Genomic DNA, 288,358 nt, shown 5'->3' with positions numbered 1-288,358 from the left:
AATAGTATGGATGCATTTAAGGGGAAGCTAGATAAACACATGAAGTGCCTCATCATCATAGATAGTCCCTCAAATGAGAATGACTTGCATTCCACGAGTTCACAGGTGTTTCGATGAAGGACCTGATGTTCCAGTCCTGGATTCCAATTGAGGGGGCGGAAGATGCCTGTGTGTGGATTTTTTTTAAACGTGTGGTGGCCGTTGCACACCAGCCATCACACGGGCTTGACAGAACTAGGTCTTGGTCCAGTGGCAAGGATTAACCAGGACGACTGGAGACCTGCTCTGCTGCACGGACTTAGTGCGCTCACATATCGCAGTGTGGGCTGACCCATGCTGCCCCTGGGCCCCGGGCTTTTCTAGGCCCCGTACCCTCATCTGTCGCACCTCCGCCACGATTTCTTGCCGCTCATCTGCCTCTGTAGTGCCATAATCTACAAGGCTACGGTCCAAGAGCTGGAAAGTGGGATTAGGCTGCATAGCTCTTTTCGGCCGGCACGGACACGATGGGCCGAATGGCCTCTTTCCGTGCTGTAAATGTCTATGGTCCTATGAGGGAGAAAGGAATAGGATATGCTGATTGGGTGAGATGAAGAGGGGTGGGAGGAGGCTCGTGTGGAGCAAGAACACCAGCACGGACCTGTGGGGTTCAACAGCATATTTCTGGGGTTGGGGAGGGGGGAACTCTCACGGGGCGGGGGCTGCAAACACCAGCTAGGCCTCGCTCCCCCACCCCGCTCCAGGCCTTCAAGCCCAAGCCGCAGCATCAACACCATTTCCCAACCCAACCTGCATGATGGTTTTGCGGATCTTCCACAGTCGGTAAGTCTCCTCCTCATCGTCCATGGCCGCTCGCTGACCGAGTGCCGGCCGTGCGCGCCGCTTTGTGACGTTCCTTTAGCGCGACAACCACCGCCGGCCCAGGCATGCGCACTACCCTGGCCCGCACATGCGGACTACCACCCGGCTCGCGCATGCCTATTACTCTGATCCGCGCATGTGTATCACCCCCGCGCCGCGATTTGCGCATGCGTACTACTCTGACATGCGCGGTAGGTCAGCGCCGCCTCGAACTCTGCGGCACTGTTGCGCATGCGTGGCGGGTTGTCTTCTGTCCAAAACAAGGCCGGAAGCAGAGCAGACAAGTGCAATGTAAAATGGTACCAAAGAGTGTCTCGCAGCGAATAGGAGGTTGACATTCTTTCCTTTCGTTTAGTTTATAAGCCCATATTATATGTCTACTCCGTAAAATCTCACCTTTGGCAATGATGTTTAGTTTATTTTTGTTCGGTGCTGGTGTCTCACTGTCATCACCCTCCTGATTGAGTGAAAGAACTTGGATTTATATAGCGCCTTTCACAACCTCAGGACGTCCCGAAGCGCTTGACAGCCAATGAAGTACTTTTCCAAGTGTAGTCACTGTTGTAATGTGGGAAATGCAACAGCCAATTTGCGCACAGCAAGCTCCCACAAACAGCATCATCATCATCATCATCATAGGCAGCCCCTCGAAATGAGGATGACTTGCTTCCACACCAAAAAAGGATGAGTTCACAGGTGTTTCAATGAAGGACCTAAAATTCCAGGTCCTGAACTACATCCTGAAGTGTGGAAGATGCCTGTGCGTGGATTTTTAACGTGGGGTGGCCGTTGCACACCAGCCACCACATGGGCTTGACAGAGCTAGGTCTTGGTCCAGTGGCAAGGGTTAACCAAGACAACCGGAGACCTGCTCTGCTGCACGGACCTAGTGTGCACAAACAGCAATGTGATAATGACCAGATAATCTGTTTTTGTTATGTTGATTGAGGGATAAATATTGGCCAGGATACTGATGAGAACTCCCCTGCTCTTCTTCGCAATAGTGCCATGGGATCTTTTATGTCCACCTGAGATTGCAGATAGGGCCTCGGTTTAACGTCTCATCCATAAGACAGCACCTCCGACAGTGCAGCATCCCTCTGTACTGCACTGGCATGTCAGCCTAGATTTTTGTGCTCAAGTCTCTGGAGTGGGACTTGAATCCACAACCTTCTGACTCAGAGGCGAGAGTGCTACTCACTTGAGCCACAGCTGACACGATTGCTATCCTGATCCTAAATGCGACTGATCTCTTCCTATCTCGCTTTAAATTCTGATGTTCTATCAAACTGCCCTCGCCAACCTCTATAGGCTCCATGTCAACGCATTGAATTCAGAATGCTCATCCTCAGTTACAACACATCTTCATGGCCTTGCCCACCCTTATCTCTACCATCCTCTACCATTGGACAACAGAAGTTGCTACTACAATAACACAGAGATTAAACATTGATGGAATAAATTGGAGAATTTAATTTACAATAAAATGTTACTGTTCTTTTAACATTATCTGAATGAAATGAGCAAGCTTAATACACAGAAACTGACACAAAGTACTCAAGGACAACAAAAAGTTATTGATGAACATTGCAGCATAGCTAAGGAGGCACATACTGGGGATTCACTTTTTTTAATTTTATATCTTTGCTGTATTTCATTTTTAAGTATTTTTGAGGGTGAAACCATTAAGTTTTTTCAAGAAAGCTAGTTTTTTTTGATGCCTTGTTAATGACAGGCTGAATGAAGCACAACTTAATGGAACAGTTTATGCCAGCTCCAGTATAATTTTCTAAAGACACTCCCCGATTCTAACAGTGGGCACGCTGGTGCTAACGCAATTTGCCCGCTATATGTGTTGGATGCTTTAGCCCCTTCCATCTGCAGCACTTGTGATGTTTAGAAGAAAGAACTGAAATACCAGTGAAATAGGTTTAATGTTAAAATGTCGATAGCTATGTATAAATAATGGATTTTGCTCCCTCATTTTGTTGTCTAGAACCATGGAGCCTATTTGTACTGAAAGGCACTGGATAATGTAAATACACTGAGACTAATGTCTTCATGGACTACAATTCCATTTAGAGTGCACAACTAGAACACTGACAGAAGCCAAACTCCATTTATGATTTAATTGCCAAAGACATATGGCAATGCGATCTCAATAGAGATGTACAGGTGAGCAGCCAATAATGGCTTGTGTCTTTTCAGCCTACATCCGGGCCAGGGTGTCCTTAGAGATGGAGCACGCGGTGTCCACCGGTATGCTCGCAGCCTTCCGCGAGAGGTGGGCGCCGGAGGGACTGGAGTGCATTGTCACCCCCGGCAACCAATTTTTAATTTGATTTTATATGTTTTAAAGTTTAATTTGTTTTAATTGCCGGGTTTTTAGTGTCCCCCTCCCCTTTTATAGGGGGCACTTGTAAATTATGGTTTTAGAGCCCAAAAAAAACACAAAAAAAACTACAAAAATACAAAAAAAAAGGGCCTTGGGAAATGTTTGGAGTGTCCCCCAGATCGGGGGGCACGATTTAATGTTTAATATTGTTTACTCCAAAAGAGTTGTGTCTTTTCAGCCTTTTATGAGAAGGGCAAGCCACTTCCTTAGCTTTACCATGGCCACTTGATGTGGTACCTTAATTTTCATAAATAGGAATATAAGAATATAAGAAATAGGAGCAGAAGTAGGCCATACGGTCCCTCGAGCCTGCTCCACCATTCAATATCATGGCTGATCTACCTTAATTCCACTTTCCCGTCTGTCATGTATCTTTCATTATTATATATCACTGTATCCTAACATGCTATACATGACTGTAATAAGATATGATCTGTAACCATCAGCATACCTTACCACCAGGGGTGCACTTGCAAGAGACAGGTATATAAGGACAGGTCTCAGGCAAGTGCAGCATTCCAGAGCTGTGAAATAAAGGTGCAGGTCCAGAGTGACCTTGACTTCACTACATGCCTCGTGTGAATCTGTACTGAGGGGACAGGACTTTACAGTGGCGACGAGTTACGGGATTACAGAATCCACAGAATGGCGAACAACGGATCAGATGAAAAGTACAATGCGGGAGACAATTGGGAGGACTTTATAGAAAGGCTCCAGCAAAGCTTTGTAACCAAAGACTGGTTAGGCGACGATAAGGCAGACAAGAGAAGAGCCCATCTCTTGACCAGCTGTGGCTCGAAAACATACGCTTTAATGAAGGATCTGTTGGCACCCGAGAAACCAGCAAGCAAGTCGTTTGAAGAATTGAGCACACTGGTAAGAGACCACCTGAAGCCAGCGAGCAGCCTACACATGGCCACACACAGGTTCTACAATTACAGACGCTGTGTGGGCCAGAGCATACCTGACTTTGCGGCTGAACTTCGGAGGTTGGCTAGTTTATGTAAGTTCTCTGATGAACTGAGGAGAGAAATGCTGAGAGACTTTTTCATTGAAGGAATAGGCCACGCAGGCATATTCCGAAAACTCATAGAGACCAAGAACCTGACCTTAGAGGCAGCAGCACTGGTTGCACAGACATTCTTGGTAGGGGAAGAAGAAACGAGGTTGATTTACAATGCAGGTACGACAACTAACGAAATATCGGAACAAGAAGTTCACAGCACTAAACAAGCTGCTACCCCCACACACAGATGAAACCGGGAGAACAGGCTCTCGACAGCAGGCAGAAGCCATCAAGGGCCACAGGAACGGCCGTTCACACCTCATCAACCCACAATGCGAGCAATCAACTACAAACTGAGAGAAGCTCAAGAGAGATCAGCCAGATGCAGCTCATTCTTTGGGAACACTTTGAACAATGGAACAGGTCTGTGCTGGGGGTGTGGGGGTGGGCACTCGTCAAGGGGATGTAGATTTCAGCAGGCTGTTTGCAGAAATTGTGAATATACAGGGCATTTGGCCCGCATGTGCAAAAAAACAGCAGCTCGGATGGGTCGGAAAGCGGACCAGAAGATGGTGGGGACAGTACCCGGGACACCGATGTACAGCGGGTCAACACGATCAATGGCCGCTGCTCCTACAACAGGACACCTCCTATAATGATGAGGGTCCTACTCAACGGGATATCTGTCAACATGGAGCTGGATATGGGAGCGAGTCAATCTCTCATGGGCGCTCAACAATTTGAACAACTGTGGCCGCATAAAAGAGACAGACCAAAACTCACAAGGGTCGACACCAAACTAAGGACCTATACCAAAGAAATTGTACCAGTCCTCGGCAGCGCCATGCTCTCTGTCACATACAAAGGGACAGTGAACCGACTTCCCCTGTGGATTGTCCCCGGAGACCCCCCAGCACTGCTGGGGAGAAGCTGGCTGGCAAAACTAAACTGGAAATGGGATGATGCCCATGCCATGTCATTAGAGGAATGGACCTCATGCTCAACAGTTCTAAAGCAATTTGAACATCTCTTTCAGCCAGATGTGGGCACTTTCAAAGGCACCAAAGTCAAAATCTACATCACACAGGATGCTAGACCAGTCCATCACAAGGCCAGAGCTGGACCCTATGTGATGAGGGAAAAGATTGAACACGAGCTAGACAGGCTTCTGCAGGAAGGCATTATATCACCTGTGGAATTTAGCGACTGGGCAAGTCCCATCGTCACAGTCATGAAGCCTGATGGATCCGTACGAATCTGTGGGGACTACAAATCTACCATAAACAGAGTCTCCCTACAGGACCAGTACCCGCTGCCCAGAGCGGAGGACTTATTTGCCACATTGGCTGGAGGTAAACTTTTTTCAAAATTAGACCTCACATCTGCGTATATGACACAAGAATTGACCGAGGAATCCAAGCTACTCATCACCATCAACACACATCGAGGCCTTTTCATGTACAATCGATGCCCATTCGGCATCAGGTCGGCAGCTGCCATATTCCAGCGCAACATGGAGAGTCTGCTCAAGTCCATCCCGGGAACGGTTGTATTTCAAGATGACATACTTATCACAGGCAGGGACACCGACTCCCATCTCCGTAATTTGGAGGAAGTACTAAAGCGGTTGGATCGGGTAGGCCTATGAGTCAAGAAATCCAAGTGCCTGTTTCTCGCACCCGAGGTTGAATTTTTGGGCAGAAGGATTGCCGCTGATGGAATCCGCCCAACAGAGTCCAAAACAGAAGCAATTCGCCTGGCACCCAGGCCCCGGAATGTCTCAGAATTGTGCGCCTTTCTCGGGCTACTCAATTACTTTGGGAACTTTATGCAGAACTTAAGCATGCTGCTGGAGCCTCTCCACGTGCTACTCAGGAAGGGGTGCGATTGGTTTTGGGGGGACGCCCAGGAACGCGCCTTCAATAAGGCACGCAACCTTCTGTGTTCCAACAGTGTTTTGACTTTCTTTGATCCAGGTAAAAAGCTAGTTCTCACATTCGATGCGTCAGCGTATGGGGTCGGGTGCATTTTGCAACATGTCAATAGTGCGGGCAAATTACAACCCATAACTTATGCCTCCAGGTCACTTTCACGGGCGGAGCGCGGGTACGGAATGGTAGAGAAGGAGGCGCTCGCGTGCGTGTACGGTGTCAAAAAGATGCACCAATACCTTTTCGGGGCCAAGTTCGCGTTAGAAACCGACCACAAGCCCCTCACGTCCCTCCTATCCGAGAGCAAGGCAATAAACGCCAACGCCTCGGTGCGAATTCAATGGTGGGCACTCACGCTGGCGTCCTACGACTATACCATAAGGCACAGACCAGGCACAGACAACTGTGCCGACGCGCTCAGCAGGCTACCCCTAGCGACCACGGAAGGGTCTGACGAACAGGACTGTGAGATAGTCATGGCAATCAATGCCTTTGAGTCCACAGATTCGCCCATGACGGCTCGCCAAATCAGAGCCTGGATGGCCAGCGACCCCATGTTATCTTTAGTAAAAAGATGTGTCCTAACCGGTGACTGGGCAGAGGGTCGCGATGCCTGCCCCGAGGAATTAAAGCCCTTTCACAGGCGCATGCATGAGCTATCACTACAAGCAGACTGCCTGATGTGGGGCAGCCGAGTAGTCATGCCTCTGCGAGGCAGAGAGGCATTTGTCCGGGAGGTCCACCGCGAGCACCCGGGGATCGTTCTCATGAAGGCCATAGCCAGATCCCACGTTTGGTGGCCTGATATTGGCGTGGACTTGGAGCTCTGCGTCCGAAGGTGCACCATTTGTGCCCAACTCAGCAATGCCCCCAGGGAGGCTTCACTGAGCCCCTGGCCCTGGCCTACCAAACCGTGGTTGCGGGTGCACGTAGACTATGCGGGCCCATTCATGGCAAAATGTTCCTCGTCGTTGTAGATGCATTTTCAAAGTGGATCGAATGCACTATTTTAAACTCGAGCACAACCTACACCACTGTGGAGAGCCTCGCAACCATGTTTGCAACGCACGGAATTCCTGACATATTGGTCAGTGACAATGGTCCGTGCTTCACCAGCGCAGAATTCCAAGACTTTATAATTGACCACGGCATAAATCACGTCAAGACGGCACCGTTCAAGCCGGCCTCCAACGGCCAGGCGGAGAGAGCAGTGCAAATCATTAAACAAGGTATGCTTAAAATCTAAGGTCCCACGCTGCAGGGTCGCCTGTCGCGACTGCTGCTGGCATACAGATCTCGTCCGCACTCATTGACTGGGATCCCCCCCGCGCAACTGTTGATGAAAAGGACTTTAAAAACAAGGCTCTCATTAATCCTCCCAGACATGTACGAAATCATTGAGGCAAAGCGCCGGAAGCTGACTGAGTACCATGACAGAAATTTGAGGGGGAGATGGAATGAAATAGGGGACAAAGTGTTTGTACTAAACGATGGCAGGGGTCCCAAATGACTTGCAGGGACAGTAACGGGCAAGGAAGGAAACAGGCTACTGGTAGTACAAATGGACAATGGCAAAGCTTACCGGAGGCATATAGACCAAGTCAAAAGCAGATTTACCAACAACACTGCGGAACCAGAGGCAGACTACAATGTGGAACTCACACCATACCTGGTGGACAGACAGAGGGACACACCTGAGGAAAGGGCAATCCCAACAGACAGCCCAGGCGAGTCAACAACAATCACACCAATCGAAACAGACAGCCCAGGCGAGATACCAGCAACCACACCCAAAGAAAAACAGACACCAAGGCAAACAACTGAACCACTTTCTTGCCCTGTCTATAGTCTGAGCCACGTTTTCTGTCAATCGTGATAGTAGGCCTTGGGGCCCTGCTGCAGTGGGAGAAAGAGGTGGCCAACAAGCTGCCCATAGAAGATTTGTTTATTATTTAGCCTTCAAAATTTCTGTTTTACTCATACTGCATTGTGAGAATGCTTGCACTGGCTCCTGCTCAATTTTTGCCCCTGGGCCCCATTCGCTGATCTGGGAATGCTGGACACTAAGGCCTAAAAGGCAGTCCCTGTGTCCAGTGTTTGAAGAGTGAAAATGTATGCATTTACTATGTGAATAGGTGTAGTTTCCCCTCATGGGAGCGGACACTGGCAGGGAGACGCAGTGGAGCACATCCCCGAATTGCCTCAGCTGACTCCAGATCCGCTGCAAAATATGGCATGGAGGAGGTGGAAAGACCATGCTGTTTGACTATAAATACTTGAGGAGGTGTACTCTTTGGTGACTAATAGCTCTTCACCTAATGATGATTTCTAAACTGCATTTTTTGCACCTCGCCCACACTATCATCTACTCAGCATAAAAGATACATTTCTAATTTAATACTTGATCTAAATCTTAGCTATTATGCATGGTGTTCCACTTATTGGGTCATTGTCAAGAACTTCAGCTGGTAATGTATGAAGGAGTGAAATTATTTCTAGCGCACAGATAAAGCGTTAAATGGAGTTAATGTTTTCTTCTTTATTTAAATGTATTCTCAGAAACACACAACTTTGTGTGTTTCTGAAATATCAGATGCATTGGAGGGCATAAATTGCAGGGTTCCACTGCAGAGATACACCTTGCTAGATGCAAATGCAGGGCTCAGAACAGGGTCAACAAAGTTATCCCTATCTCCTGCCAATGGAACCTTACAATTTCTGCTCTTACGCCTAATGTACAACTGAGTAGCTAATGGGAATGCACCCTCAAGAATGAACTAAGAAAATAGGCGCATAATTGATATAATTGGACCACATTAGACCAATCCACTTGCGGAATCCGCTGTAATGGGAAAAAATGGAGGGCAGTCATAAAAGGCACAAATGAAGGTTCACTGAAGAAGTGATCATAAATGGCATGCAAGACTGTCCTCTGTGGTGCAGAGGGCCAACTCATCGAACAAATCAGAGAATACATCAGGTATGGGAGGCAATCAGGCTAAAAACATGGGCCTAGAAGTCGGACTGCGACACGTAAGTTGCCAGGGTCACAGCGGCCTCAGGTTAACGCCTGCTGAAAATCCACGCCAGTAGGAGAGAAAAATTCACGCTGGGGACCAAAGATTTTTAACCCAGCGCTAAACTCACCGTGTAACGCCCTTCTGATGGCATTACTCCAGGCATCAGTAGCGATGTTGGCATCCAGAAGCGGCGTTCCATCTTCCAATAGCTTCTGGAATGGAGGCAATGAGTTTGCTCCATTGTGGGACATTAAAAGGGCGATGTCTTCTGAACTGATAAAGATAAAAATTAGGTAATAAAATTGCTGTTTCAGCCCTTGCTGCCTTTTTTTAAGAAAATTTTGTCTTATAATACTCCTGTGAAGCGCCTTGGGACGTTTTACTATGTTAAAGGCGCTATATAAAAACAAGTTGTTGTTGTTAAAAAAATTAACATTAAAAAGAAATCTCAAATGGGAGTCTTCAGCTCTTAAAGTTGAATTCCCTTCCACACCCCCAAAAATGGGAAAAGTGCATTAGTACTAGCACAAATGGGTCACCAAACCAGGGAAGGAGCACCCAGGGTCTCGCACGCAGCACTCCAGCTTTGTGTAGGGGGTCAACACTGCAAGAGAGGTCCTCTACCCATAGAGTCCAGAAGGCCCTCCAGAAAGAATGATGCATGACCACATCACCGAGGCCATCATTGCCAGCAATGTCGCCCCCACCATCTGGCTCCCGTGCCCAAAGAAGCTTCATGACCTCAGACCACTGGTCAAGGTCAATGAATGCATCTTTAAAAGCCATCTCATAACCAACTGAATCACTAGCCTCACACAATTCTCAATGCACGACACCCCCCACCGACCAACACTCCGTACCAATCGCAAGACACACCTCTCATTTCTAGCTTCATCTCATCCCCTTGAAGGAGACGGTGCATGCCATTCTTGGCAGGGTATATGACAGAGCCATTGGCAAGCGACGGGGCACAAAGGATACAAGATGCTGGTATCCTCACCACATTTCACACACCCAAGGAATGCAGCCTGCCAGCCAGTGATTGATCAAGAAGAGGGAGAGGAGAGTGAAGAAGGAGAAGAAGAAACACCGTCACTCGGTTTCATGCTCCCAGCAACCAGCTCCTCAAGGTCAACCAGCAAGGCCATTTGCAGTGTCCCCCACTGAAAGTCTGCAGCCTTCCACCAGCCATGTTGCAGCCACTGGGGTAGCACTGCGTGACCTCAGTAGGATAGGCAGAGGCACACATAAGAAAGGCACTAAGAAAATGCCTAAGGGTAATGAGCTGATTTCTTGATGTCATATTGGATGGATAGATGTATAAAGTTGGATTGGAAAGTTTGCTTTGTGATGGCTTTTATTTCAGCATTGTGGCCCATCACAGAGGGAAGTGAAGGTGTGGGACAAATGTTGAAAGGGGAATTGGGATTGTGGTCACTGGTACCGCAGTCAGATGATTCCATCCTGCATAACCCGGCCAGAAAGGAACTGTCGGGTTGCATCCTTCCTTCTGTTACCTCCTCTTCTGCTTCTTCCTCTTTGGCCTCTTCCTCTTCTGAGCCTTTACCTTCACTCTGTGAGCGGATACTGTAAATCTGAAATAAAAGCATAAAATGCTGGAAATATTCAGCAGGTCAGGCATCATTTCAACCTGAGACACGAAATCTGTTTCTCTCTCAATGGATGTTGCCTGACCTGCTGAGTATTTGCAACATTTTTTGTCTTAGGAGAGACCTTCCTTTACCATCCGAGGCCTTGCAAACGTCCAGCAGCACTCGCTGCATACTGAAAAAAACTTTTAACATGTATTGCAGCAAGCCACTAATTCAATAAAATCAAAAATGTCCAGACCTAATGCTTAAATTAAAACTTACCTGAATGTATTGAATAGTTTATTTTTAGTTATATTGAAAATAGCAGTGAGAATACTAACACATGCTATATTTAAAATATAATATAAATATGGCATTTTTTGGTATACAATTTCTTTTTTACGTTTTTTGAGTTTGAAAAGTAGGCCATCCCTCCACTATGCTTTCAAGCCCCTATGTTTTGTTGTGTGTTTAACAAATGAATTAGTAACAAGGCTGTTCAGGTTAAGTAATCCACTAGCGTGTAAAGAAATATTACACTATCAATAAAATAACAAGGTTAAATGTCTCTCCCTGAATTTCAGTTCAGTGATGTTTTATTCAATCTTTCTAAAAGGTAGAATGCCAGCAGGTCTTCCATTTTAGAATTGGAACTCAACATCTGGAATGCCCCAACTTTTGTGTAGCACAACACTATAGATGATTATGGTTAAAAGTACACACACGATAGTCATCATCATCATCATAGGCGGTCCCTCGAAACGAGGATGATTTGCTTCCACGCCAAAAAAGGATGAGTTCACAGGTGTTTCGAATGAAGGACCCGAACTACATCCTCAAGGGTGGATGTCGAGGAAATTTAGCTTAAATCAACTCAGGCGGAGACTTTCAGAATTTCACTTCGAGAGAAAGAATTTATTTTAAAAGCAAGATATCTTGGAGAGCTTGCTTGGACCGTACCAAGGCAGAACTCTGTCGTACAAGCAAATTGCACTTATCTTTATACAGAAATTGAATACAGAAATAAAAAAGGAATCTTATTCATTAGTCCCGCGAGTACAAAGGTCGTCTCCGAAGGTACACACTCTATCTATCCTTGCATAGTTTCTCTCTGTTCACAGTCTGATAAGCAAAGTTGAAAGGAGACTCCCTTTTAATACCAGATGGTCACCTAATTGCATCTCTAAGTTTCAAGGCTAAAAAGCGTGGCTATTTTTCTAGTCTTATTATTTTAAAAAGCATAGCAAGTAAAAAGAATTTAACCCTTCCCTCTTCTATAAGCCATGGATTCATAGATTCTTTCTTCCACAGTGGAAGATGCCTGTGCGTGGATTTTTTTAACGTGTGGTGGCCGTTGCACACCAGCCACCACACGGGCTTGACAGAGCTCGGTCTTGGTCCAGTGGCAAGGATTAACCAAGACGACTGGAGACCAGCTCTGCTGCACGGACCTAGTGCGCACACATCATACTGCTGAAAGATGATAGCTTAACCACCATAGCCATAACCTTTAGTAGTTTAGAATAGTTTGGATCAAAACTAGCAGATTGTAGACTGTGATTGAAACTACAGTCTCATGGTTTTCAAAGGAACCCTGACAACTAGGGGTAATTTTATGAAGCTCTACTTCAGCTGCAGTGGTAAGCATGATAATGGAGATAGAGCTACAATGTATCAGCTCAGATTGTCTGACCTGCGTTGGTCATGAGCAAGGTGCTACGACAGGGGTGACGGCCTCATAAAATTACCTCCCGTGTAATCTTACAAAGCACATTACTAAATGGAAGTCTGTGCTGAGTGGTACAATTGTGCTGAGTGGTACAATTGCACTAACGTCAACCTTGTAAAATAGTTTTCACTATAAAAACCTTTTGCAGCAAAAATACCCGTTGTTTTGGTTGCATGCCAAGCTGTCTGTCTGACAGATTATAAATCTGATTTTATCTCAGTTATAACAGCGGTTCCTTAAATTGCTTCAGAGTGACACAGACAAAATTACAGGAAGAAAACAGAATTGTCTTTGTGAGCTACCTCCTAAGAGATTGTTGGCTAGTCGTTTTCATTCTTAATTTAAACTAACTTGCTTGATGTATTTTGTATATGATTAGATACAGATGAAATGGGAGAATATTGCATGGGAACATTTGAATATAATCAATGCAAAGAGCACATGTTGGTATATATTTGAAATGAGAATGGTAAAGTAACTTTGGCTCCTTAACTTAATGTTCTGTATTAAGTCCACTGTGGTAAATGTACGGTACATGTTACTCGAAGATCTTAGAGGGGGAACAGCATGATGAATCTTTTTTTTAAATTTTTCTTACCAATTTTCTCTCCTCTCCTCTTGTAATGTATGTACCTGTGAGTATGCTCACAGGTTTGCAGAGCTGTTGCATTGTGAGTGGCTTAGCCAGTCACGTGATGTTCACAAGACTCAATAAAACCCCTCGATCATCAACAATGAGGTGTGCAGTTGTGTGTGTAGTGGATAAACTGGTAATGTGTAGTTTGATTGTTAAACCTTTGTTAATAGTTCTTAATAGCAATGTGTTACATAAGAACTGCACTGTGGATGCATTGGTTGTAATTTACCAAAATTCCCTGGATTCTGGGGAGGTCCCAGCAGATTGGAAAACTGCAAATGTAATGCCCCTATTTAAAAAAGGAGGCAGACAAAAAGCAGGAAACTATAGACCAGTTAGCCTATCATCCGTGGTTGGGAAAATGCTGGGGTTTATTATTAAAGAAGCAGTAGCAGGACATTTGGAAAAGCAAAATTCGGTCAGGCAGAGTCAGCATGGATTTTTGAAGGAGAAGTCATGTTTGACAAATTTGCTGGAATTCTTTGAGGATGTAACGAACAGGGTGGATAAAGGGGAACCAGTGGATGTGGTGTATTTGGACTTCCAGAAGGCATTTGACAAGGTGCCACATAAAAGGTTACTGCACAAGATAAATGTCCACTGGGTTGGGGGTAATAGATTAGCATGGATAGAGGATTGGCTAACTAACAGAAAACAGAGAGTCGGGATAAATGGTTCATTCTCTGGTTGGCAACCAGTAACTAGTGGGGTGCCGCAGGGATCAGTGCTGGGACCCCAACTATTTACAATCTATATTAATGTTATGTATGCAATAAGGGTTCAAACTGAGTACTGTTTAACTAAGCAAGGTACGACCTTGCTTGTGCTTTATTTAGTCCCAAAGTATCTGACTCACAAAATGGCTGGCCTTTTATACCAGAGCAGCACCATGTGTGTGCTGCTCAGTGGTCTCCAACAATGCCACTATCTGGTAGCTACAAACAGCATGTATATATATGACAATACCCTCCTCTGAATTTTATCACAGTCTTTCACAGGTTGAGACGGTCCGGTGCTTTACGCTCCCGGGTTGACCGTCTCAGTTCAATTGCGGCCTTGAGTGAATGTGCGGAGTCTGTTGTGGCTGGTGGCTGGATGGCTGACTTGTTGGGGGTGGCAGTGGCCATGTCAGGAATTGCAAGTCCATTTTTATTGAACAAGTCCGTGATGGAAATTCCAGGTTCACTGATAACCCTCGAGTCCACTGAAGGCTGCTGGTAGGTTGGTTGGTCGTCGACGCTTTCTTCGTCCGACTGCTCTGGCTCGTCTGTGTGCCTCAGCTTTGTTTGATCCAAGTGATTCCCGCAAGTTTGCCCATTCTTGAGCTTAACAACAAATACTCTGTTGCCCTCCTTGGCCATGACCGTACCAGCGATCCTTTTGGGACCCTGACCATAATTCAACACATATACAGCATCATTAACAGAAATCTCGCGTGACACAGTTGCGCGATCTTGGTACCCTTGTTTATTCTGTCTTCTGTGTTCAACATGATTACTTAAATCCGGGTGTTAAGACCTCTTTTCATCATGAGTTCAGCAGGTGAGATCCCTGTGAGTGTGTGAGGTCTTATCCTGTAACTCAGCAGTATGCAATACAAGCGGGTCTGCAGTGACCCTTGATTTACTCTCCTCATGCTATGCTTGATAATTTGTACTGCACGTTCTGCTTGTCCGTTGGATGCAGGTTTGAACAGTGCTGACCTTACATGTTTTATGCTGTTAAGTTTTACAAATTCCTGAAACTCCTGACTAGTGAAGCACGACCCATTGTCGCTCACCACTATGTCAGGCAGACCATGTGTCGTGAACATGACATTGAGATTCTCTAGGGTTGCCGTGGACGTGCTGAATGACATGATTATGCATTCTATCCACGTCGAATAAGCATTCACCGCCACTAAAAACATCTTGCCCAGGAAGGGACCTGCAAAATCTACATAGATCCTGGACCAGGGTTTGGATGGCCATGACCACAGACTCACCGGCGATTCCGCTGGTGCTTTGCTGAGCTGCATGCAGGTGTTGCACTGATGCACGCATGCTTCCAGGTCAGAATCAATTCCTGGCCACCTTACGTGGGACCTGGCGATGGCCTTCATCATCCCTATACCAAGGTATATGCTCTGTAACTCACGCACAAATTTCTCTCTCCCTTTCTTAGAGGATCAAGGGGTATGGAGAGAAAGCAGGAAAGGGGTACTGAAGGAATGATCAGCCATGATCTTATAGAATGGCGGTGCAGGCTTGAAGGGCCGAATGGCCTACTCCTGCACCTATTTTTCTATGTTTCTATTACAACATGATTGCTCCACAATATGCAATCTGCTTGAATAGACAGTTGGTCCTTGCGACAAATGTATGGTTTGGCCTCCTTGCACATTTGCTAAGGTATGGCAAACCAATCCCCTTCAGGATGTAACCCTTTACCACCGATAATATCAGGTCCTGGCTGGTCCAGGTCTTAACTTGTTGAGCCGTGACAGGGGTACCTTCATTCTCAAAAGCATCCATGATTAACGGCAACCAGCTCAAAGCATCAGCACAATTCTCTGTGCCAGGTCTGTGGCGAATGACATAATCATAGGCAGATAATGTCAGTGCCCACCTTTGGATGCAGGATGAAGCATTGGTATTGATGCCTTTGCTCTCGGAAAACAACGAAATGAGCAACTTGTGATCGGTCTCTAATTCGAACCTCAGACCGAACAGGTATTGATGCATCTTTTTAACACCGTACACACATGCTAAAGCTTCTTTTTCGACCATACTATAGGCTCTTTCTGCTTTAGACAAACTTTTGGATGCATACGCGACAGGTTGAAGTTTCCCCGACTCATTGGCTTGTTGTAACACGCAACCAATTCCATATGACGATGCGTCACAGGCCAAAATTAAATATGTCCTTACTATACAGTATAAATGCACACGAGGCCCATACTAGAGCGAAGGTCACTCTGTGACCAGTAATCTTTATTCCAGCACTGAAGTGATGAAGGTGGTTGGAGCTTCCACTTTTATACCTGAAAGTCCAGGTTTGGAGTGTCTCCCACAAGTTCACCACCGAGTGGTCAGTGTTCTCACGGTGTACAACTTAGGTCAGTTTATACATGGATCACAATGACAGTAGAATGCATGACATCCCCGCCCCCCCAAAGTCTTATTGGGATCACAGGTTAAGTCTCTCTGGTGGTTTACGCTCCTTTGTAGAGCGCCTGAGTTGGGGCTCCGATTGTTGGGCGCTGGCCTGAGTGTCTGCTGTTTGCGGTGCCTCAGGCCTGTCTGGACTGCCCAGCGTGACTGGGCTCTCCTCTGCTTGGTTCCGGTGTTCGGTCACCTGTGGAGGACTGAACTCTACATCGTGTTCTTCCTCTGCATCTTCTGTGGGGTTGCTGAACCTCCTTTTTGTTTGATCCACGTGTTTGCGGCAGATTTGTCCATTGGTAAGTTTAACTACCAGAATCCTATTCTCCTCTTTGGCAATCACGGTGCCTGCGAGCCATTTGGGCCCTGCAGCGTAATTAAGGACAAAAACAGGGACATTGACATCAATACATCACGCCCTCGCATTCCCATCATGGTAGTCACATTGTGACTGGCGCCTGCTCTCAACAATTTCTTTCATGGTGGGGTATATCAGGGATAACCTGGTTTTGAACGTCCTTTTCATTAGCAGCTCTGCGGGTGGGACCCCTGTGAGCGAGTGTGGTTGGGATCTATTGGCCAACAGGAGGCGTGATAAGCGGCTTTGTAGGGAACCCCCTTGGATTCTGAGCATCTCCTGTTTGATTATCTGCACTGCTCGTTCCGCCTGGCCGTTTGAGGCCGGCTTGAACGGTGCCGTTCTGACATGGTTGATACCATTTCCTGCCAATGAAGTCCTGGAATTCAATGCTTGTAAAGCATGGGCCATTGTCGCTGACCAAGACATCCGGTAGACCATGGGCGGCGAACATTGCCCGTAGACTTTCTACCGTGGCAGAGAATGTCACACTCGATCCATTTGGAGTAGGCGTCTACTACAACCAAAAACATTTTTCCCATGAAAGGACATGCGTAGTCCACATGGATGTGTGACCATGGCTTAGCGGGCCAGGACCAGTGGCTAAGGGGGGCTTCCTTGGGCGCATTACCCAGCTGGGCACACGTATTGCACCTGCGAACATAAAGTTCCAGGTCTGCATCTATCCCTGACCACCAAACGTGTGACCTGGCAATTGCCTTCATCATGACAATGCCCGGGTGCTCATTGTGGAGTTCTCTGATGAACATCTCTCTGCCGATCTGGGGCATGACTACTCGGTTTCCCCATAGTAGACAATCGGCCTGAATCGAGAGTTCATCTTGCGCCTGTGAAATGGTTTGAATTCCTCAGGGCATGCCCCGTACGTGGCTGCCCAGTCCCCATTCAGGACACATTTCTTGACTAAAGACAGTAGCGGGTCTCTGTTTGTCCAGACTTTAATCTGACGGGCTGTCACGGGTGAGCCTTCGCTTTCGAAAGCTTCAACAGCCATGACCATCTCAGCAGCATGCTCGGTTGCCCCCTCGGTGATGGCTAGTGGGAGCTTGCTGAGTGCATCGGCGCAGTTTTCAGTGCCCGGTCTGTGCCGAATTGTATAGTCATAGGCGGCTAACGTGAATGCCCACCTCTGTATGCGGGCCGATGCATTTGCATTTATGGCCTTGCTGTCGGCCAAAAGGGACGTTAGGGGTTTGTGATCTGTCTCCAACTCAAATTTCCTGCCAACCAGGTATTGGTGCATTTTATTTACAGCATATACACATGCAAGCGCTACCTTTCCTACCATCCCGTGACCCCGTTCTGCCTGGGAGAGACTTCTGGAGGCATAAGCTACCGGCTGCAACTGACCCTTGGCATTAACATGCTGCAACACACACCCGACCCCATTGGACGATGCGTCGCACATTAAAACAAGTTTCTTACATGGGTCATATAACGTTAACAGTTTGTTGGAGCATAACAAATTTCGTGCTCTGTCAAAAGCCCTTTCCTGGCTGTCTTCCCAGACCCATTCGCGACCTTTGCATAGGAGCACGAGTAGCGGCTCTAACAGCGTGCTCAATTTGGGAAGAAAGTTACCAAAATAGTTCAGAAGCCCCAGAAACAAACTCAGCTCCATCGTGTTATGGGGTCTGGATGCTTTCTGGATCGCTTCTGTTTTGGACGCAGTAGGTCTGATCCCGTCTGCTGCTACCCTCATCCCCAGGAATTCTACCTCTGGAGCTAGGAAGACGCACTTCGCCTTTTTCAGTCGCAGACTTACCCGGTCCAGTCTGTGTAGCACCTCCTCCAGGTTGCGGAGGTGTTCTTCAGTATCACAACCCGTGATGAGGATGTCGGCTTGAAAAACCACTGTCCTTGGAATCGACTTGAGGAGGCTTTCCATATTTCGTTGAAAGATCGCGGCAGCCGAGCGAATCCCGAACGGATATCTGTTGTACTCAAACAACCCCTTGTGTGTCGTGATGGTGGTCAGCTTCTTCGACTCACTCGCCAGCTCCTGGGTCATGTAAGCTGAGGTCAGGTCCAATTTTGAAAAAAGTTTGCCACCGGATAGCGTCGCAAAGAGGTCCTCCGCTCTCGGTAGCGGGTACTGGCCTTGAGTGACACCTGATTGACGGTGGCCTTGTAATCACCACATATCCTGACCTACCCATCCGCCTTGAGCATCGGCACAATCGGGCTCGCCCAGTCACTGAATTCGACTGGTGAGATGATGCCTTCCCTCAGCAGGCGGTCCAATTCGCCTTCTATCTTTTCCCGCATCACGTAGGGCACCACTTTGGCCTTGTGGTGTACTGGCCTGGCGTCCGGGTTTATGTGAATCACTACCTTGGTCCCCATGAAAGTGCCAATGCCGGGTTGAAATAATGAGTCAAATTTGTCCGGGATCTGTGAGCATAATATTCGCTCCACAGAAGAAATTGCATTGACATCGCCCCATTTCCAGTTCATGACAGACAGCCAACTCCTCCCCCGGGACAATCCAGAGTGGCAACCTGTTCTCCGAATCTTCGTGGGTCACGACTTCCGTGGCGCTGCCTAGCACCGGAATGATCTCTTTTGTATATGTCCGTAGCTGTGCGTCAATTGGCAATAATTTTGGCCTCCTGGCCTTGGACGCCCACAACTTGTAGATCTGTTTGATACTCATCAGGGACTGGCTGGCCCCTGTGTCTAGCTTCATTGATACTGGGATGCCATTAAGGAGCACTTTCATCATTATTGGTGGCGTCCTGGTGTATGAACTGTATAAGTGCTCCACATGAACTCGCTGAACTTCAGCTTCCAGCGATTTCCCCCAGTGTCCATTTGGCCTCGTAGGGCTTACATCATCCCCGTCCTCCTCGTACATCAACCTGGCTGCAGGCTTCCTGCATATACGCGCCAAGTGACCGCTGACATTGCAGTTTCTGCAGATATATTGCTGATACCTGCAAGCTCTGGCTGTGTGTTTGCCTCTGTCATGTATCTTACATTATTATATATCACTGTATCCTAACATGCTATACATGACTGTAATAAGATATGACCTGTAACCATCAGCATACCTTACCACCAGGGGTGCACTTGCAAGAGACAGGTATATAAGGACAGCTCTCAGGCAAGTGCAGCATTCCAGAGCTGTGAAATAAAGGTGCAAGTTCAGAGTGACCTTGACTTCACTACATGCCTCGTGTGAATCTGTACTGAGGGGACAGGACTTTACAGTGGCGACGAGTTACGGGATTACAGAATCCACAGAATGGTGAACAACGGATCAGATGAAAAGTACAATGCGGGAGACAATTGGAAGGACTTTATAGAAAGGCTCCAGCAAAGCATTGTAACCAAAGACTGGTTAGACGATGATAAGGCAGACAAGAGAAGAGCCCATCTCTTGACCAGCTGTGGCTCGAAAACATACGCTTTAATGAAGGATCTGTTGGCACCCGAGAAACCAGCAAGCAAGTCGTTTGAAGAATTGAGCACACTGGTAAAAGACCACCTGAAGTCAGCGAGCAGCCTACACATGGCCACACACAGGTTCTACAATTACAGACGCTGTGTGGGCCAGAGCATACCCGACTTTGCGGCTGAACTTCGGAGGTTGGCTAGTTTATGTGAGTTCTCTGATGAACTGAGGAGAGAAATGCTGAGAGACTTTTTCATTGAAGGAATAGGCCACGCAGACATATTCCGAAAGCTCATAGAGACCAAGAACCTGACCTTAGAGGCAGCAGCACTGGTTGCACAGACATTCTTGGTAGGAGAAGAAGAAACGAGGTTGATTTACAATGCAGGTACGACAACTAACGAAATATCGGAACAAGAAGTTCACAGCACTAAACAAGCTGCTACCCCCACAAATAGACAAAACCGGGAGAACAGGCTCTCAACAGCAGGCAGAAGCCATCAAGGGCCACAGGAACGGCCGTTCACACCTCATCAACTGTAAGGGAAATAAATTCCACACCAAGACCGAGTACGATGAAGGAAAATGTCACAGTTTATTCGTACAGAGCGCTCTGGGAGAAGTGGGGAAACTCCGCAGCTTTTGCCACACCTTCTCCCCGAGCGAAGTTTCCAAGTTACAATTATACCTTTGGGGGTGGTCCCGTCCCCTTACATCATTGTCCAATTATCTAACATTTTTGTAACGTCTTGCCCTATATGGTAATGCTATGATAATCTATCTTTACATTGTGGCAAGTCAAAGGTTAACTAGCATACGCACACACAAGTGGGGTTATTCTCCTCGCATCAGCAGAAAAACAAGGAATTATCTTCCTGTTATTAGTACAAGCGATATACATCTGTTTGCCTCTTCAACCGCCCATTGTCTTACTTCCCCTATCTCCATGACTCAGGGTCCCCGGACTTGAGACTATACATGCTTTTTGCTTAAGTATACATTTTTTAGTTGACTACTCTCCTTGTCCCATAATTCATCAGAGAAAGACAGAGGAGCTGGCTACACATTATAAAAGTTACAAAGGTTATAGGTTAAGAAATTTCTCTCCAACAGTCCCTCCTTTTGATCTTTTCCCATCTCATGCGGATAAGAACAATCCAATCCTACATTCGGACTGTCTCGTCGTCTTGTGCCAGGGTTCTTGGGCGAGCCTGGAGTTGGTGGTACTGCTGAAAATGGAGGAGCAGCTTCTGATATGTTGCGGGTGGAAGTTGGGTTGTTGTATCGTTGATGCGGGTCCCGGCAGCTATGGGTATCGCGGTACACACCTTGGACATACATATCTTAATCATCATTACTGCGAGGTACAAGGCCAGGCATATGCCCACAATCAAAATTAGCCCCTGTACAATACTTTGTCCCAACTTAGACATCCATCCCCCCAGCCAGCCAACTGCACCATCCGGGGTGGTTAGTTTCCTCACTTCTCTCCTTATATGGTCGGCTAGGTTGGTTATATTCTCCGAATTATCGGGTATATAAGTGCAACATTCGGCCCCAATCAATGCGCAAGTGCCTCCGTTCTGGGCCAATACGTAATCTAGGGCCATTCGGTTCTGAAGTACGGTAGTACGTATGGCTACCATTTCAGCTGTTATACTCTCCATCGCCTCGGCAGTGTCGTTAGCTATTTGTTCCAGAACCCTCTCTACGTTTCTTAGTTCATCCATGGTGTGCCCTATCCCGTATGGGAACATCACAACTCCAAAGAGTCTTTCTACCGGGGTAATCGCTCGTCTTTGTCAATCTGGTGTAAGCACCTCTGCCAAGGTACGTACCTGTCTGACAAAGGGGACCACATATCCCAAATAACAGGACCCTGTCCATTGCCTGGGTAACCAGGGATTTGCCCTATGCCCACACACAAAATACGTGCCGTTATACGCCGCCATTTCATATATTGTTTTGGGGTGCCAAGACTGGGCCCACAGACCTCCACCTGTTTTATTCGGGAGGCATGAGAGCATGGTGACCCGTGTGCCTGTTGTGATATTGAGGTTGTGTGGGCAGTCGCTGTACCCTATGACACGTCCCCTTCCGCTGGTGTCGTTTCGGGTTAAACATATAGTCCAGGTTGGTCTCCCGATCCCCGAGATATTGGTCAGGACTAGATATGGGGGTTCCCTTTTATGGTCATAGGGTGGTTGGTACCATCCCTGGAACGTTTGACTAATGGGGTACCCAGCACTCTCCCACTCGGTGACGTCCCCGTGATTGTCCACACGGTAGCGGTATGATGGTCCTCCTCCCATCCGTGATCCCTCTCTTGACCCGCCTTTCATCCTTCGTTCTTGCATTGGCCCCCCCTCCTCCCGTGCCATTCTGGCTCAGAAGCCACTTGACAGTCTCAGTTAGGGTCAGGGGAACGGGGCGTAAAGGAATTCCCCCTTTGGAATGTATAGGGATATGTGAGCACACCCAGCAACTAGAAAAGTTCCCATTTCGCGCATAAACATAAGACATATACAGAAAGGTGTTTACATGGAGTTCTCGCTTCCGTCTCGCTTTCCACGCGCTGCACTGGACATACACCAAGGCTATTATACAGACTGTGGCACACAATTTCATCTTACTACTCAATATTAACAAATAGTCAAAGGCAAAATGGCCGTATATGTTGCTTGTAGTGTCTCTATTGACCTGTGGGCGAATCAGTGGAATAGTGGATACTACAGGCATTAGTTTTTCGGCTCGAAAACCTTAAGTTGGGTCCAGTGTTTCCACTGCCCCCGTCCTCTCATGTCGACGCAGGCACATGTATCTCCACTAATCATAACCTCGTACGGTCCTATCCATTTTGGTGCAAAGCCAGGCTTCCCAGGGATGACCTTTACCATTACGCGGGTCCCTTCCTGGGGCACATCTGGGAGGGCGGTGGATTCTAATTTCTCGTCTTGTCGGAGCTGCTTATCCCTGACCTGCGTTCTCATCTCCTTAAGACTGTTGCTCATTTCCAGGATGTATCTCCTGATCCTATCCCTTAAGGGTCCCACATCAGTCCCTCCTGTAACGATCCCTTCTGGGAGTTGCATTGCTCTACCCGTCATTAGCTCATAGGGGGACAGCCCAGTCATCCTGTTTGGGATCGCTCTTAACTTCATTAGAATGAGGGGCAACACATCAACCCAGGTCCTCCCGGTTTCTCGGATTGCCTTTGCAATCACCACCTTGACGGTTCGATTCGTCCGTTCTACCATCCCCGAGCTCTGGGGATGGTATGGGATGTGGAATTTCTGTCTTATCCCCATCAGTTTACATACTGCCTTTATCACCCCTCCCGTGAAGTGGGTGCCCTGATCCGAATCCATTTGCACCGGCACCCCCCATCTGGGGATGATCTCCTCAGCCAGTATCCTGGCCACTGTCGTGGCCGTACAATTTCGTGTGGGGAACGCTTCCACCCACCAAGTGAATTGGTCAATTACCACCAAGCAGTATCTTTTCCCCCGCGAGTCCGGCAGTGGCCCGGTGAAATCTATCTGTATATTTTCCCATGGCCCCCTTGGTCTCGGTTGATGGGCCATCCGTATCCTAACCGGCTTGCCAGGGTTATGTTGCGCACATGTTATACAGCGCTGACAATGTTTGGCTATATCCCGGCTCATTCCAGGCCACCACCATTCGCGCGTGAGTAGCTCCGTCATGGACCCTCTGCCCAGATGTGCCACACCGTGGTGTAGGTCCAACAAAGTGTGCTTAATACAATTTGGGGCTATGACCTTCCCCTCTTTCCTCCACACTGAGTCTTTATCCGGGGCGCCTCCCATCGCCTTCCACTCTTCCCGCTCCTTGGGGGAGGTATCCGTGTGAAGTTGGACTATGTCCACCTTCTTATGCGCCACACTACCCACTCCCTCACACTGGTGCGGCTTCACTGCCCCCAGGAGGCCTTCTGCCGGGTTTTCTTCTATGTCCCTCATGTTCGGGCCCTGGGATGTTAACCGGCGTCATGCCAATGAGGCCCGTGTCCTGCTTTGTTTTGGCCCATACCGGCTCTAGGGTCTCGCATATCACCCTGTTTACCCCCGACTCTTATCCCTAATCACAGGCCAGTGGTTTAGCACTGCCCATTTTCGCAATGTTTCGTAAGGGCGCGGAGTACTTGCTTTTACGTCCATCCGCTTGCGGCCAGATTATTTTGTTAAGCTCGGCGTCTATTAATAGTTTAAATTCCCTTATTAAGTCTATTCCTCGAATAATTTTTTCATTATTTGTATCAGGCTGTTGGAGCGGATTTTTGGACATAATAAAGCCTAGTGGGACACTTGACTAGTATACCAAACATTTGTTCCCCTCGAATGAATTTTGTAAGAGACAATACTGATGCATTATTGTATGCTTGCCTTTACTGGTTATAGGAAGCCTGCCACTTGTTTTCTTCTGTGTTAACAGGGGAATTAGTCCTCTTGTATGTGTATAATGGCCTGTCACAATGCGAGGCTGGCTTATATCAAGAGCCCAGCCTTGAACGGTAATTGTATGAAAAGCTTTGTAAACCTAGTAATGCGATGATTGGATATAAGGACTGTTGCTAAGGCACGTGATGTAAAGTGACGTAATTTGTAAGATAAAGGAACCTCACAGGCGATTTCAAATTGAGAAGGTGGTTCAGCAGACGCGGGTCTCTAACACTTCTCCCAAAGCTTTGTCTCCGATTTAATAAACCTCTCTTTAAATACAGTCTTGGAAATATTTTTCCACAACAAAATGGCGTCACGATACTGTCTGATCGGACATGATCAATTAAAACAGTATCTGGAATCTGGTGTTAGAGACTGAAAGAGAGGCGTCCGGGCACGACGGGATAGTGTATAAGGTACGAGTAGGTAGATAGCGGGAGGAGGCTGACTAACCAGTTTGATTTTTTCCCTTTAGTAAATAAGGTCGGTGCAGAAGGGAGCTGATCATTCCAACCTAGAGCTGAAACTCCGGTGGTAAGGAAACACGCTAGCTTTGCTGCAAAGACAAAGGGTTCCCACAGAGTAGTCTTGGCCGTGAGTATTACAGGAACAAAGGGAAACGTCTGAGACTGGCGAACATGGAAGGTAAGGAAGGGAATGTAAAACGCGGGCCGCCCGTGGATCCAAAAATAGAGCCAGCCAACCAATTAATAAGCTTTGTTGAATGGAGAGAGACTTTTGTGAATGTCTGTCGTTGAGTGAGAGTCCTTGTGTGATTTTTTGACTGCGGAATTAATTTTTTATGTTTTCATGTTTCTGAAAGCCTGTTTGGAAGAGTGGTGCAGCTGTCTGTTTATTTTAGCTCCACCCACTTCTCCAAACAGAGTGAAAGTTTTTTCAACCCTTTGTAGTGTTGTCCTGTTTGTGGGAAGTTTTAAGACATTTTAAGTTAGGAACGCAGGTGTGGATATATTCGGATGATAAGTTATGGAGCTAGGAAATGCACAAAGGATAGGTTTGTTGAATAAAAGCTAAAAAATACATGGTCCCGGTGGTTGAAAATTTTTTTTTAATTTGACACGCTCACTTGTCGAAAGAAAACATGCAATGATTGAATACATTGGGTTGAAAGACATAAATTTAGTCTAGGAATGAGATAAAGAATGCCTTTTAAAACGCTCCCATTTTCCTTTGTGTAAAACCTTGACACGAAAGCTTCTAGCTCAGTAAAAAAAAAAGGGTTTTAAATAAAGATTGGCATTACAAAATTTGAAGTGGGATTCGGAGATATTAAGAGAAGGCACAGCAAAATACTGAGATGGATTCTAAACTGAAAAAAAATTAATTAAATTAAATCTGATCTCTTAAATAAAAAAGGAGGATATAAAACAAAAAAGTTTGGAAACAATCTAGAAATACCTTCAAAGATCAGGTCAAACTCCTGGGCGAGTGGCGAGCTATCTACAAAGGTGTAAAAGGGACGTTTGAAAAAAGGTTAAAACAGCAAGCTTTGGCAGTTTAGAAAAGACATTTTAACGACCTTGAAACTGGAATTTGAGATAACGAAAAGCAGCTCTCAAAGCCTACGTGCTAGATTCCGTTCTAGTTATGGAGAAAAGAAAAAGATAAAGACGCAACTTTGAAAGTAAACAAATTGAACGATTGGGGAAAAAAAAGTGTCTTTGATTGTCTGATGATTTTAAATCAACAAATTTACGGAGTCACGAGCCCTCCGTGTAAAATACAAAACCTAATTTGAAGAAGGGTGATCTGAAAAAAAAAGGCGTAACGCACTAATTAGGTGCTGGAAAAAAAAAGGGGTGTTTGTGATGGAAAAAGACATAACTTACTAAATACCAGTTGACATCAGCTGAGAATAGAAGCTCTTTTAGCAGCCAGTAATAAACCAAAACAGGTAGCGGTTATTAAAATTAAAGCCCACAAGAGGAAGCCGGACCGAACCAGTCCAGATTGGCTGAGTCACCAGGGAAATAAAGCTCGCACAGAAGGCATTAGAACAGGAAGAGTGTGAGGAAGCCTCAGTCAGTGCCGCTGGGACCCGAGACGAACAGATAAGTATTGAGAAATTACACCAGGACACTTCTGAGGAGAAAATAGGTATGTGGACAAAGCAGGGCGCAACGCAAGGGAAGGATAACGTTTGGAGACGAAACGACAGGGTAATGGCGCCTGAATGCATACAGAATACCTTATTGGAGTTGCATCATGGCCTGTCTCATTCAGGATGAGAGGCCATGACCGGGAGTCTTGGGAGAGATTGGTGGTGGAAAGGGATGGGGAGAGTTATCGCCAAACATTGCCATCGATGCGTTACGTGCGCACAGTATAATCCAGGCAGGCCCATTAAAATTAAAATGAGACACCAGCCCCATCCACGGGGGCCATGGGAACATTTACAAATTGATTTCACAGGTCCTTTGCCCCCATCCCATGGAAAAAGATATTGCCTAGTGATTATAGATCAATTTACCCGGTGGGTGGAAGCTTTCCCCACACGTGATTGCACTGCCTCAACGGTGGCAAGAATATTAACCGAGCAGGTGATTCCCCGATGGGGAGTGCCTCTTCAAATAGATTCTGACCAAGGCACCCATTTCACCAGGAAGATTGTAAAAACAGTATGCCAGCTGATGGGCATAAAACAAAAATTCCACATCCCCTACCACCCGCAGAGTTCTGGAATGGTAGAACGCATGAACCGTACCCTCAAAAACGCCCTGGCAAAGGCCATGCAAATGTCAGGAAAAACGTGGACAGAAGTATTACCTATTATATTGATGAAGTTAAGAGCCACGACAAACCGGACAACCGGATTAACCCCTTATGAGCTAATGACAGGAAGGGCGATGCAATTACCAGAGAACATCATAACAGGTGGGGCCGATGTAGGTCTATTAAAAGACAAAATAAAACGGTATGTTTTGGAACTAAGTACTCAATTAAAAGGGATGTGTAAATTAGTTAGGGACAATCAGGAAGAAAGAGACGCGGAAGCAGAGCTTACAAAGCTCCTTGAAGTCCCGTTGGCGGGAAGTCGCGTTATGGTAAGGGTCCTCCTGGGAAAACCGGGGTTTGCCCCAAAATGGATAGGACCATATGAGGTTATAATCAGTGGGGATACTTGTGCCTGCATCGATATTAAAGGGAACGGGCAATGGAAGCATTGGACCCAGCTTAAGGTTTTTGAACCAGCCATTTAGCACACCTATTAGTTGTTGTTGTTGTCCATTTACAGATTGACAGCGAGAGATTCTTCAAGCAAGCCATACGGCCATTTTGCCTTTGACTATTTGTTAAATATAGAGTAATAAGATGAAATTATATGTTGCGATCGGTGCGATTATCATAGTTCGTGTTAGGTCCGGCCTGCTAGCTAGACCGAAGCGAGAGTTACATGTGAATACCTTTTTGTACATGTCTTATATTTATGCGCAAATTGGGAACTTTTCTAGTTGCTGGGTATGTTCGCACATCTCCATACATAGTAAAGGAGGCATCCCCTTGAGGTCAACCTCCCTTAACATTTCGGAAGTAGCGGAGTGCGTAATGCGACAAAACGGTACAGGAGAAGTAAATGATACTTGGAATCAGAGTGGGGATAAAGAAACGTGGAGATCGGGGGGTTACCTTTTGGATGCATTTGACGGATGGTACCAGCCAGAATACAATAGGTCGGTACGACCCCCGTCCCTGGTTTTGACCAACACCTCAGGAGTTGGAAGGCCCACCGCTGACATTTGTTTCACTACAAACTTGACTGTTTTGTAGCAGGATATAGCAATTGTATGCAATACTTTAACCTCACCAGGTGGAACATAACAGCCAGCAAAACAACAAACCAGGGGTTCTTTGAAATGGAGGGTTTGAAGAATCAGACAAGTAGCCAGGACTGGGACCCTAAATTAGGTGGCGACGGGGGCTGAGAGAGAGAGATTTTGTGTGCGGGCACAAGGCCTACCCCTGGTTGCCTCAGGACTGGAGGGGGTCCTGCTATTTGGGATATGTGGTGCCCTTTGTGCGGCAAACATGTACCCTAGCAGAAGTACATGCCTCCAGCCGACAAAAGCGAGATCTCAACCCCGCCGAGAGGTTCTTTGAGGTCATTATGTTCCCATACGGGATAGGACGCACCATGGATGAATTACGTAACCTAGAGAGGGTATTGGAACAGATAGCTAACGATACTGCTGAAGCTCTGGAGGACATCACGGCTGAGATGGTAGCAATACGGACTGTAGCATTACAAAACCGAATGGCCCTCGATCACCTGTTAGCTGAAAAAGGGGGAACATGTGCCCTGATAGGATCTGAATGTTGCACTTACATTCCTGATAGTTCAGAAAACATAACCAACCTCGCTGATCACATAAGAAGGGAGGTAAAGAAGTTATCCACGCCAGCAGCAGGATCTGGCTGGTTTGACTGGCTATTAGGGGGATCCTGGGGGTCCTATCTTATGCATGGAGTAATTATTCTGGCTGTAATAATAATTACTTGCTGTCTGATTATCGGGTGCTTTAATATCTGCTGTAAAGTTATGATGACCCGACTGATGCCAGTAGCCAGTGTAATCGCCGAAGAAGAAGCACACCTGATGGAAATACCTGAAGACATAAAGGATGAAGAAACAGACGACGTTGACACCGACCACTATCTTTAAAGGGTCACCTAGAGCTACAGGCAAGTTGGACATACGGAACACCAGGGAAGTAACATACCCCAAAGGCCGTATAACACCATGCTACCATCATTGTGATCATCTTGATTTCGTGAACATCCTCCAGGACCAAAAGGGGGAACTGTTGGAGCGGATTTTTGGACATAATAAAGCCTAGTGGGACACTTGACTAGTATACCAAATATTTGTTCCCCTCGAATGAATTTTGTAAGAGACAATACTGATGCATTATTGTATGCTTGCCTTTACTGGTTATAGGAAGCCTGCCACTTGTTTTTCTGTGATAACAGAGGAATTAGTCCTCTTGTATGTAAATACAGTCTCGGAAATATTTTTCCATAACAAGGCGAGCATTATTACATTGGCTAGTTCTGTTTTATTTTATTCTGACTATCCCACCATTTCCTTTATCTGTCAGGTGAGTCCTCTTTATTCTATTAAGAAATCCAAATGAATAATGTCCAATATAAAACAGTTGTCAATGGAAAGGGTTAACTTCTTTACAGATTTGTAAGAAGGCCTGATGTCATTATGTGACTTCACGTAATCATCCGAATTTCATTTTTTTTTAAGTCTTTATGCTTTCAAAACTTGCTTAGAAATTAGGAATCCGTTAAAACAGCAGAAATCATTTCAATTTTTTTCCTTAACTTCTAATTCAAGTACTTGGCAAAGATTTTTTTTTTAATTGATTTAAAACGATACCACACATTTTTAATAGCTATTTTGTTTACTGAACTTCAATTTTCACACAAGCTGTGTGCATTCCAACATTTCCGATAAGAATTTTAAACTCAGTAAGATTTTCTAATTCCCTATTTTTCTTTCTGTGCTGAGTTCGCATAGCTTCTCCTCATCATTTTCAAAACCTTCTTGCTTGTTTAGACTGTTCGGGACTTTTCTTGATAAACACGTCTATTCTGGAAATTTTTTCAAACTGCAATGAAACTTTCTCGTAATTTAAAATCATTTTCAATGGAGAGTGTCTTTTACCTCTTCCAAAAATCTTTTCAATTAAACCAATATCTTTTTTTTTTCACAGCCAATACCAACTAGTATTTAGTAACTTATGTCCTCTTTTTTTTTGATCTCCTTTCTTCAAATTAGATTTTGGTATTTTACACAAAGGGCTCATCTCTCGGTAACTTTGTAAATTCAGACAATCGAAGACAATTTTTTCTTTCAATTTCGTTCAATTTGTTTTCTTTCAAGGCTGTATCTTTATCCTTTCTTTTCAAAACTAGAACGGAGTCTAGCACGTAGGCTTTGAGGGCTGCTTTTCGTCATCTCAAATGTCCCAGTTTTTTCTTTCTGTTTCTGCGTCTCCCACCCCTCTCTCTGTTCTTTCACACTTTTTTTTTCCCGTCGGGGCCCATCCCTCCTTTCGGTCATGTATAGTCTGGTGAGGGACCCTAGGTGGGGCCCTCTCCGTTTCCTTCAATCCCTTTTGGTCGACTAGGTACAGTCTGGTCAGGGACCCCGGGAGGCCCCACTCCGTTTCAGAACTGGACATCGCAGTCTTTCCCATTGCGGTCTTAGTACTGTCAGCGGTCCGTTCAGGACTTGCAGTCTCTATCGTTAGAGGTGTTTCAACACACTTGCGATTCCTCCGTGACCCACTACGATCTTTTCCAGCTGCACCCGCAACTTACTACAACCACTCATCGTAGTCTCACGTCACGGTCTCACGATTGTCAGAGGTACGCCTGGTCTTACTCACTTCTACCAGGCGGACTTGCAATCTTTATTGTCAGAGGTGTCTGATTACACTTGCGATTCTTCAAAATGGCCTCCGTGACTTACTACGATCTCATTAATCTGTTCTACACACGACCCTCAACGTCCCGACCTGTGTGGCTTAAAGTTGCAATGAGATTATTTCCTACCACATTCACTGTTCCACTTTTCCGTCGCCACTTTGTCCTCTCGTTTGTTCCCTTCGACCTTAATCCTTGGCCTTCACGTGGGGCATTCGTCCTCTTAATTCCGGCTCAAGTTAGGTGACTGAGATAGTTTGTGACAATCGAGGTGGTGGGGAGCACTCGTTTCTTTCACACATCACTCATACCAAGCTAGCTTAGACTCTAACCCGCGGCTCAACTGTGGTTTTTCTCACCGTTCACGGATGTTTTGTTCTTTGGTGAATCGGGGCTCAGGGATCGCCCTGTTCCGGGACCCAATTCACTGGACGGTCAAACCTTGACGACTCGTCCCTCTCCACCGGCTAGGTGACCCGAAGCGACCGTATTCACCCTGCTCGCAGCGCAAAATCTGTAAGGGAAATAAATTCCACACCAAGTCCGAGTACGGTGAAGGAAAATGTCACAGTTTAATCGTACAGAGCGCTCTGGGAGAAGTGGGGAAACTCCGCAGCTTCGCCACACCTTCTCCCCGAGCGAGTTTCCAAGTTACAATTATACCTTTGGGGGCGGTCTTACACTATTGTCCAATTATCTAACATTTTTGTAATGTCTTGCCCTATATGGTAATGCTATGACAATCTATCTTTACATTGTGACAAGTCAAAGGTTAACTAGCATACACACACACAAGTGGGGTTATTCTCCTCGCATCAGCAGAAAAACAAGGAATTATTTTCCTGTTATTAGTACAAGCGATATACATCTGTTTGCCTCTTCAACCGCCCATTGTCTTACTTCCCCTATCTCCATGACTCAGGGTCACCGGACTTGAGATTATACATGCTTTCTGCTTAAGTATACATTTTTTACTTGACTACTCTCCTTGTCCCATAATTCATCAGAGAAAGACAGAGGAGCTGGCTACACGTTATAAAAGTTACAAAGGTTATAGGTTAAGAGATTTCTCTCCAACATCAACCCACAATGCGAGCAATCAACTACAAACTGAGAGAAGCTCAAGAGAGATCAGCCAGACGCAGCTCATTCTTTGGGAACACTTTGAACAATGGAACAGGTCTGTGCTGGAGGTGTGGGGGTGGGCACTCGTCAAGGGAATGTCGATTTCAGCAGGCTGTTTGCAGAAATTGTGAATATACAGGGCATTTGGCCCGCATGTGCAAAAAAATGGCAGCTCGGCTGGTATACAAATCGGATGGGTCGGAAAGCGGACCAGAAGATGGTGGGGACAGTACCCGGGACACCGATGTACAGTAGGTCAACACGATGCTCCTACAACAGGACGCCTCCTATAATGATGAAGGTCCTACTCAACGGGATATCTGTCAACATAGAGCTGGATACGGGAGCGAGTCAATCTCTCATGGGCGCTCAACAATTTGAACAACTGTGGCCGCATAAAAGAGACAGACCAAAACTCACAAGGGTCGACACCAAACTAAGGACCTATACCAAAGAAATCGTACCAGTCCTCGGCAGCGCCATGCTCTCTGTCAGACACAAAGGGACAGTGAACCGACTTCCCCTGTGGATTGTCCCCGGAGACCCCCCCCAGCACTGCTAGGGAGAAGCTGGCTGGCAAAACTAAACTGGAAATAGGATGATGTCCATTCCATGTCATTAGAGGAATGGAACTCATGCTCAACAGTTATAAAGCAATTTGAACATCTCTTTCAGCCAGTTGTGGGCACTTTAAAAGGGGCCAAAGTCAAAATCTACATCACACAGGATGCTAGACCAGTCCATCACAAGGCCAGAGCTGTATCCTATGTGATGAGGGGAAAGATTGAACACGAACTAGACAGGCTTCTGCGGGAAGGCATTATATCACTTGTGGAATTTAGCGACTGGGCAAGTCTCATCGTCCCAGTCATGAAGCCTGATGGATCCATAACAATCTGTGGGGACTACAAATCTACCATAAGCAGAGTCTCCCTACAGAACCAGTACCCGCTGCCCAGAGCGGAGGACTTATTTGCCACATTGGCTGGAGGTAAACTTTTTTCAAAATTAGACCTCACATCTGCGTATATGACGCAAGAATTGAACGAGGAATCCAAGCTACTCACCACCATCAACACACATCGAGGCCTTTTCATGTACAATCGATGCCCATTCAGCATCAGGTCGGCAGCTGCCATATTCCAGCGCAACATGGAGAGTCAGCTCAAGTCCATCCCGGGGACGGTTGTATTTCAAGACGACATATTTATCACGGGCAGGGACACCGACTCCCATCTCCGTAATTTGGAGGAAGTACTAAAGCGGTTGGATCAGGTAGGCCTACGAGTCAAGAAATCCAAGTGCCTGTTTCTCGCACCCGAGGTTGAATTTTTGGGCAGAAGGATTGCCGCTGATAGAATCCGCCCAACAGAGTCCAAAACAGAAGCAATTCGCCTGGCACCCAGGCCCCGGAATGTCTCAGAACTGCACGCCTTTCTTGGGCTACTCAATTACTTTGGGAACTTTATGCAGAACTTAAGCATGCTGCTGGAGCCTCTCCACGTGCTACACAGAAAGGGATGCGATTGGTTTTGGGGGGACGCCCAGGAATACGCCTTCAATAAGGCACGCAAGCTTCTGTGTTCCAAAATGTTTTGACTTTCTTTGATCCAGGTAAAAAGCTAGTTCTCACATGCGATGCGTCAGCGTATGGGGTCAAGTGCGTTTTGCAACATGTCAATAGTGCGGGCAAATTACAACCCATAGCTTATGCCTCCTGGTCACTTTCGCGGGCGGAGCCCGGGTACGGAATGGTAGAAAAGGAGGCGCTCGCGTGCGTGTACGGTGTCAAAAAGATGCACCAATACCTTTTCGGGGCCAAGTTCGCATTAGAAACCGACCACAAGCCCCTCACGTCCCTCCTATCCGAGAGCAAGGCAATAAACGCCAACGCCTCGGCGTGAATTCAATGGTGGGCACTCATGCTGCCGTCCTACAGACAGAGGGACACACCTGAGGAAAGGGAAATCCAACAGACAGACCAGGCGAGTCAACAACAATCACACCAATCGAAACAGACAGCCCAGGCGAGATACCAGCAACCACACCCAAAGAAAAACAGACACCAAGGCAAACAACTGAACCACAACTCAGACGCTCCATGCGAGAGCGTAGACCACCTGAGAGACTGAACCTATAAAGACAATAAGACCTTGGGGGAGGGTGATGTCATGTATCTTACATTATTATACATAACTGTATCCTAACATGCTATACATGACTGTAATAAGATATGACATGTAACCATCAGCATACCTTACCACCAGGGGTGCACTTGCAAGAGACAGGTATATAAGGACAGCTCTCAGGCAAGTGCAGCATTCCAGAGCTGTGAAATAAAGGTGCAGGTCCAGAGTGACCTTGACTTCACTACATGCCTCGTGTGAATCTGTACTGAGGGGACAGGACTTTACAGCCTCCACACCTCCAACATGAGCCGTTGTTGGAAACAAAAGGTCCATTACCAGTCGATCGTCTCTGACTGTCTCTGTAACTCTCCTTAAGTGCACCATTGACAGGTGTTGATGGCCCCATTACTGGCCACATTGTCCATTGCGATGGCATGAATCGCCGTTCAGCTAGCCATTGTCTCTGTTGAATTCCCTCTTTGGGTTCGACTACATGCTCGGGCATGTCCGATTGCCCCTGTCTGCCTGGAGAACTGTGTGCCTTGTTAACAATGTTGACTCCCTGTCCATTTGCAGCATTTAAACCAAGATTTTTGTCAAACATCATTCTGGTCTCTTCCTCCCCTGAGATAAATGTCTGGGCCATCAAAGCCGCCGTTTCCAGGGTCAAGTTTTTTGGTCTCAATCAGTTTCCTGAAACCCCCAGTGTGCCTGATGCCCTCAATAAAAAAGTCTCGCAGCATCTCCGCTCTGCATGCATCTGGGAACTTACATAGGCTCGCCAGTCGCCGGAGGTCTGCCACGAAGTCTGGAACGCTTTGCCCTTCTCGCTGCCAGTGCGTGTAAAACCAGTGTCTCGCCATGTGCATGCTGCTCGCCGGTTTAAAGTGTTCCCCGATCAACTTACTGAGCTCTTCAAAAGTCTTGTCCACCGGCTTCTCTGCCGCTAGAAGGTCCTTCATCAGGGAGTACGTCCTGGATCCACAAACCGTCAGGAGATGAGCCCTGCGTTTGTCGGCCGAATCCTGTCCCAGCCATTCCTTAGTGATGAAACTTTGCTGTAGTCTCTCAATAAAATCGTCCCAATCATTACCAACACAGTACCTCTTGTCTGTGCTGCTAGTGGCCATGATCGCGTGGTTTAAATCCCAGTTTCTCGTCGCCAATAATATGTCCTTACTATACAGTATAAATGCACACGAGGCCCATACTTGAGAGAAGGTCACTCTGTGACCAGTAACCTTTTATTCCAGCCATGAAGTGATGAAGGTGGGTGGAGCTTCCCCTTTTATACCTGAAAGTCCAGGTTAGGAGTGTCTCCCACAAGTTCACCACCTAGTGGTCAGTGTTCTCACGGTGTACAACTTAGGTCAGTTTATACATGGATTACAATGACAGTAGAATACATGACAGTTTACATGGATCATAATGTACCAGCAGCTTGTTCGAGCAAAGCAGATTGGTGGCTTTCTCGAAAGCTCTGTCTTGCAATGCGCCAACACCCAGTTGTTGCCTTTTCTCAATAGTATATGCAGTGGTTCAAGTAAGGTGCTCAATTTAGGTAAAAAATTACCAAAGTAGTTGAGTAGACCCAGGAATGAACGCAGCTCCATTACGTTCTGTGGCTTGAGTGCATTCTTGATGGCTTTGGTTTTCATGTCAGTAGGTCTGATGCCATCAGCAGCGATTTTCCTCCCGAGGTATTCGACTTCCGGTGCCATGAAGACGCACTTCGTTTAAGTCTGTCCAAATGCAGTAGAACCTCTTCCAGGTTGTTCAGATGTTCCTTGGCGTCATGACCAGTGATCAGGATGTCAACTTGGAACACGACGGTTCTGGAAACGGACTTCAGTAGACTTTCCATATTCCTCTGGAATATTGCTGCAGCCGAGTGAATTCCAAACGGGCACCTGTGGTAAATAAATAATCCTTTGTGCGCGTTAATGCACATAAGTTTCTTCAACGTCTCGACCAACTTCTGCGTCTTATAGGCCAACATCAAGTCCAGTTTTGTGAACAACTTCCCTCCGGCTAGCGTCGCAAACAAGTCATCAGCCTTCGGTAATGGGTACTGATCTTGTTTCGGAACCCTGTTGATTGTAGCCTTGTAGTCTCCACAGATTCTGACTGTGCCATCACTTTTCAGCACAGGAACAATGGGGCTGGCCCATTCATTAAATTCGACCGGTGATATGATCCCTTCACCCTGGAGTCTGTGCAGTTCAATTTTGACCTTCTCCTTCATCATATACAGCACTGCCCGAGCTTTATGATGGACGGGTCTTGCATCCGAGTCCACGTAGATCTGCCCCTTGGCTTCCGTGACGTTGCCGATACCCGGTTCAAACAGCACGGGGAACTTGCTCAATACTTGGGCACATGTACTTTCCTCCGATGACAACGCCTTTATGTCATTCCAGTCGCATCTGATTTTCTCCAACCAGCTCCTGCCGAGCAGCGTTGGGCCATTGCCTGGAACAATCCACAGCGGTAACTCATGAACCGCACCGTTTTACGACATACTAATTTGTGCACTGCCAATCACCTTTATCAGTTCTTTGGTGTACGTGCGCAGCTTGGCGTTAACAGGGCTCAGCCTGGGCCTTGCAGTCTTAGTATCCCACAGCTTATTAAATGCCCTCTCATTCATGATCAATTGACTCGTCCCTGTGTCCAGTTCCATCAATCCCGTTAAACTTCACAGTAATCAAAATTGGTTTACTCTTGGTTATGAAAGAGTACAGTCCATACACTTCCTCCTCTGGCATCTCGGATTGTGTATCCGGATCCGCGCTAGTCTGATTCTCATCCTCCACGTGGTGTGTCGCAGCTCGCTTGCTCATCTGCGGACACTTGTGCTGGAGATGCTCTCAGACAGCCTTGCAACTATTTTGCTTAAATTGGCACTGCTGGTGCCGATGATTTCTCCCACAACGCCAACACGGAGAAATCGGATACATTCCCGCTGGCGGACTTTGGGCAGCCACAGGTTTCGTGAACGCAGCCGGATAGGCCCTGCCATGTGCCGCTCTGCCGAACGGCGAATCAATCGCATTTACAGTACTTGCCGCGGTTCGGTTCTTCACCAACATTTGCTTGAAACTCCTGTCCGTCGTGATACATGATTGAGCGATCTGGATGGCCCTTTTTAAATCCAACTCCTCCACCGCAAGAAGTTTGCGCAGGATCACCTCATGTTTGATACCGATAACAAAGAAGTCCCGCAGCATGTCTGCCAACCCCGTCCCGAACTTGCACGGTCTCGCTAGACGTCTCAGGTCGGCAACGAATTCCGCCATGCTCTGGCCCTCCGATCGAACATGTGTATAAAATCTGTATCTCGAGATGATGATGCCGTCGTCAGGCTTGAGGTGCTCCCGTACCAATGTACACAACTCCTCGTATGTTTTCTCTGTTGGATCACTAGACATGAGTAGATTCTTTATCAGACCTTGGATCTTTGAACCGCACAGAGTGAGGAACATGGCCCCATGCCGATCTGCATCGTCGGCCCCCTTCATTTTGTTGGCCACGAAGTACTGGTTCAAACGGCTCACAAAATTTGCCCAATCTTCTCCCTCCACGAATCGCTCTAAAAATCCAATCATGCTCATTTTGCAAACAAAGGTTCTTGTATTCTTGTCGCCAAATGTTATGTATGCAATAAAGGTTCAAACTGAGTACTGTTTAACTAAGCAAGTACGACCTTGCTTGTGCTTTATTTAGTCCCAAAGTGTCTGACTCACAAAATGTCTGGCCTTTTATACCAGAGCAGCGCCACGTGCGTGCTGTTCAGTGACCTCCAACAATGCCACCATCTGGTGGCTACAAACAGCATGTACATACATGGCAGTTAACGACTTGGAAGAAGCGACTGAGTGTATTGTAGCCAAGTTTGCTGACGCTACAAAGGTGGGAGGAAAAGCAATGTGTGTGGAGGACGCAAAAAATCTGCAAAAGGACATAGACAGGCTAAGTGAGTGGGCAAAAATTTGGCAGATGGAGTATAATGTCATGCACTTTGGCAGAAAAAAATCAAAGAGCAAGTTATTATTTAAATGGAGAAAGATTGCAAAGTGCTGCAGTCCAGCGGGACCTTGGGGTACTTGTGCATGAAGCATAAAAGGATTCCGCAAGAGGTGGGACTAGAATACATCATCACCCCCGGCAACCAAATTTTAATTTGATTATTATTGTTTAAAGTTTAATTTGTTTAATTGCCGGTTTTAGTGTCCCCCGCCTCCCCCTTTAGCCAGGGGGCACTTGTATAATTTGTGTTTTTAGTGCCCTAAAAAAACAAAAAAAAAGGGCACTTGAAAAGTGTTTGGAGTGCCCCCACCCCCTTTAATCAGGGGACACTTGATTTAATTGATTTTTTGTTTTCTACAAAAATAGTTAGAGGATAAACGGAGTTCAGCCCGACTGCCTGCCTCTCTTCCGCGGTTACATTTGAGCCAGGGTGTCCCTGGAGATGGAGCATGCAGTGTCTACCGGTACGTTCACGGCCTTCCACGAGAGGTGGGACTGGAATGCATCATCACTCGCGGCAACCAAATTTTAATTTAATTTGATAAAGTTCCCATGTTAATTTGGATTTATGGGTTCTAATGCCCATAAAAAAAGGGGTACTTGATTTAAATGTTCTTACAAAAATAGATTTAGACCTGTTGCTACCAAAATAGTTGTCGGATAAACCGGAACCAACGTCCTAGGGGGAGTGTTTGCTAGTGCTGTTGGGGAGGGGTTAAACTAATATGGCAGGGGGATGGGAACCAATGCAGGGAGACAGAGGAAAGTAGAATGACGGCAGAAGCAAAAGATAGAAAGAAGAAAAGTAAAAGTGGAGGGCAGAGAAACCCATGGCAAAAAGCAAAAAGGGCCACATTACAGCAAAATTCTAAAGGGGCAAAGGGAGTTAAAAAGACAAGCCTGAAGGCTCTGTGCCTCAATGCGAGGAGTATTCGCAATAAGGTGGAAGAATTAACTGCGCAGATAGCAGTTAACGGATATGATGTAATTGGCATCAAAGAGACATGGCTCCAGGGTAACCAAGGCTGGGAACTCAACAACCAGAGGTATTCAACATTTAGGAAGGATAGATAGAAAGGAAAAGGAGGTGGGGTGGCGTTGCTGGTTAAAGAGGAAATTAATGCAATAATAAGGAAGGACATTAGCTTGGATGATGTGGAATCGGTATGGATGGAGCTACAGAACACCAAAGGGCAGAAAACACTAGTGGGAGTTGTGTACAGACCACCAAACAGTAGTAGTGAGGTTGGGAACAGCATCAAACAACAAATTAGGGATGCGTGCAATAAAGGTACAACAGTTATCATGGGCGACTTTAATCTACATATTGATTGGGCTAACCAAACTGGTAGCAATGCGGTGGAAGAGGATTTCCTGGAGTGTATTCGGGATGGTTTTCTAGACCAATATGTCGAGGAGCCAACTAGAGGGCTGGCCATCCTAGACTGGGTGATGTGTAATGAGAAAGGACTAATTAACAATCTTGTTGTGCGAGGCCCATTGGGGAAGAGTGACCATAATATGGTAGAATTCTTTATTAAGATGGAAAGTGACACAGTTAATTCAAAAACTAGGGTCCTGAACTTAAGGAAAGGTAACTTCAATGGTATGAGACGTGAATTGGCTAGAATAGACTGGCGAGTGATACTTAAAGGGTTGACGGTGGATAGGTAATGGCAAACATTTAAAGATCACATGGATGTACTTCAGCAATTGTACATCCCTGTCTGGAGTAAAAATAAAACGGGGAAGGTGGCTCAACCGTGGCTAACAAGGGAAATTAAGGATAGTGTTAAATCCAAGGAAGAGGCATATAAATTGGCCAGAAAAAGCAGCAAACCTGAGGACTGGGAGAATTTTATAATGCAGCAGAAGAGGACAAAGGGTTTAATTAGGAGGGGGAAAATAGAATATGAGAGGAAGCTTGCTGGGAACATAAAAACTGACTGCAAAAGCTTCGATAGATATGTGAAGAGAACAAGATTAGTGAAGACAAACATAGGTCCCTTGCAGTCAGATTCAGGTGAATTTATAATGGGGAATAAAGAAATGGCGGACCAGTTAAACAAATACTTTGGTTCTGTCTTCACGAAGGAAGACACAAGTAACCTTCCGGAAATACTAAGGGACCGAGGGTCTAGTGAGAAGGAGGAACTGAAGGAAATCATTATTAGGTGGGAAATTGTGTTAGGGAAATTGATGGGATTGAAGGCTGATAAATCCCCAGGACCTGATAGTCTGCATCCCAGAGTACTTAAGGAAGTAGCCCTCGAAATAGTGGATGCATTGGTGATCATTTTCCAACAGTCTATCGATTCTGGATCGGTTCCTATGGGCTGGAGGGTAGCTAATGTAACACCACTTTTTAAGAAGGAAGCGCGAGAGAGGGCAGGTAATTATAGACCGGTTAGCCTGACATCAATAGTGGGGAAAATGTTGGATTCAATTATTAAAGATGAAATAGCAGCACATTTGGAAAGCAGTGATGGGATCGGTTCAAGTCAGCATGGATTTATGAAAGGGAAATCCTGCTTGACAAATCTTCTAGAATTTTTTGAGGATGTAACTGGTAGAGTGGACAAGGAAGAACCGGTGGATGTGGTATATTTGGACTTTCAAAAGGCCTTTGACAAGGTCCCACACAAGAGATTGGTGTGCAAAATTAAAGCACATGGTATTGGGGGTAATGTACTGATGTGGATAGAGAACTGGTTGGCAGACAGGAAGCAGAGCGTCGGGATAAACGGGTCCTTTTCAGAATGCCAGGCAGTGACTAGTGGGGTGCCGCAGGGCTCAGTGCTGGGACCCTAGCTATTTACAATATACATTAATGATTTGGAAGAGGGAATTGAGTGTAATATCTCCAAGTTTGCAGATGACACTAAGCTGGGTGGCGGTGTGAGCTGTGAGGAGGACGCTAAAAGGCTGCAGGGTGACTTGGACAGGTTAGGTGAGTGGGCAAACAAGTGGCAGATGCAGTATAATGTGGATACATTTGAGGTTATCCACTTTGGTGGCAAAAACAGGAAGGCAGAATATCATCTGAATGGCGGCAGATTAGGAAAAGGGGAGGTGCAACGAGACCTGGATGTCATAGTACATCAGTCATTGAAAGTTGTCTTGCAGGTACAGCAGGCGGTGAAGAAGGCAAATGGTATGTTGGCCTTCATAGCTAGGGGATTTGAGTATAGGAGCAGGGAGGTCTTACTGCAGTTGTACAGGGCCTTGGTGAGGCCTCACCTGGAATATTGTGTTCAATTTTGGTCTCCTAAGTTGAGGAAGGACGTTCTTGCTATTGAGGGAGTGCAGCGAAGGTTCACCAGACTGATTCCCGGGATGGCAGGACTGACATATGAGGAGAGACTGGATCGACTGGGCCTGTAGTCACTGGAGTTTAGAAGGATGAGAGGGAATCTCATAGAAACATATAAAATTCTGACGGGATTGGACAGGTTAGATGCAGGAAGAATGTTCCCGATGTTGGGGAAGTCCAGAACCAGGGGACATAGTCTAAGGATAAGGGGTAAGCCATTTAGGACTAAGATGAGGAGAAACTTCTTCATTCAGAGAGTTGTTAACCTGTGGAATTCCCTACCGCAGAGAGTTGTTGATGCCAGTTCATTGGATTTATTCAAGAATGAGTAAGATATGGCCTTTACGGCTAAAGGGATCAAGGGGTATGGCGAGGAAGCAGGAAAGGGGTATTGAGGTGAATGATCAGCCATGATCATATTGAATGGTGGTGTAATCTCGAAGGGCCGAATGGCCTACTCCTGCATCTATTTTCTATGTTTCTATGTAAAATGCTGGAAATGCTCAGCAGGTCAGGCAGTATCTGGAGAGAGAGAAACAAAAGTTAACGTTTCAGGTTGATGACCTTTCATCAGAAAGTTCTGACCAAAGTTCATTGACCTGAACCGTTAACTCTGTTTCATTCTCTACATATGCTGCCTGACCTGCTGAGTATTTCCAGCATTTTCTGTTTTATTTCAGATTTCCAGCATCCGCAGTATTTTGCTTTTGTCACAGCAAATAGCGATGGTTCCTTGCAATGAACGTATTGTCTTAGCTAAAAACCTCAACATGTTAAACTCGGCCAGTTTTTCACTTTGAACTGAAATTCTTTGATTTGCTGATCTGCATCAAATTTAGATGTTCCACATCACTTTTTTACCTTTCCAGAATGAACCAGAAATGGTTTACATTTCTTAGCTACAATGCACATGGTTCGTTTAGAATTTACAGTGATCCTATTGACATTACGCCACCTTCAATCATCTAGTTTCAATTTAACTTGACTAAAATAAGTAAGCTTGCCTTATCTTTCACTCGATGTCACCGGACCATTCTCTAATTAAGTTTTTCTGCAGAAAAATTTGCTTTGTGCTTTCCCCCCCACCCTTTAGGTTTTGGGTTAGAAGTATCCCAGTTAATTTGATGTAAAATGTTTATAGCCAGAAGAGATTAAAGTTTTGTAACCATTGTCTGATCTATATTTAACTCCATGCCACAGGAATTGAGATAATTCACTGTGCTGGTCTGTCCTCTAGGGAAACGAATACAGAATAAAAGACAGCAGAGAAACATTGGACCCAAGTTTCGGATGTCCTCCCAGAACGGCGCACTCCAAGAGGCCCGCCTATTTTTTTAGAATAAAAAAAGCGGCTAAAACTTACCACGCGATTCTCCGAGTCCATCTCCGAGTCAACACAGCGCAGCACAAGCAGCTGGGGGCGGAGCTACAGCCCTGGGGCAAAAAGAGTGCCGGCAGCTGCGCGCGTGCGCAGTGGAGTCTGCACGCATGCGTAGTAGCTCCTGGCCCTCCCAGCGCGTCCTGTCTCCGGGCGACTCTATCCCTGGCCGAAGGGATGTCGTGATGTTCGCTGCCCCTATCCCGGGCCAAGTGGCCTGCCTGCCTCACCGTCCCTCGCCTCGCCTCGTCGCCACTGCCCTTACCTCTTCGGCAGCGGAGCCCGCCCGAACTACTCCCTGGTGGCGGGCCCTGCCCGAACACCTCCTCAGTGGCGGGCCCCGCACGACCAGAAGCTCTTCGGCGGCAGGGCCCACCCAACCAGAAGGTCTTCGGCGGCGGGGCCCACCCAAACTCCTCCCTGGTGCTCCTGAACGGATAGGTGCTGCAGTAGGTGAGTAGAAACTTTTAATTTTATATTTATTGATTGATTTTTTTATTATTTTTTTATTTATTTATTTTGATTGATTTATTGATTTATTGGTTGATTTATTGATTTATTTATCATTTATTATTGATGATAGCTCTTTATTGGTAAAAGTGAAGTGTTTAATGCTTTGGAAAATCCCCTAACTCCCCTCTAACTTCCCTTTCCCTCCCCCCCCCACCCCACCTCTCCCCCCCCCCCATCTCTGGCTACCTGCCTGCACTTAATTCTAAAGTGTACGTAAGGTTTTTCTGAGCGTACAAAAGTCGACACTTACTCCGTTCTAAGTTAATTTGGAGTAACTGTTCGCTGACTAAACTTGTAAAACAGGCGTAAGTGGCTGGTAACGCCCCCTTTTGAAAAAAAAACTGAACTGAAACAAAACTAAACTCACTCACTAGAACTGGAGCAAACTAAAAGCCGGGAATTGCGATTTCTAAGATACTGCAAACTAAACTAGTTGCTCCAAAAAAATAGGAGCAACTCCGGCCGAAACTTGGGCCCATTATAAACTAGATTGATTACTAAATTGCTGCTCAACTATAGGCTTGAGCACAGCTTAATGATACATCATACACTACATGATTTGAAGCCCAATTTGAATCCAGTATATACGTGCAATAATTTGAGTCATTTGATTGGGCAAGCAATAGTTTTGCTACAGTTTATGGGAAGTCACCTCGTGGGATGAGCAATGCACTCTTAAAAAAGGCAATTTCAGCAAAAAAAACTCTTTTGCAGCCTTTTGTAACCCCGATTTTAACTTAACCCGCTTGTTTTACATCCTGCCCAGTTTTAAGCTCTATTGACTTTAATGATATTGAACAAGTATCCAATCCGAACCCATCCCAGGTTAGGTTCAAATCGGGGCTAGTGTCTATGCAGCACAAGGTATTTTGATAAGGTAAATCAGGTAGAACTATTTCTACTGATAGGTGAGTGGAGGGCAGAATTTTTTAAGATGATCACTATAAAGAGAGAGAGTAGATTTTTTTTATACAAAAATTAATGAGAACATAAGAATTAAGAGCGGGAGTAGGACATATGGCTCCTTGAGACTGCTCCGTCTTCAATAAGATGATGGCTGATCTTCGACCTCAACTCCACTTTTCCGCCTGATTCCCATATCCCTTGGGTTCACTATTGACCAAAAATCTATCGATCTCAGTCTTGAATGTACTCGCGACTCCGCATCCACAGCCCTCTGGGGTAGAGAATTCCAAAGGTTCACAACCCTCTGAGTGAAGAAATTCTCATCTCAGTCTTAAAAGGCCGACCTCTTATCCTGAGAATATGCCCCCTAGTTCTAGACTCTCCAGCCAGGGGAAACATCCTCTCAACATCTATCCTGTCAATCCGCATCAGAATCTTATATGTTTCAATTAGCTCACCTCTCATTCTTCTAAACTCCAGAGAGTATAGCCCCAATCTACTCAACCTCTCCTCATAGGACATCCATCTCATCCCAGAAATTAATCTAGTGAACCTTCATTGTACCGCCTCTAAGGCAAGTATGTCGTTCCTTAGATAAGGAGACCAAAACTGCGCAGTTCTCTAGGTGTGGTCTGACCAAAGTCCTGTAAGAATTGTAGCAAGATTAACCTTACTCTTGTACTCCAACTCCTTGCAATAAAGGCCAACATGCCATTTGCCTTCCTAATTGCTTGTTGTACCTGCATGCTAACCCTCTGTGTTTCTTGTACTCGGACACCTAAATCTCACAGAACACCAACATTTAATCGTTTCTCACCATTTACAAAACATTCTGTTTTCCTATTCTTCTTACCAAAGTGAACAACCTCACATTTCCCCACATTATACTCCATCTGTCACCTTATTACCCATTTACAACTTTTTACAATCTATATTAACGACTTGGATCTATATTAATGGTGTTAGGGAAATTGATAGGATTGAAGACCGATAAATCCCTGGCGCCTGATAGTCTGAATCCCAGAGTACTTAAGGAAGTAGCCCTAGAAATAGTGGATGCATTGGTGATCATTTTCCAACAGTCTATCGACTCTGGATCGGTTCCTGTAAGGGGGAGAGGGAAAGCTTCCTCTCCCACGAGCAGGCCCACTGATATAGAGGGTCGACGCTCGTCCCAGCCCACGTAGTAATTCTCGAAGTTAGCAGACAGAGACGGATGGCAAAGTATAACGATCTTTATTAAGAACGTCCGGGAACATCCCTTATCACAGCCGCCTGTGAGTGGAGATGCTCCCTGAACAGCACAATCATACAACTTTTATACATTTCAAAACCCCTCTGTTCCCGGACAAGACCTCCCTAGATTTTCTAATTGGACTACCTTATCAGTGCTACTCTGGATTGACAGGTCATGAGCTCTGACTGACAGGCCATGATCTCGTGAACATCTTAGACCGTTCCCAGAATCGTATCTTTAGGTTGGAATTTGTTATACATTTTCTTTGGTGCCATGAAGTCTATCTCGAGCCTCTTCGCAAGGTCTTATCAATGTCTGTTTAGGTTCTCACATCGTATCCTGTCGGAATATTATTGAATTGATAACTTCTGGAGCCTTGGTACAAGGCCGAAGAGAGGCCTTTTACCTCCTTATGGGCCAGTGCAGGAACCAACACTTTAACCCTTGTCTCGCTGGCACCCCTAATGCCAAATTTCTCTTACAATTCCCCCCTTTTGGCCCTTGGTTATACGCCAAGCTGGCCATATTTCCTGATAACTATCTCCCTGAGTTCCAGATAGGTTCGTTCACCTGGGTGGCCATCTCCCAAGCTTCGGGACCTCCTGAAACCTTCCCACAGAGTTATATAGGTAAGTCCTTCCTGTAGGACTGCTTAAATTTTCATCCCTTATGGCCTTAATCATAGTGCGTGCCCTGACTTATCATTTGGCCTGTTTAATTTGTGCACATGTTAATCCCATCATGACCATCAGAGCCAGGCCCTGTATTACTACAAGTAAATGTGATATTATTCTTATCCATGGGTGAATTTGAATATCAAGTCCAATGTCCCACAGCTTTGAGTACCAGAACTGATCAGCCAGCATACTTCTTCCATCAGCTGGATATACTGTCGTCTTTGGTTCTGGATTCCTTGCACCAAACGTAATTGTTCCTCATTTAATTCCGGTGCCTTGCGGTTCCCATACCGCCTCTTCGTACCCCTCTCGGAGGGTATCCGTGATTGTTCCGTGGATGATTTCCGTTGTCTCGGGATGTATGTGGTGTCCATTTATGTCTTTTTTTTCCATGTGCCTGAAACAGAAGTTAGGGTTGGTGATGACACAGGGGGTGACTCCTCCCCTGGTCTTAATCGTTGGGTTGGCTGCTCCTGTGCTCACGCACCAAATCTCCATTCCCTTGTGCAGCAGCGATTGTTTCGGAATCGTGTTCGAGAGGAGTGATACTCAGCATGCATCCGTTTGTTTGGTGGAATCTGCAATCATCATTCGTCATTCGTGGTGTACCTCGACATAAAACCACTTGGTTAATTTTATAGCAGTCGGTTATGTCAATGCCTTTGATACTATTGTTAATTTTAATCACCCGTCTGGCAGGCTGATGGTAACGCAACCGAGTTTGGTTTCTCACTTCACCGATATTATCGATCTGGTATAAGGGGTCTCCCTTTGTTACATCATACTGTGGTATGGACAACACAAATCCGATCATATTCACCTGCCCAGTAATACATCTGAAATTTGGCACCCATGTGTGACTATTCCTTCGTACCTCGCATTTGTCATTCATTTTTTATCTAGAGTCCAATTGTTAAGTATGCTGTTCGGGATCCAATCTGGTATGTCCCCATTCTGGAGTTGCTCCAAGTTATGTTGTACTTCACTTAATCCAGGCCCCATACTCGGAGCAAACTATCTCAGCTTGTAATCGTTTACTTATGTCGTTCCCCATTGCGTGGATCAAATTTATTGTCTTGGCATGTTTCTGCAATGTATGGGCCACCTGTAACAGTTCCCCTTCTGCGCTATCTCCCAACCGCGCTTGTAGGGCTTCGTTATCCAAGTCCCTCCCCAGTAAATCCCTCAAGACTACGCCATTAAGTTGTTAACCCGGTCGTATATTGCCTACAGGCCTATGGAATTTATCGTCATAACCCCTGCCGCATAACCCGTGCCTAGTGTTTCCAGTATTCCCCTTTTTGTTCGACCTTGCCCTGTTCCCTTTCTGACATTAAATTTCAGGGTAGTGGGTTCCGGGCCTTCAAGGATCCGATGTGTCAGGTTCTGGTATAGACTTATAGTTTCATTCCCACAGAAGCTAGGAAAAATTATATCCATTAGATTTAGGACCACCGTAAGTAGCCGTTGCCGCACCCCAATTATATCCTTTCTTTAGATTCTTTTATTACTAGCCCCCCTTTTTAGGTTGTATTCCTTCTTGTTTGCGCTGCGCACAATCAATACCGGCTTCTCCGCGTTGTTACCGTGTCACGCTTCTGGACATACACCTTATATTCCAGAGACCTCCCTTGGTCTTCATTTTATCCCATTGGCCAGTTTTCCTAAACATCCTGGGGTCCCATCCCCCTGTTGCTCCGTTCTGTTCCCATCCTTCTGTTTCTTGCGGGGTGGATTTGGCTGCTTGTTTTGCAGCTTCGTCTGCCCAGGCATGAGCTTCTAGAACTGAAATTCCATCCAGTTGGATTTCTGCGCTCTTCCCCTTTTGGTCCTATGAACTTGCTCCTGTCCTCGGAATCTACTGGCGCCCATGGCATTGGCAGCCTGTTGCATTACAACCTTACTTAATACACTATACATAGCCATGCGTTAAAATAAGTTCTGTCCTTGCTCCAGTCCTTGGCTGCTGGGATGCATATTTCGGCAGTTAAATTAAACAAAGCTAGTTCATGTAGTTGTGTCTTTCCTGCGTGTGCTATATCTCTTGTAGTCCATCTGTATTATCCAGTGCTTGCGTGGGCTTTAAGGTTCCCAGTATCATGAGTCTCCAGAGTCGAAGTAGCTGCTGCGGTCCCATCTTGGTGAGTGTTTTACCTGCAAATTTTAAACAGATAGCCTGGTCGTCACCAGGTTCTGGTCTACTCATCTTTTATCCATGCATGTCGAGGTCACTCTGTGAAATCGGAGGTAAGGGTTAGGTTGGGTTTGTGGACTACACTTACCCACCGTGGGCTCTATTGCCATAGGTGATGGTGCTATATCTCTTCCAGCTTATTTATCTTAGCTTTTAACTCTTGAATTTGTTTTGTTTGAGTATTTTTCTTTTATTTGTATCAGGCGAGTATTATTACATAGGCTAGTTCTGTTTTTATTTTTATTCTGACTATCGCACCATTTCCTCTGTTAGGTGAGTCTTTTTTATTCTATTTAGAAAGCCAAATTAATAATGTCCAGTATAAAACAGCTGTCAATGGAAAGGGTTAACTCCTTTACAGGTTTGTAAGAAAGCCTGATGTCATTACGTGACTTCACGTAATCATCCGAAAAATTCTTTCTTTTTAAGTCTTTGTGCCTTCAAAACCTGCTTAGAAATTAGGAATCCGTTAAAACAGCAGAAATCATTAGTAAAGCCGTCATAATAAAAGTATTCTCATCAGGAAAGACGGCATTTTAGAGTAAACTCCAATGTTTTCTTAACTTCTAATTGCCAAAGATTTTTTTTTAATTGATTTAAAACGAGACCACACATTTTTAATAGCTATTTTGTTTACTGAAATCCAATTTTCACACACGCTGTATACATTCCAACATTTCGTTTTATTTTACGGTCCCGTTCACTGGGCAAATCTTGTGTTTTATTTCTCTCTCAGCACAAAATCTAAACATTCGTGCCAGTTCCATTTTCTATAAGAATTTTAAAATTTAGTAAGGTTCTCTAATTCCCCGTTTTTTCTTTCTGTGCTGAGTTCGCATAGCTTGGATCTTTTCTCCTCATTTTCAAAACCCTCCTGCTTATTTAGACTGTTAGGGACTTTCCTTGATAAACAACGTCCATTTTGGAAATCTTTCAAACTGTAGCGAAACTTTCTCGTAATTTAAAATCATTATCAATGGAGAGTGTCTTTTACTTCTTCAAATTCTTTTTTTCAATTAAACCAATATCTTTTTCACAGCCGATATCAACTAATATTTAGTAAGTTATGTCTTTTTCCATCGCAAACACCCCTTTTTTTTTCCAGCACCTAATTAGTGCATTACGTCTTTTTTTCAGATCACCTTTCTTCAAATTAGGTTTTGTATTTTACACGGAGGGCTCGTGACTCTTTAAATTTGTTAATTTAAAATCATCAGACAATCAAAGATACTTTTTCTTTCAAATCGTTCAATTTGTTTTCCTTCAAAGCGAGAACGGAGTCTAGTATGTAGGCTTTGAGGGCTGCTTTTCGTTATCTCAAATGTTCCAGTTTCAAGGTCGTTAGAATGTCTTTTTCTAAACTGCTAAAGCTTGCTGTTTTAACATTTTCAGAAGTCCTTTTTACACCTTCGCAGATAGCTCACCACTCATCCAGGAGTTTGACCTGATCCCTGAAGGTATTTCTAGATTGTTTCCAAACCTTTTAGTTTTATATCCTCCTTTTTTATTTAAGAGATCAGATTTAATTTAATAACTTATTTTTTAGTTTGAATCCATCTCAGTATTTTGCTGTGCCTTCTCTTAATATCTCAAAATCCCAATTCAAATTTTGTAATTTCAATCTTTATTTAAAACTCTTTTTTTTGAGCTAGAAGCTTTTTTAAAAGGCATTCTTTATCTCATTCCTAGACTAAATTTACATCTTTCAACCCAATGTAATCAATGATTGCGTGTTTTCTTTTGACAAGTAAGTGAGCGTGTCAAATAATTTCTTTTTTTTTAACCACCGGGACCATGTATTTTTATCTTTGCTCAACAAACCTATCCTTTGTGCATTTCCTAGCTCCGTAACTTATCATCCGAATAAATCCACACCTGCATTTCTAACTTAAAATGTCTTAAAACTTCCCACATACAGGACAACACTACAAAGGGTTGAAAAAACTTTCACTCTGTTTGGAAAAGTGGGTGGAGCTAAAATAAACAGACAGCTACACTACTTTTCCAAACAGGCTTTCAGAAACATGAAAACATAAAAAATTCATTCCGCAGTCAAAAAATCACACAAGGACTCTCACTCAACGACAGACATTCACAAAAGTCTCTCTTCATTCAACAAGCTTATTAATTTTTTTGGCTGGCTCTATTTTTGGATCCATATATCACTTAAGATAGTCACTATCAGCTTTTATGGCATTACGTACTTACGCAAGTTACAATTAATGATTGGTTTTATTCGCCTTTTTACTAGCCGTGTTACCCATCTTCTTCGGGGCTATGAGGGTCTTGGGTACTCCCTTAAATTTGTGTCAGGTATGCAGGACGCTATTTATATGTCTTCCCTCGGCGCCGTACACTCATACCACTGCACGCTTTGGGTCAATATATCCCGTCACTGCTCGGGGACGTTGTCTCTATTCACTCTCTCTCATCCCTGCGCCATGCACTCATACCGCTTCAGGTCAATAGACCTCGCTCTATGTCTTCCCTTGCGTCGTACCCTCGCACTGCCGTGCTACCTCCACGCGCGCGTTTTAGGGTGCACCTTTTGACCCCCTTTCACCCCGAGATCGTCCCTGTCCTCTGTCTCCGTCCCTCCAGTACTCACTACAGATGGTTCTTTTGTACGGATGTACTTCCCTTGCGGTTTACAATGCCACAGCTCTAACTTGAAGGTGGTAAATGAAAACATACTCACCCCAACAGCTGGGTCATTGTTCCGTTCGGGAAGTCCGTACCCTGCTCGCAGCGCCAAATGTAAGGGGGAGATGGGAAGGCTTCCTCTCCCACGAGCAGGCCCACTGATATAGAGGGTCGACGCTCGCCCCAGCCCACGTAGTAATTCTCGAAGTTAGCAGACAGAGACGGATGGCAAAGTATACGATCTTTATTACGAATGTCCGGGAGCATCTCCACTCACAGGCGGCTGTGATAAGGGATGTTCCCGGGCATTCGTAATAAAGATCGTTATAATTTGCCATCCGTCTCTGTCTGCTAACTTCGAGAATTATTACGTGGGCTGGGGCGAGTGTCGACCCTCTATATCAGTGGGCCCGCTTGTGGGAGAGGAAGCCTTCCCTCTCCCCCTTACAGTTCCTATGGACTGGAGGGTAGCTAATGTAACACCACTTTTTAAGAAAGGAGGGAGAGAGAAAACAGGTATAGACCAGTTAGCCTGACATCAGTAGTGGGGAAAATGTTGGAATCAATTATTAAAGATGAAATAGCAGCGCATTTGGAAAGCAATGACGGGATCGGCCCAAGTCAGCATGGATTTATGAAAGGGAAATCATGCTTGACAAATCTTCTAGAATTTTTTGAGGATGTAACTGGTAGAGTGGACAAGGGAGAACCAGTGGATGTGGTGTATTTGGACTTTCAAAAGGTTTTTGACAAGGTCCCACACAGGAGATTGGTGTGCAAAATTAAAGCACATGGTATTGGGTTAATGTACTGATGTGAGTAGAGAACTGGTTGGCAGACAGGAAGCAGAGAGTCGGGATAAACGGGTCCTTTTCAGAATGACAGGCAGTGACTAGTGGGGTACCGCAGAGCTCAGTGCTGGGACCCTAGCTATTTACAATATACATTAATGATTTGGAAGAGAGAATTGAGTGTAATATCTCCAAGTTTGCAGATGACACTAAGCTGGGTGGCGGTGTGAGCTGTGAGGAGGACGCTAAAAGGCTGCAGGGTGACTTGGACAGGTTAGGTGAGTGGGCAAACACGTTGCAGATGCAGTATAATGTGGATAAATTTGAGGTTATTCACTTTCGTGGCAAAACCACGAAGGCAGAATATTATCTGAATGGCGGCAGCTTAGGAAAAGGGGAGGAGCAGCGAGACCTGGGTGTCATGGTACATCAGGCATTGAAAGTTGGCATGCAGGTTCAGCAGGCGGTGAAGAAGGCAAATGGTATGTTGGCCTTTATAGCTAGGGGATTTGAGAATAGGAGCAGGGAGGTCTTACTGCCTTAGTGTAACCTCAACTGGAATATAGTGTTTAGTTTTGGTCTACTAATCTGAGGAAGGACATTCTTGCTATTGAGGGAGTGCAGCGAATGTTCACCAGACTGATTCCCGGGATGGCAGGACTGACATATGAGGAGAGACTGGATCGACTGGGCCTGTATTCACTGGAGTTTAGAAGTATGAGAGGGGATCTCATAGAAACATATAAAATTCTGACGGGACTGGACAGGTTAGATGCAGGAAGAATGTTCCCGATGTTGGGAAAGTCCAGAACCAGGGTACATAGTCTAAGGATAAGGGGTAAGCCATTTAGGACTGAGATGAGGAGAAACTTCTTCACTCAGAGAGTTGTTAACCTGTGGAATTCCCTACCACAGAGAGTTGTTGATGCCAGTTCATTGGATATAGTCAAGAGGGAGTTAGATATGGCGTTTACGGCTAAAGGGATCAAGGGGTATGGAGAGAAAGCAGGAAAGGGGTACTGAGGTGAATGATTAGCCATGATATTGAATGGTGGTGCAGGCTCGAAGGGCCAAATGGCCTACTCCCGCACCTAATTTCTATGTTTCTATGGAAGGAAGGACTGAGTGTAACGTAGCCCAGTTTGCTGACGATACAAAGATGGGAGGAAAAGCAACGTGTGAGGAAGACACAAAAAATCTGCAAAAGGACATAGACAGGCTAAATGAGTGGGCAAACATTTTGCAGATGAAGTATAATTTTGGAAAGTGTGAGGTCATGCACTTTGGCAGCAAACAAAAATCAAAGAGCAAGTTATTATTTAAATGGAGAAAGATTGCAAAGTGCCGCAGTACAGCGGGACCTGGGGGTACTTGTGCATGAAACGCAAAAGGATAGTATGCAGGTACAGCAAGTGATCAGGAAGGCCAATGGTATCTTGGCCTTTATTGCAAAGGGGATGGAGTATAAAAGCAGGGAAGTCTTGCTACAGCTATATAAGGTATTTGGTGAAGCCACACCTGGAGTACTGCGTGCAGTTTTGGTTTCCATTTTTACGAAAGGATATACTTGCTTTGGAGGCAATTCAGAGAAGCTTCACTAATTTGATTCCGGGGATGAGGGGGTTGACTTATGAGGAAAGGTTGAGTAGGATTGGCCTCTACTCATTGGCATTCAGAAGAATGAGAGATGACCTTATCGAAATGTATAAGATTATGAGGGGGCTTGACAAGGTGGATGCAGAGAGGATGTTTCCAGTGATGGGGGAGACTAGAACTAGAGGGCAAGATCTTAGAATAAAGGGCCCCCCATTTAAAATAGAGATGAGTGAAAATTTCTTCTCTCTGAGGGTTGTAAATCTGTGGAATTCGCTGCATCAGAGAGCTGTGGAAGCTGGGACATTGAATAAATTTAAGATCGAAATAGACAGTTTCTTAAACGCTAAGGGGTTATGGGGAGCGGGCGGGTAAGTGCAGCTGAGTCCATGATCAGATCAGCCATGATCTTATTGAATGGCGGAGCAGGCTCGAGGGCCGTATGGCCTAATCCTGCTCCTATTGCTTATGTTCTTACTTAAGTTCTTACCACTGTCTATATCCCTTTGCAGGATGTGTCCTCCTCACAGTTTACATTTCAACCTAGCTTTGTATCATCAACTTACTTGGATATATTACACTTGGTCCCTTCATCGAAGTAATTAATATAAATTTTAAATAGCTGAGGTCCAAGCACTGATCCTTGCGGCACCCCACTAGTTACAGCCTGCCAACCCAAAATAACCCATTTATCCCTACTCTCAGTTTTCTGTCCGTTAACCAATCCTCTATCCATGATAATACATCAGCCCCCAACCCCATGAGCTCTTATCTTGCACAACAACATTTTATGTGGTATCTTTTGGAAATCGAAATATACTGGCTGCATTTTATCTACCCTACTAGTTACATCCTCAAAAAACTCTAAGAAATTTGTCAAACACAATTTCCCTTTCATAAAACCATGTTGACTCTGCCTAATCATATTATGAGAAGTGATTTTATTGAAACATAACATAATGAGGAGGCTTGGCAAAGTGGATGTAGAGAGGATATTTCCACTCATAAGGGAAACTAAAACTAGGGGACATAGTCTCAGAATAAGGGGCCGCCCATTTAAAACTGAGATGAGGAGAAATTTCTTCTCTCAGAGGGTTGTAACTCTGTGGAATTCTCTGCTGCAGAGAGCTGTAGAGACTGGGTCATTGAATCATCATCATAGGCAGTCCCTCGGAATCGAGGAAGACTTGCTTCCTCTCCCAAAGTGAGTTCTTTGATGGCTGAACAGTCCGATATGAGAGCCACAGGCCCTGTTACAGGTGGGACAGACATTCGTCAAGGGAAGGAGTGGGTGGGTCTGGTTTGCCGCGCGCTCCTTCCGCTGCCTGCGCTTAACCTCTTCATGCTCTTTGCATTGAGACTCGAAGAGCTCAACGCCCTCCCGGATGCACTTTCTCCACCTCGGGCAGTCTTCAACCAGGGTCTCCCAGGTGTCAGTGGTGATGTCGCACTTTACCAGGGAGGCTTTGAGGGTGTCCTTATAACGTTTCCGCTGCCCACCTTTGGCTCATTTACCATGAAGGAGCTCCGCATAAAGCATTTGCTTAGGGAGTCTCGTGTCTGGCATGCGAACTATGTGGCCTGCCCAGCGAAGCTGATCGAGTGTGGTCATTTAAGGTAGAGATAGACAAATTTTTGAGCGATGAGAGAGTAAAGGGTTATGGGGAACGGACAGGGAAGTTGAGCTGAGTCCATGATCAGATCAGCTCTGATATTGAAAGGCGGAGCAGGCTCGAGGGGCCAAATGGCCTATACCTGCTCCTATTTCTTATGATTTTCCAAGTCAGAAACAAATGGTAGAAAGGTAAAAAGCAATAGTGGAAGGCTGAGTAAACAAAGGTAAGAAACAAAAAGGGCCACATTACATCATAATTCTAAAAGGACAAAGGATGTTAAAAAAACAAGCCTGAAGGCTTTGTGTCTTAATGCAAGAAGTATCTTTAATAAGGTGGATGAATTAACTGTGCAAATAGATGTTAACAGATATGATGTGATTGGGATTACAGAGACATGGCTCCAGGGTGATCAGGGCTGGGAACTCAACATCCAAGGGTATTCAACATTCAGGAAGGATAGAATAAAAGGAAAAGGAGGTAGGGTAGCATTGTTGGTTAAAGAGGAGATTAATGCTTTAGTTAGGAAGGACATTAGCTTGGATGATGTGGAATCTATATGGGTCGAGCTGCAGAACACCAAAGGGCAAAAAACATTAGTGGGAGTTGTGTACAGACCTCCAAACAGTAGTAGTGATGTTGGGGAGGGCATCAAACAGGAAATTAGGGGTGCATGCAATAAAGGTGCAGCAGTTATCATGGGTGATTTTAATATGCATATAGATTGGGCTAACCAAACTGGAAGCAATACGGTGGAGGAGGATTTCCTGGAGTGCATAAGGGATGGTTTTCTAGACCAATATGTCGAGGAACCAACTAGGGGGAGGCCATCTTAGACTGGGTGTTGTGTAATGAGAGAGGATTAATTAGCAATCTCATTGTGCGAGGCTCCTTGGGGAAGAGTGATCATAATATGGTGAAATTCTGCATTAGGATTGAGAATGAAATAGTTAATTCAGAGACCATGGTCCAGAACTTAAAGAAGGGTAACTTTGAAGGTATGAGGTGTGAATTGGCTAGGATAGATTGGCGAATGATACTTAAGGGGTTGACAGTGGATGGGCAATGGCAGACATTTAGAGACCGCATGGATGAACTACAACAATTGTACATCCCTGTCTGGCATAAAAATAAAAAAGGGAAGGTGGCTCAACCGTGGCTATCAAGGGAAATCAGGGATACTATTAAAGCCAAGGAAGTGGCATACAAATTGGCCAGAAATAGCAGCGAACCTGGGGACTGGGAGAAATTTAGAACTCAGCAGAGGAGGACAAAGAGTTTGATTAGGGCAGGTGTAAGAGAAATTTGGCATTAGGGGTACCAGCGGGACAAGGGTTAAAGTGCTGATTCCTGCAATGGCCCATAAGGAGGTAAAAGGCCTCTCTTCGGCCTTGTACCAAGGCTCCAGAAGTTATCAATTCAATAATATTCCGACAGGATACAATGTGAGAACCTAAACAGACATTGATAAGACCTTACGAAGAGGCTCGAGGCGACTCACATGCACCAAGGAAATGTATAACAAATTCCGACCTAATTCTAGTCACGGCCTAAAGCGGTCACGAGGGTCTTGGCCTGTCAATCCAAAGTAGCACTAATAAGGTAGTCCAATTAGAGAAGTAGCACTGATAAGGTAGTTCAATTAGAAATCTAGGGAGGTCTTGTCCGGGAACAGAGGGGTTTTGAAATGTATAAAAGTTGTATGATTGTGCTGTTCGGGGAGTATCTCCACTCACAGGCGACTGTGATAAGAGGTGTTCCTGGACGTTCGTAATAAAGATTGTTATACTTTACCATCCGTCTCTGTCTGCTAACTTTGAGAATTGCAACGTGGGCTGGGGCGAGCGTCGACCCTCTATATCAGTGGGCCCGCTCGTGGGAGAGAAAGCCTTCCCATCTCCCCCTTACAGCAGGGAAAATAGAGTACGAGAGGAAGCTTGCAGGGAACATTAAGATGGACTGCAAAAGCTTCTATAGATATGTAAAGAGAAAAAGGTTAGTAAAGACAAACGTAGGTCCCCTGCAGTCAGAATCAGGGGAAGTCATAATGGGGAACAAAGAAATGGCAGACCAATTGAACAAGTACTTTGGTTCGGTATTCACTAAGGAGGACACAAACAACCTTCCGGATATAAAAGGTGCTAGAGGGTCTAGTAAGAAGGAGGAACTGAGGGAAATCCTTATTAGTCGGGAAATTGTGTTGGGGAAGTTGATGGGATTGAAGGCTGATAAATCCCCAGGGCCTGATGGACTGCATCCCAGAGTACTTGACAGTCATTTTCCAACATTCCATAGACTCTGGATCAGTTCCTATGGAGTGGAGGGTAGCCAATGTAACCCCACTTTTTAAAAATGGAGGGAGAGAGAAAACAGGGAATTATAGACCGGTCAGCCTGACATCGGTAGTGGGTAAAATGATGGAATCAATTATTAAGGATGTCATAGTAGCGCATTTGGAAAGAGGTGACATGATAGGTCCAAGTCAGCATGGATTTGTGAAAGGGAAATCATGCTTGACAAATCTTCTGGAATTTTTTGAGGATGTTTCCAGTAGAATGAACAAGGGAGAACCAGTTGATGTGGTATATTTGGACTTTCAGAAGGCTTTCGACAAGGTCCCACACAAGAGATTAATGTGCAAAGTTAAAGCACATGGGATTGGGGGTAGTGTGCTGATGTGGATTGAGAACTGGTTGGCAGACAGGAAGCAAAGAGTAGGAGTAAATGTACTTTTCAGAATGGCAGGCAGTGACTAGTGGGGTACCGCAAGGTTCTGTGCTGGGGCCCCAGCTGTTTACATTGTGCATTAATGATTTAGACAAGGGGATTAAATGTAGTATCTCCAAATTTGCGGATGACACTAAGTTGGGTGGCAGTGTGAGCTGCGAGGAGGATGCTATGAGGCTGCAGAGTGATTTGGATAGGTTAGCTGAGTGGGCAAATGCATGGCAGGTGAAGTATAATGTGGATAAATGTGAGGTTGTCCACTTTGGTGGTAAAAACAGAGAGATAGACTATTATCTGAATGGTGACAGATTAGGAAAAGGGGAGGTGCAACGAGACCTGGGTGTCATGGTACATCAGTCATTGAAGGTTGGCATGCAGGTACAGCAGGCGGTTAAGAAAGCAAATGGCATGTTGGCCTTCATAGCGAGGGGATTTGAGTACAGGGGCAAGGAGGTGTTACTACAGTTGTACAGGGCCTTGGTGAGGCCACACCTGGAGTATTGTGTACAGTTTTGGTCTCCTAACTTGAGGAAGGACATTCTTGCTATTGAGGGAGTGCAGCGAAGGTTCACCAGACTGATTCCCAGGATGCGGGACTGACATATCAAGAAAAACTGGACCAACTGGGCTTGTATTCACTGGAGTTCAGAGGAATGAGAGGGGATCTCATACAAAGGTTTAAAATTCTGACGGGTTTAGACAGGTTAGATGTAGGAAGAATGTTCCCAATGTTGGGGAAGTCCAGAACCAGGGGTCACAGTCTAAGGATAAGGGGTAAGCCATTTAGGACCGAGATGAGGAGAAACTACTTCACCCAGAGAGTGGTGAACCTGTGGAATTCTCTACCATAGAAAGTTGTTGAGGCCAATTCACTAAATATATTCAAAAAGGAGTTAGATGTAGTCCTTACTACTAGGGAGATCAAGGGGTATGGCGAGAAAGCAGGAATGGGGTACTGAAGTTGCATGTTCAGCCATGAACTTATTGAATGGTGGTGCAGGCTCGAAGGGCCGAATGGCCTACTCCTGCACCTATTTTCTATGTTTCTAAGTGTCCGGTTAGTTGTTAGGGTATGAAATACCCCACCAGAAATGCAGCAGAATCCATAATAGCTTTTAAAAGAGAGGTTGGAAAAAATTTTGGAAAAAAATATAGAGTATGGGGGAAGGGCAGGAGAATGAGACTCAGCTCTTTCTAATAGGCTGTGGATTGAACGTGTGCTGTAAGCTTTTGAAAGAGCAGCTGAAGAACAGGCGGTGCTTGTGCAATGGGCCAATGGAGTGGCAGCCGAGGCGGGGTTGAAGGCTGTCTGGTCCCACCCCGGGGTGACTCAATCTCTCGTGTTGTTCTAGGGCCATGATCAGCTGCAGTCGCCACTTTATAAAGCGAACGCTTGGCGTGGGTTTGAAGGCGGTGAAAGAGCAGAAGAGGGCAGCAGCAGCAGCAGCAGCAACGGCAACGATGGTGAGTGTTTTACATTAGTGACACAACCCGTGCTCAGTACACTGGGGTCGGTGGCTGGGAATCACTGTGTTGAGTCGCAGAGAAAATATTTTTATATTTTGAAGGTCGGGTTTCACTGGAATCCTCTGCAGCTTGCGAGGTCGAGCCTCTCGGGGCGTGTAGTTGTCAGTAACTAAGAAGTCGGAGAGGCTGGGGAGGGAAGGACAGAACAGAACAGCCCCAGTGTCTGATCTGTGGAGCCTTCCTCAACACGCGGCTGTAGGTGTTGGGTCGGGCTGATCCTATTCAGGAATCCGGGAGATTCCTCCCCCTCAACCACAATCCCGCACAGCACCATCCCAAACCCTGGCGCATTGCTGCATTCTTCCTGCTCCGGGCCTGAGCGTGAATGCAGCCAGCCGCCTCCAAATAGCTCCAGCGTGTTTGAGATTTACTCGCCTTCAGCCCACTGGGGTTTAAAACCCGCAGCCTGTGTTAATCCCACTAAAATCTGACTGCACCACATTTTAATAATTGTAGGTTACTTTCCTTTTTAGTCGCAGTGTATATAACTGGAGGGTTCTGATCCAGGAAGACCCCATGACCACTGGCATAATGGCTCCATTCATTGCATTTCACTCGTGTATTAAAGCTCTTCGTCCGCTATTCTGGAAGCTGAGGGCGAGCCGATGATCAAATTAATAGGAGGAGGTGGGGGGGGGGGGGAAACATTTTTGCTTTGCGTTTAGCAGTGCTGCAATCGCAGCCAAAAATAACTCCTGTTCTAACGGATCAGTAGCTAAATGGACAGATGTGTAACCGCGATATTGCGGCATGTAAACCAGGCTGCCTTTTCTTTCCTCTCCAACCCCTCGGCCTCCCTTGTACTTGTAATATACAAAACTACTGCAAATGGCGTTTCAGATCCCTTGTAAATTTGAATTGGCGTAAGCGTGTTGCAAAGGCATAACTCAGCCAGGACATTCCTCCTATCTTGTGAAATGGGACTAAAGTGCAATAGTTAAGTGTTTTTGTAATTATCTTCCCATCTTGTGGTCAGCAGTATTTCTGGTTGGTGAACCCGAGACCATTGTTGTATAGTTGATCTAATTTTTGAATTGTAGATGTTTGGTGAGGCATTCGGGGGTAAAGATGGGAGCCACTCACTGCGGGTACCCAGCCTCTACCCCAATCTTGTAGCCACAGTGATGCCCCTGGTCTAGTTAAGCTTCTTGTCGGTGGTTACATCAACAAATGTCAGGGGTAGATGGTTGAGCTTTCTTTTGTTATTAGTTGGCACTTGTGTGGTGGGAATGTTACCTGCCACTTGTCAGTCCAATGGTGGATGTCCTCCCAAGTCCTGCTGTAGGCTGGAATGGGCTGCTTCACTATTGAAGGAGCTGAACACTGGAATTGTCCACTGTCTCACTCCTGACCCATCTTCACTGCTATCAAGTGATTCCTGAAATCAGGAGAGGGAACTCTGGCTTGCAAACCTTCCAATAGCCCAATATTGAGCCTATTCAGTATTGATTTTTTAAAAAGTTTGGCCACTGGACTGTATCATAGTTTTATTGACTTAAACATAAATGTTACTACCAATTACAAGCAATACTCTGGTATGAACAGTACAACCTCATATCTGCGTCTAGGGCATGAAGGTGATAAATCTTCGTCCTATCAATGGCACTGGTATCACAAATTGCCCCAAGGGCTCTGCTTGAGTTGGGTGCTTGACTTACTGAGTTCTTGTGCATGCCTCGCACAATTACTCATGCCTTTTTTTGCCCTATACAATATTATTCTTTAGTATGGAGATGCTTGTTCTAATATTATCTTGCCTGAAATTCTGTGCACTGGGTCTTGAGGTATGAAGATCTCTCTAGGACAATGGGTCCTTACAATTACCAGCCCTGCTTGTTGCAAGGTATATTCATTCTGTTTAGAGAACAGACCTTGTGTCGATAAAACACCAGGCATCCCTCTCTCTTGTATGTAAGTTGCTGGGGTGTTAGCTGCTGGATAAGCAGTTTCAAGCTGCTACACTCAGTGTTTTTTTAGTAAAGGCAGTAAACACATTTTTCACAACATTGCTTTGAAATTTCAATCCTGTTCAGTTTTTCCAGTCTTTCCCAGCTCTGAATCAAAATATGGCATGGTTGACTGAAAAGCCATTTACAAACTACTTGATCACATGTTGGTATTTATGGGATGGCAAAAGATATTGCTTAAAATCAGAGAATGATTAAATCACCGAGGAGGCCATTCGGCCTGTCGAACCCGTGCCAGCTCTCTGCAAGAGCACTTCAGTGGGTCCCCCTGCCCTTTCCCTGTAGCCGTGCAGTTTGTTTCCCTTCAGGTACTTGACAATTCCTTTTTGAAAGCCACGATTGAGTCTGTCTCCACCACCCTTCCAGATCCTAACCACCTTCTTTTTTTGGTTCTTTTGCCAATCTATGTCCTCTGGTTCTTGACCCTTCTGCTAATGGGAACAGTTTCTCTCGATCTACTGTCTTGACACCTCATGATTTTAAACACCTCTATCAAATTTCCCCTCAAACTTCTCTGCTCTAAGAACAACAACCCCAGCTTCTCCAGTCTATCCACGTAACTGAAGTCCCTCATCCTTGGAATCGCTCTGGTAAATTTTTTTTGTACCCTCCCTAAGGCCTTAATAACCTTCCTAAAGTACTGTGCCCAATTAGGCTGAACCAGTTTTTTTTAATAAAGGTTCATCATAACTTCCTTGCTTTTGTACTCTCTGACTTTATATTTATTTATGAAACCCAGGATCCAGTATGCTGTTTTAACTGCTTTCTCAACCTGCCCTGCTACCTTCAATGATTTGTGCACATGTATCCCCCAGGTCTCTGTTCATGCATCCCCTTTAGGATTGTACCCTTTAATTTACATTGTCTCTCCTTGTTCTTCCTACCAAAATGCATCCCTTCTCTCTTTTCTGCATTAAATTTAGTCTTCCCATTTCATCAGCCTGTCTGTCTTCTGAGTAAATGAATTTTTGGAGGTGGCACCTCTGACCACATTAAACATGGGTCAAATAAGACCCATGCCACTCCAACAATGGGAAATTCTCCCAGATATTGTGGCCAACATAGCTCCCTCAAAAGACACTACCAAACTAAAGCCAATTGCTTGGTTGGTCATTTAAATTTGTGCCAGGGACCTCGCTGTGCTCAGATTGGCTGCCTTGTTTGCCTACATGACAGTGGCTGCACTTCAAGGATAAATCCTTGTTTGCAAAATGCTTTGGGATGTTCTGAGGCCAAAGGCACTGTACAAGTTCATTTGTTCTTGTATTCTGTTTTAAATATATGCAGACTATTCTGACCCATAATCCCTATTTGCTGCAGCTAATTAAATATAATTTCTGGGCACAGTTCAAACACTCAATTTACTCGGGTATAATAATTGAAAACTTTCACTGAAAATTACAGTGGTTCTTGAAGCTTATTTGTATTTCATCAGACATGTATAGAATAGTCTAATGTGTTTTGGTTTGAAACCATCTTTAAAATCTATAATTGTCTCCTTTAGCTGTAGAGCTACTAATTCTTTCAGGACTGGTCAGCAAAGTTAAGGGAATAATGGACAACATGTGAATTTTAGTTTCTTTAAAGCTGATAATTCATGTAGCTTCTGGTTTATTTAAGGTGGCGATCGACAGATTTTGAATGATAAGGGTGTCGAGGGTTATGGAGTGGGCAGGAAAGTGGGAGTTGAGGCCAAGATCAGATCAACCATGATCTTATTGAATGGCGGAGTAGGCTCGAGAGGCCAAATGGCCTACTCCTACTCCTATTTCTTATGTTATGTTCTTGAAGTCTATCACTATCCTCCTCACTGTTCACTATATACTTCCAAGTTTTGTGTCATCTGAAAATTTTGAAATTGTGCTCTTGTTTCAGAAATGACAGTTTTGATTGCGTGGTTTTTACTGGGAAAGTTGGGCGATTCAGTGATTCATAAGTCCGTTTATGTTTGTGTGGGACTCCAGATCGGATTAGTCCTGCAAGGCAGTTTGATTTTGTTGATGGTCTGGGATTTACTCCATACCAGCACAAGCAGCTCTTCTTGAACAATATTATTTTACTCATTATTTCCTTTTTTAGTAAACTATATAGTCTAATCATGGTTGGGCAATCAAAATGTGTTTGATGTGCTTCAAAATCTATTACCAGACTTTCCAACCCGAGGCACTAACTCTGGTATTTTGTGTCCATTCTCACAGATGTCAGCAGGGCATCAGCTCTTGATCTTATCCCTGCTCACCGTCCACGCACACTCCGAACAGGTATACTGGATAGTCTTTTGACTTCACCCTTCGCAGTGGGGGGCAGCTCTGAGGCAAGCCTAGAGGTCCTGGCTGAGATCAGTTCGATATGAACTGTCTGCAAATTGACGATATATAGCGGGGGTGGGTGGCCCAACAATTAAGATCTTCTTCTGTTTGGTTCTTCCTGAAGAGCACAATTTTTGAATCATCTGACACACAAGTGCGCCCCTAATGCCATACTTGTTCCACTGGTGACCAGAATATGATCCGAATGCATGGGTGATGCTGTACAATGGACTGCCAATGTTCACGATAAGCTTGCAAACAATTTGGTATTAAACTAATTGAAAGAAAGGTCTAACTGTGCAGCATATCAATGTTGCTTACTGTGGTATCCGATTTTAGTTGGAACAAATATATAAAAGTTTGCATTTCACGCACTCCTTATTCATGCACTTTTTATTCTGACATGGTCACACTTGTAGCTGCACACGTCAACCATTAGATGGAGCATTAGAAGCTGCAGATCCCCATATCTATAGATACAGCATCACTCATGCATTCAGGGGGAATTCACTTTGCTGGCCTTCTGTGGGCAACGCCACAGGTGATCAGCCAAGTTTAAATTAATTGTTGCATAGTAACCCAGTTACTCTAATTAGTAGTAACTGTTGCCCCCCCCCCCCCCAAACCTGGGTTTAGATAGGAGCAAAGAGTTGATTTCTTGAGTAATATAAATATGGGAGTTTCAGACTTGGATTTTCTAAAGAATGTATCCTTGAATCATCCTTGCTGTACAGATGGACTTTTGGTACCATGTTAATGTGTGGTATGATGCATTGTCCCGAAAGTTAAATCTTAAACTTAAAAAAAAATGGTCTCCATCTAACTTAATTATAGTCATCTAAATATCATGGCTTACTACTTAGACTCCTTTTTGATGTTGCTGCTTGTATTAGTGGCTGACTGTTTTGAAGCTGGTTCAACATTGCTTTAGTTTCCCTCCAAAATGATAGGAGTCTGGAAATTACTGAAATGATTAAAGATGCCACTTGCAGTTAACTGCTTGAAATATTGACTGCAGACTTCATCTAGGATCCTTTTTTTTTTGAAGTGAGTGGTTTTCCTTCACATCCCTTCAATATATGCAGACTGAAATCCTGACTTGATCTTGCTGCTTGCCATGGTCTCAAAAACTTCAAGATCTAAGCTTGCAGTGTAAGAGTTGCAAGATCGAGCATCTGTCAATCAATATGCAGAGCAGCACTATCTTTTTTTTTGACTTGCACCCTCTGATTGGCTGGGATCAAAAAGGCAGAGGTCAGCAGTCACTAGTCCCTACAGTGAATAAAATTCAGATTTCTTCAGTGTGGCAAGTCTTACTCTGGAAAGTTACCTTTAATGTCAACTAAGCACACACAAGGCTTAATTCTCTGCTGAATTAGTTGATCTTGTTCAGGGTGACAGGGATGCTACAATGAGGGGGCTTGACCGGGTAGATTGCGAGAGGATGTTTTCCTCCTCCATGGGGGAAATCTAGAACTAGGGGCCATAGTTTCAGAATAAGGGCTCGCCCATTTAAGACTGAGATGAGAAGGAATTTCTTCTGAGGATTGTGAATCTTTGGAATTCTCTGAGCTGTGGAGGTTGAGTCATTGAATTTATTTAAGGCTGAGATACACAGATTCTTGAACGAGAGGGGAATCAAGGGTTATGGGGAACAGACAGACAAAGTGGAGTTGAGGCCAAGATTAGATCAGCCATGATCTTATTGAAAGACGGAGCAGGCTCAAGGGGCCGTATGGCCTACTCTCCCCATTTCTTATGTTCTTGTGTAATTGAGCTAGACAAGTGACTGGGCTTGGCTGTGATATCCCATAGGTAAATAGCACTCGTTGTCTGCACTCACCTAAAGGATGGTGAGATAGCCAAAGTTGTGGCGTCTCTGCCTGCAGAACCAAAATCCAGAATTAATCGGAAGGAGAAATAATTGAGCCATGGTGACTTTAAAAGATTGCCTCTTATCCTATTCAAACTTGATGGGTTGACTGAAGTCCATGAGTAGGATGTTAGTGGTGCAATTTCTTGCATAAAATCCTATAAAAGAACTCAATGATTTATTGTGGCTGTTGATTCAGATGAGTTAGCTGCTGAATTGGGCTGTGATTTGCAAGTATAGTACCTCGGACTTTGTGCCGAGAGGTTGGAAATGCAGGTGTAGGTCAGGTTCACTTAATAGAAGCTGTTTGGAATATCTGGTGAATGGGATTGAGTTAGTACTACATTGTCACATGTAAGGAATTTGCTGTCTAAAATTTAAAATTGAATTTAAGTAGTGGGGATTAAATGAGATTTGATTTTAAGAAGTCGTCTGTTGAAAACTTTGACCAGTCTGGAACTGTTGGAACATCTGATGAATGGTGGATCATCATTAATCCATCAGTGCATTGGAGCCTTGTTCAACCAATTAACACTGGGGTTAAAACTATAACTAGGTGAGTTAGTTGATTTTTAGGGAAGTCTAAACCGTGCACCTTTGTCAAAATGCATTCAGCTATAGAGCAAGGATGAAGAAGAAACTGATGAGTCTTTGGGTACGAGGCTTTGGACTGCAAAATGCCTTCATTTAGGTGAAATGTCTTTTTTTTTCAAACCTAAATTTGTTTTTTATAGTTCCTAATAATTCAGCATCAAATGATAAAAGAATAATTTGTTTTTAAACAACTTTACATTTAGCACATCACTATCCATTTACAACTGACAGTGACTGCCATGAACAGACTGGGTCCAATGAGCTGCTGAATTATAATTTTTGATGCAATGCTTTTGGGTGTGTCTCTAAATTCTTGTGTTCTAGCTGATGAATCTATATTAATGTTCACAAATTCATCTTCGTTGATTGCTTCTCTGATTTTTAAATTTAGCAAACAAATGGATTGGCTGTACTGGACATGTCTTCATACTCTACAATCTCTTTCAGAGTGCACAACCAGAAGACTGGCATAAGGCCACATCCATTTATGAGTTTGGTGCCAAGGACATAGATGGCAATGAGGTCTCTCTGGAAAAATACAAGTGAGTAGATAAGTGTATTGCTCTGTAGCTCAATCCCAATCACTAGATAACTACTTCAAATAAAGCTTGCTTACATTTCCATTTCCAATCACTCCGCACTAAAGACTCTTGGGCACTAGGCTTTCCATTACAGCAAATGAAAAAGTAAAGCCCAATTCATCTGTCATCCGAAACAGCTGCCACAATAAATCTTTTATAAAAATCCAACGAAGAACTAAATGAAAGTCCTACTTGTGGACTATTTCAGTCAACTCACCAGGCTCTGATATGATGGGAAGAGACAATCTTTAAAGTCACCATGGCTCAGTTATTTTTCCTCCTGTCCCGTTGGTGGTTCAGGTAGAGACCTATTCACTACTTTGTCCAGCTCGCCATCCTTTTATGTATGAATGTAGTCAGTCGCTGCTATTTACTTGTGGGACAGCACAGCCAAACTCCATCACTACCCTAGCTCACTTGTAGCATCCCTGGCTAAGACTGACTGACTAGTTCAGGGAGGATCCAAGAGTAGTCTCATTCTCCTAGCAATCCTACTTTTTCTCCCCTCCCACCCTCGTCCACTACATCCGTTCAAGTCTGTGCCCTTTTGACCTTGAGGGAGTGAAGATGAGGGCTGTAATGGGCAACGGCCAACATGGGAGAGAGTAATCTTTTTAATTGGGCCTAGGGCATCAAAGGTGGTGGTGTTGGTGTGGTTGAGCAGATTGGTGGCTGCAGAAATGTCATTTAAGAGGGCCAAAGGTTGGCTAGTTTTGAGTTGATAAGTGCAGTTATAAATAAGAAACTGTTTCCACTGGTGGGTGGATCAGAAACCAGTGGACACAGATTTAAGATAATTGGCAAAAAGAACTGGGGGAGATGAGTTTTTTTTAATGGTGAATTATGATCCAGAATGCACTGCCTGAAGGGGTGGTGGAAGCAGATTCAATAGTAGTAAGAGAATTGGATTTATAATTGAAAAGGAAACATTTGCATGGCTATGGAGAAAGAGCAGGGGACAGGACTAATTGGAGAGCTCTTTCAAAGAGCTGGCAAGATGGGCTGATTGGCCTTCTCCTGTAAGATACTGTGTTGTAATTTGAAGGGTTACTGTATGATCTTCAAGAAAATGAACACTAATGAGTTTAAAAAGACAGTGGTTAAATTGGACATTGCAATTAGATATTGCCACTTAATGTTTGGTTTTTCAGACTATTCTAACTTGGTGTGTCTCCTTCCTTCCCTCTAGCAACAACCCAAAATTTAAAAAAAAACTTGTGTGCCATTTTCTGACGATGAACTGAATAATTAATATCCATAGAACTGACATCAAGTGGTGTGTCTTGATTAGAAAACCATGTCATCAACTTGCTTTCTGCCCCTGTGACGCTACCAATGCAGAAGCAGATACGAGTGGTTTCAGCAGATGTGTGTGCTACAAGAAATACAAATCTGAACTAGTGTTGAGCTGAGGTTTTCACTATTTGATAGAATTTTGTTCAAACTGAGTTGGTTCAGTTTCAGCTGACTGGTTCATGCCAATTCAAAATCTTGTGACCGGATGTTGAGCAAGTTTTTAAATAAGAAAATGTTAAAGGGTACATGGTCAGTCATGTTTAATATTGGCTCCCAGTGAGTCCAGACCATGGTTGAAGGTGATTCTGATGAGAAGGGATTTCAAAAGTCTAAAAGCATGGGGATTTCATCTGCCTTTTATAAACCGAGACAATAAAGCTGCAGAAGACCACCAGCGTACAGCTTTAATGTTGGTATCTGAATTAATGCACTTGGACACCAGTGTTCTCCCTAGTCTTGCCACCAGGATTTGAAAACCTTGATCACCTTGTGGAGTGTTAATTGGGAGGGATCCAAGGTTATTTGGCTTTTTTTTTTGTTTAGAGTTAGATTTCAAAATGTGCTCTTGGTGAAGTTGATTGTTTTGTCCTTTTAAGTTGCTGGTTGATTAATCTTGGAAGTGTGTAGGGATTCCAGCAGCCAGTTGTTTCAGTAAGCCATTACTGAAATAGTTGAATATTCTGTATATATGCAAGATGTTTTTTGTTTTGGCAGGATAGATAAATACTGAGTTTTAGCACTGTAAATTTCTTTAACATTGTATTTGCCTAGAGTGTTTAGTCTGATGCAAGTCCCAGCTATTAAAACCTCCCCCTGCCCCTTGTACCTTGATGCAATACACACACACACACACACACACACACCACACACCACACACACACACTGCAACAGCAGTAATTTGAATCAACTTCTGTTTTCTTTTAGGGGATTTGTCGCCATTATCGTAAACGTGGCTTCCAAATGAGGAAAGACTACCGTAAACTACACTCAGCTTGCTCAGATGTATATCCAGTATGCTGACAAAGGTTTACGGATTTTGGCTTTCCCTTGCAATCAGTTTGGCAAGCAGGTAAGCTATGGGACAATGCAGAAAGTTGAACATGCAATGTATGCAGATCTCGTGCATTGCCATCCCATTTGTATTTTAATGATTTGAATTGGGAGTTTCCTGATGGGTAGTCACAATGAAGGATGAATTTCAGTGGCTTACTGTCCTTCCATAACTTTTTAAAGTCACGCAAAAAGAAATTTGCCTCCATTCAAAAGTCTTGACTTTCTCTCTCTCTCAACAGAATCTATCTCTCCCATTCTTGTGTAGTTTAAAATACTGAGCCAACAACTATTTAAATTTGGTCCAGAATTTTAGGAAGTTGGGGTTTGTAAGTTGTCACATTTCTGGTTTGAACTGCATGAACTATTTACTTAAGACAGTGGATGGTGTAGTCTTTAGTAGTTAATGAAATTTAAACACACACAATTTCTCCTTTTTGCACTCCCTCACACCCCATCCCCTCCAAGTGTTAGCATGTTGTTCACATACAAGATGCACTCCAACAAATCCTTGATGTAAAACTATAGTTTCTGAATTTCAACTAATATATATTTGGGACACTACTGCAATTTGATGTATAGAAAGCTGAATTGAATTCAGATTTCAAATTTTCTAGTTTGAATTAATACATCTTGAAATGCTGTCATTTATTTCCAGGAGCCTGGAGATGATGCACAAATTAAAAAGTTTGCAAGTGATTACAATGTAGAATTCGACATGTACAGTAAAATCGATGTAAATGGGGATTCTGCCCACCCTCTCTGGAAGTGGTTGAAGGAGCAGCCCAAAGGGAAAGGGCTCTTGGGAAAGTAAGTTAAGATTGATAAGTAACTGTGGCCAATTTAACTAAGGAATGGAATGTTGTTACTTTTAGTAAGTGTGTAATCTTGTGTGGGAGGATGACAATTAGAATTGTTTTTTAATGCCTACTCTAGTTCAGTGTTTTAGTCCAAATATTCCAATGAGGCCGGAAGCTTCAGATTCAACCTGCTGTGCAGATTTAACTGGCCGGCTGGGGTTCCCAGCCCTCGCGATTCCTGGCAGCTGCAGCGAGATGAGGACTGTCTCTGGGAGCACTCCTGGTGGGCTGGGAGAAGCGGCATTGCTTCCTCCGGACTCCCCCCCCCCCCCCCCCCCCCAAAATACCTACCTGGGTGCGGCATCTTCTCCAGCATTTCCCTCCCGACTGGCCGCCAAACCTGTCAATCAGGCTGACGTCCGGGCGGGGAACCTGTCCATGATGTCACATGCACGCTGTGGAGTTCAAACTCGTGTGCGGGGACTGGCGGATCAGAAACATAAAATTGTGCCCTAAATTTCTGGTTCCAAGACTATTGGGGCCCTGAAAGTGTACTTCACATGCTTTTTAAACTTCTATCAATTTGTCAGGATAATTGAATAAATATGATCAATGTGGAATTGTCACAACTCATTAAACTCTGAATGATGTGTCCTTGAGGAAATCTAAAGCTTTTTTATATATATATATTTTTTTTACAGTGCCATTAAGTGGAACTTCACCAAGGTATGGCCACTAGATGCTCTAATATCAAGCATGTACATCTTTCTCTACAGAACTTGCAATAAAAATCCAAAACTGGAACTTTCACATTATTTATGCTGTTTAAGACTTTACATGTGGTGATCCCAGGTGACCTGCTAACACTTCTTCCCCCCTCCCTCCTTTCTAGTTTCTGATTAACAAAGAGGGTCAGGTTGTCAAGAGGTATTCTCCCATGGATGACCCTGTGGTAAGTAAATTTAAACCAATTTCTTCATTGGAACTGTAATTCATGCAGCTTTAGGATGGGTTGTCAGTAGACTATCTACAGACCAAATCTGTACAGCTGGAACTTTTTTTGGGAGGGGGTTTGAAGTAACCACCAAATTAAAGTCTCCTTTGCTTGATGTACGACAGGAATATTCCTTCACTTGAGTCTCGTACTAGCACTCTGTTGTGAATTGGCTAACACGTTTGTTGCCCCACACTAGCTCCAGATTACTTTCAGCAAGCTTTTGTTTCCACATGAAGTTAATTGCCCAGTATCGATAGATATTTGGACCGATAGATGCTCGTGCAAAAGTTTAAATCTGAGTATTATTTCTAGTAGTCTATAATAGAGTTGACTTTGTTGCATAAATATCTGGTGCAAAGAAAACTAGCTTGTTTAATTCAATCCAGTGTAATAATTGAAAGTGAGTTGGTGCAGCATAATCCATGTCTATATGGCTAAATCATTTGTAGCAAAATACTTGTACACTTATTCCCCCAAAAGGAATAATGATGTGCTGTGCTACTGTTGATGTCTCTTTGGATAAAAAGTTCATAAACACTTGAAGCTACAGCTGTTAGTTGGGATTGGGTTTCTCTCCTTGTGCCCACCCCTATCCCTTCTGGGAAGCCCTGATATATGGTTTCAGCACTGGCCAACCTCTAGGAGCTCACCCAAATGGTTGTTCACGTGGGAGCTCAGACTGACTGGCTTCATCACATGACTGCTGATCTCATACCACTTCTCTGATCCTTTCCAGCAGGAACTGTTGTGTAGGGAGTGGAGGAATTCTAGTATTTGGATTTTCTCTTCCTCCTTTCCCTTTTTTATATATAAAAAAAAAAAAAATTCCAGCTTGGGTTCTTCAGAAGATGTAACAAGCAGATTGGATAAGGGGGAACCAGTGGATGCGGTGTATTTGAATTTCCAGAAAGCATTTGATAAAGTACTACAGAAGATCGAAGTTCACGGGGTTGGGTGTAATATATTAGCATGGATAGAGGATTGGCTAACTAATAGAAAACAGAGTCGGGATAAATGGATCATTTTCCGGTTGGCAAACAGTAAGTAGTGGGGTGCTGCAGGGATCTGTGTTGGGACCTCGACTATTTATAATCTATATTAATGACTTGGATGAAGGGACAGTGTAATGTAGCCAAGTTTGCTGATCCAAAAATGGGTGGGAAAGCAAATTGTGAGGACATAAATCTGTAAAGGGATATAGACAGGTTAAGTGTGGGCAAAAATTTGGCAGATGGAGTATAATATGGGAAAATGTGAGGTTATCCACTTTGGCAGAATTAATAAAAAAGCAAATTTATAATTTAAATGGAGAAAAATTGCAAAGTGCTGCAGTACAGAGGGACCTGGGAGTCCTTGTTCATAAACACAAAGTTAGTATGCAAGTAATCAGAAAGGCAAATGGAATGTTGGCTTTTATTGCAAGGGGGATGGAATATAAAAGCAGAGGTCCTGCTACAACTGTACATGGTATTGGTGAGGTCACTAGGTTGATTCTGAGGATGGGGGGGTTGACTTATGAAGCTAGATCGAGTAGGTTGGGCCTATACTCATGGGTTCAGAAGAATGAGAGGTGATCTTATCGAAACATTAATAAAGGGGCTAGACAAGGTGGATGCAGAGAGGATATTTCCACTGCCTTTGAAATAAGGGGCTGCCCATTTAAAACTGAGGAATTATTATATATTTGCCCAATGATGTGTCCATGGCTTGCTCCTAATGTCCTTTTGTATATATCCACTACTGCTGACCTGGGGGTCCGTTTCCACACTGACACTAATGTTGATGTCCAACTGACCTCTCTGGCAACCAGACTTTGATGGATCTTTGCCTTCTCCAGCTAAACATGGGAAAACCCAAAGCCATCATCTTCAGTCTCTTTCCCTGCCACTGCTACAGGTTGAACCAGGCTGTTTGTCCTATTTGATCCTGGTTTTAAATTTGCATGCCATAACCTTTCTATTATAAAGACTGCCTACTTCTGTTCTCTAGTGTCTGCTGTAGATAGCAGTGTCATCTGAGTCAGAATGTTGTGGGTTTTAAGTACCACTTCAGGGACTTGAGCACAAAATTCTAGGCTGACACTGCAGTGCTGCTGCCATCTCTCAGATGAGACTTTAAACCAAGACCCTGTCTGCTCTTGGGTGGCCTTGATGAGGATGACCATCTCTTTCTCTTGCTTCCTCCCCCCACCCACACCCAGAAGTCAATACATTTTTAATAACTAACTCCCATAACAATTTTTCAATAGCAATTAAAATATAACAGGACACAAACACACATCCACCACCCAACAGTCAACAATTTAATAACCAGAATGAAGACGCCTCCCCCCCCCCTCCCCAAAAAACATGTGAAATATTCTACTTGTGGCCATGCTTCCCTCTTATCCCCCCACCCCCCCCCTCCACTTGTGCTCCCCCTTCTGCCCGCATTTACACCAAGCCATCTTGCAGCAGGGCACCTCGCACTGCTGCTGTGGGGGGGTTGACAGTGTCAAATCTTGGTAAGCTGGAGAAGACATTTCTGAAAAAACATCTTCCGAGTCAAACTGCTTCCTCCTGACCCACACCTGTGGATATAGGTGGTATGGCACCTTGGGGTGCAGTGTCGTATCCCAAAACCATTGCCTGCCTCATGGAATCGACCAATCTACGCCATGTCCTCTGAAACATGCGCAGTGTGTGGCAATGTTGCCGGTCAACCCAGCTATCGCCTGGAAGAACTCTCGACCAATGTCGACGCTCACCCTCGATAGTGAGACCATTTCCAAATTGACATCCGCCTGTTGCGCATGCCTACCTCGCCGAACAAACCTCTGCAGGGTCGGCGTAGTCGCTGGACCACTCGAGTGCCCGGCTGCTAGCCGCTTGGCCCCGCTACTTCAGTTGATGAGGACGTGGCCGTAGGTACAACGTGGACCACGTTCCATACCTCGGGAGCCTACTATCTACAAGGGCAGACATGGACCATGAGGTCCAACACTGCCTCCAGTGCGCCAGTGCAGCTTATGGCTGCCTGAGGAAGAGTATTCAAAGATCAGGCCCTCAAATCTGACACCAAGCTTATGGTCTACAGGGCTGTAGTGATACGCGCCCTCCTGTGTGGCTGAGACATGGACCATATACAGCAGACACCTCAAATCATTGGAGAAATACCACCAATGACGTCTCCAAGATCCTGCATGTCTCCTGGGAGGACAGACACACAAACGTCAGTATTCTCGATCAGGCCAACATCCCCAGCATCAAAGTACTGACCACACTCGACCAGCTCCGTTGGGTGGGCCTCGTTGTCCGCATGCCCGACACGACTCCCAAAGCAAGCGCTCTACTCTGAACTCCTACATGGCAAGTGAGTCCCAGGTGGGCAGAGGAAAGGTTTCAAGGACATCCTCAAAGCCTCCTTGATAAAAATGGAACATCCCCACCAACAACTGGGAATGGCTGGCCCATGACCGCTCTAAGTGGAGGAAGAGCATCCGGGAGGGCTCCGAGCATCTCGAGTCCCATTGCCGAGAACAAGCCTAAACCAAGCGTAGACAACGGAAGGAGCGTGTGGCAATCCAGGCTCCCCACCCACCCATTCCTTCAACCACTATCTGCCCCACCTGTGACGGACTGTAGGTCCCGCATTAGACTCCGGCACCTGAGAATTCACTTTGGGTGGAAGCAAGTCATCCTTGACTGAGGGACTGCCTATGATATGATTTGTAACTATAGTTTGTAATGGGCTTTGAGAAGCCTGCCATCTGGTGGAATCTTTTAGGTTAGTAAATGGAAGCCTGTGCTGACTGTTATGATTACAGCTGACCTTTTTTATTGAAAAAAAAATCTCTAACCTTGAATCAGAAGTCTCTCTTGAAATGTCTAATCTGAGGAAGGACGTTTTTGCTATTGAGGGAGTGCAGCGGAGGTTCACCAGACTGATTTCTGGGATGGCAGGACTGACATATATGAGGAGAGACTGGATCAACTGGGCCTGTATTCACTGGAGTTTAGGAGGAGGAGGAGAGGGGATCTCATAGAAACATATAAAATTCTGACAGGACTGGACAGGTTAGATGCAGGAAGAATGTTCCCAATGTTGGAAGTCCAGAACCAGGGGGAATAGTCTTAGGATAAGGGGTAAGCCATTTAGGACTGATGAGGAGGAGCTTCTTCACTCAGAATTGTTAATCTATGAAATCCCCTACCGCAGAGAGTTGATGCCAGTTCATTGGATATATTCAAGAGGGAGTTAGATATGACCCTTGCAGCTAAAGGGATATGGAGAGAAAGCAGGAACGGGGTACTGAGAATGATCAGCCATGATATTATTGAATGGTGGTGCAGGCTCAAAGGGCCGGATGGCCTATTCCTGCACATATTTTCTATGTTTCTATGTAACCTGCTAATGTCCACCGACCCATAATCCAGTCCTAGGTCATGAATATAAAGTGATGTCCAGCAACAGGTTGTAATCAGTATTTGGCATTTACAGTTTGTCTTTATTTCAAACAGGTGATTGAAAAGGATCTTTCCAAATACCTATAAATGACCATGAGCAGCTGGTGGAAATCAAACTAAATCTACAGAATTTATATCTTTTTTTCAGCCCAGGTCAATGATGGTCTGCTTTTAAACCTGTTGACACGTGGAAAAGTGGACCTGACAAATGTGATGTGCATACCTGGAGGAAATAGTGATATATATATGTATGTTTGAGTTTCTTGGCAGATCTTTGCTGTATATTCCATTAACTTGCTTGTAACATTGTATAGAATAACTTTGGACTGTTTTGTTGAATTAACTTGTTCATGGCAATTAAAAAAAACTTTTCACATCAACTGGCTTTGGGTTGGATGAAATTGAAAGTGGTATTTCAGACAACTTTCCCCATCTTAATTGAAACCCTAATATTTATTCCCTTTCCTGCAACTCCATGTTTGCATAGCTTTGTGAAATTTACATGTACACTCATTCCAGAATGAAGCTGAAGTTATTTAACTCAATTGTTTAAAACCCTGTTTGTGCCTTTCTGATCATCACTATTTCTGCTGCTAACCTGCCCTGCCCGCTTGTTCAATTTTTCATTCCCAAAATGTGTGGCTTGCATAATTAAAGTTCATCATTCTCATTTTGGTGAACCAAGCATTTGGTGGAAGATAGAGATGAAGCTTCTGCGTCCCTTCATGGTTAAGCAACAAGCATCTCGCCGTGCTGCACCCGTATCGCAATTTGTTGAGCCCATGCCAGCTTCGTTTAGCCTCGAGCCTACCCTGTCCCTGTCGATTGCAGGCAGTCCAACCATAGTTATGGGAATCGTAGTGAGGATGCCAGTATTGGGCAGGACACCCCAGCTAGAACTGGTATACAGGGTTGAGAATATCTGGGTCATTCGTGAAGGAGTGCATGTTTGTTTTAAAGCGGTCCTGCCATATGTCAGTGAATGATCAGCCATGATATTGAATGGTGGTGTACACTCAAAGGGCCTACTCCTGCACTTATTTTCTATGTTTCTGTCTTAGCTCTCGCTCACATGCTCGCTCTCTACAGTAATGCCGACCCCACCGTCTCATAAATCATCAATTGCTATCTTTTGGTTTATAAACAGCTCTTTACAAAAACTTTAAAAAAAAATTCACCTTTGGTTTGGAGTTTGACACTTCACTGTGTCCACCACACTGCAACTCCCAACCGAAGGTAAGTGGCCAAAAATCAAACCCCTTCTCGTGGAGATGGGAGTTGCGATCACCCTCAATGAACATTGTGATTGATGTGTGAACTTTTATCTTCCCTGCAACTGGTAGGTAACTCAGGTTCAGCAACATGCCTGTTAAATAGGTCACTGCACGGCACCTCTTCCTGGAGTGGATTAGGCTTGGCAGCTCCTGGTGGGTCCCACTGCACAGCTGCTGAGTATCTCCGGGTTCCTCCCCCTGCTCTGTACCTGCTTGTCTGTGGGATCCCAGTTTGATAAGCACTGGATTATTCCAGTATCCAAATACATGGGGGGGTCTGCTGTCATGTCCAATTAGTAAACTACAATAACTAGTTCTGGTTGACCTTGGACAATACTACATGCCGTTGACTGGGCGAGTGGTGGTAACTGCAGAATTATCATGTCTGCGGCCTACGTGCATCTGGACTTGGGATGGCGGTCTGGATCATCCTCCTCCTCCTTCTTTCTTCCTTCTTCTTTCTTCTTCTACTACAGCCCCTGGTCTCCACCAGTTGCACCCTCTAGTGGTACCAGCATGTGTATATACAGTGTAAACCTTTATTGATAGCACATCAGGTAAACAAGTTTCCATCTTATACTCTGTGTAGTCACTGCATAGTTGCATATATAACACCCTCCCTCCATTTCTCTCTGTCGCCCTTTCTTTCCCCCCCCCCCCCCCCCCCCACCAAAACCAGATTGCACTTGTGGACTCTGCTGACTTGTGCCTGTGCACAGGTGAATGGTGCATTGCACCAAATTCCGGACTTGCGCAGCTCCGGAATAGAATGACATTTTGCAGCAAGTTGCACTCCCCGCAGTGTGTGGCGCAGCGCGCACTTTCGGTTTTCTCTTAATATTGCAGTTTTCTGCGGTAGATCGTGAATTGGCCTGAATTTACATTAAAAATCGAGTCAGCATTACTGTCTAGGTTTGTTTTGAAATGGTAACAATATACTTAATTTTAAGTTACTACACAACTAGAGCAAATTGCATTATAGTATGTACGTCCCAGAACTTCAGTTTACTGGCATTTGTGAAAGTAGCTAAATGTACTTCATACATGTATTTTTACATAAACATCTGCCACCATTTAGTAACCAAAGAAATAGAACTGCTTTTTACCTTTATTTTACCAGCAAGTGCCCAAGGTTAAAGTGCATATGTATGAGTTGAGATCACCTGCTCAATCACTGTCTACTACTTATTTAATCAAAAATGCAATTAGCTATGTCTGGGTTCTCAATTAGCCACATATGGTCAGTGTGTAATGTACTGAGGGGTGTACTCACTTGCTCCTTAATGGTGGAACAAGGCAATGGGCATCAAAAGTTTGTTTTGTGGGAACCAAGGTGACTGGTACACCGTGAGGTGTGTCATAGCTCCAGCTATTTTGGGGAAAAGTGGAGGGGGTCATCAATAGACGAGTTACCCGTCACACACTATTCAACTCCCCACAACACTTTTTCCAGTCTTTCCTCAATCTTATATTGGACTTCAAATTTAATAAAGACTTTCATTTATATAGCACCTTTCACGATCACTGGACATCTTAAAGCACTTTACAGCCAATGAAGTAAACTTCATTTTGAAAGAAACGTATATAGCCTCCAAATAAGTTTCTATTCAAATTAGGGTGGGTTTTTTTGCATTTTGTATAAAAATTGGGAGGGAAAATAACTTTGTTACTGGGATGCCTTGTGCAATGTGTGGCATTTGTACACTTTTTCCCACCCATTTAGTTGATTCTTTGTGCAACTGCCATCAGCTGTGTTGTTGCCACGTGGCCAATAAGTCCTTGCAATGAGAACAGTTATTAACTTGAAACTCAAATGCTTGTATTTAAAAACAATCAAGCAAAATTTGTGTGTGTGTGAACAGTTGGCTATACAGCTTTAAACCTGTGGACTCCATAGGTTTGAAAGATGACGAATCAAATTTATGTGCAATTTTTCTTTAGGAGGGAAGCTGTTTTAATATACTGAGTTCCTTTTCCTGACTTGGTGAAATAAAAGGTAGAAATAATTAATTGGGCAGGAGTTCCTAAGGATATTGTTATCGACGAGGTCCAACACCCCCTCCATTGTGCCAGCGCAGCCTTCAGTCAGCTGAGGAAGAGTTTTTTTAAAGACCAGGACCTCAAATCTGGCACCAGGCTTATAGTCTACAGGACAGTAGTGATACCCGCCCTCCTATATGGCTTAGAGACGTGACCCATATACAGTAGACACTTCAAAGCGCTGGAGAAGTACCACTAGCATTGCCTCCGCAAGATCCCGCATATCCACTGGGAGGATAGACGCACCAATGTCTCGATCACACTCGACCAGCTCAGTGGGATGGGCCACATCGTCCACATGCCCAACACGAAACTCCCAAAGCAAGCGCTCTACTCAGAAATGCTACACAGCAAGCGAGTCCCATGTGGGCAGAGGAAACATTTCAAGGACACCCTCAACGCCTCCCTGTTGAAGTACAACATCCCCACTGGCACCTGGAAATCCCTGGCCCAAGACTGCCCTAAATGGAGGAAGAGCATCCGGGAGGGCGCTGAGCACCTCGAGACTCGTTGCCAAGAGCATACAGAAACCAAACACCGTCAACCCAGACTCCCCACCCACCCTTTCCTTCAACCACTGTCTGTTCTACCTCTGACAGAGACTGTAATTTCTTTATTGGACTGTAGTCACCTGCGAACTCACTTTGATTGGAAGCAAGTCTTCCTCGCTTTCGAGGGACTGCCTATGATGATGAGTTAACCATGCAGACTTGGATCTTCTGATATGAGTCACCTTTTTGGGTCAAGTCCTTCAATAAAACAAAATTGAAATACTAAACTTCCGAAAGGTATTTTAAAATGAAGTTGGCTTTCGCTAATTTATCTTTCCACTATCCACACCAAGCTTCCACTTTACTCAGAAGAACTGGCATTCCTAAGAATGGTAGCTGTCAGTGGATGCTGCAGCCAATGCCACTCTTCATAGATTGTCTGTTCTTCTTAAACTTAAAGGTTTATCCACTTTGTTCTGACACATGGCCAAGAGACTCCAGGATTGAATTGTAGCTCGTATTGAATTAGCTCAATTGCCCCACCAATGGAAAGGAAAACTATGGGCTTAAAATTGGCAGAGTTCGAGGAATGGGTTGCCTGCTCTCACACTCTGGTGGGAAAAGATACGTGTAGGACTAAGGCCTGAACGAAAAAAAACAGGCAAAAAGACTTGTATTTATATAGTGCCTTTCACGACCATCGGACGTCTCAAAGCGTTTTACAGCCAATGAAGTACTTTTTGGAGTATAGTCACTGTTGTAATGTGGGAAATGCGGCAGCCAACGTGTGCACAGCAAACTCCCACAAACAGCAATATGATAATGACCAGATAATCTGTTTTTGTTATGTTGATTGAGGGATAAATATTGGCCAGGACACCGGGAATAATTCTCCTGCTCTTCTTCTAAATAGTGCCATGGGATCTTTTACGTCCACCTGAGAGGGCAGTTGGGGTCTCGGTTTAACGTCTCATCCGAAAGACGGCACCTCTGACTCCCAGCACTGCACTGGAGTGTCAGCCTAAAAGAACATAAGGATAAGATATAACTGCAAGAAATGTTGATATTCATCCATTCCATTCATTGGTGCATTCAGAACTGAGATATTTAACCCTGAGGCAATTAGCAACATAAAAAATCTTTACAGAAACGTTATTAATTTATGCTACAAAGTACTATCATAAAATTTTATAAAATGAGGATGTTTCATTTTGGATACATAGACATGTAGTGCAACTGTCTTGTGCAAGGTACTGGTACTAGAGACGCAAACTGTTCACTTAGCATCTGGTAGATATTCTCTTAATATATGACAAAAAAATGATTTGAACAACAAGCACACATTCGGAGACAGTGAACTGCAAGTTGTAAAAAAAGATAATTGTAGTTTTTTTTATTTATCATAAAAATGAAAGCATGCTACTATATTCCTTCCTTGAAAGTAGAAAATTAAGAATAATTAGTTTAAGGCACATTTTGATAATTTTTTACATATATACCACTTCATTTCCTACATTTATAAATACAAATAGAAAACAAAGACAACCCAGTAAATTGTAAGTAGGCAAAAGTGCTTGCATTGTTTACAGATACCCACAGCATATACAATAGCTACAATCAATAGAACCATATCGGTTAACAAAATAATTTATGTAAAAAAGTCAAAATGTACTGTTTAATGAACAAAAAGCAACATGAATCTTTTAATTCATGTAGACAACCCTGATATAAAAGGTAGAAAAGGGCTATTGGATCGGTTCCTGAGGCAAAGAGATTTTATAGCAGGCAACTTAAGATGGTGAATACTTTGGTATTTTATGTTCTATCCTTGTTAGAATACTTTGTGAAAGTAGTAATATAAGGGCACAAAAGCAATTAACCTCTGGTTTCTAATATTACAGTGCATCCAAAATTTCTAATGGCAGATTAAAGCAGTTTTTTAAGCTTTACAGCAGTCCCTGAATTAAATTTGTTTAAAATTACTCGATAGAACATTTATAGTTGGGTGTTTCTAGTCATCAAAAATGACATACATCTTCCCTATTTCACCATCTGCTCTTGCTCCCTGCCATATACACACACCACCTGTATTAGATGTTCCTTTCTGTATGTCAAAAAAGCAAATATAACTGGGCCTGTGGGTTATTGAATATAACTAATGCTATGGCTTGAGCCAAGCTCCAAATAGATTGAAGCACCCAGGATGCTGGCAATGATCTTGTGGGTGTTTTAAAGTGTTCTTACAATCCATTAAATAGGTCGACGAAAGGGCTGTGATATCCATTTTGATCCATAAATATCAATAGTGACTTCAGCAATTCTCCCATCAATTATAGAGTAATGCAACAGTGGCTGCTTTGAGGCTTCATTTTCTAACCTTCCTGTCTAATTCATAGAACCCCACTGACCCCCTCCATTTAATGGGTTTCTCTTTTACCAAGCAATAGCAGCATTAATGTCATGTGACCATATTGCTTGGTTCAAATAGGTTAACCTTTAATTCACAAAGGTGAAACAACAGCCATTACACACAACCCTCTGACACACGGAATCAAGTTGTCACGTTTGTCCTTTTGTTTAACCGTCTGGTTGAAAGTTAAAGGTCACTATTTACTCTTGATATTTTACCCCCGACCATCCTTGGTCTCTTGCCATCATACAATAAGACAGTTATTACTGTGACCTATTTACTATACTTAAAAAAAAAATACGGAGTTTCCATTTGCTTGAATTTACTTCCACCAGAACTCTGGAGTAATCAAAGGGAATTCATATTTTTAGGCACTGGATTAGTCATGTTGGGGTTGTAACCAATGTTTTATTGTAACCCTTACATGCTACCAAAAACAGTTACTGAATCACACAAAACACACAAACTGAGGTTCAGACTTGAATAAAGTGATTCATACAGTACTACATGCATGTCAGTTTAACTGATAAATTGTGATGCAGATTTTAGGCCGCTATGGTGGTCATACAGAGGCTATCATGCCCAACTGTAATTTCAACCATAAAAAATGGCTTCTCAAATACCACCATTCTGACTATATCTTCTTCCAGTCTATATATCCACTGGATCAAGATAATTTTACTGTACCTGAGTAAGTGATGCAAGTGTTAGTATAAAGTCAATGTAAGAATTACTAAAGGACCGAACTGCTTCTTGTCCCCAATGATTACTCCCAGTTTCGAATGGCTGGACAGTGAAAGGAACTTTTTTTTTAACCTATAGCAAGGAACCTGACTTTCATAAAATGAGTCTTTGGGTCACTCCAAATGGATTGGTAGGTTTACAATACCAATACTGACAATAACCTGAGCAACAGATTTTATTTTATAAAAAACTTCCAGCTTAGAGTCTTTGAACTAAAAAAGGTTGCATATTTATTCCGACCATTGCAGCTTACCTGCTCTACAGTGGCACTGCTAGTGAGTTACTGAGCAACTGAAGACAGAGAAAGAACAGAAATTTTTCCACTGCAGTTCTCTGACCAGAGCAGTAATTGGCGAGAGGAGGTTAGTGCAGTGAAACTCCCAGGACAAACATGAAATAGAGAGGGGGAAAAAAGCGATAGAAATAAAATTTAAGAAAAGTAAATTAAATAACATAAAATATTACTTTATTTCATTTTAAAATAGGAATAAAAACCAGTTAAAAGGCTCCCTGTTCTGCCAGAGCTCACATTCCTGTCGATTCAGGTTTGATTTGAGCACTCTCAATCAGACTGCTCTTCTATCTCCCATCAGGTATCAATTTGCCCCACACAGATCTTACAGGGACAAGAAACAGACCGAACAACCCAATTTAATTTTCTTCAACTCCCAAAATTAAAACCGAGGGTTGTAAACCTCCACATTCATCTGGAGTGGCTCTACACAAGAGTGAAGTTTCCAGGTTAAAGTAAATATTTCAAGGGGGACATATATAAGCATATAACAAGACTTTGACCAGCACTTTCTGTAACTACACTCTTATAAGCTATTGCATAGTTGCTCCAATATATTTAAAGAGGACATGTCACAGCCAGCAGGTGAAATGACTAATATCCACAAGTCAGGCAGAGTTCGTAACTCTGTGGAGATATTTATCATGTCTTGCTGCTTTCCACAACATATATTTATACCACATGCTTAAAATATATAATTTAGAAACAAATTTACATCTTTATGATATTACAAGTGTGGAGATATGAAAAATATCACCACGGTTCCCAGACCATGTGTGGTATAAAACCTGTTACAATCTTTTTAAAAGATGATGGAGTTTATATTTACAGTCATATAGTTGTACGTTACAATGTTGCACTTTGTTAAAGCATATTAATAGTACATGAATATTTACTACACTGTAATTACACTGCTGTTAAGTGCTTATTTAAGCCCCCCAAAAAATGTGTTACATAAAAGGTGTGCAGAACAGCAGTTACTCGACAGCAGAGAAAATGGTACTCTTCCTCAGAAATACAGCTTTTCTAGCAGGTTTCCAAATGTCATGATGAGTGCTGGGAAAGCTGGCTTTCAGTGTCACTAGGTAGGGACGAACTTTATTTTTCAACCATTGAACCTTATTACCTGTTACTTTGTACAATTCTCCCTTCTCGTAGGTTTTTGACTGTGCTGAGGACTCGTCCGATCTCCAATTGTAACTGAACAAGTTGGTTGGTTGGTTACAATACCAGTACCAGAATACAGTGAGAGGAGAAGGGAAGAAGGATGTCAGCTTCTGATCACGCCTCACCAAAGATTCAAAGGTTGAAGAAATCTGCCTTCGAAGCCCACATTATTGAAGAAAGCTTCAAAGAAAGTAGCTGTATCCCAGTCCTGGTCTTTATGTGCAGGCAGTGTCATTGAAGGGAAAATCTATGACATATTGTCAATTTTCAGCCTGGATGTCAATATGATAAAGATTTCAACTGGAGTCAGGCACTTTAGCATAACAGCATGCTAGTCTTTTGCTATTCAGCCAGCTTCCCAGAGGTGTGATGGTTGCCCAAACTGAATAACACTTTGTCGATCTTGACTTAGCATTTGTTCCTGCTCTCCAGATTGATCAAAATCAATCCCCAACAACTCCTGTAAAACTTGTACAGGGTCGAAAGTTTCTGATAAAATCTGAGCATTGTTGGTAAAGGCTTGTGCCCCAGATAAACTGTCCTGTGCATCACTTTGATATATTTGCAGTACTTGGTTTGCCAGTAGCTGCCGATTCTCCTCCTGTTTTTTCTTTACTGCCATGTCCATTTTCTTCAGCTCTTCAACGACATTATAAACGCAAGCTTCAGGAATCTTTATACCTGTAAAAATCACCAGAAAAAAAAAAGTTTGCTTAGATTAGAGAACAAACACAGTCATTGCTGAAGTCAGTCCCTTTATCAGAAGAGAGTACTATAATTGAGAGCAACTGTCAATTCACAATAAGCACTTGAGTACAACTTACATTACCTGACGGGGCTAATAATGTAATAGGGTTGCCTGATAATTTCAGGCGTGTAGGCTTGAGGTCTATTACATGCCCACAAACTATTTGTAAGGTACATTATGGCCCCATCATTTGTTTAGAGGGCCTTCCCATAATGTGACTGAAGGGCTTAACTAGTATTACTGCCCCTAAACGGTCAGTTGGAATGGGTACTACGTGGTAGGATTGAGGGTGTAGAATTTTGCTGTTGGTTACAGTAGTGTAGTGGTTATGGTACTGGAACAATAACCTAGAAGTCATGGGTTCAAATCTGGTCATTTGTGGACTGGTACCAAAAGAATGACCATGAAAGTTGCCAAAAGGTCAACTGGTTCATTAATGTTCTTCAGGGAAGGGAACCTGCACGTAACTCCAGTCCCATGCTGTGGCCTCAGAGGTGGCCCACCATGGTCTTGTCAGGGAATCTAGGGATGTGCATTAAATGCTGGCTAGCATCATCGTCCACATCCTGAAAACAAAAAAAAACATAATGAACTAGGAGTCTGGATCAGTTGAGTTCGATTTCTGTTCTCACCCAACATTCAAATACATTGGGCCAGAAAGTCCATAGGTAGGGAGGTGCATAAGTGCTGGGAGATGCTCACCTGCAGCCCGGCCTTTGATCCCACGGTGCCAGGAGGAGCAGGCCTTTAGTGGATTTGGGGTGCATCGGTGGTGGGCACCATCAGAAACACCAGCTGAAATTTACCAGAATGGGCTGCTGGGCCCCTTGCCCCTGAGAGGTACAAGCTCTGCCCCAGCAACCCCCTCTCAGGGAGCACTTTAAAAATAAAAATAAAATCGTGTCCCCAATTTTCAAGGGTCCATGGCCCAATCCCAGCCTGGACCCCCCCCCCCCCCCCTCAAATAGTGAGGTATGCTTGTGCTGATCCAATGCTGTGTCCTAACTGAGGGCCAGGGCATGGGAATCTCCATATTTGGCATCGGATAAGAGCTAAATAATAAAACCAGGACCTAGGAAACAAAGTGATTCACTGCAAATGGTCAAGTTATGTGTTCAAGAAAATCATGATTCCCAATGAATTTGTGTGGTTCAAAATGGCTAACATTTGGAACGGAGACCAGTGTTGACAGGCCGATCCGAGGAATCAGTACTTAACAAACGCTGTTAATTTTCTTTGCAATAGTAAAAAATCTAATCTAATAAAAATTCCATCTTAAAAATCACTGCGTGCAGTATTAGCATACAAATCCTTAACAATTTTGTATGACATTCCTTTAAACATTATTGTAACATATGTTAATCAATTTTAAATGAGTTAATGACCAAGATAGAATCAAGGACAAAGGATATCATATAAATATGTTAAGCAGTCACAGCTAACGTTGCACACAGCAACTGTTAAGCACCTACTTTTATCTTCCACCACAAGCATATCTATAACAAAAATGTTGTTGTTTCTTGATTTTATTACTTATTAAGTTTTTACAGACATAATATTTGTTAATGGACAAAATCACTAACTCCAATGAAATATTTCAAATATATATTTTTTAATTCAATAACTAACAAAAATGTTTAGCAGACTATATTTAAACACTGATTGTAGAAATAGAATTTCAATCGATATATTCTGCCATAATAACAAGATTGGTGCATTGAGAACATGCACAAGAGAAAGTACTGGAAATACAGTTTGTTAGACTGAGTGAATCAGTGCATCAATGTGAACAAATTAAACAGATAGAAATATCACTGATTGCGCCACCTAGGGGCAAGTTGGTATATGAACATTTTTCTCAGCAGAGCATCTCTTAAAGCTAAATCCATGCGAGAACAAGTAAACTTTTACTTACCAACTTGCTTCTTCTGCTCCTTGGTTTTGAGACGTACAATTTGTAAGTGACTGGAACTTGTAACATCAGACATAATGTTTCCAACTTTGTTCCAAACCCTTAGTAGAGCGCCACATAACATATAGTAGTGGCGCAGCCGCATGCCTTGAAAACACTCCTTCCCTTGTTGCACTATTTTACACTTCCCATTCCTGTGGATGACAGAAAATGTATGGACACATTTGAATAATTATTTTAGCCTGGTGTACTGCCCTTGCCATGCTGTTGTTTCCAAAAGACATACAATAATAATTATGACCCACCACATATAGTGGGTGTGAGAGACAGCGATGCTGGCCCGGAAATCGGCGCGGTCCCGGCCCGCAAGACCATCAGCAGGCCGGGGCCATTGGAGGGAGCAACGTTGCCATGGCGTGCGACTTCAGGAGGGCGACGGCTGATTGCAGTGTGGGCAGCTACAGCAGGAGTGGCGAGGTTGGGGCGAAGGAGCGACAAAAGTTCGTAGAGGGATGAGATTGGGGCCCAGGAGAGGCGAGAGTTCAGGGCTCAGGCGCAGCACGGGCCAGTCCACACTGCGATTATGTGTGTGCACTAGGTCTGTGCAGCAGAGCTGGTCTCCAGTCGTCTTGGTTAATCCTTGCCACTGGACCAAGACCTAGCTCTGTCAAGCCCGTGTGGAGTGCAATGGCCACCACACGTTAAAAGAATCCACGAACAGGCATCTTCCACCCTTCAAGATGTAGTTCGGGATCCGGAATATTAGGCCCTTCATTGAAACACTTGTGAACTCATCCCTTTTTGGCATGGAAGCAAATCATCCTCGTTTCGAGGGACTGCCTATGATGATGATGATAGGGACACAGTTATTGTATGGCGATACAATGCCTGATTGGCTGATTTAGAAATCATGACATTTCTTTGTGCGCTATTTTATCAAAAATAGACAAAAATAATTAATAACTCAATTAAAATAAAGGACAAAAGTCATATAAGTCTGTTAAGCAGCCATACTCTAATGTTGAACATAGTTATGTGTAAACTCCTATCGTTTATGATTACCTATAGCCATAATAACTAGATGGATATGACAATCATGTAGGATACGTCATCATCATCATCATAGGCAGTCCCTTGGAATTGAGGAAGACTTGCTTCCACTCTTAGCACGAGTCCTTAGTTGACTGCACAGTCCAATATGAGAACCACAGTCCCTGTCACAGATGGGACAGATAGTTGTTGAGGGAAAGGGAGGGTGGGACAGGTTTACCGCATGTTCTTTCCACTGCCTGCGCTTGATTTCTGCAGGCTCTCAGCGATGAGCCTCCTGTGGCGGCGATCTGGACCTCTTCCCCACCTTCGGCAGCTTCCTCCTTGGCGTCGACTCACCTACCTCACCCGGTCCTTGATCCACGACGACGCCCGGCGGGCAGGTGAGCCTTCGACCAGGCGATTGGGCCTTCACCCCCCCACCCCACCACCAGCAGCGGCAGATAGGCCTCTCCTCCTCGACAACGGTAGGATACAATGATGGTGCAGACATAAAGCACTTTGAGTACCAAGAAGGTTTGGTTTCTAGTTGGTAATTAACATGGAAACTGTGCCCAGCCAATCACACTCAGACTATAGATGAGTCAACAGAAATAACTGGGGATGGGTAGAGTCACACCTGAAGTCATTAGGACTGAATTCAGCCCCTTCTGATTTGCTCATTAAGTTTGAAATCAGCAGCTGAATTTATATATAGTGAGAATTTTCAGATAACGTGGAAGCCAGTATTAGCGAAGAAAATAAGAGGCAAACTAAGAAATTCAAGGACCACATACAACGATCAAAAGCTTTTGTTTGCAATATGGTAAATGTCAAAATACTAACATAAGTAACCCTTTTCATCAGGGCTTATAGTCAATCTAAACATGATGAGGGAAAAATTCTTTCACACGGTGCTAATTTATCACTGTTCACACGTTTTTACCAAACATGGAAATAGTGCACTCGCTAAAAAGGCAGAAATTGGAAATGTGCTACTCCAGTGATATCACTTTTAGGCTGAATTTATTTGTGTGCAACAAATCTGCACCTACAGCAACACAATATACAGGGAATGTCAATCATACATCAACACAATATATTTGAAACATTCTTTTACAGAACTGTGCTTAAAGGATGTTTAAAATGAAATAAGCAAATGTAAAAGGGGCTGCAACAAGACCTGTGGTGATGAAATTACAAATCTGACATGGCCTCTGAACTAATATATTGTTCTATCCTCACATACAATAACTTTTTTTGAATTAAAATAAAACTTGTATCTACACCCCATCTTTTTAATGCAATACACTTCAGTAATGTGCATACCAAACTATATGAACCATTTGCAGTTTTACTAATTGGGTTTCCGAAGGACCTATTATAAAAGGGAAACTACTTGAAGCATACCCATTCAAACTAGCAAAGCCTTACCAAGCTGCGTGACTGCATTTTTGGAAGGAGAAACTATACAGATTTCCCCAAAATTCTTTGGCCTCTTCTGGTTCAACCTAAGATATACAAGGAAAATAAATAAATAAGGTATTAAATGAAAAATTGCAACAATACTGAAAAGAATAAAGAAAGCTAAAAAGATTTAATTTTTTCACTTGCCTTTAATTTGATTTTGTAGAAATAGCAAATGTGCAAATAAATATTATAAAACAATCCAAATTAAAAAGCCAAAATGTAAATAAAAAGTAATGCTATCCTAAGTGACAGTTTAGATCTTTTTGCTAATCCGCAGATGAGAGTTAACCATAAATGTTTACTGATGTATCTGAACTTTTCCTGTGCAGATTTGGTTAAAATATATTTAAATCATTAAAAAAAAACAATGTCCACAATATCCATTTAAGTTTCACTACAGTATATTTTTCAGTATTATATCTAACCTATGTGAAAACCAAAATAGCAGTTTAAACTCATGTTAAACTACATTATAGCTAATGTTTAAATACTGACTCAATATTAAATACGATTTGGGGGATTTCAATATTAATATTTAATGGAGGCTGGAAACTCAGAGCAACTGGTCTCAATGGCTGCCATAGTGATGTTTAATATGTAACATCCAATTGAAGTATTGATTGTGTGATACAAAAAGTACTTCAAACAGAAAATTAAAAAATTACAATCTAGAATGGTAATGTGCAGCAAAGGTAAATGTATGAATCTAAATAATGACTTTAGCAATACCCCTTGTTATCGTGCAGTTTCCATTGTTCATTACAACTCATGAACATAGCTATTTGATCTGCTTCATTAATGCACAACCTTAATTCACACTTGCAATCAAATTACAGTTCCTTAAAAAGTTTATCATGCTCCATGTTTTGCCAGATAATTAACGTTTTTGATAGAACAGGGAATAGATCATCTACCTCATGCCCAAATCCATTTCATGAGACATTTACATTGGTAGATGGCCACTCCTACTCGACCTTTCCATTCAACCCAAAAATCTGTTACTGCATCAGACTGTCTTCGTCTTGCTTCAGATTTAATCCTCAGACCACTGGAAATGTACTTTTAAATTATTTTTACTTATATGCCCTGTCCCCATGCTATCTGTACCAACACTTTTTATGGTTTCAATTTACATTGTATAAAAAAAAACTAATTTTACAGTAATAAGGACACACCGATTTCAGCAGTTACTTTACTATTGTAAACTAAACTTGTGAAAAATCATTTTGAAAGTACTTCCGCTAACCCTGCTTTCCTTTTCCTGTAAGCTCAGTTGTTCCCTAATCACTGCTTCCTACTTAAATACACTTAATTTATTTTTAACTTAAATGCACTATTTCCGTTATTTTTTTACACTTTTTATGAAAAGCCACCTTTAAATACTTTGATTTATTTGATTTCCTCTGTCTATTGGGGGTTCTACATTGGCTGGACATCAGTTGCAAAGCCTGTTTTGTTCAATCAGCTGAGGATCAGGAGTCTATTACTGACAGTGCAACAACAACTTTAGGTACAATTTTAAGCTTCAAACTTGGAAGTTCTACTGCTCAGCGAGTCATCCTATTGGCAACCCAGGTAGCCCAATCACATCTCAATACGATAGAGTTGCCACGGCATTCTAAGGGTTATAGTTGTGTCACTCTATTCCTTCCTCACAAAAATATTTTCTGTTACTATGAATCTATATTTGTTTCCTTCCACGAGTCAAGTGCAATTTTATTCCACAATTTATATCAACCACTCAGTGCAAGATGTTTGGGTAGAAGCCTCTGAGAGCCTTCACATTTTCTCAATTTTCATATGACTTCCTCCTATTCTTTGCTTCTGGACTTTCCCTCTCCCATACCACAATGTAACGGTAAACAGTAGGAGATGTGCAAAAGTGGCACAGTTCAAAAGCTTAGCATTTGATAACTCCTGTTTTCCTATGAGGAAGCACTTTGAATTTGTTCAGTCCTTCCTCCTGATAGTCGAGGTGAGAGTAGGAATTCACCATGAGGGAACGTACAGGTAAATATTCATGTCTAACCCCTTTGTGGCAACATGTGTCTGTACAGCAGCACACTGCTCCTAAGGGGGGGGACCTGTGGTGACAGATTAACTGTGAATACCTTATTAACTTACTGGTTACTCTACATTTGGCCCAACTGCACCACATGAGCCTCCTCCCACCCACCTTCATCTAACCTTATCAGCATAACATGTTCTTTACTTGTCCCATTACCACCCCTTTAGCCTTGCACTTACTGTAATTTACTCACACTTGTCCTCCACCCAATCACAGACCTTCCCCTTTGTTCTTCCCCCCCACCCCACCCCCCTTTTCCCTGGCGCTGTACTAGCTTATAAACTGCTAAATCTCTGACTTGAAGAGGTCATTCACCTGAAACGTTGGCTCCTATATTTATGGGGCGATGGGGAGAGTGTGGGGAGGCAGTGAACGGCCGAAGGAACCGGCAAGGCTGGGACACAGTATCCTGCCGCATTCAAGGCCGAGTCTCTTCACAACTTTATTTATTCTGAATAGAGTATCTTTTCTTGCAACCAATATTCTAAGAACAATGGTTGATAAACAACAGGAATCATCATTAAAAAATTGGTTGTTATACTCCAAATATAGCCAAACTGCTTTACACAGAATCATTCTCTCCACAATGTTTTATTTCTTTGATTAGTTGTATTACATGATAAAGAAAATGTTGGTAGCTGATCAACTGTCACTTCCAAATATTTTTCCGGCGAGGTTTAACCCCTCGTTGTCCTGTGATTTTTAAAGATACACAGCCATAAATCTGTATGGCTTCAAAAATCACAGTGCAACGAAGGGTTAAATCCCACAGGGAAAAAATAAATATATTTAGATAAAATTGGCAAGCCTTTTATATGTTTGTCAAACACTTGGATTCAATGACACCATTTCTTTCAAAGTATTGTAAAAATATCAACTTATCACTTGTTTTTTTAATATTTATTCGTTCACGGGATGTTCATCCCAAACTGCCCTTGAGAAGATGGTACTGAGATGCCTTCTTGAAGGTACTCCCACAGTGCTGAATTTGTTGTAGTGGTAGTATAACTGAGTGGCTCGCTAGGCCATTTCAGAGGACAGTTAAGAGTCAACCACATTGCTGTGGGCCGGGAGTCACATGTAGGCCAGGCGGGGTAAGGACAGCAGATTTCCTTCCCTAAAGGACATAGTGAACTAGTTGGGTTTTTGTAACAATCCGGTTGCGTTGTGATCATCCATTACTGATATCAGCTTTCTAATTCCAGATTTATTTAATTAACTGAATTTGAATTCCCCCAGTTGCCGTGGTGGGATTTGAACTCGCGACTCCGGATTATTACTGCAGGCCTCGGGATTACTAGTCCAGTCACATAACCACTATGCTACCGTACCCCCTATTCCCGATGTGTTTATTTTGAACAAAAATTTTATTTAGCTGTTCTTCCCTAGTATAAAGACAGCGCTTCTTTAATACCACTAGATCCAAAATGCACAGTTGAATGATTTTCTGGGCGAGTGGGAGCTGCAAAAATTAGCTGTTGGTCGGGGTTTGTTTTAATTTACTTAAAAGCATTGTACAATTATCAGTATTAAAAGCCATTTGCTGCTCATCACCCCGTGCACATATAACCAAATGATGCCAACAATTACAGTTCAATGTTTCTTTCATCGATTCTTTAGGATTTCTCATTGACTGAACCTTGCAGATAACTAAAACAGAACCAATCCTGTCACTGCAATACTCACTCTTTTGTATTTCTTCCGTAAGTTATCCAAACTTTCTGGTTGTATTTGTTTGCCAATATTTGGTTTATACAACACATAATTCTTCACAGTAATTTGCTCAGCCAAAAGTGCAAAAGGCTCATTCCCTCTAAGCTGTAAGACAAAAAATCTATCAATAAGAATGTGTGATGATCCAAGGCAGTACTTATGCTCAAGTGATCTACAGTGTAGGAGTTGTGAGCAATTTTTTGGTATAAAAACATTATAACTTTCATATATCATAAAGCAAAGGCAATTTTACAATCCTGGAAAATGACTTTTATGTCATACACGAGTATACAAAGCTTCAAACGATCAGACAAATATTCAAATATAATTGAAATTTTACCCAAATCTAAAGTAGTGTAATATCAGCTTCATTAAGTGCTGAGTTTCTACTCAATCTCAAATTTATTCAAATGGATCTGTTAATATCTGCATTTTCCTTTCATTCTGCCACAATAGGCTGATTTTAGCTCTGGTGCGAACAGATGGCAGTGGCCCTGGATTCAAAGTGCCACACGGCCCAATCTCTTTTGCTCTGATCCTGCCCGCCGCCCTTTTGCCCAGGGCGTTTACAAAGGCGGCCGAGGCACCTGCCTGAATTAGGCAACAGCCTCGTTTAATTATGCAAATTTGGGTTCCTATGTTGTACAAAAGACCCTGAATGCAATTTCGAGGTACAAATGGAAGAAGCGCGCGCCGTGTACGCTCAGCCCACTCTTGCCGGGCGGTCAGCGCCCTAACCAACAATCCTTCAAGGAACAGCTGGAGGCCACTCTCAAGACGGCCCGGGTAATATATATTTTATTTTAGTGGGGCCAAGAGGAGCAGCATTGCTCCTCACCGGACCGCAAAAAAAATCCAGGCTGCTGTTGGCACATCCAAAGTGGGCTCCTCCCACTTCAATTGTTAGGCCGGATCAGTGTGGCAGTCCAACAATTTTCCGTCCGATCAGAACCGGTGAGGTGCAGCAGGATGCCAGATTTGCACTCACAGGTCACTGGCGGCATAGAAATAAGGCCGAGACCTCTAAATGGGTTGGGCCTTCCGCCAACGAGAACGGACAGATTAAAAAAAATATGCTGAAATGTAATTTTTTTGCTGCAAGTTTATTTGTTAAAATGGAGAATATTTCAAATAAAAAGTACTCAAGTTGGACTTCTCTTCGCTTTACTGTACTGAACTTATACTCATCTGCATTGCAAAAGAAACTGCACCTCAGCTCCTATAATTCACTTTGCAAGAATATAATATGTCATAATTACATGGCACAAGGCAAGGAGCAGACAACATATTGCGATACTAACCCTGTGTGAAAGATAGAAACCATCATGAGATCCTGTCAAGGTGAGTGACTTCTGATAAGCCTCTTCCCAGGGCATGCCCCTATCCACACTTATCTACAAAAAACAAAATAAATTAACAGCAACTTATAACCAATATTCACATTGCTCTTTATTTTCCTCCTTTCAATGGGCCTTTTACTACCATCTAACACCAGCGGGCCGAAATTCGGTAGAGATGGTACCAGCCGGGAGGCAGGAAGTCCTGCATCAGACGTGAAGCCCCGCGACCTATATTGGGCCTACCATCCTTGAGAGGAAGTGGACCATAAAATATCGTGCTCCACTTCCTGTTGGGGGCAGAGCGCAAAGACACGCGAAGTTTCCAGCAGTCTGTGCTGGGACACGTAGTGCTGGCGCGTTGACGAGACACTTCCCTTCCATTAAAGGGGAGGGCCAAGCTGCCTACTCTGCGGGCAGAAAAGAGGGCCATCGCTGGGTCACCAGGGAGCAGGGTGCTGTGGCAGCAGCATGGCACACAAGTGGATCCCGTGATCTATAAACAAGGCGGCCACGTAAGTCGGCCATTTTTTTGTTACTGTAGCTCCCCATTAATTTTCACCTCATGAGCGGCCTACAGTCTGGTATGTGCCCTGTGAAGCTGTCGCGGCCGAAACGGGTCACTGCGCACGGTGATGATGTCGTCACCACCACCACTAAACTGTGGAATTTCGCGGGAGTCGGTAGCGGCATCGTGCCCAGATGAAACCTTGTTTGCGTCCCGTTGGACACTAATGGGAGGCGCAAACGCCCCAAATTTCCCCGCCCCCATGTATCTTATTTCAGTCAATAGGGAGAGCCACAGACTGCTTTCCAGCTAATGTCGGTAATGTCTATAATTAACTAGAGGCCATTTTCTGCCAGAGTTGATTAGTCCTGCCAGTTGTTATCTTTCTGGAACAGAATTCTTTGCTCCTACAATAGGCTGGCTGGGAACTACAGAAAGTCAGCTTGTTATGGCTCCATGATTTAGAGTAATAGTCAAAGCCAGAACTCAAAAGTAAGGTTAATGCTCAAGAATTCAATACTCTTGACTGTTACATTTGCATTCCTTTTTCTTGCTACAAAGCCTTTCAACACCATTCAATACTTTTCATTGGATCTAATAATAACTCTTTGCGTAATAAACCAGTCTTCTGAAAAACCTAAGTGAAAGAAGTTTCATAATTCAACTGTCTGGTTTGAGTTCTGCTCAAGTAAATTACTATAGTTCCTGGCTTGGCTATTATATGGAGCCATTCACTGTTTCCAGTGAGATAAAAACTGGTAAAACTAATCTTGCCTGAGAAAATGACCTCTTGCCAATTATAAACAGTGGCTGTAAGAAGTATTTGTGATTCTATGGGCTAGCTTTGAAGCCCATTTTGAAACTTTTTGCTCATTGTGGTCTGTTAAATTTTCATTATCTTCTGCTGCTCAAAGGTTTTATTTTTTCTGCAATAAATGTTTACATTTTTGCCATACAGTTAATGCTTACAGGCATAGAATAAACACTGCTATATGACAAAGCACGATGTGACCATTGTATGGATCCGCATTCTGGTAAACAGTCTTTCAAATAATCAGTTTCACCTTTTAAAAAATTAATTCTCGGAGTGTGGCCATCATTAGCAAGACAGGCATTTAGTGCTCATCCCTGGTTGTACTTGGGAATGTGATGGTGGGACATCTTGGACTGCTGCAGTCCGTGTGGTGAAGGAAATCCCACAATGTTGTCAGGTAGAGAGTTCCAGAATTTTGACCCAGCAACAATGAAGGAACGGCAAGATATGTCCAAGTCAGGTTGGTGTGTGACTTGGAAGGAAACTTTGGGATGACGATGTTCTCATGCATCTGCTACCCTTGTCCTCCTGGGTTGAAAAAAAGCCTTGGCGAGTTGCTGCAGTGCATCCTGTAGATAGTTCACACTGCTGCCACAGTACCCCAATGATGGAGGAACTGGATGTTTAAGCCAGTTGATGGGGTGCTGATTAAGCGGATAGTGTCGAGATTCTGGAGCTGCACCCGAAACAAGTGGAGGCTTACTCCATTACGCTCTGGACTTGAGCCTTTTAGGTGGTAGAGTGGCTTTTGGGAGTCAGGAGGTGAGCTACTTGTCGCAGAACACTCAACTTCTGACCTGCTCTTGTAGCCACATTTATGTGGCTAGTCCAGTTCAATTTCTGGTCAATGATGACCCCCAGGATGTTGATAGTGGGGGACTCGGCTGATGGTAATGCCACTGAATGTCAAGAGGTGGTTATGCTCTCTCCTGTTGGAGATGGTCATTGCCGGACACCTGTGTGACGCAAATGTTACTTGCCACTTATTAGCTCAAGTCTGGATATTCTCCAGGGTTTGCTGCATTTGGGCATGGACTTCTTCCTTTTCTGAGGAATTACCAATGGAGCTGAACACTGTGCAATCATCATCGAACGGCCCCATTTGTAAACTTATGATGGGGGGGGGGGGGGGGGGAAGGTCAGTGATGAAGCAGCTGAAGATAGTTGGGCCTAGGATGCAGCCCTATGCTGAGAGCTATTCATTAAATGTGACTGAAATAGTAAATATATATTTTTAAAGTTTTATTTATAGAACTCTTTCAGTTACACCATATGCTAACCAGATAACTGAGACAGAAACAGAGAGATGGAGTACAATACAAAAGCATGGTTCTCAAACTAATTAATACCATTTATAAGAGCAACAACAACAAGTACAACAATAAGACCTGCATAACAATAATTTACCTTATAGAGAACTACTTGTCCATCCTGTGGGTGTCCTGGTGTAAGGAATACCTCTTGACGTTCCTCATATATCTCTTCTACTCCAGGAGCTAAATCTGATGAAATATAAGAGACACAATCAATAAAAGTAACCCTGTGGGGTCAGTGCACCAAGTCTAAGAACCAAATCAAGGCTATGTATGATCAACTAATGCCACCTTCATCTTCAACGTTCCGATGCAAATACTTAAGTTCTGGCTGTAGCCAAATAGTAATGGCAAAGAGAACACACAGGCTGAAAATTTGGTGAAGTGACTGCCAGCTTGAGACCTGACTGAAATTTAGCACAGGCCTCATATAAATGGAACCGGTGAGCCGTGGATGGCAATTGGGCGTCCCGATGTCGCTTTCTGGTCGGTGCCTGGCCAATTTCAGCCGCCGGCCTGCAGAAAGGACCTGGGAGGGCGGGGGAGCAGAAAGAGGGTGATCCCAGGCTGGCAGCGGCCCAAAGTATGTTTGTGGAGCACGCCTGCTCTGCCTGGCGCCACAGGAATTTAACTTTTAAAAGGTTTCCTTGCCATTTCTTGATTGGCCTCCAGCAGTCAGTTTAGAGACCGCTGGTTAGGCTGCTCAAGACCTGGTACAACTAAACAGAGCTTACACGTCGCAAACTCTGCCCATTTGTACAGCAACTTCAATCGCGGTCCTGTAACCGGCATTAGGAGCCCAATTTGCTTAATCAAGGTGTCTAACAAAGCAGTCTGCTTGATTGGCACCCCATTCAACATTCACTCTCTCCATCACCGGCCTACCGTGGCTGCAGTGTGTACCATCTATATAAAATGCACTGCAGCATCTTGTCATGGCTTCTTCGGCAGCACCTCCCAAACCGCGACCTCTACCACCTAGAAGGACAAGGGCAGCAGGTGCATGGGAACACCACCACTTGCAAGTTCCCTTCCAAGTTACACACCATCCTGACTTGGAAACATATCGCCGTTCCTTCGTCGTCACTGGTCAAAATCCTGGAACTCGTTCTCTAACAGCACTGTGGGAGTACCTTCACTACAAGGACTGCATCGGTTCAAGAAGGCGGCCCACCACCATCTTCTCAAGGGTAATTAGGGATGGGCAATAAATGCTGGCCTAGCCAGTGACGCCCACATCCCAGAACAAATTTTTAAAAACACCTATATTAGGTAGGTGCTCTGGACACCCCAAAAATGATCGGCTTCTAATTTGATGGCTGGCACAATTCCAGGGAGATTGAGCGTGGGAGATCATGACCCGAAATTAGTCCCCTTATCCTTCACACTCTGAGCAAAAAAACAGGCAAAATGGTCTTGAATTTCTCCCCGGGGGTCTCTTTCACTGGGAGTGGATTTAGGGCAAGCAGTGGGCGGAGTGAGTGTCACAACATTATATAGATACAAGATATGAGAAAAGGTGGAAAATCTCAGGTGATAATCTGCTTTTAATGAACTGCTTGGTCGTACCTAGAATTCCCATGTCATATTTTCCATCTTTTTTGTCCTTCTCAATGAGATAATCAAAAGTGTCTGTAAAATACTGAAAAAGTGCATTTTGTTTGTGAACCTCGAGTCCAAGAATCCGATTCAGGAATTTTGTGATGCTGCAGTCTGAAACAGAAAAGAAAGAAGTCACATTAAATCACTTCTGTTTTATCACCATTATTTATCACCTTTTTTTGACTAATCAATTTTGGAGCAAGCCTCTTTAATGAACTGGTCCATGTTAGGGTTGCCAAATCTTTCGGATTGTCCGGGAGCCTCCCGGAATTGAGGTTTGATCTCCCGGGCACTGTTGCGAGCAACCTGGGAGAAAATAGGGAAGATGAGAGGAGACGGAGCTTTGATTGGCGAGTGTGGAGGCCAGTCCTCGGCAACGCCAGCGTGGCAAGTGTCCAGCAAAGTTCTACGTAACCAAGTGCCACGAGCAGAATGTCACCTGGTGATGGATGAGGAGATGGAGAAAAATAACCGAATGTGGAAGATCTGTGAAACATTTCATGCAAGGTGCTAATGGCGTCAGTAATTTCAGCCTGGATTAAAAGACTCCAACATGGCTGGTATACATGGGAAGTGTGTCATTTTTCATTGGAATGTGAAATAACATTTAAATTCCCACCCTTTAATGCCCAGGATTGCCAACTCTTCTGGATTACAGGTGCTGCCTGACATGCTGAGTGTTTCCAGCATTGTCTCTTTTGTTTGGGATTATCAAGAATTAACCACCTTTGACTTCTCGGAGGTGGTTGAGGAATCAGAGAGTGAATCCATCAGGGGTGGCAGGAAACCATTCATGGGAGCACTCGGGAAATTTCCCAAGATCGAGTCCGCGACTGCCACTTAGTAAAATCATTTTCTGATAGTCTTTTCTCCCTGTGAGCCTATCAACTACAGGGACCCAACCCGTTATAAGATAAATGCAGTAACAGCTGTAAACTGCGTTCAAGTGCCACGTGATCAAGCCTCCATGAATACTTGCAACTGGAGTTGGCAATCTGAGCCCGTATTGATGTTATTTGTTCAGTTTAGCCACTGATTGTCAAAGGACTCCTGATTCCAAATCCTAGTTTTGAGTAATATCAGGTATATATTTAGTCATAAACTGAGAGAGGGCCAACTGCAGCACTGGCTATAAAGACCTCAAACTCCGGAAGAACTACCGTGCATCATTTCATTAGCACCAAAGATAGCAAAATGATTTCAAATATAGTCAAAGCATGGCTAATTTATCTGTATTTCTTGTAACTAATGTCAGTTTAAGTTTAAAAAATAGTGCCAATAAACCAATATTCCATTCACTACAATCAACAAGGACAACCATTACTTTTAACGCACTTTGGTTGGGAACACTAGTTTTGTTTAGTTTATGTGACAGTCCAGATGATTCAGGGCCATTATAAGTGGAAGAAACAGTATCAACATTGTTGGTGTTTTGTCACTGAATTCCGTAACTAAAAAACTTGCTATCAGTTCATATTCAAACCTATTATAGATAATTGAGGTGATGCTGGAACATAATAGGGCCGCTTTTCTCCAGGCAGAAATGCGGGCAGATGGCGGGAGAATGCATTTGCAGCAACCCGTTAAAGCCGACGTAAGGCCTGAGCCATTTTCAGGCCAAGGCTTCATTTACATGCCCCAAGTGAGTTGCAGGCACCAAGTGGGCACCCTGCTTCAGCTCACCAGTTATGGGAAGGTGAGACATCGGCTGGCTCCCACTCTGAGCTGGCCAGCAGTCAACGGGGTTGGGGAAGCGATCCTAACAGGGATAGGGGAGACTGGGCTGGCAGCAGGTCTGTTTAAAAAAAAAATGACCCAGGAAGGGCAGTCCTGCTCCTCCCGGCCCCACCAAAATATTTTTTAATATTGACTGGGCTGTCTTCTGATCAATCTTCACCGGTCCCTTTAAGGGTGCACGGTCAGCCCAATTCTCTCTCGAAATTGCAATCGGGGTCCGATGTGTGTCTTAGGACCCCAACTCGCATATCCTGCCTGAAACAGGCTGCTCATCGCAGGACCCTACCCAAGATGGTGGTTGGAGCACCTGTGTAAGTACCTCAACGGCATTTTCCGGTTGCCACCGCCCTGTTTACACTGGATGGAGTGAGCTAAAATCAGCCCTAATATTTTTATAATGTATTGCTTTATTTTTCATGTATTAGCTCCAGTACCTGTCTGCAAACAATTGACAGTGTGGATTAAGGAGCTGAACAGTGAATGAGCTAATTACGGCCCAATATTTAATTCCTCCAGTTGAAGCACAATACAGCAGTAAATTAAATCCAACACCTTAGTTCAAATCTTATCGCTAAGCACTTTGCATCAATTCCAGAAGAGGTCAGAAAGATCTCAAAAATTATGCAGGTGTAATACCCATTTTGTTTTCATTTAAGTACTTATCTTCTTCTTTCGCATAGTAGTAGCAAATCAAATGTCAGTATCAAAGTTGGATATCCAGGCCAAACATTCCAGTGTAACAGCGTGGATATCTTGTAGGCTGCCTGCAAATTTCCTCTGAGGGCAGTGCTCAGTGATGTGCTCCAGGTTTTGATTAGGAGCTCCACAGTTGCGTGATGGGGATGCTTTATACTTCCATCTATGGAGAAGGTGGCAGCATCTACCATGACCAGTTCTGAGGTGGTTGATAGTTGTCCATTATTTGCGAGGAAGTATTGATCCTTCAGGTTGTACTGTAGGGTCCTCTAGAAGGAATCTATTCCGTATGTCACAGTTCTTCCAAGCATTTCGCCATTGGTCATCAAGGCTGAGGGGTGATCACTGAAGGGGCTTTAGTGACGGTCCGAAATGGCCTTCTAGATTTGAGACGTGGTGGTAGGTTGTTTAAGTCGGCCTGGATTGGCATGGCTTTGCGGTTGTATTCTCTGGAGTCTGCATATTCACGGCGGTGTGATGTTTGCAAACCGTGGGCAGCCAAGGTGTTGGTGTCGATAAAAGCGTTCCAGTGATAATTCTCACAGTAGAATTTTGCTGGACATCAACGGATTTGACAGCCATGCCGGAGAGTAGTACTCCGCTGTAGAGTACACCAGGATGGGTGCTGCCATATGGAGGGTTTGAGTGACTGCTCTACAAGTGGATCCATCGAGTTTCTGGATTAAGTTGACCTCTTTAGTTTCTTCCTAAGGTTCTGGAGATGTTGTCTATGTGACAAGATGCGATCAAGCATAGCTCCTAAATAGGAAGGTTTTTTGGCATGGTTTACCTCTGCACTGCAAAAGGAGACTTTCAAAGCTTGGTTTGCTTGATGGGTGTTGAGGTGGAATGTCGAAGTGACGGTCTTTTTCCAGGTTTGGTCAAAGTTGCCATCGGCGGAGGTAGGCCGCCATCCTCTGTAAATCACTGATCAAAGTCTCTTCAGTGATGGACAGATTCATGTTTTGCGTGGCCAAAGCAATGTCAACTGCGTACACGAATTTGCGGGACTCTGTTTCGGGCAGGTCACTGATGTAAATGTTGAATAACATGGGTGCCAGGACAGCACCCTGCGGGAGTCCGTTGTTCAATGTCTTAGATCTGCTCTTCTGGATGCCAGAGTACACACGGAAGCATCAGTTGCTAAGCAGGGAGTTGAGAAGATGGATTGTTGTTCTTCAGGGTAAAATGGCGGATAGCTTGGAGAGCAGTCCATTCTTCCATTCTGTGTCATACACCGCTGATAGGTCCATGAGTGCTACGGCAGTCTTCAGCTGGCGCTGGAAGCCTACTTCGATGTGCATTGTTAAAGCTACCACTTTGTCGCAGCAGTTACGGCCACTCTGGAAGCCCGCCTGCTCCTTAGGGATGGTTGGTTCGATGATGGGGGCTGGTCTGTGGAGTAGTAACCTCTCCAGCATTTTATAACAAGTGCAAGATAAGGAGATTGGGCGGTAGCTGGAGGCTTCAAAAGTATTCTTCCCCTGCTTCAGGAGGGCAATTATTTTAGTCTCCCTCCAAATAGGTGGAGTTTTATCAGCTGCCAGTACCTCAGAGAAGGAGGTCAACCATCTCTTCGCTTTGGGTCCCAATGCTTTGAAGAATTCTGGATAAACACCATCTGGACCAGCAGCTTTTCCGGATATGGTTGTCGACAGGGGTGCGTTTAGTTCATCAAGGTGAATCGATTAAACATAGTTGACAATCTTGGTGTCACTATCAAGTTTGTTGAAAGCTGCTGTTTCACCTGGCATTGAAATTCTTTGTCCACCAAAGCCTTTGATGTTTGTATCAAGTGGGATGCAATGGCGTCCGCTCTGATGGTTGTCCTGTGTTTATAGGCGGAGTTTGCCCTGCCAAGTTGACGGAGCAGGACCCATGCTTTCCTGCTGGAGTGTGAAGTTAGGGTTCTCCACAAGGCTCCTCCACCTTTCACATCTCGCCAAATTCAAGGATTCCAGCACTGCGGTGGCTGGGTTCTTGTTCACTGAATATTCCTGGTAGAAAGACTCGGTTTCTTCCGTCCAACAAGGAATATATGTCTTTCTATTATATATTTGAAAATCAAATTGAAATCGGGTAAAGAAAACATTAAATTCTCACCTTTTTCCACATTTATATATCCATAACGATTTTCTTTGCAGAATATCCCAACAGCCATCAATCCGAACCTCATATCTGCAATACAGATGCTTCTTGTTAGATTTTTTGACTGAATATTATATTCTATAGAACAAAGGCTGCTATATACATGCAAAGATCATTTGCCGTCATTATTTTGATATACAGAATTATTCTAAATAGTTCAGTTAATTTAAAAATACTGATGCATTAATACACGTTTCAAAATAATGCATTTTACAATTGATTTTAAATATGTTAATGTACTCTGCATGTTACATGCAAATCATGTTCCGGGTATGAACTAATTTCTTACCATCGATAAAAGCATTGGGACCTCCAATATAATCTTTTGGTGGTTGTACTTTATTTTCAACCTGACCTAAGATGGTTTTAATGATTTTATCCAGTGCTCTAGTTCCATACTATGAGAAAAGAAAAATATAATCAGTAAAAAAAAAAATTCAAACATCAATTTATCTCGAATACTAGGTAGTTAGCGAAACATTTTATCATACATTACAAAATATATTTGACATATAAATGAAAACAAAAAGTGACCCAATTCTGTATGTTGTGCAATTAAAAAAAATAATCGGTTAACTTTCTGTCTTAAATCCTCCTGTACCAAACCTCAAAGATTGTTTGAATACAAAGATAATCCAGTCCGAAGCCTCTATAAATGCTGCTTCCAATTTAGACACTAGGAGGTGCATGAGAGCAGCATGAGATTACTTTATCTCTGCTCTTCCCTCCTTGCCTGTGACTTTGGTAAATACCTCCCCCTATGGTCTGACGAAAGTGGAGAATGCTGTTGAGAACTGAATATTTTAAGCACAATCCTACATGTTATAGCTCTCTGACACACATCCCTATAAACTTCATATTAACAGCAGGATGTTTCGGTTATTTTCAGATATTTGCATGCTAAGGGAAATCATGCTTGACAAATCTTCTAGAGTTCTTTGAGGATGTAACTAGTAGAGTGGACAAGGGAGAACCAGTGGATGTGGTGTATTTGGACTTTCAAAAGGCTTTTGACAAGGTCCCACACAAGAGATTAGTGTGCAAAATTAAAGCACATGGTATTGGGGGTAATTATTGACGTGGATAGAGAATTGGTTGGCAGACAGGAAGCAAAGAACAGGAATAAACGGGTCCTTTTCAGAATGGCAGACAGTGACTAGTGGGGTACCGCAAGGTTCAGTGCTGGGCCCCCAGCTATTTACAATATACATTAATGATTTGGACGAAGGAATTGAATGTAATATCTCCAAGTTTGCAGATGACACAAAGCTGGGTGGCAGTGTGAGCTGCGAGGAGGATGCTAAGAGGCTGCAGGGTGACTTGGACAGGTTAGGTGAGTGGGCAAATGCATTGCAGAGGCAGTATAATGTGGATAAATGTGAGGTTATCCACTTTGGTGGCTAAAACAGGAAGGCACAAAATTATCTGAATGGTGACAGATTAGGAAAAGGGGAGGTGCAACAAGACTTGGGTGTCATGGTATATCAGTCATTGAAAGTTGGCATGCAGATACAGCAGGCAGTGAAGAAGGCAAATGGCATGTTGGCCTTCATAGCGAGAGGATTTGAGTATAGGAGCAAGGAGGTCTTGCTACAGTTGTACAGGGCCTTGGTGAGGCCACACCTTGAATATTGTGTACAGTTTTGGTCTCCTAATCTGAGGAAGGACATTCTTGCTATTGAGGGAGTGCAGCGAAGGTTCACCAGACTGATTCCCAGGATGGCAGGAATGACATATGAAGAAAGACTGGATCGACTTGGCTTATAGTCACTGGAATTTAGAAGGATGGGATTGGACAGGTTAGATGCAGGAAGAATGTTCCCGATGTTGGGGAAGTCCAGAACCAGGGATCACAGTCTAAGGATAAGGGGTAAGCCATTTAGAACCAAGATGAGGAGAAACTTCTTCACTCAGAGAGCTGTGAACCTATGGAATTCTCTACCACAGAAAGTTGTTGAGGCCAGTTCGTTAGATATATTAAAAAGGGAGTTAGATATGGCCCTTACGGCTAAAGGGATCAAGGGGTATGGAGAGAAAGCAGGAATGGGGTACTGAAGTTGCATGATCAGCTATGATCATACTGAATGGTGGTGCAGGCTTGAAGGGCCGAATGGCCTACTCTTGCACCTATTTTCTATGTTTCTAAGGTCAGGTGGCCGTTGTCTTCTGATATCCCACATCACGCAATCATTATTTTCTGTTGCTCACCTCAGTTAATATTCAGTCCTTTGACTCAATATGTGCCAGCCGAGGAAGATACGGGGTTGGGGGTAATATATTAATTAGCATGGATAGAGGATTGGCTAACTAACAGAAAACAGAGAGTCGGGATAAATGGTTCATTCTCTGGTTGGCAACCAGTAACTACTGGGGTGCCGCAGGGATCAGTACTGGGATCCCAACTATTTACAATCTGTATTAACGACTTGGAAGAAGGGACTGAGTGTAACGTAGCCAAGTTTGCTGATGATACAAAGATGGGAGGAAAAGCAATGTGTGAGGAGGACACAACAAATTTGCAAAAGGACATAGACAGGCTAAGTGAGTGGGCAAAAATTTGTCAGATGGAGTATAATATTGGAAAGTGTGAGGTCATGCACTTTGGCAGAGAAAAATCAAAGAGCAAGTTATTAATTAAATGGAGAAAGATTGCAAAGTGCTGCAGTCCAGCGGGACCTGGGGGTACTTGTGCATGAAACATAAAAGGATAGTTTGCAGGTACAGCAAGTGATCAGGAAGGCCAACGGAATCTTGGGATGAGGTGTAAAAGCAGCGAAGTCTTGCTACAGTTGTACAGGGTATTGGTGAGGCCACACCTGGAATACTGCATGCAGTTTTGCTTTCCATATTTACGAAAAGATATACTTGCTTTGGAGGCAGTTCAGAGAAGGTTCACTAGGTTGATTCCAGAGATGAGGGGGTTGACTTATGAGGAAAGGTTAAGTAGGTTGGGCTTCTAATCATTGGAATTCAGAAGAATGAGAGGTGATCTGCTGGATTGCAGCACTTTGCAATCTTTCTCCATTTAATTAATAACTTGCTCTTTGATTTATGAGGGGGCTTGACAAGGTGGATGCAGAGAGGATGTTTCCACTGATGGGGGAAGACTAGAACTAGAGGGCATGATCTTAGAATAAGGGGTTGCCCATTTAAAATTGACATGAGGAAATGTTTCTGCTCTCAGAAGTTTGTAAATCTGTGGAATTCGCTGCCTCAGAGAGCTGTAGAAGCTGGGACATTGAATAAATTTAAGACAGAAATAGACAATTTCTTAAATGATAAGGGGATAAGGGGTTATGGGGGGCGGGTAGGGAAGTGGAGCTGAGTCCATGATCAGATCAGCCATGATCTTATTGAATGGCAGAGCAGGCTCGAGGGGCCGTATGGCCTACTCCTGCTCCTATTAAAAAAAAATACCCCAAGGCTGACAATCCACAGGTTGTGATAGTTGTTACACTGAGGATCGTGCCTGCTGGTGCCCTCCAGCAATAACCTCACTGCAGTTTGTGAGATCAGCAAGCAGGCCAAGCCCCGCTCACCTACATTGGCTTCCGGTTAAGCAATGCCTCGATTTCAAAATTCCATCCTTATTTTCAAATTCCTCCATGGCCTCACCCCTCCCTATCTCTGTAATCTCCTCCAGCCCCCACCCTCTCCCGAGATGTCTGCGCTCCCCTAATTCTGCCCTCTTGAACATCCCTGATTATAATCGCTCAACCATTGGTTGCCGTGCCTTCTGTTGCCTAGGTCCCAAGCTCTGGAACTCCCTACCTAAACCTCTCCGCCTCTCTATCTCTCTTTCCTCCTTCAAGATGCTCCTTTAAACATACCTCTTTTTTGATCAAGCTTTTCGTCACCTGCGCTAATTTCTACTTAATCGGCTCGGTGTCAAATTATTTATCTCATAATACTCCTGTGAAGTACCTTGGGATGTTTCCCGACGTTAAAGGTTCTATATAAATGCAAGTTGTTGTTGTATGGAACAGCACTGTATAAACACTACTTCTGAAACATTTCTGTCCCGTGTCTGCCTGTGGCAGCGAGAAATTCTGATACCTGCCCACCCTGGCGGTGGGGGGAGAGGGCATAATGGTGGAAGGGAGAGTTTGCTAGGGAACCCTAATCCTGGCCGTGGTTTCCACGATATAAAAGGCTGATCTTTAAAAATGTATTTAAAATAAAAGAATCCATTTCTTCCGGGTTGGTTCCAAGCCAATTCCCTGGATATACTGGGTCTCAACTGAGCCAAAACAGGAACTCCTGGCGTTAAGTAGTCCCCACCACTGGCTATTATTTGCCTTGTAAGGGGTGATCGGATGGGAAACTCCACTGTTTTCCGGGGGGTTCTGGAGTTATGGTGAGAAGCTGGTGGAATTCCCATGGGACTTAAGCCTCATCCTGCATACACTATACAAAATAATGGACAGCCAGGTATGAACTATATGTGCCTGAAGTTCTTCCTTGATTTTTAACGTGTGTGTATTTGCACATGTGGCATCTCACTTTTGCACACAGTGCTCCGAACCAACTCTGGAGTACATATATATCTACATTTCATTTTTTATGAATTCAGAAGAAACTTCTTTACCCAGAGAGCGGAGAGAATGTGGAACTCGCTACCACAGGGATTGGTTGAAGCGAATAGTATAAATGCATTTAAGGGGCAGTTAGATAAGCATATGAGGGAGAAGAGAATAGAGGGTTATGCTGTGAGAGTTAAATGTGGAAAGGGAGGAGGCTCGAGTGGAGCATAAAAGCCAACATGGACTGGTTGGGCCGAATGGGCTGTCTATGTGCCATATATCCTCTGAAATTGATTGTTTCTTATGCTACATTTACAGATGTCTGAGTTAAGAAAGTGAATTATAACAAGAGAAATGTTAGATACTAAAAACAGAAAATGCTGGAAATACTCAGCAGGTCAGGCAGCATCCTGTGGAGAGAGAAACACAACGTTTCAGGTCGATGACTCTTCAACCTGAAACGTTAACTCTGTTTCTCTCTCCACAGATGCTGCCTGACCTGCCGAGTATTTCCAGCATTTTCTGTTTTTATTTCAGATTCCAGTATCTGAAGTATTTTGCTTTTATATAAATGTTCGATACTACCTTGTTATCAAAGTTGTATTTGCTGAGGTCTCTGGATTCTGTTGCCCTTCGATCACCATGAGTCAAAGCACCCTACAGAAAGAACAGATTTGTAATTCTAAAACGGTAACTAATTAACTTACATTCCAAGCAATTTTAATGCTATTACTTATTTAAATTTAAATCTCTTCACTTCACTGTTTGATCGAATTTGCAGACATTACTCATTTCTGTCCTACAAGTTCAACAGTTTGTTGCAAGGCTCTAAAACATAGATCAAAACAGCTTTTGTTTTCTGCAACCAAGGCAAGAAGGACTATCTCGAGTTGTGGTACTGAGCTACTTAGATCAAAGGAGATTCCAGGATTGATGTCTGGTCTGTGCTGAGTGAGCTGATCGTAGCCACTTCACTATATGTAATTGGCCAAAGTGTACCCAGACTGGGAATTTTAAAAAATATCAGCAAGGGTCCCAGTGACCTCTGCTGGAAAACACATATGTAAGGGAGTCTGATGAGAACAGATGTGATGCTACCCAAAACTGAATATAGACTGCTGACACAGTCACATGCATGGGCAAGGAGTGGAATTATATCCAGCAGGAGTCAACATTGTCAGGAGAGAAACTTTTGGGTGCAGGGAAAAGAAAAGGAATGTACCTAATAAACCGTCCCAAATTATTCTCAAGAATCTTAAGTTTTATGATAAAATACATCAAGGTTGGGCTGCAAAGGTTGTAGATTTTGTAGTTAATATTCTGAATAGTTAATTAAAGAAAGGGAATACAGATGTCAAACGTAGTCAACCTGGACTATTAATACTGTGATTTGAAAAGTGTAGGACTACATTACAATAAAACACGATTAACCAAACATAGTGGTGAACTCATAAATATTATTGAATCACCCACACGTTGCAGATAATATCAGTGATCATTTCTCTGCTGTTTTTATCTCTGGTTGGAGCACTCTGTGGTCACTTATGTGGCGGTTTAGATTGCTATAGAATCTTTCTTGTAAGAACTGCATATAAATAAGGTGCCAATGCAGATTCCCAGCAGACTGTCCAGGATGATGGTCAGAATGCCTACGTAAATGGAGTTAAAGCTTAAAAAGACTTTACTTATAACATTAAATGACCATCTGAATCTTAGTACTGTTGTAATAATTACGCCATTACACCTTAGCAAGAATAATGAGATTACCAGACTCTCCAAACGCTTAGCAACAATAGAGGCAAATCGCCTTTCGCCTGCAAGCTCAGAGATGAGGAATATATATTCTGGAGCTGACACTTGATTTGACCGATGAGTACGACCTGCAAAGAGAACGAAAATGAAGACACAGAAAATTGCAATCTAAATCACATTCTAATCTTGGGCTATAATTCTAATCACAAAATTGCCGAAAAAGCCATTTTATGATAGCAAATAACTTTCACATACTTGCTAGCTGTGCCAACAGGTTATAGTTTTCTCTGAGTAATGTCAGCAGGCAACAGAACAAAGAGGATTGAAGAAACGATGTTTTGATCAAAAAGCAGAGGCTATTTAATGTTTGACATCAGAAAGTAAAGACAAGTATACTTCCTGATCTACCAAAATAGATCAAAACTGTTCTATGTCTTTACTTAATTATGACCAAAGAATAGAAAATAAGACAACTGATTAAAATCTTGGGGCTATAACTGGTAAACAATTGCCCCGAGTCCCAGAGGTAAGCATGAGTGTACAACAGCCATTCACTGTGGACATTTTATCACCTATATGATTACCTTCTATCACACCTGGAGCTACTTAGCTGTAAGTCTATAAGGTAAATCAACACTTATGGATTATAATCACTTTTTCAGATATTATACAAGAACAAATAACTTTCAATTATTCTGTGTTTACGATTGTTAATAATAGCCGTTTTTTTGGTGGGACCTACCAAACTGTTGAATAGCACGGTCTGCACTCCAAGGCAATTCCAGGGTCATATGCACTCTTCTTCGTTGGTTCTGTATTCTTTTATCAGCCTGCAGTGAAATTCCTGAACTGGCTGCTTCAGAGATAATGGCTACAAACTTGACAAATTAGAAAGAGTTAATTTTAATTTTAGAAGATGTATCAACTATTATAGCTGCTCTACAACAGTAAATATCACCGGAACAACATATTGGGAGTTTCAACATACTGTAATAAAGGATGATGGGATATGGATCCACATTCGAGATCCTCTACATGATGTTAGGTTAGCTGCTTACCCACAGTGAAGTAAGGTAACAGTAGGGAGAGGTACCCTGGCTGGCATCTCCTAGAAGCCAGTTTCCTTTGTTATAGGTAGAGGACTGTCAAATAGTCACGAGATGGTGTGTGACAAAGGATGACTGAACTAATTGGAATGGAACAAACAAAATAACAACCTTAAAAACACAAAACACTGCTTAACAAAGTAATAAATATATATGGTGCCCATGAGGAAGAGGAAAAATGTGATCTAGTATGTAACATGCTTGTCAAAAAATTGTTTTATCTCTTCACTAATGTCCTGAATAGCAACAATCCTTCATACATTGCTATTTATACAGGTCTACCAACTAAAATTTCCAGAGGAAAATATGGATCTAGAAATTGTCTCGGATGGCAGTACAAAATGGCCGGTATCGGATCAGCTGCCTGTTATATGCAGCACCCGATATTCAGTTCTATTGACTGTGATGGAATAGAATATCAGGCACGGTGTGTAATGGGGGGGGCGATCCAATACAGTCCGCTTTGCGCCAACGCCAGAGACGAATTTCTACCCCATGGTCTTCCTGCAGTACCGAGGTTGGGAGCAGATACTGCTATATGTTGCTCTATGTTTATTCTCCATTTATTTCAAAGAAAAATAGGGCCTAATATACACGATTGTACAAAATGCAAAACAAACCTACCTTATCCCCATTCATGAACCGCTCCTTTTCCTTTAAATTCACATGGTCAATGGACAAATTTTGTTCTGCTCTGGACTCATAACAAACTGAGCCATCTGATTTGCGAACAACACGTCCCTTTCTTCCAGTCATCTATTAAAAATAATAATTTAAGTACACAAAACAACTTGTAGTACCATGTTACATACACCAACAAGTTTAAGCTTTTATTAAACTGAATTTTGTGCTCATCAGGATGAGGCACATCCGTTGCAATCAAAATGTTTTTCCACACTTTAGTATCTAGCATTAGCATCAAGCACCCACAGAGCAGATGTAGGTTAAAGTTCCCTCTACTCTACTCTAACAAGGTACTTAACCCTAATTTGTGAAGGACACCCATGCTGCACCTATGAGACATTTCAATTTTCCAAACCAATCACTTTTTTTTTAAAGAGTGAGACTGACAATAGACAATTATCGACAGTTTGTGTTTTGGATTCATTCTGCCTAGGAACTAGGCTGAGACGATCAATAAGCATTTCAATCAGTATCCTTACAACCAACAAAAAGAAGGGTTCTTCATTACACCAGCTGAGGATGAATTCAAAGTAAGTTCTAGTAGTAAAAGTAATGTGTTAATCCCCTACGCACCACAAACCTTTGTGTGGTTGGAATCTTTTGTAAACGTTATCCAGAATAACATAACTCTTTTATTCGAACACACAAATTCACAGCCAAATATTGTAAGATTCACTGATACTTATCCAAAGAAAAGTCTGTGTTGATTTAAATGTTGCTGCCATTATATATTTTTGATGTTATACTCAGCTACCTCTCTTCCTCCCTCTATATACTATTACATGTATAAACAATAAAAATAACACATTTGTTGTGTTTTTATGAATGCATAATAATGTAAGTAGTGTCCCAAGTTCCTTTTTGGTTGGTCTGTGCTGATCATATGGTATGATTTGTCAAACAACTAGCAGGGCCATCAGATCCTAGAATTCAACCTGAATTTATGAGAAAACCCAATCAGAAGTGTCAGCTCTACTTAATTTGATTGGTTCTTTAAATTGTGTTTGCGTTTGTGAACAACTCCAATGAAGATCAATTGGTAAGTAAAAATTATAACTACATTTAATCCAATTTCTTTCTTTCAATTCAATTCAATTCATTGAGCCATTAGGTGTATCAGATTACTTCATGGGTTTGACACTTTCAACACAAGCGTGCCCCTTGTAAATGCTTCACTAACATGGATATTAACAATTCAATACCATATTGAATGGATTTCTAAAAAGCCAAGTTATTCTTGCAGAAAGTCTCCGTCTAGGAATCCCCTAGCATGGCCGACTTTAAAAAGAAACCCAGAGTACGATAACAAGAAGTTACAACAAATTTTATTATACTCAGCTAGTAAGTCAGTTTTAATGGATGCTTACAATGACACAGGCGTCTATTTGTAAAAAAAACCAGATGCCATTTATTAACTTTAGTTAAGCTCCCCCAGTGGTTCAGCCAGTTAAGACATTGGGTAGCTGAGCCACACAGTTGGGGCAGTCAACCTCAGTGCCGCTGGGTTAGGAATGGTAAAATCAGCTAGGATTCCCATGCCCTATTTAGTGACCCCTGCTGTGTGTGTGATGCCCTATTTAGTGACCCCTGCTGTGTGTGTGCCCACGCCAGGTGAGGACAAGATTGTTAACCAAATAGCTGACCCTCTGATTTCACACAGGAGAGCAGAAGAGAAAACTGACGCATAAAGGAGGAAAAAAAAAACTGGGTTAAATCTACCTCCAATCTGCTCCTTCCTCTCCTGAAAGCACTGATTCATTGTAGGGCTCAGTGCCACAGGAGCCGGTGGCCATTTTTATGTGAGCCTAGATAGTGAACAATGGCAGGCTATTTTTACCATGAAGGACATCACAGCCAAACCCAATACTGTCCTCATCTGACATTTACATACATGTCCTTTCTAATAGGACTTACTGGACAGCGATAAGCAGCAGAAACTTGATTTCCCCTTCCTTCGCCCAAAGTCAAAAGTAGTGCTCCAGTGATGATCTAGTTGATGAGAGCTAACTCAGACTCCTGGCCTATATGGTTCGATACCATACCAGATAGTGTCTTTGCTCATAAAGCCATTGGGAGAGGTTATAAAGCAATTTTTGACAAGTAAAACCGTAGAAAATTACCTCAGCCACATGCTCAGGACCACCGAACAGGTCGATCAGTTCATCCAGTGTATTCAGAGGTAGTTCTTTTCCTAGTATTTCAACCTTTGCCAGCAGATCCCCTTTCATTTTTTCTACAAAATCTAGTGTTGCTGCAATTTGAAAACAATTCAAATCAATCAATCAAAATTGTTCAAGGTCGCTAATGCTTTTGTTAGATACCGACATGACACTCAAGTGTTTAAAACTCATTTGCATTATTCCTACTCAAAGGCCAGCATTCAGATAATTACTTTAAATTTAATAGATAAATGACTGAAAAGTATCATTATATTTGCAAAAATAACCAGGTTTGCTTTTTGGTGAAAATAAGTATCATAGGACCACGGTGGGATGGGGTGAAGAGAAAATGGACCCCAGTGTGCCTGTTTTCCGGGTGAAAACGGAGGGAAGGAGGACCAATTTTGCAGGGCTATGTCCTGTATTCCAAGGACGCCTGAAAGAGCCTGACCCATTGGTGTTCCCAGCAGCCGCCAAAGATAGGCATTAGGTGCCTTGCATATGTTAATGAGTGACCTAATGTTTATTTTAGGACCCATTCTGGAAATTTGTCTGCCTCGAGGAGAGGAGTACTGGGTCTGCTCTATTCAGGATTACTTGGTCTAATCATAGGCAGTCCCTCGGAATCGAGGAAGACTTGCTTCCACTCCTGAAGTGAGTTCTTTGATGGCTGAACAGTCCAATACGAGAGCCACAGACTCTTGTCACAGGTGGGACAAATAGTCGTTGAGGGAAGGGGTGGGTGGGACTGGTTCGCTGCATGCTCTTTCCGCCGTCTGCGCTTGATTTCTGCATGCTCTCGGCGTTGAGACTCGAGGTGCTCAGCGCCCTGCACCCTCTCGGATGCACTTCCTCCACGGTCTTGGGCCAGGGACTCCCAGGTGTCAGTGGGGATGTTGCACTTTATCAGGGAGGCTTTGAGGGTGTCCTTGTAGCGTTTCCGCTGCCCACCTTTGGCTCGTTTGCCACGAAGGAGCTCCTAGTAGAGCACTTGCTTTGGGAGTCTCGTGTCTGGCATGCGGACGATGTGGCCTGCCCAGCGAAGCTGATCGAGTGTGGTCAGTCGATTATTGTTTCTGTGCCACTTGGTCTACATGCATCCTAACCAGCGGTCCTTAAAGAGACCACAAGAGGACGCCACCTACATTTTCTTCATAAATTTACCCTAATGTGGAGCCAGAAGAACAGGAGTGCTCCTCCCAGCTTTTTAACACAACTGGAGGTCGTTGCCGGCCCGTGCTCGGCATCCATCTTGTTCTACTCCAACTCCTCCACAAGAGGTGATCTTCCTGAAACATAAGATTCTGAGGGGGGTTGACAGGGTAGATGCAGAGAGGACGTTTCCCGTCATAGGGAAATCGAGAACTAGTTTCAGAATAAGGGGTCGTCCATTTAGGACAGAAATGAGGAGGAATTTCTTCTCTCAGAGGGTCATGAATCTGTGTAATTCTCTGCCCCAGAGAGCTGTGAAGGCTGGGTCATTGAATATATTTAAGGTGGCGGTAGACAGATTTTTGGATGATAAGGGAGTCAAGGGTTATGGGAGCGGGCAGAGGAGTGGAGTTGAGGCCAGGATCAGTTCAGCCATGATCTTATTGAATGGTGGAGCAGGCTCGAGGGGCCAAATGGCCTACCCCTGCTCCTATTTTTTATGTTCTTATTACCTTAGGTCCACTGCCAGCAAAGCAGTGAGCCAAAATTGAGGGCCCCAAAAAAGCAAGCTGCTTTTGGATAAGCAACAGGCTCACCCAAATTATTAAGATGTGGCCTGAGGATCAATTTTGGGCGGTACTCAAGCTAGCCTCTTCTGCTGCATGCAGTGAGAGTGTAACCTGGCTCATTTTGGAAAATAAATTTATCACTTTGGCATACTACTTCAAAGATTCTAATCTGTATTGCAATTGGAAAGGGGTCAAATTCCATGACAGTCTTACTACTCAAGTTTCTATCTGTCGTAATTGCGCACAATACTCTTGTCAATCAATAGTTAATTCTCAGACTGAGAAAAATCCTGTCACCTGAGCCAGGTTTGTGATCAGCTCACGCAACGTGATGTTGAAAATAATACTAATATTACAGCGGAAGGACCGCACAACCCAAGCACCCCACCCAACCGTCCTTTCAACCACCGTCTGCCCCGCGTGTGACAGAGACGGTAAGTCCTGCATTGGACTCATGAGTCACCTGAGAACTCATTTTAGTGTGGTAGCCCCCGAGGGATTGCAAAGAAGGAAAGAATATTACAGTATTAAAGATATGCATTGTAATATATTATCGGGTGCATTAGCATAGTGGTTATGTTACTGGACTAGTAATCCAGAGGCCTAGACTAATGATCAGGAGACACGAGTTCAAATCCCACCATGGCAGCTGGGGAATTTAAATTCAGTTAATTAAATAAATCTGGAGTAAAAATCAATAATGGTGACCATGAAATAACCGTATTGTCGTAAAAACCCACCTGGTTCACTAATGTCCTTTAGGGAAGGAAATCTGCCGTCCTTACCCGGTCTGGCCTATATGTGACTCCAGACATACAGCAATGTAGTTGACTTTTAACTGCCCTCTGAAATGGCCGAGCAAGTCACTCAGTTGTATCAAACCTCTACAAAGAAATATAACAGCACTGTGGGAGCATCTTCACCACATGGACTGCAGCGGCTCACCACCAGCTTCTGGAGGGTAATTAGGGATGGGCAATAAATGCTGGCCAGCAACGCCCACATCCCATCAACGAATAAAAAAAAATCAAGACTGAACTACTAAGTTTTTTTACTCTTGCTCTGTCATATCTTGAATTTTACTTTTGCCAACTATTTTGGAAGCAATAAAAATCCAATCTGTATAGCGCACTCCTGTGATAAATCCCGCATGAATCTGGCAGTTTAGGCAGGGGCTTGCAAAGATTGGAGCCACTTCTCGCCACAAAACAAGTCCAGTGCATAGGGGTAGGGGAATGGCCGGTGGCAGGAACTTCCAGGCTAGGAGTTCTTTAGTCACCGGCCTGGTGTAGCATTGATGGCCCAGTATGCCAAGTGAGACCTGGCACTGAATGGCAGAAGTGGGGCTCACCAGGGGTCTAAGCCTGGTTCAAGGTTTAGATCCCCAAAGATGGTGGGTAATTTACATTAAAAAAAAGTCTGTCCCCTTACAAAAGGGATATTTCCAGCACCTTCCCAGGGGGTGGAAGTCTAGGCATCAAATTCTGCCACATTTTGTGGCCTCTTGGGGCAGACAGTGCTCAAGATGGGCTCCTGGAATATTTAAATTGGTTGATTTCCCCATGACCCTTCAAGCTTTGGTGGGGGTCAGCGCTGGAAGGTATGGATGGATGCATCCCAGCACTTACACCAAAATGTTGGGACTATTGATCTTAGGCGCTAAAATGTTTACTGTCTTCTCCAGGTTTCTTTGGTCTCGCTGATCATCCTGGAAGTGGGATCGTTTTTTGTTCGAAAAAGGTTTATCGTTTTATTGAAAATTCTGTTAATAACCTGCATGCATATTACATGTGACCAGATCAATACACAGTGTTTTTAAGGTTATTACTTCTCTAAAACCACTGGATTCAGTGTTCTGCGAACCAGGTTTTTAAAATAATTTGATATTTTTTTTCTCTAGTTCTGGCCATACTATCTCATTATATCTCAGTCGAAGAGGCAGGATGGTGAACTTCCAGTGTTGCTTAACTGTGATAAAATGTTTAGCAGTGGCCTGGCATGACTCTTCCTTCCTCCATCCCAGTGGGGAAGTGCCTGCCCATTACCTTTTGGCACGGCAGAGACTATAAACTAAATGTATGGAAAATCAAGGGCGTAAAGCCAAGCTCGACTAATGAGTTCCAACAACTCGTGCCGTTCAAATCATTATATTAGATGGTACCTTTTGCCGTAGATAAAAAACCATTTATGGGAGGATCCAAAGCAATGACATCAGCCTCTTCAGATATCTCCATAGCAGACGCAGGTGATGAGTTCAGATCACTGTCAGTATCAAGGTCAGAATAACAGCTGCTGTCGTCACTGCTTTTCAACAAACATACGTATTCTGGAACAATTTTCAAATGCTTCAAGGGCCGACCACATTGCTTTCCTGTGGGAAAGTATTTAAAGAAGGAAATAGGTTAAAAATAGTAATGGCACACAAATGTTATTTTAAGCAATATAAAAACAGTACTTAAAAAGAACAGAAAAACATGTAATTTAATGCACTGAAGGTAACCTCTTTTAGAACTCTTTCACTGATCTATTTGCCTTCACACGTGCATGTAATCCTTTCCACTCTGCAAGGAACTTTGAAGCAGGATAAATCTGTAAAATTTCTAGTTGAAGAAATGGTATTTTCACCATTATAGGTTAAGGTATGAATGTGGGAAAGTCTGTAATGATGTGCCAAATAAGCTGCTTGTGCTTAGCTTACAGGCATGAACAAGGAACAAGACGAACTGTTCACAGCAGTAAATGGATTCTTATTTAAATCCTCCATTTGTAATCATGACCCTTCAGAAATTGTATAGTTCTTGCAGCTACTTTTAATGCAAATAAGCTGCTTGTGCTCAGCTTACAGGATTTAAAAGTGATGCTACGGCTGAGTTACCCATTTCTATTTGACAAACAGCTGCTCAACTAACAGCAGGAGCACAAAGGAGCATTAAGCACAGCGAACATGAAAATACTTGCTGCGGATGCATTATACAGTACAGACAATACAGTATTCAATTTTCACTAAAAGAAAATAATGGTGTTATCTGTGTGGTGATCATTGTATTCAGACTATCACTTAAATAAATCTTTTTAAGCTGAAAGCTTTATATGGAGTTAGTGCTATATTTTACAGTATGACCATTCTTTGGTATATCATTCTGCAATCATTCCCAAGCATCTAGGAGCAGAAATTGGTTTGCGCACATATTTGGATGCAAACGCAGCAGTGGCAATGATCATCGTGCTGAAACTGATGAGCAGGAGGATCATGTGAAATTGGCTCTCTTGCGTCATCAGGGTGCAATTGAGGAGGCAATGGTGCCTGTCCTGCAGAGAATGAAAATTATTGGCATAGGCACTGGCACCAGGTCCACAGTGACTCAGGGTGGGGGTTAGAACACGGGAGGGAGAAGGGATGTTTCACTGTAGAGCTGGGAGGAGCACACCTGCTCTTGGCTCCTCATTTTTTTTTTTACTTAATCGTTTTGTGGCAGCCTCTGTCACTCCCTTTAAGGACTGTTTGTCTCGCTGCTTTAGGACCGAAAAAAACTGACCGCAGCACACATGGCGCATGTTGTGCTCAGTCACAATCGAATCTGGGTAAGGAGCCTGAACCCTGCGGTAGGCCCTCAATTCGCACAGGAAATGGGCCCAAGGCTGGTCTCAGGCATGCGTTCTGGAGTCACCCTAACCAATTTGGCACTTGCTGCTTTCCCTGCATGGAATGTGGGCACAGAAATGGGTGCTGTGGGATCCAATTTCCAGACCCTAATGTCAATAAAAGTACCCTTACATTACATGCAAAAATACTTGTGAAGCATTACTTAGGGTCTGATATATCAGGACTGGTTAAGCAGTCACACCTGCAGAAGTTACCACTTTTATTTCAAAGCAATTTACAAAAAGTGATTGTACCATTGCTACATAGAAATGAAAGGGAACACAGCTCAAGGTATTCAAGAAAAACAATCTGCATTTATGCTATTCAATTTTTATTCTTCATCGTGTGAAGGATCATGTTGATGGAAAATGGGAACATTCCCTATACATTGCCATTTTTAGTAGTGAATGGTCACCAGCTAACAGCTTTGTAAATTATCCTCACTTCTGACTGTGTTTTCGATCAATTAGAAATATTTATGCTCTGAAATGACCTTGAGGAATAATACTGTATGAATGCTGCATCTGAAAATCCTCTCTCCGCCATATTAGAGGAGCTGTTTGCCTAGTTATTTTCAATGGACTAGTGCTTCAGTTACATTAGCAAAAATAAGAATTTTAAAGGATGCATTAAGTGTTTGTATGCCAGTATCTCACAAGATAATTTCAGGGCTTTAATGTTTGCGGTAATGTCCATTGCTGTTGTGGAAAAAACTGCCCACTATTTTCCACCGCTGCACAATCAGCCTTCTCACCTCCACAATGAACTCACACCCATAACCACACCACAATGCAGAAACTGTGCATCGCAAAGCACGCATCAATACACCTCTCAATCTTTAAAAGAAAGAAAACTAGTAGGATGAGTCACATCATATCTACATAATGAGACTCCAGGCTTTACAACAAAACAAACTGAGCGGAATTTTTTCTGTACATTAGAGCTAGCGTGCATGCTTACTGTACATTTATGTTTATTAATCTAGCATATTAACATTAATACAACATTAGGGCATTTGTGCTCATATTTCCAAATCTGCTGTCAAGATCAAACAGAATTAATATCCAGTACCTGTGATAATGGTTTATTGGATTGTTAAGCACTGAATTCTTACTTTCTAAATTGACCATACAGTTGTGCATTTTCTTCGTGCACCCTCACACATCTAAGCTTCCAGAAAGTTCACAGAGCAAAGTAGGCCCCTCCTGTGAGTGCATTAGGCAAATGCTCTGCTTAACTGGTCAGAACAATTTCAACTCCAGGTCTGTGTAACTCATGCTCATGAGTTTTATAGCTCATGCCAGTTTGTGGTTTTTTATTTAGTAAACTATAAAGTCCTACTGTATATTTTCTCATACACAGGCCATTCGGATAATCGTGCTTGTTTGGTAAAGCTATCCAATTAGTCTCACTCCCCTGCTCTTTCGCCTCAGCTTTGTATTTTTATTCCCTTCATGTATTTATCCAATTCCCTTTTGAAAGTTACTATTGAATATGCTTCCACCATCCTTTCAGGCCGTGCATTCCAGATCACAACAACTCGCTGTGTAAAAAAAATGTTTCCACATGTTGCCTCTGGTTCTTGTGCCAATTATTTTAAATCTGTGTCCTCTGGTTATCGGACCTTCTGCCACTGGAAACTGTCTCTCCTTATTTACTCTATCAAACCTGTTGGTGATTTTGAACACCTCTATCAAATCTCCTCTTCACCTTCCAAAGATCATCCACCTGTTTTATTTTTAAGTTAATTGCTCATTTCAAATTGTGATCATGCTATATAACTCTACTATTATTAAACTGAAAGACTCCAAATCCCTGGAGATGCTGATCTGCCAGTGCAAATCTGGCTGACCAGAACCACTGCCCGCCCTAGCCCCTGTTGGAAAGCCTGTCCCAAATCCCAGGGATGGGGTTTATTTGCATGGCCAGCATGGGTTGCTGGCGCCTGTAAGGATGCATTAGCAGCGCCTGCCTCAGCTTGATCCTCCCCGTAAGACAGACTCAACCACAACCACCCCTGCCCATGATCACCCTAGATCTTTTTTCTGTGGTCTTCAACTCGAGGAGCCATTTTGCCTCCATTTGGGGCTTCAGATGGTGTGAGTTCTGCCGATGCCTTTTAAGGCAGCAAAGGGCAGACTTTCCTTGGGAAACATGAGAATTCCAATGATACAACGCCCTGACACAGGGAATGTGGACGGAAGATCCAGCCACATTTCCCCCAACTGAAACTTAAAAGGCCAGAACAAACAGGGTGGCAGCCTGGCATAATTAGGTTCTGCCCCAAATTCAGGACACCCCATGGTGGAAATCAGCATTTCTGCCCTCCCCAGTCTCAATAACTTAGGGGCCAAATTCTCTGTCCATGTGTTACTAGAAAGTAGCATGTTACTGAATAGATAATCAGCCAAGAAGCATAGAAATGCCAAAGTTGCTTGATCTGTACTCTTATTTATTAAAAAGTTATTATATGTAATGTCATCTTACGTTTCCTTTTTGTTCCCGTTCCTTTTTCTTTCTTTCTCTTTGTTGATGGAAAGTGCTTCTGAATTAGTGACTTAAAGACCCCTCTGTAATTAAAATGCAAAATTTAATCCAGCTACTCAGATTTTTAAATGTCTAAAGTATAGTATTCCTTTTTAAAATTAATTTATTAAATGTTGTTGTTATTACAAAAGCATATACTGTGCCATGTTATTTACAAAATAAGTTCATGGTGAAAAGTGCAAACTATCACATAAAGTAAAATGTAAAAGTTCCCTCTTTTGTCCCTTTCAAGTTTCTTAGTCAAGCAGGAACAACCTATGCAGTGCACTGATTATATATAATCTACTGATAGGAGGCATGCCAATGGCACCAGTTTTCCTTCACCTGAGCTGTGCAACAGAATCCAGAAGCCGCCCAACTCTAAGCGCTGAAACTCACTCCTGAGATGATTTGAGTACTGATCATCCACGAGACTCAAACCTGCAATCTTCTATCTAAGGCAGATATTTGGCAATTGTGACACTGGGTTGGTTCAAAAGCTCAATTTCTGGCTTACTATTCTTTCAATGTAGAGCAACTTTTATGCTGCAGTGGTACTTATCTTGAGGCATGAGCTTTGACGCTTGGGGGTGATATTATTTAAAGTGCTCAATTGCAACGGATAATTATACTAGCAATGTGCACCATATGCTTCAGCTTCCTCTCAAACTTGAGTATCACTCATATGCAGATACTCAGACACATGTACTTACTATACAATACACTGTCTACATATAAGCTGTGAGGATTTGAACGTCAGAGGAAGCTGAAGCGTCAGTGTGTGCTGTAAGTATAACTTGGAACACGTTATACTTATCACCCGGCAGGGAGTCTGTTGATCCAAAGAGTCAGACTGTACAAAGTAGGTTAAGTACAAACAACAGCATTCACACTGCCACTGTGACAAGAACATTTTTTTTCTGGCTCTAGTTTTGGCTTGACAACGGTCTCTCAAACAACCAATGTGAGGCTAGAAACTTAGGACTGGAATTTCCACAGGGGTTTTTCCAATCTCCTGCCATAACTTCCGTGGAAGATCGGCAGAAATCTCAGAGGACAGGTGTGAACATTTGTTTATGACATTTCACCAGGGTTTCAAAGGAGCATCCCACTTCAAGGTACAGCGCATGCTGGAGAGTGACGGCTGTGAAGAGGGCGACTGGACTGTATATCACCAAGGTCCAAGCCACTGATTGGAGCGTGGGCTGGTACAGTAGGAGCGGCGAAGTTGAGGCGAAGGAGCAGTGAGTGATCGTGGAGCGACGTGATCGGGGCCCAGGAGAGGTGTGGGTTCGGGACCCAGGGGCAGCACGGGCCAGCCCGCACGAGCTGGTCTCTAGTCGTTTTGGTTAATCCTCGAACCAAGACCTAGCTCTGTCAAGCCCGTGTGGTGGCTGGTGTGCAACGGCCACCACACCTTAAAAAAATCCACGCAAAGGCACCTCCAGGTCCTTCATTGTGACCTGTGAACTCATTCCTTTTTGGCGTGGAAGCAAGTCATCCTTGATACGAGGGACCGCCTATGATGATGATGAGTTAATCTTATCTTTTAGTATGTGGGAATCAATTATTGAGTCGTTTAAAAAACAATTCTCCCAATTTTTTGGCTGCTATCCTGAAGAGAGTGACTCATAATTTGATACAGTTCCCTGGGCATTAGCAGATACCAAGTATTAGGTGGCCATTTTTCATGGGTGTGCCTAGAGAGTGATGCTGGAAGGCTACCTGGCTGTGTGGGTCATTACAGTTGGCTCTGATCCTGTTGTTACCTCACATCCACAAGCAAAGGGGTCACCAGATAGTGATTAGAGATGGAAATCCTGACTGAATTTTCACCTCTCCAGCTCAGTACTCTGAAGCCAGTAACCCACCGCTGATCTGCATAATATGCAGCTAATTCAACACAGACCAGGGATCAAATCTAGGACTGTCCTGGTTTGTATAGCTCAGAACCGCATCCGGTGAGAAATTCAGGGCAATCTGATTGCAGTCTAAGTAAATAACTACATTTTTGTAACTACTCTCAACTATTAAATTCTCAGTACTCTTTTGAAGGATTAATACAAAGGTCACAACTATTTATATTCATGTGAACTTAAAGGTTCAAAGCTATTCATGTAAATAGTAATGCAAAGGTCAGAGCTATTTACATGTTAATATGTATAACTGAAAGTTACACAAGAGACTCTTCATGGCTAAATTTAGTATTTTAACTTAAAGCAATGTTTCCACATTAAGCAGATTTTATATGACAAAAGTAAAATAGATTAACATATGTAGAAAAAAGCAGGAAGAGATTTGGTACTATTCCAAATTCGATGGCAACAAGTAAATATAATAAAACAACATGCTAAAGGGTGCTGTTTCTTAAAAAAAAATTATTTGGCAAACTCCCTTTTTATTTTTTGCAAACATAATATGACACATAAATCACACTCTAAGGTATAATGCCTATTAAATGTGAAATCACTGGAATAAAAATGATGTAGAGCTCTTCTCCCTTGATAAACAAAGAAAAGCCAAACAAATTTGATGGAGAGTGGGCATGCAGCCAATTTTGGCGAGCCCCCTGCTGTAATAACCGGAAACTATTCCAGAACCCAGTTACACCAGGCACTGGCCTTGTGTCTGAGTTTCCTCAATGGCCCTGTGGACCACGGAGCTGCACCCACTCCTTATAAGGCCATCAACATTTGGAGCTGGGAGCGTAGACTCTGAATGTCAAGTTCCTGCTTGGCGGGGTATAATTAAGGACCTGATTTACGATTGTTTCTGGAATGCCTAATAATTAATGGCAGTGGATCCCGCCATGGGGTTCTGGCCAGGATTGTTACCCAAATCCTTGAAGATTACAAATATAATAATTTTCAGGCAGCCCCCTTTGTATTCAGGGCCAGTTCTTTAATAGCAGGCATGGTTATATAAAAATGTTACACATTTCTCAGTTAAAATTAGGTTTTTAAAGTGGAAATATCTGGATTAAAAAAAATAAAAGCATAATATTATTTTACAATTTTAACTTCTTGAAACGATGTCAAAAATGTAACAAGATTCCACGGGGTTACAAGAATTAGACAGACTTAAGCCATTTAATTTACCTATCCAACAGTCATTGAAATGGCATGACACCTTTACTTACACTGCAGCAGATACAAATTGATTAAGGTGGCCGTCATTCTCATCAAGTACTTCTCGTGTTCGAGCCTCACCTGTGGATTGCAGTCCAATAACAATGCACTGGAATGAACAGACAGTAAAGTGCCATTAAGTAAATGTGTAGTCGTTCCATCTTGGCTTTTAAAACTTCTTTCTGTCCCCTCCTCCCACAGTCCCCAGCACTATTGTAGGTAAGAGGACTAGATAATCCAATTTCATACATTTATTTTTTAGGTACCTAATTACAATGGCGGGGGAGGTTGCAGGAAAGCCAAAGGATTTGTGAGGGGCGAACAATAAAAATAGTGGAAATTTGGAACTAACACTTCCCAATAGGTGGTGGCTGCTGGGTCAAATTTGAATTCTCAGACTGAGATCGATACATTTTTGTTAGGTAAGGGTATCAAGATATGGACCAAAGGCCGGTAAACTGGGTTGAGGTACAGATCAGCCATGATCTAATTAAATGACAGAACAGGCTTGAGGAACTGAATAGCCTACTCCTGTTCCTAAGTTCCTATAAAAAGCAGAGAGAGAATAGTAGCTACATTGGGCCCAAGTTTCCGCCCTCTGTAAAAACGACGCACCTGCATAAGGTGCGGCGAATTTTTGGAATAAAAAGAGCACCGAAAACTTACCTTGTGATTCTGCGAGCTCCTCAGGACGTCTTCATGCTCGGCGTGGCGCAGCACAAGGGGTCGGGGGCTGAAAACAGTGCTGGGACCTCTGCACATGCGCGCTAGAGTGTGCGCGCATGTGCAGTAGTTCCTCGCCCCTGAGGCTGTGTGGGAGGGGGCCGAAGCACGCTGGCCCTAGCCTTGGCCGATTGGGCTCCCCGGGCGAAGATCGGGACTCGCCCCTCCCTCCCGTTCAGCTCCCCCCCACCCCCCCCCCCCTTCAGCTTCCCCCCCCACCCCATTCAGCTCCTCCCCTCCCCTCCTCCCATTCAGCTCCCCCCTCCCTTTCAGCTCCTCCCTCCCCTCCTCCATCCCCTCCCCCCCTTCCACTCCCTCCCTCCTCTCCCCCCCTTCCACTCCCTCCCTCCTCTCCCCCCCCCTTCCACTCCCTCCCTCCTCTCCCCCCCCCTTCCACTCCCTCCCTCCTCTCCCCCCCCCTTCCACCCCCTCCCTCCTCTCCCCTCTTCCACCCCCTCCTCCTCTCCCCCTCCCTCCTCCACTCCCTCCCCCTCCTCCACCCCCCTCTTCCTCTCCTCCCTCCTCTCCCACCCCCCTCCCTCCTCTCTCCCCCACCCCTCGCTGTCAGAAACACAGAGAGACAGAGACAGAGAGAGACACAGGGAGGCCCCATCCCAGCATGCTGTTGGAGGACTCCCGGTGCTGCAGTCGGTGAGTAGAAACTTAATTCTTTATTTATTGATTGATTTTTTATTTATTTTTAAATTTTTTTGGATTGAGTTATTGGTTGATTTATTGGTTTATTTATCATTTATTATTGATGATGGCTCTTTATTTGTAAAAGTGAAGTGTTTAATGTTTATAAACCCCCCTTCCCCTCCCCCCATCTCTCGTTCCCTACGCCTGATTTATAAGTGTAGGCAAGGTTTTTCTGAGCGTACAAAAATCTACACTTACTCCATTCTAAGTTAGTTTGGAGTAAGCTTTCGCTGTCTAAACTTGCAAAATAGGCGTAAGTGGCTGGACACGCCCCCTTTTGAAAAAAATCTGTTCTAAAATGAAACTATTCTAACTCACTAGAACTGGAGCAAATTAAATGCCGAGAATTGCAATTTCTAAGATGTTCCATTCTAAACTAGTTGCTCCAAAAAAATAGGAGCAACTCAGGCCGAAACTTGAGCCCATTGTTCTGTGATAAGACTAGCAGGAATCATTAAGCGTCCAGTGAATATTGCTAACATCAATACAAAAATTATTATATGGAAAGTTGAGGCTAAAAACAGCTATTTACAAAATACAGCCAATGAAAGTGACACTATCATATTTTTTGGCATGAAAATCACATCTATTTGCATACTTGTTTGACACTGCACAATTACAATACCATAAACCCACTGGTATCAGTGAGATTACCTGTACAGATAATACGCATATATCAATGTCAATATAAATATACATATATGTATATTGACAATATGACAAACAAGAGTTGAGTTGATTTGAATTGAACTGTTTTAATGGCATTATTATGCAGCTCATAACTATACATTCCGATCATTTATTTTGACTCTTTTTTTGCCTAACCAGAGAGGGAGCTATGCAAAAAAAAAAAGGGCCGTAGTAGGGCATAAAACAAGTTTATGGAGATTGATTTGGGTCAATGAGATAAGAGCTGAATTTAATTTAAAGAGATTCCAACTGTGTACCAAAAATAGATATCAAACACAGTGAAAGAGCTCAATTTTCCCCAATTATCTGCACCGTTTTTTTGGGAGTAAATTAAAATCTCCAAGTTTCCCCAAAGTTTCTGCGCCAGTACGATTTTGTTAGGCTATGATTTTTTTCTTACTTAATTGGGTGCGTAACCTGCCACCCACGCCAATTCTGTCCATTTAAGCAAATTTGGCCAACTACAATTTTTCTTAAGACGCCGTATGTGACCGCTCTGAAAAACCTTCTGGGCAGTTAACAAAATCAGCGCAGAAGATCGAGTTCCATGGCCCGGACAGCAGCAGCAGAGAGGGAGAGAGAGGGAGCATTCGGTCAGGGCTAGGAGCGGCATCGGCTCCGGGGGAGGGGGGGCCTTTTGGCCTGGGCTAGAGGCGGCACCGGGCACCTGCAAAAGTGGTGGGCCTTTTGGCTAAGATCATGCGTAACTGACCTGACAGGCGAGTAACCATGACCCCAAAGTGGATATCCCTGGATCAGGAAGGTGGTTCTCCTATGCTTTTTGGAAATAGGAGGTGGGTGGGGTGGCTTGACCCATCCACCTCCACGGAGGTGTGTGGGGGGCCTGACCCATCCACCTCCATAGCATGAACCTGGTATTGCAGTACTTCCAGGAACGGTGCAGTGGCTCTAGGCCTTTTGGCTAAGAGCATTGGCGCAGAGTGATCCTTGATGTGTGCAAGGTGACCTCTGGCGTTTGTGATTTGACAAAGAATTGGAAAGATTGGCTACGAATTAAAAAAAAAAGTGGTGGGGGGGGGGGGGCGGGAGAAAGTGTCACGTATTCAACCAGCATTGTAACCCATGTATAATCTGACCTAAGTTGTACACTGTGAGAACACTGACCACTAGGTGGTGAACTTGTGGGAGACACTCCTAACCTAGACCTTCAGATATAAAAGGGGAAGCTCCACCAACTTCCATCACTTGAGTGCTAAGGAATAAAGGACAGGTCACAGACTGACCTTCTCTCAAGCATGGGCCTCGTGTGCATTTATACTGTATAGTAAGGACGTATCAGAAGGTGTGATAGACTTTTGGCAAAAAGACTCTTAATATTTTCGTGTTGATAAGCTGCTGCCTTAATTAGCTACAATGTGCAAGGTGCTTGTGCAGGTTGCTGTGAGCTGGCCAGAATGTCTTGTATGTTTCACTTTCCAGCCTCAGCCCGCAGTGTGTCCCTCGTTACCCTGGCAACCTGATCTTTTTGGTGCACATCTTTGGCTCCACCCACAGAGCTTAAGGACAATGTGCGCCGGGTCACATTCACAAGTTAAAACGGGGAAACTTTCAATTTTTTGCATTGGGGAAAATTGAGCCCATAGTACCTCATCATAGTATGTCATATATAGCTGGTCAACAATAATATGCTATTTCCATCAAACAATAAGAAAAGGTTGTCTTCAACACAGTTTGAAAGCAGAAAGTGGCCTCTCACCTTGCCTTTCTGCTGCTCTTGTCTGCCTATTTCTACTAAACGTCTAACTTTGGCAGCAATACACAGATACTTGAAGAAGCGTTGATGCGCAGACCAAAACTGCCCCCAAAGGGATTTCCTGGACTCCAAACCAATCAGATCTGCTGCATGTTGGAAAATATTCATTGCTTCAGCCCACTGAAAAAGGAAACACTTTTTCAGGCATAGCAAAGTAATTTAAACATATACAAATACCGACAAAAGTTTATTCCACATTTACATCTCAGAAATGTTGTAAGGCAGAAGCAGAAACAGGAATTTCTTTTGCACCATATTTAATAAATACAACTCTTTCACTTAATATTTCTAATAAAATGATTTCTGCTTGACCATAACAACTTAGAATTCAAAAAAGGAGTACAAGTTTTTCTTAATTCTTGCTATTCTTAAAATAAACAAATTGTAGTCGTATGTTTTTTTATACCATTCTTAAATGTAACCTGAAGAAAATTAAAAGATTAAGTACTGACTCATTGTAAAATAGCCGCTTCAAATTTCTGGAAAAATACTTCTGAGGAAGATGATGAGATAAATCTGTCATAATTAAAATAGTTCTCAGTCACAATAAAACAGGAACAGTTCATTTAATATTTCCCCTTTTTGTATTACAATTTTACATATCATGACTGTTTATCTGTAACTTCTCTCATTTGAGGACGTCAAGCCAGAGTCCTGGAGCGATCTTTGGTGTGAATTAGATATTTGTGGAGTCCAGGAATTTGGGATCTAAAGGAATTACTGAATTTGTTTAGGTATTAAAAATATGAGACTTGAGTCTTCTCACTGGTTAGACTGGTAAACAGCTGTAGGCTGGGCAGGGTGTTGAGAAAAACTGGTTGGAAGTTTCCAGCAGAAGTGACATTGAATGTATTAATAACTCTACCCAAATATGCCCGGGTGTATTAAGGGAGGCAAATAACAGAATGTCATCATACTACACATTTTCTGCCATTTGTGTTCTGGCTACACTGGGACACCTGTACATCCCTGGCATTCAGTACTGCTACGGGCCACAGGGGGAAGCGGGGTTAAATTTAATTTGTCAGTTTGCTTTGTGAAATCAATCACAGAATGCAAATTTCAAAAACATAAATGTTTTAAAATTGTTTTGGAGCTTCTGCCAGCAGCTCATGCCAACCTGCACTACAGCAATGGCCCCCTCTCTTGAGGCAGGCATCCCAGCAAAGGGGTAAATGACCCACACAACAACACCCAACAAGTCAGTGACACCCCAAGCCCAGAAAATAGACCAGGGTTAGGAGTGCGTAGGACAGGCAATCAAAACCCCTGCCCGTGGAAAACCTAATCCATGATGTCTAGAAATAAGCACCTTTTCAGTTCAGAATTGAAGCCTATTTTCTGCCTTTTTAAGTCGGTTCACGGGCTCCCAGGCCGCCTGCAATTTCTGCGGTCTGGAAGAGTCCGTGTTCCATGTTTTTATCGAATGTGCGAGGTTGCAGCCCGTTTCATTATTTGAAGGGGCTGCTCCTCAAATTCTGGTTGCACTTCAGTCCCACACTCCTGCTTTTTGGGCACCCTGTGCGGAGGGGAGCGGGCAGGTCGGAAGGTCTCCTCGTAGGACTGCTCCTGGGCATGGCCAAGGGGGCCATCAGCCGGTCCAGGCAGCGGGCGGTCGTTCAGCCCAACTGCCTGCCTCTCTTCCGCGGTTACATCCGAGGCAGGGTGTCCCTGGAGATGGAGCACGCGGTGTCCACCAGTATGCTCGCAGCCTTCCGCGAGAGATGGACGTCGGAGGGACTGGAGTGCATCATCACCCCCGGCAACCAAATTTTAATTTGAACATTTAAATTTAAAGTTTAATTTGCCGGTTTCAGTGTCCACCCCTTTTAGCCAGGGCGCACTTATATAATTTCTGTTTTTAGTGCCCTAAAACCCTGCCCCCCAAATAAAGGGGCACTGGAAAAAATATATATTTTGGAGCGTGACCCTCCCCCTTGCAGGGGTCATTTGTTTAAAGTGCACAACTAAAATAGTTGAACTGCGATTGGTGTACTGGAAAGACATCCCACTGATGAGAACAAACAAAATCATAAATGTGGTTAGCTTTGAAATGTCAAATAAATCATTTTGGAGCCAAAGTACTCGACTTCAATCATAGTTTTAATTGGCAACTAGAGCTACTACATCACCAGGATGAGTGGACTGATTATTTTTTCCCCCCTCCATTTACTGACCATGCTCGGAAATTCTGATTGTTTTCATATGTTCTAGTCACACCACTATGGGGGTCATTTTCACCATTTAGGCGTGAGAAACTGGTGGAGCAGATTGCTCGTTATAGAACACACCCACTTTACAGTTCAAAATATATTTCTGCAGGTTCTGCTCCACTAGTTTACTGCCCACGCGAAGGTGAAAATTACACCCATAGTGGTTTGAAGTTTTGATAATCGCAAGTATTTCAATAAAGTAGTATAATGTTTATATTGTGTTATACTTGCAGGTTACATGTACAAAAGTCTTCCAAAGTGCTGAGTTTGTAAAATCATAAATAGTGGAATATTGATGAAATAAGTTGAACTCCTTACCAGCACAGCTGCTTTGTTGTATACAAGTTTGAAACTTTCATCAAGAGGTATTTCTTCTATTCTGAATGTCACTCCAGCAAAGCTTAGTTGCCTAGCAATATACATGCCGCTAACTTTCATATCCATAGCAACAATTTCCATAGCACCCACACCACTAAAACAAAGAAAACAGATCCAAATTGTAAGTTATTAGTTAAAAATCAGTGTAATTTTGTATCGAGAGGTGATCTAATTCAAAGATATAAAATTCTTAAGAGGACTGACAGGGTTAATGCTGGGAAAATGTTTCCACTGGCTGGGGAATCTGGAACACGGGGTCACAGTCACAGAATAAGGGGTCTGAGACGAGGAGAAATTTCTTCACTCAGAGGGTTGCGAATCTTTGGAATTGTCTACTCCAGAGAGCTGTGGAAGCTCAGTCGTTGAGTATATTCAAGTCAGAGGTCGATAAATTTTGGAGAACAAAGGGAATAGGGGATATGGTGATAATGCGGGAAGGTGGAGTTGAGGTAGAAGATCAGCCATGATCTTGATGAATGGCGGAGCAGTCTTGAAGGGCAAATAGCCTACTCCAGCTCCTATTTCTTATGCTCTATTATCAAATCATTTTATCTGGTACTGCTGGGCTGAGTGGCAAATAGTATTGGTGATGTAAAATAGTATTGGAAATGTCATTAAACTACATATGGAACTGCAGCACAATTCTGACGGGAGCACAATTTGGGGTGGAAACCAGCCCTGTTGGGTTTCTGTCAACTGTAACTTCCCCTGCAAACTGTGCTCTGGTAGAGGAGGAGGATCCTGGGGCTGTTCTCGGGCTACCCCTTAAAAAAAAGGGATTGATTACCACTGAAGGGATGCCCAGCAGATCGCCTGCAATATTTAAATTGTTTTTAAATTGCTTTCATCTTCTGCCCAATATGGACCCCTTTCAGAACGGCAGCGTGCCATTCTAACCACCACCTCCGCAGTGTTGGGGGTGCCTCCATTTGGGACGCATTAAGCTGTGGGACACAGTGGCGGACATAATTCCTGCCCTACCACACTTCCATCCCCTTTCAAGGGCTGTGGAATTTTTAGGCTTATACGTTAATTAGTAATTGACATAACCTATGGTAATTACTTCTTCACAGCTGTAAGATTACGTTAATTAGTTATTGACATAGCCTGTGGTAAATACTTCTTCAAAACTTTTAAGAAAGTTTGTGTTTTTTCCCTAGGATTTTTAAACTGTATTAAATCCTACAAAATAATATAACTTGTCGACCAAAACCAAGACGCATTTTGTCAAAATGACCTGTTCAGTAAGATAAAATTGATCCAGCTTCAAAATTAGAATAATGTAGACAGATGACTTTCACACAGGTTAAACCAACTCTTGCTTCTAGTTGCATAAAAGTGCGTTACCCGGCTATGGCAGAGCGCAAACCTTTCCACAAATGTGGTTGAAACACACGTCATAATAGCTATGGCTCGCGCTTCTGAGTCAGAAGGTTCTGGGTTCGCTTCCCATTCCAGAGATTTAAGCACATAATCTAGGCTGACACTTCAGTGCAGTACTAAGGGGGGCACTGCACGGTCAGAGCTGCTGTCTTTCTGATGAGATGTTAAACCGAGGTTCCCTCTTCCCCCTCAGATGGACGTAAAAGATCCTATGGCACTAATCGTAGAAGAGCAAGGGAGTTCTCTTCGTTGTCCTGGCCAATATTTATCTGTCAACCCCATTTCATTAAACAGATTATCTGGTTATTATCTCATTACTGTTTGTAGGACCTTGCTGTGCACAAATTGGCTGTCGCATTTCTTACATTACAACAGTGACTACACTTCAAAAAGGTACTTAATTGGCTGTTAAGTGCTTTGGGACATCCTGAGGTTGTGAAAGTCACTATACAAATGCAAGTTCTTTCTTATATAACAATCAGAACAAGTGATATTTGGCCTCCATGTGGGGCAGTCTAGAGCCTATTCATAGAATCGTAGAATGTTACAGCATGGAAAAATGCCATTCAACCATTGTATTTGTCAAAGTTTTTTCTTCACAAAAAACGACGTAACCTAATCCCACTCTCCTCCATGACATTCCTTAATATTCCTCTTTTTCAATCAATTATCTAATTATCTTAAATAAAGTTATGAGGGTCCATTTTCTGAGCCCTCAGTGCTTCTCAAGTAATTATGAGAAGTGCGTCAGTGATTTTTCAATATGCACGGACGGTGGGCAAGGATCGGAAAACATACTTTATAGCCTACTTCAATAATAGAATTCCACTTTCTAATCACCTTTTGTGTACAACAGTGACTACACTTCAAAAATACTTCATTAGCTGTAAAGCACTTTGGGACGTCCTGAAAGGCGCTATATAAATACAATCTTTCTTTCTTAAAGACATTTTTTTCTAACTTCCCCTTTAATTCTTTTTGGGTTGAATTTTGCTCTCTCGTTACTGTCTCATCGACCAATAGACACAATTTATTACTATTCACCTTATCATAACTCTTCATGACCGTGAAGACTTCTACCGGGTCACCACTCAACCTCTTCAACTCTAATAAAAAAAACTAACTTCTCAAGTATCTTTCATAACTGCAACTCCTCATTCCTGGTAACATCCTAGTGGATCTACACTGAATTTTTTCTGGTACTTTTGTATTCGTCCTATAATGAAACTGTACACAATACTTACGACGACCCCTTTGCTTCTCTACTCCATTTAAAATCTAACTATTTAATGTGCATTTCTTTTTTCTACTTCCAAAATATATGACTTCACATTCTTCTACATTGAGCTGCATCTGCCAATCCTAATGGCTTTTCTATGTCAGCCTACAGCCTTTCTTAATGCACGTTACGATGTGCATAGCCGCAATTTGATGTAATCAGCAAATTTTGATGTTGTTCCCTCAATTCCTAAATCCAGATCAGTTATCTATTTAGAAACTAACCAATACAGACCCTTGTAGAACACGACTCACCACACTTTTACATTCTGAACAAAAGGTCCCTTTACCCTTTGCTTTTCTGCTATCTGATCATCACTCTATCCATATGGCTGCATTACCATTAATTCCCATTCTTTTTTTCATAAGCCTCTGATCTGATACCTTATCAAATTCCTGTAGGCACAAGTTTCCTCCTCCATGCCACCAATCTAAGTCATTTCCTAGGAAGGAAAGTAGATCAGCAATGACCTGTCCCAAATCAGGCAATGGCAGCTATCACATCCAACAGCACCAGGTAATACCTGTATAACCATAATTTCCCCTGTAATAAATTGCCCAAAAACCTCAAAAAGGCAATGCTGCTAGCTTAATCAAAGCCACGAAAAGGAATCTAATATTTCAGTATAACTCCTCATGCAAGTACCTTGCAATCAAAATGTACAATGATTTCACAAACTGTGAACAGTATTTGTAATTAAATATTTGATAATTCAATTTAAAAGCATGACATGGAATTGATTGTAGATTGCTAATACAAAGACTGCAATTTCAGTCGGTCACTTCCAATGCAAATTGATTACTTGCCCATGTTTCACATTAAACTTATGCAAAGTACAGGGTAATGCACTGTATGACATCATTCATAACACAGCCAAACTCCTCCATAAGTACCAATATACTTCTTTGCCACCTAGCAAGAAGTGCGTGCCACATCTTTGCAACCACAATTTTTATTTTTAGGAAACACTTTCCTCTAGTCTCCTCTATCATGAGAACCACAACACCCAAGAGATCAGTAGAGGGTTCTCCCCACTGAATGTCACAGCTAAATGAGTAACACAGAATGTGCGAAATATAGGGCGGCAATCTACATCTGATCATTCTGGTGCAGTGTATTGGAAATCAGTCCTACTGCATCAGCAAACTGTCTCCCACATCAAACAGAATTCAGATGCAGAAAGGAACATTTAAACAAGTATGATGTTCTGTTGAAAGGTCATCCATATGAAACGTTAACTTTCTTCACAGATGCTGCCTGATCTGCTGAGCATTTTCAGCATTTCCTGTTTATATTCACATAGAAAATGCAGCACAGAAACAGGCCATTCGGCTCAACTAATCTGTGCTGATATGATATTTATGATGGTTTTTTTTCAACTTTCAACCAACTATGAAATCTGGAATAAGGTGGTGCAGGACAGTGGGAAGTTTGAATTTCTCTGAAAAATTTTGGAGCAGGACAATCATGATTTCAATTCCATTGCAGACCAAAATGTTTGATGAGGTCCTGAAAATTCAAACCGCAAAATCACACAGTATGCAGTTAATGACAATACTGTATAGCTACCTCAAATTAATTGCAGCCAAATGTGAAATCACAAGGGAGGATTTGATTTGATATTTGCTCTGGATGTAGGTGGTGCTGTCAAAGCAGTCTTCAGCTGCCTGGACCTTATGCTCTGGAATTCTCTCCGCCTCTCTACTTCTCTCTCCTCCTTTATGATGCTCCTGAAACATACCTCTTTGACCAAGCTTTTGGTCACTTGTCCTAATATCTCCTTATGTGACCCAGTGTCAAAGTTTGTTTGGTAACGATCCTGTGAAACACTATGGGACATTTTACTACTTTAAAGGCACTATATAAATGCAAGCTGTTGTTGTTTATTGTCATCCTTATTTGTCCTTAGGTGGTGGTGGCCCTTCCCCTTGATCTGTTGCAGTTATTGTGATGCTGCTCACATGGTTAGATAGGGAATTTAAGGGTATTGACCCAGTGATGATGATGGTGATATATGTTTAAGCTAAGCCGGTGTGCGACTTAAGAGGTGATGGTGCTCCCACAATATTGCTGCTCTTGTCCTTCTCGGTGGTCCATCTTTTCCACCGAAAAGAAAATAAGGTGGGGTGTAAATTAGGCTGTTGATTCGCTATCATCTATCTTATGCTATCAGCAAAAATCAACTTTTGAACCAGCAGTACTTTAATTTTGTACTTCTTCCAAACTGTTCACAGAACATTGAATGAAATTATCTGATCTATCATAAGTAGAGTACCCGCATACAATAAAGTATTTGAGCCTTGAATTTGCTGTTGTAGATATTAGGGAACAAATACTTAAATACTCATGATGTCCCTCTGTCCAGTATTCTGACCCACATTTATTTTAAGTGGATTGACACCTCCTCTAAAGCCTTAAGCAATCAACTGCTAACATAACCATTTGTCGTTTCTAAGATCTAATATTTAATGCTGTTCTTTAAAGTTTAAATTTAGACTCACCGTTTCTCAATAGCATGAAGGAAATCCTCAAACTGGCGAAAGGGTGTGCCTTCTCCCCAAATACCTAAACGGCACATGTAGGCCATGTTCTTTGGTTCTGAGGCACCTTTATAGGTTGAAAATAAAAGTAATTTTAAGCTATGTCATTAGAAACATTTTACTATCAAATAATGAACATTCAAGACACATGGAGTGAAAGGTTGCCATTTTTCTCTAATCTGTAGTGCATAAAAATGTATAAAGCCAAGAATGTATAAAAACATAAGCTGAAGCAGTGGAGAATAATTTGATAATCAACATTCAAACATCTTCAGATGGTGTCATTTTGGCAATAGTGAATAATACACTCAAGTGAGATCCTAAAAGTACCAACTATGTTTTGTTGCTGATAATTTTGTGCCCAAGGTGAATGTAATTTTATCATGAAATAATACCAGTCTTTGTTGCAGTATGAAAAAAATTCATAAATGTATTAACATATATATTAATCGCTCAGGTGAGTTAAATGCCTCATTTACAGAACCCTAGAAAACACTAGTGACTTGAGAACAGTTTCTTTCATTCCTTTATCGGATTTAGATTTACATCAGTGGGATGTACAACAGGGGGATACTGCTTAGCCAGATTACATAGAATTCACAGAAACAGGCCATCTGGCCCAACTGATCTATGGTAATATTTTTATGCTCCACACAAGCCTAAAAATTGTTCCACTGATAGAGTTTATCGGTGTGACACACAAGTCATGACACAAAAATGATTATACAGGTATTAAAAAGTAGCAACTCTCCACCGAGCTCTTTTTCATTTAAAAATAATATTATGGCTCCCTAATGACCCACTGGTTAAAGATACCACCTGTTGTAGCGAATGACATGTAAACCAGAAAGCCCCAGGTTTAATTTATGGTCTTTGCTGAGTTAGCTGATCTCAGCCAAGATAATGCAGCATTCCCTCAGTATTGCATCGAATTGGCAGCCCTAATTATGTGCTCAAGTCTGTGGTGGAGGTTGAAACCACAATCTTCTAACTCAGAAGAAAGAGTGCTCCCAGCTTATGCAAACTGACACTTAGCAGCCATTTTATGCTTGCTAATAATATTTAACTGATTGGAAAATCCATTTGCTTACAACCAACATCCGGTGAAACTATAATGTCTGTATTGAGCTTGCTCAGACATCTGTATAACTGTGAATAGGCATTGTTCCTCTTTAAATTTTATTTTCGCAATATTTTTGTCAACCAACTTGAGATGACAGCGCTGAGGGTGAAAGTCTTGTGTCACCCAGTATCAGCATCAAGCGTTCTAAGAACAGGCATGGCATAAGCAGATGTAGCATAAAGCTTCACCTACTCTGTTCCAACAATATCTTAAACCCCCCCCGCCCGCCCCCACCCCCCTACTTTGGAAACATGATTTTTCACACCAGCCACATTGTTAAAGTGTTGCAAATTTGTACAGAATTATGGGCAAGTTTCCATTAATGACTAAAACTAACTAGGAACTGGAGAGGCATTACAAAGTCACTACAAAGAAACGTCCATTCTATTAAAATGAGCTGAATTCAAATGCAAGTTGCAGAAGTAAAAGGCCAATAGGCTAACCCTCTGCACAGTTCACCCTATAAATTATTGCTGTATAATGTCCGCTATAAATTCCTATTCGGACAATGATGAATAGCTATAGGCAGGCACAGCACCAGCTTCTGTATCATTTGAGATGTAGATCACTCCCTAGCATCAGTGAGAGTGAATCCAAGAGCTTTCCTTAATTGGTTTTAATTCTTTAGGGTGAAGACATTAAATGGGTAGCAAGCTATACATTTTAATATGATGCATTCATTTAAACTTGATTATTTGCTTTAATTTTTTTAAGAAATCATATTTTATTAGAATAGTCTGCCTCAATCCATCAGACAGCTAATAATTTGTGCATTGTATTTGCTCGGTACAATGTGGTGCCTTGGTAAATAAACCAGCCTGCAACTTGATGCAAACTCACAGCTGCAGCATTATTAAGGATGTCATAGCAGCGCATTTGGAAAATGGTGACATGATAGGTCCAAGTCAGCATGGATTTGTGAAAGGGAAATCATGCTTGACAAATCTTCTGGAATTTTTTGAGGATGTTTCCAGTAAAGTGGACAAAGGAGAACCAGTTGATGTGGTATATTTGGACTTTCAGAAGGCTTTCGACAAGGTCCCACACAAGAGATTAATGTGCAAAGTTAAAGCACATGGGATTGGGGGTAGTGTGCTGACGTGGATTGAGAACTGGTTGTCAGACAGGAAGCAAAGAGTAGGAGTAAATGGGTACTTTTCAGAATGGCAGGCAGTGACTAGTGGGGTACCGCAAGGTTCTGTGCTGGGGCCCCAGCTGTTTACATTGTACATTAATGATTTAGACGAGGGGATTAAATGTAGTATCTCCAAATTTGCAGATGACACTAAGTTGGGTGGCAGTGTGAGCTGCGAGGAGGATGCTATGAGGCTGCAGAGTGACTTGGATAGGTTAGGTGAGTGGGCAAATGAATGGCAGATGACGTATAATGTGGATAAATGTGAGGTTATCCACTTTGGTGGTAAAAACAGAGAGACAGACTATTATCTGAATGGTGACAGATTAGGAAAAGGGAAGGTGCAACGAGACCTGGGTGTCATGGTACATCAGTCATTGAAGGTTGACATGCAGGTACAGCAGGCGGTTAAGAAAGCAAATGGCATGTTGGCCTTCATAGCGAGGGGATTTGAGTACAGGGGCAGGGAGGTGTTGCTACAGTTGTACAGGGCCTTGGTGAGGCCACACCTGGAGTATTGTGTACAGTTTTGGTCTCCTAACTTGAGGAAGGACATTCTTGCTATTGAGGGAGTGCAGCGAAGATTCACCAGATTGATTCCCGGGATGGTGGGACTGACATATCAAGAAAGACTGGATCAACTAGGCTTGTATTCACTGGAGTTCAGAAGAATGAGAGGGGACCTCATAGAAACGTTTAAAATTCTGACGGGTTTAGACAGGTTAGATGCAGGAAAAATGTTCCCAATGTTGGGGAAGTCCAGAACCAGGGGTCACAGTCTAAGGATAAAGGGTAAGCCATTTAGGACCGAAATGAGGAGAAACTTCTTCACCCAGAGAGTGGTGAACCTGTGGAATTCTCTACCACAGAAAGTAGTTGAGGCCAATTCACTAAATATATTCAAAAGGGAGTTAGATGAAGTCCTTACTACTCGGGGGATCAAGGGGTATGGCGAGAAAGCAGGAAGGGGGTACTGAAGTTTCATGTTCAGCCATGAACTCATTGAATGGCGGTGCAGGCTAGAAGGGCTGAATGGCCTGCTCCTGCACCTATTTTCTATGTTTCTATGTTTCAGGCTGCCCAAATCAAAGAGAGTTTTTTTCTGGCTGATTAGGAGTAATTCTTCGCTTTAACTTTTGATGGGGTGGGGGGGGGGGTGAAATATGTTTGAAGCCCATTTTTGAAAAGTATTCCATAATAGTTTACTGGTTGCCAGCAGTAGAATCACAGTATTATCAATTCTGCTGTTAATAATTCCTGTAAAAAAAAACACATTATGGCCCCGATTTTAACTCCAGGTGGATTCCCAGTTCAGGCCTGAGTTACAATTACAGTTGGGTCTCAACTATGTCATCGGGCCGCAACATGCATATGTAAAGAAGGATCCAGTTGGCTCTAGACATGTGTCCTTACTGCCTGCTTAGGAAAGCAGGTTAAAATTGCAGATGTTGCAATCATGGCGGCTTTCGGACAGGTAAGAGCCAGGGCCATTTTAACTGCCCACCCACCAGGTTTCTGCTGAGCAAACAGGGTTAAAATCACTCCTATAAAATCCATGTCATAATCTACTGGAATAAATTCATTTAACATTGTATTTTAATCAATTTGGAGTGTAAATTTGCATGCACGAAAAAAATTAATATTGCCATGGTATTATGATGTTTCAGTGCTGTAAAATGCTAAAGAAAAAGACTTGCATTTATATAGCGCCTTTAACGACCACCTGACGTCTCAAAGTGCTTTACAGCCAATGGAGTACAATGCCGTACTATGGTGGTATATAATTACTTAATACTCCAATTAATTAACAGTCCAGTCACCACATAAATAATTATTTTAGGAAAGAGGAATAATCTTATTAAAGATGCTACTGAAGTGTCTTGATGTATTAATAACATACATTAATACATTGCATTCAGTGTCTAACACACTCCAAAAACAAACACTGATTTGTAAGGAAAGATCCATACCTGTGGCACTCGCATAGACAACTCGTGCATGTGGTAGTCTATTTTGCAGCTCTAGGACAGCCAGGCCTGTTTTGGTGGATTTGGTACTGCCATTCACACAGACATTTTTTGCTTTGTGACATTCATCAAATACAATCTAAGAGGCAATAAACAGTCAAGGAAAATCCTCAAAATCCTAAAGAATTAGAACGACAGAAGGAAAAAAGGATTTGCATTTATTTAGCACCTTGTCACATATCTTTAAAAAAAGCCTCAAAACATATCAGTGAATTAATCTGAAGTGTAGTGACTAGTGTCATATAGGTAGGCAAAAAGGCACTCATTTTTGCACAGCAAGATCCCACATACATAATGAGATGGCTGACCAGATTATCTTTCCTTTTGGTACAGCAATGGCAGCTGCTCGTGTTTGCCTCGACATTAATGAAACCAAAAGAACTGATGAAACTGGGAGGTTGCAATAATTTACCCATAATACAGAGCTCTTGGCTACAGAACTGTATGTCGAATTAGACTTCAAACTTCCTAAGAATTAGGAACGTAGGTCATTTGGCCCCTCGAGCCTGCTCCACCATTCAATAAGATCATGGCTGATCTGATCTTGACCTCAACTCCATTTCCCTACCAGCTCCCCATAAACCTTGACTCCCTTCAGTGTCCTTCCCCCCTCAGAAACCAGTCACAAGCTTTCCATCTATTTCCAAGACAAAGCCAGGCTGCAAGAACCTTGCTTGAAGAACTCTCCCCTAATAAAGTGATAAATAATCTTAAGTGATTAGCTTTGTCTCCCGCAGCCAGGTAAATACTAAACAATATATGTGGACTAGCCAAATAATCCGTGCCAAGTTATCTACCTTAAAGTTCATCTGCCTTTGAAATATGACAGATACCCCCATTTATCACCATTAGTTCTAATCTTCTTGAATCATATATAATCTATTGTAAAACTCTGGAAAAATAATGATAAAAATGCACATTTATTTTTAATAATGGAATATGCAACATAATTCACTTTGATCATTGATTTTATTTTAAAGAAAGCCTGTAATTATTTTGTCAACTTTCCTATTATAACTTCAAATTATATTGAAAGATTATTTATTTAACATTTCAACAATGTATTACTTTAACATAATTTAATTCTTAAATTAGTCACTCAGAAGTTTATGCATTAAAGGATACAACGCCATCAAAGCGCTCTCCGCACCAGTCCAGAATCTGCTTTAGCCTTGTTCTATGTTGACCACCAGCTTGACTTTCACCAATCAGTGCAGAGTAGGTTGCAAACAAAACACCTTCAGAAGTTGCTGTATCACCATACTTTATCTGTTACCAATAAAAAGCACATTGTGATGTATGTGACCAATTTAAAAAACACACGGTGATGAACATGGATGTCAGAATATAATCTACTTTACAATAATAAATATCTTCTGTTTAATTAGGCACATACCCCAGGGAGAGAAAGTAAATCAAAGGTCAAGTCATCCAACTGATCTTCTGCACCTATTGGTGGTCAGGTCAAGCACTGCAGGGAACAGGCTGTCTTCCTGCCCCTTCAGCCAGGATATATAGGGAGGGTAATTTTAATCTTGCCTGCCTGGCAGAAAGCTGACAGGATCGGTTCAGGTTCACGTTTTACATTGAAGTCAAGGGAAAGTAAAATCAGGTGGGAAGTGAAAAAGACACCCAATCCAATCCTACCAGTTTCATGAAAGAAATAAAAGACTTGCATTTATATAGCTACTTTCACGATCACCGGACGTCTCAAAGTGCTTTACTGCCAATGAAGTACTTTTGGAGTGTAGTCACTGTTGTAATATGGGAAACGTGGTAACCAATTTGCGCACAGTAAGCTCCCACAAATAGCAATGTGACAATGACCAGATAAATCTGTTACATTGATTGAGGGATAAATATTGGCCAGGACACCGGGGATAACTCCTCTGCTCTTCTTCAAAATAGTGCCATGGGATCTTTTACGTCCACCGGAGAAGGCAGACAGGACCTCAGTTTAATGTCTCATCGAAAAACGTGGTGTATGCCACAGGTGAATTAAGGGGCAAAAGATGAATTTAAAAAAATACTTTGCATTCACAATGAAAGAAAAGACTCTCCACTATTTTCAATGTCATATCTTCCTCAATATTCTGCACCGATAATTCAAAACAGGCGAGCTACTTTAATTTAATTTTAGTTTTATTTTTGATTTTACATACCTTGTTGAGAGCATGCACCGGAATATTTGCAGCATCAATATCTCTAAGATCACGTTCAGCATCATACTTCAGGTCGTTGGAGACACTGAACCTAAAAGCATGATAATATTGAATCCGATTAACACACCGTTTGCCTTGCATTTCAACAATGCATTTTAATCAGTTACAATTTTTTCTTGTAAACTGCATTTGCTATCCAGCATTTTATTATTTTATTTCCCATGCACGTATAGGTATCATTAACAACATTTCCAGGCACTGGATACATAGGAACAGGAGTAGGTCATTCAGCCATTCGAAATGATAACATTTCTAAGCATATTTGTGTCACCAGCTACAGACTGTATAATACCTCTGTGATTACAGTATTCTCAGTGAAATGTTAAGGTAAAGAATGGGGCATTCAATGAATTACACGCTAGTAAACAAATTTATTATTTGCATAATGTACCCCTTTCTGACTGAAGATGTACCAAGTTGTGGTAATACATAGGGGCCGAAATTCAGGGTCCTGATGAGGTCCGTTACCGCCGGAATGAGGCGGCCAGGCAGCGGAATCCAATGGCCATCGTTTTCTGGTCGAATGGCCGCCGCCAGCCAAATTCAGCAGGGGTTTTTTTCTGGCGGTCCCCACTTCCGCTGCTAAGCGGCCGTAAATGCATCATCAGTGCGCGCACCGCTGGGATCCATCTCCGTCAAAATTCAGGCCGAAAAATATAATGCCCGCCGAGTGATGCCCCCGACAGCTTTCTGTCGGTGCACCTTGTATTCTTTCTATGAGCCTTGTTTGGCTGCGCGGTGGCCATTAAAGATATGGGCCCACTGCCTCGGCCGACTTCCATGTTGGCCGGACTATTGTGCCCGCGGGTTCGGCCGGGCCGCCAACAGGCAGCCTGGCACCCCCTCTTTGGGTGCCAGGCTGCTAGCCCAGCCGAAACTCTCCCTGGTGGCCCAGTGGCCGAACCTCAATAATTGCCGATTCTCTCCCCTTTAAAGGAGGGGAGATACTGGGTGATGCAATGACGTCACCACGCTCTGCTGCTGAGTGACAGCGGGGGAGAATCCGTCCCACCTCCACTTCCGCCCCTCACCAGCACTTACCGCCGCTCTTCTGCCCCCATTATGACTGACTTCCTGGCCAATTAAAAAAAAAATGACAAAGAGCTGAATATCGATCAAGAGTCCACCTCATCCTACCCGGCGATGAAAACACTTAAAAAACGGTAAGTGTGCCAGGTTTCTGGCAGGCTTGAATTCCGGCCCCATAGTGTATAAACCACACTTTTATTCATATTTTTATGTTATGTAAGAACATGGGAATGATTAACACTCTGGTTTAACTTCCAGAGCGTAAACCAAAATAACTGTACAATAAAGGAATGATTGTTAGGTATTTTAAAATAAATTCTCAGAAATCAATCAAATTTTCCTTTTCAAAACTATAACAGGTCACCTTTGTACACATACTGCAATTACTCTATACTTACCACAATGATTTCTTTCTGCCCCTTATGTAATTTTCATAAATGATGCCAGCCACAGTTCTTCCCTTTCCAACACCAGCTCCATCACCAATAAGAAATCCTGCACGATGGTTATTTTCTAACAGGATTTCATGTTGCTAAAAAGATATCAAAGAAATAGAATTTTTCCTTCATACAGTAATAAATACATACACGACCATTTAAATAAACCCTCCCGATGGCTAAATGAGTAAATGCACCACCAGATGTGGTAGAGTCATACAGATGACTAAGTCCAAGATATTTTTCCGGGTGTATATGAATTAATTGATCTTAGCCAGGATAGCAGTACATTTATTGCAACTGGGGGGAATTCAACCAGTATTTTCACCCCAATTGCCATCCAGTGACTTTTGCTAGAAGTCATGCATGGGTGGATATTTTGAGTGACAGAATCAGGCTTGACTATGATATCTCTGTGGTTGAATTGTCTGGCAAGACTCACAGTCAAGATGCACACACGAGGACTGCCTACTTGGTCCAGGTACCAGTGGGATACTGGCACTGGTTGAACCATAACCCAACACGAGTTAGTACTTTTGGAGAAAAATTGAAAAAAAAAATTGAAGTAATGTTTCACAGCAAGCACTGTGTAATTATTGCATTTTAAGAAGTAAGCTATCAAAATATTTTAAAAATAGAATTAGCTTTAAACAATTATCATTTCACTTTAATATTTTTTCCGCTGAATTTTATTGTTTAAGTGAAAGCTTAATGACATCAGCGGGGCTACTGGTTTGGAGGATTTACTATGCCAAATAGTGCGAGTAGGATAAATGAACACAGAGCTATACTCACAATATGAATGAAGCACCCAAAGTTAGTGACTCAATTTACTGAAGTTAAATTAACTCTATTGCAGTATCTCTTCCCAATCAGTTCCACTAACAATGTCATCATGCTTGCAGTATAAACAGATATAGATTGAGAAAACGTAGCTGGTAGACTTTCAACTTGCCGCCCGGATGTAAAACTGTTGTTGTGGATCGGCTTCCCTTTATAGGCCCAAGTTTCGGGGCGCGCCTAGAACGGCGCAGCCCTGACCTGGACGCCCGTTTTTCGCGCCACAAAGTGCGCCTGAAAAATACTTACCGATTCTCCAGCTCCCCTGGAGCTGGGCGTGGCGCAGCACGAGCTGTGGGGGGGCAGAGCTAGCTCCCTGCGCTGAAAACAGTGCTGGGACCTCTGCACATGCGCCCCCGGACCAGACCCGATCTCTCCCCCACCCCCGCTACCGGACCCGACTCGCGCCCGGCCCCAGACTGGACTCGCACTCCCCGACCTGCCCCCGGACCAGACAACCCCCTCCCTCCCCGGACCGGACCCGACCCCTGCTCTCCCCCCCCCACCGCCCCCGGAACGGACCAGACTCGCGCTCCCCGACCCACCCCCTGACTGGACCCGACTCGTGCTCCCCCCCATCGCCCCCGACCCCCCTCCCCCCCGGACCGGACCCCCGGCCACCTACCTGTAAAACCGGTGTTGGTGGCGGGCCCTGCCCAAAGTCTTGGGCCCGGCCCGTTCAACCTCCATCTCCTTTCTCCCCTCCCTCCTCCCCCACCTCCCTTCTCTCTCCCCTTCTCTCCCTCCCTCCCTTCTTCCCCCCCCTCCCTTCTCTCCCTCCCTCCCTTCTCTCCCCCCCCTTCTCGTCCCCTCCCTCCCTCCCCCTTCCCTCACTGTCAGAAACACAGACACTGACAGACAGAGAGTGAGAAAGACACACACAGACAGACAGAGAGATAGACACACTGACAAAGACACACTGGGGGGGGGGGGACATCCCAGCACGCTGCTGGAGGGCTCCCGGTGCTGCAGTCAGTAAGTAGAAAATGTTTTATTTATTGATTTTTAATTTTTTTTTATTTTTATAACATTTTTTTGATTGATTTATTGGTTGATTTATTGATGTATTTATCATTTATTATTGATGATGGCTCTTTATTTGCAAAACTGAAGTGTTTAATGTTTGTAAACTTCCCTTTAAACCACCACCCCCCCCCCCCCCCCGCCCCCATTCCCTATGCCTGATTTTCTAAGTGCATACAAGGTTTTTCCTGAGTGTACAAAAATCTACACTTACTCCATCCTAAATTAGTTTGGAGTAAGTTTTCACTGCCTAAACTTTTAAAATGGGCGTAAGTGGCCGGACACGCCCCCTTTTGGAAAAAAAATCTGTTCCAAACTGAAACTGTTCAAACTGACTAGAACTGGAGCAAACTAAATGCCGAGAATTGCAATTTCTAAGATACTCCATTCTAAACCAGTTGCTCCAAAAAAACAGGACCAACTCAGGCAGAAACTTGGCCCCATAGAAATTGCCCGATTTTCATTTCCATTGAATGCAAGCTGAACTCCAGTTTTATACCCGCGCAGCAAGTTGAAAATCTACTGCTGGATGTCTTTTCATCTGCATTGTCTTTAAATGAAGGTCTTGGAGCAGAGCTCCTTTTCCAAAAAGTGAACAAGAAACTTTGGGCTGGATTTTCGGTCTTGTGCTGCCTCTGTTAGTGCCCCAGAGGGGCGACGGTAAGCACTTCCGGGCTGGCAGCCATCTTCCAGTGCCCCGCCGAGACATTCGGTGCCGGTTTCGATGGGGCACGGAGCATTACAGCCTGGAAGAGGTGAGCCAGTGTGCAACGCCCCTGGTTGTGACACTGGCTCGATTCTTGGCTGCCGCCCGATCCATGCCGCTCCGTAGAGCGCTCTGCTGGGATCACCTGTGAAAGCTGGCGGTCCGAGCTGTAGCAGCTGCAGTGAGGTAAGTAATGTCCACCTCAGGTAGGTGTGATTGTTTTATACTTTTTTTTTTTGCGATTTATGTTGTGGTGGCGTGAGTTATTTATTGGGAATGTTTTTGGTGGTTTTTTTCCGTCCAGGCCTCTCTTAGAGAACTCCAAAGCTGGCTGTTTAGCTCGGGATTTTCACTTGCTCAGCTGGCTTAGTGCCCCAAAAGAGGCGTGGACCGCCTCCCTTAGCGCTCTGCCCCACACTCCGGGCCCAGCTGATGAATTTTGCTGACTGAGGCGCAAACTGTTACTGGGTGCAAACTTTACCGCCCTGCCACCATATTCCTGCCCCAAAATGAGCACAACTGAAAATTCAGCTCATAAAATTCAAATTTTTTTCCCCATGGTTGTCAGTAGCAATTTACTTTTCAGAAAAATGCCATATCACCGTTTTAGTAAACTGGACATTGAAACCGTCCTATATAACACATTATTCATCCCTTCACTCTATTGCCGACTCTCTGAAAGATCTATCCACTTACTTTCATGCTCCTGCCCTTTCCCAAAACCTTTATATTTTCATATTTATCGATTTTCCCTTTAAAAGCTGTGAGGAGTTTGGTTCTGGGAGAGCATGTCATGTCTTAACAACTCTCTGCAAAAATTTGACCCAACCTCCTATTCTGTTCTAAATTTATGCCCTCTATTTACCAACTAGAATGATACCTTTCAAACATGAGACATTGTACTAATGCTGTTAGGTTAATAATTGACGTGGTCTGTTTCAAATAGGGTCTCTGAATAGAATTTAGTTATTTAGGTAAATTGCCATTGAACTGTCATTGCCTGTACAAATTCTGTATCCACTAGCACATGCAGAATTCTTGGCAACAAATTCCCATTTTAAGTGAAGTCACAAAAAATTACTTTATTGTTTTTATTGCTGACTACTTTGCAGTCTTTTGCATGAAATGTCATGAAGAATGGCAAAAAACCCAAAACTAAGCATTCAAGAAATTTAGAGCCATTTAGAACTGTAAGATACGACAGGTATATGACCCAAGGTTAAAGTAGTGTATTATTAGTGGGGTCAAGTTTTGGCCCGAGTTGCTCCTATTTTTTTGGAGCAACTAGTTTAGAATGGAGTATCTTAAAAATTGCAATTCTCGGCATTTAGTTTGCTCCAGTTCTAGTGAGTTAGAACAGTTTCATTTTAGAACCGATTTTTTTTTCAAAAGGGGGCGTGTCCGGCTACTTATGCCTGTTTTGCAAGTTTAGGCAGCGAAAACTTACTCCAAACTAACTTAGAATGGAGTAAGTATAGATTTTTGTACGCTCAGAAAAACCTTGTCTACACTTAGAAAATCAGGCGTAAGGAAGGGAGATGGGGGGGGCGGTGGGGGAGTTTACAAACATGAAACACATCACTTTTACAAATAAAGAGCCATCATCAATAATAAATGATAAATAAATAAAAAAATAAAATTAAAAAAATAATGTAAAAAATCAATAAATAAAAACTTACGTTTCTACTCACCGACTGCATCACTGGGAGTCCTCCAACAGCGTGCTGAGACGCCCCCCCCCCCCAGTGTGTCTCTCTCTATCTCTCTCTGTCTGTGTCAGTGTCCCTCTCTCTCTCTGTCTGTCTGTCAGTGTCTCTGTGTTTCTGACAGCGATGGAGGGGGGGAGGGGGAGGAAGGGGGGAGGGGAGGAAGGGGGGGGAAGAGGAGAGGGGGAGGGAAGAGAAGAGGGAGAGAGGGGGGAGAGAGGGAGGAAGGGAGAGAGGGGGGGCGAGGGAGGGAGAGGGGGGAGAGGAAAGGGAGGGGGGAGAGGGAGAGAGAGGGAGGGAGGGAGAGGAGAGGAAGGGAGGGGGAAGAGAGAGCGGGGGAGAGGGAGAGGCTGAATGGGCCCGGTCGACGAGAAGAAGCCGGACTGAAGACTTCGGGCGGGGTCCGGCCCCAACAAGATGCCGGGCGGGCGGGCCCCGCCGAAGACGTGGAGAGGGAGCGGACCGGACCTGAAGTGGGGTGGGGTGGGGTGGGGGGGGGGGAGGGAGAAGAGCTGGAGCGGAGCGGGAGCTGGGGGGAGGGGGAGCGGCAGGCAGCGGTGCGGGAGAGAGCAGGACTGGGAGCGGGAGCTGGGGGGAGGCGGGGGGCGGGAGAGAGCCAGATCGGGAGCGGAAGCTGGGGGGGGCGGGGAGAGCCAGAGGGAGCGGGAGCTGAACATTTGGGGAGCCAGAGCAGGAGCTCAAGGAGGGAGGTCCAGTCCAATCTTCGCCGTCCCAGTGAGCCCATTCGGCCAGGGCTAGGGGCGGCGTGCTTCGGGCCTCTCCCACACAGTTTCGGGTGCCTAGAGCTACTGCACATGCGCGCCCACTGTAGGTCCCGGCACTGTTTTCAGCGCGGTATCTGGCTCTGCCCCCCCACAGCTTGTGCTGCGCTGCGCCGAGGGCCTGGATCGACCTGAGGGAGGGGAGAATACCGAGGTAAGTTTTCGGCGCGGTTTTGAGCGGGGAAAACAGGCATTGCTTACGGGGCTGCGCCGTTCTAGGCGCGGCCCGAAACTTGACCCCTATAGTCCTAGACTAGCAACCCAGAGATTATCAGCTCGAGTCCCAACATGACAAGTTGTAAAATAGAATTCAATATAAATGTATTAGATAATGTGAGGGCTCTCAGCAGAAAAAATTACCATGAAAGTTGCTAGATTGTTGCAAAATCCCAACTGGTTCTTCATGGAAGGAAACTAGCCACTCCTACACATGACTTTAATCCCACACTTAATTCAGTTGTTTAGAAAAAATGCAGTTGCTACTAAGCAAGGAGGCCCACCACTTTCTTAGGACAACTAGGAATGGGTAGTAAGCGTGGTCTTGCCAGGGTCACCCACAAACTGAGAACAAATATATAAAAACAATTTTTATGTTCCAAATGTAATGGCTTATTATAAATATAAAACCACAACACATCCTCAATATTCTTTTAGATAATCCAAAGACATGCAGTAAGTACACCATACCTGACATGCATAAATGATTGCTTCTAGTTGTAGTGCAGACAATGAACCATTTGAAATTGTCATCTGAGGAAGGCAGAGGGTGTATCTGATGTTTGGAGGTGGCACACTTGACAAAGTACTTGTTTCAACCACTCTGTCTGGGTGGCTAATTCCAATTTGAGCTGCATATGAAAATATATTTTTTTAGAAGCATAGATATTTCCACTTTAGACAGAGTAAACAACCCTTCTAAAACAATCAAAAAACAGTCATATTATTTCTATCTATTTAATAGCAGGATTATTTTAGCAGAGCTTTCTGAGACTACTTTACACCATTTACATTTGAAAATGTAGCAAACTTCTGCAAGCAGAAAGGGCGGTCATAAGGTACAAGTGTTGAGGGAGCAAGTTCCAGAGAACAGGAAAATAATGACTAAGAGAGTGGTCACTAGAGATGGTGCAGAGAACAAGGAGTAAACCAGTGTTGGAAGAGTGGAGCATATACATAGGAAAGCATGGGTGGAGATTATTGCTCAGGCAGAGTGGGGTCAAACCATGGAAGGATCTTAAGGTAAGGGCGATAATTTTAAAGTTGATTTCCACGCTATGCGAAGCTAATATGGCTCATGAAGGATGGTTGTGATTGGGGTTGTAAATTACATTCCAGATGACTTATAGTTTATGAAGGATGGAAGTAGGGAAGCTATTGGAGAAATCAAGTCTTGAGGAAATCAGGGCATGGATTAGGTTTCAGCAGCAGAAGAGGAGATAGGGGTAAAAACTGGTGTTTCAGAGGAAGAAGATGGTGGTCTTGGCAATGATCAGACAAGGGGGAGGAAGCTAATCTCAGAGTTGAGCAGTATATAATGGATTCACACCTTTGGGTGCCATGGAGGTTGACTATGAAAGAGACGTTCAAGGAAGGTGCAGTAGTTGACATTTAAAACTATCAAATATCATACCAAACTGGCACTAAATTATTACACTTCAGAACTTTTGGTCTTAATCGCTTAAATTAATTTTTATTCTTATAAATTTCATGGTCTATTTGTTGAACAGAGCAGGGTGGTTGGTGACCAAACAATACTGCAAATACTTCACAAATCTATTACAATAAATTAACCCATAGCAGTTTGTCATCTGGTTTGTCACGTACATTTGGAAGGTACATAGTCTGCATATGTTTCTGCATGTCCCAATTCTTCTGGCTCCTCATCATCAGCTTCTTCTTCCTCTTCTGGTCGTAGTGGAGTCTGTAAGAGCATCAGAAGCATCAGGATCATTCAAATGTGAAAAATCTACTGTGATACTGTGAATTTTCTTTTACCTGCTTTCTTAACAAGGTGTCACACTTTGAACCTTTAGTTCACTGCCATTTTAAAACATGAGGAACATGTGCCAAATGTAACATTTGCATAATTTCAACTTTAACTCACTGGGTAATATGGCATTTTAGAATTACAAAAAATATCATGTCCAGGACAGGCAGGTGAGATTGTTCAAAAAAAATCAGCCATTAAAAAACTGATCAGTCTGACTTTCAACATTCAAATAACAAAGCCCAGATTAGTGAGCTGGTGGGTGGCTTTGGAAGTGGCCTTCAGTGTAAGTCTGTGATACCACCAGCAAGTTGAACCTTGCATTGAGTTACAATGTGGACCAGAGTTTGAGGCTGATGTCTACAGTCACATTATGCATTGTCTCTCATCTTCCAGAGGTGTAAGAAATGACCACATTTGCCTTCCGGTGTTCTGAAATGATTCAATACAGACCATTCTTTCAGGGTAGCTTGAAAACTGGTAGTTCTTTTGTGGGGAACGGGCCGTCAATCTTCAAACAGTGCTTCTGTTACGTGTTATTAATTAACGCAACAAGTGTTGTCAAAAGGCTACTGGACATCAAGTTGCCAATCACCAGGTATGACTAGTAGCGTAAAATTTGTTAAGAGACTGTAGCTGGAACAGCATCGAGGAACCGGCTCTACTGTGTGCCAACTTAATGTAGAAGGTCTGTCAAGTGCTGTTACATCCGTCTTTCAGATGAGATGTTAAACCGTGCTCCCGTCTGCTGTCTCAGGTGGACGTAAAAGATCCCACAGCACTATTTCGAAGAAAAGCAGGGGAGCTATCACCAGTGTCCTGGCCAATATTTATCTCTCAATCAACATAACAAAAGCAAATTATCTGGTCATTATCACATTGCTGTTTGTGGGAGCTTGCTTGCAGATTGGTTGCTACATTTTCCAAATTACAATAGTGACTACACTGCAAAAGTACTTCATTGGCTGCAAAACGCTTTGAGACGTCCGGTGGTCATGAAAGGCGCTATTATAAATGCAAGTCTTTCTTTAAATGTGACAACCTTTCAAGAGTTTGCAAGGAGAGTATTATCCAAGCCACTTGTAAATTAATATATTTTTACAGCTTCATTTTCAGTTTCTTGTCTGGAAAATCAAGTCTGAAACACGAAGTTCAGGACCTGTAGATTTTGTTTGTGTCATATCAACTTTATTCTGGCTTCATGTACACATCAAGTGTCACAAAATTCTAGTATGAATTAATATTCTGAAATCTGTTTTCAAATGTTGATGCATCATTTGTCGCAGAACTACTCAACAGAATGTAGACATAGTAAATAGGGCTGAATATCCGCAATGAAATCAGCCTGATTAACTCCAAGTAAATAAAACACGACCGGGATATTCTGTAACAGTCAATACTTTGTGGCTAAATATATTTTTTAGTTAAAAGTTTTTGATTTCTTAAACTTCTCAAAAGGTTAACAGGAAAAGCATATATTACTTCTGGAATGCAAATGGAAACTACTGGCAGCAGAAATACCTGAAAAGGATGAATTAGCTCATTGTTGATTTGCAGGTGATTTGAAAATGGCTGGGTTACTGGAAATGCATGGGTAAGCTGTAAAATACAAACAGGCAGGATTCATTTTTGTGCAATAGTACACCAAAACTGCAAAGCTATTTCATATATCATGTCCTTCCAAAAAGTACAGAAACATGCAATAAGGAAGGTCTCCTGTGTCACTCCTGCTGTAAAAAAGGTCCATGTGGATCTCAGTTGAAACCTGGAATGGTCTCAGCTGTAATACTCTCCATGATCATTTATCTTCCCAACACTCACTGCCTGGGCTCCAACATGACGAATGGTCTAGGATGAAGCAACTATATCCCAAGTAAGAGTCAGCTCATTCAGGAGAGGATGGAGACAATTCTTCTATTTCAATGATGTCCTCTTAGTGATTCATTTCTAATATATAAATGTAACAAAAGAAAAGAAAGACTAGCATTTATATAGCGCCTTTCACAGCCTCAGCACGTCCCAAAGAGGGAGTGATTCCAGCTTTCTCTCCTCTCCGGGGGCAGTGTGTAAATATAAGAGCAAGCAAAGGGAAGGAACATAGGAATAGCAGTATGCCATTCAGCACCTCGAGTCTGTTCCTCCATTCAATTAGATCATGGCCGATCTGTATCTTAACTCTATGTGCCGGGGTTCAAGAACCCTTAATGCTTTTGTCTAACAAAAGTCTAGCAGTCTCAGTTTGGGGGGTGGGGGACTTGGGGAAGAATTCCAGATTTCAACTACCATTTGTGTGAAAAAGTGCTTCCTGACATCACACCTGAATGGTCTTGCTCCAATTTTAAGTATGCCCTCTTCTTCTAGACTTCCCCACCAGAGGTTACAGTGTCTGTCTATCTACCAGAGGTAATAGTTTCTGTCTCTTTACCCTATCAATTCCTTTAATCATCTTAAACACCTCAATTAGATCACCCCTTAATCTTCTATATTCAGGGGAATATATGTCTAGTCTATACAACCTGTCCTCTTAATTTAACCCTTTTAGCCCTGGTATCAAGGGAAGAAGAAAAAATATATAAATATCTTTAAAAAGAAAATATTCTCACACACATTACCCTCATCTGATTCAAAGTGATATAATGATCATAACACTTGCCACTTAATGGGCCCAAGTTTAAAATCCTCGTTATTCTCCACCGACTTACAGGTCCTGTGGCCCTCGGCGCAGCCAGCACGAGCTGTGGGGGGGGGGTGCGGAGCCAGGTCCCGGCGCTGAAAACAGTGCCGGGACATCTGCACATGCGCACTACAGTCGGCACGCAAGTGCAGTAGCTCCAGGCGCCGAACTGTGTGGGAGGGGCCCGAAGCACGCAGCCCCTAGCCCTGGCCCAATGGCGTCACTGGGGCTGCGTGAATGAGGCTCCTCCCACGGCCAGCTCCTGCTCCCCGCCCGACCAGACCCGACACCTGCTCCCCCCCCACCCCCGACCCGACACCCGCTCTCCCCCCCACTCCCCGACACCCGCTCCCCCCCGCCCCGACCCGACACCCGCTCCCCCCCCGCCCCGACCAGAGACCCGCTCCCCCCCGCCCCGACGCGAGGCCCGCTCCCCCCCCCGACCCGACACCCGCTCCCCCCCCGCCCCGACCCGACACCCGCTCCCCCCCCCGCCCCGACCCGAGACCCGCTCCCCCCCGACCCGACACCCGCTCCCCCCACCCCCGACCCGCTACCCCCCCACCCCCGACCCGCTACCCCCCCCGAACCCCCCCCTCTCTTTCCCCCCCCCCCCCCATCTCTCTTCCCCCCCCCCCCTCTCTCCCTCCCTCTCTCGCTCAGCGGCACGAACAGCTGCAGAATTCTCCCTGGCTGAAGCACTTTCACACAGGTAGGAAGATGGTTTATTTAATCTTTTCTTGGCTTATAAATGTTTATTCAGGTTGGATTTATTTGTATAATATTTGTAGAAGTATAAATAAGGATTTATTGTCGAATTTAATGAGTTCCCCCCCCCCCCCCACCACCTCGTTCTGGACGCCTAATTTGTAACCTGCGCCTGATTTTTTAATGTGTAGAACAGGTTTTTTCAGTTCCACAAAAATCTTCACTGGCGCCATTCTACTTTAGTTTGGAGTACGTTTTCACTGTGGAAACTTTCAAATCAGGCATCAGTGGCCGGACACGCCACCTTTTGAAGAAAAAATTCTGTTCTAAACTAGAACTGTTCTACCTGACTAGAACTGCAGAAAAAAAAATGTGGAGAATTGCGATTTCTAAAATAGTCCGTTCTCCACCAGTTGCTCCTAAAAATCAGGCGCGAATCATGTGGAAACTTGGGCCCAAGGTGTCACACATTACGCATCATTCTCCTGTTGAGAGTAATGCAAGGCAACCTGCCCTGAGGCCTCTACCAATTCTGCCCACTAACCATCTGGCTACCAACTTTTCCCCCTTGTCCTCTGCCAAATGGTATAGCTGAGATTGGGAACTCATTTTGTGAAATGACAACTTTCACTTTGCAGCACACCTCATCAATAGAGCAATATGTGCCACCATACAGCTTCAGATCATCATACGCTGTATCTAGATTTTTCATTCTCTTGATAATATACTATAATTATGATCTTAATACATTAACAGAAAGCCAGCTTAAGATGGCCAACAAAAAGGCCTTTGGTCATGGACAAAAACCTGAGTAATAGAATTCACTTGAATTTTAAAACTTACAGTCCATCAATATTTTACAGTTGACTACATAATCAGACAAGAAATGCATGAGTTGTACTGTTATTTCTACGAAACTAAATCTTATAATGGTGAATGGAAAAAGATCACTATTTAGATTATTTCCTTTCTCTGCAAGCCTTTTAAAGGAGATAGTTAGTATCTGTTGGGCAAAGTACTTTCGGTGTACAGTACTTCCCCCTTATATTTCCTACAGCTTGTTATTAATTAACTCCTACATGTAAGAAAGGCTGACCTACAACTCTGAGAAGGATGAGATTTTGCAAGAACAGGAACATTTTCCTTTAAATAAGAGATTTTAGCGATATTTGTAGAAGATTCTGAGGTGAGCAATATAATTTACTCTTTAAGGGCACATAATCTGGTAATTTTTCTCTCCCTTTCGAGCACAGCTCGGTCACATACAATGTTCCCTCCAATTTTTTTATCCCAAAATATATATACACTTAAAATAAATGTAAAAATCATCACATATTCAAAATTAATCAAAATAAACACAAATTGAATTTTTTGAAAAATAAATTTACATATTTTAAAGGGTCTAAAAATAAACTTTATTTCCCAGGCTTTTAAATATATAAATTATTGAAAAAAATTTATTTTTCCGTCCTTTAAAAGTCTTACACTGGCAAAAGCAGGCCTTACTCCTGCTTTTACCAGGCGTTAGAATTTCACGGTCATTCGCTGGGCACAATTTGGGAAAATAGCCCAACTCTCCGCCCACGGAGGCCCTGTTCCTGGGAATGCATGTGATCTGTTAAGAAAATTCTTGACATAATGTCAAGTTCCGTGTTTAGGCATGTGAAGCACATCCATAGGGGCCGCAAATTATGGCCCAGCAACTTTTGAGTCCACTAGCAGCTTTATTGAGGCTGGCCATGAATATTTTCTCAAGTTGAAGTTGCGACTCAACTTGTGCTCCAGCACTGGGGGGCAGATTTCCTCGTTACACCATCCTAATCACATTCTTTATAAAGAGCATTACGAGTTTGTTCCACATAGCATTTCCCCCAGAGCATTATCCAAGAGCTGGAGCTGTGCTGGTGACACATCTAATCAGTCCATCTCCACCAGTTATGCCATCCAAGTGGATCCATTTTCACTACAAGATCAGACACAGACCTCTCCAGGAGGCTATCTGTGGACTTGAGCCTCCTCACTGATAGTAGATCTCTTTGGCTGAGTATTTTAGGGAATACCATTACTGCTGCATGCCATTAACTACTTAGTGCATCACACAATTATAAACAAAGTATCAAAATGATCAAGAGTTTATTCAGTTTTGAATTTTCAATATTAAAAGCATATCACTGCTATAAAAACAAACTGTGAAATATATACAGTCATGTCTTTTCAGCACTGACCTCTATGCTGGATTCTATTCTGCTTCCATCCCAAATACTTGGAGTAAGACAATCCAGATTAAAATCATCAGTATCGGCAATATCAGGTAGTGATGGATCAGGCGAGGAGAAAAGGGAATTATCATCCATATAACTGAAATCCTGAAAAACACACAAAAAATTATGAAAGTTTGGTGAATAATGTACCATTTCCTGCTGAATGCTTGAACAAGACTTTTAAAAAAAAAAGCGACTGATTTTAATGATATAACTTTCAGCTTCTTTATAAGGTAACACAGTTGTACCTATAGGATATTACCTATAACCTAGCCCCATGGGCCAAGGTTGAACACACAAAATTATTTTGTATAATATTGCTTGTAACAAAGTTTTAAGTCACGTATTTTACTTTTAAAATTTAAAGTTCTCCGCACAGGTTCAGGAATCTAATATTTTCCTTCTTGGTGGAATAATAAAATGTCAACACTCCAGAAGCTAACAGCTGCTCTTGGGGACAAGGTCGTGTAAGCTCTGAACATTGTTAATCACACATAGACTTGAACTCATTAATAGACTGGCTATTCAAAAGTTACCATCAACTACCTAAGGAATTATTCTTAAAGTAATATCACCAATTTAGAACCTCAGACTTTAATTGCTGCTATACTTAATACTCAGCATCCGTTCGTGCTGATTTACCAGGATACACTGAATTACCTGTGTAACCTTTGCTTCTTATTTTGTTAAATAACCCTGTCCATTCATGGTTTGCTACTCAACTGCTAGATAACTCAGAATACACTTATGTATATCTATTCAGCATTCGTGTACCCAAGTTTATACAAAGCACATCTTCCTTGATGATTTGTCAAGAGTTAATTCACTCACTCAGCAGCTTGAGGATAACCTAATTGAGGGTTAGTAAACTAAATTAATTTTGATCCAGATTTAAATGCAAGGCAGTTCAGCGAGTCAGGTATTGTTCATCTCAAGACTGACACTGGCAGGCAAATCCCCAGACAATTCCTTAGTAAAGAGTTAAAGAAGGGAATTAAGGATTCCTCGGCATAGAATTGTCAGGATACGGAAACCCAGCTGTTTTACAATCTGGATTATGATAAGAAATTGTATTTAATTATAAAATAGAGGACGGTCCCTGGTGATTGGAAAAAGGTCCAAGACATGGTGGGGGGGCCTCAGAGCGTGGCAGCGAGGAGGGAGGCAAAGATCAAGGTGCAATGGGGAGGCTCGGAGCGCAGCAATGAGGCAAAGATCGGGGCACAGTGCTGAGGCCTCGGAGCACGGCAATTGGCAATGAGGTAAAGATCCTGGGTTGTGGGGAGCAGCCGATCGTGGCAGGAAGGAGAGGCCGTAACCGGCAGAATGTTTGCTTGAGGGGCCTGGGGGAGCATTTTTGCTCCTCCTGGCCCACAAGCAGAGTTATAAAAAGCACTTACCTGCTTAATTCAGCTGCTCCTCTCTACATTTGGCTGCCGCGTTTCCCAAGCCCTGGGAAACCCAGCTGGCCCGCGTTAAGTTTAAATCAGGCTCCCAACCAAACAGTGGGAGCCTGATTTAATTATTATAAGGAATTCCTGCTGAGGTAAAATGGTGACGTACGCAATGGGTTGGGGTCGCGGTGCACGATTTAACGTTTTTAACACCCCTCCCTGACCCTCTCACCCCGTCTTGACGATGGGGCGGGTGGGGGAGCGGTTAATATTGATCCCATTATTTCTGGACAAATTATTTGTTTTATTTCTGAAATCCATGTGTTTTTTATAGAGAAGCACTCATAGGATTCAAAAATACTTCTTATTTCCCCAGACAGCAAAATATCCTGACTTGAAATGCTGCTACTTGGACCCCTGAGTATTCCTTTTGTTGAAAATTAGCTATATGAATAGAAGGGCATTTTGTAATAATAAAAAGATTTACAGATAAAATTAATCTAAAACAGCTACAGCATTTTTAACAAGAAAGACTCTCTTGGAGCAACAGAGGGTCAAGAACTAGGATCCCACCCTTGTCTTCCTCCACCAAGAAGAGGGAAAACTAGACAAGACCACCCTGTCCCGCAGAAGTGCATCTTCCAATGCAGCAGCAATGTGAAATGGAGATCATCTGTATACCAGATCAGTTTCCTCTCCTGCCTCAAGGCAGAAGCATGGCAGATGTAGGCAGTCTCAAAAGGGAAAAATACACATACAAAAAAATATATAACTTTATTTAAGTAGCAAGACTTAATTTTAATTAACCTTTTAAGCTTTCAAAATGTGCCTGCACTCCATCATGTGCAATTCACAAAGAATGAGAAATATATTTAATACTGAAAATTACAGTAGAGAAGAAGCATGAATTGTTTACGGTTAGATATTTTTCCTTCTTTCTCCCTATTTCCTCTGCAACGGCATAACACCATCCCTAGGTAATGGCTGCTCCCATGCCTCTGCCAATGTTCCTCTGCACTAAGCTACTATGTAGGTTGGCGTGTACTGTGATGAATCCCACCCTTGACTTTCACTCCCCAGGCAGAAGCATCTGGCCACTGTCCTGGTTCCCCCTCCACAAAGGTACGAATCAGACCAAGAAATTACCATGTAGGGAATCACTACATACACTGGAATTCCAACACTGCTGCACTAAAGCTTCTTCAATTAATTTTTATTGAACATTTTCAGCCCAAGTATCTAAACTACAAATTTTGAATGAATAAATAAGTAATTTAAACAATTCCAATAAAGGTGGATGTTAAAAAGAAAGGCTACCACTTTCAATGCAGGACCTGTAAAAATGAAAACAAGTCGGAGCATCGCATTTATCTTGCAACAAAGTTTTAAAATCGACTATAATGAATCAGTGCAGGCATTAAAACATGGTGCAATTTCACTACGGTTTGACAAAATCTGAAGTGTTTACAACAGGTTACAGAGGCAGCACTCAATATTACTCTTAATTTGCTTCTTATCTCAGCGATAAGTGCAGAATCTAGTTCAACATCCACAGCAACTAGAATTATTTTTAAATAAAATCAGTTCATTTTTATTTCGGCCGAGTTCCAATAATCACAATTGTGTATTTAGCATATTTCACAGATTGTTTTGCCTGACTGACTACATTGCTAAAGCAAGCACCGAAACAGTTCTTGGAAATATTTTCACAACTCTGAGGATTTTACAGGATATGGGAATTATTGACCAATCAACTGCAAACACATGGGTAGACTCTATTTAGATCTTTTCCTGTCTGTTATGTTTGTCAAGTACAGAAACAGCGAAACAGGGTGAACGTCCCTATCAAGAAAATTCCACATATAGCAGAAGGCCCACATCCAACGAAGAAATGTTAATGCCAAACATAATAAGTCTTTACATATTTAATAACTGAAACTCTCCAGAGAAGAAACTCCGCTTTAGTTTCATGTTTTCTCTGTTTTACAGAAATAATGTTTTTTCAAAATAAAGAAATAAAGCATATGCATTGATAAAAAGCTACTGAACAAATGTAGCTCATCTACCCCAATACCAGTACTTTATGCCTCATCCTGAATTTGTTTTGCTCTATCAAATTGCAGGTTTCAAATATTGTTACCAAATTTGGGCGATTCTACTTAAAAGCATATTTTACAGGAGCAAATTCCATTTAGGAAGAAAGGTCCGCAACTGAACCAGTAACTTGTCTGTTCTTTCCACAGATGCTGATCGATTGCTATGTGTCTTCAGCATTTTCCATTTTTGTTTCAGATTTCTAGCATTTTGCCATTTTTTTCTCATTTCTATATTACTAGATCCATAATAGATGCAGGATGTTACACTTACTACCCAATTTCCCACCCAGCGACAAAGTATTGTCAATGATGTATTTTGGCTTTGTGCTCTTCTCTTCTTACCTACATAAATGCGTCATCGTCAGTCACAGAAGATGATTATAGGTTATTTAATTGATGAGTTGGTTAGTGATAACTGGTTCTACATTAATAATTGTAGGTAATTGAAGACTTGGCTTGAAGTAGGCGAGCATACATGACGGAAACTTGTGATGCCGACTTGTTATAGAAAGTCTTGTATAAGATATGCATTCTCAAGTCCATCTCGTAACATGAGACAATCTCTCCAGAAATTATTTCTATGTTTGAAAAGCATAAACCCTTTTTGAAAAAGGATCATCTTAACATTGAAGCTGGGTGGAAGGATTTTGTTACAATGTCTGTTATTATATTAGTCTGGATCCAAGTATTTCTGGGCAGCCATTCACCCCTAACAATATATTTAATCCAAATATTCAACTCCAATTGAAAATAATTTAAGGAGGAGCTGATAGTAAAAAGCATAAAATAGTAAATCAGTTTATCAGTAGAACTATTATATATTTAAATGATTTTTTTTCCTAGTATATTCCAGTATTTCTGTACAAGGGAATAATTTTACTCCTTGGAATATAACCAAGATTGATAAAAATATTATAGCTGCCAAAAGACAATAGTGTGGTACAATTTTGAATATGCAACCAGCTGATTTTAAAAATGTGCTAATGTCGCACAATGAGATTTCACCCCAATTATGCCAAAAATCACAAATGAATTATAACTGCCATGTCTCCCAAGTTGAACCAGCAGCACACTGTGGACAAATCTAACCTTAACTCCTCACCACTCTCCACCCTATTACCTTATGATACAAGTTAGATTAAATCTCAATCTATTGTGTGTTTGACTCCCGTTCTAAGGGCCAGAAATTCGGTTGGTTAGCGCCACCATTAGCGGCGCTAACAGGGCACTAAACACCTCCCGCCCAAGCGCCGTGCTGTCAGTGCCTGCCGTGAACTTCAGTGAAGGTTTCGTGGCAGCGCTGACAGTCTGCACTGCGCTCGCTAGTGCCGCCCACTCGGTGACATCACGTTTGCAAATTCAGTCTTTCGCCTGTCGTAGTGCCTGCCGCTGAGACCGGCAGGGGAAAGCAGTTGGCCAGCGACGATCCCAGGGCGGTATCGCCCGGACTGCAAGTTAAGTGCTGAAATTTCACTTTTTCAACTTTTATTTATTTGTTGCAGTAGTGGGGAAGTGTGGGTGAGGTTTAATGAATTTTTCAACGTGTTTTTTTTTTCATGTTTAGATGCTAGGATGTCGACATCCTAGCGTCAAAAATTGAGTAGGCCTCCTGCGCTATCGTTCCGTTAGCACCCCGAAGAGGAGTGTGGAACGCTTCTCTTAGTGCTCCTCTGTGCTCTTGGGGCGATACAACTGAATATCCCACTTTGAGGCGGTAGACATTTCCCAGTGCTAAAGGTAGCGCCCTGGCACCGTCACCATCTCAAAGCGGGCCATATCGAATTTCTAGCCCTCAGTTTATAATATGTACAGTCAGAACTGTGTGGGAAATAACATTGTGAATAATACATAAAATAGTCAATTTACGATGATATAGATTGATCCTGTGGAGCTCACCAATAATAGTGACACATTTTAAACATTATATTTGATAGATGTTAAACATGGTATTTATATGTAGTGCAGAGGGGTAGAACAAAAAGTTCCATGGGGGAAGAGAGGTGAGTGTTTGGGGTTGGGGAGTGACGATGCTGTCTTTTGGACTCCTGCCTGCTGGAAGTCATGAAAGAAAGCTGAAATGAGGACAGATGATTTTAGATTTTTGTTATGCTTTAAGGCTCTCGCCCATTCCACCCCGAGTATAATTCCAACCAGCCACTATGTGGCCAGGTGAAAAACACACATACAAATTAATAGGCTGCATCCTCAAAATATCAGGATGGCCAGGACTTTGATGAACAACATTTTCTATTCTTGAATGTGTCCTTTATCCTGTACAGGGCGTTGGTGAGACCACACCTGGAGTACTGCGTACAATTTTGGTCTTCTTGTTTAAGAAAGGATATACTTGCAATGGAGGCAGTTCAGAGAAGGTTCACGGGGTTAATTCCTGAGATGAAGGGATTGTCTTATGAAGAATAGTTGAGCAGGTTGGGCCTATACTCATTGGAGTTTAGAAGAATGAGAGGTGATCTTATTGAAACATACAGAATTTTGTGGGGGCATGATGGGGGTGGATGCAGAGAGGATGTTTCCCCTCGTGAGGGAGTCTAGAATTAGGGCCATAGGCCCCAAGTTTCGACATGATTTGCTCCTGATTTTTAGGAGCAACTGGTGTAGAACGGAGTATCTTAGAAATCGGAATTCCCGTCATTTAGTTTGCTCCAGTTCTAGTCAGTTAGAACAGTTTCACTTTGGAACAGAATTTTTTTTCAAAAGGGGGCGTGTCCGGCCACTTACGCCTGTTTTCAAAGTTTCGTCAGTGAAAACTTACTCCAAACTAACTTAGAATGGAGTAAGTGAAGATTTTTGTACACTCGAAAAAACCTTGTCTACACTTTAGAAAATCAGGCGTAGGTTACAAATCAGGCGTAGGGAATGAGGGGGGGGGGTTTAAAGGGAAGTTTACAAACATTAAACACTTCAGTTTTACAAATAAAGAGCCATCATCAATAATAAATGATAAATACATCAATAAATCAACCAATAAATCAATCAAAAAAATTAATAAGTTATAATTTTTAAAAAAAATCAATAAATAAAAAAATTTCTACTTACCGACTGCAGCACCGGGAGCCCTTCAACAACGTGCTGGGATGCCCCCCCCCCCCCTCCAGTGTGTCTCTGTCAGTGTCTCTATCTCTCTGTCTGTGTGTGTGTGTCTCTCATTCTCTGTCTGTCAGTGTCTGTGTTTCTGACAGCGAGGGGAGGGGGAGGTAGAGGGAAAGAGGGGGGGAGCAGAGGGAGGGATGGGGGAGAAGGGGGAGGGATGGGGAGAAGGGGGAGGGATGGGGAGAAGGGGGAGGGATGGGGAGAAGGGGGAGGGATGGGGAGAAGGGGGAGGGATGGGGAGAAGTGGGAGGGATGGGGAGAAGGGGGAGGGATGGGGAGAAGGGGGAGGGATGGGGAGAAGGGGGAGGGATGGGGAGAAGGGGGAGGGATGGGGAGAAGGGGGAGGGATGGGGAGAAGGGGGAGGGATGGGGAGAAGGGGGAGGGATGGGGAGAAGGGGGAGGGATGGGGAGAAGGGGAGGGGGAGAAGGGGAGGGGGAGAAGGGGAGGGGGGAGAAGGAGGAGAAAGGAGATGGGGGGGGAAAGGAGATGGGGGGGATGGAGATGGAGATGGGGGGGATGGAGATGGAGATGGGGGGGATGGAGATGGAGATGGGGGGGATGGAGATTGGGGGGGGGGAAAGGAGATTGGGGGGGGGGGGGGAAGGAGATTGGGGGGGGGGGGGGGGAGAAAGGAGAAGGGGGAGGGAGGCTGAACGGGCCGGGCCCGAGACTTCGGGCAGGGCCCGTCCCCAGCACCAGATTTACAGGTAGGTGGCGTTGGGTTGGGTCGGGTCGGGGGGAGCGCGGGTCGGGGGGGGTGGTGGAAGGGAGGTCGGTTTGGTTCGGGTCGGGGGGAGGGAGGGAGAGGGAGGTCGGGTCGGGTCCAGTCCGGGGGGGGGAAAGCGGGAGTCGGGTTGGTGTCAGGTCCGGAGGCGGGGGCGGGGGAGCGGGAGTCGGGTCAGGTCCAGTCCGGGGGCAGGGGAGCTGGAGTCGGGTCGGTGTCGGGTCCGGAGGCGGGAAGCGGGAGTCGAGTCGGGTTGGGAGGAAGCAGGAGCTGGGCGTGGGAGGAGCCTTATTCACGCAGCCCCAGTGAGGCCATTCGGCCAGGGCTAGGGGCTGCGTGTTTCGGCCCCTCCCACACAGTTTTGGGCGCCTGGAGCTACTGAACATGCGCGCCCACTGTAGCGCGCATGTGCAGAGGTCCCGGCACTGTTTTCAGCGCAGGGACCTGGCTCCGCCCCCTACAGCTCCTGCTGTGTTGCGCCGAGGGCCAGAGGACCTGCAGGGAGCTGGAGAATCTGGAGGTTTTTTTTAGGCGCACTTTGTGGTGCGAAAAACGGGCGTCCAGGTCGGGACTGCGCCGTTCTAGGCGCGGCTCGAAACTTGAGCCCGTAGTTTCAGAATAAGGGGTCGCCAATTTAAAACGGAGATGAGGAGGAATTTCTTCTCTCAGAGGGTCGTGAATTTTTGGACTTCTCTACCCCAGAGAGCTGTGGAGGCTGGTCATTGAATATATTTAAAGTGGAGATAAGACAGATTTTTGAACGATAAGGGAGTCAAGGGTTATGGGGAGTGGGCAGGGAAGTGGAGTTGAGGCCAAGATCAGATCAGCCGTGATGTTATTGAATGGTGGAGCAGGCTCAAGGGGCCAAATGGCCTACTCCCGCTCCTATTTCTTATGTTCTTATTTGTGTTTGCTCTGAAATCATGTTTTAAATATTAATATTTTGTTTTGCTTAAAAATGTGTAAATATTTTCAAAATGACCAGAAGATATACATTTTATATACTTCCGTTATGGGGTACAGCTTCCAGTTTGAGGCTAGCGGGCAGAACTGCTCATGTTTCTTGCAGCTCAATACCACCCATGCACATTATCTTGGAATCTTGATACCTGTAGCAATAAAATGACAGAGGAGGAGTAAAGTAGAGTAGCCTGACAGCAGAAGAAGAGATATTCCACTGCAGAAGCATCGCAGGCTCTGCTACAAGCAGGAAGAACGTCTGAGTGACCCATGTGACAAAACAGTGTACCTTCCGACTCACTATGAATAACACCGTGGGAAATCAAGTAGTTAACATCACTCTCAGTTATCTATCTTAGATGGCAAGCAAGAACATGCACCATATTAAGAAACATAGAAAATAGATGCAGGAGTAGGCAATTCGGCCCTTCGAGTCTGCACCACCATTCAATATCATGGCTGATCATTCACCTCAGTACCCCTTTCCTGCTTTCTCTCCATACCCCTTGATCCCATTAGCCGTAAGGGCCATATCTAACTCCCTCTTGAATATATCCAATGAACTGGCATCAACAACTCTCTGCGGTAGGGAATTCCACAGGTTAACAACTCTCTGAGTGAAGAAGTTTCTCCTCAACGCAGTTCTAAATGGCTTACCCCTTATCCTTAGACTGTGTCCCCTGGTTCTGGACTTCCCCAACATCGGGAACATTCTTCCTGCATCTAACCTGTCCAGTCCTGTAAGACTACGGTTTTAAATCTCAAATGTCTCAATTTTAGTTATTTTTTCAAATTAGAACAGTCAAAAAGAAACAAGCAAAATGATGAAAGATATGTTGTAATGATCTACTGGCATGATACATGGTTTACTATAAATGGGTACAAGCATTTTCCATTCAGGTAGATTAAACCCCCTCCTTAATTCCTGAAGAAAACCTCAAATTTCCTGTTTAGTTGCATTTTGACTATTTAATATATAGCTTGTTTGCCTTGCATAATTTGCAATATGTCTTAATGTTCTAATTGCAAATAAAAATGAATGATACAATTAATATTATAAATTGCAACATTACTCATAATCAGAACAGGAGCAGAAACTATTATGACAGAGATCACTACCTAAATAGGTAGCCTCCATGCTACCAGCTGTGTGTTTCGTTGCTTAGCAGCTTTCAGACTTTATTTCAGGGTTAGTCAAGAAAATGTATTTTCTTACTATAAGCGGATAATAATTTGGAACTTCTTTCAGACTAATGTGTATTCAAGTGCAGTGAGCATCCAAATCAATATAACAAAAAACAGATTATCTGGTCATTATCACATTGCTGTTTGTGGGGGTTTGCTTGTGCGCAAATTGGCTGCCGCGTTTCCCACATTACAACAGTGACTACACTCCAAAAGTACTTCATTGACTGTAAAGCGCTTTGAGACGTCCGGTGGTTGTGAAAGGCGCTATATTAAAAAAAAAGAAAACCCAAATCCAAATGTTTGCTGGCCAACAACTTTGTTTTTTCTTTACTGGCAGCTGATCTCATATTATTGTGGACCACAAAAATGTAAAATGGTAGGACAAGAAGTACACAATAAAACACAAATGCATTAAGTGCAAACATCAGCCAAATTTAGATACCATGAAATCTTTGGGTTCACCGTAGTCACAGAGATCCCTACAGGCTTATAAATTACATAAGGAAAAAAAGAAATGTTATACTTTTCAAGCTATGTATGGTTTACAGTAATCATTATAATGCGTTTCACTGCTTGCACTCTGTCCTACTTCCACTCGGAAAGTTTCTCCCTTGCTACACTTTGGTCTCTTTTGTTCATCTCCTTTACTTCTGTTTCTCTCACTCTTTCATTTCTGTTTTTTTTTTCGCCTCTTCAATTTCTGTTTTCTTTCTCTCCTCCTCTTGTGTTTCTTTCACTTCTGTTTTTCTTGCTCTTCTAGCTTCTGTTTGTCTCGTTAAACTGAGGTCCCGTCTGCCTTCTCAGGTGGACGTAAAAGGTTCCATGACAACATTTGAAGAAGAGGGTTCCCCTGATATCTTGGCCAACATTTATCCCTTAATGAACATCACTAAATCTGTTTAATTAGTCATTTATGTCATTGCTGTTTGTGGGACTTTGCTGTGCACAAATTGGTTGCTGCATTACAAGGGTGACTATATTTCAACAGTACTTAATTACTTCTTTCTTCCCCTTCCTCCTTTGTTTTCGTCCAATTTCTCACCTACTTTTGTTTGCCTCTTTCCTCACTTTTTGTCTTACTTTTCAAATTCACTTTTTCCCTTCTTTCTTGCCTTTGCAACAGATTTATTTCCCCTCCAGTTCCTGTCGCTTTGGAATTGCCACGTGGGGAGACCAGGGAATACTGCAGGCACCAAGAACATAGTTGGCACTGAGTTTTTGTCCAACAAATAAGATATAACATGGAAGGAATGGAGGAGGCCCTGGAGCTAGTAGCCAGGAACACTGGTGGCAAAGAGCTCCCAGTGGTCCCGGAGCGCGGCACTGCACCCGAAGGTGCCGCACCCCCATTGCCAACTGCACGAGAGCCAGCAGCAACATCTTGCTTCTGGCTCGGAGCACGTTCCCACCTCGGGACCGTCCTCTCCCGTATCCGTCCAAACAGTATTTCGGCCATCATCCCCCTCAAGTGAAGCATCGCCTGAGGAGCTCCTCAGCCAGGCGGCTTGGAGGGGAAGGAGTAGAGGTGGGGAGGAGCGGGGGGGGGGGGGGGGGTTTGGTTTGTACAGAAATACTACTGATTTCAGACAAATGTTCGGTTTAAATGTCTTTTATTTAACAAAACCTTGTAGCGCATTGGCTCAGTTAGCTGTACCGTTACACGCTGGTGATTCCTTATCAAAGGGTATAATGACACTTAACTTCAATAAACTTAAACTTTAACTGTCACCAAGATGATGGCCACCATTGATGTATCACCTGCACACCCAGCAGTGTATCAGCCTTGTAAATAACACCAACGTTCTTTCAGGCAAAGTGATCATTGATGAGCTCCTGACGTAAGGCTCTTGCAGCTATCATGCCTCCATGGGCCCTTTCATGCGGTCTACAGGAGGGTGGGGGCATGGCATCAGCGTCAGCCTGATTGTCTGGGCTGATGTCAGAATCCACCTCCTCGTCCTCCTCTTTCTCTCTCTGGTGAGGTGGACTGTCAGACTCATCAGGCAATTATTGTCCCCTCCTGATAGCCAAGTTGTGCAGCATGGAGCACACCACCACGAATTGAGCTGCCTGCCTGAATGATCCAGGTATCTAAAGCGCTGCTTCAGCACTCCAATGGTTTTCTCCACGATACTGCGAGTTGCTCTGTGGCTCTCGTTGTATTGCCCCTTGGCTTCGGTGTGGGTGTCACGCAGGGGGGTCATCAGAGAGGTGGTGAGCCCATATTCTTTATCACCAAGCATCCAGCATTGACCTTGTGCTGATTGTTAAACAAGTCAGATACAGTGCTCTCACACAGGATGTGAGCATCATGGATGCTGCCCGGAAATTGAGCATTCATTGCCAGTATCATTTGCTGGTGGCCGATGGACATTCAGGGAGTAGAATCCCTTGCGGTTCCTGAAAACCTCTGCATCCTGAAAAGGTGCCCGCATCACGATGTACATACACAGTCTATTGCTCCTTGTACCTTGGGAAAGTTTGCAATTCTGGAGCATCCTAGAGCCCTCTCAATCTGTGCCTCCCTGGTCATAGGAAAGCTCATCAAGTCCCTCCTGGATACGTGCGGGGCTTCAGTGACCTGTCTAATGCAGTGATGTGTGGCATGCTGAGAAAGTCTGCAAATGTCTCCAGCTGCGGCCTGAAAAGAACCCGAGGCGTAGAACGACAGTGTCGCGGTGACTTTGACCTCGACGGACAGTGCAGTACTGATGGTGCTGGCAGGCAGCAGATCTGCCCTTATCAGTTGGCATACCTCAGTGATAACCTCTTTGTGGAAGCGCAGTCTCCGAAGGCAGGTGGTGTCGGACAAGTCGAGGTAAGAATGCTTCTCCTTGTACTTGCGGGGCGGGGCGGGGCGGGGGGGGGGGGGGGGGGAGAGGGTACATGTAACGTCTGGTCCTCCTCATCAATCTATCACGTCTTACATTGGGCACATAATGCAGTGGAGCGTTCCTTCGGCGATGTCGAGTCGGCTGCATGTAATTGGTCACCAAGAGATGGTGAGAAAGGACAGGCCCCATTGCAGTAGCTCTCCGTTTTCCACCGATTGGTCACAAACAATGAATGTCCCGACGAAGACACCTATTCAATTCCAATCGATCACTGTATGGTCAAGATGTTTTTAGAGATGTTCACATCAACTTCAACCACCTGCAGAGTACATCCGAACTCCGCTGAGGTCAAAGCACAGCAGCCTTTTAAAGGATGCGACATGTGATGTAGAACATGGCGTCCATTGCGCTGTGATTAGTTCCGGTTAGTTCCACTTTTTCTGGGCGTTTTTTGGGGCGAGCGATATTGTGGGTGATATGTGTGCGAGGTGGTGAAATTGACGCTGGGCGATCTCATGGCCGCTAGTTTCGGTAAATATGCTCTTTACGACGAAAAAATGGGCGGGCGTTAATATTGAATCTCGGCATTAAATCATTGCAGAAAGTAACGCTGGGCGATATTATGGGCATTGATTTCGCCTATTCTGATGATTCTGCCCCAAAAAAGTGGGCGGGCGGGAATATTTTTTCCCGGCGTTAAGCACATTGGGAAAGTAACGCTCGGCGATAAGTTTCCTAAAAATGCCCGTCAGTTTCCATTTTGTGCCAAAATGGGTGATATATGGGCGTTATACATCATTTAGCAGTAAAATGGGCGTTAAGCATGCAAATAAAGTGGAGGTTCTATCCCTATAACACTACAGTACACGGTATTTCTGGGCCCAGTTCTTTCATCAGCAATTTTCATATATGGAAAGAAGAAAAAGATTAAATAAAGATTAAAGATTTTTTCATATTTATCCTGCAGATTACAATGTGCAAAATGATAGAATGTAGAATCAGCAGCATTTTCAGCTTACTGCACAAAATTACACATTTGTATTGCATAATATGCTCTCAAAAGATCATAATAAAATAAATTCCCCTGATTACAACGTGGCTCTGGTAGCAAACGCTTCCCTCACAGTTAAGGAATAGTGGGTGCTGCTAGGGGGGTGGGGTCCAATAGAACCAGGAGAAAATAATCTCTCAAAATACGGAAAATAATTGCTTCTCATGAGTTATCTGTTATTTTCAAATGGTCAACCTTCTCTGCTCATTAGAAAGAGCACTCTGGACTTGGGTCATTTTTCAGCTGTTCCGTTTCAAACAGAACAAAATATTAAAAAAACAAAAAAGAGCTAATGACACTTTAAATGCACTGCAAAATTAACTGAATTATTCCTCGAGTACTGGTAGATGTATATATATATATATGTGCAAAAATAAAACTAACAACCCTGAACTCTCGTCTTGCAAACTCTGTCTCACTGAATTAATCACGTGTGTATATGATTGCCAGTAAATATTTCCTAATAAGTAGGCAAGACAAGTGCATTTCGCAACATTTTTTTACGTAGTTGTGCCTGTAAGTAACATGTACCATAACTCTACAAATATAAGCCTCACCAGAATTTAAAACCACACATCCTGTTAATTTATGGAAAATGAATACATTGCAGACACAAATATAACCCTGTTTCAATAACACTGCTACCTGCCAATTCACAGCTAAAGGACTTTTATAGCACAGGTATACGAAAACATGGTTCTGTACACACAGATCTCTTCCTCCTGCTGTTAAAACCAGCCTGCTTAGAATGCAGGATGGTTTTGAAATCAGGGAGGGAAAAAGAGGCATAAAAAAATATAGCGGTCACCAGTACAAGTAACTCATTTCTGCCCCCACAGAGAAAGAAGTGATTTCAACATCATTTACCTTTATGCAGCTTCCTTCCAATTGGGGAAACTATTGGAGCAAAAATCAATTTGTTGTTTGACGTGGCACAACTAACTGCTTTGGAAAAGATTTTGAAATATGTTTTTTTTAATTACAAAAGCTTCCCCAATCATTGGGAAAATCCCGAGCAGGTGAATGGTGCTGAAAGTGCTTCAACAGCAGTGTGGGAAGGAGTCAGAAGGCTTTAGTCACTTGTGCCACTGCTAGTTTTGCTTTTACCATCACTGGTATTTACTATGGTGCAGAGATGAGCGCAGGACTAAGGTGTCTTCCCCCACCTCAAAGTTGAAGGCAACAAAATAAAACAACATAAGTTTAAAGTATAGAAAAAGGCCATTTGGCCCATTGTGGGGGGTGGGGGGAGGGGTGGGGGGAGTCTTAACCCCCAAAACAGATGGGTTAGGGTTGGGTGGGAGGTTAAAGAGTTAAAATACTGAATTCCAATCCCAACCACCTCCAAACTGCGCCCATATAAATATTATAATGAGACTGGCGTGCCTCATGGTGATCCACCATTTAAAAGTTAACTTTGGCTGGTCAGGTTTCCCAGAGCTCAGAAATCCACCAGCTAAAGGGAGGCGAGAATTGCCGGATCCAAGAGGTTAGTGCCTTTCCACTTAACTGCTGGATCCAGCGTTTCCGCCTCGCCAACCCAGGCAATCGGACAACCCCCTCCGACCCTTCCGATCTCTCCCCGACCTTCCCACTGAGGCCTCCGACCCCACTCCCCGGCTCCAGTACCCCTCCAGCCCCCAATCCCCTGACCGGCCTTTCAATCACCCCCTCTGGTCCCCGATTGCCTTCCCCCTCTGGCTTCCGCTTGCCGGCCGACCCCCCCCACCCCCCCTCCGCCCCATGGCCCCCACTCACCTTCCAACCAAAACCCTCCGGCTTCCACTCGCCTTGCAATCCCCCACCTCTGGCCCCAGATCGCCTTCAGACCCCACCCATCCGGCCCTCATTCGCCTTCCGGCCTCCCCCCTCCGATCACCACCCCTCCCTGATCCCTCCCTCCCTCCTCTCTGTGGTCTGGTGCCACAGGCCTACCTGCCTGACAGCCAGCAAACCTTCCATCTGTCTGGCTGTAGACTGGGGCTGGAAACCGAGATTCTGAATGCTAATCAGGCTGGTTTCCTGACCGCTTTCCAGCCCATCCCCCTCCCTACCCACCTTCAAATTAAAATTACGGCCTTAGTATCACCCTGGTGAATCTAGACTGTATGCTCTTGATGGCTTTAATATCCTGGCAGGAGATTGATAATTGCAAATGAACCATCAGACTAACAAATATGTACTCAAAATATAACTATTGCCATTCAACATGTCTGCTAATTTTTATATGCAAATTACTATTACCAAATTTTTTAGTTGTAAAGTTTAGAATGGAATTTTTTTTGAAGATGCTGATGTTCGTCGTTGAAGGCAATCATGAAGTCCTAATTTAACAATTATATTTGTTTAGGCTGGATTTTCCAAATGGGCCATTGCCAGCAGGACAGGACAATTGCCTGCCATGGAGAAACCCCGTGACCATGGTTGAATTTCCGGCCCAAGATGAGAAGGAAATGGGAGACGGGCTCCAATGGGAGTTGTGCCAGATTGGGGGTGGAGGATTGCTGCGGTGGGCCTCTGGGACCTGCCACAACAGGAGGAAAAGGCAGCCATGGAGATGCTGAAAAACTGGCCATATGTTTTAAAATAAATTTTGGAGGCTTCTCCTGGGGCCTATGCATCGCTTTAGAATCCCCTCTTCCAAAGAGCCCGAAGACCTTATTTGCAAACCTAGAACACTGAATATTGGAGCTTTACAGGTAGCCCCTGCGCCCAAACAGGACAATTGGCAGAAAATACAGCAGGTGCTGTATTTCCTTTGCTAAAACGTAATTTGCTTGCACTTTCTCATCCATCCTCCAGAAGATTGCGGGGGGGGGGGCGGGAAAACAGGGACGCATCAGAATGCATCTCCAAGTAAGATTCAATTGGTGGCGATCCAAATGTGACGAAACAATCACGACCATGACATTTAGATAATACAATTTTTATTGTGTTTGTGAATTTCTGGAGCACTGCAGCAATAACACAGGGGGGGGGGGGGGGGCGGTGTGGCGGATTCCTGTGTTTTATAACAATGGGCCAAATGGCCAGTTTTTAATTTCATTATACCTTCCTGTTAAGGAATGAAAATTGGATAAAGCTCTGTAAACTGTTACACTTTTAACCAGGTTAGATATATAACCTGCGTTATATTGAGAATTTCAAAATTGTGTGCCCTCCCCCCTCATGTCACCAAACGCAGGACTTCTTCTGAAGCTGCTTCATAACTGGCCACAGGCAAGTACGTAAGAGTCATGCAGGTTGACAATCCCCCAGTTGGGAGGCTTGCTGCGGTGGGCCTCTGGGACCTGTCACAACAGGAGGAAAAGGCAGTCATGGAGATGCTGAAAAACTGGCCATATGTTTTAAAATAAATTTTGGAGGCTTCTCCTGGGGCCTATGCATCACTTTAGAATCCCCTCTTCCAAAGAGCCCGAAGACCATATTTGCAAATCTAGAACACTGAATATTGGAGCTTTTTAGGTGGCCGCTGCGTCCAAACAGGACAATTCACTCCTTGCTTCCCCCTAAAAGAGCCCGGCAGAATCAGTAATGTATCAGAGCACACAAAAGATTACTATATATCGGAGTTGGAAATCATGCTACTGATTATCCATTTTTTTCTGAGACTGATAACGAAGAACTGCTTACTTAGTTAAATGTCAAGTTTAGTGGCGTCAATTCTTGCCAGAGTGTAGAAGTTAAACACCCTTTTTTAAACCAGTGTCAATTTAAGGACTCCAGCAGCTTTCTGTATTATGCCAAAATATTTCTCGATGAGATTTCTCCATTTATTCAAACACTACAAAAATCTTAAGAATTTAATAACATTCAACATCATAATATGTCATGTAGACTTCGAAATTATTTGCTGCTGAGAGATACTTTGTAGGAGCTGTATGCTCAGCATGCAAAGAAAGGTTTTATTTTGATCTAGGTAGCAGATATTGTTCATTTTCAACTGGAATTTCAAAATAATTACTATTGTTGCAAAATGCATTTAAAAAAACATAAGTACTCTCTTGTTAACCACTTCTAACAACATAGGTTTAGTTAAAAAAAATAAAAACGCTTCATTTACAAATGCTCTTGTTGAAAATGCTGTATAAACAGCACCGTACAGATAGTGTGTTCCAGTGAAACAAAACCCAGAGCAGCATCCCACAAATACTGTACATTTAGAAAATGAATGTTACCTTGTTGAAAAGCCTCCAAGCAGATTCTATTTTATTATATAAATGCATTTTGGGCACGAGATCCATTCCAAGCAGCGCTCAGAAATCTTTTGACCCACAACAGTGCTAAAAGGTACTACCGTTGAAAAGAAACTTCTTCATATTAACAAAAGAGGCAAAAGAATAAGCATGCTGCGAGGCTCCTCCTTCCTTTTATTTGCATATCTGACCAAAGGTTAGTCATCAGTCTGGCTTAAAACTTCCTTTGAGGAAGAGAGTATTTACAGGAAATGATTCTCATTTGGTAAGCAAAATTACCGGCAGTCATCTGCAAGTTACTGTAAACTGCCCAGTTTAACCACCGCAACACTATAAACAAATTGGTACAGGCAATTACAAACTTAAGCATTTACATGGCAAACCAAAATTCTTTAAAATGTTAAAATAAATGTTTGGGTATATATTCAGAAACATACTAATTTTCCTTTCTATCCTTAAATAACTGAAAAACTGCTTCTTGTCATTTTGCCAATATTTAACACAATAACTAATCTGGTGTAAAGACAGATACAATAGTACATTTTTGCTCATACAAAGCATTTCTTGCTCAAAAATATAAAAATTATCCAGTAATTTAAATTAAGTAATTTAAATAAAGCAGCACAGGAAGTATTTTTCCACAATGTCAATTCAAATCAACAGATCATTCGAAGCAAGCAACTTCGAGTTAAGAACAGATATGGAAGCAGACCTGAATAAATTCATGGCCAAAACAAACATAATTTTAATTTATTTTTGTGATGTTTATTGCAGTATATAAAATCCCGAACATGATGGGCACTTGGGTATGTCACTCGAGGGCTGCTGGTTCCCATAGAACCATACTGCAGCAAAAGTCTCCAATGGTAATTTTAACTTTTGGCAATCGTGTAAAACGGACGATATTGGATCGGCCTCCGGTTCTACACCTCTCTTGATAATAATTTCCATTGACTTTAATGGTGAAAAACATTGCACAGAACACATAATACAGATGGGTGTTGCATTATCTATTAATATACACCATATTCTTAATGCGGAAACGTGGAATCACTGGCCTGGAAAATAGATTAAAGTGTGGGACAGTTGCAGTTGATGAGCAGTGGCGGACATTTAAGGAGATATTTCATAACTCAGAACCAAAATATATTCTAATGAGAAGGAAGGACAGTTAAGAGAAGGGATAACCATCTGTGGCTAACTAAGGAAATAAATGAGGGTATCAAATTGAATCAAATGGCATACAAAGTGGCCAAAACTAGTGGTAGGCCAGAAGATTTGGAAAATTTTAAAAGCCAACAAAGAACAACTAAAAAAAACAAGGAAAGAGAAGATAGATTATAAAAGTAAACTATTAAAACTGATAGTAAGAGTTTCTACAGGTATATAAAAAGGAAAAGAGTGGCTCAAGTAAATGTAGATCCCTTAGAGGATGAGACACAGGAATTAATAATGGGGAACAGGGAAATGGCAGAGATTTGGACAAATATTTTGTATCGATCTTCACAGTAGAAGACACTAAAAACATCCCAATAGTAGATAATCAAGGGGCTATAGGGAGGGAGAAACTTAAAACAATCATTCACTAAAGAAGTAGTACTCGGTAAAATAATGGGACCAAAGGTGGACAAGTCCCCTGGACCTGATGGCTTGCATCCTAGGGTCTTAAAATAAGTGGCTGCAGAGATAGTGGATGCATTGGTTGTAATTTAACAAAATTTATTGGATTCTGGGGAGGTCCCAGCGGATTAGAAAACAGCAAATGTAACACCCCTGTTTAAAAAAGGAGGCAGACAGAAAGAAAGCAGGAAACTATAGACCGGTTAGCCTAACATCTGTAGTTGGGAAAATGCTGGAGTCCATCATTAAGGAAGCAGTAGCAGGACATTTGGAAAAGCATAGTTCAATCAAACAGAGTCAGCATGGTTTTATGAAAGGGAAATCATGTTTGACAAATTTACTGGGATTCTTTGAGGATGTAACAAGCAGGGTGGATAAAGGGGAACCTGTGGATGTGGTGTATTTGGATTTCCAAAAGACATTCGATAAGGTGCCACATAAGAGATTAATGCACAAGGTAAAAGTTCACGGGGTTGGGGGTAATATATTAGCATGGATAAAGGATTGGCTAACTAACAGAAAACAGAGAGTCAGGATAAATGGGTCAATTTCCGGTTGGCAAATAGTAGCTAGTGGGGTGCCACAGGGATCAGTGCTGGGGCCTCAACTATTTACAATGTACATTAATGACTTGGATGAAAGGACCAAGTGTAATGTAGCCAAATTTGCTGATGATACAAAGATGGGTGGGAAAGCAAATTGTGAGGAGGACACAAAAAATCTGCAAAGGGATATAGACAGGCTAAATGAGTGGGCAAAAAGTTGGCAGGTGGAATATAATGTGGGAAAATGTGAGGTTATCCACTTTGGCAGAATGAATAGAAAATAAAATTATTTTTTAAATGGGTTAAAATTGCAAAGTGCTGCAGTACAGAGGGACCAGGGTGTCCTTGTGCATGAAACACAAAAAGTTAGTATGCAGGTACAGCAAGTAATCAGGAAGGCAAATGTAATGTTGGCCTTTATTGCAAGGGGGATGGAGTATAAAAGCAGAGAATTCCTGCTGCAACTATATAGGGTATTGGTGAGGCCACATCTAGAGTACTGTGTACAGTTTTGGTCTCCATACTTAAGAAAGGATATACTTGCATTGGAGGCACTTCAGAGAAGGTTCACTAGGTTGATTCCAGAGATGAGGGGGTTTACTTATGAAGATCGGTTGAGTAGGTTGGGCCTGTACTCATTGGAGTTCAGAAGAATGAGAGGTGATCTTGTCTACCCATATAGATGAGAGGGGAGTGTTTGCTAGTGCTGTTGGGGAGGAGTTAAACTAATATGGCAGGGGGATGGGAACCAATGCAGGGAGACAGAGGGAAACAAAAAGGAGACAAAAGCAAAAGACAGAAAGGAGATGAGGAAAAGTGGAGGGCAGAGAAACCCAAGGCAAAGAACAAAAAGGGCCACTGTACACCAAAATTCTAAAAGGACAAAGGGTGTTAAAAAAACAAGCCTGAAGGTTTTGTGTCTTAATGCAAGGAGTATCCGTAATAAGGTGGGTGAATTAACTGTGCAAATAGATGTTAACAAATATGATGTGATCGGGATTAGGGAGACGTGGCTCCAGGATGATCAGGGCTGGGAACTCAACATCCAGGGGTATTCAACATTCAGGAAGGATAGAATAAAAGGAAAAGGAGGTGGGGTAGCATTGCTGGTTAATGCAATAGTTAGGAAGGACATTAGCTTGGATGATGTGGAATCTATATGGGTAGAGCTGCAGAACACCAAAGGGCAAAAACGTTAGTGGGAGTTGTGTACAGGCCTCCAAACAGTAGTACTGATGTTGGGGAGGGCATCAAACAGGAAATTAGGGGTGCATGCAATAAAGGTGCAGCAGGTGACTTTAATATGCACATAGATTGGGCTAGCCAAATTGGAAGCAATACGGTAGAGGAGGATTTCCTGGAGTGCATAAGGGATGGTTTTCGAGACCAATATGTCAAGGAACCAACTAGGGGGGAGGCCATCTTAGACTGGGTGTTGTGTAATGAGAGAGGATTAATTAGCAATCTCGTTGTGCGAGGCCCCTTGGGGAAGAGTGACTATAATATGGTGGAATTCTGCATTAGGATGGAGAATGAAACAATTAATTCAGAGACCATGGTCCAGAACTTAAAGAAGGGTAACTTTGAAGGTATAAGGCGTGAATTGGCTAGGATAGATTGGCGAATGATACTTAAGGGGTTGACTGTGGATGGGCAATGGCAGACATTTAGAGACCGCAAGGATGGAATACAACAATTGTACATTCCTGTCTGGCGTAAAAATAAAAAAGGGAAGGTGGCTCAACCGTGGCTATCAAGGGAAATCAGGGATAGTATTAAAGCCAAGGAAGTGGCATACAAATTGGCCAGAAATAGCAGCGAACCTGGGGACTGGGAGAAATTTAGAACTCAGCAGAGGAGGACAAAGGGTTTGATTAGGGCAGGGAAAATGGAGTACGAGAAGAAGCTTGCAGGGAACATTAAGACGGATTGCAAAAGTTTCTATAGATACGTAAAGAGAAAAAGGTTAGTAAAGACAAACGTAGGTCCCCTGCAGTCAGAATCAGGGGAAGTCATAACGGGGAACAAAGAAATGGCAGACCAATTGAACAAGTACTTTGGTTCGGTATTCACTAAGGAGGACACAAACAACCTTCCGGATATAAAAGGGGTCAGAGGGTCCAGTAAGGAGGAGGAACTGAGGGAAATCCTTATTAGTCAGGAAATTGTGTGGGGAAATTGATGGGATTGAAGGCCGATAAATCCCCAGGGCCTGATGGACTGCATTCCAGAGTACTTAAGGAGGTGGCCTTGGAAATAGCGGATGCATTGACAGTCATTTTCCAACATTCCATTGACTCTGGATCAGTTCCTATCGAGTGGAGGGTAGCCAATGTAACCCCACTTTTTAAAAAAGGAGGGAGAGAAAACAGGGAATTATAGACCGGTCAGCCTGACCTCAATAGTGGGTAAAATGATGGAATCAATTATTAAGGATGTCATAGCAGCGCATTTGGAAAGAGGTGACATGATAGGTCCAAGTCAGCATGGATTTGTGAAAGGGAAATCGTGCTTGACAAATCTTCTGGAAGTTTTTGAGGATGTTTCCAGTAGAGTGGACAAGGGAGAACCAGTTGATGTGGTATATTTGGACTTTCAGAAGGCTTTCGACAAGGTCCCACACAAGAGATTAATGTGTAAAGTTAAAGCACATGGGATTGGGGGTAGTCTGCTGACATGGATTGAGAACTGGTTGTCAGACAGGAAGCAAAGAGTAGGAGTAAATGGGTACTTTTCAGAATGGCAGGCAGTGACTCGTGGGGTACCGCAAGGTTCTGTGCTGGGGCCTCAGCTGTTTACACTGTACATTAATGATTTAGACAAGGAGATTAAATGTAGTATCTCCAAATTTGCGGATGACACTAAGTTGGGTGGCAGTGTGAGCTGCGAGGAGGATGCTATGAGGCTGCAGAGTGACTTGGATAGGTTCGGTGAGTGGGCAAACGCATGGCAGATGAAGTATAATGTGGATAAATGTGAGGTTATCCACTTTGGTGGTAAAAACAGAGAGACAGACTATTATCTGAATGGTGACAGATTAGGAAAAGGAGTGGTGCAACGAGACCTGGGTGTCATGGTACATCAGTCATTGAAGGATAGCATGCAGGTGCAGCAGGCGGTTAAAAAAGCAAATGGCATGTTGGCCTTCATAGCGAGGGGATTTGAGTACAGGGGCAGGGAGGTGTTGCTACAGTTGTACAGGGCCTTGGTGAGGCCACACCTGGAGTATTGTGTACAGTTTTGGTCTCCTAACTTGAGGAAGGACATTCTTGCTATTGAGGGAGTGCAGCGAAGGTTCACCAGACTGATTCCCGGGATGGCGGGACTGACATATCAAGAAAGACTGGATCAATTGGGCTTGTATTCACTGGAGTTCAGAAGAATGAGAGGGGACCTCGTAGAAACGTTTAAAATTCTGACGGGTTTAGACAGGTTAGATGCAGGAAGAATGTTCCCAATGTTGAGGAAGTCCAGAACCAGGGGTCACAGTCTAAGGATAAGGGGTAAGCCATTTAGGACCGAGATGAGGAGAAACTTCTTCACCCAGAGAATGGTGAACCTGTGGAATTCTCTACCACAGAAAGTAGTTGAGGCCAATTCACTAAATATATTCAAAAGGGAGTTAGATGAAGTCCTTACTACTAGGGGGATCAAGGGGTATGGCGAGAAAGCAGGAAGGGGGTACTGAAGTTGCATGTTCAGCCATGAACTCATTGAATGGCGGTGCAGGCTAGAAGGGCCGAATGGCCTACTCCTGCACCTATTTTTCTATGTTTCTATGTTTCTATCTTATCAAAACATATAAGATAATGAAGGGACTCGACAAGGCTGATGCAGAGAGGATATTTCCACTCATAGGGGAAACTAAAACTAGGGGACATAGTCTCAGAATAAGGGGCCGCCCATTTAAAACTGAGATGAGGAGGAATTTCTTCTCTCAGGGTTGTAAATCAGTGGAATTCTCTGCCCCAGATATCTGTGGCGACTGGGTTTTTGAATATTTTTAAGGCGGAGATGGGCAGATTTTTGGGCGATCAGGGAATAAAGGGTTATGGAGAGCGGGCAGGGAAGTGGGACTGAGTCCATGATCAGATCAGCCAAGATCTTATTAAATGGTGGAGCAGGCTCAAGGGGCCAAATGGTCTGCTCCTATTTCTTCTGAATCATAAGCAACATTATGGTTGGCGGGCTGGCTAGCCTATTGCACCGGCTGCAGGCCACAAAGCAATTTCCAGTGGGAGTCCGGTCAGTACTTAAAGCCTGAATGCACCTCTTAAAGATAGGTTGCATTCATTGAAGCCAAATACCAGGGGAAGTTGTTACATGGAAGCTGCAATAGTTTTAGAGGCCCCAAGTTTCGGCCCGCGCCGAAAATGATGCACCTCCGAGCTGGACGCCTGTTCTTCGCACCTAAAAGTGCGCTAGAAAAAAACTTCGATATTCTCCGGCTCCTCGGAGCTCGATCTCAGCTTGGCGCGGCGCGCTCTTCACAGCAGGGGGGGCGGAGCCAAACACTCGCGCCGATTCTGTAAATAGTGGGGGCAGGTCCAATTTAAATGAGCCAATGTGGTGCCGGCAACCCTGCGTGTGCGCGTTGGAGCGTGCGCGCACGCGCAGTGTCAAACAAACATCGGCACTCGGCCATTTTTAAAAGGACTCGGCTGCCGGCCAGCCACTGACGCCGCTCCTATCCCATGGCCGAATGGTCTCAGCCCCCTTGAAAAGCTGCGTGCCTCCGGTGTTGGTCCTTCGGCTGCCGGCCAGCCACTAACAGAATGAAGGCTTGCCTACAGCACAGCAGCTCAGCTCGAAGGCTGCTTGTTGCCACTGTTGGGGCTGCTGTCGAGACACTGACGCCACACCCATGGCTGTCTCCAACATGAAAGGCCTGCCTGAAGCACAGCAGCTCGAAGGCTGATGCTATTTCACACAGGTCGGAACATGGTTTATTTAATCTTTTCTTTGCTTATAAATTTTTATTCAGGTTGGATTTATTTGTATAATATTTGTATAAGTATAACTAAGGATTGATTGTAGAATTTAATGACTTCCCTTCCCCTCCCCCCACACCTCGTTCCCTACGCCTAATTTGTAACCTACGCCTTATTTTCTAAAGTGTAGACAAGGTTTTTTTGAGCGTACAAAAATCTTCACTTACTCCATTCTAAGTTAGTTTGAAGTAAGTTTTCACTGACGAAACTTTAAAAACAGGCGTAAGTGGCCGGACACGCCCCCTTTTGAAAAAGAAATTCTGTTCCAAAGTGAAACTGTTCTTACTGACTAGAACTGGAGAACATAAGAACATAAGAATTAGGAATGGAAGTAGGCCATCTAGCCCCTCGAGCCTGCTCCGCCATTCAATAAGATCATGGCTGATCGGGCCGTGGACTCAGGTCCACTTACCCGCCCTCTCCCCGTAACCCTTAATTCCCTTATTGGTTAAAAATCAATCGATCTGTGACTTGAATACATTCAATGAGCTAGCCTCAACTGCTTCCTTGGGCAGAGAATTCCACAGATTCACAACCCTCTGGGAGAAGAAATTCCTTCTCAACTCAGTTTTAAATTGGCTCCCCTGTATTTTGAGGCTGTGCCCCCTAGTTCTAGTCTCCCCTACCAGTGGAAACAACCTCTCTGCCTCTATCTTGTCTATCCCTTTCATGATTTTAAATGTTTCTATAAGATCACCCCCCTCATCCTTCTGAACTCCAACGAGTAAAGACCCAGTCTACTCAATCTAGCAATGGAGCAAACTAAATGCTGAGAATTTGAATTTCTAAAATACTCCGTTCTACACCAGTTGCTCAAAAAAATCAGGAGCAACTGAGGCCAAAACTTGGGCCCAGAATGACTGGCGAGAGAGGGAAGGTGAGCTCAAGTTCTCTGATGCTTCTCTGGAGGTGCTGCTGCCAGCCATAAGGGCCAGGAGGGATTTCCTATTCTGAAGTAGGAAGAAGAGGCCCAATACTCTCACCAAGAACGCATGGTTGGAGAGATTGGAAGAAGTGAGTAGCAGGAGCATTACTTAGAGGATGTGGATCCAGTGCCAGGAAATATTCAACGATCTTACTGGATCACGGAAGGCAAGTTCAGCTCCTCCTTTTCGAATCTCTTGCACTGCACCTGCTCACAGTCCCTTTGCTCCCTCCTCCACCATTCATATCAAACCCCAGCCCTGCATCATGTCCCTCACCACCAATCACAAGGGCACACTGTACTACCTCTCATCCTCACTCCTAACATTCTCATCTCCTGCTTCATCCCTTCATTGCTGCCACTCATGCCACCTTCTTCTCAATTGCTCAACCTGAACCTCCTCTTGTCACTCCTTCTCAATTCACACTCTAGCTACTTACTGCAGTCCCATGACTTTGCCACTCTCATACCATCTTCCTTCTTTCCCATCTCACCTTATACGCTACATCCGGAACCATCACATACCTTCACTGGCCACTCATAACTCTATCCTTCTCCTTTTGCACGAGAAGAGAGTAAGAGGGACAGGACTGTTGGAGGACCATGGCATTTTGTAACCCTTACCCAAGCAGAGCAAGTAGTACTGGAGATTAATGAGTACATGCAACACTGCCAGCATTTGAGATGGCAAAGATAGTGGATTCTCTGAGCAGGTGACTGTTTGTTACTTGTACTCCTTGATCGACTGCAAGCAACTGCACCTTCAGCCAGCTTCAAGACCTCAGCCAATATGGTCAAGCCTTTCATGCATTCCTATCTAGCTTCTCATTGTTACCCTAACTTTTATCCCTTCTTCCCTCTTAGTTTTTCTCATCACCAAAAACAGCCGCTACCTTTTACAGTAGAAGACATTCCTCGAGGATCAATTGTCATGTGCGGCATCCCTCCCAGTTATCAGTTCAGAGACTGGCACCCCATGTGGGGTTGATGTAGAGGGGCCTGCAGCTGATGAGTCACTCAGCACACGAGCAGGAACGGATAGTGGTGGCAGGGACAGCCCAGGTGACGACGTGCCAAAGTGCATCATCCTCTCCTAACTCTGCTCAACAGGATAGAGATCCAGCCATGAAAAAGAAAATGGATGAGGCAAATGAGGTTTTGGCAGGCCTGCTAAACACTTTGATAACTCTGGCAGGAAGGATGGAGGAGTTCACTTCCAATGTCTGTGGGGTGATGTCGCAGTGAATTTCAACTCTACAACCTACTCTGAACCATGTGATCAGGGACACGACAGCCAGGCCCTAACAGCAGGAATCTGCGTTAACATCCTTTGGTACTTTGATGCAAACTCAAATGGCTGTCCTACAGACAGTGGGCTCCAATGTCTGCTCCACCTTGGAGAAATTGGCAGACTGAATAAAATGGGGCTTTCAAAGCATCATCAACCTCCTACAGTCTGCTCTCCCATGGATCAGTAGGAATGATGAGCCACAGCTTCATGGGAGGGAGGTTGGCAAAGGGCAAATTTTAATGGTATAAAAATTCAGGATTAAGGAATTAGTGACAATGTGTGGCAGGGCTGTTAGTACAAGGGGGTTTGTTCCCAGTGCCGAGCTTTCAGTGCGACCCTTGCATCTCAGGCCACTAGATGTTCTGCAGGCCCTTCATGTCCTTCAGCGTGGTCTTCAAACTCCTCTTCCTCATCAGATCAAGACTCCTGTTGCCATTCTTACTCCTGCAACTCCATGTTATGAAGGATGCAGCGTGCCACAATGATTCACCAAACTCTAGCTGGGGAATATTGGAGGGAGCCCTCAGACCTGTCAAGGCTTCTAAATCTTAGCTTGAGGATCCCGATGGTCTGCTCAATGATGCATCTTGTGGTGACATGCCTGCTGTCGTATCTGTTCTGCTCAAAAATGTGGGATTTCAAAGGTGTGTCATCAGTCACAGTCGAAAATGGTAGCCCTTGTCCCCAAGCAGCCATCCTCTTAAGATTGGAACGGGTGGGGGGGGGGCGATATTGGAGTGTCTTAAAAAGAAAGCATTATGGCAGCTTTCAGGGTAGCAGGCATAGACTTGAATGAACCTCTTGTTGTGATCACATACATGCAGCACATTTATTGATTGAAACCCTTTCTGGCTAATAAAAGCTCCTGGTTAGTCTGGTGCTTCCCTGATGCCCTCAAAGCCAAAGGCGCTCTCATTCTGACTGTTTTGTTAACTCTAGACTTGACTATTCCAACCCACTCCTGGGGCCTCATATTTTCTACCCTGTGTAAATTTGAGGTCATCCAATACTCTGCTGCCCGTGTCCTTACTCGCATCAAGTCCCGTTCTCCCATCACCCCTGTGCTCGCTCAAGGTTAAGCAACTCCTCAATTTTAAAATTCTCTTGTTTTCAAATCCCTCCATGGCCTCGCCCCTCCCAATCTCTGTAATCTTTTTCAGCACTACAACCATCTTAGATAACTGCGCTCCTCCAATTCTGGCCTCTTGAACACCCTGATTTTAATCACTCATGCCTTCAGCTTGGACTTCCAAAAGGCTTTTGACAAGGTCCCACACAAGAAATTGGTGTGCAAAATTAAAGCACATGGTATTGGGGGTAATGTACTGATGTGGATAAAGAACTGGCTGGCAGACAGGAAGCAGAGAGTCAGGATAAACAGGTCCTTTTCAGAATGGCAGGCAGTGACTAGTGGGGTGCTGCAGGGCTCAGTGCTGGGACCCCAGCTCTTTACAATATACATCAATGATTTGGATGAAGGAATTGAGTGTAATATCACTAAGTTTGCAGATGACACTAAACTGGGTGGCAGTGTGAGCTGTGAGGAGGACGCTAAGAGGCTGCAGGGTGACTTGGACAGGTTAGGTGAGTGGGCAAATGCATGGCAGATGCAATATAATGTGGATAAATGTGAGGTTATCCACTTTGGGGGCAGAAATACGAAGGCAGAATATTATCTGAATGGCGGCAGATTAGGAAAAGGGGAGGTGCAACGAGATCTGGGTGTCATGGTACATCAGTCATTGAAAGTTGGCATGCAGGTACAGCAGGCGGTGAAGAAGGCCTTCATAGCTGGGGGATTTGAGTATAGGAGCAGGGAGGTCTTACTGCAGTTGTACAGGGCCTTGGTGAGGCCTCACCTGGAATATTGTGTTCAATTTTGGTCTCCAAATCTGAGGAAGGACGTTCTTGCTATTGAGGGAGTGCAGCGAAGGTTCACCAGACTGATTCCCGGGATGGCAGGATTGACATGAGGAGAGACTGGATCGACTGGGCCTTTATTCACTGGAGTTTAGAAGGATGAGAGGAGATCTCATAGAATCATATAAAATTCTGACGGGACTGGACAGGTTAGATGCAGGAAGAATGTTCCCGATGTTGGGGAAGTCCAGAACCAGAGAACACAGTCTAAGGATAAGGGGTAAGCCATTTAGGACCGAGATGAGGAGAAACTTCTGCACGCAGAGAGTTGTTAACCTGTGGAATTCCCTACCGCAGAGAGTTGTTGATGCCAGTTCGTTGGATATATTCAAGAGAGAGTTAGATATGGCCCTTACGGCAAAAGGGATCAAGGGGTATGAAGAGAAAGCAGGAAAGGGGTACTGAGGTGAATGATCAGCCATGATATTGAATGGTGGTGCAGGCTCGAAGGGCCAAATAGCCTACTCCTGCACCTATTGTCAATGTTTCTATATTTCAGCTGCCCAAGGCCCCAATCTTTGGAATTCCCTTCCTAAACCTCTTCACCTCTACCCTCTCTTTCCACCTTTAAGATACTCCTTAAAATCTACTGCTTCTGCCCTAATATCTCCTTATGTGGTCCAGTATCAATTTTGTTTGATAATGCTTCTGTGAAGCACCTTCGGACATTTTACTACATTAAAGCCTCTATATAAATACAAGTTGTTGCTTTCATCTGTCCCAAATAGTATCTGTCGCTGACCGTATAGTCTCGGCTGACTCTGGAAAATAGTCACATTTGTGGCCTGCCTGATGCACTGATTGAAATACCCATGAGATGTTCCCTGTGGCAGCTTAGAAGGATCTAAAGGCATAAAAGTTCAGGGCAGTGGTTACTTTTACTGCTACTGGTAAGCCATGGTCCTCCTGGTGGAGCAGACAACAGGACTTCTTTAGGAGGACACTGAGGTCACAGACAATGTCAGCCTGCTGAGGCACTGCTCATCCGACAGGTCCAGAAAAGTGATCCTTAGCCTGCATACCCTGTGAGGTGGGTAAAGCTCTTTCTTGCAAGCAGCCCCCTCACGCAGTCTTCTCTGAGGCCCTACTGCAGCTCCTGCTTCTTCATGAATCCTCTGCTGCTGCACTTACTGCTGCTCATCTTCTTCCTCCTCCTCCTCTTCCTTCACTCAGTAAAGTAGCTAAAGCAGCACCCGTGCTTAGTTATCCTGGCTGCAGTTGGGCACGGATCAATGTACCATGTAATTTCTTTTTTGGTGCGTGGCCCATTCAAATTTTCACGCAAGCACGGTTTCTCCCATGTAAAAGCCGATGAGAAGCCTGCATGGGACCTCCAGACCACTGTGCGGCCGCGTGGCTTAACTGAAATATTGGCAGGGATGCAGAAAAATGCATAGAAGTCCAACAAAAAGCACAACAACAACAGACCAAAATGATCAGTTACAGCACCTGCAACTAAGCTGAGTTGAGCTCATCTGATTCCAACTGCCTTACAAACTGTCCAATGTACTCTGTTTAGCATTGATAATGAAGGTATACGTAGACACAACCAGTTATCTATTTCTGTACATATTTGCCAAAATTCATGCACTTAAAAAGACAGAATGTGCCAGAGGCTTCACAACCAATGAATTACTTTTGAAGTCTAATCACTCGTATTGTAGGCAACAGCCAATTAATGCCACATCCAGCAATCTGTTTGTTTGGTGATGTTGATTCAGGGGTGAATGTTGGTCAGGACATTGAGAGAACGTCCTGCTTTCACAATTATTTCAACAAAGTCTCATCACTTTTATTCACTGTATTTTCAATTTATATATAAAGGTTCGTGTAGTTTTTCTTTTGTCCTTTCCTTGAATCTTTGAGCTATTCCGAGTTATACTTCCATGGCTACCAGCAGCCCTGCAGTGGCGATTCTTCATGTGCCACCATGCCACTCAACCACACCGCTGAGTCAGATCCTGACCAATGGCTAAGGGTCATTGGAAAGGGATCAGAAGTGGGAGCCCTGACTGATTTTCCCCTTTGGCAATGTAAGGCCAGTTGCAATGCCCTACTCCTTCCCCAGCTATGATCAACCAACTCAGCACAGAACAGAGAGTGAAGTTGGGACCCAATGGCATAATGTAAAATTGGTTGGTGCATTTCCCACTGAGCCACTGGGGAAATGCAAAAAAGGTCAAAAATAAAAAAAAATAATAAAAGTGCATCACTCTATGGGCTAGAAATTCCATTTTTGGCGAAAAAGGTATTTTTTTCCGCCAAAATTACCGCTATCGCTATGAGGCTGTAAATTCAAGGTTCATTTGTGCAGTGATAGAAATCGGCGTTGCACGAGGGTTCGCGGCACAAACCGCGATCCTCGCCAAATTTAGTCCGAGGCCGATACCGTTGCGAGTTGGGCCTAGGGAGGGTGGAAAAACACACAAAAATAAATCGGAAAAAAATTCACAAAACATGTACAAGACACTTATCTAGCGAATCGCTGCAAAAGAATTAAAAACTAAAAACTTTAACTTACCTTGTTTTGCAGGTCTCCATACTTACCACTGCTCCAAGGGCTGCAGCACAGCATTTTCCCTGGTGGTCTTTTTCACGCAAAATACGGGTGCGCTGTGAGCCAAATTTTTTGCAAAAGCATTATTTTGAGTCTTGCATGGCGCGCTCCTCTCCAGCGGCATTTGAAAAGCGACGCCGCAAAACATCTCCGAATTTTCCGCCGACCGGGTTTTCGCCAAAAAAGGTGAAATAGCGCCCAAAAACCCGGTAGCAAAATTGCTGCATTTCTAGCCGTAACAGTCTGCGGTGTCGAAATTCGGTACCGCCGTTTTTCGAGGAGGTGTCACTGCCTGAGTGTTGATTTTAGCGCTGGGCATTCAGCACAGCCGTTTAATTCAGTTTTTACGCCCAAAGATGAGAGGGCAGCACTAAAAAGTGGCATTGCACACTCATCCTCGAGCAGGAGCTCAGGAGGACGACTGCATTTCCCGACAGGAGGCTGTCGCCATGCTAGAAAAAAAATGCGAGGAAAAAAAAAAAGAACTAAAATTTCTCCGATCCACACACACTTCCCACTCTTCGGGCCCAAGTTTCCACATGATTGGCGCCTGATTTTTTAGGAGCAACTGGTGGAGAACGGACTATCTTGGAAATCGCAATTCTCCACATTTTTTTTTCTGCAGTTCTAGTCAGGTAGAACAGTTCTACTTTGGAACAGAATTTTTTCTTCAAAAGGGGGCGTGTCCGGCCACTGACGCCTGATTTGAAAGTTTCCACAGTGAAAACGCATTCCAAACTAAAGTAGAATGGAGCAAGTGAAGATTTTTGTAGAACTGTAAAAACCTGTTCTACACATTAAAAAATCAGGCGCAGGTTACAAATTAGGCGTCCAGAACGAGGTGGGGGGGGGGGGGGGAAGTGAAGTCATTAAATTCTATAATAAATCCTTATTTATACTTATACAAATATTATACAAATAAATCCAACCTGAATAAACATTTATAAGCAAAGAAAAGATTAAATAAACTATCTTCCTACCTGTGTGAAAGTGCTTCAGGCAGGCCTTTCGGGACCAAAGGCTGAACGGGCCGGCCCGAGACTTTGGGCAGGGCCCGTCCCCAGCACCAGATTTACAGGTAGGTGGCGTTGGGTTGGGTCGGGGAGGTTCGGTTCGGTTTGGGGGGGGGGGGGGGGCGGAAGAGAGAGAGGGGGGGAAGAGAGGGAGAGGGAGAGGGGGGGGAGAGAGAGAGAGAGGGGGGAGGGATTGGGAGGGAGAGAGAGAGAGAGAGAGAGAGAGAGAGAGAGAGAGAGAGAGAGGAGAGGGAGAGGGAGGGGGGGGAGGGAGAGAGGGGGGGAGGGAGATAGAGAGGGGGGGGAGGGAGAGAGGGAGCGAGAGAGAGAGAGGGAGAGAGAGGGAGGTCAGGTCGGATCCAGTCCGGGAGCGGGAGTCGGGTCGGGTCCAGTGAGGGGGGGGGGGGCCGGGTCGGGGGCGGGAGCGCGGGTTGGGTTGGGTCCAGTCGGAGGGGCGGGGAGCGCGGGTCGGGTCGGGTCGAGTCGGGTCGGCGGGGAGCGGGAACAGGAGCTCGGGTCGCGTCAGTCGGGGGCACGCGGGTGTCGGGTCTGGTCCGGAGGCGGGGCGGGGAGCGGGTGTCGGGTCTGGTCCGGAGGCAGTGGCGGGGGGAGCGGGTGTCGGGTCTGGTCCGGAGGCGGGGGGGGGGGGCGGGGAGCAGGAGCTGGCCGTGGGAGGAGCCTTATTCACGCAGCCCCAGTGAGGCCATTCAGCCAGGGCTAGGGGCTGCGTGCTTCGGGCCCCTCCCACACAGTTCGGCGCCTGGAGCTACTGCACTTGCGTGCCCACTGCAGCACGCATGTGCAGAGGTCCCGGCACTGTTTTCAGCGCAGGGACCTGGCTCCGCCCCCCCACAGCTCGTGCTGGCTGCGCCGAGGGCCAGAGGACCTGCAAGTAGGTGGAGAATACCGAGGATTTTTTTAGGCGCACTTTGTGGCGCGAAAAACGGGCGTCCAGGTTGGGACTGCGCCGTTCTAGGCGCGTGTGGAAACTTGGGCCCATAAAAACTAATGAAAACATGCAAAAATAAATAAAAAGAAAAACTTACCTTCCTTTCTAGGCAATTCCGCCCGAGATCCTCTCTATTATGACCACTTTTTTCAGGCTGTACGGCCGCCGCAAATGTCGCAACAGAGGCGTTGTACGCTGGATGACGTCACCACGCAGGTGGCGTTAGCCGGCGCAGCGTTCCCTTTTGGCGTCTCTACCAAAGAGCCGACTCAATTTAGGTCGAGGAGTTGACGCCGCGAGGCCGTTAGCCCCCCCGCACGTGATGTCAGGCGGTGTACAAAACCCAATTTCGACCCCGAATATCCTTGGTGCAATGATTTAAACCAAAAATTGGAAACACTGATGCTGAGATGCTACATAAAATGATTCTGTTATTTTATTAATTTGATCATGAAAACTTGAGGAACTTGCATTTCAGTTCTATCTCAATGCCATGGCACAATAGCGAGGAAACTAATTTCATGATAGTGGTAAAAGGGCTCTCTGTACTAGAATTCCAAATGTTAGTTGGGCCACCCAGGAGGGGAGAAACCTAAATCACAAAAACAATCAGCAATCACCTCACACAGCTTTAAAGGCCTTCCCTTGCTATTGATTGGATTGACACAAGGTATTGGGGAATGAGGAAAAACAAAATCTATAAAAAAAGCATATTATTTTACTTGTTGCTTAAATTCAAAATGATTGTACTTCAAAACACTTTCATGACATGTTTTTGTATGAAATGAATAACTAGGTCACAGTGACCAGTCAGAAGTAGATATGCTACACAAGTCTTAGTTAGAGGATTATGCCTTGCGCTTTCATTCTAATAATCAAACATGGTGCACATATTCAACATTTGGGTTTTCCAGTATCCAAATTCTAGTTTTCTTTTCACAAATTTAAGAAGAAACATTGTACTAAATTGTTCATCATTTCCTCTAAATGTAAGATATAAATGATAATGCTAAGTCCTTTGATTTTTTTTTCCGGCATAACAATTCAACATTCAAGAATCACAGCTGTTAGTACAATATCTATTTGCCGGCTGTCACAGCAATTTAACCACAAACTATATGTCACCTTTGAGCACTTGATTAATACTTTCAGTAGTCAAAAGTCACGCACAACACTTTCAGGTTCAAGGCATTTCATCTTTAACAGAATTGATCACATTAATATTTTGCATAATCAAGTCTATGAAAATAGATGAATCACTTGAAAATAATGCTTCTCCAATTGCAATCTGTGTAACGTATTTTCGTGGGAATTTGACTTTGACTGATGCAGAATTAGTTGATATAGAAAGGCTGAATGAAAAAACAGCGAATAGGAGCAAAATTATGTATTCTCTCGCCACAGATCCTGCCTGACGTGCTGAGTATTTCCAGCATTTTTATTTCAGATTTCCAGCATCCGCAGTATTTGGCTTTGGTATATAGTGAAAGCTTATTTTCACTGATTGCTAGAGTGATAACAAGGGAGGACACATTCATAAAAGGGGAGTTTAGACAGATTTTTTTTAAAGTAAAGGATTATTAGGAAATGAAACATTTTAACACAAATGGCTTTTAAAGCTGGTCAAAACTGACAGTTATGAGGAAGTTAATTAAACACTTGCACTGGCCTTCTTCTGCCTGGATTTTTTGTGGTTCTACAAGCATCCACAGTTCAGCTTTGGTGCAATTCAGATCATCTGTAATCTGAATTGTAACTGGAACTTCAGGATTACTCATATGATTCGACTCTTCGAAGCCAAAGTTCAAATGATCAGAAATCAGAACTTGGATGTATGCTACCGCAGAGAAACCAGACAGCTCATTTTCTATTGACTTGCAAATTATATTACTGCATTTGCAACAGCTGGGTTTAATTCCTCACTCCCTATTTACCCAACCCCCGCTTTACTCAGGCCAATCTGCTCCTGATGCAAGCACTAAACTGTGACTAATAGCAGAAAATACTAGAAATGCACATTAGGTGGTCAGCATTTGGGGAGATGTATGTTTTGAGTGTAATACTTCTTCAGGGCTAAAATGCAATTTTTTTTCTCTATCACTTAGCTGTGCATTTCCAGTACTTCATAATTTTAATTCTTTTTAGCTCTAGTAAGCTGTGATTCGCCCTTGCGCCTTGGGGTTGTGCCCTTGACTTGTGCAAAGTTATGAAGCAGCAGAGAACCAAGAACAGCTTCTATAAATGCCCAATAGTTTCTCCATTTTTTTTGGAGCAACTAGATTTTTTTTTGAGTATCTTAAAAATCGCAATTCTGCCATTTAAATTTGCTCCAGTGAAAGTGAGTTAGTTAGGTTTTTTTTTAGTTTAGTTTTCTTTTCCAAAAGGGGGCGCTACCAGCCACTTACACCGGTTTTGGCCATTTAGGCAAGTTTAGACAGCTAAAAGTTACCCAAACTAACTTAGGCCAACGTATGTGGCCATTTGTGGCCGCACAGAAAAACCTTGCAGTGAGTTAAGAAATCAACGAAGGTAGCCAGAGATTGGGGGGGGGGGGGGGGGGAATGAGAGGACCTTGCAAAGCACTAAACACCTTCACAACAACATTAAAGAAGCATAAGTACATTTAAAGCACCAAGCAAGAAGCAAAGCAATACATTTAAAGCACCAAGCACTAAACAAAGCACAAAAATAAGCATTCAATAACAAATAAAAAATACAAGGAAGCTGAGAGGACTTGCACCTAGCACCAAGACTTACAAAGCACTAAACAACTAGATTAAAAATGGATTGGTAGACTAGCAAATACATTATAGCAAGTCCTGTAAATAAGAATTTTCCGAAGGACATTTTGATGAGCAGGTTTATTCTATCCACTGAAGCACAGTGTGTTTTATTTCCTTGCAGAATATTTTTATATGGTATTCTTGTGCCAACAAAAGCACCTTTATCAAAAGGTTACAACAATGTTTTATATGACATTTAAACTATTTATTTTTTTAGAATTTTATACTCGAAATTTCTATTGTTTGTCTTGTTTGGTCTTTAGTTCCGGTGTGACAGGCTTTGCTGTTGGATGTGGCTTACATTACCTCTCCCAAGATCTAACAATAAAGCTTTGTTTTTTTAAATATTTGCTGTATATGAGCGGATACAGCTTCTGGTTTGTAATGTTAAAAAAAAAATGTTCATGGGGAGCGGAATTTCATTGATCCAGAGCAATTTCCAAAAGGCATTCAATAAGGTGCCACACAAAAGATTACTGCAGAAGATAGAGGTACGCGGAGTCAGAGGAAATGTATTAGCATGGATAGAGAATTGGCTGGCTAACAGAAAGCAGAGAGTCGGGATAAATGGGTCCTTTTCGGGTTGGAAATCGATGGTTAGTGGTGTGCCACAGGGATCGGTGCTGGGACCACAACTGTTTACAATATACATAGATGACCTGGAAGAGGGGACAGAGTGTAGTGTAACAAAATTTGCAGATGACACAAAGATTAGTGGGAAAGCGGGTTGTGTAGAGGACACAGAGAGGCTGCAAAGAGATTTAGATAGGTTAAGCGAATGGGCGAAGGTTTGGCAGATGGAATACAATGTCGGAAAGTGTGAGGTCATCCACCTTGGGGAAAAAAAACAGTAAAAAGGAATATTATTTGAATGGGGAGAAATTACAACATGCTGAGGTGCAGAGGGACCTGGGGGTCCTTGTGCATGAATCCCAAAAAGTTAGTTTGCAGGTGCAGCAGGTAATCAGGAAGGCGAATGGAATGTTGGCCTTCATTGCGAGAGAGATGGAGTACAAAAGCAGGGAGGTCCTGCTGCAACTGTATAGGGGTATTGGTGAGGCCGCACCTGGAGTACTGCGTGCAGTTTTGGTCACCTTACTTAAGGAAGGATATACTGGCTTTGGAGAGGGTACAGAGACGATTCACTAGACTGATTCCGGAGATGAGGGGGTTACCTTATGATGATAGATGGAGTAGACTGGGTCTTTACTCGTTGGAGTTCTGAAGGATGAGGGGTGATCTTATAGAAACATTTAAAATAATGAAAGGGATAGACAAGATAGAGGCAGAGAGGTTGTTTCCACTGGTAGGGGAGACTAGAACTAGGGGGCACAGCCTCAAAATATGGGGGAGCCAATTTAAAACCGAGTTGAGAAGGAATTTCTTCTCCCAGAGGGTTGTGAATCTGTGGAATTCTCTGCCCAAGGAAGCAGTTGAGGCTAGCTCATTGAATGTATTCAAGTCACAGATAGATAGATTTTTAACCAATAAGGGAATTAAGGGCTATGGGGAGCAGGCGGGTAAGTGGAGCTAAGTCCACGGCCAAATCAGCCATGATCTTGTTGAATGGCGGAGCAGGCTCGAGGGGCTAGATGGCCTACTCCTGTTCCTAATTCTTATGTTCTTATGTTCAATGTAACTTTTCTTCTTAAATGTGAAGCCGTTGAGATAGATTTACATATTTATGATCTAGATTAGTTTTATTCCCATTCCATTTTTAACTCTCATCAATTATCTGAAAATATTATAACCCAACATTATGACTTGCCTGATTTTGGGGTTTTATTTTGGACTGAGCATTTATGTTAGACAAAGTTATGCACATTCTACGTACTCTAGCAACTGTGTCAGAGGATTTCTGCCAGCATGCTGATAAAACACCTTAATGGCCAACCCTCAAGTCGTTTGCAATATGTCAACATAATTTAAATTTTACTTACAAATACAGATACTCTGGTAGCTAATCTGGCCTCCGATGAGGGAGCCCATTCGGCCAGGGCTAGGGGGTGGCGTGCTTCGGGCCCCTCCCACACAGCCTGCAGAGCACACGCAGAGATTGTGGGGGTGAGGAGCTACTGCATGTGCAGAGGTCCCGGCACTGTTTCAGTGCCCGCATCCCCACTGCTTGTGCTGCACCACGCCAAGGCCTGCTACGTTTCAAGAAGCGGGGAGAATTCCTAGGTAAGTTTTCGGTGCCGATTTTAGTGTAGAACGTCTGAGGTGCGCCATTTTAACCGGGGGGGGGCAAACTTCGGCCCAATAAAACCAAACAGGAGAGACCAACAGCAATAACTGAACAACTGCCTGAAATATTACTACTGAAGCATTCTTACCTTGCACTTATTTAAACATATTCATCCTGAAACAGATTTTTGTACTAACATTCAGAAGAATATGAACACGCCAAAATTCAGACACCTATAATCAACTTCTTCATTATGAAAACAGACTAGGATTACAATTTACTGCTTCAAAACATAGCGAGAGAATGATTAACTCATATACTTGTTAAATTTATAAGCTTATTCCCTCACCACTTGATGCAGGCCAAGTATGGCAAGCCAAGTATGTCCTTCAGGACTCAGCCAGCTCTGTCAGCGGTAGACATCCCGAGTACATTCTGTGCCCTTGCTTCCCTCAAAAGTTTATGCAAGTGATGGAGAAGTATTGATTTAAAGGGACCGCACACTGAAATAAACAGGCCACACACAACAAAGCCAGTTTAGAGGGATAATTGGCAATAGATGATTCATTTGACATTGTTTGACCTGAAGCCATGAGACTTCATGGGATCTAGAGTCAATGCTGATGCCTCCCACCTAGCGTAGACCACCGTGTTGCACCTCTGGTGGTTCTTTCCTCCCGGTGAGACAGTTCTTCTAACTTGGGCACCACTCCCAAATGTGAGCGAGGAGGAGTCTGGGTTGACTGGGCTGCTGCCTAAGTCTTCTTTTGATACAATGCCTGCGTCATTGCTGACAGGTCTGTCCAATTTTTTCCTTAGTTTTGAACTTGGTAGTGATTCTTTACAGCGATGAAATTTAATGCAGAAAAGTGCGAAGTGATACATTTTGGTAGAAAGAATGAGGAGAGGAAATATAAACTAAAGAGTACAATCCTAAAGGGGGTGCATGAATTGAGACCTAGGGGCATATGTGCACAAATCTTTGAAGGTGGCAGGGCAGGTTGAGAAAGCAGTTAAAAAAGCTTATGGGATCCTGGGCATCATCAAGTGAGGTACAGGTATAGAGTACAAAAGCATTGAAATTATGATGAACCTGTATAAAACATTGGTTCCACCTCAACTGGAGTATTGTGTCCAATTCTGGGCACTAAACTTTAAGAAGAATGTGAAGTCCTTGGGAGAGGGTGCAGAAAAAATTGACGAGAATGATTCCAGGGACGAGGGACTTCAGTTACGTGGATAGACTGGAAAAGCTGAGGTTGTTCTCCTTAGAGCAGAGAAGGTTGAGAAGAGATTTGATGGAGGTGTTCAAAATCATGAGGACTCTGGACAGAATAGATAAGAGAGAAACTGTGCCCACTGGCGAAAGAATCAAGACACAGATTTAAGATGATTGGCAAAAGAACCAAAGGTGACAAAGAAAAAACTTTCTTACACAGTGACTGGTTAGGATCTGGAATGCACTGCCTGAAAGGGTGATGGAGGAAGATTCAATCACTGCTTTCAAAAGTGAGTTGAATAAGTATTTGAAAGATAAACATTTGCAGGGCTACAGGGAAAAAGCGGGGGAGTGGGACTAGCTGAGGTGCTCTTGCAGATTGCCGGCATGGGCTTGACGGACCAAATGGCCGCCTTCCATGCTGTAACCATTCTATGATTCTATGATTAATGAACCAGTTGTGTCTTTATAACAAACTAGAAGTTTTCACGGTTATATTTCTGGTCTAAGCCAATAAATTACCAGATTTAACAACTTCTCATGGTAGAATTTAACTCATGACATCCAGGTTCCTAGTCCACTACCATAACTGCTATACTACCATACCAAAACCTTTCCCATTTGAAGGCAGCAGCAAATTTAGCATGTGGTAAATGCATTATTACTGATTGCAGCATTTTCCTATTGTGGTAGCAAACATGAAATTGAATTATGTAAATGTTCAAATTCTAGCCCATCTTTTTAAAACACAACATACAAGAACACAGGTTCTTTATTATATTTTAAACCACAGCCAGTTCACTTTTGTGGCATATATAAATAATTCAAAGTATTAAACTGCAAAAGTGTAACTTTTTCCAAATGACCACCATCCTCAGTCCATGTGAGACAAACACAGACATACATAGAAAGGATTACAGACCTGTAATTGTTTGCCATTTCTATGCTGGAACATAGACAAATTTAGTGGTTCCAAACTTGGCTCCTCAAAGTTTTGACCATTGATGGGTAAAGCATTTGAAAATGGTTCATTTGGTGAACTAAAAAACTGCCTGCAATGACAAAACAAAATGATTTCTTTAAAAATACATGATACAATATATGTTCACCCTGTTGCTACTTTTATTTTAAAACTGAAAATGACTCTATGTAATATCACTACAAATGACGAAGTGTCTTTGTACAACTATACACAAAAGTGCAGCAAAATGCAAGTGACCTGTCCAGACACATTACAAGTTTAAGTTTCAGATTTTGATACAAATATTGAAAAATAAGCCATTTTGTTTCGACTGAGACCAGCTGCAGTTACTTTACACTACTGCCTACAGGACAATGATTTTCTATTAACAAATAATGGCACTATCAATTGCATTCCTGCTTGACAAAAGACTGCAATAGGAAAGTACTTCAAATTCATTACACTGGCATGAATATGGCAACCTGACATTTATTTGGTAACCTCACTGTGAAAGGTCACAAATTATAGCACCATTCATGGGAATACCAAGTTGGTGGAGGACGTGGTATGCTTCTGAGTTTGAGAAGCACGTAAGGATAAAGCTAACACTTCACGTACAGGCAGCTATGAACTGTAAACAGTTTTAACAAAGACCTTTCTCACCACACTGCACAGATCCAATATCTGCTGCTGTATGAACTTTCCACAGGTTTGGGCTTGTTTCTAAGGCAAGTGGTGGAACAACAGTAGCACCAATAACTTCCATTTATATAATGTCTTTAACGCAGAAAGGGCACTTCATGAAGTGTGTCAAAAACAGATACCAAACCAAAGGCAGAACGATTAAGAGAGGTGACAAAAAGCTTGGTCAAATATGGATTTTGAGCAAGGTCTTAAAGGTGACGAGGGAGAGGTGCTCATGGAGAGAATTCCAAAGAGTGGGACCAAGGCATTGAAGGCATGGCTGCCAATGGTTGAGCAAATGAAGAGGGGGAGAAAAATAAGGATTGTAGTCAGAGGAATGGAACATTTGGTGGTTATGGGAGGTGAGGGGGAGGGTTGTAGGGCTGCAAGAGGTTACAGAGATAGAGAGGGTGAGGCTATGGAATGATTTAAAGACCAGAACAAAAAAAATAAAACTGAGGCTATGGGAACCAATGGACAATGTCAGTCAGGGAGAGTGAAGTGACAGGCATGGGGACCTTGTGGGATTTTTAGATGAGTTGGAGTTTATGTAAGATGGGAAACCAGCCCTCCAAAGTATTGGAGCAATTGAATCTGGCGGCGAAGAAGACGAGTATAGAATTGCAGCAATGGATGAAATGAGGAAGGGACGGTGGCGACAGTGCAAAAGTGATCGAGGTAGACAGTCTTTGCGATGGAGGATGTAGCGTTGCCAACTCATTTCCGGCTTGAACAGGACACTGAGTTTGTGAATAGTATGATTCAACCTGAGCCTAGAAGGAGGTGTAAACATTGGCGAGGGAATGGAGTTTGTGGTGAGGGCCGAAGATGATGGCTTTGATCTTCACAATGTTTAGCTGGGGGAAGTTAACCAGTCTGTCAGCACAGAGGCAGTGGAGGAATGGAGAGAGGAGAGTTCCATACAAGTTCCCAAATGACAGGGGGAGTCAACTCTGTTAAAAAGGCTTTTTCAAGTTTCTACCTTCTCCGGTTCAATATGCTCCATTTGGTTAAGCTTTATCACAGGAACTAATCCTGCCTACAAACACTCTCCTAGCAACAATAAACAAATATTTAAAACAATCCCTCACCTTCATAAGTTGCAATATATCTAGCACTGCCTAGCAACAACATTAGTAATTATCAAGTTATTTCTGATAAATGCAAACTGGTCACTGCTTATCTACACTGTATGAACTCCTACTGTACTGACACCAGCAAGATACAATGGCAACGTTTCTTCTATTCTGACAGGCTCAGTTAAGTTGAAGTTATATTTAATATTTAAAACATGAATATGCTTTTAAAAAAATGGCTGCAGCAGGCCATCTGACTAATAATATACATATTAATTATTTTGAATACAGCATGTACAATCAATAATGATTGTCTAAGCTAAGTAAATTACTGCCATATTTGCTTCGACTGTCTCACTTACATAAGATGCTGGTATTTCATTTTCATTCCTCTACCGGAAAAATCACTTCAAAATGCCACCAGTCTGGTCACATTGTATGCTACAGAATATCATGACAATATAAAATCAATCATGACTAAGAGTGCTTCTCAGAAATGGATCTATAATTACTGTATTCATGTCTTTATCTAAAACTACGGAGCTTTTGGGAAAAAAAACAAATTATCCAGCCAAAATGACAACTGCTGGGAATACTGTTACATTCATCTAAACCCCTACAGCAAAAGATCTTTGAGAAATGCTGCATGTGTTGGTTAGCAAATGTGGCTTTAATTTTATCTGGATGGCAATATTGAATCAAAACAACAGGGTAAAATTAAATTAGTCTTTACTCATGAAAAATGAGAGTAAGACCATCAATGTATGAACTTGCGATATGTTCTATAGCTGGAATTAGAAAATCCATACACATTTTTTGCTTGACAGTCACTTTTTTACATCCTCACCCCTTGCAGAGTGCCTGACATTAGTTTTTGGCAGGACAGACAAGGCCATAGACTCCAGGACAGTCAATGCTATTCATTGTCAGTAGGAAGTGGTGTAAAATGATAACGCAAAAAGACAAAGTGGACAGATTGTTTCTGCCTGACACTTTATCTAATGACCTGGAGGAGAATCAATAAAACAATATAGCCTGGTGATGCAGCACTTCGATTACTGATTTGCTGGTCAGATCAGTTGCACCTCTGAATCCCCAGCTCGCTCATCTGGGACAGAACCTAACTTCATCACAAGAATAGATGGAGAATCAGAGAGGAAATCAACCCCTTCTATAAGCCAACGCTGAAATTACGGCAGGGAAATTCCTCCGTCCTGCTCCTGCTCTGCCAGCGTTACTTCGCGTGTGACGCCGGTGGAGCGGGAGCACCGCCGAGGAATTTCCTGGCCTCTGTGGTTAGATGGCGGGAAACAAATCGTTTGACCTCCTCTCAGTCCACGGCAATTGTCTGATGCTGGAGAATCCTGAAGGCGAGGGAGAGGAATAACTGAAAAAAGGGAGAAAAAAATTTAAAGTAATAAAGAACCGATGAAACTCAACCATGTTAAGTGAGTTTGTGTGGCAGGCATCTGGGGAATTCAAAAACATAACACTTCTGGGTTGAGTAATAAGCTTGCAACCATTTAAGCTGGCAGACCACTCATCCTGTATGGCCTGGGATTTCCTGTGCCCAAACAGAAGCGTAATCGAGGCACAATAAGGACCGGCTGGTCGCTGGTGGCAATGCAGATGAGTAGTTTGGGTTCTGGAGCATATTAGTAATGTTTGCTGTTGGTTGTTTTTCTAGATTGGTAACTGCTTTGCACCTCCTCTTGTGGAGGGACCCTATTTTCTCAAGGTCATTAAAAATGATTGGCTTTCTTTCTCTTTTTGTATATGTTTTAAGAATGTTCAGCTGTGACTTGGGTGCTTTATACAATATGTGACAGATCCTTTCCAATTAGCTCCCATGCTGAGATGCAGGATTTGAAATTTGAATAGCTGTAGAATACAACATTTTGCAGCTACTTGATGCCCATTTTACTTTACCTTATAGATTATTACAGCCTACAACAAAATATTACTTTACAGAAAAGGAGGTTTTGCCATAAAAAGTAACTGTCTTTGCTTGACTAGCGCAGAGCTTGGGTTAACTTCAAAATACAGGGTCCAAGTTTCGAACTGCGCCATTTCCCGGACGCCCGTTTTTCGCGCCAGAAAGTGCGCCTAAAAAAAACATACCTATTCTTCGGCTCCCTGCAGGCCCTCCGGAGCTGGGCGCGGCACAGCACGAGCTGTAGGAGGCGGAGCCAGGTCCCTGCGCTGAAAACAGTGCCGGGACCTCTGCACATGCGCGCTACAGTGGGCGCGCATGTGCAGTAGCTCCAGGCGCCCAAAACTGTGAGAGGGGCCCGAAGCACGCAGCCCCTAGCCCTGGCCAAACGGCCTCACTGGGGCAGCGTGGATAAGGCTCCTCTCACCCGACCCGCGACTCGCCCCCCTGCCCCCCCCCCCCCGGACCTCCGCGACTCCCCCCCGAGACCCGACGCCACCTACCTGTAAATCCGAAGTCTTGGGCCCGGCCGTTCAGCCGCCTTCTCTCCCTTTCCCCGCACCCCCTCCCTCCCTTCCCCCCCCACATCTCTCCTTTCCTCCCTCCCTCCTCCCTCCCCTCCCTCCCTCCCTCCTCTCTCCCCTCCCTCCCTCCTCTCTCCCCTCCCTCCCTCCTCTCCCCCTTCCCCCCTCCCTCTCTCCTTCCCTCCCTCCCTTCTCTCGCCTTCCCTCCCTCCCTCCTCTCGCCTTCCCTCCCTCCCCCCTCCTCTCGCCTTCCCTCCCTCCCCCCTCCTCTCGCCTTCCCTCCCTCCCCCCTCCTCTCGTCTTCCCTCCCTCCCCCCCTCCTCTCGCCTTCCCTCCCTCCCCTCGCCTTCCCTCCCTCCCTCCTCTCACCTTCCCTCCCTCCCTCCTCTCGCCTTCCTTCCCCGCTCCTTCCCTCCTCTCCTTCCCTCCCTCCCTCCTCTCTCCCTCTCCTCCTCCCCCCTTCGCCTCGCCCCTCCCCCCCTTCTCCTCGCTCCTCCTCTCCTCCTCCTCGCCTCTCCTCTCCTCCTCCCAACCCCCCACCTCCTCCCCCTCCCCCCCACCCCACCCTCCTCCTCCTCCCCCCACCTCCTCCCCCTCCTCCTCCCCCCACCTCCTCCCCCTCCCCCCCACCCCACCCTCCTCCTCCTCCCCCCACCCCACCCTCCTCCTCCCCCCCACCCTCCTCCTCCTCCCCCCCTCCACCCTCCCCCCCTCCCCACCCTCCTCCTCCCCCCCTCCCCACCCTCCTCCTCCCCCCCTCCCCACCCTCCTCCTCCCCCCCTCCCCACCCTTCTCCTCCCCTCCTCCCCCCCTCCCCACCCTCCTCCTCCCCCCCTCCCCCCACCCACCTTCTCCCCCTCCACCCCCCTTCTCCCCCTCCCTCCCCACTCCCTTCTCGCCCCCCCACCCCCTTCTCCCCGGTGCTGCAGTCGGTAAGTAGAAATTTTTTTATTTATTGATTTTTAAATTTTTTTTTATTTTTTATTAATTTTTTTTGATTGATTTATTGGTTGATTTATTGATATTTTTATCATTTATTATTGATGATGGCTCTTTATTTGTAAAACTGAAGTGTTTAATGTTTGTAAACTTCCCTTTAAACCCCCCTCCCCCCCCCATTCCCTAATTTGTAACCTACGCCTGATTTTCTAAAGTGTAGACAAGGTTTTTTCGAATGTACAAAAATCTTCACTTACTCCATTCTAAGTTAGTTTGGATTAAGTTTTCACTGCCTAAACTTTGAAAACAGCTCAGAGCACTTGGGAAAATGTCGAAAAGTTGAGAGATATAATTTCCAAAACAATCATCTATTTATTATTTTAATTAAAATAGCGTCTTAGTACCATATTAAATTTAGCCTTTTGTATTTTGATCTGTATTTTCTATAGTATTGATTAACATAAACAATCTGGATTCCAACACTCCACTATCTCCAGGTTACAAGTTTGTTTCTGAAAATTCTGATGCATTAATTTATGTAAATTAGCTGCAGTTCAACTAAGCTGGTTATGTTTCTATGCTCAGCATTAAAGTTGTGCAAATACTTATTAACTTATTACTAAATATGCTGGGTTACACTTCTTCATCATAATAATTATCGTCATCAACTGAGCATTAAAAATCAATCTATTAACTGGTGCAATACAAAGGAAAGCATCACCAAGTGAATATCGGAATCATCAAAGTATACAGCACAAAAAGCCATTTGGTCCATCATGTCAGTGCTGGCTCTCTAAAAGAGTTATCCATTTAGTTCTAATCCCTTATCCATTGTCTTTAAAAAAAATATAATTTATTTATTACCATCTTAAAAGCTTTTATGGATTCTGCTGCCACCACTGTTTCTGATAGGGGCATTCCAAGTCCAAATGATCAACCACATACATTTCTCCTAATCTCTCTTGTACACCTAAGGTACATTAATATAAATTTTTTCCCATATAGCATTATAAGTTTTATCTATGGGAACCAATCAAGACATCTACCATTGAAGATGTGAGGCTGTATTCTATCAGCCATTATCTTTCAGCAACCAGAACATATTCAGGTCTCTGTAGTAGTACTTTACGGGCCGAATTTTTGGGTTTTGGCGCAAAAATGCAAACGATAAGTGAAAATTAACGTTTTCGCTGCGCTAACATTTTAAGGCCTAACTTTCGGCTGTTGGTTCTGCGCAAAGGGAGGCATTGCGCAAGTGTTCTCGGCGCAAAAATGCGATCCTCGCCAACTTTAGTGTGAGGCTGGGAGCGCTGCGAGAGACGCCTTGGAAGGGGGTACAAAAAGAATTCCAAAAAACATTCCAAAAACATTTACAAGAATCTTAATTAAGTAATCGCTGCAAAAAAAATTTAAAAATAAAAACTTTAACTTACCTTTTTTGCAGGTTTACTGACTTCCCGCTGCTGACAGGGCTGCACCGCCAGGGTTGTCCTGTCGCTGTCCTGGGCGCAGCGTATGGGTCGGGTCGGGAGAGTGCCGAAACACGATCGCAAACGCAATCGGAGTCATTACACGTCGGCGCACCTCTCCCCGGCGGTACTTGGAAGCGCCACCGCAAACAAGTACCTGAGGATCCCGCCTGGCTTTCACCACGGAGGGTCAAATCACGCCGAAAACCTCTCGAAATTCCGGCCCCTTGTCTCAACTGAGAGGGGAAATTCCCCTTGCCGAGCAGTGGTCTTTGCTAGGATTTCCAGGAACTAGTTTTGGGGTCAATAAGGAATTGCTGAGATAACTTCTTCCTTTCTCATAGTTTATATTATTTACGGGATCAGGGAATGCATAGAGAGATATTCGCATACAGCCTCCAGGGTTATTCCACTTCCCTACACTACAACAGTAACTATACTTCAAAAATACTTTACTGACTGTAAAGCGCTTTGGGATGTCCCATGGTCATGAAAGGTGCTGTATAAATTTAAGTGTCTTTTACATTTTTCCCCACTCCATGTTACAGAGCTAAAAGAAAATCTAAAATGACAGAAAGACCTATTCTGAACCCCTGCCCCAGAAAGTAAGTGTAATTCTTTTTAATTTTCTTGAAAAATATTTCTGAAAACAATCCCCAAGATATGGAACAGGTCCAAGCTCTTTTGTGACTACTTTCCCTTGCACATCAATGTTGATATACCTGCCCTGTCCATCCATAGTAAATGTCCATCGCTACCACTAACGGGGAGATGAGAACTGAAATATGGATGACAGTTTGCATGCTGCTAAACAATGTTAACAGTGGCTCTTAATTGTTTTGTAGAACAAAATTTAGTCTGAGGTCATTCCTGCTGTAGTCCCAGATTCCAAGAAATCACTATCACAGTCATGCGGGCAACTTGCAAGCTGTGACATGTGATATTTACAATGACAGCACGTCATGACAGAATTTAAAAGCTGCTTAAAAGCAACATAAATTGATTGCAGAGATAGTGCCACTTAACATTTACATTTAAGATGCTTTTTAAATATTGTTTCTTCTTCTTAGAAAGCCTTCAATTTGACCAGGTTTGATACTTTCACTTCAGAGAGGGTCAAGGACAATTCTGCTGCAATATTAGAGCCTGACCTCGTGTACATACCTGGAATCCCATTCAAAGTATCCCAGCATAAATGCACTGAAATCTGATTCTGATCAACAGGCAAGTCTTGGCAATTCTTAGCTAGCTTACTTGATGGAGCACTTCTTGTTTGCATTTTAAAAGAAATATAAACTGGTATGGCACTGTTAACCGTCACATTTTAAATAAACTTGCATTTATATAGCACTTTATCATATTCTCAGGATGTCCCAAATCATCTTGCATACAATGAATTACTTTTGAAGTGTCGTCACCTGCTGTGTAGTAGCCACAAACAACAGTTGAGATCATTAAGCAATTATTATGGGGGAAATTTTAATCCCTCTGCTCAGCGGAAACTGTGCGAGGCAGCAGTTAAAATCATTTGTTTCCATTGGTTGGTAAGTTGGTAACAAGGAGAAACAACCATAAGATAATCACAAAAGGAGTTAATGGGGAACTCGGAAAAATGGGTCCAAAATTCCACGTAGCAAATTATGCCAGATTTGTACCAAAGATGCACCTGTCAGTATTCAGCAGAGCTGAATCCACCAAAATTTGTGGGGTTAGTTCATTTAAATATCCGCTGGTCATTCTCTAGTATAAATTCTGTGTAAAATAGGAGTACTCTGCTGGGTGTGCTTAGAAATTAGTATGTCGTATGTCGGGCTGAAGATTAGAGCAGTGGGCTGGAGGAGCCGCAGATAAAGTATGAAATTGTTTGGCTAACTGAGTCACTGTCAGGTAACTGCACGGGATGGTTCATGTGAGATTTTTCTTCCACTGGAGGATCTGGCACACACATCCGAAGGAGGAACAAGGCCATTACCAAGAGAAACAAATAAAAACCTCACAATTTCATTGTGACAACCCCCAAACCCTCCTCAATGAAACTGCAAAAGAGAGAGAAAAAGACTGCGTCTCCATTGGACAAAGCTGTACAAAAAAAACCACTTGTGCCACATGAAGGGAGATGGCACTGGCACTGAATGCCAACTCTCTCACCCCAAGAACTGCACACGAGTGCTGCAGGAAGACCAATGACCTGAGCAAAGTAGGGAAGGTAATACATCAGCTATTCTCCTTTCTGCATTGGGCATTAACACACTCCTCACCCCCTTAAATTCAGGCTGTACAACTAATCTTTTACAATTAACTCTGGTTAAGGGGTTACATAATAAGAACATAAGAATTAGGAACAGGAGTAGGCCATCTAGCCCCTCGAGCCTGCTCCGCCATTCAAAAAGATCATGGCTGATCTGGCCGTGGACTCAGCTCCACTTACCCGCCCGCTCCCCATACCCCTTAATTCCCTTATTGGTTAAAAATTTATCTATCTGTGATTTGAATACATTCAATGAGCTAGCCTCAACTGCTTCCCTGGGCATAGAATTCCACAGATTTCCAACCCTCTGGGAGAAAAAATTCCTTCTCAACTCGGTTTTAAATTGGCTCCCCCGTATTTTGAGGCTGTGCCCCCTAGTTCTAGTCTCCCCGACTAGTGGAAACAACCTTCTGCTTCTATCTTGTCTATCCCTTTCATTATTTTAAATGTTTCTATAAGATCACCCCTCATCCTTCTGAACTCCAACGAGTAAAGACCCAGTCTACTCAATCTATCATCATAAGGTAACCCCCTCATCTCCGGAATCAGCCTAGTGAATCGTCTCTGTACCCCCTCCAAAGCTAGTATATCCTTCCTTAAGTAAGGTGACCAAAACTGCACGCAGTACTCCAGGTGCAGCCTCACCAATACCCTGTACAGTTGCAGCAAGACCTCCCTGCTTTTGTACTCCATCCCTCTCACAATGAAGGCCAACATTCCATTTGCCTTCCTGATTACCTGCTGTACCTGCAAACTAACTTTTTGGGATTCATTCACAAGGACCCCCAGGTCCCTCTGCACTGCAGCATGTTGTAATTTCTCCCCATTCAAATAATATTCCCTTTTACTGTTTTTTTTTCCCCCAAGGTGGATGACCTCACATTTTCCTACATTGTATTCCATCTGCCAAACCTTAGCCCATTCGCTTAACCTATGTAAATCTCTTTGCAGCCTCTCTGTGTCCTCTACACAACCCGCTTCCCCACTAATCTTTGTGTCATCTGCAAATTTTGTTACACTACACTCTGTCTCCTCCTCCAGGTCATCTATGTATATTGTAAACAGTTGTGGTCCCAGCACCGATCCCTGTGGCACACCACTAACCACCGATTTCCAACCTGAAAAGGACCCATTTATCCCAACTCTCTGCTTTCTGTTAGCCAGCCAATTCTCTATCCATGCTAATATATTTCCGCTGACTCCGCGTACCTTTATCTTCTGCAGTAATTAACAGGATCTCACAGTATGCATTGTCATCTCCTCTACCAGCATTTACTAGCATGCACAACCTTAAAGCCCCTTTCTCTGCTTTAACAGGGTAACCTGGGAGACATCCTTCAATTGCGAGCCTTCACCTAATTTACTTAATCTTTAAGGGAGAGGGTTGATGAGGGTACCACGGTTAATGTTGTGCATATGGACCTTCAAAAGGGGTCTGACAATGTACCACATAATAGACATGAGCAAAATTAAAGCCCAAAGGATTAAAGGATTGGTGGCAGCGTGGATATGGAATTGGCAAAGGGACAGAAAGCAGAAAGTAGTGGTCAATGGTTGTTTTTCAGACTAGCAGGAAGTATACAATGGTGTTCCCCAGGGGTCAGTATTAAGACTACTTTTTAACATATATTATAATGACCTGGACTTGGGTGTACAGGGCATCATTTCAAAGTATGCAGATGACACAAAACTCGGAAATGTAGTAAACAATGATGAGGATAGTAACAGACTTCAGGAGGACATAGACAGACAGTTGAAATGAGCAGACACATGTCAGATAAAATTTAATGCAAAGAAGTGTGAAGGAAGAATGAGGAGAGGTAATATGAACTAAATTGTACAATTTGAAAGTATGTGAAGTATTAAAGTAAAGAACACAAATCTTTCAGGGTGGCAGGACAAGTTAAGAAGACTGTTGAAAAAGCATGTGGGTACTTTGGCTTTATTAAGAGAGGCATGGAGTACAAAAACAAGGAAGCCATGCTAAACCTTTATAAAACACGGATTAGGCCTCAGCTGGAGTATTATGTTCTGGGCACCACACTTTAGGAATGATGTTAAGGCCTTAGAAAAAATGCAGAAGAGATTTACCAGAATAGTACCAGGGAGTAGGGACCTCAGTTATGAGGAGAGACGGGAGACGCTGGGGTTGTTCTCCTTAGAGAAGAGAAGGGCAAGAGGAGATTTGATAGAAATGTTCAAAATCATGATTGGTTTTGAGAGAGTAAAACAGACGGAGAAACTGTTTCCAGTTGCAGAAGGGTCAGTAAACAGAGGGCACAGATTTAAGGTCAATGACAAAAGAACCAGATGCACCATGAAGACATTTTTTATGCAGCAAGTTGTTGTGACCTAGAATGCACGGCCTGAAAGGGTGGCAGAAGCAGATTCAATAGTAACATTCAAAAGGGAATTGGATAAATACTTGAAGGGAAACAATTTACAGGGCTATGGGGAAGAGCAGGGGAATGAGACTAATTGGCTAACTCTTTCAAAGATCCAGCACAGACACAATGGGCTGAATGGCCTCCTTCTGTGCTGTACCATTCTATGATCTTGTTGCGGAAGAAACTTGCACACAATATCTGCGAGAGGCAGGAAATCGGAGGGATTTTCCTGACAAAGAGCAGGCCATGGAGTTGCTGGAGGACAATCTGCATAAAGATCTAACCATGGGAGATGGCAATGTCAGTGACAGTGTTGGCGCTAGGTAAGTGAGTACGCATCTACACAACCACTGTGGCATTCCTGTGAAGCAGCACACATTCACAAGTTTCCACACCCTTCTCTGTCTCGTTACTCCCAAAGGAGTTATGCTAACCAATTCTTATCTTGTGCCCTCCTATCCTGCAGATTCACCACTGGTAAGGGCGGACAGAAAAGGAAGAAGATAATTATGATAATAAAGGAGAGTAAAGAAAAAAGACTTGTATTTATATAGCGCCTTTCACGACCACCGAATGTCTCAAAGTGCTTTACAGCCAATGCAGTACATTTCGAGTATAGTCACTGCTGTAATATGGGAAACGCGGCAGCCAGTTTGCACAGTGCAAGCTCCCACAAACAGTAATGTGATAATGACCAGATAATCTGCTCTTGTTATGCTGATTGAGGGATAAATATTGGCCAGGACACCGGGGATAACTCCCCTGCTCTTCTTCGAAATAGTGCCATTGGATCTTTTACGTCCACCTGAGCGAGGCCTTGGTTTAATATCTCATCTGACGGCATCTCCGACAGTGCTGCATTCCCTCAGCACTGCACTGGAGTTATGTGCTTAAGTCCCTGGCAGGAGGAACAGGAGAAACTGAACTTCTTGCTTGTGTATTGTGAGGATAATGATGCCGAAGAGGATGATGATGATGAGTCGGGAGAGGAGCTGAAGGTTAAGGCCGTCCATGAATCACTGGAACAAGATCCTATCCCATTTTCCTCTGCCACAACCCCCTCAATCTCATCCTTGCATCACGTACTTTTCTATGCCCCTGTACCAACGCAAGATACATTCACCCAGAGGGAATTAGACAGAGTGATTGGCAATGCAGCACCTAGTGATTCACAGAACACAAGGGAGCTAGAGGAGTGGGTGAGGATGTGCCACCTTCCTAATGGAGATGAGGAAAAGACTGCCTATGGCTTCAGAGTTGTTGGACCCAGAACTCATGGGCAGTCACCTGAAAAGAAACGAAGGTCGAGGCGCATCATCCATCTATAAGCAGGCTCTGAGGTCAGTTTCAGAGGCTGTATAGCAACCGACTGCTGTGACTCTAGAATCTAGTCTTCAACGGTGGCAACATTAAGACATTTTTACTGTGCTGCAGGCATCAATGGAGCGTGTAGCAGCTTCACTGGAAACTGTAACAATCCCTCACCTGAGAAGTAGCCAGGGACCAGTCAGCGTCTCCTCATCCACAGAAGTACAAACAGTAGTATGGGAGAGATTAGGCAGTACCTTGCATACCAGCTTCCAAACCCTGGGAACCTGGATACAGGTCGCTGTCTGGAACAGACTACCAGCTCATTCAATGGACTCTGATTTGCTGAATTCCTTCAAGCAAGAGCTGGACCTGTTTCTGGCTGGGCAGAAATCACCTCATACAAACGCAAGACACTACATGCCATTACCAGAGTCAGCGTGATTGATTGCCGTGATAAGTTTTGATCGCCTAAGGTGGGGGTTGGAGAGGAATTTCCCAGATTTTCTCCTTCCAAATTGGCTTGGGTTTTTATGTTTCTTCGCCTCTCCCAGGAGCTCAAATTGTGTTGGAAGGGGTGCATGAGCTGTATATTGTGACCAAGAGGGTATTTTCTTGACCGTATCACTCTGATCTTATCAGGATCGGATAGCTGCCATTAGACCAACCATCCTGTTGATCACTGGGGACAGATCCAGGGTCCAATAGAATGGTGATGATTGGCGGCAACCTGCCTGAGGCTGCTGCTTTTCAGGACAGCAGCACTGGCCAGGCATCCGGTTTTCCCTCTCCCACCAGTGGTATGCAGGAGACAACACCAAGCAGCCATGGGTAAAGCTTCAAGAGATACAGCCAGCAGTTCCAGGAAAGAATAGCTTGGCTTGTATTCACTTTGGAGATTGTTGTACTTAGGTTGTGCTTTGTTATTTATGGCGATTTATGTTATGCAAGAAAGTGTGCACTTATTCAATGCTGACTTAATCAGGTGACTATCATTGGCATGATCATATAGGGGCAAAGAGACTTTTGTGTTGTGATGTTCGAGGAAGGTGAGTGGATTGAAGGATTAGTTCTTTATTTGAAGATGGAGAAGGAGGAGTTATGGCAGTGGTGGCAAGATAGACTGCGTTAAACAGAAAAGACGACTTCAGGCATCAGTTGTACTCTGATGCTTCTTGCAACAGTCACTTAGGTGTCCTGAGTGACTGGCATCCTTGATGCTTTCCTCTACGGACTTTGGCCTCGATTGCGGGTTGGGAAACCTCTCATAGACTGTCCATGTCCAGGCATTTTTGGATGACAAAGTTGTGCAGGGTACAGCAGGCAACAACTATACGGGGCACATGAGCTCAACATACAGCAGAGCCCTTCCTGATCTGCCAAGGCAGTAAAATTGCCCCATGATGGTCCTCTAATAACAGATGCGGTAGAGGCATGTGCCTTGTAGTGCTCCTTCTTTGTTGGTCATGCAACTCTTGCCGGGGGGTGGGGCTATCATTATCCATGGAAGCAGAGGGTACACCTCGTCGCTCATATGCCACCCACTGACATAATATGCTTTCTTGAAGACCTCATGGAGGGCCGAATTCATAAAGCCATCATGGAAACTTCTAGCAAATCCCATGTTGATGTGCAGGACCTTTTACATAGTGTGTACACAATCTACACAAAGAGTGAGATTAAGGGGGTTAACTGTAGGAGTTTACAAAGCAATGCGGGTGCTATTTATAGCAACAGAATACAGGGAAAAGCCAGCAACCCCATAACACTAGATGGCCTTATCTTACTGCTGCCCGGCTGTGATGTCAAACTGGATGAAAAACAAATACGTGAGTACTGGTGTCACCTTCATAGCTACAGAAAGAGCCATGTGGTTATAGCTGCAACTCCTTGCATCTTTGGTGAAGCACATCCTTCTAATACACATCTCCTCACTAAGGTCTTCATAGGACCTGTATTGCCTGTAAATTCTTTGAGGGAAGGGTATCTTCTGGGTACATCATCTCCTTTACTGTATCCTCTCCTCCAAGATAATGGCATTAAAAGGTATGCCCAGAGAATGATATGCCCAATCCTCAGAAGCTATCATTATAGGGAGGGAGTAAAGTATCCCAGTAGTCTCATATTCCCATAGGCAGTCGGAAGCAAGTCAAATGTTGTCTATGCTTAATGCAAAAAAACAAATCACTGCTAAAGATCTACGTTAACATTAATTAAGTGCAAACCCTTTCCTTCATGAAGATCATTGATCCTGTGAAGCACCTTGCGACGTTTTAACTATATTCATTATCATCATAGACAGTCCCTCGAAGTGAGGATGATTTGCTTCCACGCCGAAAAGGGATGAGTTCATAGGTGTTTCAATGAAGGACCTAATATTCCAGATCCCGAACTACATCTTGAAGGGTGGAAGATGCCTGTGCGTAGACTTTTTTTAACGTGTGGTGGCCGTTGCATACCAGCCACCACATGGGCTTGACAGTGCTAGGTCTTGGTCCAGTGACAAGGATTAACCAAGACGACTGGAGACCAGCTCTGCTGCACGGACCTAGCGCGCACACATATCGCAGTGTGGGCTGGCCCGTGCTGCCCCTGGGCCCTCGCCACTTCTGGGCCCCAATCACATCCCTCTACGAACTCTTGCCGCTCCTTTGCCAGCCATGGCTCTCCTGCAGCAGCACGTACTGCTCCCTGAAGTGGCATGATGCCACACATTGCTCCCTCTAATGGCCCAGGCCTGCTGATGGTCTTGCAGGCTGGGACTGCGCCAATTTCCTACATTAAAGATGCTATATAAATACAAGTTGTTGCTGTCATTGAGTGATATGAGGAATCTACATGAGTACCATATGTGATTCTTTGCGCTTGACAGCAATGTTCCCTTTAAACTCAGTTCCCCCGCAGCTGGCTCACCGGCTTTTAAATAGGAAAACCCACGCATGTGTGGTATTTTGAATGGACCGCGCAGCCCCTTAAAGGGGCCGCATACCACCCAAAAAATTAAAGGGAACATTGCTTGAACCCTGTCACCTAGTGAAAGCTGTCCATCCTGTCCAGCTGATGCCTCCTTTTTATAGCAAGAATGATGATGATGTTATCCCCTGCAAACATAAATTCTGTCATCTCCCTGATATATGTAAGCATTGCAAACTGCATGATGTGGCAGGTGTCACCAGGTTGGCTTGGAAGAATGGAGTAATATGAAAGCTTTATACTCTGATACTGTTCGCTTCTATGGGAAGAAATGTTCCTGATCTAGATGTTGTGTGCAGCTCACTGTGAAACAGATAGCACAGATCTGTGACATCTATCTTATGAAGTATTTGGCAGTGAATGTGACATGCCCAGTGGAAGGGAGAAGGATAGTGAGGTTTGGCCTCCGGGGTCACTGCACCTGCACTTCTGGCACCATACAAATTCCTCATTCAATTTGGTTTCGCAGGACATTTGGAACCCCCAAAGAAATACTCATTGTAATCTGTTTGTAATGTGTCAGTCAAAGCCAGCAGGACACAAGAGTAATGAAGAAAAGTAATGTTGGGGAGAAAGAAAAATGCAAACTTAGAGGCTATTCTAGCAAAAAAAACCATAAGGCCATAGAACAAAAGGCAACAAAAAGAAACCACAAAAAAACATGACGACAAAATTTATCTTTGCTTTAAGAGACCTGATTATGCAAGTGAGCGCCCCATAACTGTGTGCCCAACTTTTTTCGGGGAGGCTCACGCTGTGTTTCGAAGCTACCTCAACTCAAACCTGATAATTTGTTACCCCACAATTTAATATTGCATTGAAATATTTTAATAAGTCTAACCATACAGGTAGTATTGCATCATTACTTTGGCCAGTATTACCAGTCAGAAAACTAGCTGGTCCATGAATTGTGCGCCATGTTGGGCACACAATTTTTCACCCAGTGTTGCATATGAGACTCCATTCGTGGTCTTGTAAAATTTACCTTATGGAGTGTGGATTAGCGTGTAAAAACAATAAATATCAAAATAAAATTAGGATTTTACAGATATTGCAATATTACAAACAAATTCATGTTTCGATTGCTACCAGAAATTGTACCAGGCCTTTCTAAATATCTCAAATTCTTAGAAAATACAACTGCCAGAATGGTTCAATTGTCCATAAAATGGTAAAATCTCTCCAACAGTACAGTAACACCAATTCATCTCACTGGAAAATACTCTGTATGCAGTTAGAATTAGTAACTTTATACACTCTTTTACAAGCTTAGAAATAATTCAAGCACACAAATAAAGAATGTTTTACTGGCAAACACATTATTAAAACTGATTAATTACCTGGTATCAGTTGTGGAAGGAAATGTTGAATTGGGATATGCAAAATGGTTCCATAGATCGAAGTTAGAATGCAGCAGTTGATTCTGAAAGAAAAATACGGATGAAAATAATTACCAGAAAAGCAAAGTACACAGTATTATAAGTCACACAAATAATAAAGGGAATACAGGACTGAACCCAAATAGTTGAGATTGCACAACACATTGTGTGTCTGCATGATTCTGCTGCTAGTATTCTGGCTACTGGGCCATCATGTGAACTGGTTTTTTGGAGACATTTACTGACACAGTAAGACTATATCAATACAAATATTTATTTTTAAAATTCATATTGATACTATTGTCCTGTGCTTCCCAACACATTAATAATGAACCATAATTCTGATAATATTCGGTAACTGAGAAATACTTTAAAACAGACGTCTTTTTACTGAAAAACTAAATTTCTACTAAAAGTCCCATAATTAAAAGTTTTAATGATTTTTAATATTAATGTACAGTATTGTTTTTGTTCAGGTAAATACTCTAAATAGGTTTAATGTCACCAGCACTGGAGAGCACTTACTTGAAAAGTGACTCAGATGTAATTTGATGCAAACTGTTAATTTCTGACTTTTTGGAACTAAATTGTCAAATAACTAATATTAATCTTTTAATGTCACCTCATGCATAACATGAATTTCACAGTTTATCCACTGTAAAAAAAAAAATGACTCTAAATGTATAAAACCTAAATCGTGGTATCAATTCAAAGCTACAGACAGAAGATTGGCTCCTGTTATCAAAGTTTGTTCTACTCAGATCTATCCTAATAACAGCTCATTCTATAGTCAATATTCAAAACAAAATACATAGTACAGGTACAGAATAAACAGTCGAATGAAATCCCTTGGAATTGATTTATATTTTCAATTGATTATTGGCACCTGTACCTCCACATGCATCCACTTGACAACACCCATCACTGAGGAAGGCAGTAACAGCGTAAAATTATTACTTTCTTTCCAACTGTCTTGAGGAGACGGAAGAGCCTTTCAGCAATTCCAGAACAGTGAATCAGTCACCTCTTGAATACAGGCATCATGGGATCTTAAGAATAGTTTTCCGACTTACAGTCCTGGTAACCACAACAACTTGTATTTGTATAATACCGTTAACGTCATAAAACATCCGAAGGCATTTCACAGGAGTGATATCAAACAAAATTTGACACCGAGCCATATAAACACAGAGTAGGACAGGTGACCAAAAGCTTGATCAAAGAGGTAGGTTTTAAGGGTCATCTTAAATGAGAGAGGGGTAGAGAGGCAGAAAGGTTTACGGAGGGAATTCCAGAACTTAGGGGTAAGCAGTTGAAGGCACGGCCGCCAATGGTAAGGCAATGAAATCTGGGGAGGCGCAAGAGGCCAGAATTGGAGGAGCGCAGAGATCTGTGGGGGTTGAAGGGCTGGAGGTGGTTCAGGGGCAAGGATTTGAACACAAGGATGAGAATTGTAAATTCAAGGCATTTTCGGACCGGGTGCCAATGTAGGTCAGTGAGCACAGGGGTGATGGGTGAGCAGGACTTGGTGCAAGTTTGTACACAAGCAGTAGAGTTTTGGATGAGCTGAAGTTTATGGAGGGTGGAAGGTGGGATGCAGGCCAAGAGAGCATTAGAATAGTCGAGCCTGGAGGTAACACTGGCATGGATGAGGGTTTAAGCAGCAGATGGGCTGAGGCAGGGGCAGAGACGGGCACTATTATGGAAGTGGAAGTAGGCAGTCTTGGTGATGGAGAGGATAAATAGGTTGCAAACAGTCTGGTTTAACTTCAGACAGTGGCTAGGGCAGGGGATGGAGTCAGTGGCAGGGAGCGTCACTTGTGGAGAGCACACATTTGAAATGTGGTTGCACACTTCACAATTTTCCAACTTAATATTTTGAATGGTTGGAAAACCATAGGTGCCATGCTCCTCAAATTCCATTATGCACCGTCAGCGGAGGAGGTTCCCTATTGGCAGCACAAATTTGGAAAATTACTCCTTTGTTCAATCCAACAAAAATGAGCTTGGAAAAGTTTATGTGGGTTGTACTATGCCAGATAAAATTCAATATAGGTAAATATAAGGTATTGCACATTAAAAAAAAAATCCAAGACTACTCTATGAGTGATGAAATAACTCGGTGAAGTTATCAGACTACCAGATCTCGGGGTGTTAGTAGACTGCACGAAATATAATCACTGAGCGAGCAGAATACAAGTCAGAGAATGTCATGCTAAAGCTATAGCATGCCTTGATCAGACTGCACTCTGAATATTGTGTCCAAAGTCACAAGAGATATTCAAGCTTGGAGCCATGGGATCCCTAGCATCAGAGGACAACTGAGAGGGGACCTCCTAAAGGCATATACGATTGTAACAGTTTAGAAAATCCAGAACACTGCTTCAAATGAAATCATGACAGTAAAACCTGGGAACAGGGTCAAAGTGGTGGGAACAAAGATTGTCAGGAAATTCTTGCAAAGAGAGATATTGTAATGGGGTGGGCATGTCTGTAGGTTTTTCTGGATCGGTACCCTAAGGTTGGGAATGGCGTAAAAATCCCCTTTGCTCGATTAAAGCAATGACAGAATATCTAGACTAACACCTATAATAGGGAAGATGTTCAAATGCATCTGAAGCTGTCAATAAAAGAGCACAAACCAGAAGAAATTCTCAACGTGCCATGCTTCAATGATCTATTGATTTTTTTTTTAGGAAATCATTAAATTAATGGAAAGGAACTATCTAAAAGATACCATTTGCTTGAGTTTCCATAAAGGCATTTGGAAAGTTTTACTTGCAAGGCTTTTAAGCATGAAGGTGCATGGAATAGAGATTAAAATTCTTGACAAAATGGCTGGATGGCTAGCATGACAATAGAGGGTAGCAGATGATGGTAAATAGAAAAAAAGCTTTATTGGGGGCAGTGATTTGTGTGTGGTCATCCACCATTCTATGAAATATATAGTTAAAGTAGAGCTGTTATTCACAGGGCAAACAACCATGATGTATGTCGGAAATATTTAACTATAAATTAACAGATTATTATGACCCTGCATTATTTACTGGAAGACCAATTTACAATATTCTGTGCAAATGTGGTCACCCTGCATTACAACAACAACTTGTATTTATATAGTGCCTTTAACATAGTGAAACATCCCAAGGCGCTTCACGGAAGTAATGTGAGACAAAAAAATTGACACAGAGAAATTAGGGCTGGTGACCAAAAGCTTGGTCAAAGAGGTAGATTTTAAGCAGCGTCTTGAAGGAGGAAAGAGAGGTAGAGAGGCGGAGAGGTTTAGGCAGAGAATTCCAGAGCTTAGGGCAACAGAAGTCATGACCACCAAGGGTTGAACGATTATAATCAGGATACTTTTGTGCATTTCTGAGAGTTCCGAGAATAATAAAATGGTGATTTAAGCACAATGGCTTATTAAACTGAAGATTTTAAGATTTGCTGATAGGAGTCTCAAGTGCTGAAAGTCATGAACAACTTAAGCGTAAACTGATTATTTAAGCTAAATTGTGCTCACAGAGTTAGATGACATAGCCAAAAGATGAACAAACAGGAGATGTTAAAGCAAATCTAGAGATTTTTAAAAAAATCTCTTTTGACAGAGTTGAGGATATTTGAAACATACTTCCAGCAAATAATATTATGTTCACAAATCTCATTAAAAAAGACCTGGGCAAAATATATACGAGTACAAAATAACAAAGATGAAAACATTCTCTCAAACATTATGGCTCCTAAGGTGCTGAGGCAATAGATAAATCCTCTATGGAATCCAACAGGTCACTGAACAGTTCAGGCTGCAAGATTAGATTAATATCCAGGAGTTTTGCTTGATTAATTTTAAGAACTGTCAAAGTATTTTGCTGAAATTTACCATGGGAGATCATATCTGTGGTTGTTTGTCTAGCACAGAAGACCAGGTGCGTTAGCTAGAGATCACGAGCTCAAATTTCCCCAACCCCTTTTTCTGGCGCCCTCACCCAAGGTGCACCGCTTTTGTCCGCCTCCAAGCGCACCAAAAATTTTCCTCACGATTCTGGCCGCTCCCCAGCCTCTCCTTGGTGGTGGCGTAATGTGGCCCAGTGGATTGGGGGCGGAGCCAAATCCTGGCGCTGAAAACAGTGCTGGGACCTCTGCACACATGTGCAGTAGCTCCTGGCAGGCTGAATCTGAGAGTGCGCGCTGCAGGCTGTGTGGGAGGGGCCCGAAGCACGCCGTCTCTAGCCCTGGCCAAATGGGCTCCCTCATCGGCAGCCCGCTGCTTTCCCGAAGGTAGGACTTCTATTTTTTATTTGTTATTTATTGATTGATTGATTGCTTATTACTTTGATCTTGGTGCTTTAGGTGCAGAGTTCCTTCTATTTTTTATTTGTTAATGAATTGCTTATTACTTTTAGTGCTTGGTGCAAATGTACTGCTTGGTGCTTTAAATGTGTTTATGCTTCTTTAATGTTGTGAAGGTATTTAGTGCTTTGCAAGGTCTCCTTCCCCCCACCCATCTCTGGCTGCCTGCGCTGATTTCTTAAGTCACGCAAGGTTTTTCTGAATGTACAAGAATGTACAACTTATGCTGGCCTAAGTTAGTTTGGAGTAACTTTTAGCTGGCCAAACTCACTTAAATGGCCAAAACAGGCATAAGTGGCTGGGAAAGCCCCCTTTTGAAAAAAAACTATTTAAAAAAATCTAACTAACTCACTTACACTGGCGCAAATTAAATGGCCAGAATTGCAACTAAAAAGATACTCCAGAAAAATGAAGTTGCTCCCAAAAGAAAAACGGCGCAACTCCTGGGGAAATGTTGGTCCCATGACAGGGCCTGTAAAGGAAATGGACTGAGCATCAACTGTGGCTCAGTTGGTAGTACCCTCACCTCGGAGTCAGAAGGCTGTGAGTTCAAGTCCCATTCCAGAGACTTTGAGCACAAAAATTTTGGCTGACACTCCAGTACAATACTGAGGGAGTGCTGCATGGTTTGAGGTGCCGTCTTTCGAATGAGACTTCAAACCGAGGCCCCGTCTGCTCTCTCAGGTGAACATAAAAGATCCTGTGGCATTATTCGAAGCGCAAGTGAGTTATCCCTGGTGTCCTGAACAATATTTATCCCTCAATCAACATCACTAAAACAGATTATCTGGTCATTAACACATTGCTGTTTGTGGGAGCTTGCTGAGCCAAATTGGCTACCTCATTTCCTAACTTCAAAATTGGCTGTAAAGTGCTTTGGGATGTCCGGTGGTCATAAAAGGCACTATATAAATGAAATGCTTTCTTGATGTGCTACCAACGTATGAAACCACTTCAGCATGAAGGTAGTTTAAATCCTCTCAACAACAGACCTGCAAAAATAGTTGTTTGTAGGATTCATAGAATGATACAGCATAGGAGCCCATTGTGCCTGTGCTGGCTCTTTGGTGGAGCTATCCAATTTGTCCACCGTGCTGTTCTTTCCCCAATACTGCAATTTTTTATCCCTCAAGTATTTGTCCAATTTCCTTTTGAAAGTTACTATTGAATCTGCTTTCACCACCCTTTCAGGCAGTGCATTCCAGATCGCAATAACTTGCTACGTAAAAAATTGTTTCCTCATGTCACCTTTGGTTCCTTTGCCAATCACCTTACATCTATGTACTCTATCAAATCTCCTCTCAACCTTCTCTGCTCTAAGGAGAACAAGCCAGCTTCTCCACATGTGAAGTCCCTCATCCCTGGTACTATTCTAATAAATCCCTTCTGCATCCTCGCTGAGGCCTTGACGTCCCTCCTAAAGTGTGGTGTCCAGAATGGAGCACAATACTCTAGCTGAGCTCTAACCAACGTTTTATAAAGGTTTAGCATAGCTTTCTTGCTTTTGTACTCTATACTTCTATTAATAAAGGCAAAGATCCCATATGCTTTTTTAGCAGCCTTCTCAACTTGCCCTGCCATCTTCAAAAATTTGTGTACATATGCCCCCCCGGTTACTCTGTTGTATCTATGATACCACTTGAATCTATGATTTAATCCCATGGGCTTTAATCTTGCTGACAAGTCTATCATGTGGTACAGGTTGAACCTCTCTGGTCCGGCACCCTCGGGACCTGACCGGTGCCGAAACAGAGAATTTTCAGAACCATGGGGGGTCAGTGCTGGTGATCGCTGAGTGAGGGAGGAGAGGCGGGGAATGTTGGTGATTGGTCATTTCTCTGTTTGTCTCAGGTCTGACGGCCCTTCACTGCACCGTCAAGTTCCACAATTCCATAATGGGGAAGCAGAGTGAGATGCAGAGTGTCACGGGAGCGCTTAACAGTGAGCTCCAAGCCCAGGCCCAGGAAAGTAGCAGTTCCGCCACGGATGCCGAACCACGGAATTTCCGGACCAGAGAATCCCAGATAAGAGAGGTTCAACCTGTACTTTGTAAAATGCCTTTTGAAAGTGCATACGCACATCAACCCTCTCTGTTACTTCATCTAAGATCTTGATCAAGTTAGTCAAACATGATTTGCCTTTAACAAATCCGTGCCGACATTCATTTATTAGCCCATAATTTTCTAAATGCTGATTAATTTTGTTCCAAATTATTGTTTTTAAAAGTTTCCTGACCACTGGTACGTTAGGACGACTGTAGTTGCCGGGTTTATCCCCCTCCCATTTTGTAAACAGGAGTGCAACATTTGCAATCCTCCAGCATCATCCCCCATATCTAAGGAGGATTGTGGCCAGAGCTTCTACAATTTCCCTTAGTAACCTAGGAGGCATCCCATTTGGACTGGGAGACTATTCTACTTTGAGGACTGCCAATCTTTTAAGTACCTCCTTTTTATATATTTTTATCCTATGCAATATCACTACTACCTCCTCCTTTACAGCTACATTGGCAGCATCTTCTTCTCTAATGGAGGAGATGCAATGTACTCATTTAGTACCTCAGCCGTGCCCTCTGCCTCCACAAGATGATCTCCTTTTTGGTCCCTACTCGGCCCTGCCCTTTCTTTGATTTACTATTTATGTTTATAAAAGACTTTTGAGTTCCCTTTTAGGTTAGCTGTTAATCTATTCTCATACTCTCTCTTCTGTACTTTCTGTAGTCAGCTTGGTTTCTACTGTATTAGGAACCTTCCATTTGTCATAAGCCTCCCTTTTTTGTCTCATTTCAAGCTCGATATCTTTATGTCACCCAGGGAGCTCTAGCTTTGGATGCTCTTCCTTTCTCCCCATGAGAATATGTCTATTGAGGACACATTTATAGCATAACTGCTTGGCTAGCAGGAAACCATTATTTGCTGACCCTTTTGGGGTACATAGTATGTCATGAAGTAGTGCCAAGAATTATAAAGTTGCATATTAACTGTTTCCATTGTAAACATTGCCTGCCCTGTTGTTGATTTATTCCACAAAAATTCAGAACCTACAACCAATATTTCTTTATGAAATGTAACCTTGGTCTGACACAGCATATGTTATTTTATTAATATATACTGCACAAAGGCAGGATTTATGCAAAAAGTAGTGAGATACAATGAGCCAATCATACAGATGTGTTTTCAAATGACGTGCTTAAACTATAAAGTTAAGAACAGAGTGTGTATTTTAAAAATTAGAATTCAGTAAAGAAATATTGTGAGCACTCCAGACTGGCAGATGTAACTGAATGTATTCAAATGGATTATTTGGGCCACTAAATACTTGGTAATGTGTGAAAAACTAATTTAAACTATTAAAGTGTATTTATTGTATGTTGATTTTAGAAGTCTGTTTATCAGCAGGTTGAAAGTTCAGAAAATATATTAATTAAAACACCATTTGCATTAAATAGGTTGGCTGTGACTAATTTTATCATGAATACATTTACAGTTTACAATTATCACAAAGAGAGAAGCTTACTTTTATATAGCATCTTTCACACCCTCAGGATATCTCAAAGCATTTTACAGCAAATGAGGCACTTTTGAAGTATAATCATGTGTAATATAGAAAAATGTAGCAGCCCATTTATGTATAGCAAGACCCCACAAACAACAATTAAACAAATGACCAGATAATCTGGGCTTATTTTGATGATGTTGACTGAGGGATGAATGTTGGCCAGGATACTGGAAATGCTTCCCTGCTCCTCTTCAAATAGCACCATGGAAATCTCTTGCATCCACCAGAGAGCAGATAGGGCGTCGTCGTCGTTTAACGTCTCATCCAAAAGACAGCACCTCTGATAACTCAGCACTCCTTCAGTAGAGCATTGGTGCCTGAAGTATGGCTTGAACCAACAACCTTCTGAATCAGGTAGATTGCTACTACTGAGCCAAGGCTTACACTAATCACTCCGTCTTTGGCTTGGTAGTCAACGTTCCTCTCACACCTAGGGTCGTTTTTCCACGTGAAAAACGCCACATAATTACAAGGTGATATCTTGTGAGTAGGTGGAGAGAGGAGAATAATGGTGGTTGTCGTCAGTGATTAGCAGTGAGAAATTCTGGCAATATTCTCAATTATGTATTTAAAACAGTGTTGAGTAGCAATAGCTATATACTGTTTAGGATCATGGAATGATGGATACCAAATGGCATTGCAAACTCAATCCATGATTTGCTATCCATCGGCTGGCAGTACACAATTTTTCAATATGCACTTCTTGCATGCAGCCGTTGCATACTGCAAGTAGTGTAAATGTTCCCATTTTTCTCCAAACATTCATCTTCATTGTCTCTGAGTGAGGTTCATATTTTGTGCCAAATTCTGAACACTTTTGTTCTATAGACTAATGGCAGGTAGGAAGTGGGTCGAAATGATCAAACATTATTTATCTTAGGCTTCTTACAGCTGCTAGAGAGGAAATGCCTATTCTAACATTTTGGGGATCAGGAGGTGGGGAAACGTTGAACACAGCTTCCAAAAATGATAAAGCACTAAACCAGCCTGCTAACACAGCTATCCCACTTTGTACGAAAATCTAATTGTCCTCTCATCTGATGCAAAGCTGTTGGCAAACTGGCAACCATAACGTTGGCAACAGGAAGAAAATCAATTCACAGGAGTAGAGAAGATATGGAATTCAGAATCAATACTCAAAAGAAAGTTTCTCAATATTATAAAGATTAAAACAAAGATAGGAATGTGTTCATACTTTTGATCATCTCTTCATGGAGTAATGTATCATTGTGATTGCTATGTCACAAAGTTTGTGTAATTCGCCTTTACATCAAGTGGTGAAAAACACAATGGGATATAATTTCCGGGGAGTTCTCCCAATCTCCGGCGTAACTTTGATGGAAACCCCGAAGGAATGGCATTAACATCTTTGGGTTTCCGTTGATCTTCTGCCAAAAAGGAGATTGGAAAACCAATGTGGAAATTCCACGCAGATTTTATAACTCCATGGGAAAATGTTCACAACACAAAAAAAAGTAGGAACCCAAATCAAACTATTTTAAGTGTGTTAGAAAGGTACAAGATTAGTTATGAGTTCAGAGAATAGCTTTCATACCACTGCCCTAACCCCTTCCTAGTCCTAATCTATACGTAAAGCGATATGGGATTTATCTTTACATGCCGATAATCTTACCACCCATTAGTGCCTCATGGCATCTGAATGCTGATCAAGGGTCTACACCCAAAACACAAACCTATCTTTCCTCTTTTCAGATATTGACATGCCTGCGTTCCATTGCCAACATCATAGGGCCTGAAATTGCGCTCCCGACGGGCACGTACTAAGTGTGCATTTTGGGGTCCCCACAAGTTCTGAGTTTAGGTATGCAAAGCGCATGGGCCAAAACCCGGCACTTGCGATCTGTCAAAAATCCTTCGAGTACAGCTGGCAGTAAATTGAAATTCTGAAATGAATGCCTTAATTGTCTGATTTGCCCACACAGAAATGGATTTGCACAACTAAACAGGGAACCCTTTAAAAATTTAATTGTCCCAGTACTACAAAATACCAAAACAATGGCAGTACCAGAATTTTGGTACAAAGCTCCTGACCAGCTTGGTGGAAACAGGAAACAAAATAAAAGCAACAGAAAAGTTTCAGCAATAGCTTCATAGCACTGCTACAAATTCTACTATTGGGCTCTTTAAATAGACACGTGCGGGAAGTGCATCCGCCTGCAGCATCTGACAGAGCGCATTGCGGCACTGGAGCTGCGGGTGGATTTATTCTGGAGCATCCACAATGCTGAGGAGGACGTGAATAGCACGTTTAGTGAGTTGGTCTTACCGCAGGTAAAGGTTACACAGCCAGATAGGGGATGGGTGACCAACAGGAAGAGCAGTGGAAGAAAGGTAGTGCAGGGGTCCCCTGCGCTCATCTCCCTGCAAAACAGATACACCGCTTTGGGGACTGTTGAGGGGAATGACTCATCAGGGGAGAGCAGCAGCAGCCAAGTTCATGGCACCGTGCGTGGCTCTGCTGCACAGGAGGGCAGGAAAAAGAGTGGGAGAGCTATAATGATAGGAGATTCTATTGTAAGGGGAATAGACAGACGTTTCTGCGGTCGCAACCGAGACTCCAGGATGGTATGTTGCCTCCCTGGTGCAAGGGTCAAGGATGTCTTGGAGCAGGTGCAGGACATTTTGAAGGGGGAGGGTAAACAGCCAGATGTCATGGTGCATATAGGTACCAACGATTATAGGTAAAAAACAGGATGAGGTCCTACAAGACGAACTTAGGGAGCTAGGAGCTAAATTAAAAAGTAGGACCTCAAAAATGGTAATCTCCGGATTGCTACCAGTGCCATGTGCTAGTCAGAGTAGGAGTCGCAGGATAGCTCAGATGAATACGTGGCTTGAGGAGTAGTGTAGAAAGGAGGGATTCAAATTCTTGGGACATTGGAACAGTTCTGGGGGAAATGGACCAGTACAAACCGGACAGTCTGCACCTGGGCAGGACCGGAACCAATGTCCTAGGGGGAATGTTTGCTAGTGCTGTTGGGGAGGGGTTAAACTAATATGGCAGGGTGATGGGAACCTATGCAGGGAGACAGAGGAAAGTAGAATGGGGGCAGAAGCAAAAGATAGAAAGAAAAAAAGTAAAGGTGGAGGGCAGAGAAACTCAAGGCAAAAAGGAAAAAGGGCCACATTACAGCAAAATTCTAAAGGGGCAAAGGGTGTGAAAAAGACAAGCCTGAAGGCTCTGTGCCTCAATGCAAGGCGTATTCGGAATAAGGTGGAAGAATTAACAGCGCAGATAGCAGTTAACGCATATGATGTAATAGGCATCACGGAGACATGGCTCCAGGATGACCAAGGCTGGGAACTCAACATCCAGAGGTATTCAACATTTAGGAAGGATAGACAGAAAGGAAAAGGAAGTGGGGTGGCGTTGCTGGTTAAAGGGGAAATTAATGCAATAGTAAGGAAGGACATTAGCTTGGATGATGTGGAATCTGTATGGGTGGAGCTATGGAATACCAAAGGGCAGAAAACACTAGAGGGAGTTGTGTACAGACAACCAAACAGTAGTAGAGGTTGGGGACAGCATCAAACAAGAAATTAGGGATGCGTGCAATAAAGGTACAGCAGTTATCATGGGCGACTTTAATCTACATATTGACTGGGCTAACCAAACTGGTAGCAATGCAGTGGAGGAAGATTTCCTGGAGTGTATTAGGGATGGTTTTCTGGACCAATATGTGAGGAGCCAACTAGAGGGCTGGCCATCCTAGACTGGGTGATGTGTAATGAGAAAGGACTAACTAGCAATCTTGTTATGCGTGGCCCCTTGGGGAAGAGTGACCATAATATGGTAGAATTCTTTATTAAGATGGAGAGTGACACAGTTAATTCGGAGACTAGGGTCCTGAACTTAAGGAAAGATAACTTCGATGATATGAGACGTAAATTGGCTAGAATAGACTGGCGAGTGATACTTAAAGGGTTGACGGTGGACAGGCAATGGCAAACATTTAAAGATCACATAGATGAACTTCAACAATTGTACATCCCTGTCTGGAGTAAAAATAAAACGGGGAAGGTGGCTCAACCGTGGCTAACAAGGGAAATTAAGGATAGTGTTAAATCCAAGGAAGAGGCATATAAATTGGCCAGAAAAAGCAGCAAACCTGAGGACTGGGAGAATTTTATAATGCAGCAGAAGAGGACAAAGGGTTTAATTAGGAGGGGGAAAATAGAGTAGGAGAGGAAGCTAGCTGGGAACATAAAAACTGACTGCAAAAGCTTCTATAGATATGTGAAGAGATAAAGATTAGTGAAGACAAACGTAGGTCCCTTGCAGTCAGATTCAGGTGAATTTATAATGGGGAACAAAGAAATGGCGGACCAGTTAAACAAATACTTTGGTTCTGTCTTCACGAAGGAAGACACAAATAACCTTCCGGAAATACTAAGGGACCGAGGGTCCAGTGAGAAGGAGGAACTGAAGGAAATCCTTATTAGGCGGGAAAGTGTGTGAGGGAAATTGATGGGATTGAAGGCCGATAAATCCCTGAGGCCTGATAGTCTGCATCCCAGAGTACTTAAGAAAGTAGCCCTAGAAATAGTGGATGCATTGGTGATCATTTTAAAACAGTCTATCGACTCGATCAGTTCCTATAGACTGGAGGGTAGCTAATATAACACCACTTTTTAAGGGAGGGAGGGAGAGAGAAGGTGGGTAATTATAGACCGGTTAGCCTGACATCAGTAGTGGGGAAAATGTTGGAATCAATTATTAAAGATGAAATAGCAGCACATTTGGAAAGCAGTGATGGCATGGTTTTATGAAAGGGAAATCCTGCTTGACAAATCTTCTAGAATTTTTTGAGGATATAACAGAGTGGACAAGGGAGAACCGGTGCATGTGGTGTATTTGGACTTTCAAAAGGCTTTTGACAAGGTCCCACACAAGAGATTGGTGTGCAAAATTAAAGCACATGGTATTGGGGGTAATGTACTGACGTGGATAGAGAACTGGTTGGCGGACAGGAAGCAGAGAGTCGGGATAAACGGGTCCTTTTCAGAATGGCAGGCAGTGACTAGTGGGGTGCCGCAGGGCTCAGTGCTGGGACCCCAGCTATTTACAATATACATTAATAATTTGTATGAGGGAATTGAGTGTAATATCTCCAAGTTTGCAGATGATACTAAGCTGGGTGGCAGTGTGAGCTGCGAGGAGGACGCTAAAAGGCTACAGGGTGACTTGGACAGGTTAGGTGAGTGGGCAAACGAGTGGCAGATGCAGTATAATGTGGATAAATATTATCCACTTTGTTGGCAAAAACAGGAAGGCAGAATATTATCTGAATGGCGGCAGATTAGGAAAAGGGGAGGTGCAACAAGACCTGGGTGTCATGGTACATCAGTCATTGAAGGTTGGCATGCAGGTACAGCAGGCGGTGAAGGCGGCAAATGGTATGTTGGCCTTCATAGCTAGGGGATCTGAGTATAGGAGCAGGGAGGTCTTACTGCAGTTGTACAGGGCCTTAGTGAGGCCTCACCTGGAATATTGTGTTCAGTTTTGGTCTCCTAATCTGAGGAAGGCTATTCTTGCTATTGAGGGAGTGCAGTGAAGGTTCACCAGACTAATTCCTAGGATGGCAGGACTGACATATGAGGAGAGACTGGATCGACTGGGCCTGTATTCACTGGAGTTTAGAAGAATGAGAGGGGATCTCATAGAAACATAAAATTCTGATGGGACTGGACAAGTTAGATGCAGGAAGAATGTTGCCGATGTTGGGGAAGTCCAGAACCAGGGGACATAGGCTAAGGATAAGGGGTAAGCCATTTAGGACTGAGATGATTTAGATGAGGGGATTAAATGTAGTATCTCCAAATTTGCAGATGACACTAAGTTGGGTGGCAGTGTGAGCTGCGAGGAGGATGCTGTGAGGCTACAGAGCGACTTGGATAGGTTAGGTGAGTGGGCAAATGCATGGCAGATGAAGTATAATGTGGATAAATGTGAGGTTATCCACTTTGGTGGTAAAAACAGAGAGACAGACTATTATCTGAATGGTGACAGATTAGGAAAAGGGGAGGTGCAAAGAGACCTGGGTGTCGTGGTACATCAGTCATTGAAGGTTGGCATGCAGGTGCAGCAGGCGGTTAAGAAAGCAAATGGCATGTTGGCCTTCATAGCAAGGGGATTTGAGTACAGGGGCAGGGAGGTGTTGCTACAGTTGTACAGGGCCTTGGTGAGGCCACACCTGGAGTATTGTGTACAGTTTTGGTCTCCTAACCTGAGGAAGGACATTCTTGCTATTGAGGGAGTGCAGCGAAGGTTCACCAGACTGATTCCCGGGATGGCGGGACTGACCTATCAAGAAAGACTGGATCAACTGGGCTTGTATTCACTGGAGTTCAGAAGAATGAGAGGGGACCTCATAGAAACATTTAAAATTCTGACGGGGTTAGACAGGTTAGATGCAGGAAGAATGTTCCCAATGTTGGGGAAGTCCAGAACCAGAGGTCACAGTCTAAGGATCAGGGGTAAGCCATTTAGGACCGAGATGCGGAGGAACTTCTTCACCCAGAGAGTGGTGAACCTGTGGAATTCTCTACCACAGAAAGTTGTTGAGGCCAATTCACTAAATATATTCAAAAAGGAGTTAGATGAGGTCCTTACTACTAGGAGGATCAAGGGGTATGGCGAGAAAGCAGGAATGGGGTACTGAAGTTGAATGTTCAGCCATGAACTCATTGAATGGCAGTGCAGGCTAGAAGGGCCGAATGGCCTACTCCTGCACCTATTTTCTATGTTTCTAAACTTCTTAACCTGTGGAATTCCCTACTGCAGAGAGTTGTTGATGCCAGTTTATTGGATATATTCAAGAGGGAGTTAGATATGGCCCTTATCGCTAAAGGGATCAAGGGGTATGGAGAGAAAGCAGGAAAGGGGTAATGAGGTGAATGATCAGCTATGATCTTATTGAATGGTGTTGCAGGCTCAAAGGGCCAAATGGCCTACTCCTGCACTTATTTTCTATGTTTCTATGACTTCTGTAAGCAGTACATCCTTTTTATACAGTTGGGTAGATGACTAAGTATGCAAATGACAACAAAATTGCGTGCAGATCTAAATAACATTGTTGGGGCTAATGTTATTAAATATAAAGTGACAGGCTGCCAGAGTTAAGCCCAACTGAAAAATTCGATATAGTACTAAATGGGCAAAAATCTGTCGTAACAACGTCCGCCCTGTTATGCCTTAACATCCACTAATTGGGTGTAAAACATCTGAATTCTACCCCAAGTGAAGTATCATAAAAACAAAATAAGCTGCTCTTCTTGGCATTTCATAAATGTTACTTTGTGCAAAGTACTGTATCTTTAATCACTTTATATGCCATGAAAATGGCCCTACAAACCACTGAATAAAATCCACTGAAAACAGGCATGAGGCAACTGGGGAATCTTGCAACAAGTATGAAAACAGAAATAAAAACAGTAAATGCTGGAAATACTCCAGGTCAGGAGCATTTGTGGAGAGAGAAACAGGGCTAAGGTTTCATGTCAATAACCGTTTGTCAGAACTGGAAAAAGTAAAAAATTTTAACAGATTTTAAGCAAGTTCGGAGGCAGAGTAAAGGAAGAGGGCAGGAAAGAACAAAAGGGAAGGTCTGTGATCGGGTGATTAACTGACAAAAGGTATGATGACCCCCACACAGCCCACTTCCATCTCCTTCCCAAGATCCATAAACAGGATTGCTGTGGTAGACCCATCGTTTCAGTCTGTTCTTGCCCCACAAAACTGATTTCCTCCTATCTCGACTATTTTTTCTCCCCTTCTCTCAACTCTTTCCACCTACATCCGCAACACTTCTGATGCCCTCTGCCACTTGAAGTTTCCCTTTCCCAATCCCTCTGCACCTCCATCCCCCATCAGGGCAGCCTGAGGGTGCGCCATTTCTTCCTTGAACAGAGGCCCAACCAGTCCCCATCCACCACCCTCCTCCTCCGCCTGATTGGAGTCAAACTAGAAGTTATTCACTCACTTCCTCCAAATTAAAGGTGTTGCTATGGGAACCTGCATGGGACCTAGTTATGTCTGCCTTTTCATGGGATATGTGGAACATTCTTTGTTCCAGCCCTACACAAGTTCCTTCCCTCACCTCTTTTTCCGATACACTGTATTGGTGCCGTTTCCTGCTCTCGCCCTGAACTAGAAAATGTAATTCACTTTGCTTCCAATTTCTACCCTTCCCTCACTTGCACATGGCCCATCTCTGACTCTGCTCTTTCCTTCCTCAACTTCTTGATCACCATTTCTGGAGATAGGCTAATGACAAACATCCACTATAGGCCCACTGACTCCCACAGCTACCTGGACCACACTTCCTCCCACCCCACTTCCTGTAAGGACTCCATTCCATTCTCCCAGTTTTTCTCTCTCTCTCCATCGCATATGTTTTGACAACGCCATCTTCCAGATTAGTGCTTCCGATGTTTTCCTTTTTCCTCAACCGAGATTGACATGGCACTCAACTGTGTCCGTTCCATTTCCCACAATTCAGCTTTTTCCTCCCCTCCCCCTCCTTCCTGAATCACTAACGTTCCCCTGGTCCTCACCTTTCACCCCACATTCAACGGATCATCATCTGCCATTTCCACCACCTCCAGCATGATTCCACCACCACTCCCCCTTCTCCTTTCAGCAATCTGAAGGGTCCACTCCTCAATCCACCCCCGAATCATTCCCTCCACGTGGTGCTGAGAAGCAGAACTGCGGCAGCGATGAACAGTGAAACGGCAGGGTGGGGGAAAAGAGAGAGAGGGAGAGGGAGAGGGAGAGAGATGCACTTGGACTGGGGAAAGGCACTTTTGCTGGCCCTCGCTGTCTTCTGGGGAGCTCAGTCCTCTGTCACTTCAGGAAGTCAAAGTGGATCGAGTTACAATTTGCAGTCAGACACCTTGGGATGAGTGGTTCCAATTACACATTCCTATGAAACTTCAGGGTATGGCTTATCCTCCAAGGGGACCAATCATAGACAAAGGGTGGAGCATGATTGCCATTTTTGCAGTACAAATAAGCACATCCATTTTTTCAGATGGCAGCGGATGATGATTCTGCCACTCCCATTTACACCTCCTCTAGACATCTTTTGTTTCTTTATCCATCTCATCTCCTTTTGCTTTCTACAATCATACCTTTTGCCATTTAAATCACTTCCACCCCATCACAAACCTCCCCTTTTGTTCTTTCCTCCCTCCCTTTTTCCCTGCCCCTATAGTTGCTTAAAATATGCTACATCTCTTAACTTTTTCCAGTTCTGACCAACTATTTACAATCTATATTAACGATTTGGAAGAAGGGACCGAGTGTAACGTAGCCAAGTTTGAAGATACAAAGATGGGAGGAAAAGCAATGTGTGAGGAGGACACAAAAAATCTGCAAAAGGACATAGACAGGCTAAGTGAGTGGGCAAAAATTTGGCAGATGGAGTATAATGTTGGAAAGTGTGAGGTTATGCACTTTGGCAGAGAAAAAAAAAAAATCGAAGAGCAAGTTGTTATTTAAATGGAGAAAGATTACAAAGTGCTGCAGTAGGGGGGGGGGGGGGGTACTTGTGCATGAAACTCAAAAGGTTAGTATGCAGGTACAGCAAGTGATCAGGAAGGCCAATGGTATCTTGGCCTTTATTGCAAAGGGAATGGAGTATAAAAGCAGGGAAGTCTTGCTACAGCTATACAGGATATTGGTAAGGCCACACCTGGAATACTGAGTGCAGATTTGGTTTCCATATTTACGAAAGGATATACTTGCTTTGGAGGCAATTCAGAAAAGGTTCACTAGGTTGATTCCAGAGATGAGGGGGTTGACTTATGAGGAAAGGTTGAGTAGATTGGGCCTCTACTCATTGGAATTCAGAAGAATGAGAGGTGATCTTATTGAAATGTATAAGATTATGAGGGGGCTTGACAAGGTGGCTGCAGAGCGGATGTTTCCACTGCTGGGGGAGGCTAGAACTAGAGAACATGATCTTAGAATAAGGGGCCGCCCATTTAAAACAGACGTGGAGAAATTTCTTCGCTGAGGGTTGTAAATCTGTGGAATTTGCTGCCTCAGAGAGCTGTGGAAGCTGAGACATTGAATACATTTAAAACAGAAATAGTTTCTTAAAGGATAAGGGGTTATAGGGAGCAGGCAGGGAAGTGGAGCCGAGTCCATGATCAGATCAGCCATGATATTATTGAATGGCGGAGCAGGCTAGAGGGACTGTATGGCCTACTCCTGCTCCTATTTATGTCCTTATGAAAGGTCATTGACCTGAAACTTTAAATGTTTTTCTCTCCACAGATGCTGCCTGACCTGCTGAGAATTTCCAGCATTTTCTGTTTTTATTTCAGATTTCCAGCATTCGCAATTTTGCTTTTGTGCAGGCATGAAAGTGTTTACCGAATGTTTCACTTCAATGCAAATGTCCACAGAAAAAAAGTCCCCAAAAGTTTCAATAAATTGTACAAAACTTTCAAGAAGAATTTTATAAAATGGTTAAACGCTCAGGATAAATTGAAATAGCTCATCAGAGCTCCCTGGCCACAAAGTTGAACACTGCAGGATACAGCAAGTTCAATATCTGACCTCACCTGGATAATTCAGACGAGCGATTTGACTGCTTATGGATTATGCAGTCAAATCAACTTCCATATCCCCTGGTTTAGTTTGGTTTATCTCCAATACAGGTATATTTAGATTGTCAGCATTCTGGATTTATTTTACTAGAATCAGCATATCTGTCATTACACGTGTGTCGTTCTCTTTGCTATCTCACGCAGATGCGGTGCACCGTGAATTTTTAAGCTTCATTTCAATTTGAAATCACTTCCCTCTAAATCAACCTCCTTTTCCTTTAAATTCTTGATATCTCATATTTGTTGCATATATTTATCTTCACTGCTGTGAAATTCAGTCTGTCCTCATCATGATCACATGGCTGAGAGATATCCCATTCAGTACTTTGGACTAAATTTTCAACATTACATGCATTATTAAACCAAAATTATCTTCTCATGCCAACTGAACTACCTTAACTCTCATCATGGTAATGGTGCATTAAATAAAAGGTACCCGAGGCTGAATATTTTTCCCCAAATTGCGGTTATTTTGGACCGTATTTTAGAATCGGAAGAATATGCTAAACTTCTATAAGACACCAGTTCGGTCCTAGCTGGACTAGTGTTTCCATTCTGGGCACCACACTTTAGGAAGGAGGTGAAGGCTTTGAAGGGTACGAGAGAGATGGTTCCAGGGATGAAGGATTACAGTTACGTGGATAGACTGGAGAAGCTGGGGCTTTTCTCCATCTAGCAGAGCAGACTAAGAGGAGATTTGACAGGTGTTTAAAATCATGAAGGGTTTAAATAAGAGTAAATAAAGAGAAGCCGTTTCCAATGGCTAAAGGGTTAATAACCAGAGAGAACAGGTTTAAAGTGATTGGCAAAAGAACAAGAGGCGACATGAGGAAAAAGATTTTCACAACGAGTGATTAGGATTTGGAATGCACTGTCTGATACGGTGATAGAAACAGATATAACAGTAGCCTTCTGAAGGGAATTGAAAAAATACTTGAGAAAAAAATTGTAAGGATTTGGGGAAAGTGTAGGGGAGTGGGACTAACTGGATTGCTCTTCGAAAGAGCTGGCACAGACTCAATGGTCCGAATGGCATCCTTATGTTGTACTCTGAAGGTACCAGGAATTTAATAAGTAGGCACTGCTTGTGTATAGCAGTAATGCTGGTGCAATCAATATACTTCACTGGAAATCTTACAGTTTTGCAATAGTGAAAACTTTTAAACCATTACAGCAATTAAAGCTTCCTTCAGAATTTTAAACAGCTGAGTACTCGTTCAACTGTTCCAACCGTTTAAAGTACAAGATGCCAAATTTAAATAAATTATATTAAATTTGAATCAAAATGGAAAGCCCGGATAACACCATCCCAAAAAGTTGACATGCAAAATAAACTGATCATTGTTGATTTTGTTTTAATAATCAACCTGTATCTTTTGTGCATTACAAAGATTAGGATTGTTTTCGCATGTTCAGCAGAGAAAAATCAAATCCTGGAGAGAACACGACAGCTTCCGTTGTAGAAGTTTATAGAATCATCTAAATACATTGATACAAAGACAACAATTGTCATCATCATCATAGTCATTATACAGGTAGAAAAAGAGATACATGCAAGCAAAAGATCTTTTAATGGTAGGTTAGAAATTTGAGCCTCCATTCAGACATTACAGAAATTTGGGGGATTTATTTGTGAAAATAACCAAAAGTTACATGGCTATGTTGGAAATGCCCTACATGAATTTTAAAAGAATCGGCCTGTTACATACTACAATATATATTTATAATTCTAATTTTCAGCAATGATACAAAAATACTTGATTTGTAGGTAGGTCAGTAGAATATAGGTTTGCATTCACAATTCCTCATAATAGCAAGCTTCCAATCTGGTCAGGGCTGTCCCAGGGAGGTCCAAGGGAAAAAGAAAAACACCCATGTGTAAATCATCATGGTTCATTTTACACACCTCTTCGCTTCTCATTGTGGAACACTAGTAGTGATCAGATAGCAACTTGTTGCCCCACCTTTGGTCAAGAAATGGTGCATGTCACAATACAACTCAAAGGAAGAGAAAATAACCAAAATGATTTGAGAACATTTAGATTCATGGCATAGCTTTATATCACTCAAATGTTTATTTTAAAATCAAATGCTACATATATGCACTCCATGACACACTTAAATTAGAACACTATTAAACATACTTTAATAATGATTGACACTCTTAATTTGCTGCTTCTCTTCCACTGGCTGATTCCCTTAAATCTCTGCCACAGTGATGGTGGTGAGGTCCAGATGAAAATGTCCATTGTCAAGAAGCTTATCTTGCAATGTTACAATGATCCATTTTAAAATCTCAACCAAAACAAAATGAGAAATTCTTGTCTGTTCATTTTAGCAAAAAATGTAAGAAAAAGGGTCCCTTTGTACTTCATTCTGGCAAAAAAGATCAATAGGATTTTCACTCCCAGAACTCCACATGCATCTGACAGCAGTGTCGCAGAAATAGATCGTATCCTTAAAGCCTACCTCTTTGACCAAGCTTTTGGTCACCTTATGGAGTTCGGTGTCAAATTTTGTTTGATACTACTCCAGTGAAGCACCTGGGGACATTTTCCTACCTTGCACATCCCCAGATTTAATCACTCCACCATTGGCAGCCATGCCTTCAGTTGCCTAGACCCTAAACTCTGAAATTCGCTCACTAAACCTCCCCGCTTCTGTAACTCTCGTTCCTCCTTCAAGATGCTCCTTGAAACCTACCTTTTTTGGTCATCTGCCCCAATATCTCCTTATGTGGCTCGGTATCAAATTCTGTTTGAAAATGCTCCTGTGAAGCGCCTTGGAATGTTTTACATTAAACTTGCGATATAAATGCAAGTTTTTGTTGTTAAATAACAATCACAAGAAACCACTTGACAACTGTGAAGATTATTGCTAGAATACTTCTCTTCTGACCAATTAGCTAGGGACTCAACTCAGACCGAGATAAAAGTGAAGCGCCGAGGGCATAGGCAGCTGAAGATACGGCCGCCAAAAAAAACAGAAAAATGTAAAATCCAAATGTACTAAAACATAATGAAAAGCTGATTTTTGTTGACTAATATGTGTGGAAAACAAAGTCAAAGAGTGCAGCTTTATTTTATTTTACTTTGTCCTTCCCTTGAAGTTAGACAGCAGAGTCAAGCTCTAATGTTTTATGTTATGCATTGTGTAAAAAGAGGTAAACATAGAGGAACATCTTTCATACAAAGTTCTCCAAGTAGGTAATGTCAAAAACCTATAAAGAACTCTCTTCTCTATTAGTAGATATTTGTGTTTCTCTTCCTATGAAGACCTGCCATTTACTGATGATCACATATCAGAAGAACTTGCACATTCTTCGGATATCCCAAAGCAATTTACTTATTTTGCAGTGTAGCAATTGTTGTAATGTAGGGAAATATGAATGCCAATTTGCACACAGCAAGTTCCACAAATGAGAGAAGTAACCAGATAATCTATTTTAGTGCCATTGGTTGAGGATTGTGCTGCCAGGACACCAAAATCTGTTGGTCTTCTTTAACTAGTGCCACAGGATCTTTTAGGTCCTCCCGAGGGGGCAGACAGGGTCTCAATTTAACATCTCATGCAAAAGACAGCACCTCTGACTGTGCAGCATCACCTCAGTGCTCCACTGAAATAACAGCCTATATAATGTGCTCAAACCCTGGAGTATGCCTTGAACCTACTGACTCAAAGGTTATAATATTACCCATTGGCTCAAAGGTAGCACTCTAAGTCAGACAACATCAAGTCACCACCCACACAGAGCACATCTACATTTTAGTGTAATGTATGCTGAAACTACTTGGCAGTCCACTTTATATTGAAACTACTCCCCCACTTTATTTTTAGATTTTATTTCTCAACATCTCATGCTGTTTCAATTCCTTTCTTTGGCAAATGTTTTTTGTACTGTGTGATAGTGTTATGGTGGGCGACAGTTACTTTCCAAATTACTGTAATTATTGTATCCCTTATTTGTGATACTAGTGCATCTCCAATGGTGCTGCTCAGTGAGTCAGGATTTAATGAGTTTGTGAAAGATGTAGTGAATGACAGTGAAGTAGGTGGATAATGGGAACTTTTTTTTTGTTCCTGGGAAATTTGAACCAATCAAAACTAGGTGACAGATTTTTTTTATTCTAAACATTTAAACTGCAAATCATACTACAAGACTTAATACATTACTAGCAAATCTACTATGGCAGTGATTACTAAGTCAGGATAAGAACAATAGCATTGCACCATGTATTATTCTGATATAAATAACTTGATGTGTTCCTTTAAGGCCACATGCCTAGTGTCTATGCTTTCCCGAGGTCAATTGCTTCTATTCTCACCCCAAAGTCAGAAGAAACCAGTAGGAAATGAGTGGCTTTCTTTCTCTTTTTAGAAACTTAAAAAAAAATATAAGAACACAGCACACCCATGCAAAAGGTTTGCAAGTCAGAGATGTTATAAGGACTGGGACACACAATGTCATTGCCAAAGTTCAGGTGCGTGTCCCTTTAATGGTGCATGGTGTAATTGGTCTCCATTCTTGAAATCAATGTTCAAGTCAGTTAGATAGAACTGGCTTTTCTCTCAGTGTGTGAAGACACAAAGTCTAATTGTTAACAGACGTTTAGGTGAATCAGAGTTTCACTGCCAACCTGGTTAGATTTTACAGATTGGAAAGTGATTCTCAGTTTCCGGTGCAAACCAGGAGCAGGCAGCTATTTTCCCCTTTTAGAATATTGTTTCGCAATTGAAGAAAGTGACATGTTGAGTATGACATCTACATAGTTAGAAAACACTACTCACACAAAGGATGGTAGAAGTGTGGAACTCTCCCACAAAAAGCAGCAGATGCTAGCTCAATTGATAATTTTTTTAATCCGAGATTGATAGATTTTTGCTAGACGAGGGTATAAAAGGGTATGGCGTCAAGGCAGGTGGATGGAGTTAAAAGATACAGATCAGCTATGATCTCACTGAATGGCAGAACAGGCTGAAGAGCCTACTGCTATTCTTGGGTTCCCATGCAAACAGACATATTAAATTTAATAAACTAACAGATATAGATTGATGGCAATAGCAACTAGCCAATCAGAAAAATCACAACAGAAAGTGAGTACACGTAAATGCGTCTACAACCACAATGCTACAACTGACTCGGTCAGAGACATGGACAATGTACAGCAGACATCTCAAGTTGCTGGAGAAATATCACCAACGATGTCTCCGCAAGATCCTACAAATCTCCTGGGAGGACAAGCGCACCAACATCTGCGCCCTCGTCCAGGCTAACATCCCCAGCATTGAACACACTCGATCAGCTCCGCTGGGCAGGCCACATAGTTCGCATACCAGACACGAGACTCCAAAAGCAAGCGCTCTACTCGGAGCTCCTTCACGGCAAACGAGCCAAAGGTGGGCAGCGGAAACGCTACAAGGACACCCTCAAAGCCTCCCTGATAAAGTGCGACATCCCCACTGACACCTGGAGGTCTCTGGCCCAAGACCACCCTAAGTGAAGGAAGTGCATCCGAGAGGGCGCTGAGCACCTCTAGTCTCAACGCCGAGAGCATGCAGAAATCAAGCGCAGGCAGCGAAAAGAGCGTGCGGCAAACCAGTCCCACCCACCCTTCCCTCAACGACTATCTGTGGCTCTCGTATTGGACTGTTCAGCCACCAAATAACTCATTTCTGGAGTGGAAGCAAGTTTTCTTCGATTCTGAGGGACCGCCTATGATGATGACAACTGACTGGGCGGTAGTAGTGTATGGAGAAGCAATGCCCAACTGCAATGGAATGTCTGTAGCTTAATTGCACAAATAATTGCTACTGCCTATCCAGAGAAATATTCCACCTCTTTACTCTTCTTAGCTCATTGTCATAGGAGTATGAACAGTTGCAGAGCACTTCCATTTGCTTTGTGACTACTAACAATGCACTCTCATTGATCTCCCTCAGATCATTATTAAATGATTAACATTGTAAACGTTTTGCTCAGGAAAACCATCATGCTTTAAAACTCTGATGTCTGACAAATTTAGACATTTGGAAAAAAAAAATCACTGAATGAACAGTGATCTTGTAGAATCCTAGGACAGGGAAGGAAGTCATCCACAACATTAATACCTGACTGATATTCTCCAACAAGTTTGTATCAAGTTTGTAAATGATGCCTGATGTGGGGTCAGGCATCAATACTACATATTTTCTCATGTGGTGGCATTTTAGAGAGATTTTCCACAGGTCTGAACTTGATTAATCTAGATAAACAGTTGCACAACATGCCCAGAAGTTATGTTCATACTACAAAATTCCTTTGTTGTCCTCAAAAAGCATCTTAATTCAAAAGTTGTAAAAGGAGTAGAGGAATTTTCCATGTGCCATAGGAAACAATAGGCTTTAAAACAAAAGTGATAACTTGAGTTTTTAAAATGCCTATGATTTTGAACAGTGTAGATCATCTTATTTTTGGAATCAAACTATGAAGAATCAAAACTCAGTATCTGAGAAGAGATGGAAATCCCATCCTTTCACCTCAAGTCTGAGTTTGAATGCAGATCAGATTGACAGGACCCACGTACTCTCTGTCGACTAGCTAGCCGAGTCCTAAATGGGAAAGTGTCAAAGGATACAGGTGTCACTAACTCAGCACAAATTTATATTCAAATCGACAACCTTGTTCAGAGGTCATGCTGACAGCAGAAGGCGAAAGTGAAGATTCACACTGGAGAGTGCACATGTGAAACAAAGGGCTAAAATGCATTGTTCGGACCATTTTAGCAACTTGGCCATGCTATACATGACCTAGGTGTGCTCGACAGCAACACTGGGAGAAAAGTGAAATTAGGTGCACAAGAACATAAGATTCAGGGATAAGAGAAGGCCATTAAACTTATTGAAACTTCTCTCTTTCATACTCCAACTCTCCAAATGAGAAAACCCATAGTTTTTGCCTTACTATCCTGCCCTGACAGACCGCTCTATTGTTTAATCAATCTTTCAGTAAAGAAGTTCTTGTTCCCATTTGTTTAAAGTTTACATTTTTCTTTTATGTCATCTGGTCTTGCATTTCTGGCTTACTGTAAAGTAATAATACAGGTATATTTTATCTATACAACTTAGGGGGAACAATTCCTGTTATAGCATTTTGCACAACATCAGTCTTGTTGCTTTTTACACACATTCTAATGCATGTTTAGCTTTCAGTCAGCAGCAGATATACTTCACTTTGATGAATAGAAATGTTCACCAAAAGTTTCAATGTCGCAATTAACCTCAAGAGGTTTGGCCAATTTGACCCAGAGGTGATTTCCGACCCCGTATCTGCTCCATCACCAAGACTGCCTACTTCCACCTCTGAAACATCTCCCGTCACTGCCCCTGCCTCAGCTCATGTCCTGCTGAAACATAGAAAATAGGTGCAGGAGTAGGCCATTTGGCCCTTCGCACCTGCACCACCATTCAATAAGATCATGACTGATCATTCACCTCAGTACCCCTTTCCTGCTTTCTCTCCATACCCCTTGATTCCTTTAGCCGTAAGGGCCATATCTAACTCCCTCTTGAATATATCCAATGAACTGGCAACAGCTCTCTGCGGTAGGGAATTCAACAGGTTAACAACTCGGAGTGAAGATGTTTCTCCCATCTCAGTCCTAAATGTCTTACCCCTTATCCTTAGACTATGTCCCCTTGTTCTGGACTTCCCAAACATTGGGAACATTCTTCCTGCATCTAACCTGTCCAGTTCAGTCAGAATTTAATATGTTTCTATGAGATCCCCTCTCATCCTTCTAAACTCCAGTGAATACAGGCCCAGTCGATCCAGTCTCTCCTCATATGCCAGTCCTGCCATCCCGGGAATCAGTCTGGTGAACCTTCGCTGCACTCCCTCAATAGCAGGAATGTCCTTCCTCAGATTAGGAGACCAAAACTGAACACAATATTCCAGGTGAGGCCTCACTAAGGTCCTGTACAACTGCAATAAGACCTCCCTGCTCCAATACTCAAATCCCCTAGCTATGAAGGCCAACATACCATTTGCCTTCTTCACCGCCTACTGTACCTGCAAGACAACTTTCAATGACAGATGTACCATGACACCCAGGTCTCGTTGCATCTCCCCTTTTCCTAATCTGCCACCATTCAGATAATATTCTGCCTTCCTGTTTTTGCCAACAAAGTGGATAACCTCACATTATACTGCAGCTGCCATGCGTTTGCCCACTCACCTAACCTGTCCAAGTCAACCTGCAGCCTCTTAGTGTCCTCCTCACAGCTCACATCGCCACCCAGCTTAGTGTCATCTGCAAACTTGGAGATATTACACTCAATTCCTTCATCTAAATCATTAATGTATATTGTAAATAGCTGGAGTCCCAGCACTGAGCCCTGCGGCACCCCACTAGTCACTGCCTGCCATTGAAAAGGACTCTCTGCTTCCTGTCCGCCAACCAGTTCTCTATCCACATCAGTACATTACCCCCAATACCACGTGCTTTGATTTTGCACACTAATCTCTTGTGTGGGACCTTGTCAAAAGCCTTTTGAAAGTCCAAATACACCACATCCACTGGTTCTTCCTTGTCCACTCTGCTAGTTACATCCTCAAAAAATTCCACAAGATTTGTCAAGTATGATTTCCCTTTCATAAATGCATGCTGACTTGGACCGATCCAGTCACTGCTTTCCAAATGCGCTGCTATTTCATCTTTAATAATTGATTCCAACATTTTCCTTACTACTGATGTCAGGCTAACCGGTCTATAATTACCCACCTTCTCTCTCCCTCCCTTCTTAAAAAGCGGTGTTACATTAGCTACCCTCCATAGGAACTGATCGAGTCGATAGACTGTTGGAAAATGATCACCAATGCATCCACTATTTCTAGGGCTACTTCCTCAAGTACTCTGGGATGCAGACTATCAGGCCTTCAATCCCATCAATTTCCCTAACACAATTTCCCGTCTAATAAGGATTTCCTTCGGTTCCTCCTCCTCACTAGACCCTCGGCCCCTTAGTATTTCCGGAAGGTTATTTGTGTCTTCCTTCGTGAAGACAGAACCAAAGTATTTGTTTAACTGGTCCGCCATTTAAAACCCTCATCAATGCCTTGGCTTTCTCCAGACTTGACTATTTCAATGCTCTCCTGACCAGTTTCCCAAATTCCATCCACGATAAACTGGAGTGCATCCAAAACTATGCTGTCCGTATCCTAACTCACGCCAAGTCGTGTTCACTGGTCTATGTGGGAGCACAGTTCCGCATTTCTGAACTCTTACTTCAGCACGCGATCTGAAGTTTGGATTAAAAAACAGGAAGATTGGAAGTTTGGATTGAAAGAGACTGTTAGACAATGTGGTGCCTTTCAGCCATTGAAATGAGTAACTGGTCATTGTCTGGATGTTAAATATTTGAGTACCTTGGAACTAAACAATGTTAGATATGAGTACCTTGCTATGGTGGGAAGAATAGTAATTCATGACTAAATGATGTTAAGATTTGATGACATCTGTATGTTAATTATTTGTATGTATCGATACTATCTATGCATGCCAATCACCTGGTTTGTGTACAGTAATTCACATCGTCTGTATGTTAATTATTTGAATGTACCATTTGTTACTATGCGAGGAAACGATCTGGTAACTCAGTTAGCAGTTCAGAATAGTAATTCAGAAAGCAGTTAGCCTTGATTTCAGGACAATTCTACATCATCTGCATTTTATTGTCTAAATGTACCATGCAAAGAAATAAGAGTTCAAAGGCTTTTTCAGTATAAAGATAAGAGTATGACATTAGATAACACACACTGGAATCTCGGAAGGTGCGTCGTCACAAGCAGCCACGGAAATCGAAGCAAGCTGCCTTTGTGAAGTATCTCAGTAACTTTCATACTTGATTTGTTTAGTACGAGTGTTTAAATAAAAGACCCAATCCTGTCTTTACTACGTGTGTGTGTGTGTGTGTGTGTGTGTGTGTGTGCGTTTCGACATTTGAAGCAACGAAGCGAAAAGAGCAAGACAGCTGTTTACAACCGTCTACATTAGCTAACCGGTCCAACAACGCCTCAATTTTAAAATTCTCATCCTTATTTTCAAATCTCTCCATGGCCTCACCCCTCCGTTTCTAACCTCCTCCAGCCCTACAACCTTCAGAGATCTCTGCACTCCTCCAATTCTGGTCTCTAGCATCTCCAACTTCCTTCGCCCCATCATTGGCAGTTCTGTAATTCCTTCCCTAAGCAGTTCTCTCTCTCTCATCCCTCCTTTAAGACGCTCCTTAAAACCTACCTCATTGACTAAGCTTTTGGTCTCCTGTCCTAATATCTCATGTGGCGCAGTGTCAAATTTTGTTTGATATCACTTGTATAAGCACCATGGGACGTTTGACTACGGTGTAGGTGCCATATAAATGCAAGTTGCTGATTTGGGGCTGTGTCTATGTATACAGCTACAAGCAACCCTGCTCTGCTGTTAGTGCAGCAAGACCCCAGAATTTCTGGCCCATGAAGTATAAACTTTGTTTCACTAAAAATGTAATTTCCTTCTGCCTGACAATATATCATCATGCATTTACTTCCATCACAGATCATCATCACTTAGCCAGTGCTTTTAGTGCAAGGAGCTCAGGCAATTCTGAAACCACTAATTCAGAAGGAAATTCAAATCTCCATTACATATTATATTTGCATGTTTAAAACAATGATAAAACAGATTTCCAAGAAATGTAAAAAGCATGATCACAAACTTGAAACTCTGATTATTTGTACAATCCCAGTAAATTTAGTCCTGTGTTAATGTGAATAACTTACTTGCAATTTCCTTCTTATCCATTACTGAACAGCACAATACTGGCATATCCAGCTTATTTCACACATTGGCAGGCATCTTCAGGTACTGCCACAGAAGGCGAGGCTTGGCAATGCGGAGAATCAACCACATCTCCCTTCCACTCCACTTCTTGTGCCCAGTATCAGATGAACACTCAATATGTCTGTTCACTCACAGACTAGAGTAAAGCTCCTTCTACCTTGCCCGAATGTGCTTTAATCTTAATTTCTGAAAAATATCTCCTAATGTGACATTTCCATTTCTTTAAACCCACCATTCTCCAAGTGTAACTGTTAAAAGTGTAGATACTTTTTAATGTTGTAGATTTATGCCAACTGGAAACCAGGTCGAGACTGTCTGCACATCCTCCACTCTCCCTCACCCCACCCCATCCCATCCCTCCTCTCCAACAGAACCTCCCCAAAATATTAATGAACACTTACCTCTGTTCCACGAGAGCAGAACTGGGCTTGGATATTTGGCAGACCATACATTTCAGTGTCAGTTTGATGGTTCTGCTGGTAATTCTGCCCGTCCATGACACAATGTACTTTAAGCATTAGGCACTGTCCAGCTGCATTCTGCACAAGTTCAAAGTGTGTTCAGTACCAGAGGCAAAGAATAAAGGGTACAACAGATCTTATCTGTAATTGTCTTGGCACACCATGTCCTAAAAAGGGGGGAAATAAAAATAGACATGATTTTTCTTAAACTGAAGATTGTTTTGGTAATTTAGTTTCTGCTTGCAAAGTTCTTATTTCACAATTAAGATTTCTAAACTGCTTTCGATTCCTTTTACTCACCACAACTCAAAGATTGGCTCGGATTTTGTTATTCCTGACATTTTCCAATTGTTTCCATGTTGAGATTTTTTAATTACTCTCGTCTAAATGGAGTTCTGCAACTTTGTTTCACTGACAAATTTAGTTCCCAAAAAGCAGTAATAATTCTGAAAAATCTGAATGCAGTACTGCGCCACATTTTAACTGTTCATTTGCATAAAAGCTATATTTCTGTATGTAATACAAAGTACATTGCAATATTTTGTCAAGAACAGTTTTCATTTTTCCTTTTGAAAGTTCCATTTTTCTTATAAAAGCAATGATTAAAAACTACATGCCTTCCAAAAGTTAAACAATATGTGATTATTTTCATTACGTCACTATAACAGGACCAGAATGAAGATGTGTGGGTATGTTTTTTTTTGTCTTATCCACAAACCTTATTTTCAACTGTCATGACCTTTGCTCTTAGTTTAGTATCAACATTTATTATTCAGTTTTGCCATGTCAGCTTCCACCATCAGTTTGTGAATGAATCACTCAAAATGCTTCTTCAAAAAAAAATTATCTGCAGCAGGACTCCTGTTGATTCTGGGAAATTGTGCAAACTGCCTGCTCACAACTGGAATGTATAATTCCCAAAATGAAGTTTAAACAAAAAGTAAATATTTGACTAACATGATTACATATATCCATTGAATTTGTCTCTTAATAAACACAAAGTTTTTACCTAAAGATCTCAGCATCTGCATGGCTATGGGGAAAGAGCAGAGAATTGGGACTAATTGGATAGTTCTTCCAAAGAGCGAGCACAGACACAATGGATCGAATGGTTTCCTTCTGCGCTGGGTCTCAACAGTGGAGACACTTTTCAAATGCATCTGTGCATTGTGAGCAGGCAATTTGCACAATTTCCCAGTATCAACAGGAGTTGACGGGTGTGTCCTGCTGTGAGGAATTTCAAAGAAACAAGGCAGTGAATTCTCAAAACTTTTATTTCAGGCAAGTGAGTCACTTATATAAATGAATTAACAATTGTGCTTTTCAGTTCTGAACTACACAAAGATCACCTATGAGCAGCAGGACATGCAAACAGCAAACGCTGGGGTTTTGTTTTCTGTGTTGATGGTAAAGACAGAATGGATTTTTTAAAAATCAATTACTCTTTTGGTTGCATACATTTAGTTAAAACAGACACATTTTTGAGGCTTAAGTAATCTGTAATGTAACTTGGCAACTATATAAACAATTAGCATTTTTGTTCATGGAAATGTTATGTTTATTTAAAACTGTATTCATTGGAAAATTCACAAAAAGTGCATCAAATTTTCCACTTCTGACATGTCAATCAGGAAACTGGACCCCCCCCAGCAAGCAAATAATTTCCTATCAGGTCATTACAAGCAGAAAATTTATACATGAATGGTTTAATGATGGGAACTAGCTGAATGATGCAAGAGTACAAAAAAGGCAATGGACAGACAGATCTGCCGAGAAGACAGACGCACTGGGGGGTTTGGGAGCACAAATTGGGCCCAAGTTTCCACAAGAAAAAAACGGCGCCCTCCGAGCTGGGCGCTCGTTTTTCGCGCCTAAAAAAATCTTCGGTATTCTCCACCGACTTACAGGTCCTGTGGCACTCGGCGCAGCCGGCACGAGCTGTGGCGGGGGCGGAGCCAGGTCCCTGCGCTGAAAACAGTGCCGGGACCTCTGCACATGCGCGCTACAGTCGGCACACAAGTGCAGTAGCTCCAGGCGCCGAACTGTGTGGGAGGGGCCCGAAGCACGCAGCCCCTAGCCCTGGCCCAATGGCCTCACTGGGGCTGCGTGAATGAGGCTCCCCCCGCCGACCAGACACGACCCCCGCTCCCCCCCCCCCCCCCGACACCCGCTACCCCCCCCGCCCGAGACCCGCTCCCTCCACCCCGACACCCGCTCGCCCCGCCCCAACCCGACACCCGCTCCCCCGCCCCGACACCCACTCCCCCGCTCCTGTTCACCTCTCCCCCTCTCTCTCCCCCAGTGGCACGAACAGCTGCAGAATTCTCCCTGGCTGAAGCACTTTCACACAGGTAGGAAGATGGTTTATTTCATCTTTTCTTGGCTTATAAATGTTTATTCAGGTTGGATTTATTTGTATAATATTTGTAGAAGTATAAATAAGGATTTATTGTCGAATTTAATGAGTTCCCTTCCCCCCACCTCGTTCTGGGCGCCTAATTTGTAACCTGCGCCTGATTTTTTAATGTGTAGAACAGGTTTTTTCAGTTCTACAAAAATCTTCACGGACGCCATTCTACTTTAGTTTGGAGTACATTTTCACTGTGGAAACTTTCAAATCAGGCGTCAGTGGCCGGACACGCCCCCTTTTGAAGAAAAAAATTCTGTTCTAAACTAAAACTGTTCTATCTGACTAGAACTGCAGAAAAAAAGTGGAGAATTGCAATTTCTAAAATAGTCCGTTCTCCACCAGTTGCTCCTAAAAATCAGACGCGAATCATGTGGAAACTTGGGCCCAAAGGTTCAGCAGTCTAGGTCTCATTCTCCCACAAGGCTGTTTGGCCTTGCTCTTCAATACTTGCTGATTTCAGCAATCTCCAATATTGTCAGACTCAGAGGTTCCCTCAATCTTCTGAAGTTCCCTCAAGTCCTGCCCAGGACCCCTTTCACCTTCCAATCATAGATCCTTGGACCCCCTCTAATTGTTCACAAGTCCCTAGATTGCATTTGCAGTGCTCACTAATCCCTAAACTGTCCCAATTCGGGGGGCATTGGAGATTCCTCTCCAATGCCCCCCGAATCACAGGATCCTTCTCCCATCTATCCAAGCCCTGGCCCATAAGTCTCTCTTCCTGTTGTTTGGAACCTCAGGACCAATCTCACATGTAGCCCCATTCAAAATACTCCTAGATTTTAAAGAACTCATTCCAGTACTGCCAGACCCTAGATCCCCTCCCAGTGCTCAAATGCTGACAAGTCTGGTAATACCACTTGGCAAATTTAAGGTGGTTATGACTGCTGAAGAAATCTGGAAACAAAGATTCTATGTGCAACTTATTAGGAGAAAGATTTAAAACAGGCTGGAACAAATGAGACTTGTAAACTACACAATCTAATTGATGACTTAAGGCCATAGAATGAGTCCACAGTTTTAAAAAAAATACCAAGGGGAAATTGAGCTACAGATTATTTTTTAAATGCCTGAAGAATGTCAGAAACACAATATAGTTGCAGGAAGTAGCAGAGGGAGAACATGTTTACTTAAGTGCCTGTTTCTTTGTTCACGTGTTTTCTTCCCAAAAACTAGCCAAAGATACACCACTTTGTTTTTTGGAAGAGCCTATTTAGCTGGATGTTAAAAATGCTTCAGGATTATTCAACAAGGAGCAAGGAGCTCTGCTGGTGTCCTGGCCAACAATTTCTCCCTCAAACAATACCACTCCACAATAGATTATATGGTCATTCTCCATATTTTGTGCTTGTGGAATCTTGCTATGTGCAAATCAGCTGTTGCATCTATCCACATAATAGTGACTACATTGAAAATTCTTTGGGTCATCCTAAAATTTGATACGGTATTAGGTAAATGCAAATTCTCAGGTAATGGATAATGTGCTTTGTGTATGGATTATCTTCATTCCCATCACAACACTCTCATTTGCATTTAACAGTGCAGCATTTAGTAAAACAGCATGCGGCAATTTACTCAGATTTGATTGAATTACAGTGTACCGCAGGAGATGGAAAATGTGAAGAATCAGTATTCCCCTTGCTTTGTTATTTAATCTAGAAAACAATCACTGTGCTCAGTAAAAAAAAATTGAAACTGTACAAACCCATAATTTATTGGTGGCAAAGATCATGATTCAGTTAGACTTAGTGTAGTTATGGAAAAGGACAAAGATAGACAAGGAGTAAAAGTTCTCAACTGAGGAAAGGCCAATGAAACAATCTTAACTAGAATGGCAATGACTGTACTACAACTGGCCTTGGCAGCAGGGAGGTGAGAAATCAGTTGGGATTCCCATTCCTCACTATCCAAGTATGAAAGTGCCGTTGTTGGAGGAGGACAAGATCTGACCCAGCTGCGAGGCCTCCAAGTTTCAATAGTCTCACGTCTCATGATTTGCCACTTGGGTGAGGTACCAGAAGACTCAGTACCCATGGAAACCATACTCCAGATTTCCAAACAAGATGGTAGAAAATTGGAAAAGAAATCTATTTCAGCTCAATTCAGCAAACTTTATTTTATTATGCTTTGTGAATTTTGGGCACTTTGAAAGAGTCCAATTAATCTCAATAAAACGTGTATTATTAGGCTGCACTCATTTTTTCACGGGGCGTTAATTTTGTGCTCATCAAGGCAACACGTCAGTGCCACAAACTGGAATAGTTTTCCAATTTTATCATCCACTGTCAATCAGACCAAGGTCAGCACTGCTAGTTGCAAAATAAATCTTTCATTACTTTTCCCAAATACTGTGACCCAGCCCCAACATTCGAAGAATGTGTCTTACTAACCACTTCACACACCAGCCATCCTCCTCCACGAGGGAGATTGCCAATTGGTATTGAATTTGGGGCACTTTTGCATTGTGGACTCATGCCAATCGGAATTGTGGAATGAATTTCAATATTGATAAATGCGAAGTGGCGCATTTCGATAGGAATAATAATAATACTCTTTGGGAAATAAGAGTTCAAATGAGGTAGTGGAGAAAGGGATCTAGGGGTACAGATACACAAATTACAAAGTAAAGACCATAAAAAAAGCAATTTATTTCTAAAGGGATAGAATTGAAAAGCAGAGAAGTTATGTTAAACTGCTACAGAACTTTGGAATATTGAACAATTCTGGTCTCCATATTATAAAAAGGATATAGGAGGCACTGAAGGTGCAAAACAGATTTACATGAATGACACCAATACTGAGAGGTTATATTCATCAGGAACGATTGAACAGGTTGGGAATATGGTTCGGAGCGGACGGGGCATGCGCCAAAAACTGGGAAGAGCATAATTGCCAAAGTGAAACAAAAACTGGGATGGTGGAAGCTGCGCTCCCTCTCTATTGCAGGAAAGAACCTGGTCATTAGGAGTGAAGTGCTCTCAGTGTGGCCCATCTCACGCTCCTGTGCTGCGGCAGTCACCCGGGCCGTCTTCCACTTTGTCTGGAGGTCCAAAATGGACCGTGTCCGCAGAGACACGATGTACAAATCTCTGGACAGTGGAGGAAAGGATGTTCCGAACGTGGCCCTCATCCTGATGGCCACCTTTGTGTGCGGCTGCATGAAACTGTGTCAGACCCCCGGAACGCAAACACCAAGTGTCACTACATGCTGAAGTTCTACTTATCCCCGGTGTTGCGAAGGATGGGTCTGGCCACGCTGCCGCGAAATGCCACCAGTTGGACCATACCTATCCACCTGTCCTTCGTGGAAAAGTTTTTCAGAAAAAACCCCTTTGAGCATAAGGCCATAAAGCAGTGGTCGGCAGGCAAGGTCCTGGATGCCCTACGAAAGGAGAGGGTGGACCCTGTCGGGTGGTTCCCCGAGCAGACTGTCGAACTTGTTTGGCAGAACGTCTCATCGCCAGAGCTTTCACACAAGCACCAAGACGTAGCTTGATTGGCAGTGAGGAGCGCCCTACCCATCAAATCCTTCATGCACAGCCGGGGTTTGAGAGACACGACACTCTGCCCCGAGTTGATTGTGGTGCGGACAAGACTGACATCCATCTCCTGTAGGACTGCCCCTTTGCAAGGCAGGTCTGGAGGGAGATGCAGTGGTTGCTGTCGAGGTTCATCCCAAGCAGCTCCGTAACACAGGACTCTGTGCTCTACGGGCTGTTCCCAGGGACACACACCGAGACAGACATCATCTGCTGCTGGAGGGCCATCAACTCGGTGAAAGGCACACTTTGGTCTTGCCAAAACTTGCTGGTCTTCCAGAGCAAGGAGATGTCCGCGTCTGCGTGTTGCAGACTGGCACAATCCAAGATCCAGGAGTACATGCTGAGGGACGCACTAAAAATTGGTGCAGTCGCCGCAAAGGCACGGTGGGGAAGAGCCACAGTTTAAAGCCCTTCCGCCACAGTAAACCCAGGGGCTGGAATCAGAATAAAACTCACCACGGGCTGTACTTGTAAACTTTTTGTATACATAGAGCACCATGATCTGAAAACACCTATGTAGTGCCATGTATAATGCAAGTTCTGTTTAGTAATGTATGTTGCAAAGAAATATAACTGCACCCTCACCCAGTGTACCGTATAGTGCCACATGTAATATAATTTGATGACTATATTACAATGTATCCTGGATTGTACCTCGAAATGTAAAACAAGCAAATGTATTGAACGGAACTGCCGTCAGCATCCAAATTTATTGAACTGCTCTCCAATGTATTGTGCAAATTTTTATATGAATAAAGTATATTTTGAAATTTAAAAAAAGATTGAACAGGCTGGGGCTCTTTTCTCTTGGAGAGAAGACTGCGGGTGACCTGATAAAGCTCTTTAAGATTATGAAAGGATGTGTTAGGGTAGTTGTAGAGCAGATGTTTCCACTTGTGGGGAGACCAAAACTGGGAGCCATAAATTCAAGATAGGTCACTAGTAAATCCAATGGGGAATTCAGGAGAAACTTCTTTATTCAGAGTGGTTAGAATGTGGAACTCACTACCACAAGGAGTAGCTGAGTCAACTAGCATAGATGCATTTAAGGGGAAGCTAGATAAACACGAGGGAGAAAGGAATAGAAGGTTATGCTGATAGGGTTAAATGAAGAGGGGTGGGAGGAGGCTCGTGTGGAGTATAAACATGGAGCATCTGGGTTGAATGGCCCGTTTGTGCTATACATTCCATGCAATTCCATTTAAATGTGTAAAATTCAAGACATTGCTCATGGTGTGAATTGTATACCCAGTCCCAGATAGGTAGAAATGTTATGGCTTTGTAGACTTCCTGAAGATCTCTTGCTGGCTCCCTTGGTTTGCAGACCCCAGTTTGAACTTATGTTTTGCACAACTAGACTTCTTACTTGAAAACCAAACATCACTACACTGATTCCTGGGCGAGGCAATTGCCCGTGAGGAGAGATTGAATAGACTAGACCTATATTTGTAGAGTTTAGAAAAATGCAAAGTGATCGCATTGAAACATAACATTCTTAAGAGGCTTGACAAGGTAGGTGCTGGGAGAAAGTTTCCCCTGGCTAGGGAGTCCAGATCTAGGGGCCAGTCTCCGAATGAGGGGTCGACCATTTAGAATGGACATCAGGAGAAATTTCTTCACTAAAAGGGTTGTGAATCTTTTGAATTCTCTACCTCAGGGAGCTGTGGATGCTTAATCATTGAAAATATTCAAGACAGAGATCGATAGATTTTTGGATACTAATGCAATCAAGGGATATGGGGAAAGTGCGAGAAAGAGTCGAGGTAGATCATAAGAAATAGGAGCAGGAGTAGGTCATTTGGCCCCTCAAGCCTGCTCAGTCATGTATTGAATGGCGTGAAGTTCTTGCATGGACATCTTAGATACGGACTAAACTCGTCGTCACAAAAAGTTAGACTTGTCCATTCCAGTATATGTACCCTTTTAATGGCATTATAAATCAAAATTACTGCCAAAGAACCTCTCTGGCACTGAAAATTAACTTTTACGCGTGGACTCTCATTCCTTCAGCTCCGTTCGTTTGCCACTCAGCAAATTCCAGCCCACTTTTCTTTAGTCTTGCATTCTCAATTATTAAATTCAATATGCCAACATGATGTTGGAATATGCCTAGCTTTGAAGTGTTGGGAATCTGCTTTTACCATAAAACCATATTATACACAACAAATTTTAGCATAAGATTTGCATTTAACAGTAATTGATGTTTAGAATATCAAAAGTAAACTCTGCTTAATTGTTTTTTGGTACAAATGGCACATAAAAGCAATTCCCTTCCCCATTCTAAAATATTTAGTTAAGCTGCAGAAAGTACCAAATACAAAAATGCTTTGGTTAATGTATAAAGAAACATAGCCATCCTGGTAAAATGACTCCATCACTTTACCACCTCGAAACAAAACTGTCCAATGTCACCAACTGTGTACAATCTAGCAAAAAATGATGTAAAACATTAAACATGCCCTATGAAAAATGCCACTAATAGGTCACGACACCAGATACTGCAATGCCCGCAGTATTGGTCAGCCGACATGATAAACGCTCTAAGCTGAAATTCAAATCAGGTGAAAATTACTTTCATGCAGGACATTTTTTTTTTTTTATAACAAAAAAGGTGAAAACCCAAGATTTGCAGTTCAAGTATCAAGAAGATTGAGGAGCAATGAGAAGATGGGCAAAGGTAAATCAAAGAGTGATTAGGTGATGCCAGATGGTTTTAACAGCCTAAAGTTTATAGGAGGAAGATTGAGGGAGGCAAGAAATGTTGATGTATTGAGAGAATTGGGGGGGGGGGGGGGGAAAATGGAGGAAAATGAGAGTTGGAGAGAGAATTGATGCTCAAGGCGAGCCCGATACAATTTTCAGGTGCCCAGCGTCTGTAAATGGACAACGATCATAGGCAATCCCTCGAAATCGAGGAAAACTTGCTTCCACTCTAAACGGGAGTTCTCAGGTGGCTGTACAGTCCAATGTGGGAATTACAGTCTCTACCACAGGCAGGACAGACAGTGGTTGAAGGAAAGGGTGGGTGGGGAGCCTGGTTTACCGGACGCTCCTTCCACTGCCTGCACTTGTTTTCTGCATGCTCTTGGTGACGAGACTCGAGGTGCTCGGTGCCCTCCCGGATGCTCTTCATCCACTTTGGGCAGTCTTGTGCCAGTGGGGATGTTGCATTTTATCAAGGAGGCTTTGAAAGTATCCTTGAAACACTTCCTCTGCCCACCTGGGGTTCGCTTGCCGTGTCGGAGCTCCAAGTAGAGCGCTTGCTTTGGGAGTCTCGTGTCGGGCACGCGGACGAGGTGGCCCACCCAACGGAACTGGTTGAGTGTGGTCAATGCTTCAATGCTGGCCTGAGCGATTGGTGCGTCTATCCTCCGAGTTTGCAGAATCTTTGAGATGTCTGTTGTATATAGTCCACATCTCAGAGCCATATAGGAGGGCGGGTATCACTACTGTCCTGTAGTCCACAAGCTTGGTGCTAGATTGAAGGTCCTGGTCTTCAAACACTCTCTTCCGCAGGCAACCAAAGGCTTCGCTGGCACACTGATGGCGGTGTTGGACGTAGTCATCGATGTCTGCCCTTGCTGATAGTAGGCTCCTGAGGTATGGAAAATGGTCCACATTGTCCAAGGCCACGCCGTAGATTTTGATGATGGGGGGGGGGGGGGGGGGGGGGGGGTCAGGTTGGTGGTGGACTTGTGCCTTCGGGATGTTTAGTGCAAGACCCATGCTTTCGTGCGCCTCGGTGAAGGCGCTGACGATGGCTTGGAGTTTGGCCTCAGTGCGTGCATACACAAGCGTCGTCCGCGTACTATAGTTCACTGACAGAGGATGGGACGACCTTGGATCTAGCCTGGAGGCAGTGAACGTTGAACAGGTTCCCATTGGTTCTATAGTTTAGTTCCACTCCAGCAGTGGGGGGGGGGGGGGGGGGGGAAGCTTGTTGTGAGCGAGATGTAGCATTGTAGCAAGGAAGAGAGGGAAGAGCGTCGGTGCGATGACACAGCCCTGCTTGGCCCCGGTCTGGACATGGATTGGGTCGGTGGTGGATCCATTGGTCAGAATGAGAATGTGTAAAAGGGTTGCAAAAATGGTAGATGGATAGAGAAGGTGGCAAAAGGATGAGATAGGGAATCATGGGAAAATAGCTAAAGAAATGTCAAGATGCAGACAACTGCAGAATCAACAGGAAAAAAAGGGGTTACCAAGAGTTGAAGTTGAGGTTAGACACAGGTCATGAGAAAGCCCAAGGCAGCACAAAGAAAGAAAGCAATCCTAGATAGGAAGGGAAAAGTAAGAGCTTCTACTGATGAGGAAGGGAAACTAATTGGGTTCTTTACTGATAAGGGAAGACAGTGTAGCAAAGCTATAACTAACTTGATCTGACACCAGCCCTAATTGGGAGACTTTCTTGCCTGCCATTGGACGTACTCGGGGGGGGGGGGGGCGGGGAGGCAGAAAGGGATTGGATAGACCAAGTGCTAATCAAATGTGTTCTGTTTTGAAAATGTATATCTACTGTGCTTTTCACGCTGAAAAGGGCTTGTCCAGGGGAAGGTAAACAGTCTCTGATTGAGAGTGTGTCCCTTTGTCTTGACAAGTTCAGGCCGGAGAATCTTCAATAAAGGTCTTTTACAGAAAAGGCAGAGGTGTTTGTGTCAGTGTATTCGCTGAAACAGATTAAGGGAAAAAGAATCCGTATTAACAAGAATCACAGCTTGCATGTCATTGTGGAGCAGACGGAGGATGGTGACAAACTTTTCGGGGCAGCCGAAACGGAGGAAGACGCTCTATAGTCCCTCACGGCTGACGTGTCAAAAGCCTTCGAGAAGTCAAAGGCGGCCATGTACAAGGGTAGGTGCAGTTCCCTGCATTTCTCTTATAGTTGTAGCGCAGTGAAGATCATGTCCGTTGTACCCTTAATGGACGGAATCCATATTGCGACTCTGGGAGAAGCTCTTCAGCCACAGGGAGAAGGTAATGGAGGAGGATTCTTGCGATGACTTTCCCAGTGGCCGACGGCAGGGAGATTCCTCTGTAGTTACCGCAGTCTGACGCCCCCATTTTTGAAGATGGTCATGATTACAGCATCTCAGATCTCCTGGCATGCTTTCCTCCTTCCAGATAAAAAAAAGTGGTGTGTCCTTAATGAGTGCCTCTCTGTTCTTGGCCAGCAGTGGGGTGGGGCCTTGGGCCGTAGGTGGTCTTGACTGCGCTGAAGAATCTTTGCACGTCATGGCTGTCGGCCAGCTGTTGGATCTCCTGTGCTTTTTCCACCCACCATCTATTCTTTAGGTCACGGGTTCTTTGTTAGACTTCGGCCTTCAGCCACCTGCAGAGCTGTTTTGTGCTCCCGAATTGGGTTGCTGCTTTAAGTTCAGAAATTCTCCCTGGGCAATCAATACGCCTTCCTTAAGAGGCTACTTAAATATGCAATTGTATGACCTTGTTTACAACATTCAGGTTTAAATAGACAGAGTTATACCAGGCGTTGTGTGAGCTAAGCAGCAGTTCTTAAAGAGACTGCTGGTGACGGCCCAGAAAAAAGGCCAAACATTTATTTTCCTTCTGGCTCCACAAAAATACTCTGTCCCAGTTACTAAAAATCTCATCCAGTTTGTAGCCACTTAGAAGGATTTTTTTTTGATAAAATGTGCTCTGTTCTATACTGCCAAGCTCCAGAGATGCAGACTTCCATTTCACATGCTCCACAGAGCTACGATATCTGGGTTTCACACACTATATAAAAAGTACACTTCTGGACCAATGAAGTGCGACCAACTGATACAGGTCTTTCCTCTCAGCAGTAGTTAGAGTACAAGTTCAATATTTGTACTGGTTCTTCACTACTCGGAATTATCAAGTTATTCAGACCTTCATCCATTTAAATATAAAGACCAAATTAGTGTCAAATTTATGGGATCATATTGGGAATACTGGTATTACTCAAATTGTTGCATAGGCTAAATAATTTATCAAAAGTAGATACTAATGTTTTAACCATTTCAATTACTGGGTCCCAACATCAATAAAATACACCAAAATCACCATTTCATTTTACTTTTTTATATTCTTGAAAGGAAGCAAGAGAGAGCATCTGTATTATGTACAGATTTTTAAAAAAATACAATGCTGCAAATCTGGAATAAAAAACAGAATAGTGGAACAATGAATCAGGTCAGAAAACACCATGTGAAGGAAAGGTTAATAATTTAGGTGGGACTCTTCATCAGAACAGTCCTGATGGAGTTCCACCCAAATTATTAACCCACTTTTCTCATAGATGCTGTCTACCTGTTGTTGTATTTCCAACAGTTTTGGTTTTTTATCTATTACTGTATATGCTTTGGAACATATCTATGGGTGAAGTGACTTGGGAGACAAATGGAGGGCAAGAATTAGGATATCTATAATAGTTAAAAATCTTACATTATATGCACTTCCTGTCAACTTACTCTGCCAAGACTCAGCATGGATTTTTTTTAAGGCAGGTCCTTCTGACCAACTTCATTGAATTTCTCAAGTAGGTAACCAGGATGGTCGATGAGGGCAGCACATGATGATGCAGTGTATATTGATTTTAGCAAAGCTTTTGATAAGGTCCCACTGCTGAGACACCAGCGAGTTCACAAGTGACTGCAGGATTTGGATTCTGCTGTTATTCACATCCTAATGAACTGTGTTAATTCTGTTAGTTGCCGTTTGTTTCTGCTGATGTTAATAACCCTTCAACTAAGCTGGAATTTAGTATTTTGATATTTCAAATAACAGTGTCAATACAAGGGCCCAAGTTTCCACACGATAAAAAAACGGGCGCCCCTCCGAGCTGGGCGCCCGTTTTTCGCACATAAAAAAAAAATCGCGATTCTGGAGCGTTCTGCAGCTCCTTGTCTGCCTTGCGCGGCGCCCTGGGGGGCGAAGCCTACACTCGCGACGATTTTGTATGTGGGAGGGGACTGGTACTATTTAAATTAGTTTTTTTCCTGCCGGCAACACATGCTCAGTGTGAATAAAACATTGGCACTCGGCCATTTTTGTAGTTCTTTGTAGCTGTTTAATTTTTGAACTTTTTTTAAATAAAAGCACATTGCCATCAGCACATCAGCACTTGCAGCCTTCTCACTGTCTCCTCCCCCCTCCGCGGGAAAGAACGGGCGCCTTTCTCCCCCCCCCCCCCCCCCCCCGCGGGAAAGAACAGGCGCCTCCTACCCCCCCCGCGGGAAGAACGGGCGCCTCAGGCTGACTGCAGCATTCTCTGTGCCTGAAGCACTTTCACACAGGTAAGAAGATGGTTTATTTAATCTTTTCTTATAAATGTTTATTCAGGTTGGATTTATTTGTATAATATTTGTAGAAATATAAATAAGGATTTATTGTAGAATTTAATGACTTCCCTCCCCCCCCCCCACCTCATTCTGGATGCCTAATTTGTAACCTGTGCCTGATTTTTTAATGTGTAGAACAGGTTTTTTCAGTTCTACAAAAATCTTCACTTGCTCCATTCTAACTTAGTTTGGAGTACGTTTTCACTGTGGAAACTTTGAAATCAGTCGAACTGTTCTACCTGACTAGAACTGCAGAAAAAGAAATGTGGAGAATTGCGATTTCTAAGATAGTCCGTTCTCCACCAGTTGCTCCTAAAAATAAGGCACAAATCATGTGGAAACTTAGGCCCTTGATGTCTCCAAGATAAGAAGACTAATTGATGTCCTGTTACTGACTGCTTCATTTTTGATCACGGCAGAGGAACGGAGAGAGATTGGGGCCCAGGAGCATTATGATCAGGGCCCAGGAGAGGCGAGGGTTCGGGGGCAGCATGGGCCAGCCCACACTGCGATCTATGGATAGTAGGAGCATGTGTGCACACTAGGTCCGTGCAGCAGAGCTTGGTCTCCAGTTGTCATGGTTAACCCTTGCCACTGGATCAAGGCTTAGCTCGGTCAAGCCCATGTGGTGGCTGGTGTGCAATGGCCACCCCACATTAAAAGAATCCACACACAGGCATCTTCCACCCTTCAATCTGTAGTTCGGGACCTAGAATGTCAAGTCCCTCATTGAAACACCTGTGAACTCATCCCTTTGAGTTGAGGGATTGCCTAATACTAATACATGGCAGACTGGTCACAAAAGTAAAAGCCCATGGGATCCAGGGAAAAGTGGCAAGTTGGATCCAAAATTGGCTCAGAGGTAGGAAGCAAAGGGCAATGGTTGATGGTTCTTTTTGTGACTGGAAGGCTGTAACCAGCGGGGTTCCGCAGGGCTCAGTGCTGAGTCCCTTGCTTTTTGTGGTATATGTCAATGACTTGGGACTTGAATGTTGGGGGCATGATTAAGAAGTTTGCAGATGACACTAAAATAGGCTGTGTGGTTGATAATGAAGAAAGCTGTGGATTGCAGGAAGATATCAATGTACTGGTCAGATGGGAAGAACAATGGCAAATAGAATTCAATCCGGATAAATGTGAAGTAATGCATTTGGGGAGGTCCAACAAGGAAAGGGAATACACATTAAATGGTACCGCACTGAAAAGTGTAGAGGAACAAAGAGCCCTTGGGAGTGTAGATCCAAAAGATCCCTAAAGGTAGCAGGCCAGGTAGATAAGGTGGTTAAGAAGGCATATGGAATACTTGCCTATATTAGTCAAGGCATGGAATACAAGAGCAAGGAAGTTATGCTTGAACTGTATAAAACACTGGTTAAGCCGCAGCTGGAGTACTGTGTGCAGTTCTGGTCACCACATTACAGGAAAGATGTGATTGCACTGGAAAGGGTGTAGAGGAGATTTACAAGAATGTTGCCTGGACTGGAGAATGTTGGCTATGAGGAAAGATTGGAGATGCAGGGTCTGTTTTCTTTGGAAAGGAGGAGGCTAAGGGGAGACCTGATTGGTGTATAAAATTATGAGGCCTGGATAGGAAGGACCTTGGCAGAGGGGTCAACAACCAGGGGGCATTGATTTAAAGTAATTGGGGGGAGGTTTAGAGGAGAGACGAGGGGAAATTTCTTCACCCAGAGGGTAATGAGGGTCTAGAACTCACTGACTGAAAAGGGTGTTAGAGGCAGAAACCCTCCACATTTTAAAAATACATGGATGTGCCGGAACCTACAGGGCTACAGACCAAGCTGGAAAATGGAATTAGGCTGGATAGCTCTTGGTTGCCCAGCACGGACACGATGGGCCGAAATGGCCTCCTTCCATGCTGTAAATTTCTATGATTCTATGAAGATGCTATCCAATAAACCCAACCTTAATAAATAAATTTAATCAAAGTAGGTGTTTTCTTTATAGAAAAAAGCAAATGTTCACCACATTTTTAATTTACTTTAAAATCTAGCATGAAATCATATCCCTTTAAAAGTCAATTCTGCAATTTATGTTTTTCAATCATAATCAAAAAGAGAAATACATGCAAAAGGGGCAATCTATACACCAGATCTGATATATTCCAAGTTCTACAGTGTCAGCCACCATTTCATGTAATCTCACTTTGTTTTGATGACTGGGAGTGTCCTATTTCAAAAGGAAGAAGACTGAAACTTGTGTTTCCAGCAGAAACTTGTGTGTACCTAGGCCGATGACCCATGAAAATCATTTTGTTGCATTACTTGGACAATATTCAGTGATCAGTTTCTCCTGTTTTTTCTTCAAGATCAGTTTTAAATTGATTTTAAAAATTGAAGAAAGGTTCATTTTGATACATTCATTATACAGTATTCGAAATCCTTTGATCGTGCAGCAAGGTGAAACTACAAACACAAGATAAGTGATCGAAGAGTCAATATTACATCATTTGGAAACCAAGTCAAACATGAAAATTATTGGGACTGGACTTTCCAGATCGGTTTCTCCAGCAGTCACAATAGGAACAAAGGAGTAAGCCATTCAGTCCTTCAAGCCTTCTGCCATTCAGTTTGATTCTGGCTGATCTGTACCTCCATTTCTTAGCTTCCACACCATATTCCTTGATACCCATACCAAACAAAAATCTATTGATCTCAGTCTGAAAAGTTTAATTGATCCAGTATTCACAGCCTTTTGGGAGAGAAAGTTCCAGATTTCAGCTACCATGTGTGTGTAAAAGTGGTTCCCAATTTCATTCCTAAATGGCTGAGCTCTAATTTTAAGAGCAAGCCCACTTGTTCTGGATCTCCTCAAGAAATAGTTTTGCTGCATCGACCTTACTGAATCCCCATATCATTTCAAATACCTTGTCTGGATCACCCCTCTAAACTTAAGGGAATACAGCCAAGTTTATGCAATCTAACTGGCTTAATCTGTGCTGTATCCCTTCCAAGGTCAATATATCTTTCCAAAGGTTTGGTGTGCTAAACCGAACACAGTACTCCAGAGCTAAATGGTTACCAGGATCAGTGACTGCATATGGCAGGTGACTAACTATTTCTGCGAAGTTTCTTTCACACTTTTCCTGTTACCGCCCCTGGCTCAATTTTCTCCCTTCTTCTCAAGATACTGTACAATTTTTCACATTTATCAGCAACCTCCTGTACCTCCTCCAAATGACTAGCTTCATACATGGAAAATAGACAGCATGTGTCTGGAAGCTATTTCACCTTAAAGGGTGCCACAACATTCTTGTCTTTCCAACAGACACCACTGGATAAGTCAGGAACCAGATCCTCGTAAGCACAGCAACATCCTGGTCATCCCAGCTAAAAATTGATTTATGAAGCACACATTAAAAATTAAACCCGAAACTTCTGATCTGTTTGACTAAGTGTTACACCAGGCAATGTCTTTAGTCAAGGAAGTGGTACTCTATCTCCATTTCTTGAGACAAAAGTTATATTATCCAGATGTACAGATAAAAAAAATGGGACCTCATTAATGTCATGCATTAAACAATTACCTGATTATTCTGACTATTGGATATTGAATCACAGTAGTTGGCCAATTACGTCGTGACTCTCCAGTTAGCCAACATTTTAACAATAAGATTCCTGCAGAAAACATCACTTAAGAACTCTAGATCAATAACTGCACTAGTAAACTTTAAAAACAAATTTCCAAGCCAGGCACCAGTTAATCGTGCTAACATTCTTCAATATGGTCAGTAAATGTGTTGTCCATAACACTAAATGAACTTGGTTTCAAATTTGCCACAAATTATTTAATTTCTATTATGAGTAAAATGTAGTGTTATAAATTAATTTGGACGTTATGCTCATAAATGTTAAAGATCACAAAGTGCCACCATCAATATCACTATTTAGACCAGTTAAACCATTCAGATCTCCCTCAATAGCCCAGTGGGTAAAGGTGCAGCATCAAGCCAAAGGATGGTTCCAAATTCGATCTCTGTTGCTTCGAGTTAACTAATCTTATCTGATGGCCACTGGATGTTACAACCAGTCTTCATGGCCCCAGTGTTTTTTTAAAAAAAGCCATGGTTCCTGCTTCTGACCACTATGTGGTGGTGTGCATGTGTGGTTGCTGAAAGAGGACAGGATCAAGCTCAGCTGCAACGTTTCCCATGTCTGAGCAACCCGCCAACACTCACTATCAGCATCCACATAAATAGCAGCCACTATATATTCAAAAGGGAGTTAGATGTGGCCCTTACGGCTAAAGGGATCGGGGGTATGGAGAGACGGCAGGAGTGGGGTACTGAAGTTGCATGATCAGCCATGATCATATAGAATGGTGGTGCAAGCTCGAAGGGCCGAATGGCCTGTTCCTATTTTCTATGTTTCTATGATCCAATTGCCACTGTCGCTCAAAAATGCAGTTGATACTTAAACCTCAGAAGGACATTGATGGATGGAAGTCATGTTGGTTTTGTCTTAGACAGCTTTCCAAGCCTTTTGTTTTGTATCAGGAAGGCGGCGGAGATAACTACGCCATGATTTTGCTCTAAGTTCTTGTAAAATCCATCAAGTATGACACAAACCCAAGTTGGAACTTATACACTCTCTGTGAAGTACTATTTCAAGCACAACCAGATACAGAATAAAGCTCTCCTGACTCTGCCCGAATAATGTGTCACAGTCCCAAATTCAGAAGAGTACCTCCTATTGCACCAGTGTGATATTTTCTCCATTTCTTACACCAGGCAAGTGTTAGCTTGAAACTCTTGTCCGAGTAAAATTATGGGTCCAAGCCCCACTCCAGGTTCTGGAGCACACAATCAAGGCTGACGCTACAGAGCAGTACTAATGGAGTGCCATATTTCTAATGAAATGTTAAAGCATAGCCCTGTCTCCCTGCTTAGATGTATGTAACAGATCCAGAAGTGCAAGGAAGTGTCCTAGCCAATTTTCAGAAGAAATGTTTTCATTTGTTTGAATTATTACATAATGTAGTGCAATACACCAAAAAATATAATTGAGCTGACATCATACAAAATCAGTTTTTAATCTTCAACATAAGTAACTTCAATTGACCATTTCTATCTCCCTTATGCTTCTTAGTACACTGTACTACCTTTGTACAAATGTAATAAGCAGTTTCTACCCATGTTATGACAACTAGACTACTAAAATATCTACTAATGCGAATTTGCACGTAAACATTGATTTAAATATTCAATTAACAGCCTGAGCTCATAGCAAAAACAAAAACATACTAAAATGAGACATTTCTAACTTACACTATAGCTTTATGTGCTTTGAACACTATTAGATCACAATTTTATCAGGTTTTTTTTGTTCAAAAACCTAAGACGTAATCTTCCCTGATTTGTTTTAATAACATACCATCAGTCTAAATCAGCTACTTGTGACAGCAGGGTAGGTGAGATATTTCATCACCATGTCTTACATATTCTGCAGATTATGCAAATGTTATTGAATGTGTAAACAATAACTTTAAACCTCAAACATGCATCGTCTGTGCTAAAGAGACGACGTGAGAGAGGCCTAGGCAAAATTACCAAAGTAAAACTGGCTTTCAAGGAGGGAGGAAGGGTGGGGAACTACCTACAGAGAGCCTCTAAACCGCACATTATTTACAATAAACATATTAAATGGCTTTCAGAACTGCTTAGAGCTGCCACGGGTCAGAAATTCCTAGTTGGATTTTAATTTTGAATTGAAAACTTTATAGGTGAAAAAAAACAGAAAAACATTGACGTGGCATGACCTTGTTAATGAACTGGATGTTGACACTTTCAAGTACGCATAAAAATGACAATGTGCTAGATCAAGATAAAGAATACAACAATTGATACTGTAACTAAAGCAAAGATTAAAATAGTGTAAAATCATATTCTCTATTAGTTTCATGTTACCAGATCATGCTCACACTGTTTTTACTGTGCAATAAAGACATTTATAGAATCATAAATCTCTTACAGCACAGAAAGAGGCCATTCAGCCCATTGTGCCTGTGCTGGTTCTTTGAAAAAGCTACTCAATTAGTCCCACTCCCCTGCTCTTTTGCTATAGCCTTGCAAATGTTGGCATACTGAATATAGTTTAGTATAAGAAGAATTCTTGTTTTAAAATTAAGTTGAAGTCATCATGGTGACAAGGTCCAAAAGTACAAGTTTGTCTTGGGGAAGAGTGTTTGCATATATGTTTAAAAAAAATTCACACAAGTGCTTCAAGCAGGATTAAGACTTCAGCTCAGAATAAAAGATGCCAGCTGCAATTGGGCATTGTGGAAAATGATTAGGTCTGTTGCCTCAATATACGTTGCTGAATGTATTTAAAGAGTTGTTTCAATAAAAAGGAATATTTAATGAGAATAGTTTGATAAAAAGAAATATCACCATTAAATTTAGCAATAAGTTTTTTTTTTAAATAAGGTCCAAAAAAAATTACGCAACTTTATAAAATTAAGCTTACTTCTGCTGAGATTGTTTTTGCAATTAATATATTAACTTAAATGTGCATTGTTCTTTCCAATTACCAACTTGATTTTACTTAAATTTTTAAATCTAATACATTAGTAAAAATGTAAACTAACCCATTTGGAAGACAAGCTGATTTTTGTTTGCATACCCAGATTCAATTATTTAACAAAATCATATTAGGATTGAGCTCTTGATCAAATTATACAATGCTGCTGTGGGAATACATTATTGTTTTGAGCTTTGGGGTACTTCAGCACAGGAACAAAGAAATCTGGATTCTCCCCGGGGAAAGCAGGTCAATGGGAGGTGAGTGCAATTGCTATTTTCTGCTCTTGCACCAACTCAATCCTGGTACTCATCTTACTGGGAATTGCAGAAATCGTGGTAGAATAAGCACCTTCACAAGATTTCCCAACTTGGCAAGCTATCGAAGTCTGCAGTGTAGATCGTAGTGACTTAAAAGGCCTTGTGGTATTTCAATAAGGTCAGCTGGCACACTGGATCTGATTTGCTCAAGAACGTTATATGCCCAACACTAACAAGGCACAGCGTGCCAGATTTGTCCTCCACGGAGGGAGGCCCTCAAAATTATCTGGTCATGTCGCACACGAAGATGTTTCACAGGCAAAACACACAAAGTCGCAAAAGTTTATCTTTTATACGTTATGATTTCGCAGAATCGGTTCACTGAAGCACAATACAATAGTAACATAAACTTCCCAAATTAAACAGTGTCATCAATACTAGCAACTGATCTCGCCTAACAAATTACCCCACTGTGCTAACCAAACATTTAAATAGGGGAGAAAAAGACAAGGTTTCAAACTTCGCATAGAAAGACGCCGAGGATTTTTTTAAGCTCTGCCATGTTAGCCCAGAATCGCTCCCACCCAACATGATGTGGTGACGATAAGCGGAAATAAAAGTTGCAACATGATTAAAGAGCAATCTAAAGCGAATGAGGAGGGGGCACCCGTATATATCGTCTTTATTTTACGTTATCACACAATTACCTTATCGTTTGTCGACGTTTAATACTTAAAACAGCCGCTTTCTCTTCAATAAATCGTTAAGAAAGGAGCAAATGAACTTTGGCTTTTGTGGAATTGCATCCAGACACAGCTCGGCTTATAAAGGAGAGTAAAAAAACTCGACTTGGAGCAGCGGTGCTTTGCCGTTATATAAAATATAAAATGACTTTCTAATATTCAGAGCCCGACACGGTTTCCTCCGACTGTTTGTACCAATAATGTTTGCACAATAGAATCCTTGTCAGATCATCTCGATGAGATCACTTCCCTGTACGATTAACAAGAGTTGTTTTAACTTACAAATGTTTTAAATTCGTTGCTTCCAACATCACCTTCCTTGGGAGGGAGGCGGAGAAAATAAACTTTACAAAAGAAGAAAAAGAAAACTTTTTTTTTTAAAACCCCTTGTCTAAACTTTCAGCAAAACGTCAACGCGTCTCAGAACGTAGTTTCACAACAATTTAACCCCAGCAGCCGTCTCCCCCACAACACATGAAAACATTCCGAGTAATTCGACAGATTACCTTCATGCGGCTTTTTTTTTGGGGGGGGGGCGGGGGAGGGGGTAAAGCTGTAATTATAGACAAAGATTTTAGAGAGAGGGAGAAAGATTCGTGGGGAGGGAGAAGAGCGAGAGGCCTACACAGCCTGCCGCTAGAGTTACGGGGCTGTCTCGACACCGCCCGCTCGCTCCACCGCCGCTGGCCTTTTTCTTGTGTTTCTTGAAATTTAAAAAAAAAACCCAAAGGCGGACGGAACCGACCTGTGTGTGGGTGAGACGAGTTGAACGCCGTGGGTTTTAATCCATAAAGTGCCAGTTGTTGTTGTGTTGTGTGTTGTGTCGGCGGCGCTCGCGCTCCCCGCCCCGCTCTCACTGCACTTCCTGTTCCGCCGCCATTTCTCCCCTCGCACGCGCCGCTTCCTCTATTTGACGTCAGGCTTGGAATCAGCGGACGAGCCTCCGTACTGATGGAACTGTGAGTGTGCTGCTCGTCATCATCCACACCTTTCCTGCTGGGGGAGCTGTGAGTGAGTCGGTGTCCATCATCATCATCATCAACATCATAGGCAGTCCCTCGGAAGCGAGGAAGACTTGCTTCCACTCTTAACATGGGTTCTTAGGTGGCTGAACAGTCCAATAGGAGAACCACAGTCCCTCTCACAGGTGGGACAGACAGTCGTTGAGGGAAAGGGTGGGTGGGACTGGTTTGCAGCAGGCTCTTTCCGCTGCCTGCCCGCGCTTGATTTCTGCACGCTCTCACCGATGAGGCTCAAGGTGCTCAGTGCCCTCCTGGATGTACTTCCTCCACTTAGGGCGGTCTTGGTGTCCACCAGTACGCTCGCAGCCTTCCGCGAGAGGTGGGCACCGGAGGGACTGGAGCGCATCATCACCCCCGACAACCAAATTTTAATTTGATTTTAACTTTGCAGTAAAATGTTAATTTGTCGGTTTTAGTGCCCCCCCTTTAATCAGGGGCCACTTGATTTATAGGTTCTACCAAAATAGTTGTGAGTGTGTGTTGCTCGTCATATGTCAGGGGGATGGGAACCAATGCAGGGAGACAGAGGGAAACAAAAAGGAGACAAAAACAAAAAACAGAAAAGAGATGAGTAAAAATGGAGGGCAGAGAAACCAAAGGCAAGAAACAAAAAGGGCCACTGAATATAAAAGGGCTGCAGGAGGGGTAAAAACTAAAAATCATGGTTTAAAAACGAGGATGAAAACACTCTACCTAAATGCACGCAGCATTCGAAATAAAGTAAATGAGTTGACGGCACAAATCATTACAAATGGGTATGATTTGGTGGCCATTACAGAAACATGGTTGCAAGGTGGCCAAGACTGTGAATTAAACATACAGGGGTATCTGACGATTCAGAAAGATAGGCAAGAAGGGAAAGGAGGTGGGGTAGCTCTGTTAATAAAGGATGATATCAGGGCAGTTGTGAGGGATGATATTGGCTCCAATGAACAAAATGTTGAATCATTGTGGGTGGAGATTAGAGATAGTAAGGGGAAAAAGTCACTGGTCGGCGTAGTTTATAGGCCCCCAAATAATAACTTCACGGTGGGGCGGGCAATAATCAAGGGAATAATGGAGGCATGTGAAAAAGGAACGACAGTAGTCATGGGGGATTTTAACCTACATATCGATTGGTCAAATCAAATCGCAGGGGGTAGCCTGGAGGAGGAATTCATAGAATGCATACCGGATTGTTTCTTAGAACAGTATGTTACAGAACCTACAAGGGAGCAAGCCAGCTTGGATCTGGTCCTGTGTAATGAGACAGGAAAAATAAACGATCTCCTCGTAAAAGATCCTCTCGGAATGAGTGATCACAATATGGTTGAATTTGTAATACAGATTGAGGATGAGGAAGTTGTATCAGAAACGAGGGTACTATGCTTAAACAAAGGGGACTACAGTGGGATGAAGGCAGAGTTGGCTAAAGTAGACTGGAAACAAGGACTAAACGGTGGCACAATTGAGGAACAGTGGAGGACTTTTAAGGAGCTCTTTCATAGTGCGCAAAAAAAATATATTCCAGTGAAAAAGAAGGGCGGCAAGAGAAGTGATAACCAGCCGTGGATAACCAAGGAAATAAAGGAGAGTATCAAATTAAAAACCAATGCGTATAAGGTGGCCAAGGTTAGTGGGAAACTAGAAGATTGGGAAAATTTTAAACGACAGCAAAGAATGACTAAGAAAGCAATAAAGAAAGGAAAGATAGATTACGAAAGTAAACTGGCGCAAAACATAAAAACAGATAGTAAAAGCTTTTACCGATATATAAAACGGAAGAGAGTGACTAAAGTAAATGTTGGTCCCTTAGAAGATGAGAAGGGAGATTTAATAATGGGAAATGTGGAAATGGCTGAGACCTTAAACAATTATTTTGCTTCCGTCTTCACAGTGGAAGACACAAAAACAATGCCAAAATTTGCAGGCCACAGGAATGTGGGAAGGGAGGACCTTGAGACAATCACTATCACTAGGGGAGTAGTGCTGGACAGGCTAATGGGACTGAAGGTAGACAAGTCCCCTGGTCCTGATGAAATACATCCTAGGGTATTAAAAGAGATGGCTGAAGTTATAGCAGATGCATTTGTTATAATCTACCAAAATTCTCTGGACTCTGGGGAGGTACCAGCAGATTGGAGAGCAGCTAATGTAACGCCTCTGTTTAAAAAAGGGGGCAGGCAAAAGGCAGGTAACTATAGGCCGGTTAGTTTAACATCTCTAGTGGGGAAAATGCTTGAAACTATCATTAAGGAAGAAATAGCGGGACATCTGGATAGGAATAGTGCAATCAAGCAGACGCAGCATGGATTCATGAAAGGGAAATCATGATTAACTAACTTACTGGAATTCTTTGAGGATATAACGAGCATGGTGGATAGAGGTGTACCGATGGATGTGGTGTATTTAGATTTCCAAAAGGCATTCGATAAGGTGCCACACAAAAGGTTACTACAGAAGATAAAGGTACGCGGAGTCAGAGGAAATGTATTAGCATGGATAGAGAATTGGCTGGCGAACAGAAAGCAGAGAGTCGGGATAAATGGGTCCTTTTCCGGTTGGAAATCAGTGGTTAGTGGTGTGCCACAGGGATCAGTGCTGGGACCACAACTGTTTACAATATACATAGATGACCTAGAAGAGGGGACAGAGTGTAGTGCAACAAAATTTGCAGATGACACTAAGATTAGTGGGAAAGCGGGTTGTGTAGAGGACTCAGAGAGACTGCAAGGAGATTTGGATAGGTTAAGCGAATGGGCTAAGGTTTGGCAGATGGATTACAATGTCGGAAAGTGTGAGGTCATCCACCTTGGGGAAAAAAAACAGTAAAAGGGAATATTATTTGAATGGGGAGAAATTACAACATGCTGTGGTGCAAACGGACCTGAGGGTCCTTGTGCATGAAACTCTTTTGAGTTTACCTGCAAAAACATAAACATTAAAACCATGCCACCCGACCTGGGTGACACAGCAGACATTTTCAAGGCCCCTTTTTTTTTTTGTGGTTTTTTTGGGGCGCTAAAATCAAATTTTTCCAGTGCCCCCTATAAAAGGGGAGGGGGACACTAAAAGCACCGGCAATGAAAACAAATTAAACTTTAAAACGTAAAATCAAATTAAAATTTGGTTGCCGGGCGTGATGATGCACTCCAGTCCCTCCGGTGCCTACCTCTCGCGGAAGGCCGCGAGCGTACCGGTGGACACCGCGTGCTCCATCTCCAAGGACACCCTGGACCGGATGTAAGAGTCCTTGTGCATGAAACTCTTTTTGGAGTTCACCTGCGAAAACATAAAACATTAAACGGTGCCACCCGACCTGAGTGACACTCCAGACATTTACAAGGCCCTTTTTTTCCCCCTTTTTTTGTTTTTTTTTGTGTTTTTCTTTTTTTGGTTTTTTTTTTGGGCACTAAAATCACAATTTTCCCCAGTGCCCCCTATAAAAGGGAAGGGGGACACTAAAAGCACCGGCAATTAAAACAAATTAAACTTAAAAACGTAAAATCAAATTAAAATTTGGTTGCCGGGCGTGATGATGCACTCCAGTCCCTCCGGTGCCCACCTCTCGTGGAAGGCCGCGAGCGTACCGGTGGACACCGCGTGCTCCATCTCCAAGGACACCCTGGACCGGATGTAAGAGTCCTTGTGCATGAAAGCCAAAAGGTTAGTTTGCAGGTGCAGCAGGTAATCAGGAAGGCAAATGGAATATTGGCCTTCATTGCGAAAGGGATGGAGTACAAAAGCAGGGAGGTCTTGCTGCAACTGTATAAGGTATTGGTAAGGCCGCACCTGGAGTACTGTGTGCAGTTTTGGTCACCTTACTTAAAGAAGGATATACTAGCTTTGGAAGGGGTACAGAGACGATTCACTAGGCTGATTCCAGAAATGAGGGGGTTACCTTATGATGATAGATTGAGTAGACTGGGTCTTTACTCCTTGGAGTTCAGAAGGATGAGGGGTGATCTTATAGAGAAACATTTAAAATCATGAAAGGGATAGACAAGATAGAGGCAGAGAGGTTGTTTCCATTGGTGGGGGAGACTAGAACTAGGGGGCACAGCCTCAAAATACGGAGGAGCCAATTTAAAACCGAGTTGAGAAAAAATTTCTTCTCCCAGAGGGTTGTGAATCTGTGGAATTCTCTGCCCAAGGAAGCAGTTGAGGCTAGCTCATTGAATGTTTTCAAGTCAAAGATAGATAGATTTTTAACCAATAAGGGAATTAAGGGTTACGGGGAGAGGGCGGGTAAGTAGAGCTGAGTCCACGACCAGATCAGCCATGATCTTATTGAATGGCGGGGCAGGCTCGAGAGACTAGATGGCCTACTCCTGTTCCTAATTCTTATGTTCTTATGTTCTTATATGTGTTATGTGTGCGCACTAGGTCCGTGCAGCAGAGCCGGTCTCCAGTCGTCTTGGTCAATCCTTGCCACTGGACCAAGACCTATCTCTGTCAAGCCCGTGTGGTGGCTGGTGTGCAACGGCCACCACATGTTTAAAAAAAAATCCATGCACAGGCATCTTCCATCCTTCAACATGAAGTTCGGGACCTGGATTATTTAGGTGCTTCATTGAAACACCTGTGAACTCATCCCCTTTCGATGTGGAAGCAAGTCATCCTCGATACAAGGGACCGCCTAAGAGAAGAAGTTGCTCGTCATCTTCAACACCTTGGCCCCAAATCTCCCCCAGGATGGAGGCCGTGTTTCTCCTCCTCATCTTGTTTCCCTAATTGTCCCCAAGCTCCCCCAGCATGGAGGCTGTGTGTATCTCTGTTCCTCATTGTCTTGTTCACCTAATTGCCCCCAAAGCTCCCACAGGATGGAGGCTGTGTGTAAGATGATGAGGAACAGAGAGAGAGAGATACACACACACACAGCTTTCATGCTTGGGGAGATGTGTGTCTCTCTGTTCCTCATCATCTTGCACACTTTCTTATCCCCAAGCTCCCCCAGCATGAAGGCTGTGTGTGTGTGTGTGTGTGTCTCTGTTCCTCAACATCTTCCACACCTTGTCCCCAAACGCTCCCCCAGCATAGAGGCTGTGTGCAAGATAATGAGGAACAGAGACACACACACATACAGCTTTCATGCTGGGGGAGCTGTGTGCGTGTCTCTCTCTGTTCCTCATCCTCTTCCACACCTTGTCCCCAAAGTTCCCCAAGGATGGAGGTGGTGTGTGTGCATGTCTCTGTTCCTCATCATCTTCTGTGCTCTTATTAAATAGGGGAGCAGGCTCGAGAGGCAGAATGGCCTACTCCTGCTCCTAATTCTTATGTTCCATGCCTTGTCCCAAAGCTCCCCCAGCATGAAGGCTGTGTGTGTTCAAGATGATGCAGAAGCGAGAGACACACACACACAGCCAGCCTTCATGCTGGGGCAGCTGTGTGTGTGTCTGTTCCTCATTATCTTGCACACCTAATTGTCCCCAAGCTCCCCCATCATGAAGGCTGGCTGTGTGTGCAAGATGATGCAGAAGCGAGAGAGAGAGACACACACACACACACACACACACACACAGCCAGCTTTCATGTTGGGTAGCTTGGGGACAATTAGGTGTACAAGATGATGAGGAACAGACACACACATTAGTTTGATGTGCATCAAGTCAGCACAGTCCCAAGCCGTCATTTCTAATGCGTGTATCAACACATTGTAGGCAACTTAGTTCTGTTTCCCACAGGTGGCATTGCTTCCTGCTCAAAACCCAAACAGACTCCTTGCCAGAATTTTCTGGGGTCCATGCAGGCGGGAATGAAGGCGAGTCGGGCGAGAAAGTTGATATTTTTGGGAGCAGGTCAGGAACCCGCTGTCATCCCGCCGCCACGCGCCTTTCCCTCGGGCGCATTTGCCAGTGCAGCAGCAACCTGACTGGCAGAGGCGGGCGACCTAATTGAAATCATTATAACCTTGTTTTCAGACAGTTAAGAGCCTTTTCCCCCTACATTTTAAATTTACCTGTGTGGACACGGGAGCCACGCTGCTCAGGATTACGCCTGTCAACCTGAGGTGGGAGTTGAGTGGCCATTGCTCCAGCTGATTAGTTGGCAGCATGAAATGTACTATAAACACTCCTAACTGACAGCTGGTCACTTTCCTCAGACAGAAGCTGTTGCTGACTACATTGCCAGCACAGATTGAGTTTTCTGCAAGCTGCAAATCTTTCCACCAAAGTCTCCATCCAGTGTCACCTCATGGGAAGAACCTCTCTCACCATTGACAGATTGCTTCTGTCATCTCTAATTCACCTGCCATCTAGTCCATCAACATGGGTGCCGTTTGTACAGTCTCATCTTGGTCCTCAGAATCTGACCACGATGAGCCCCAACACCAGCAGCACCAACAACAACACCACCAACCTTCTCCGCAATCACCTGAAGCTGCACCGGACACAGCATCAACACCCGAGCACATTGCTGCCAGGGATGGCCTCATCCTGGCCAGATTTAATTAACTTGCCGCTGTACACCCATATGGCTGCCACATGATGTGCCAGGTTGGCACCACCCCACATTAACACCATAAAGCATCCCTTCCTGACCAAGCCATTCCTTTCCCACTCAGCACCATTGCTGGAGGTACTGTTATGTCTCACCATTCACTGCAACTCACTAAGCCACTTGCAAAGGTGCACACAAATGTGTCTAAGACAGAAAAGTGGAGAAAATAAAGATTTTTATGTTTGACAGCACATTAACGTAAACTTTACATAAACATTGGAAAACACACCCAATTGGCTACCCTTGTGAATCTACCCGTATGTCATCTTTTTCTTCTGCGTGCTTCTACAAGGTGCTACACCTGTGGTTTCAGCAGAGGTAGAGGCAGCCTGCTCATTTCCCTATTGCCAAGGAACTGGAGAGCACCTTGCTGCACATTAGTGGGGCCATGAGGACCCAAGTCTGCACTGACATCCCTCTTAGAGAGGAGGTGTATAAGCCTCTGCCATCTATTCTCTATTCATAGTCATCTATCCTCCATAGATAGCTATCTATTATCCATAGAGACCATGTGCTCGTATGAGTGGTGCATTACTGCTCCATGCAGGTGGCCATCCTATCCACGGAGGAGCCTACAATCGCCAATGCCTGTGACAAGGTGGTGTTCGTGTTGGAGATGGACTCCTCCATTTTCTGAACATATGCAGACATCACGTTCACAAAACCTGTCAGAGCCCCCTGCATTTCTTCCTGCACCTCCGGGATCACCTTTCTGTACGGCCCCCAAGGCTCAGCATCTGCATGCAGTTGACCAGAGCTAGGAGCATCCTGTGCTCTCTGGCGAGGATTCTCCACTGCTGTCCCTGTCTCCACCATCTGCTCTTGCTTACTTGTGAGCTGTGAGACACCAGGCTGACACTCCAATGCAGTGCTGAGGGAGTGCTGCACTGTCAGATGTGCCATCTTTCGGATGAGACGTTAAACCAAGGCCCTGTCTGCTCTCTGATGGATGTAAAAGATCCCATGATACTATTTCAAAGAAGAGCAGAGGAGTTATCCCCGGTGTCCTGGCCAATATTTATTTCTCAGCCAACATAACAAAATCTGGTCATTATCACATTGCTGTTTGTGGGAGTTTGTTGCGCGCAAATTGGCTGCCGCGTTTCTCACATTACAACAGTGACTACACATCGAAAGTACTTCATTGACTCTAAACGGTTTGGGACGTTCAGTGGTCGTGAAAGGCACTATATAAATGCAAGTCTTGTTTTTCTTCAAAACACTCAGCATCATTACAATGAGACTTAAATGATCAAACACAGACAGTTGCAAAAACATTAAAAATGTGATGCTGTGTTTAATTTTAGGTATTAAATTGGTATCATTTTTAAACCAAATGGAGTGGATCTCACTCCAAATGAATGGACCTCAATAGGCCTACATACTCTACATTTTCTTTTAAATGCCATTTGCTTGCCTTTATAATCTAGCAATTTAAAAATCAGATAATATTTTATTGCAGCCACATTGTCCATACGTTTTCTTGTATTAAAACTGCTTAATGCTTGTCAAGCGATTCCCTGTATAAGCAAAATATTACCAACTTAACGGGAATCCCCTCAATACTGCATTTAGAAATCATTGACAGGTAGTAATAGAAAATTAATATCATGAAAGAAAATAGAAAGCTTTGTGATAGGTATTATACTTAAATATTTATTTAATGTACTAAAATATGCAATATTTAATAGACCTCTTCATTATTACCTCATCAATGAAGTTGCATGGTGGTGAAATAAAGACTTTTGCTAGGAAGCTAGATTATAATTTATATATGCCCTATAATGTCACAATTACAGTAATGTATTATTCTTACATACACTAAAGGGAGTCCACATAATGTGCAAAATTGAATAGAAAATGGTGACTGACCCCTATTAGCAAACAAAGTTACTAATATAACGTGCTGTGCATGAAAGTACTAAGCGGAAAGGATTGCCATTCATTACAATGTGTTTTTTTTTCAATATAAGATATTGCATGGATAATTTTAGAATCCTGTAAAATATCATCAGTGAATTACAACTAGGGACAACTAATCATGAATTATCTCTGTATGTTAGTCAGTTAGGTACATTATCTTTCATACATTATGTATTGATATAATTATTAGCATAATGGTGCAATTTATTGCAATGTCATACATTAATATTTCAAATACTTTTCAAAAAAAGGTTTCAAAGTGATTCCCATAGTGGCAGATGTAAAATAGCAAAACATTGCTGGACCGAAGGTGTTATTTTCCTGCAGGTTTAAAAGAAACATTAAGAAATTATCGTCTAAATTCTTCTCATTTCAATTTTGGCAAAGTAAAACATTTTAAAGTGATTTTGAAATTAAAATCAGGTCATATTAAATACTTGATTGGCTGGACACAAATGTGTTGGATTCAGTCTGAGATGGCTGACATTGCGTTGGATACAAGTACCTGTGGATTTCTCCCACAAAAACAGAGAACTATATTCTCAGAATTTGCAACCTTCCATTGCAATACTTCCCATGGTAGGAGCTGGAGTTGGTGCTGATTCCTCTAAAAATGCAGAAACATTACATATAAATCTATTATATTGGGATCAACAATCTTTATGGACAACAGCTGTAAATAAATAGAAAGGAAGGGCAAAGGAAGCAAATTAGAAAGGTTTTAATTCACTTCTGTTAGTATATATTCAAAAGAATGTAATGTTTCAATTCTATCGTTTCCCCTGCCCCTCGGTTATTTCCTGCAAAGATGCACAGATCAACTAGTTTTCATGATCAATGGAAGAATTGAAGACTTGGTACAAACAGGAAAATCGATCATAATTTGTTTATAAATGAAACAAACTGAATGAATGATACTAGAATGATCAATAACCATACGCTGCACCAGGTGAAACAGGATGAGTTAGTTTATCTACCAATCTGTAAACATTGCTCTGCTTTCTATAATAAAGGTAGAGATAATCACAGTACAGAAAGCACAACTACATCAGATCTTATTGCTTGTTTTGCATATGTATAAGTGAGCAAACCTTAGAATTAAATCTACCTTCCTCTCATGCCAGTCTGTTTTATCCTTAGGGAAGCACCCATAAATTGTTACCTTTTCCACCAGCGCAGAATAGTGCTTTGACCATCCTTCTCCCCATTCTTGGCTTTTTATTTATTTCTCGAGATAGTTCTTGTTCCTGGAGTTAATAATGCAGAATAATATTTGGTGCAGTAAGCCAAATAAGCTTACATAGAAAACGTAGAAAATAGGTGCAGGAGTAGGCTATTCGGCCCTTCGAGCCTGCACCACCATTCAATGAGTTCATGGCTGAACATGCAACTTCAGTACCCCATTCCTGCTTTCTCGCCATACCCCTTGATCCCCCGAGTAGTAAGGACTACATCTAACTCCTTTTTGAATATATTTAGTGAATTGGCCTCAACAACTTTCTGTGGTAGAGAATTCCACAGGTTCACCACTCTCTGGATGAAGAAGTTTCTCCTCATCTCGGTACTAAATGGCTTACCCCTATCCTTAGACTGTGACCCCTGGTTCTGGACTTCCCCAACATTGGGAACATTCTTCCTACATCTAACCTGTCTAAACCTATCAGAATTTTAAACGTTTCTATGAGATCCCCTCTCATTCTTCTGAACTCCAGTGAATACAAGCCCAGTTGATCCAGTCTTTTTTGATATGTCAGTCCCGCCATCCCGGGAATCAGTCTGGTGCACTTACAGGAAGGAGCTGACATCAGGACTCATCCTTGGAAATGACCATGAAGAATCTTCCAGGCTGTCTGCTGAGCCACAATGGATATTTCATGTTATTTAATAATAAAAGCTTTATTGACGCTTTTGACAAAGGCAATTTCAGAACAGTATTGAGTGGCAATACACGATTTTCACATCTAAGGGCCACCACTAGGGCAGGTATGTGGGCTTGTAGCAAATAATAGTGTAAAAATTGAAAAGCTGTTTCTAAACAAATAACTACTGGAAATCTGAAACAAAAGTTAAAAATGCTGAAAACACTCAAAAGATCAGGCAGCATCTCTGGAGAAAGCAGACAAATTGACGTTTCAATGCGTCTGTTCTCTCCAGATGTTGCCTGACCTGTTGAGTGTTTCCAGCATTTCCCGTTTTTGTCGTCAGATGTGTTGGCATGGGCTTAACCCCTGCTCCTAACTCTCTGCTAAAAGACATTGTAGTTGTCCTTTTGCAGCCATTCGAACGATGCCCAGAACATTGATTATTTCTGCAAATTGCAAAAAATAATTTCGTGCATGCCATGTTGGCGATTGAGGAAGATTTTTCCCACCAGATAATTCCCCGGCTGCATTTTGCAAATATTTATCGACTATTTGAAATATTTTTCCTAAGCATCTGTCAACAGTAAATGATTATAGCGGCACTGAAAGTTTCAGAAAATTGCCTTGAAATGTTTTCGCTGCAAGGAAAATGTTTAAAGTACCTCGGGAGTTTTATTAACTTTCTGTCAGCAAAGTTTCCAATTTGAAAAAATTGCGGATTTTTCTTTTCTCAACACAAATATCTTACTGACGAAAAAAAAGGTTAAACACGATTCATAAATGTACAAAAATGAACTCAAACTATTGTTGTATATGTGTCACGAAAATGAACTCTCCTCCGCCCATCGCAAAACGCGCCAGACATATGAGTCAACAACAACAATAAAACTACTTCATTTTAAAAGTATGAGGTGGTACTAATTATGCTTTTTTTAGGGGTTCGTTGTGATTTTGACCAATTGGCATCCACAAAGGAGGCTAGATACACCATTCCACACATGGAAAGTACATTTTGTGTTCATGTAATTTAGAGTTAGGGAGTCAATACCTCCTGATCCCTTGGAACGGAAAGTGCAGATACAAGAATCTGCTTTTCGGCGTGGGCGAATGCCAGCTATAAATTATGACGCTGTGGGAGTGACTGGAATTCCCCTGCTCGGTTGCTAGAACATGCTGGAGCTATCATTGTGTCAATTCTTAACGCCCCGCAGTGTTTAAAATAGAAACCAGGTGACCTCACACAGAGGGGCAATACATCACCTGATGCTCCACAATTTGTGGATTTTAGATCTAACTTTGGCGCTCAGAATGTACCAACGGGAAGAACAATAGGTGCATAGGAACAGGAAGAGGCCATTTATCCCCGTGAGCCTGTTCTGCCCTTCAATGAGATCATAGAAACATAGAAAATAGGTGCAGGAGTAGGCCATTCGGCCCTTCTAGCCTGCACCGCCATTCAATGAGTTCATGGCTGAACATGCAACTTCAGTACCCCATTCCTGCTTTCTCACCATACCCCTTGATTCCCCTAGTAGTAAGGACTTCATCTAACTCCTTTTTGAATATATTTAGTGAATTGGCCTCAACAACTTTCTGTGGTAGAGAATTCCACAGGTTCACCACTCTCTGGCTGAAGAAATTCCTCCTCATCTCGGTCCTAAATGGCTTCCCCCTTATCCTTCGACTGTGTCCCCTGGTTCTGGACTTCCCCAACATTGGGAACATTCTTCCTGCATCTAACCTGTCTAACCCCGTCAGAATTTTAAACGTTTCTATGAGGTCCCCTCTCATTCTTCTGAACTCCAGTGAATACAAGCCCAGTTGATCCAGTCTTTCTTGATAGGTCAGTCCCGCCATCCCGGGAATCAGTCTGGTGAACCTTCGCTGCACTCCCTCAATAGCAAGAATGTCCTTCCTCAGGTTAGGAGACCAAAACTGTACACAATACTCCAGGTGTGGCCTCACCAAGGCCCTGTACAATTGTAGCAACACCTCCCTGCCCTTGTACTCAAATCCCCTCGCTATGAAGGCCAACATGCCATTTGCTTTCTTAACCGCCTGCTGTACCTGCACGCCAACCTTCAATGACTGATGTACCATGACACCCAGGTCTCTTTGCACCTCCCCTTTTCCTAATCCATGGCTGATCTGGAGTGGGCAATTTCCCTTCTAAATTAATTGGGCCAGAAATTTCTTGAAAAATAATGGCGAGCTCACGGTGCCCGCCATTATTAATGCGTAAAAAGCCCAGCAATTTGTGACACGGGAGAGGTACGCCATGAGTTGCGAATCGCCATAAATTGCTGGACGATTTGCGCCACACCGTCGTTAACCTCACAAAAGATAGAGGTCGCCGTCAACCTCCCCATGAGTATCAAGAAATTGTTGGATTTGTGTTGTAAATACAAATGAATCTTGCTTGACATGAAACTCAACCTCTCTGGCCCAAAAAGACAACGATTGAACCTGTGGAGTCTCACTCCTGCAGGTAGTAAATTGTTCCTAGAGTTTTCTTAAATTTAAATTTTAAATTTTTTGATTTTAATTTTCTTTTCGGTCTCTTTTTTTCTCTCAATTCAATCTTTCTTTCCGTCTCTTCATTTCTCTTTCTGTATCTAATGACTCTAATTCACCCTATTTCCTGCCCCATCATTCACTCTCTTTCCTTATCCTTGGATTTAATTGGTTAAGGACTCGACCTTCAGGAGGTCCCCGATGCCCTGTTGATCACGCAGCGCCATTATCAATTTGCACTTCCAGCAATTTGCGACCCAAAAATAATACTTCCTGAAGGGTGAGGAAAGAAATCCAATTCACGGCGCTCATCGCGAGATGCACTGCTCCAGTAATTTTTGGCCCAGTATCTCTCCTCTGATTTGCCTCAATGGTCAATTTGAACTGAATCCACGCCCCTTTCAGATATATGACTTAAACGTCCTTAAACTAGTTGGCATACTATTTTTAAACTAGTTGGCATTTATAATTTGCATGCGAAACATTTAAAATGTAAATGGATTTTTATCAGGACAATCATGTTCTTACTGGTACAATGTAAATCGTTGGTCCATAATATAAATCTTACAGGAACAAACATCAAGACTGCAAAGACCAACCTTGGAAATTATGTCTAATTTTTCCAGAATGGCCAGTGATGGGTGCTAGAACCACAAAGATTATTTTTTATTATTTTTAAAATAATCTTTATTGGTGATACCAATTGCAATTGCAGAACAATCTTAAAGTGACTATTATCATAGAAGGCATGTGACTGCTTATAGCATGTTATGGTGTAAACCGTTTTACTGACACAATTCCGATACAACATTTATTTATTATTACAGTACTTAATTTATTCCTCTGCTAATTCTGACAGAATTGTACTTACACATTTTAGTCTCTTTATTTGTACATTAGAAGCAATTCAAATAATGTGCTCTGGCTATCCAAACTGCAAGCAACTGGATTTAGAATGAAAATTGGGATTCTTTTTCTAATTACAAAAATAAATTCTTACACAAGGACTTCTGATTGTTTTTTTTATTATCAGCAGGTAATTTAGAACAGTTATGTTGCCTCGCTTTGTTTTTCTGTTTTAGAAAGCAGAAAATATTTTGGCCTGATCACACATGCATGGTGAGTGAGGAAACCTATATGTTTATATACGTATCTAAAGGGTCATCATTGGGATGCACAGCAATAGTGTTAGCAAAATACAGTTTCACACCTGAGTGATATTGGTACCTTTGTAGTCTTTTTTGTTTAATGACTGGCAATGGGAACTTGCGTAATTATGTATATGTCACAACACCATATACTGGAACTGACCTCTTCAGCACATATGTGAAGTCTTTCTGATAAAACCAGTACCCACATGTACTACAAAATGTTAATATAAATGTAAATGAGATAGCCTTCACTACAAAGCTCAAATAGTCCACATGAAGGAAGCATTAATGGACCTGTGAGTCATGTTTATTGTGACTTGACTACCCAAATATTATTTCTTTAGGCTCCGAACAGACAAAGAAAAAAGGAAACCCTAATTCTGTCTCGGAGGGAGTTGAATCCTGGTCACGGAGACATAGATTTAAGGCCTTGATTATCCACTCAGCACATGAAATTGTGTCTGCAAAATAAATAGTTTTGCCTCTGTACACACGGAAGTTGTTTAACCAATAATTTGAACATCCATCAAAAACAGACTGTTCTTCATGGAATAATGATACAATGAATGTACACCAAAAATACATGTCTGCAAAATGAAATGCTCAGAAAAGCACAGTTTACTGATAAGGAGGTAAAATTATTACTTGTAAAAACTGTAAAATATGTAGTGTTACATATTTGTGGTACCAAAATCTGTTAACACTCATTTGAGACAACAGGCAAGAATACCCTCAAACATCCAAGGAAGGTACAATTGCCCAACATTATGGCCTGAATTTTGCAGTCAACAGTGAAGGAATGGTGCTCGCCATTCACTACGCTGAAAGCTGCCCACAGAGTTTAGGCGGGCTTTTGAGCAGAGGGTGTCTGATCCAGCACGGCGCCCTCTACAGAGGATTTGTTGCATGTGTAAGCAGGGAAAGCAAAAGCGTGGTTCTTCAACCAGTCAGATTGAAGAATCCTTACTTGAGACATGCAGAATCCAAACCAGGAAGTATAAACCAGGAAGTATAAATTAGATTTAAATCATGTACAGAAAGCAAAATAAAGAGAGGAAATGAAAAATGGGATTAAGAGAGAGAGATAAAAGTAAAACATAATTAAAAAAAAAATCTCCAACACTAATTCAATTATGATAGAATGAGACATCACACTTGTAAAATTAAATTTTCAGTGCCAGAGAGGTTGTTTGGCAGTAATTATGACTTATCACACCATTAAAAATTCACTTACACCTAAATGCACCGGCTCGAACTTTTTCTGCCATATTTAGTGGGTAACTAGTGGGTAAATACTGCAACTTCATGCCCTTACATTGATTTCAATGCCAAGTCTATCAGCAAGGTACTGTTATAGCGCAGTCTTTGGAGGAGCAGAATAATTCAGACCACAACCTCTGGATTTCCGTATTTAACTGTGCATGTGCATACTCAGGTAGTTGCTGTCAGATTCAATCCATAATAATGGTGAGCACTGTTAGCCTCACCATTATAATCAACGTAAAATCTGGGCCCTTGTATCAAAGGTTATTACAATGCTTAGTTGGACAGTAATTAAACTGAAGAACACAACTTTAAAAATAACTGCTTCTTTTGGTTCTTTGAATGTGGCAATATGTAAATAGTGAAAACAGAGAGAATAAATGCTTGTTAACTCATTGTGCATGTATGCAGTGCGCGTGTTGAGGATGATTTGCATAGAAAAGTTTAGAGTAAGGCCCGTGCTTTCATATGCCTCAGTGAAGATGTTGACGATAGCTTGAAGTTCAGCCTCTGAATGTGCGCAGATGCAAGCATCGTCCGCGTACTGTAACAAATGTCCTCCACCAACCTGACCCCGCCACACAGCACTGCCCCCAGTCATCAAAATCCACGGCGCGGCCTTGGACAATGTGGACCACTTTCCATACCTCAGGAGCCTACTATCAGCAAGGGCAGACATTGAAAAGGAGGTCCAACACCGCCTTCAGTGCACCAAGCTTATGATCTACAGGGCTGTAGTGATACCCGCCCTCCTGTATGGCTCAGAGACGTGGAACATATACAGTAGACACCTCAAATCGCTGGAGAAATACCACCAACGATATCTCCACAAGATCCTGCACATCCCCTGGGAGGAGAGACACACCAACGTCAGTGTTCTCGATCAGGCCAACATCCCCAGCATTGAAGCATTGTCCACACTCGACCAGCTCCGTTGGGCGAGCCACATTGTCCGCTTGCCTGACACAAGACTCCCAAGCAAGCGCTCTACTCGGAACTACTACATGGCAGACAATCCCCAGGTGGGCAGTGGAAATGTTTCAAGGACACCCTCAAAGCCTCCTTGAAAAAATGCAACATCTCCACCGACACCTGGGAGTCCCTGGCCAAAGACCGCCCTAAGTGGAGGAAGAAAATTCGGGAGGGCGCTGAGCACCTTGAGTCTCATCGTCGAGAGCATGCAGAAAGCAAGTGCAGGCAGCAGAAGGAGCATGCGGCAAACCAGGCTCCCCACCCACCCTTTCCTTCAACCACTGTCTGTCCCATCTGTGACAAAGACTAATTCCCGTATTGGACTGTACAGTCACCTGAGAACTCACTTTGAGAGTGGAAGCAAGCCTTCCTCAATTTCGAGGGGCTGCCTATGATGATGATGATGCATAGAAAAGATAGATGCTTTCCTCAATGTAGTAACAATTCAAAGACTTGTCATTAGCTTTCAAATAGAAGAGAAGCCGTTCAAATCTCAGCACACTCAGCCTAAAGCCAGCGACTATTAGAAGATGCAGAATATGCAGGTGATCATCACACTTTCATTTCCAACCCAATCCAGTTATCACATAGTGACCCTACTGCTAGCCACAGTCTGCATGTCTAACCATGCTTAGCCATTGGAGCTGCCGCTGAAGTATATGGTGTGCTGTGTGGTATTGGCTTTGCAGGCCAAATCTACACTCCGAGCATGGTAAGGCATACATATGGCTTAAATCTGCACAGAGCACACACATTGCAATTAATTCAGGCATCTTACTAAAATGCCTTCCACAATATATTTTACAAAGGCATTGACTGGCATAAAGTCCTACACTTTAACAAGTAATGTCATGTAATGACAGATCATTGCTCACCTGCACGCTTGCCATTCACTTACTCATTGTGGCCACGCCTTTAGCTTTTTTGCTATCAGAAGACCAGGATAAGCTATGTTCCGTGCCAAAATACGGCTTTGCAGCCTAAATTAATTGGGATGGGGCGGGGTGGGTTGGCTGCTTGAATTTGTAAGGGCCAATTGTATGAAACAAGTATCACACAGTAAAATGAATTAAGCTTTAATGTTAATGTTTAATTCATACAATATACCTGTAAAAGTTTTAATCACTATCTTGCCATTAAGTTTGGGACATTGCACAGCTTGTGCACTTCCTCTGATTGTAAGGAATAGTATTTAATGGGTCTGCCTAAAGATTTTTCAGACACTATAACTGGGATGCTTACTTCCTGTGTATATTCACTAGCAGCAGAATGTGCATAGTGTCAATTGTGTGCAATGACATTGTGGATGACCAGATGCAGGAGACAGCAAAAAGGATGCCTTGAAACTATAGCAGGCTTACCATACTATTTTCAAATGTCATGGTTCCAAATAATTTTCAATTTTTTTCCATGCACAGGACCCAGACGTGAACTGTTTTAAAATGTATTTTTTGGGCAGAAACTTGGCTGAAATAGAACAATTTCCCTCGACAACCTCCTACTGGGTTGGCAGATGAGAGATGGTTTATATGAAGGATAGGCAGTTGCTTTGCCCAGATCCTAAACAATGGCCTATTCGTTACCAATATCTGGTCATTCAGGAGACATCTAGCACCTTGGCATTGACAAAATTCATTGATCTCTGCTAGTCTTTGAAGGGAGGCTTTTTAAGAGTCAATAAAGATACCAGAAGGTAGTTAGGTGGCAGCAAGCTGCCAAAGAGGATCTCATAGAAACATATAAAATTCTGATGGGATTGGACAGATTAGATGCAGGAAGAATGTTCCCGATGTTGGGCAAGTCCAGAACCAGGGGTCACAGTCTGAGGATAAGGGGTAACCTATATAGGACCGAGATGAGGAGAAACTTTTTCACCCAGAGAATTGTGAACCTGTGGAATTATCTACCACAGAAAGTTGTTGAGTCCAGTTCGTTGGATATATTCAAAAGGGAGTTAGATGTGGCCCTTACGGCTAAAGGGATCAGGGTTTATGTAGGGAAGGCAGGAGTGGGGTACTGAAGTTGCATGATCAGTCATGATCATATTGAATGGTGATGCAGGCTCGAAGGGCCGAATGGCCTGCTCCTGCTCCTATTTTCTATGTTTCTAAATGTGGAACTTGTGTCCTGTCCAGGAAGACTTTATGCTTTTACAGTAAGTAAAGGGCCCACCAAAGTGAGTTAGCGTATGTCTGTTCTTTATTTTTGTACTAGTGCATGAAGAGACTTTTAACTGATTGTGCCAAGTGACTTTCATCATATTCAGTGTTCTTTAGGTTTTACCTGCTGTGGAATCAAGCAGCTTAAGAACGGAGACAAACAACGCCTCACCCCCATATTAATTTGGCCCACCTTCAGAGAGATTAGAAAAGTACACATGCTTAAGACACAGCAATTCTGTCTAAATCAAAAGGGAGGTTCTTTGTTACACTCCTGGGTCCCGCCACCTCGCTAGCAGATACAAAGCAGTGGGAGGCAATTTCTGTAGAAAAGCAGACAACCAGACTGCTTAAGGGAGCAACTGATACCACGGAATCCGAGTACATAATTGCGGTAGTAAGCCTATATAATAGAAAAATCTATATTATTAAAAGTCCAAACATACTGGAATCCTAAGGTGAAAATTGTTCCAGAAAACAGTGATTTTGAACATTTGTCTATTCAGATGAAAATTTATTTTGCTAATCTGATCACTATTTGAATAAGTGGTCAAACAGTATGCAAGGAATATAATGTTGTACAAGGAACATAGGAACATTATTAGGCTATTCATAAAAAAGGGCTGCGTACACAATGAAGGGCATTGCTAAAGATGTTTTAACTGCACCAAATTTCAACACGTTAACATCAATTTTATTTTTACAGCAACACATTCTACACTTGACCTTGCAAGGACTAGTAGGCTTTGTAACATTTTATCACAACTTATTTCTAAAGCAAAATGATGACAAAAGGAACTTGTTCAATTGCAGAACACAATAATAACAAAGGATAGCTGCATGGATTTTGTTTTTAGTATGTTTTATATTGCATATATTCAAATATATTTTTGTAATGCTCCCCTAAATCTAATATTCTATGCAGAATATTTTGTATGTTTTTGTATTTGGTGCTAAGTTTTCAAATATACTGACTGTTACCATCTTGAATTGACAATATAGTTGACTGATTATACTTGAAAAAAGAAAGAATTGCATTTATATAGCGCTTTTCATGACCCCAGGACGTCTCAAATTGCTTTACAGTCAATGAAGCACTTTTGAGGTGCGGTCACTGTTGTAATGTAGAAAACATGGCAGTCATAAGAGCATAAGAATTAGGAGCAGAAGTAGGCCATACGGCCCCTTGAGCCAGCTGCACCATTCAATAAGATCATGGCTGATCTTCGACCTCAAGTTCACTTTCTTGCCCGATCCCCATGTTTGCCAATTTGCGCACAGCAAGCTCCTATAAACAGATATGTGATAATAACCAGATAATCTGTTTTTGCGATGTTGATTAAGGAATTAATATTGGCCAGGACACCGGGGATAACGCCTCTGCTCTTCTTTGAAATAGTGCCATGGGATCTTTTACATCCACCTGAGAGAGCAGATGGGACCTCGGTTTACTATCTCATCTGGGATTCTCCTCCTGGAGGCAGAGTCCTGGTGGGACAACATTTCCACCCATCCCTCTGATACTGCTGGATAGCCAACCCAGTTTTCTAGATTGGGGGTTAGTTGGCATATAGGGCGGGCTCCTGGTGAGATCACTGCCACTAAGAGCGAGACCACCATGCAAAAGAGAAAAATTCTGCTGGTGCTGAAACAGGGCTGTCGCTGCAGCAGCATTAGAAGCATTAAAGGGACAGTAGCGCCTCAAGGACCAGATTTTAACAATCGTGCGGCTGACTGGGGGAGCATGCCAGCTGGCGGCCATTTCCTTCTGGCAGGGGGCCCACAATTTTTTAAGGGCTAGTCCTCATTACCCATGCTGCTTGCATGCTGCAGGTGCCCAACAGATGCCCCACTGCAGCTCGCTGGCTCTGAGCTGGCATACTAGGGGGTGGCCCAGAGGCAGGAATGTAGGTCTGGAATGAGGCGGGGGAGTGATCGCAGAGGGATTAAATCTGGGTCGTCAGCAACCCACCGGAGGAGTACTTCTGCGTCACAAAGATAATTTTAATTTCTTGTGCCTCTATTATACCACCTACTAAAACTGGCTGGAGCGTACATGGCACATGCTGTCCATCAAATTTGCAATCGGGGTCCTATATACATCATAGGAGCCTGATTTGCATATTAAAGGGGTCTACCACCGGGAATATAAATATCCATTTCAGGCCTGCTACTGCCTCGTTTAAGCTGAATGGGCGAAGTTGAAGTCCTTGGTTGCGACTGGGTCCTTCAGCAGCTAAGTCCTATAGGTGGAATGGATGGAGAGGAGGCCTGTCTTCCCCACCAGCCCCCCCGCCCACCCCCCCCCCCCCCCCCCAACCATGGGGCACCTCAGGAGTGTTACTGTCACTTCATGGAGCCTACTGTAACCTTTCCCATCATGGTGGGCCTGGGAAGCATCAGTAGCACAAATGGTAGGGAAATCTGCCGGTGAGCCATGCCTTTCCCCGCTACCATTACCATGCAGTATGTGGGGAAGGAGAGGCCAGCGGTGGTCCTAGAGGAGGCGGGGGAAGAGAATGCAGGCCAAGCACTGAAATGGCGTAGGTCCCACGAATGAATTTTCCATCATTCTTCACTGCTATCCCAGCCCAATTCGAGCAGGATTGCTGAGGTGAATCCCGCTCAGATAGTGAGTCATCTTTGGAGTGGGATTATTGGGCAGGCAATAACAAAATATTCATAACATGCAGATAAATTCAGGACAATCAACTAGCTAAATAGCTGAGCCATTGCATAGATGTTATACTATCCTGATTTACTCTTATTCTTCCATTGAATTGTTTGTACTTGCCTTCAGTAGATAGCAGAGCACTAAGAAAATATATATTTAAATGGAGAGAGACTACAGAATTCTGTGGTACAGAAGGATCTGGGTGTCCTCGGAAATTAAACACATAAAGTTAGCATGCAGGTACAGCAAGTAATTAGGAAGGCAAATCGAATGTTGGCCTTTATTGCAAGGGGGATGGAGTATAAAAGTAGGGCAGTCTTGCTACAACTGTACATGGCGTTGGTGAGACCACACCTAGAGTACTGTGTACAGTTTTGGACTCCTTATTTAAGGAAGGATATACTTGCATTGGAGGCAGTTCAGAGAAGGTTTACTAGGTTGATTCCAGGGATGAAGGGGTTGTTTTATGAGGAAAGGTTGAGTAGGTTGGGTCTGTACACATTGGAGTTTAGAAGAATGAGAGGTAATCTTATTGAAACATATAAGATTCTCAGGGAAGTTGACAGTGCAGATGCTGAGAGGATGTTTCCCCTCGTGGGAGAATCTAGAACCAGGGGGTATAGTTTCAGAATAAGGGTCGCCCATTTAAGACGGAGATGAGGAGGAATTCCTTCTCTCAGAGGGTCATCAATCTTTGGCATTCTCTACCCCAGAGAGCTGTGGAGGCTGAGTCATTGAATATATTCAAGGCTAAGATAGACAGATTCTTGAACTACAGGGGAGTCAAGGGTTATGGGGAACAGGCAGGAAAGTGGAGTTGAGGCCATGATCAGATCAACCATGATGTTATTGAATGGTGGAGTAGGCTCGAGGGGCCGTATGGCCTACTCCTGCTCCTATTATTTATGTTCTGGTATATTGGCAAAGAGATGTAGAAAAGATGGGCATAAGTTTCCATTTAAGTGTCTCTCCCTTGGCATTGCTCGCAATGAGTCATGGAACACAATAGGGAGTGAATCTCTTCAGGGCTTCTAATGCTCTGCTGCAATAATGTGAACTTCTTTCACGCATGTAAACGCATTTCCACCAAAGTTACAGCAGTGGAACAGGAAATACCCTGAGGAAATTCCCACTGATTGTTTTATCTCACAAGAACATCAATAACTTATATTTATATAATGCCTTTAACATAGTAAAACGTCCCAAGATGCTTCACAGGAGTGTTATAAGACAAAAGATTTGACACCGAGCCACATAAGGAGAAATTAAGGCAGATGACCAAAAGCTTGGTCAAAGAGGTAGGTTTTAAGAAGCGTCTTAAAGGAGGTGAGAGAGGTTGAGAGGCAGAGAAGTTTTGGGCCTAGGCCAACAGAAGGCACGGCCAGCGATGATTGAGTGATTATAATCAGGGATGCTCACGAGGCCAGAATTAGAGGAGCATAGATATCTCGGAGGGTTGTAGGATTGGAGGAGATTACAGAGATTGGGAGGGGTGAGGCCATGAGGGATTGGAAAACAAGGATGAGAATTTTGAAATTGAGGCATTATTTAACCTGGAACCAATGTAAGTCAGCGAGCACAGGGCTGATGGGTGAACGGGACTTGATGCATGTTAGGACACGGGCAGCCGAGTTTTGGATGATCTCACGTAATATACAATCTAATTAGAGGGTGCTGATTTACAATGACGGAGTGAGTGAAATTAAATTTTTATTAAAGAGTAATGTAGAACTGAAATATGGCATTTTTCGTCTTTAGGTGTAAGACAGTTCTACATGGCTTTGAAGTGCTCCGAATCCTGCATGAATTTCGAGTGCAAATAG

At 43.3% G+C, this 288,358-nt stretch overlaps 3 protein-coding genes across 11 annotated transcripts in view; 1 reads left to right on the top strand and 2 right to left on the bottom strand.

Moving 5' to 3' along the window:
* Nucleotides 1-940, bottom strand: part of polr2eb (RNA polymerase II, I and III subunit E, b) — an 11,760-nt gene extending 10,820 nt beyond the window's left edge. The window contains exon 1 of the mRNA XM_070860819.1: nt 790-940. Within this exon, the coding sequence (XP_070716920.1) occupies nt 790-846 (57 nt within the window). The 5' untranslated portion in view covers nt 847-940. The remainder of the gene's footprint in view (nt 1-789) is intronic.
* A 58,262-nt stretch (nt 941-59,202) lies between these two features.
* LOC139228587 (phospholipid hydroperoxide glutathione peroxidase GPX4-like) lies at nt 59,203-75,693 on the top strand. Of its 2 annotated transcripts, XM_070859734.1 has the most exons (8): nt 59,203-59,338; nt 63,567-63,629; nt 66,592-66,686; nt 68,946-69,090; nt 69,730-69,881; nt 70,573-70,597; nt 70,764-70,823; nt 75,368-75,693. In XM_070859734.1, exons 1-8 carry the CDS (start codon nt 59,231-59,233, stop codon nt 75,398-75,400), a joined length of 681 nt encoding a protein of 226 aa, XP_070715835.1. In that variant the 5' UTR covers nt 59,203-59,230; the 3' UTR covers nt 75,401-75,693. The 2 variants fall into 2 exon arrangements, with proteins under 2 accessions (XP_070715835.1, XP_070715836.1); XM_070859735.1 differs by lacking the exon at nt 63,567-63,629.
* A 4,797-nt stretch (nt 75,694-80,490) lies between these two features.
* On the bottom strand, nt 80,491-265,394 carry sbno2b (strawberry notch homolog 2b). Of its 8 annotated transcripts, none has more exons than XM_070859729.1 (33): nt 265,261-265,394; nt 264,480-264,765; nt 243,643-243,869; nt 213,804-213,886; nt 196,884-197,013; nt 156,372-156,512; nt 152,286-152,363; nt 150,602-150,698; nt 149,465-149,625; nt 143,682-143,815; nt 142,195-142,285; nt 141,158-141,301; nt 139,976-140,111; nt 135,709-135,814; nt 130,486-130,639; nt 127,898-128,074; nt 124,080-124,177; nt 120,902-120,984; nt 116,933-117,142; nt 113,012-113,142; nt 110,832-110,963; nt 109,844-109,979; nt 109,117-109,229; nt 107,935-108,006; nt 103,116-103,224; nt 102,782-102,856; nt 98,213-98,356; nt 96,738-96,832; nt 93,973-94,065; nt 92,645-92,776; nt 88,855-88,931; nt 86,395-86,585; nt 80,491-84,412 (listed from the first exon to the last, which is right to left on the bottom strand). In XM_070859729.1, the coding sequence occupies exons 3-33, from the start codon at nt 243,757-243,759 to the stop codon at nt 84,078-84,080; spliced, it is 3,975 nt and encodes a 1,324-aa protein (XP_070715830.1). In that variant the 5' UTR covers nt 243,760-243,869; nt 264,480-264,765; nt 265,261-265,394; the 3' UTR covers nt 80,491-84,077. The 8 variants fall into 8 exon arrangements, with proteins under 8 accessions (XP_070715830.1, XP_070715828.1, XP_070715829.1 ...); XM_070859727.1 differs by lacking the exon at nt 264,480-264,765 and adding an exon at nt 244,712-244,929; XM_070859728.1 differs by lacking the exon at nt 264,480-264,765 and adding an exon at nt 244,712-244,926.
* Between the last annotated feature and the right edge of the window lie 22,964 nt (nt 265,395-288,358).

Source organism: Pristiophorus japonicus, chromosome 18 (genome assembly GCF_044704955.1).
Source record: "Pristiophorus japonicus isolate sPriJap1 chromosome 18, sPriJap1.hap1, whole genome shotgun sequence".
NCBI classification, from domain to species: Eukaryota; Metazoa; Chordata; class Chondrichthyes; family Pristiophoridae; genus Pristiophorus; species Pristiophorus japonicus.
The sequence above is the reverse complement of the archived record's forward strand: the minus strand, read 5'-3'. Positions and strand labels throughout refer to the sequence as shown.

Excerpts from the sequence above, each read along its gene's own strand:
- sbno2b (XM_070859729.1), bottom strand. The coding sequence starts at position 243,759 with ATGCTTAAAGTACATTGTGTCATGGACGGGCAGAATTACCAGCAGAAC. Across the intron at positions 152,364-156,371 it reads GAATAGAATCCAGCATAGAG|CTTACCCATGCATTTCCAGT; the intron begins GTCAGTGCTGAA and ends TGTATTTTACAG. Across the intron at positions 86,586-88,854 it reads AAATGCAGTCACGCAGCTTG|GAATGGGAAGTGTAAAATAG; the intron begins GTAAGGCTTTGC and ends TGTCATCCACAG.